This window comes from Phaenicophaeus curvirostris, chromosome 1 (assembly GCF_032191515.1).
Source record: "Phaenicophaeus curvirostris isolate KB17595 chromosome 1, BPBGC_Pcur_1.0, whole genome shotgun sequence".
Lineage (NCBI taxonomy): Eukaryota > Metazoa > Chordata > Aves > Cuculiformes > Cuculidae > Phaenicophaeus > Phaenicophaeus curvirostris.
Window position 1 is genome coordinate 38,554,227 of NC_091392.1, and position 282,069 is coordinate 38,836,295.

The 282,069-nt window shown below is 40.6% G+C and overlaps 6 protein-coding genes and 1 non-coding gene across 12 annotated transcripts; 3 read left to right on the top strand and 4 right to left on the bottom strand.

Moving 5' to 3' along the window:
- The first annotated feature begins 11,062 nt into the window (after nucleotides 1–11,062).
- On the top strand, nucleotides 11,063–106,162 carry CDK17 (cyclin dependent kinase 17). 2 transcript variants are annotated; one of them, XM_069853454.1, is made up of 18 exons: nucleotides 11,063–11,171; nucleotides 50,337–50,485; nucleotides 55,014–55,052; nucleotides 65,214–65,378; nucleotides 71,042–71,175; nucleotides 87,747–87,872; nucleotides 91,364–91,420; nucleotides 93,083–93,197; nucleotides 93,723–93,817; nucleotides 94,653–94,715; nucleotides 97,619–97,742; nucleotides 98,718–98,838; nucleotides 99,377–99,474; nucleotides 99,772–99,877; nucleotides 100,700–100,742; nucleotides 101,944–102,034; nucleotides 102,271–102,348; nucleotides 102,773–106,162. In XM_069853454.1, exons 2-18 carry the CDS (start codon nucleotides 50,368–50,370, stop codon nucleotides 102,808–102,810), a joined length of 1,611 nt encoding a protein of 536 aa, XP_069709555.1. In that variant the 5' UTR covers nucleotides 11,063–11,171; nucleotides 50,337–50,367; the 3' UTR covers nucleotides 102,811–106,162. The 2 variants fall into 2 exon arrangements, with proteins under 2 accessions (XP_069709555.1, XP_069709565.1); XM_069853464.1 differs by lacking the exon at nucleotides 55,014–55,052 and having other exon boundaries at nucleotides 11,064–11,171.
- A 4,158-nt stretch (nucleotides 106,163–110,320) lies between these two features.
- Nucleotides 110,321–147,922, bottom strand: ELK3 (ETS transcription factor ELK3). 3 transcript variants are annotated; one of them, XM_069853529.1, is made up of 6 exons: nucleotides 147,518–147,922; nucleotides 132,400–132,465; nucleotides 132,055–132,263; nucleotides 121,386–122,180; nucleotides 115,580–115,702; nucleotides 110,321–111,934 (listed from the first exon to the last, which is right to left on the bottom strand). In XM_069853529.1, exons 2-6 carry the CDS (start codon nucleotides 132,437–132,439, stop codon nucleotides 111,836–111,838), a joined length of 1,266 nt encoding a protein of 421 aa, XP_069709630.1. In that variant the 5' UTR covers nucleotides 132,440–132,465; nucleotides 147,518–147,922; the 3' UTR covers nucleotides 110,321–111,835. The 3 variants fall into 3 exon arrangements, with proteins under 3 accessions (XP_069709630.1, XP_069709640.1, XP_069709649.1); XM_069853539.1 differs by lacking the exon at nucleotides 147,518–147,922 and adding an exon at nucleotides 134,922–134,939; XM_069853548.1 differs by lacking the exon at nucleotides 132,400–132,465 and having other exon boundaries at nucleotides 147,518–147,660.
- Nucleotides 147,923–193,227: 45,305 nt separating this feature from the next.
- On the bottom strand, nucleotides 193,228–193,299 carry TRNAD-GUC (transfer RNA aspartic acid (anticodon GUC)). The gene has a single exon. It is a non-coding gene; the product is annotated as a tRNA-Asp (tRNA).
- Nucleotides 193,300–193,576: 277 nt separating this feature from the next.
- Nucleotides 193,577–210,139, top strand: LTA4H (leukotriene A4 hydrolase). Its single transcript, XM_069853425.1, has 19 exons — nucleotides 193,577–193,732; nucleotides 194,289–194,419; nucleotides 197,022–197,142; nucleotides 197,630–197,698; nucleotides 198,315–198,419; nucleotides 200,741–200,793; nucleotides 201,377–201,449; nucleotides 201,759–201,899; nucleotides 202,118–202,141; nucleotides 203,583–203,653; nucleotides 203,765–203,876; nucleotides 204,825–204,969; nucleotides 205,053–205,156; nucleotides 205,516–205,586; nucleotides 206,156–206,210; nucleotides 207,020–207,115; nucleotides 207,626–207,708; nucleotides 208,950–209,054; nucleotides 209,607–210,139. Exons 1-19 carry the CDS (start codon nucleotides 193,577–193,579, stop codon nucleotides 209,725–209,727), a joined length of 1,836 nt encoding a protein of 611 aa, XP_069709526.1. The 3' UTR covers nucleotides 209,728–210,139.
- A 4,576-nt stretch (nucleotides 210,140–214,715) lies between these two features.
- On the top strand, nucleotides 214,716–227,777 carry HAL (histidine ammonia-lyase). Of its 2 annotated transcripts, XM_069853336.1 has the most exons (20): nucleotides 214,717–215,090; nucleotides 215,831–215,891; nucleotides 216,067–216,094; nucleotides 216,395–216,469; nucleotides 216,570–216,642; nucleotides 216,723–216,789; nucleotides 216,978–217,015; nucleotides 217,095–217,220; nucleotides 217,540–217,679; nucleotides 219,138–219,185; nucleotides 220,205–220,352; nucleotides 220,437–220,532; nucleotides 220,649–220,707; nucleotides 221,525–221,605; nucleotides 222,139–222,204; nucleotides 222,312–222,477; nucleotides 224,975–225,109; nucleotides 225,697–225,805; nucleotides 225,910–225,979; nucleotides 226,985–227,777. In XM_069853336.1, the coding sequence occupies exons 1-20, from the start codon at nucleotides 214,844–214,846 to the stop codon at nucleotides 227,132–227,134; spliced, it is 1,983 nt and encodes a 660-aa protein (XP_069709437.1). In that variant the 5' UTR covers nucleotides 214,717–214,843; the 3' UTR covers nucleotides 227,135–227,777. The 2 variants fall into 2 exon arrangements, with proteins under 2 accessions (XP_069709445.1, XP_069709437.1); XM_069853344.1 differs by lacking the exons at nucleotides 225,910–225,979; nucleotides 226,985–227,777 and having other exon boundaries at nucleotides 214,716–215,090; nucleotides 225,697–225,809.
- A 2,834-nt stretch (nucleotides 227,778–230,611) lies between these two features.
- AMDHD1 (amidohydrolase domain containing 1) lies at nucleotides 230,612–244,199 on the bottom strand. 2 transcript variants are annotated; one of them, XM_069853507.1, is made up of 9 exons: nucleotides 244,066–244,199; nucleotides 241,261–241,367; nucleotides 240,236–240,300; nucleotides 239,396–239,673; nucleotides 234,863–235,088; nucleotides 233,768–233,892; nucleotides 232,004–232,097; nucleotides 231,439–231,599; nucleotides 230,612–231,003 (listed from the first exon to the last, which is right to left on the bottom strand). In XM_069853507.1, exons 1-9 carry the CDS (start codon nucleotides 244,197–244,199, stop codon nucleotides 230,889–230,891), a joined length of 1,305 nt encoding a protein of 434 aa, XP_069709608.1. In that variant the 3' UTR covers nucleotides 230,612–230,888. The 2 variants fall into 2 exon arrangements, with proteins under 2 accessions (XP_069709608.1, XP_069709616.1); XM_069853515.1 differs by lacking the exon at nucleotides 244,066–244,199 and adding an exon at nucleotides 242,879–243,104 and having other exon boundaries at nucleotides 230,616–231,003.
- A 5,324-nt stretch (nucleotides 244,200–249,523) lies between these two features.
- Nucleotides 249,524–251,435, bottom strand: SNRPF (small nuclear ribonucleoprotein polypeptide F). The gene is made up of 4 exons (XM_069849767.1): nucleotides 251,303–251,435; nucleotides 250,768–250,893; nucleotides 250,480–250,544; nucleotides 249,524–249,643 (listed from the first exon to the last, which is right to left on the bottom strand). The coding sequence occupies exons 1-4, from the start codon at nucleotides 251,303–251,305 to the stop codon at nucleotides 249,577–249,579; spliced, it is 261 nt and encodes an 86-aa protein (XP_069705868.1). The 5' UTR covers nucleotides 251,306–251,435; the 3' UTR covers nucleotides 249,524–249,576.
- Nucleotides 251,436–282,069: the final 30,634 nt, after the last annotated feature.

A 282,069-nucleotide genomic window follows, 5' to 3' on the forward strand; every position in this document is an offset into this window, starting at 1 on the left:
AAAAATGTCTTCGTAATCTTGCATGCCCTTTCATAACATTTTGTTAGAACATGTTTTCAATTCACAGTAGGATATGTGAGGGATGGGGGCACATTATTGCTCCTAGGAGCAGCTATAACTAAACCTTGACTGTAAGTGACAACAGCAGCACAGAGCACAGAATCCTTGCAGGAGCTTAGATCAGAGCTATCACTGAGCTATGCAAATAAAGAAGCTCATAAATAAATGGAAATCATAGGAAAACCAAAAAAAAGAAGACAATACAGCAGTTAAGAATGTATATAATTTTGTAATTAGTACGTATTGACTGCTAAATCTATTCATTATTCTGGCTTAAACATTGTTTGGTTTCTTCTGCTCTTGTAGGTTCCTTTTAGGAGAGAACGATGTTGTCACAATTATTCACCCATCTATGCCTGTCTCTTTTTTTTTTTGGTGGGTAGGCTTCTTACTAAGTGCAGTTTTCAGCCCATGTGCCTTTACCCATCCTGGGGTACAATCCACAGCTCCCCCTGTATCCTTGGCTACCGTAGCAGCAAGTTTACTACTGTGATTGCTGGCAGGTTTTGCTGTATCTCTTGCATTCAAGCTAAGATAAGCAACTTTAATAGTGATTAAAGATCTGTCTTAAAAGTTAACGTATATAATTAAACTGGATGCACATCTGCCCATCAGATAGAAGAAACATTCTAGGTACACATTTATGTTTGAATTGCCATATTCCAAAGCCAGCTCAAGGTACAGCCAAAGTATGCAGTATTTTTGTGAGAAAGTAATTCAGCACATTAGGAATGGATCAGTAGAACAAAACATTTGATACTGAGGCACTTCATTTTTCCATTATACGTGTTTTGGAGGTTTATTCTGAATTATATTTATTCTGGTCCCTGGAGGAAAATACCTCCACTACACGTGTTTCAAAGCTTTCTGAGAAGTGCTAGGTATGTGCTAGAGGACCTTGTGATGATGCAGATCAAACGCTATTTTGGAACCTACTGTCCCCATTAGCACTAGGGTGCATGTGGAGCAGATTTGAAGCAGAGCTTCTGTTCTGTTTTCCTCATAAGGAATTTAGTTTGTATGCACCAAAACCACTCCGAGAACTGAAACACCACATGGTGAATTAAGACAATGACAGGATTTTCCTCCGAACTGCACTATTGCTTTGAAACAATTTGCTAATGTGGACCCAGCCTTTGACAACTGCTGAGGGTAGCAATCTGCCAGTTCCGCTAGAGCCTAGGAGAGGAGATCAGCTGCTTTAGGCTGAATCTCTTCCCCGCATATAGACCACCTTTTAATATCGCTGCAGCCTTCCTGCTCTCCTATCAGTGCTCTGCCTCCTTCCTTTTTCCACATCCATTCTCACCACTAAGAAAAGGTCCCTGACCTGACCTGTTACCATCCCTGTGGAAGTAAAGGAAGCAAACTGTGCCTGCTGAAAGATGACACAGGCTGCAGAGCGGCAGCTGTAGACAACTGCATGAGAGCTGAGTATGGAAATGCCATTGCCACAGAGAACTGAGGGAAGAGTGTCTCCAGAGTGGGCTGGGCACACATTGGTTGTGAGAGAGGGTTGTAAAAGCCCCCATCGCTTCTAAAACTCTGCTGCTTTTTTTTTTTCTTTCACAGTTCAGTCTCTTGTTTCATGCTCACTCATTTCCTAAAACAACACTGCAGTTCATAGTACCCTAACATTCCCTCAGAACAAAAAGACTCTTCCCAGCATCCCCATTTCGTATTCTGAAATAGCTTGCCTGCTGGGGCTGCAAGTTTTGATTAACTACACAAATACAGAATTCTAAAAACCATGTTTCAGCAGATGCTTTTCTTTGTCTCATTCTCCACACACACAGGGAAAGAGTTTCCTTTTAAATCTGCCTGGTTTCTCCCGGTTCCTAGGCCTCTTCTTTGCCTCCAGACACTTTCTTTTAATAACTGCATGATGAGAGATACCTTGACTCAGTCTTCATTCCCTCAGTTAGTCTGGGCCTGAAACCAAAGCTGATAACCACTGTTTCCCTTAATCAAAACCCGGGGCAGGATATTCTGCTGCCAGACATCTTAAAAGCCTCTGTGGAAGGCCAGGGTTAAGACATCCTCTACCCTACAGTAGTGTTAAATGGCCTGAGTTATTTTGAATCAGAGAAGAATGCCAGTCAAAGCAGACATTACTCTCAGCTGGGATGCAGCAACTAACAACTAAGAAGCAGTATGAGAATCAGCTGAAAAACATGCTTCAACCCTATCTAACTGGACAAGATAATAGCACAGCGCCCACCCAGACGGGGGGCTGAGATCCAGGCCAAACACATAAGGTACACACAGCCCCCACACCACTCACTGCCTTCTGCTTCTTTTCCCCTGGAGCACTAGTTAAACTAAGTATGTTTTGCAGTGTAGTCCTATGCTTAACTCAGTAATAATCACCTCAGTGTGAATATCGACACAGTGCTGCACAGAAGCTCAAATGTCATTGTAATTGTTCCCTTGGATCACTTCAGTGTGGTGAGGAATAGAATGAACAAAGTTGGTGCCAGGGGACAAACAGGTGCCCTCCAGCAACCATGGGGGAGAAAAAAGGAAAGAGCAAAATAGCGAGAACTGGTAAAGCTAAGGTCCCCTGATATCATCCAGCTGGACTCTGACATGGTGGAAAAGGAGTGCCCAACAGAGCAACTACAGATTTGCATGAGGTGATGTCAGTGATAAGATTTTCAAGATTTTTTTCTAAGCAGAAAGACTGGGAAAAAAATCAGGGGCAGCAGCCAAATTCAATTTGAATTTAGTTGACAATGGCCAAAAGGAAAAAGTGTCCATGTAGTTCATTGGCTAGTATCCAAGTAAAACAAAACCAAAAATAAGACCTCAGCTAGTGGAGAGCTGTTTGACATCTTTGCTGATGTGCTCCTATGAAGGCCAAGGAATAATACACGTAGAAGGAGATCAGTCTAGGGAGGTCTGAGACATGTTGCAGTGCTATGGCCACTACAGTTGTGGAAAGACAACTCTTAAATTCCTTCTAACAGCTACAAACGTCTCTTTAAGGGTAGTATACACAGATGCAGTGTATTCCCTGAACTCTATTCTTGGCATGTTACTAAGATACGACTGTTTCTATGGAGAGCTTATTGGTGGGCAAAATAAACTGGTTTGATGAATTATAGAAAAGGTAAATGAATTTTTAAAAAATATTGCATGAGAATGCTAATGATAGGAAATCATACTAATGTCCAATTTCAAGTACATGCTTCCCTCCTCTTTTTTATTGTTTTTATTTATAGTTTCTAGTAGACATTTACCTAAATTCTCTATGGACTATAAACTGATCTAAATTAATATCTATCCTGCAAAATACTTACCTAACTGTAACAGCTATGTATGTACTTGCTACAAATCTCCAGCTGAATGCTCATTTGTTTTCAAAAGCTAAGTACAATTGTACAGCAGTTTATTACGGATTATAAGTATCTACATGACCACGAATATGCCATATTGTGAAGTGAACAAAAGAGCCTTGAAATAAGAATGGTAAAGACAAAGAAGGAGAGAACAAGTAAGTATGTTAAATAAAGCTCAGCATTTAATTTTAACATGCTTCTGTGGTAACAGCTAGACTCTGCAGATGACAAGTAGTAGATATGTGGGGGGTTGTGGCATTCCTGCTTCTTTCTTGTTTATAGCTCTGATTATTTTATGCTGTGCTGAAACAGACCTTGACTTAGAGAACTGTTTAGTTGATCAGTCAATGATTTGGCAAAGTAAGTAATGAGAAACTACAGAAAAAAATAAGTTGTTGAGCAATTACACAATTAAACCATTTGGAATTGATGAGTGACCTCTTCTTTTTTTTATCTTTACATTTGTAGAAATTACTCATCTCATTTAAAGATGCACTTTGATATTTTCAGTGTCAGAAATATTCTGTATGTTACATATTAGTTTAAATTGTCTTTTCTTGGTTCTCCATAAGATAGTCAGCCCAGGATCAAAATTCAACCTTAAATGCAAATGCAGAAATGTAAAGTTTCTCACTAGCGCCTCAGAGGAAGCTTTTCTTTCCATGAGCAGGTAGAAGCTGCCATCTTTACCCCTCCATTTTTATGCCACTCTTTTTTTCTCTCTCACTTGGTTGCAGTCATCCAAATCTAGCACCAACACGTGAATATACATATGGCTGCCTAAAGCAGGAGAATTCAGAGGACAGCAAAAATTAGTTAAGAGAAGACTGGCTGATCTGGCCATGCTGATCTAAAAAAATTATAGACCACACTGTTTTGTCCCTCCCTGCTGCCAGAGGGTATGGTCCTTATAAGAGGTCTGGCAGAATGAACTCGAGGCATCTGACTCACCTGCCTCGATTTCCTCACTGGTGGTTAAAGCTAATTGCCACACTGCACAGGGAAACAGGTAGGGTTCCTGTCTCCTCTGCCTCAGGGTGTAACAACTTTCAGCAGCAGGGCAAGGCAACTGGCTGGGGCAGTCATGCATTGAAAAGTAACATCATAATTCTACCTACCTACTCTACATGGTTAGTGTTGCTAAGATTATAAGACAGTAAAAGCCTTTGGCCTAGACTGCCAGTAAAGCCTTACATCTATTTACCTCCTAATTTCCTGCGTTATCTTTCCATATCTTCTCTCCTGCACTTTATTTCATCCATCCCAGCTCTCCTCCTGTCCCCCTTCTCCTACCTCAGTGCTTGTTTTGCATAGACTGTCTCCCAATGTGACTCAAAAGCTACCATTATAAATTTGAAAGCAGTCCTGACAGCACAAAAACCTCTAAAATGTAGTTGATCTGAGCATGCGCAGGAATCTATAGAACATATAAGGAATTCTCTACACATCAATTATACATGATATACCCTTGACTTGCAGCGCACAAAACAATGCGTACAGTACTCAGTCCTCCCTACAGCAGCCTGTTTCCCTCAACCAATTTCATTCTGTCCCCAGATATCCTGTGCTTCATGTTCTCTCCAACATCCACTGTGAGTACTGTTTCCATTTTCATGTGCACTTTCACGTGCTTTTTATATTCTCTGCATCAGATTTTAGCTCCATTCTCACTTCTTTTAATTCCATGTCTCCCCATACCTCCCATCCAGCCTTAAAAACATAAATTTGAGACTGATCTGGTATCATCTTCACTGGAACAGATACCATCTTTGCTGAAACAAACTTCATTTTTATGTAACAGGATTTCGACAAAGTAACCAGCTGTCATGACTGAAAGCACTTCCACTCAAGTCCTAAAACTCTCTGGAGAGAGCAACAATTACAATAAGGTAAAAATCAGAAGTGACACCTACAATCTTTTAACTGCAGGAGTCTCTGTGTATTTTGTGCTTTATTTTTCAAATCCACTAAGTGCTTTGAATTGGCAATGGTACAAACGTTCTGAGACTCACTGATGGCAGTTCAGCCAGTAATGACTGCAAATTTCTGTGATTTACTAGCAATGAAGAAGAGAAAGAGATGCTTGCTATTCTGTCCAAGACACTGAACCTGCATGAAAGAAAGAGAGAAGATTAGGAGCCTGTTCCTCTGCCATTTCAGGTTTCTGTTTCATGAAGGGAGAAGTTCACCCCCAAATGGTACTTAAAAAGGAGAAGCCGAAGAAATGTGCATACACAAGTGACCAGCTTTCATTACCTGCAGATCTTCATTGTTTTGTTCAGATTCTTGTCACTGTTTTTAGTCTCCAACACATAATATAAGCAAAATATCAAATCTTTCTTTCACTAAGCTTGAATTTCATAATGCCCAATCTTCTACTGCAGAAACCTCATTTTTAGACAATCTACAGAAAATCCCTCACAATTTCCTCTTTGAGTATGATAATTTTACTGGGTTGGGGTAGGCTTAATATCTTTGACTTTCAAAAGCAGGATGTCCTGCCTTTCAGAGCAGAGAAATAAAGGAGTGTCTAGCCATTTGTTTGCAAACCAGGGCAGAAATATACAGAATCTCTCTCTGTGCTATTAACTTCCTTTTAACAGGATTAACCTGACTCTTGCTGAAGTCAATGGAAAGACTTCATTTATATTAGTTGGAGGAATCTGTATGTAGAAGGGAAAGAAATGAAGAAAAATCAAGCAGAATCTAGATTCTCCACTAAAACAATGCCCCATATTCCAAAAATATGAACAACTGGTAGATACTTTCCATGTCCAAGTCCCAGAAATGCTGGATATAAAAGTATCAAATAAGATTTTGTAAAGACAAGTTATCATCTGCATGAATAATAAATAATCTTCAAAATTTAGTGATATGACGTGTAAGGAACTAAGAAATGATATTTAAGTAGCATTCTGATAGGAAGCTGTGAAGCTCCACATAGGAACCGAAAAGTTAAGCAACATAAAGGAATAGAAGGAAGAAAAGGGTGGACAATGGTATATCATATGTATGCCTTATATGTTTAATATTTATATGCTATCAAATGACAAAATAAAAAGATGAGCACTGGATTATACAGACCTTCCAGTAATGGTAATTTCCCCAGCAGCTGATCATTCTGCAAACACAAGTATAGCTACACAAATGCAAATGTCAAGTGTAGACAACAAACACCCCACTATTTGCACCTTGGAAACTGCTTCCTGCTTGCTAAAAAAACCAAGGAAATTTTACAAGAATAAATAGAAGTTTCCTCTGGTTTTGTGTAAAATATGAAATGCACCTAAATCAACTACAAGTTATGAGTTACTCAGATTATAGAAGACATGGCTACAGATCTTGTTAACAGAAGTATGTAACTTCTTTGTTTCTTGTAAGAGTGACCACCTTTTGTTGCCACTTCCTGCTTCCATTAATTCAAAGAGGAAGAGGTTTGGTCTTCCAGTGACGTTAGAGATTTTTTTTTTTTTTTTAGCCTAGAGGCCAGCGAGTATTATCATACTTTGTACTAAATCCAAGTAACCTGGAAAATACTTGAGATGAATACCAAGAAACTATCTTAATTGGATTATTTAAAATGGATTGGAGTTTTGCGTAGGTGGAGGATGATCATTACAGAAGGGAGAGCTACACAGACTAATATATAAATAGCTCGTACTATGAGCAGAACAATAACTCTTTTTCTTCTTTCAAGGCACAGATACAATTAGTTAGAGGATATTGCATTCCTGAGAAATTTTTGGCATCCAATAGAAACAGCCCCCCCGGCATTTAAAGGAAAAAATATCGTATTTGAAAATCATTTCCCCTTTTAATTACCTGCCTAGACTTTCAGTCTTTTCCTTGCAAATGAACACATCCCTTGTAGTTGAGCACAATGTTTTCCCACACTGCTGGCTAGTTGCAAGACTGTTGACTCCTGCTGCTGTCACACAAAACCCTCAAATGGGCTCTTGGCAGGAAAGTAACTGCTTTCCATATACATTGTGTTAAAAATACATACGTTTCTGTAAGGTTTCCATCTACCTTTATGTGAACTTCACTGATTTAACTCCTATAGTTTTACTGTCATCAAATAATTATGTCCTTCTGTTCCATAAATGCAGAGGCAAAGCCAGTGTATTCGTATTCAAAGCAGGAAATCTTGGTCCCCTGGCAGCACTGTATTCCTGCTGCTGGATTTATATTCCAATAGCTGATGTAGATTTCATCAGATTGTCTAGTGGCAATAATTCATTCCATGTAACCTGGGCGTACCCTGTTCTTGCTGGCATAGAGAGCAGACCTATTGCACTCACCAGCCAATCTATCTTCAAACTAGTTTAAAATATTAATAATCTTGGTTAGCTAGATGGAAATATGATTGATTGCTACATATTCCACTAAATAATAAAACAAATCAATAGCTATAGTTTTAAAACCAGACTCATGGGAAATATTAATCAAAACCAGTGCCTACGTTTCAAACTTATGTCTGTCACTCTGTCCTGCTTCTGTGCCATGTTTTGCCCAGATGTGAAAATCCTTCTCTGAGGGCACCAGGTAGTGGTAGATACAGAGGCCAAGTGGATATTTAGTGTTCACTGTTACAGCTTCTTCCCTCTTAATGACTTAATTCTCCCTGTTACAAGTAGAAAAGACTCTTATTGCACTGCCATCAGTGTTGACCACTTATTTCTTGAGTGATTCATGCTAACTGCTCATAAACCTCCGCCAGGGGAGGTTTAGGCTGGACATTAGGAAAAAATTCTTCACAGAAAGGGTCATTGGGCACTGGCAGAGGCTGCCCAGGGAGGTGGTTGAGTCACCTTCCCTGGAGGTGTTTAAGGCACGGGTGGACGAGGTGCTAAGGGGCATGGTTTAGTGTTTGATAGGAACGGTTGGACTCGATGATCTGGTTGGTCTCTTCCAACCTGGTGATTCTATGATTCTATGATTTTTTAGTTTCTTCTTTTGTTTGTCATAATTTCCTTTCCTGTCATAACAGAAGTATCAATGGCAGACATAAATATGTATAAAGTAAAACAAACACATTTTACTGATATTTTTAATACTTAAAAACAAAACCATGGCTTCATAAACTTCCAAACCACCTTCTCCCTGTATCTCATTTACAGAACGTATTTTACTTGGATGTGCTGCAATAAATGCGCTCACTGCCACGCTGTTTCAAGAACTGGCTTTACAAATCATGTGTGTAATAACAAACTTGCACATAATCATTAGTAATGATACTGCTTACCCAAAATAGCCTTCAAGTTGAATAAGATAAAACAAAACACACATCATCTTGTTAGCATTCAAAGATCAAGAGAACTGGTAGGTCTAGCAAGAACTGGTAAGTCCTGAGCTTTAAAGCAGATCTGTAAGGAATATCTTTGCATTACCAGGAAGTTCAAGCTTGAATGTCTGCTTTCTCTGTGTTATTAAAAATCACACAAGTTTTGCAAAGGTAAAGTAGCTATCCTATGTCTTTAAAACATTCAAAAAGACCTCAGTAGTTGTGTTTCATCTCTATAAACAGCAAGTTTGTTTCCAAGTCATATTTACTGCTTTTTATCCTAAACTGCTTTCACCAAAAGCCTACATCAGCGTGAGCGAAGTGAATTGTGTGCACGGAAGAAGTGGTTTTCTGCTTGCGCTCCTTTTTTAGGCAAGAGCAAGTGACTTCTGTTTCCTGGGAAATGTATTTTTCCATGTCCTGGTTCATTTGTGCTGCTGGAAGGGTCCAACAGAGCTGGAAGCAGGGGAATTTTCAGCTGGCACTGAGTCTGTGAAGGCAGCTCCCAGTTGGCCCTACTGTGGAGGACTGGGTTGAATAAACTGCACATGGAGTTCCTCAAGATCAGGATCTTGCTGCTGCCACTGCTGCAAATGAAGACACACTCAACCTGTGAGCTGGTTCCTCTTACGGAGCCCGTGACACGGCCTGGCATGGTCAGTCGGTGACCCCGGTCTGCACTATGTTGGGAGACACAGGGTTTCAAAAAGGCCCTGTGCTCATGACAACGAACTTCAGCCAAAAGAGTGAGAGTGAACAGGCAGTGAGGATCAACATTATGCCCAAACGGAAAAAAAACCCAGTTTGCTAAATTCTGCCCTAAGTGTGCCTGTGACCTTGCTATTGGAAGTTCAAACCCTTGTTGCTAAAATCACTTATAATTTGGCTTTCCTGTTATATTTTGTTCTTTGTGTGGAGGAAATATGAAAACAACATAGTACGGAATAACTGGCTCACAAGACTAGTTTTTAGCTTTTAGGTCTTGTTCAGTAACACACAAAGCCTAAGAAATCTAGGAGTGGAAAAGGCTGAAAAGTGGGGGTGTGCAAACTGGATCACTTGGAGGGGAAAATGATTCCAAGCACAGGAAGGAAGCGTGGCTGGCGCTGGCAGCAGATGCAAGGAGGACAAGAGGGATGGTACTGGGACTGTGAATGCAGGAGACAAAGGAAAGAAAATACCACAAGAAGAAATATGGAAAGGATGTTGGTTTTTTATGTAGCTACTGAGTTAGAAAACAATCTTAAAAAGCCACACAGCTTCCCTTTACTTTAGTTACTGAATTGTCAGCCCTGGGGAGAGCAGGGAGGGATGCCTGCTGCCTCGGAGGTGGGCTAAGTCGACCCCAAACACAGGAGGAAAGATTGGCAGCAGCCGGAAAACACAAAGAGAGCGAAGTCCCCTTCCCACACTGCCCTCCTTGAAACTGCTTGGGAAGACCCTTTCCAAGCACCTCCAAGCTGATGGGGAACTTCTTACAAGGGCCTGGAGTGATAAGATGAGGGGGGATTGCTGTAAATTGGAAGGGGGAAGATTTAGACTAGACATTAGAAAGAAATTCTTAACAATGAGGTGGTGAGACAGTGGAACAGGTTTCCCAGGGAAGCTGTAAATGCTTCCTCCCTGGAAGTATCCAGTTCTGGAATCCTCAACACAAGAAGGATATGGAGCTGTTGGAGCGGGTCTGGAGGAGGCTACAAGGAAGATCAGAGGGCTGGAGCACCTCCCAAACGAGGACAGGCTGAGAGAGTTGGGGTTCAGCCTGGAGAAGGCTCTGAGGAGACCTTACAGCGACCTTCCAGTATCTGAAGGGGCTACAAGAAAGCTGGGGAGGGACTGTTTACAAACGCTGGTAGTGAGAGGATGAGGGGCAAGAGGTATAAACTGGAGAGGGGTAGGCTTAGACTAGACATAAGGAAGAATTTCTTCACGCTGAGGGCGCTGAGGCCCTGGCGCTGGTCGCCCTGGGAAGCTGTGGCTGCCCCACCCCTGGAGGTGCTCAGGGCCGGGCTGGACGAGCAGCCTGCTCCTCTAGGAAGCGTCCCTGCCCGCAGCAGCGAGGTTGGAACTGGACGGTCTTTAAGGTCCCTTCCCTGAGCCCCTCCCCTCCCCGCCCCGCCCCGCGCAGCCCGCGCAGCCCGCTAGGTGTCGCCGGCGGCCGCCCCTCCCCGCGGCTCCTCCTCGGCGCCGGCCCCGCGCGCGCGGCGAACGGGCGGAGGCGTCGGCCCCGCGGCGGAGACGCGCGCGCGGCGCTCGGCTCGTTGTTCTCCCCCCCGCCCCGCTCCCCCCCCCACCTCTCCGCCCCTGCGCGAGGCCTCTCCGGTCCCCGGCGGCGGGAGCCATGTTGGAGCGCGGCGTTCCGTGACGGGGCTCGGGCGGCGAGCGCGGCCCGCGGGCTGCCAGGAGGGGGCTCGGCTCCCGAGCGGAGGAGCGGGAGGGGGAGGGGGAAGGAAGCGCCCCCGGACCGCGGAGCCCCGGAGCTGCTGGTGAGTGCGGGCGGCATTGTCTGCGGGGGCGGGGGAGGCCCGGGCAGGGCGGGCGCGGGGGGGGCGATTCCCCAGGGGCGACTGGGGGCGATTCTCTTCGGCGAGCTGGGGGAGATCCCCCTCTGGCGAGCGGGGGGCGAGTCCCTTTGGCAAGGGGAGGCTCAGCTCGGTCCGCGGAGGGAGCCAGTGCTCGCAGTCAGGGAGCACCAATGATTTTTTTTTGTGCGTGTGCCTTTTTTGTTGTTTTATTTTTATTTTTTTTTGGTGGTCCTGTGTTCGTCCTCGGCCTTTCCCCACCGCCTCCTCCCCTGCTCTCTCCTGACAGCTCCTCTCTTCGCAGCCCCCACGCCTGTGACACATTCGCTCCTCTTGCAGGTCTCCCTTGCCTCCTCCCCCGCACACCCACAATACTTCGGTTTCTGTGCGTGGCAAAAAAGAAAAGAAAAAAAAGAAAAAAAGATTTTTTTTTGTGGCCTGAGCTTCTGAGTTCGTAGGTGACAGGATACGTGAGCATTTGCTGACCCTGAACTTCTGTGAACTCCTCCCTCCCTTCCTCTCAGATCTGTAATAGCTTGAGACCAGCGAGAGCAAAATGGTTCTTCCCTCTCAAATGAGGTAGCATTAGGTGTATTTTATATTTCGTGGAAACTTACTGCACCCAGCAGTTCCAGTTGGAGGGGATCAGCTGCTGCAGTGGAGGAATGCCGACCTTGATCCCCTTTGTCTCCTGCAACAATTTGGGTAGCTGGCTGGAGTTGTTTGAACTGTTGCCGTGTTTGGCAATTTGCTCTTGGTGGTTAGCAGTGCTGTGGGTGATGCGAGGGAAAGAAGGACGAGGCGTATCATCCTCCAAACTAAATAATTTAAAAAGCATGTTTCCCTTTTTTAATGCTGGTAAATAATTCATGTGTTTGTTTTTTTTTTTCTTCTTGTAATGTAACATAAGATCAATAGCAACTTTCTTGTACCTATCATGGCATAGGTAGGAGATGAGGAAACCTGGTTTGACATTCTTCCACCCGCCCCTCTCCTTTTTAATTCTATTAATTGAGCTGGAAACTAGATGACCAAAGGTTAAATGCTTGGAACATGTGGGACAGAAGAAAGCATTTGTGAAATTAGACCTAGTACCACATTCAGGTTTGTTTTCTTATTAGAACTGGGCAAAAGTGAACAGGTGATCTGGTATTTTATGTGCTTAAGATGCTAAGGCAATTGTCATCTTGCTTTGTTGTAGGAATTCTGTATCCTCTTCTGCAGCTCTTGTTATTTATATCTGCACTTCAGTAAGTGACGTAAGAGACTTCTATTGAATAATTTACACAAAAGTAACAGATATGAAAACATGAAATCATATGTTTGAAATGCATAGTGAAAAATTTCTTTAAAAATTACTTATACTTGAAAGAACAAACTTAATTTACTTCTCTGACATAGAGAAACCATTATCATGTTAACTTGGCATTAAAAGGGCCTTTTAAATTTGAAAGATGAAAGCATCTGGGTTTTGATGGTGTTATTTAAATACTGCTTTGACAATAGTGTGTCTGGCTTACAAAAATCTTTAGTAAGGATAATGCAGTGTTCATACCTTACGTTTGCACGTCATGCAGTGTAGCCCAGCGTTTACACAAATCAGTAGGTGGGGTCTGCCTGCATTCATACTGAGGAATTTGTAAACTGGTGCCTGTGTTGTCTAAAGCAAATTATAGTTGAAAATTGGCAAGTCATTTATTTTTGAGTTTGGCTAGGGGTATAGCACGTTAATTGATCATTTTAATTTGTAAAATGCCACTAATGTGTAGTGAAATATTTGATTTATAATTCCATGTATAATTAGATTGAGAATAACTGAAAACCAGAGCAGGGCTGTGTTTTTACCCTGAATGGCTCTGGCTTCAATTTTTGCCAGATACTGCAGTGTGAAAATATGATATGATGCAGCTTGTGACATGGATGTTATGATGTTCTGTATGCCTTTGTTATTGTTATGGTGTGGAGCTCTTACAGTAAAACTGTGCAGAATTTTTTGAATGGCTTACTAACATACAAAATCTTCAGATTTTTTAAATCGCTGCCTACTGCTGGAAGAAAAAAAGTTAACTTTTGTTTCAATACAGTGTATTTGAGTTGACCAACCTAAAAAGTACGGTCAAGAAAGGCTTTGTTGGAAACTGATTCAATAAAAAGTCTGCATTAAAAACTTTCCAGGAATTTGCTCTTTATGCTCTTTTTATAATTAATGGAAGCTGTGGATATTTCACATAGCAATCATCTTTTATTTGTTGGCCAAGAAAGCTAATTAGCTGTTTTTTAAAAAGGCATATTACCAGTTGTGTTCTTATTGAATGTATAATCTGGTGTGATGCAAAAATGGACAAGGTCATGTCTAAAAATCAAGCTTAATAGCAATAAAGCTTTTCTAGCATAAACTTACTTTCTGTAAACTCATAAAATGCTGATTATAATTCTTAACCTATGGGTGTCTTAAGCTCTTAGCTGCATGCTCTTTAATGCTTGCTTTTTTTATTTCTGCAGCAAGCTCTAACTGTGTATCTTCTGGGGCAGCTGGACAGCACTGTAATCAGTGGCACTTTAGAATTTGATTTAAAACACTACTCCACAACGTTGGCTTGTAAAAGTGGTTCGAAAATGTCAAATGTTTGTGACAGATATACTCACATCTGAAGAACAAACCAAACCAGTGTGTTGCTAGTGGTCATTATCTCTTTTTGCAATGCACATACTTAGCAGTGAGTGTAAGAAGTGGAAATTTTTTTTCATGTGTGTTCACATGCTAATGTAGAGAGTGTCTTACTTGGATGTCAAAGGTAAAAGCATTTTATATTTAAATGTTTTGCTCATTAGTCAATAGTTTTAATTTATTTATTAAAACCCTTAAGAAATCTAAGACTAGGGTGTTTGGTTATTTTTTAAGATGTTGACTAATGTTTTCTACACTGCTGCGTGTACCTTTTGGTTTTTTGCCCATTAAGCAGGGAAGAACAAATACTGCTTCTTCCAGAAATACTAGATTCCCATAAGTGCCCATTAATCGTGTGGAATGCTTTTTTTCTTGAGTCTTTCATGAAATGTTGTGATGTATTTTTGACAACTGCTTCTCTGAAGAGTGGAAGTTAATGATTTTTTTTAGCCAACTGAGTAGCCATAATTCTGTATCTAATACAAATCCATACGTGCATACTCTTAACTAACCTGATGGATTGGCAGTTCTTCCAGAACTGTTGGTTTTCTGAACTACTTTTAGCAGAGATGTTAACTCCAGAGTTCAGTAGAACTGGTGAAACAGAACATCCACAAACAGTGGTTTAAACCTCAAGTGTTTAACCAGTGATGTTGATAGTCACAAAGAGTAAACAAAGCTGGAACTCTAGCTTGTTTGCCAACTTGGAGCACAAAAATGTAAGGAAAAAAAAAAGGATTCTTCAGTCCTGTGATCTGGTTATATGGAAAACAATAACCTTAACAGATGCATAGATTAGGTAATTTATCTCAGACCAGCTTTTGATACATGAGTCCTCAGGTAATATGGCTTTTGCCACTTCCTTGGAGATCATTGTACCCCATGTCTGACTATATTATAAAATACCACGGGTACAGTGATACAGGAAATAATAACAACTTTGTGCTTTACTGGCATACTCGGGCTTTTGTGGTTTAGTGCCTGTTTGTAAAGGATTAGAACTTTCCTTTAGTAGGGAACATCAGATTATCACGGGGTGCTGTATATAACCACAAATGTTATGAAGAGAGAAAAACGTGAGTAGTGTCATCAAAAAAATACAGAAGCAGCAGAAATAACTGTCAAATCACATTTCAGTTTTTCATGTGGGGCAGAATTAAGCATAAGGATTTGAAAAGGGAAAACACCAATTTTATAACATTTTTAATTAAGAAGTCAAAGGCCTCTGTGAATTTCAAGGCAATTTTCTGCTTGCTTACTTCTGTTATACTTAGAAAATACAGTAAGCTGAAGAGCAGTTTTATCCTAGTTTTTGATTATGACCTTTTTTCCTTGTTTTTTTTTTTTTTTTTTAATCTTCTCTGGAACAAGTAGTTGTGCATATATTATGATGAACAAAGCTGTGTTATTATACCAGAACAAAGAAGTGACATGTCTTCCGCTGACACTCCTAGCTGCAATTCTTGCCTGTCTTTACTGTATTTTAGGTTGGGCTTGCTAGGTATCTTGCCTAAGTGAATGTTACTCTGTACCTTCTAATCATGTTTCATTTAACTATAATTTGTACCTCATAATCATCCGTCTTTCTCTGGCTGCTGCTCTTTTCAAGGCTTGGTGGAGTTGTACTAAGGTCTCTGATTTTTAACATCTGCGCTTTGTCAGCTTCACTGAGGATACTTGCATGCTTTCGGTTTGTGTTAGAGTTGGCAGGATCATGACTTTCTCTTCTGTGCTCGGTAGATTAGGGCATTTTGCAGGCATATAGCTGTACCGATACACTTATATTGTGGTGAACTGCCATGACCTGCATAGTGTTCTTTCAGAGATGTCTCTTTCCGTGTATTTCTGATTTCCTGCTCTTACCTTTCTGATATGGAAGTATGTTGATTTGTTTGCGTTTTGGTTATACAGCAATTATTAAAAGTAACATTTAAGAGGTTTGCTGGTGTTCACTAAACTAAAGATCTTTGGGAAATATAGATCACTGAGAATTATCAAAGAATATTACTTATCAGCAAGCCTTTTTCCTGTAATTGAGAGGAAACTCTTTGGGTTAAAAAGTGAAAAAGCGGCCTATCGGAGCGAAGAACCCAGCTTACAAAAATATAAAGGCATTGAATTAAGTGACTGTGATTGATCGGGAAAGCCAAAGGCTACAATGAGGAAAACCCGTGCTGCCATGGATTACGACGGGTCATGTTTTAGGAGTAAAATTGTAGAATGCTCTGGGTTAGAAGGGACCTTACAGGTCATCTAGTCCAATCCCCCCTGCAGAAGTAGGGACAAAATTAATTCTAACAAAGCAATTAGCCTGTTACAAATGCTAAAGAAAATGCTAGCATTTGGTGATCTTCTTCAGAAGTTGGTGTTTGTTAAAGACTGCTGTACTCAGAAGTAAAACTCTGTGATATCGTATTCCTGAGAGAACCTCAGGATGTTGAACAGCAGCCATTGGAGTTGGATGGGTAGAATTGTAAGTGTTGATAAGGTGCTTTCTAGTCTGTTAATGCTGATCACATTTTTTTAGTATGTCTCAAAACACTGAGAAATTCTGTAACTTTAGCACAGCTTAAGCTTTCTTTCAATGCTTTTAAAAGTAGTATGCATAGTAATAGGTATTGACAGAGCAGGAGTTTAGGTAAAGGAAATAATTGTTCAGAGTGTATTTATAGAAGGCTGATCTTGTGAACTTACAGTTCTCTTGGTAAGATTACAAACTTCATGTGCTATAATATTGTTGACATTACAGACAGACTTCTCTGAACCATTTTACTTGGTTCTTATGTGACATTTTGATTAAGGAACGAAAAAGGATAGATTAAGTGTCTACATATTAAATGGTTTAAAACCTGGCAGATAATGTGAATCAAGTGGTTAACTATAAATAGTTGCCCTTACATAACTGCATGTGATGAGGGCTCCTCATCGTCAAAACATGATCACGAAGGAGCGCTGGGAAGCCTGCTTAGTGCCTGTTGTTGAGCATTGCTGTTAGTGAAGGGAAAGCCAGCAAAAATTGCTGATTGTTTTTGTAGCTCATAGAAAACTGGGAAAACAATAGAGACTGTGGAATGGGTCATTAGCACAGGGAGGATGCTTGGAAAAATGGCAGTTTCCCGATTGTTTACTTGATGTGGCATTTTATATCAGGCTTTAAAAGCCTTAACACAGTATACTAACTTTTAAAATGATATTTTGTAATTAAAACAACTCAAGTACAAGCAGCTGTTAATATTAACTTTTAATTTGGGCACTGTTTTGTAAAGCTTTGAAATTGTTTCACGTATATAATACAGAACACATATTAAATGTTGATCTGCATTCACTATGTGGGTTTTAGGGAAAGCTTTTGTTTTAAAAAGATATTAATAATTAATAACAATAATTCATTAATAATACACAAGGGGAGGAGAATCAGTTATGGAATAATAGATTACATTTTATTGTATTTCCACCAGCTTTCTCTGTATCTTGAAGCAAATTTGAATTTCTAAATGTAGAATTTATAAACATTCTGTGCAGGCCAAAAAAATTGTGGTCATATACATGTTTAACTGGGGAGAAGTAAAAGCAATTTTTTAGTCTGCCTTAGTTTATTGCAAGAGCAGATTCCTCTGTTCTTTTTCTCTCCATCAAAATCTCGTCATAAATGGCAGTATTTACATATGTATTTACATATGAGTATATACAAAGCTTATTTCTTTCTTAAGTACTGTTCAGTTTTAAAGCTCTGTCATAAATATCTTACTAAATCGTTTAAGTGTTTGCTTGTGAAATGTGAAACTATTTCATAATTCACTATGTTTGCTCTGAAAACTATATATGAAACCAAAGTCTTCCTGTATGACTGTGACAGACAAACTTGGGCTAGTGCTGCCTGTGAGTAACTTTGTCATTCCACAAACAGTTTAAACCAGCATAACTTTCGGCACTATTGCTTAAAGCCGTGGTTGTTTTCCCGTTTGTTGGCTGCTGCTCTGATCCTCACGCTGCTGCCGGTGTGCTAGCAGGTGTCTTATGACCGTGTCAGGGGACTGATGGAGGTTATAGCAGGCATTTGGGTTCAACTTTACGATTGTTTTTACACATAAGTAGTAGTCACTTTCTGCAGGATCAATGGAAAAACAGGAGTTTGTAATTATTTATTTTTGAAAATATCCTGAGCAGATGGGAGGGGAATCTTCCTGTTGTACAGAGAGGAAAGGAGGTCCTGAAGTGCTAAATATATCAGACTTTTATGCTGTACTGAAGTCTTTTGAAAATGATGTGTGAAACAGCAGCTCAGAAACATATTTTGGTGCTACATAAGAAGGGGCTATGGGGAAATAATTACTGATAAATCTTATAAAATATATTCTTAATTTTAAATACGAGTACGTCTTTGAGGTAGGAGTTACAAAAGGAAATAGGATTTTGGTGTGGAAATTGGTAGTGTTGGAGGAGAGAAATTGAAGGGAGCTGCAGATATTTTTTTCTGGAAATTAATATTTAAAAATTGAACTACAGAAGCTAAAATTAAGCTATGATAGGAGTTTAAAATTCTGGAATAGGCAACAATAAAAAAAAGTCAGTTAATAACAGTAGTGGTCATATTTTAAAGGGGCCCATTGGGGGAGTTTTGCAGGGTCTTCGTTTTTTTTGAAGAAGCGATCACCTCAGGAGAGACAAGATGAGGTCTTTGGCTTCATTGAAGCTACAGTTGGATTTAAATCACTGAATTTTACACTGAGTGTTCCTAAGAATAATGTCCTGTACAGTACTCAGATGAAGCAGTTTCAGAGGCAATTCCAGAAGTTTAAGATTCTCCATAGTATTTCATTGCCTTTGTCAATATGATTCAGTAGGTTCTAGTAGCGAAGAAAAATATTTTAAAGCTTATGCTGTTTACCTTCAGGATTAAACACGATAAACAGCTTAGAGTGTTCCCATTTGCACAAGTCACAGTATTTTTAAACCTGCTGCTTGTAATTCTGGGTTGTTTATCTCAGAATGCAGTTAACCCAAGTCTTTTATTGTTGCTTGTTTCTGATACAACCCAATATAATTCTCAAAAGCAAATTGTTTGATCCATAGGCCAAAAAAATAGCTTTAAAATGTATTTGGGTAGAAGACAACCTTTTGTTATTAAGCAAACACTTTTATATCTGGACAGCACGGGAGAAACAACCTGGTGGGGCATAGGAATTAGTTTGCTCAGTAGGTATATGTTTTTCTTTTTGAAGTATGACATTTTAGTATTTTAGAAAAAATACCAAGTACAATATGAGTTCTGAATGTATGGGTTTGATAAGTTTTGACAGTGAGCTTAGTTACTGCATTTTAAAATGCTTTTGGTTTTGGTTTGTGTATAAAATAGAAAGTGCTGAGTGTTGTTAAGAAGGTGTTCTGAACCTGCTTCCTTTAAAATAGGCCCTTTTTTCCAGTGGTCTTAACATAATAGAAGTTTTGGTTTCCTGGTAGTTATGAATATTTTCGTAGTTGAAGGGGTAGACGTAGGTTGAATGATTGAAGTCATAAGTTGTTTGTCATTGTTGGAAGTTATTTTGGGGGTTAACAGATAGATAGCTAGTGATGATTAGCACCTGTAGCTGCATCTTAACCAAATACCTAGAATCTTTTTAAGCATCTGTTTCTAGGAGTGAGTAAGTAAAACCTGGGTATTTTTTAATTCCACAGATAATTTACATCTAAACTACAGATTTTGCCAGATTCACTGATTGGGTTTTGCCTTTTTTCCCCCAGATGCTCATCTCTGTAATCAATACAGAGAAAGATATTCAGAGTGTAATCTGAAGGTTTGAATGTAGAGCTGCCTCTCTTTCCCCATTTACCTGGGGGGGACCCCATCACAGTCATTGTTTTTCTATTGCAACATTACAGTTTGAGCTGAATTAAATGCTTGCTTCAGAATAATTTTTGCTGCATCAGTAAACTGAATAGGTTTCCACTGCTCTCTGGAAAGTACTGGAGGGAAGAGATGGGACAGGAATCACACAGTTGATAGTGAAGAAGGAAGAGGGGCAGGCTGGGGAGTAGAGCCAAGCATTTTCTTACTGATGATGGGGAAACAGTTACTTGACCTCAGAACTGGTATGAAGCTTTGTCCTAAGCGCCTAAAGATGAACAGTGTGAATCCCCACCCTGCCCCCCGCAATTTATGCAATTACTTCTTTAATATATAAGCAAATGTGCAGATTTCTCTTTGTCCTTCAATCCTGCTTGCAGGTGCTTAGCATGAATTGAAATTCCAGTCATGTGAATGGTAGAGGTAGTATATTTTAATATTGAAATAGATTGCTGAATGATCGGCTTTCATTTTACGTCTTGTGGCAATTTCAGAAAGTGGGATTGAGAGGATGAATGAAAATGATCTGTTGTTTTGTATTATGGGAACCTGGTTCTTAGAATGTATATGTTCCATGATAAAATAAGCCTAGTGAAGATTTCAGCGTATATGTTCATACTGCACCAGCAGCTGATATTTGTTATTGACTTTTTGGACAACACTACACTGCCTAATGTTAGTTGTAAATACACATGATTGGATTGTCATATCTACCTTTGGTAACTGCAGTTGTGTCTTAATTCAGTGTTTGGGGTTTGGTTTTGCTTGGAAAATAGGGTGTGAAATCTCTGGTTTGTGTGCATGTTGACAATTATTTCCTTAGGTTGGTTGACATTATTTGCCAAGCTTTATGCTAGTTTAGATAAGCTGATGAAGATGTTTGAGGATATATCTGTAACAGGTTTTGTGTAATGACATTGGTCAGTTTTCATGGAAAGCAGTGCATCACTAGCTAAATAAGTATGTACAGAAGGATTGCTTAACTTGAGGCTTCTTAAAGATACTGATCTTCAGGGCGCAAGTGCTGAGGACATGTTCAACACCAGCCTTAACAGTGTTGACTGTGGAGACGTTAACAGAAATAAGACCACAACAATGTCAGAAAACACAGTAGTATAGATTGTAGGAAACATTTCTAAGAAACAACTGGAGAAGAAGCAAAGTATCTATTAACTACTTGTAAGCCAGTTTTATACTAACACAGTAACATGGCTTCCCTCTTTTCTACGGCTAAGTGGTATCTTGCTGTCAGTCTTTTTGTACCAATGTAAATGAATCTATCCTGAACTCTTGAACCTACGTTAATGGTTTATGTCTCGGTCTAGGTAATTGCACCAGTGCCTTTTCCAGTTGTAGGTCAGACAAAACTAGCATATATGTCACCTCATGGCCTGAAACACACACTTAGAAAGCAGTCCTGTTGACTGTCTTCTGCAGGGAATATTTTCTTTTAACTACATTGAGTATACAAAGCTTCCAGTAGTAGACCATTAAAAAAAATAAAGGTCATTGTCACTTGAGGAGAAAAAAAAGCTCAAACCTCTGATAAAGCACAGGAAGCAGAATTGTTGACAGAGAAAATTCCTTTTCTGTTTAGTCACTTTTATGAGAAGAGCCACACCCCAAAGGTAATATATTTAACCATTAGTGAATCCTGGTGACATAATAGAATGTTTTTCCCTCGTATTCACAGATTTTAAAAGGATAAAGAAAATTATGTCTGTTAATATCGTTTCAAAGTTATTTGTGGTAGTTGCCACATTATTTATGTTATGTTCTAATTTAAAAATATTTGCCTGTCTATGATCCTAAGAGATTTTGGAAAAATAATATCTGCTGGTTTTTTGCAAAAGTGGGATGTGTTTGTGATGGTCCTTTCACCTTGTTTAACTCTTGACAGAGTTCCTTCCACAGTGTGCACAAGCCGTGCTTTTTCTGCTAGCTAGGAATATTGTATCAGTTGGATTGAGTTTTCATGGCTCTTCATCATAAAGTCTAGGAAGCTCTTTCATTAAAAAGTTTGAAATACAGAGAAGCTGCACTCTGTTTTGCAGCATAGAGGTGAACTTTTATTACTGTTCCTTTCCCCTCCTTGCATGAGTAGCTTTGCTTATTTTTAAACCAAACCTTAGGGTTAGCAGTGATTTTGTTGAGCAGCGAAGTGGGTGAATTCTGGTGTCAGAAGTGAGGGAAGGAGTGCATCGCTAGGAGCCAAGGAGAGCTCTACAGGTAGGACATGGCCTTCTGGCGGGCTGCATACAGAATCAGATATTGCTGGGGCATGTTCCTGTGAAGTATTGAGACTCTGGTGAGTTTTTTGTTTTGTTTAAGCCTGAGGAAGGCCAAGGGTTGTCTTAGGGCTTTGTTGTCTATGCTATCAACAGGATTTTGATCTAAAGAATCAGACATCTGTGTTTATGTAGGAAACGCAGCATATGTAAATCTGCTCTTAGATCCTGTACTGCAGGCTTTCTTTGAGAGATGCTGCATGAAGTATTATTCATTATACATAGTGATTATGTGTTCTAAGGATAATTAAACGTTTTGAACTTCAATAGGCCATAGGGATGTATCCAGCTATCCAGTTGGGTTTTGTTTAACTCTTAAATTCCAGTCATGAAACACTGTAGATTGAATAATAAAGTTGTAGAAAAGCTAACACTGATCACTGGATGGTGCTCTTTGTTACTGTCAAACACATGCTCTGCAATATTGAAAGTTTTATGATAGAGGAGATTGAATTGAAGCTAAGAAGTGTTTCCAATGTCCTGACGTCTTATCCTGTAGTGATACTAGTTTAATCTTATCCCTAGTTGTGACACAATTTTTTTTTGTTGACCTGCCTTTCAGTAGAACAGTTTACTTCTGTGCCTCTGTATGTACCTGTGAATGGAGTGCTGGTCTCAGAATTATGCTCTGAAATGACTTGTACTACTTATTTTCTTTTTTTCTTCTTTTTTTTTTTTTAACCTGATACCATAAAGCTTTAGAAAGGTAAATACTGGGAATTTCATTAATAAGGTTTGAACTTGCTAAAGGCAAACAGCAGCTTTCTCCTTAATTTCCAGTATAGCTTTGTTACCGTTTTTGTCCATCAGTATTTTGGGAAGTGCTGTGTTTCCTAAAAAGACACCAATAGGGAATATCACAAGAGGTGTGCTATGTTATTGTTGTCGAACATTTTTGTAGGCTTAAGTCTTTGCAGCTTATCTGGTTTTTGTCCTTGTCTTTTTTTTAATTAATTTGGATGTTACCAGGAATGATGAATATTTGAATTGGAATTTTAGATTTTTAAAAAATTTTATATATATATCCCTTAGATTAATTTTCATCTCGTCACATGACAAAGCTGATGTTCTTGTTGTCACTTCAAGCATGCAAGATCACCGAGTGGCAAAGTGGCAAAGTTAGTCATAGGATCTTATTCTTGGCCTAGGTTTTCCTTGCTGTTTTCTGTGTTTCCTACATATGTGATGAAGAAATTTATTTACTCAAATAATACCATGCAATTAGCTGTAAGAAAATCTGTATTGCTGTAATAAAGATTGAAACTTGTAGCTTTGAGTTTGTACTTTTGCTGGCTTTTTTTTTGTTCTTTGATTTATTTTAAATGATTCATTTTAAAAGGATATTTTAAATGTTTTTAGTGTTTCAGTATGGGATAACAATACTTAGGGTTATTCATTTTTTCTGTAGTATAAAACAATATGTGATACGTGCTTTAAATTTTTTTGTAGGTCCTATTTGGAACTCTGCTGGCATGTATGCTTTTAATAGGATTGATGAAAGCTGAAGTCTTCACGTGAAAATTATGTATTTTAAACTAAGTTTAAAATTGTTCATTTGTATTTCTTCCACTGTAACTGGTTTCCTAGAATGGGGAAGTTGTGTTTGAAAATAATATTAGCTTGTCCCTGGAACAATTTAATTCTGTCTTTTGGAGACAGTGCTTAGAGACAGACAATTTATTACATTGAAGTTTTTTTCAACATCGAGTTTTGTTTTAATAATGGTGTGCAATCTAACTCTAAATTCAAATAAAAAGAGAAAACTTAATCTATATTAAATGTGATTAAATTCATAGAAAGCAGAAAGGCAGCTGATGGATAGAAGGACATTGTGACCTTGTGAAAAAACTGAAGGTATTTAGTATTATAGTAAGCATTAGCAGGCTTTCTATACCATAGGCCTTTGTATACTTTGTTTAGGAGATCTGGAAGTAACTTTGATAAATGTGATCTATTTTTAGATTTAGATTGTCTCTTGGACTACTGAAAATCCTGCTTATGATGTATTTGGAACCACTTTTACTTGAAAGCTCTAATGAAAGTTTCGTGTATTTCTTCAGTGAAATGTTCACAGATGTGTAGAGGAGATTAGAGCTGCAACTTTAGTCTGGCTGAAATCTGAATATAGCAGATGAGATGTAAACAAATGCAACCACACTTTCTTCACATGTGCAAGAGCGTGTTCTGTAAGCAATTGCTGCAGCTACCTTTGTTGCGCACTTCATGATTAGTTAATGCTGTAAATGCATGTCTGGCATATCAGAAGATGATTTATACTGTGTAAATCATAAATTCTTTATTCGGCATTTTCACTGCTCATTACACAGAATGGTCTAGCAGCACTTGAGAGAGTAAATGAATTCTCTTAAGGTCTAAGTGCTGTCATCAGCAATATATGTGTTCTTGATTGCGTGGCCCACACATGGACCACTTTTTGAAAAAATCCACTGTGTGAGTATTCAAGTCTTTGTCATGCTCAAGCAGGAGTTTAATAGAGGCACTAAAGCCTTTTTTGGCACTAAAGCTTTTTTGATAGTGTAACTCTCTCAAATGTAGACATCTTGCCTCAAACCAGCAGTATTAATAATTTAGTAGGGTTAAAAGAGGAAGTTGCTGTTTAATTGGAAAGGGTAAGTGAGCTTTCTTAGTATGAAATGGTGTACAGTGCTATAGTTATCCTGATATGTATCATCGTGTACATGTATAAAAGTCATATACTGTTTATCAAAACAATGCGTTGGTTTTTAGGATTTAATGAAAATGGTAATGGCTTTAAGGTGGTTTTATTTATACAACCAGATCAACATAAATAATTTGAATTAAAAACAAAATTTGTGGCTCTTTTTACAAAAGGCTGTAATTCTCTATGAGTGCAGGTGTTTAGGGGTGACATTCCTGTCCCAAGGTGTGTAAGGCTGACAGGGGTCAGGGCAGGGAAGGGCAGGTTCTTCATAGCCTGGCTGTGGCAGGGAGAGTGACATGGCCACCATTGCTCCCCTTGTGGTGGCTCTAGCTGGTGCATTCTTTAATAATAAAACTAACTTGCTACCTCAAAGCATCTTTAATTGCTGCATTAACCCTCTTCTTTCTAAGAACGACATTGGGTAAATTGCTCTATTCCTATTCCTAACTTGATCATTTGGTCGTCTTAGTCAACTTGACATAACCTCTATAGAAGCTTGATTTTGTTACTGAGATTTAAGTTTTCTGTCTCTGTGGAGGAGATTAGGTTGGGTGTATAGTGAGCTACAGAGGGATGAACATTCCTTTGTAGGATGAGTATTTCGTCTGTTTGTGTCATATCTGTTTTAAAGTTGCACTTTAAGAATAAAAAAGTTTTGAAGTGTGTATGTACTTTCTGGCACCTCTGAAAGTCATTACTAAATTATAGATTAGATCAGACTAGATTATATACCAATATGGACGGGACCCCTTTGTGGTAAGACTTTTCATTAGTTATCGCCACCTGTCCCTATCAAATATTGTAAATCTGTGTGTTCTTCTGACATTTATTTTTAGTTCATAAAGTTATGATGTGGAACACAAACAAGAACTTGGCTTGGGTAGAAAAATTAAAGGGTTCTTGAATTCTTGAACTAAGGGTTTGTGTCTGCCATTATCTTCTGCTATTGTATGGGTCCAGTGGAAAAACTGACTGTAAGCCAGCTCTGGTGGCACTGGTACATGGATTTATATAGATTTGTGCATGTTTCGTACCAGGCTGTTTGGAAGCCAAACCAACTTGACTAAATTGTTTTTTTGTGTAGGTCAAACTAAACTCTTTTATTTGGTAGAAGGAACACAACTTTTGACAGAAAAAACAAACTAGAGCCTATGAAAATAAGCTACGTACACACGGCATTTCGGTGCAGTTGGTATAAGTGTAGGCCAAGTATGCATTGTACTATATTGCACTGTACGTGAGGTTGAAAATAAAGGTAGACTTTTGAAAAAGTAAACTGCAAATGATCTTCTACCATGCAAACTCCACTTGCTTTTAGCCTTGTCTGCATGCTGTTTTCCATGCAATGTGATGGTCATGAGGCTGGAGTAGAAAGTTTTCCATCACCTGGTGCTCCAGGGCATCTTTCCTGCTCTGCGGACTTCAACAAAGGAGGCTCCCCAAATAGAACTGCAAACCAGGTGGTAAATACACTGCTTTTCTGTCTGGGTGGTAGCTTAATTTAATGCTGTTCAGAGGAGTTCATGATTAGTCATCTTTCTGTTGCGTCAGTTATTTGCTGTGAAGCTATCTGCTGTATATCCTCGTTGACCTAAACGTTAGTTAGTTGAACTGCTGTTCATCAAGCATGTAGATTCAAAAAAATTCCACATAATCAATTTGTCTTCCAAATTGTGTGTGGTGTTTAAATAACGGAGGGAGATGATTAGGTCTTTCAGTTGACTTGGTGACTAAGTTCGGTAATTCTCACAGAGGGTAATTTGACCCTGGTCATAAATTAAGTGATCGCATGAAACCTGTTCACTACAAGCCTTGTTAATAAGAAACATTTATTCTACACTTACTCCTCATATCCTCATTGTGTTTTACTAAATGTCAGTTAGGATAGTACATAATTAAAGCATATTGAACAATTTCTCAAGTGTCATAACAAATTGTGAAACAAATGATGCCAATCCTGTAAGTCATAATAAAAGAAGCTGCTTTTTGAGCCTTATTGGGCTGTCTTAAGGAAAAACATTCAATAAGAATTTTTGCTGGTGGTTTGCAAAATGTGAATTGCAGTAGATACGAAGTTTCAGAAGAAATTTTTGAGCAGTAGATAGAATAATACTGTTTTGACAATAATAGACTTCAGTCCTTACGCTTGCTTTTATTGTGAAGAGTGAGTGTTTGGGTGCAAGTTCAGCATGGTGCTTGCAACTGGATCTGGTGTTGCTATGCCTAAGAATGGAAGGTTTAGCAGGGCTGTTTGTATGAAATGCAGTACCTGTGTTTTGATTCTTTGCTGCCTTTTATTTTTTTTTGATGTTCCATTTACTCTGTATTACGGTGAAGAAAATATAATAATGTGTATTTTAAAGAGACGATACAAGATGAAGAGTGTATTTCAAATGTTCACAAGTCGTCAGATTCGCTTTAAAAATATACTTGGCCTACAGTTACACCAACTGCATTGGAATGCGGTGGGTACGTAGCTTAATAAGCTGTGGTCCCTCTACTAAACAAAAGAGTTTAGTTTGACCTACTGTGTTTTGATGTTTTACATCATCTTGCTGGTATACACATGAGCCTTTAAAAGGTTATTTTTTTTGTACTGGAATTTCTAACTAACTACAAATCTTTCCTGCTTGGCTTTCTTATTTGTCTCTTATGTCCTTGTGTTTGAATGGTAAGCAAGAACTAACCTAGTCTGGAAAGAAGCAGGATACATGTTATAGGTAACTCTGCTTTAACAGATCTGTGCAACATTCAGAGAGTATGTGTTGTAAGAATGCACTTGAAAAGTGTTGATTCCAACCTTTCTTTGCTTTGTAAATCAGATTTGAATGTTTAACATACAAATTTAATGATAAATACATGCTTAAAAAAAACCAAATCAATGTTAATTTTATTAACTCTGTTGATGGGACAGTCTTTAATTGGATTATTGGAATTTTTATTGTGGAGTCTTGTTAGAGTGAGCAAGAGGTGTGGAAGATGGATATGGGAGAAAGGACAGCTCATATAGATGAGTGCGTCTTGTCCCTGGGGCATCCTGATGCTGTGTTCAAGTTTCTGACATTGAGCACGTGAACTCTGTTTTTTGTTCCCTCTGATGTCTAATACAGAACAAGCAGTAAATTTCATGCTGGTTTTTAAAAATCTTTCAAATTCAAAATTTAGAGCATTTTCCAGCAGGTTGTCAGCGAGTTGTATGTTTAGTTAGTTCCGAAGTTAAATGTGCGGATACATTTGTGTGCTCTCTGAAGGGAGAAGTTATTCACCAGGCATTGCTTTATCAGCTGCAGTATAAACTTACTGGCATGAGTCCTGTTCTATACACGAATCTAAGATCTTGTATATGTGTAGGCATGCAAGTGGCATATAGTTTATGTTTGCCTGATCAGATTTTTGCTTTTTCTTTTTTTTTTTACTGGTCTCTAACACTTCATAAAGTTCTTCGAGCTTATTCCAGGTACAGAGGTACAGATTGGTTTTTCTATACCTGCAGAATTTCTTTTGCATGTGGGAAGTGTATGGTCTTTGTTAAGGAGCTGGTTAGAGTTCATGGAACCATGTCATGGTTCATTAGGTGTTGGGAAAAGAGGTACCTTGGTGCTTGGTTTGTTTTGGATTTGCTTTCGTAATGTTTGAATGCCTTTGCTTTTTTTTTTTTTTTTTGCTGTCAAAATGTCATTATTTGGATCTTTCCCAATGTTTTTGTTCAAGTGATAGGAAACAGAAGGGAAGGAACTAATTGGTATGAGTCTGGAAAACATGTTCTGAATACACGTACAAGCATTTGTGCTTCCTTATTCAGATTTCCAGCTTGTGAGTTGTGTGGCAGCAGAAGCATCATTCTTGGAATGTCGTTAGAGCTCATGAGAAGTCCAGAATACATTTCCATCCTTCTTGCCACCAAAGGGGCGTGCAGCTGTTTCTCTCCTTATTCAGATTCTCTTAAATTCTTGCTTTATAATGAAGAGCTTGTCTTGCTAGTTCATTAGTAATTGCTACCTCCTACCATTTCTTTTGTCAGCAGGGGGTAGGATTTCCTCCTACGTCCAGGAAAAAAAAAGAGAAAATTAGATAGTGATAGAGGCTAAAATTAGAAGAAATCTGAGAAGAATTAGGCCAGGTTAATCTCAAATGCTGTAAGAGCGATTCTTTCTTTGGATTTTAGGTGACAAATATGATTATTTTCATAAGAGTGATGTCTTCAGGAGGCTGGGCAATACCAATGTTGCTGGGCAGAGAATGTTTCCACATAGGTCATATGCTTGGACTTGGACTGGCTAGGATGTATCGACGTTACACATTTAATTAAGGCGTTATGTATTGGAAAGCAATCTGCAGTTCAGAAGCACTTGGAGCTGATACCCTGGCTGCCTCATAGCAAGAGGCCAAGGCATTTCTAAAACTTACTAAAACAGGCCTGTGAAACTTTATAATTATGTTTGTGCTTCGGCATAATGTGAGGATAGTACAAGCAGCAACACCTCAGACAAAAACATGAGAGGAAATAGTTTGTCACAACTCTAATATGGTGGCTTGCATATCTTTTTCATTATCTCGGCTTCCATTTGCACTGCAGTCACAGCAGCAGTGTTACCTGAGCTGGCTGTAAAGTAACTGGTTTGCCTACTGCTACTGACAGCAGCAATTTGTTGTAATTAGTTGTGAAAAATGTTGTAAAATGTTCTATGAAGATTTCCAGTCACCTCCATATGTGACTTGAAGTTTTTTATTCCCTGCAATGTAATAACCTTTCCCTTTTCCACATTCCTTTTAACTTCAGTGTTCTGTGACTGGAGTAAAGTTTCTTTTCAGCTATTAATCCGTTTCTGGTTCTGTGATTGCAAGTTATCAGAGAACATTTATTTCCCCCTCATACCCAAGAATTTCCTATACAATTTGAAAATACAATCTAAATATACTGAATAAAAATAGTCCCTGTTGTGCTGAAGTTGAGGTGTTTGCTGTGGCTCTGTGAGGCAGGAGCTTGTTTGGAAACCATGTGTTTTATGGGGTTGCCATCACCTATTGTCATGTTAGGAGTTTTTGAAACTAAAGTGTTCCACTGTAAGTACTGAAATATGCAATAACAAAGTGTTTTATGGGAAATATATTTGACAGTCCTTGTAATATTACGTTCCCTCCACTGTTGTCATGCTAGCACTTTTTGTTTCTTGTTGGGGTAGACAGCTTATAACTTCCTTATGTGTTCAGAGAACTCTGTGAGCTTAAGTGGTCACAATCTCTGAATCATCAATAAGAGTTACATTATAAAACAAGTTGTGTGGCATTACTGGCTCTTATGCTGAACTAGAAAATCACCTGCAACTTTTTGCCTTTAGACTGAGCCTTCTTTTTCCCCCACATCTGGAAAGTCAGGTAATTGGCTTTCAGGAAGTCACTTCTTCCTTTTTTTCTGCTTTATTTATTTATTAGCTTGATTATTTCATTTGTTTAGATTCAGATGACTCCTAAGATTTTTAAGGTTAAGTTGTAACATTAATACACTTATGTTGTTTCTCCAGTGTATATGATACATAACTCTTGATTCTTGGAGATCAGTACTTGAGGTGAATGTTTTGATGGCTGATAAAGAAGTTAGATATTTCACATTTGCTACTGGTGTGCAGTTCACGGAGTTTAGCCAGAAAAGCTAAAGCAAATGTGATCTTTATTTTTTGAAGGACTTGCTTGTGCACATCTTTGTGAAGGACCCTATTTGTTTCTTCAGCTTTTCTTCAAGGTAACTTACTTGAGTCAAGTTTGGGCAGTTCAGAAAAATGATACAATTTCTTATGTGTTTCTTATGTGTCCTGAAAAGGGTAGGATTTCCTATGCAATTCTCTCAGCTTCTCTCAACATTAAAAATAGATCCCTGAAATTCTTTCAATTTCTTGGCAATTTCTCACTGGAAACATGCAATGTTGGATATTTTGTTTCTAAAAGAGAATGTAGCTGATGCTTAAACAAACTTCAGCTGAGCTTGAAAGTGGAAGTTTTTAAAATCAGTGCTAGAAGAAAAAAACAACCCCGCTATTAAAAAATATCTGTGAAGATTTCAGCCTTGTAGTAGGTTGTTTCTTATGCTTTTAGTGGAAGCCTGAGACACAAATCACTATTTTGTTCTTTAGATTTCAAGCGTTCATTGCAGCTTTGCTTATTTGGTTGTGTGTATCCGTTTCTTTACATGCACAAATGTTACCTTGGGCAGAGCAGGAGAGCTTAGGTCTCACCTATCCAGTGCAATCAGGAATAAGCTGTGACACAGAAGGAAGAGTAAACTACACAGCAGAAATACATATTAAAGTGCACTTATATAAGGAGAATATTTTTAAACTATGCTGGCTTAGTGGTGTGGATTTTGTTAAGGCCGCTCTCATATGGCCTTATAAACACACGCAGTTAAAAAACAAGACAGTCTTATCTTGATCATAAGACTTTTGATTCTGTAGAGATCATGAAGGGTTGAGAGACTAAATCCATTCTCAATGCTTTTTCTTATTTTGCTTGAAAGGTTTGAGAGGTTATTTGCTGGGGTTTTTTTGGTTTTTTTTCACTTCAGAGCCAGATTCAACTTGCATTTAGTTTGCAAGAGCTTTTGATTTTTTTGGTTTTAATACTTCAAAAAGACAACAAAAAGGAGAGGGAAAGATAAACACATACAAGCAAAATCCCGCTACCTCTAAGGCGTACTCAAGATTCTGAAAATGCTTTTCTGAGGGCTGTCTATCATAATGGAATCTGGATCAGGCTAGAAGCAACTATAACATGCATTTGCTTCCTTCCATTGTTAGAATAGCAAGATATGAATTTCTCAATATTACTTTAATATTTGATTACACTATTATATAAAATAAAGTAATCATAGATCAGATAATGGGGAGGAAGCTGGAAGAATGGATTCTGAAACCAAGTTCATATGCTATACTTTGATTTTAGTTGAATCTCTGGCATGGTTAACTGTCCTGAAAATCATCAGGAGAAATGGGTATGTTTCTGTAGAGTTGACTTACTGATCACTTTATGTGGTTCCTTGTTTGGTTTTGATGCTTTGCTGTTCTGAATGTGCTTCATGTTTCAATTCCTTGCAAACTTTTCATCCTAGCATAGAATCCAAATTTCTCTACTGCATAACTTAAGGAATCCCTACATTGAACTGAATATTGCTGGGCACATTTATCCAAAACAAATCTTTCTTTAAAGCTTAGTACATAGATATATTGTTTACATTATTTTCTTTCCAGAAGTACTGGTTTTGGATTATGTAATTTCCAACAGTAGCCATACGAATACAATTAAGGAAGTTGATTTTTTTTCTCCCTATGTTCATGTTAATATTTTTCTTGTTAAATTTATCTGTTTGGGGGACAACAGTGAGACTGTCTGCCTTCAAGGGTGAAAGTGTCAGGTAGCTGATGAATACAAGTGTATCACTATTTTTCCTTCCCTTTCTGTTGGACACCTATTGTTTAGACATACCTGTTCTTATGTATACTCAAATAGAGCAAATGTTTTAAATAACTATACTTTCAGTAATAATACATCTATTCTCATGTAGAATCTGAGCAGTCTTGTTTTGTCTCTTGCTGTGCACTGAAGTTAAAATAGTTTAAAAAATATTAAGCATTAAGGAGACGAACAGAAAAATCAACACTAATCACTGTACAACCTTTAACTGTGGCATACAGCCCTTCTTGTGGCAAAGAACCACCTTTTTTGCTCCCAAGAAATCTATTCTGTCATTAATACTTAGGCTTAAGTATGGTGTTATTGTATTTGTGTAAGTGTATTTCTCTTGCAATATTTTTTTTAATCTTTAAAGTTGAAAATTTTACTTGTAATTGCCCCAAGCCCAGGTATGAATATGCATTGTGACTACTGAATTGTGTAAAATATCAAATCTTCCTGTCAAATCGTCTGTCACATATTTATCTCAACTTGTTTTTTCCTCAAAGCTCTTTCAGATTTAAGAAGCTGCTATGCAGAGTACAAGATAATTAGAAATAATAACACACTTCAGTGTTTAATAGTTTCAGTTGCATGAAATTTAAATTGTCCATCTAGGCTAAGGGGCTGAACGAAGATGGCAGAGTAATGGCTGGCTAGTGATCTACTTCATGGTTGAAAGGACTACTCTGATTTTATGGGCAAGGAAATACATCTTTAAAAGCATAGACTAGAACAAATCAAAATCATTCAGAGCAGACTGTTTAAGAGCCGTAGAATACATGAAATTAGAACTGAATTCATAACTCTTAAGTGGTTTGACCTCGCTTTAAGATACATCTGATTTAATAGTAATTTTTTTGCAGTACGCATTGAGAATGTTAGTTAGACCATGTGAGTAAGAAGTTTGCGTACTGCTCCGTTTCTCTTTGAGTAAGAGTTGTCATTTGTTTTTATACTAGCATCCTCATATAAATCACAGCATGTGTCTTTTGCTGTTTCTGAAAAGGAAAGAAGTTGTCATTAGTTTACATGTAGGGGATGAGTTACAATCAGTTCTGTTGAAGAGCCATTTTAAATATTGCTTTATTTCAGAACAAAATAAGATTTCTGTTTGAATTTTGAGGACTTTTGATAAACCTGTTCTTAGACTTTGTTCTTTACTTCAGCTTCTCATGGCCTGACTTCAGGTTTCATCACACTTGTGGTCTTTCTGCCTTTTTTGAGGATGGGTTAAGTGAACAGAGTACCAGAATAGAGCGTGCATAGTGTATTTGAGTCTCTGAGGAATTAGACCAATTCGTGTGGTCTCAGTAGGCATCATTCCTTTGACTAAATGTTCAAACGGTTTTCACATAGTAGCACTACATTGATTTAAGGCTTCCTGTGTACAGTAAAGGAAAACCAAGATCTTTGAAGCTCTGGAAAACTTGTGTCTCATTCCCTTTAAAGATTAAAACCTGCCATAGGCACTTTAGGGTTCACTAACTGGATGTGGCAAATCATTAGCATGTTTTGTGGTAGTGCAAAAGTGATGATAAATCTTCAGCCTTCATTGCATTATAAGAAGACTTCACAACTGCAAACTAGCCTAAAATTTTCCTTTACTCTTGCCATGTCCTTTCTAGGAGTAATTTCTGAAGGAACATGCCCTTGAGACTGGACATTTTGTAGATATCTGGCTAGTTTTTCAAAGTCAAGTGAAAACTAATGATCATGGCATTGAGTTAATGGGAGAATGCTATCTTAACTGAATGCTTCAATTCTTGCTCCTATGTAAGACAAAGCCTTAAAGATAATGCTGTGCACTAGTAGATATGGTTCTTCAACTTCTCTTTCTTGAAAATGCATAAGTACTGGGAAAATGAAGGTTTGGAAAACAGGAAATTTCATATTTTACTATAAACCTTGGGCTGATATAAATATTGGAAGTGAAATCTAAAGCGAGCCTTTAATCTCTGTGGTGTCTTATGTTGGCATAATGGTGCTCCTGGAAGTTGGCAGGCATCTTAACATCTTCAGTGGTTTAGTAATTAGGTCAGTGATAGTAATTGTTTACAAAGGCTTGTAGTGATAGGACCTGGGGCAATGGGTATAAACTGGAGAGGGGCAGATTTAGACTAGACATAAGGAAGAATTTCTTCACTATGAGAGTGGTGAGGCACTGGCACAGGTTGCCCAGGAAAGTTGTGGCTGCCCCAGCCCTGGAGGTGTTCAAAGCCATATTGGATGGGGCCTTGGGCAGCCTGGGCTGGTGGGAGGTCTCCCTGCCCATGGCAGGGGGATTGGAACTAGATGATCTCTAATAATAATATCTATAATAATTAAAAAAACAACCAAACTAGATGAAGTAGTGATGGAAAATATTTCTTTAGATAAAACAATACATTAAGAATATGAACTTGTAATTAGACTTCTTGAAAACACTTGTGTCTCTGATGTTTGGAGTAAGATTGAAAGGGTTATTGGGCACTAGCACAGGCTGCCCAGGGAGGTGGTTGAGTCCCCATCCCTGGAGGTGTTTAAAAGAGGGGTGGATAAAGTGCTCAGGGATACGGTCTAGTAGTGGACAGGTATGGTTGGACTTGATGGACTCAGAGGTCTTTCCTAGCCAAGCGATTCTATGATTCTGTGATTTTTTTTGTTTGCTGTTTTGCTCTGGAAAGCTGCCTGTATGTAATTTTCTGCAGGCTCCTGTACACAGTTCGCCTCTAGCAATAGAGGACTTATGCCTTGCTCTCACTGTGCAATCACCTATCAGTACCAATTTGATCCAGACAAAGTATAAGCAAATAGTAACACTTCTGTTGATTGATCAGAACATACAACAATGCTGCTTTTCTGCTGTGTGGTGGCTGTCGTAGGACAGCTGATGCTCTGTTCAGCCTAGTTTACAACAGAAGTACACTTACAAAGTGTTTTGAATAGATTTGTACAGAGAAGTTGGAGAGCTCTGGTGTTCTGCATCATGTGAATGTGTGGTGTTTTGACGTAGTAATTAGGCAGCCTGGTACTCAATTTACTTTCTTGAGATGTAGATCAGGGCTCTGTCATAATTTTTCCCATTTTATAGATGAGAGAACTTGTTGCATACAACTCACTCTAGCCTTTTCTTTTGCTTCTTTTCTTTAAAATACCATGCAAGTATTTTTTCTACTTCAGTTTCTCCTCTCTTGTTATTTCATAGTTTGCATCTGTCTGTCCTTCATTGCCCATTGCAATTCCTTGCTAAAGCTTCATTCTCCAGTAGCTTTAATTGCTTTATCATGGAAACATAAATGTAATTTTAACTTTGAAAGTGGCTTTGTTGTAACTTTTAAAATTACATATTTTGGAGTAACTTCCTTAACAAGAGCAAGCTTATATGTACTGTCTGAGGTGTTATTTGTTAGCAGTCATTTTTAGTAGACATTTAAATATTGGTCGGATTCTAGCAATGAAAGTAGCTGATTTTATGGTTTTTGCCTAACACTGCATGGTAATAGAACATAATTTCTCTTCTGTAGCTCATCTGCTTTAGTGTAATGGAAGACTGATAAGCTGAACAGGCAATTAGAAATAGCTTTTATATAAATTAAAATGTGGACAGCAAAGTACAGGTTGAGCTGTTAAACAGTAATCATCAAAATTAGATTAGGGTTGTGTTTTGATCTTCATAACCTGTGAAGTCCTTGTATATTTACTTGGTTGCTTGCCACCTTCAAAGATTTCTGAGATTTTGCTGTCAGTTTCTTTTGTGTCTGTTTGGTTTCAGTAACAAAATGCCAAGATAATAAATACTGGCTTCTCTGAAAATTGAGACAGATTATTTTAGCAAGCACTCTTGAATTCAGCAAATTCAGTTCTGACTCTTGGAAACCACCTTTGCTTTCATTAACTTGGGTATGTTCTATATTTTTTGTGTAAAGCAAAAGTGAATGTGCTTCTACTGCAATTTTAGTCAGACAAAAGCCACTTCATGCCTACCATGTTTGCTGCCATCATCAAGTTTCTCCTACAGCTCTCTTTTCAATAAAGTTAATGAATTCAGAAGGGAAATATTTCATAATCATGTAACAATTTGTATCTGTTTTTTCTTTCTTTGTGGTTAATGAATCATAGAATAACCAGGTTGGAAGAGACCCACCGGATCATCGGGTCCAACCATTCCTATCAAACACTAAACCATTCCCCTTAGCATCTTGTCCACCCGTGCCTTAAACACCTCCAGGGAAGGTGACTCAACCACCTCCCTGGGCAGCCTGTTCCAGTGCCCAATGACCCTTTCTGTAAAGAATTTTTTCCTAACGTCTAGCCTAAACCTCCCCTGTCGGAGCTTGAGGCCGTTCCCTCTTGTCCTGTCCCCTGTCACTTGGGAGAAGAGGCCAGCACCCTCCTCTCTACAATGTCCTTTCAGGTAGTTGTAGAGAGCAATGAGGTCTCCCCTCAGCCTCCTCTTCTCCAGGCTAAACACCCCCAGCTCTCTCAGCCGCTCCTCATAGGCCCAAGACTACACCTTGGGCCCTGTTTGCAACAGCAGAAATAGCTAAATTGTGAAGAACCAAAGCTTTCTTGATTTTTTTTGTAAACATTCATCATCTTGCTTATTGTGACATTGTTTTGGTTTTGTGGTAGATTCTAGTCTCTACCATAATATAGTTGGTGTCCAGAGCTCTTCATCTGCATTATGTTGGAGTCTTGCCTCCCCAGTAAGGATACAGTCATAGAGGTGGAAAGTGCAGTTGTTTGGATAATCTTCTCTTAAGGATTAACCGAACTGACTGTAGAACTATCTGTGCTACCTCAGATCTTCTGGAGTTGCCTCACTTGTGTGATGTGCACAGCAGAGAAAATAATTTAAGGTAAGGTGAAGGAAGTTCCAAGCTAAGGAGTTATGGACTGCAGTAGAGGAACAAGGAAATTAAAAAAAACAAAAACAAACCAACAGTCAGTGGTGGTTCTTATTATGCAGAAAGTAAGTTTATGTGTGCCTGGCCAGGTAAAGGAAAGTGGAGAGTGTCTATACCTGTAGTCCTTCTTTGACAAGGAATCTTACAGTCTGTTGTTACCATAGCATCATGCTGAAAGGAGAAACTGAACTGCTGAGAAGAGCTAGGAAGTCTCTAAATTGTGAGAAGTGCTTATTCAAATACCGTATCTGTGATACCCTGGTAAAAAGCCCTCTAAAAAGTATTCCTTATGACCTCTGCTAGGGACATACCTGGATCAGAGATGAACAGTGGAGGAATGGTGTAATAAATTTCACGACCTGTGGGGAAGAGAAGATAGAAATATCCCAGAAGGCTGTTCGAGCATTGATAGTCGCGATTGTTAGAAGTTATAATTAAAAAAAAAAAGTCCATTAGATTAATCCAGTCAACTGATACCTGACTGGAGTGTTCTTTAAAGTGAAATATTTTCATTAATTATTTTTTAAAGTAACAGGATCTGGAAATAGAACCTCAAATTTACTCTCAATTTCGGTAAATTTAGTCACAGGATATGATTTGTTCCAGTGACTCATTCTGATGAACAAGACTGTAGTACTTACAGGATTACTGTTAGAGAAAGCACCTGTGTTACTTGTACCATGTTGAAAAGAAAAAGACATGGATTTATTTTACTGTATGGATATACAGTATACTTTTTTTGGTGGGATATCAGCTGGACTGCAATCCAACAGTTCATTTCATAGGATTAAAATCAGAAAATGCAGAAGTGAGGATGCTTCTGGACATTTCAGCTGTAGGAAGCATGCACAGTTTGGTAGACAGAAATAAATCACTTTTCTGTTTTCCTGTTGTATGGTTACTATAGCCAGGCCTTCATTCAAGTTTCTTTTGTCACTAGCAAATTTGCTTATTGTTATTTAACACAAACATAAAGTTATCTAATTGTGTATTAATATCTTGTCTCTGTGGGAAGTAAACCTGTGGTTTCCTGTAGTCAATAGTAATTATGAAAGCTTCTGACATTCTGGTTTACCATTCAGCTGATGAGAAATTTCATACTTGATTCTATACTAATCACAGAGTCCAGAGAAATAAAAAATAATAACTCAACTCATACCAGTCATCTGGCAGGTTTTTATTCTGAAGTTTTCACCAGAATGTAATAGTGAAATAATTGTGTAAGGAGAATGTCAAAGGGGATTTTTTTTTAAGTTATTTAATTTATAAAAATGCTTCTTAGAAGGAAATCTGGTTTGGTTTTCGTAATAAAAAAACCCCAAACCCAAAAACAACACCTCATTTTATTTACTTCACAAATAGATCTGGTTACTAGGAGTTACGCCATGAGTGCATTGAGGATGCATGGCTTTAAATTTCATTATGTAAGTACTTGATTATTTTATGCTTTGACAGATTACTAATGAGACATAGGTGTTCTCTTAGGTTCCCTTTTATTAAAAAGAAATGTACACTAATTTTAAAGAAAGCCAAGCATTAGATCTGAGTTATGCATACTGCAAGTGAAAACTCAAAGCTTCGTGGATTGTTTAATTTCAGGCTTATGGAGCCTAGTTATCAAAAGGAAATAAACTGCAGTGGGAATATTCTTCTGGTTACTCCTCAGCATACATGGGTATGTTGGAAGTTCCATACTTGGGTGGTAAAACAGGTAGAAATTACCCTTAAAATGCAGGTAAATGTATTTTAAAGACTATTTTGACGGGAGGATATTGTTTTCCAAGGCTGTTGAACTGAGTCATTCAAGAACATTCTGTGTCTGTATCTGACGCAGAAACAGTAGTTTAGTGAAAGAAAAGCTTATCCTAAAATTGTAAAGAAATAAGCCTTACAGCAGCCAAAATGTAACCTTTTACTCCTCCAGAAGGCAGACAACATCAATTGGACATTGTATCTCAAAGGCTGAAAGACAGCATGCTAGAGCAGAGTTTTCCAAAGGAGGGTACAGAAAAAAAATCTAAATAGTTAGCTAGAAAACCAAATAAATAAAATGTCCAAATTAATTACTAAGATAACATCTGTGGCCCTTAAACCTTGTATGCTGATTTTGAATGTTAATGCTGCTTTAACCTAGATTGTCTAATACGTGTATCTTCATCCTAGCATATAGGTTCACTTAATCACTAGGTTTGAAAAGACCTCGAGGATCATTGAGTCCAACCATTCTTATCAACCACTAAACCGTGCCCTTGAGCACCTCATCCACTCGTCTTTTAAACACCTTCAGGGATGGTGATTCAGCCACTTCCCTGGGCAGCCTCTGTCCGTGCCCAACGACCCTTTCTGTGAAAATTTTTTTTCTAATGTCCAGCCTGAACCTCCTCTGGTGGAGCTGGAGGCCATTCCCTCTTGTCCTGTCCCTTGTCACTTGGGAGAAGAGGCCAGCACCCTCCTCTCCACAACCTCCTTTCAGGTAGTTATAGAGAGCAATGAGGTCTCCCCTCAGCCTCCTCTTCTCCAGGCTAAACAACCCCAGCTCTCTCAGCCGCTCCTCGTAAGACTTGTTCTTCAACCTCTTCACCAGCTTTGTTGCTCTTCTCTGGACTCGCTCTAGAGCCTCAACATCCTTCTTGTGGTGAGGGGCCCAGAACCGAACACAGGATTCGAGGAGTGGTCTCACCAGTGCCGAGTACAGGGGGAGAATAAACTCTCTGGACCTGCTGGCCATGACATTTCTGATACAAGCCAAGATGCCATTGGCCTTCCAGAAAGAAAAATGACAGTATGGAAACAAGTTTCTGAAATAATGAAATGGAGGAAGGAGGAAGGAATTGGCAGAGCTTGGACAGCTCCTTTACTATAGAGAAATAAGGGTCCCACATATCCTTGAGCAACTCAGTTTGGCCTATAGTGACAGGATGAGGGATCATGTTTTTAAACTGGAATAGCGTACATTCAGACAGGGTATAGAAGAATTTTTTTATGCTGTGGGTGGTGAAACGCTGGAACAGGTTGCCCACACAGGTGGTAGAATCCCCATCCCTGGAAACTTCCAAGTCAGCTTGGATGGCACTCTGAGCAACCAGATCTTGCTGAAGGTGCCCCTGCGCACTGCAGGGGTTTTGGACTAGATGACATGTGAAGGTCCCAAACCCAAGCCGTTCTGTTGCGATGCTATGATTCTAACTTTACTGGACTGTTTTTGCAGGTTATCTCATCTGGTGACATAGTAACTTCTGTTAGAGCTCTTTTATTCCTCTCCTAGAGTTTTACAGCAGAACTGCTTCAGTACTTCTCTAAGTGAAAAACTTACTTTCAGTACAGATCTGCATTAGAGTATTATATCAAATGTTGCTGAATAAAGATTCTCTAGGAAATGTTGAGTCTCTGTAGACAGTGATTTAAATTTACCTTTACATAAAACATTTTCTGTTTGCGAGACAGAGTTTACAATTTGGCAGCTTAATCTAGATCACTGACAGCAGGAGCAATATCAGCCTCTGCAACATGATGAAGATCCAGAATGGGAATTAGTTTCCTGTGGAAGGGATTGGAGGGATTGGCCCACTGTTAGTCCTTGGCAGGATAAGGCTGCATAAGCGGTAGGCCCTAGCAGTTGAAAAATGACAGTGTTTATAATTTAGACAAAAATATTTTGAAGACAAACATAAAATTTCAGGTCTTTCTTCTGCCAGGGAAACAAAAGAGAGCAAATAGGTCTGCCCAACCCAAATAAATGTTCAGGAACAGTGCTCTGTGCATATTGTGTGATCCTTTCACTGCGTCTTTATGGAGATTTTGTTATGAAATATCTGCTTATCCTTGCTTTGGCTTTAAGCTGTAGCTTTCAGGGTCCTAGAGAAATTCTGTTTCGCCCTGTGTCTATCTGCTGTTGTTGACACTGTTTCTTATCTGGTATTAGTCACAAATATTTTACCTTTTTTAATCCTGTTAAAAGAAATTCTGGAGACTACTTGTGATTTAGGTTTTGTTTACTAATTATGCATGTCTCGTTTAATGTTACTGACTAACATTAAGAGTTGTTATTTTCCCAGGTTTCCTATGCACCAGTGCTGTCTTATTGATCTGTTGCTGTTTGTCTGTATCTAACTGATATCTCTTTGGTGTCTCAATTCTGAATAACCTTTCTGTTGTTGTTCCTTAATCTTCCCTTGGTCTCTGTTCATGACCCAAGAAGTTTGCTTGGAAGCCTTCAGGCAGAGAACTTGCTCTTTTAAGAGAAAGTAATGTAAAGTTTAAGTAGTGTCCTTTGATGTGTTTGAACTGTTTGTTCTTCTGGTAAGGGGAGTGGCCTCTTAAACTGACTAGCCAGAGTCACCCAAATTAAGTAATTAGTTGTTCTGCTTAGTTCCAGGATTTGTTAACTGTTGTTCAGACAGTCTCCGTTACCCGAAGGAAAAGCAATATGTAGGATTGCGTGGAAAAACCATACAGCGAAGAATTAGCACAGGCAAAGAATGATGAACCTCCAGTGATACAGAAAGATCTTCAGTCTCCAGATCTGTTAGTCTCAGTGTAGCATTCTTGGTTTTGAGCCAACAGTGACAGTTGTGACAGCTTGATGCATGGCAGTTGCCTTATTTTGTATGTTTAAATGAAGACGTACTTTTAAAATTTCTTTTCCTGCCCCTTGAAAGTACCTTAAAAAATTCCTTTTGTGAGGCCTGGCAGGGCAACTTAATTTGTGAGTAGGAGAATCACAGAGACAGAAAAGGAAGAATCTGCATGTGCTTATTGTGCAGTGTGAATCATAATGGCCTGAACCTATCGTAGAGGAAGAAGGCACTTGTGCTGAATGCTTTTACTTGTATTTCATATCCATTTGTTCTCGTTTTCTCACATTATCTTTCCTTAGCAGCATTTGCTGTTGTCCTTTATTTTGTTTGCAGATTGCATTTATTTCAGATCTTGGGTTTTGTTTAGCTAGGCTACCTAAGTGTAAGGCAAAACTCTACAGTTCTTCAGACTACTTTTCTGGTACACAGCAGCTATATCACACTACTTGTGGTCAGGACAGCCTTACCTTACATTTGATTTGCGGTAGCGGTCGGTGCTCTACTTCTGGGAAGCTGTTATAATAAATCGGCTTAAGCAGGCTTATGCTTTCTTCTCTGCCTTGTAGGGCATAATGACACCACCTCTTTGTTGCCAAAATAACTATTTTCGAAGACACTTGGCAAGCATATGTCAAAACTCTTCTTTCTTTCCCAGGTTGTCAGCTAGGTCATAATTTGCATTAGGAATAATGTCTCTCTTGTGTTTAGTATCCTTGGCAGTGGATACTGAAACAATCCATGTGTGCATGTCCAGCTGACCGTTCAAAGGCAGCATGAACACGTCAGACAGATGTAACAACATTTGTCTGAATGTTGGAACAGAACAAATTGGTGCCATGCTGGGACATCTTTACTGCTATGTAAAAAATTAATACAGCAGAAAAAAAATTGTAATTAACTTATTGTTTGGAGATTTTTCTGTTAGTGGGGAATCCACTTGTACCAGATTGGAGAAGGGAAGAAAGGACACTGATTTGTAAGGGTTAAAAAAATACTGAATTTGAGCATTTCATAAGTTTAAGTAAAAGATGTTCATTAATTCAAATGAATTTTGAACCATAGTTCAAATATTGCTTGTTGCAAGAATGAGTTTATTGGGAATTGTTTTTAAAATACCACTGTGGAGGTACTATGTGTCCTTAGCCTGACTATGATAAACTTCAGGCTGTCGTTTCTGCCAGTAGTTACTTTCTTAATTGTAGCCAAGATATTCCTTCTCTGTTATTTCAGAAATTCTACTAGGACCACAGCTTATTATTGTCAGAAATCTCTAGAAAAATACAGAAGAGACTGATAAATCTTGTGCATTAAAGAAGTCTCCAAAGATAATGTTCTGTCACACAATTTTTTTTAATGTCTGTTTCTATGTCTTACTGTAATGCCTTCAGTGCGTTAGATCTTATATGGCTTGATATTCATAGGTAACAAATGGATGTATGTTACAAGTACTGTAGAATGTGATCTATACACTGCTGCTTATGGTGGCTGTTATTTGCTAGTTGAACATTCTCACTGTGTTGATATATTGTGCTTTCTTCCAAAAAAACCCAAGAAACCAAACCGCTCAGTTACTGCGAAACAGCTTTGTTTCTTTTGCCTTTTGTTTGTCCTCTGCATGCACATAGAAGCATAAGAGAAATGCATCCAAAGCTGTCTGTTTTAAACCATTCCCAACTCCTTGATATTACTCATATGCACAGACATGGATACCTACATTAATTATAAATGGCTTTGTGTTGTCTTTTGCCTTCTAGGTTTAATGTAAGGCCTTTCTCTATGTGTTGTTTGGGGGTGGGTTTAGTGTTCATGCTATATAGAACATGTATTAACATTCAAGTAATGAAACCTAAAATATTACATTTGGAGGAAAAATTATAAGCTGTAAATTTACAGTGTGTGTATCCAGTAACCATAGAAATTTGTTTTTTATGATGGTCTTCATTTTGTCTGCAGTTTTTTCCTTGGGATGAGTTCTGTCGCACCTCTTACTTTGCGGTTAATTTCCAGAAGGCCACAGTGAGGTTTCCTTAGCAGCTTTCCTAGTGTAATTAACTTCTGTTTTCAGAGAAGTAGGCCAACACCTTTACTTGTCTTGCTTAGAGACTTGTACTGCTGTTCTTTGTTTATCCAAATCAGGAGTGTCATTAGGTTTTGTCTTAGTTTATTTTGCTATGATCCATTTGTTGTATCTCGTGGTGCTCAATTCAAGAATTTCAGAATTAGTTTAAAGGTGTCATTACCTTAGGTTTTGGGTTGTAAATGTAATTTTTTTTGTGAGCACAAGAAGTAATGAAAAGAATCTGATTATGTAGGTTCAGATGCTTACAGGACAGCTGATGTTGGGCTGACAGCTTTTGGAGGTTGAAGAGGACTCTGAATTATGGTGAAACAAGTGAACAAGCCATTAGTTTTTGCAAGTCCATGCCTTTTATTGACTAAATTGCTCAAGCTTTCATGAGATTGTAGATGCTTTTCAATCTAGGAGCTAACGTTGTCTTCTTGAGCCTAGAAGAGGTTTTCCTTTAGTTTCCTTCCAAAGAGTGTCTAGTTTGCAAGACTGAAAGACTGAGGAAGATGGTCCTGGGAGTGATGACTGCAACATTGTAAACCTGTAACTAAAATAATCTCAGTATTAAGGGAGGAGCAAGTTTGGTGTGCACTATGTGGGTTTTTTAAAAGATTTTTCTTTTTTTTTTTCTGAAAGCTTGATGCTTATTAACCAAACCTAGTAAAATTACAGACATTGCTTTTGGTTTCCAGTGCTATAAAGTTCCATGGCTCGCTAGTAGTATACATTCTGCATTCATGTAACCTTCTGGTTTTTGCCTTCCCCTTCAAGAGAAAAAGGACTTTCAGTTTATGGGTCTGACAGCAAATGCAGGAACCGTTGCCAATCAACTCATTCGTTTTGTTGATTTAAATGTCAGCCAATTTAACTGGACTCATACTGTGCTTTTTAATTTGGTTGTTGAGAGAACAGAATCTTTGATAATTAATGTGGAGCTATTAATCAGTACAATCTATCTAATCTAGGGAGTTATCAAGTAAAATGTCTGTATTTGTCTTGCTATATTTTACTGCTTGTGTCTGCATGGGGGAGAATACATGTGTATGTTTTAAAGAATGTAAACTTGCTGTGATTATCTAGATAAAACTTTGAATCCAAGAGAAAGAAGATAAGCATAGGATGTGAAAAATGGACTGCAAGATTTGACGGTTTTGGCAGATTGAGTTTTTCTTTCTTTTAAATTCTGTACCAGTTGTATTTGTTAAATATGTCTCTAGTAATGATCAATATATTTTTTTACTTCATTATTTTTTAAAAGAACTTCTTATGATTTCTTTCCTTTGTCTTCAGAAAGTAACAAAGGGATTGGGGTGATGAAGTTAAGGAAGGGTATTGACAAGCTAAATTAAATTAGGACAGGTTAATTTCTTTGTACTTCCTCATTTCACAGAGGCTTTTCTATTTGATCTAGATCAGGAGCTGAATATAGATGCGCTTATTCCCATTGGGAGGAGTCTCTTTGCCTATATCAACTAGGAAAACTAGTCTCAGATAAGAAGCTATCCTTTGTGGATACCTTTCTATCTTCAGTTTTCAGTAATTGTGTGGCTGCAGTTCTGTAAATAAGCAAAAAATGGCTTCACCTCCAACGTTTAATTCCATATTGAATACTGTTTTATTCATAAGGGAAAGGCTGTGAGGATCCTTTTGCCCTTTTTTTCACTGAGAGGTCAAACTGAGCTGTGATATTTAACTTCATAATTATTTTTCTTTCATCAGTAACAAAGGCCCCGTTTGTCACATGTTGCTGATATCTGTGCAGTGTCAGTTCTTTGACCTAATGCAGCATGAACGTTAATAACTTTTTAAGCAGTTCTGTTCCTGACAAGAGAGTCTAGTTGCTCAGAAACACGTTACTTCTAAAGACCAAGCATGGGAAAATGCAGTACAATTTATTTTTTTCACTGATGTGAAAAAATCTGAGTTGAAACAAACACAAAGAGCAGATGCAGTGAGTAAGGTGCCATGTTTATAATGCTTTCTTTTAGAGGAGAATTGTGATTGTAAGGAAGTACATCTGTATTAGAAGTGAGTTTTATGAGTGCTCAAACTGGTGGTTTGTGATATTCGATAAATGATCCATATATTTCTCATTAGTGTAATTAGTAGTTTTCTCTGTGTTTGATGTGCAACACGCTTATGTGATGACTAGCTTTTTTCTTCCTTTTTTAATTCAAGTAGTTTGAGAACAGTTGAATAAATACCAACACTATTGAAAACTGGTTTTCTTTTTAGATTAAGGGGACAATATCCTTGACAGATGTTTCCTGTTTCTGTTTTTAATTAATATGGTTTGCAGTAATCCAAGCTTTTCAGACCTTTGTTTCTGACATAAGTTTCAGATTATCACCTTTAGAAATACTTATTCTGCATCTAAATGCAGATATTAGATGCATCTAAAATTATTAATGTAGCCAAACAAATGAATGATGTATAGTTTATTATGTGCTTGAAAGGATTTAATAGACCTTTAACTGGTATAATTAAAGTGCTAGTGGAAAGTTAAATGATCGCCTATTCAGATTTGAGTGATACAGTGAATGGCACCATGGATTCTGAGAATCATTAACAACTGTAATGCTGAGAACCTTGTAAGAGAGAATTTCAAGGTTCTTGTTTCTAGTTGCATGGACTGCTTATTCTTCAGTCAATAATACCTTATTTGGTTTCCCATCTTAGATCCTAAAAAAATGTATCTCGACAGAATCTTCATATCTCTTCAAAACTGCCACAGTGCATCTTTTTTGCAATTTTTAACCATCTTTATACGCTTTGGCCCACTTGCATACCTGTTACATTCTAGAGATTTTATGAAATCGGGCTGAGTGACCCACATGTGCATTTGTACCTCCTATCGCAGGAATTCATATGGAACTACTGGACATGTACTTGGCCCTTTCTGTGTAGAGCTGGATACACTGGTGTCTGCTTTCTTTGATGTCCTGTGCCTGTGGTGTTAGTTTGTCAACCCTGCCTTAAGGGTGGTGCTGTATCCACGCTGTTGTTCACGTGCTGCTGTTATGTAGGGTTTCTGTTCCCATTCTTTCCTCCTGCTTTAGCTGTCATCTTCAGCTAATGAGATTTTCAGAACAAGAACTGCATTTAGATGTTTGGAAAACACCGCATTGTAAAGCGACTTGCAAAAACAATCAAATAGCATCTTCATTGTGTATCTAAGTGGAAAAGTAATTGTTAAGTGCTTAATCTCTATGTAGATACATCTTAATGCAGTGTAACATCTAGAAACAGAAGAGTCAGCACTTAGTCTGGTCCAGAGTTTATTGAAGGGCAGGCTTCCATTGACTTCAGAGAGCTTGGAGTCAGCACCACCTTAGTGAGCATTTGATGTTTGTGACCCTCCAGAAATAAACTGGCTAAAATTTAAACTATTATGTAACTTAATTGCTTTCCAAAATTTTAGTTGAATTTGTTTAAACTTGGAAGGATTAAGCATGCAGCATATGCTAATTATATTCTAAATATCTTATGCATTCCATTTTTAACTTTCAAGGTACCAAAGGTCTGGGAGCTTGAAAAGGGTGGTGAGTGTTTTTTCTGAGAATTTTAGATCTTAGCACTATCAGGCCTCTTAGTTTTGGTGGAGAGACGAGTGCAGAGTCTAGTTGAGTTGTTACTTAGAAATAAAAATGCTTTAATGTCTGTCTGCTATATATCCAGGGTGTTGAAGACATCTGTGTTTTCTAAGTGAGAAGTGCTCTACCACAGGCATTGTGGGAAGGGTCGGTCTGATGTAGAGAAAGGGAGGCAGAACCCACTTGTTTAAATCTGATCTTACCTGGATGATTTAAAAACTGTGGAGTTTATATTCAGAACTTTGTTATAGAGATGACTTTTAAATGACATTGAGAGCAAAGGATTTTAAGACTATTGATGTGAACTGAGTTAATGAATGTTGGAAATTAATGGAGAAAAATCAGTACAACAGACAATTTTTAGACTGGAAATGATTTGTAAGAAGAAGCATTCCTTTAATACATTGTTGCTTCCTTCATTTAATGGATTAAATGAGTATGTTTTTGCCAGCTTTTCTGGGTTGTATCAGATAGTATTGTATCAGATTGCTTGTCCTTGTTCTGTCTGCAGAAGACTAGAATTTGCACTAGTTGCAATACAAGTGTATGCGTCTGTCTGCCGTGACATCTAAAATAATTGATTTGAGTATGACTTATTCCAAGTAAATAAATTTAAAGACTAGACTAGACTAGTCAAGCCCTGGGCTCTGCTTTAAAGCTCAAAAAATGAATGTAAAAGTGTATATTCTTCTCATAGTTGGTAAGAATTTTGGGAACAGATCTGTGCTTTTAAAAAAGATGAATTACATTTCAGTAGAAGGAAGAAAGGAAGCAAGCATCCACTTATACAGGGATTTCCACTCCTAATTCCTTTATAAATTCTTTCAAAATCAAGCTCTGAACTTAATTCAGGATCTTAGTACAAATAGTGCTTCAGCACTCCATGAAAATCCCTTGTAACAGGAGAAATTTTGTAACTATGGCTAGCAAAATATTTGCTTTTTAATTAGTTTGAGATTTAGAACCTCTCTTGGATTTTCTAATCCATGTATATGTCAACTTACATGTATTACTTTTCAGCAGCAGACCTTCTTTTTGGTTAGAAAATTATGTAGGCTTAAACATTTGCAAGATCAAAAGCCAGGAACAGCCTGTTTCCATATAAAGGCATGTGTTTTTTTCAATTTCTGCCCAAGTGGAAAATTGGAAAGAAATTGTTGTGCTCTCAGGTTGCTTCAGGGCATTACATAGCAAAAAATTACTTGTATCCTTTTTGAGAACAGTAAATGTAGGAAGATGCAGGTTTCAAAGAACACTGTAGGAAAATAGAGTAAAACCACATATAGAGGATGTGTTGTTCCTTTTTCTGTTAAAAAAATAGGTTTTTAAGAGACATGTAAGCCATCGTTCTGGAAAAATTAAAATAAAGGCAGAAATAAAGCTGTTTCAAGTAAGGTCTTCAAAGCAACTCCTGAACAGGAAAAGTAAATGTTCCCCTTGGAACGTTCTCTGAATGCAGTTTCCTAACAATAAGAATATCCTGCTTTTGAGTGAGAGGGCGCAAAATTATTCATACTAAGGTGTGGCTTTATTGCACGTACAGCAACACATTAAAAGGCAGTTTAGAAACTGCTGGATTAACTATCTCTAGTTTTATTTCCTACATACCTATACTGAGTGCCTGACTGTTTCTCCTTTTAGTAGCTGTGGTTGCCTTAAGACACTATCCTGTTTTGTAATCTGCTTCTTTCCCCTTGGATGCAATTGCTTCTTTGCCAGCGATTGTACGATGCATCTCAGACTTTGAGGCATCGCAGACTTTGGGGCCCAGATCCCAAAATTCAGGTTTTATCCATCCTTATCCGTTACTACTGTCCTGTGCAATCTAGCCTTGTGAACCGCTTAGGCTGTGTATGCATTCTTCTACCACCAACAGACACTTCCAAGTTGTTCCACCAATCTGTTCTGCTTTTTATTATGTACCATCTGAAAAGAATAAACGATGCAGTTAAAATGTATGTACTTTAAGGGGACTATGCCAGTATAAAAGTAATTGTATTCATGATTTATTGTTACATGTAGATCTTCAAAGTACTGCTTCATGCATTTCTGTGTTTGGAGGAGGATATTGGGGAAAACGTGATTTGCTAATTTTGTATGTGAATAGTGCATTTTGGAGTGTGAAGAAGCTGTTAGATGCAGGGCAGAAAAATACATTGGCAGCTCAGACATTAAAGTGAACTGTCCTTGTGTTTAACACTGCCTGTGTGACTTTTGGAGGCTATGAGCAGATGAACAAATTACTGCGAAATAACATCTACCGTGAGTTGTCCGTATGGAGTAATGAAGGACAGAATTGTGCTTCTTGGCGTGTAAGGGCAAGCATGTAGCACACTGCGAAGTTCACTTACTAGCTTAGACTTGTGGCAGCATGTTTATCGGCCTGGAGCTGTGCTGTTATTGGTTGTTTGCTTACTGCTTTCCGTGGAAAACGTGCCTTCTGCGTTATTCCCACTTAAGTCTTATTGTCAGACTGTGGGGAAATGTCCATTCTAGCCATCATTATCAGGCCCTGGTTATTTATTTCCCGAGGTGGGATTGGGTTTGAGAATTGCTTTTGTGTTTAAGGCCTTTAGTGTTATCCCCTTCCTCCTTTTGTGAAAAGGGCGCAATGTAGAGAAGTTCAGTAACTTCTTATCCGTAAACAAACGGGCTGAAAGAGAGAGAAGGTTCTAGCCTCATTCTTGTCATCTGGTTTGATAGTGAAAGAGGCTGTGGAGGAGGCAGCAGAGTACGTGTTCAATAAGTTTTCAGATAACTTTTTTTATTACTGGATTGTAAAATTAGTGAACAAACCAGCTGCTTTGTTTTGTTTCATTTTGTTTTTGTTTTTAGGAAGGAGGAGTCTTGTTTTCCCTGACAGAAATAAAAATGGCATAAATCTACCTCTCAAGACATTCTTCTTCAGTCCAGTAGAGTAATTCTGCTTTAAGAATATTGTTTTAAGGTTAACTTGCATGTTGACTAAATTTTCTGTAAGCCTTCCTGCATTTTATGTGAAGTCATTAAATTTCATTTCTGATAAACTGACTTGTAATTTATTTTTTTTTGGCTTTTTAATCTTTTTTTTTTCAGGCTTCCTTAAGCCAGATTTAATATTGATAGAATGAAAAAGTTTAAGAGGAGACTTTCCTTAACCTTGCGTGGAAGCCAGACCATTGATGAATCACTGTCTGAGCTAGCAGAACAAATGACAATTGAAGAAAACAGCAGCAAAGATAACGGTAAGCATTTCTTTTACTTCCCAGAAAATTAGTATTTAATGCTAAATGTTAGAATTTTATCAGGACCCACTCAAGCGAGTGCTTTTGCATTTTATTTCAGTTTTCAGAATTGCATGGACTTCCTCACTAACCTGTTTTTTGATTTATCTTATGTTTGATTACCCTAGTTCTTTTAAAGGTATGTTGTTACATAGTGGTTTTGTTTGCTTTGATATTGAACTGTTGTACAGCTTTTATCAAGAGCTACTTAAATTGTTATTTTAATGTGATGTGCAGCGAGGGTCATAGAAGCTCTTTCAGTAAACAAACCCATTATTGTATGAATTCAGTGGGTCTCACATGAACTTCATATGGCTTCAAATTCAATGTTTTCTCAAAATCATTATTCAATAATATGATTGATAGTAATTGCTTAAGTATTATAAATAAAACTGTTTACCTTCTAATCAATAATGCAGTGCACTAGTCTGAGAATTCTGCCACCTCTGGATGGTACTTCTCTTCAGCAATATGAAGGTGTCTAGGAACATTCAGGATAATCAGCATGCCTGTGTGTTATGCAGGTCTTTGGCTGATCCCATAAACATGCTGGCAAAGTCACATTAATGATGGATACCGCTTATGAATGCAATCTGCAGTAATAATGACTGGAAGAGGTTTTGTTGCTTTGTTTTGTTTCCCGGGCTGCAGCATTTAAGTCACGTTTCATCTTCTGTGCTGATCAGTGTTATTTCTTGCTCTGCTGACATCTAAGATTTTTCTCAAGTATGAAGTGATCTGATTTTTTTTTCCCCACTTCACACCAATAAATGATTCTGAATTTTCTCCTCAAGAACTGGAAGGGATGGGAAATTTGAATGGAAGTAGAGGCAATGGAATTTGCCCTGCGGACTTTTAAAACCCCATCCAAGGTCTGTTGCGTACGAAGCTTTTGAAAGCTCAGTTTACTTTTGGCAAAACAAAGCTGTTCATATTTTTCGTTTTTACCCTTGATCCCTGGTACCTTCATTGCTGCTGTCCTGCCTTCATCATGGGCCATGCCCAGTAGTTTGGAAAATTGTTTATTGCAACTTTTTATATGTTGATACAGCAGATCTACTCTGAAATAATAATGGTAGTATTTTTGCACTGATACCTGCTAAGTACTTTCTGAGACGCTAGGCAATTGTCCACATGGTTTCACTTGGATTAGCCTTTGTTACTGATGCATATTTTGTTCAGACTTGTATATACTTCTGACACATTGATTTCATTATGCAAATAAGTTCTAAGAATGTTACTTTCAGGCTGGGAAATGAGCATGGAAAATGTCACCAGCGTCAATGAATGTAGGGAACTGGGTTGCTGAATTGATTCAGTTGAAAACTGAGTCCTGGAAGAATAAAAAGGTTTTATTTTAAACTGCATCCTTTCTGGGTGCCAGCTCAAGGGACAGAGGACACAAAAACTTATTTACAGAAGCATGAGCTTAGGCCATCTTAAACCATATGTGAATCTGTTTGCAGTTTGTAATACTTATCTGAGAATTATCTCGGCTAGCAATACTTAGATGCCTAGATGTCATCTGCATGCATGTTGCCAAGCTTTGATAAACTTATCTTCTCAGTAGAGACTTCAAGTGATACAAATATACTTCAAGAACCTGTTTCTAATTACAAATTCATTGTTTAGCTTTTAGTGCTCGTTTTATTTTGCTTTCCACATTATTTCATGGGCCAAAAGGAAGCTTATATGCTAATATTTTGTGATACAATACCTGCTGTGCTTACGGCTGCAAAATATTGTTAATGCCTTAGTGGAATAGCTTTGGAGACAGTGAAGTGTTGTTCATGCTTTTGAAAGAGGAAGAATTATAAAACCTAAACTGTACTGTTGCTGTGTGTAACCTTTAACTCATCATTTTATGGAATCTTAAAAGATTTTACTGACATTTGCTTCCTTTTTCTGACACTTATGGAATGCAGTATCTGTCCTATCTTTGGTTTTGCAGAGATGAACAAGATACTACTTCACGGATTTTTGTTTTCCTTTGTTTTTACTTTTCCAGCCCTACTTTCCTAAGAAAGTAGCTTTGGAAGATGCTTGCTACATCAGCCCTGCTTTTTTAAAGGAAGCTCTAACTTCTGCATGGATCAAAATATTTTGGAAGGTGCAGTTTTCAGACAGACCATAGGAATTGGGGGTTGGACAACAACAATTGCTGGGAAAAAAAGTCAGGAAACGAGTTAATTCTTTTGGTGAAAGACAAGTTTAATAGAGAACATAGCCTGGGAAAAAATCCTTCAGTAGACATTATTTAAAAAAAAAAAAATCACTTACAGTGCTTAAATGCAAAAGGTTTGCCGTGGCATCTTATAAAATCAGAGTGCTAAGAAGTCTCTACTAACTATATATCCAGCTGGGACACAGGGAAGGATGTAGTCTCTTGAATAGTTTATAAAGTGATAGATGCATTAAGAACTTCAAAGTGCATCTTTTACTGCGATGTTGCTGATCTCAGAAGGCAGGAGTAACTATCTCCTTAGTTTTGCTTTTAAGAAGACTAAATAGCTCATTTTACTCTGTAGAACAGAGAAACACAAATGTGCCCAGTTTGTGGGCTTTGAATCTGTTCTGAAAGGAACTTAAAAAGCACAGTCTAGTAATTCAAAGACAATCCAATATCTTGATCTACAGAGAATCAAGGGATACGAACAGTCTTCAGAAAGTTGTTCTTCATATGTGGTTTATTTTCAACCGTTATTACATCATGAACTTGAGAAATGGCAGTTGAAGGGTGTTTCAACTGTTCCTCTCAAGCCAGAAGGCAAGAATTAAACCCTCAACACTGAAGACCTTTTCAGCAGAATTTTCTTCCATTATTGTTGTCCAGTTCTGTCTTATTTTTTTATTCCTAGTAAATTACCCGTCTTGTCTCCTGTCATCCCATTCTGATGGCTGTGTTCACTGAGGGGTATAATTTTATACACACTAGCTTCTTACCTTCCTGGAAAACGGCTGTGTTACTGGACCGTAAAGGTTGCAGAGGCTACATTCATAGAAAACCACATCTCTGCTGACCTAGGATCCATGCTTATCTCTATCCGATTTTTGCATATGTGCCCTATAAAAATCTTTATTATAAAGTCTCAGTACAACCCTGCAATTCTAGATGTAGATCACAGGCAAATAGTACCAGGGACTTCTTTCTCATGGTCACCTTTTTGCAATAACCTGTCTCGTTCAGCCCTCTGGCAAACATTTCCTCTCCCAGAACAATTGCCTCTGATTTCTAATAACTGCAGCTCTGATCCAGAGACCCACTGTCTTTAGCTCCAGCCTTGAGTGGGTTGTTTGAAGATTTTAAAGAACAGTATTGCTAATGCAGAACAAATTGTCCCATTTGCAATTCACAGACATAAAAATAGATATGTGACTTTTGATTTCTTTGCAGTGAATTGATACCATTGAATCAGCTAACCTTTTGTATGCAGTCTCATTTCATACACAGCCTCCTTCATTGCTTGATGTCAGTACAGTCTCAGTATGCAGCACTCATCCATCAGCAGCAAAATGGGATTAGCAGGGATCAACTTATATTGTTTGATGCAGTAGCGTGGAGCTGTTGCATTAAATGTAGAATAGCCAACAGTTTTGCCTTTGGATTTGTGTGTTTTGGTTTGTTTTTTAATTAAAAAATTTGCCTTACAAATTATGTTCATCATTATTTGCTTCTGGCTGATGAAGCATCGTAAAATCAGATGCAGAAACCATAAGAATAGAGGGAGCAGATAAATGCCTAATAGAAATCTGAAGCCTTATGAACTGTGGACTACATGTAGTTTACTTCAGGCTATTCTTAGGTAAAGTAGAGAAGCTTTTCATGGTCTGTGTTTCAACATATAAGCCCAGTTAGTTACATTTGTTGTTTATTTTTCATTCTCTCTTGATTCAAGCACACTAACAGTGTGTCAGCTTGCTTTTATGCTTCTAGGTTCTACCTCAATACATGGATTCAGATTAATGCTAAAAATACTAAATGGTAATTTTTCGTGGTTGACAACTCAATTTGCTCCTGAAATTTTTCCTTGCCAGTGACATACTAATGAAACTTGGCTAGAAGTAACATCCAAATCATGCATATTTAAAGCCCAATTAACTGTAAAATTTATGCAAATACTTTAAATACATATGAATATGCTCTCTAATGAAAATGAAATATGTGGCTGTATTGTCTAATATTATAAAATACATCATCATGAGCTCCAAGCATGCTTTTAAGAGTAGTTACAAGATATATTAAAAAACACAAGCTGTCCACAGCTCTTGCTTTAATATATAATTAACTTAGAAAGCCATTCTATATTGCCTGGTTTTATTTTTGTATATCAATAACATGCACTAAACCAGAACAAGTGAGATTCTGATAGAAACAGCTTAATGAATTTCTAGAGTAATGCTTATCTCCATTTGGTGTGTTTTAGCTCAGTGATGTGATCATAAGATCCAGTCTCACAAACACTTGCGTAATTTTTTTGTAATTTTACAGGTGTGAGTAATAATGGAAGGATCAGCTACAGTAAAGTGCGTAAGTGTTTTTTAGGTTTAAGGCCTTTAATGACTAGTTACTACTCTGATAAGAGGAATGAATGTTTATAAAAATTGACACATTGCAGTACATCCAAATGTCTTTGTAGTTGTAGTCATTTCATAATCATCTTCATTACAGCTGAGAAAATCCCATCTGCTATGTGTGAATCCTTGAGTATGGAAGGAAAACAGTGTGTTGCAACATACTTTCAAGACAGTGTTCTTGAGTTGAAAACACATGGAGAGAAATACTTACTGGTGATAAATCAGTACAGTTCCTCTGTTGATACTGGAGGAAAGCATCAATACAAAAATGTGGGGAGGAGAAATTTCCAGGAGTGCTGGACCTCATTCTAGAGTTACCAATTACTGCAAATAACTGGCAGTTATTATCATAACTAAATACTGAACTTTGTACTGTCCCTTATATTGTACTGACAATGTTTTTATTATAGTCTGTATGTACCCTTCTGTGCTGTGGCATACATCAATTTTTGGTTTTATTGTTCAGTATAGCTTCTCCCTCCCACATATGCTGCACAACATAGTGTTCTTTCTTCCCTTCTGTTTTAATTTGCTTCTTCCCACAAAACCTGGAGACTCTATTCATGTGTGGAAGTGCTTATAAAGTGAAATGAGCGTGAAAATCAAGTGTCTGAAAGCATGCTGCAGAGACCAGTAGTCTTGGGGGAGGGAGTGGGAGGATGTCCACTCCTAAGTGTTTTCCTTCTCAAGCAGATTGCAGGTTTGGCTGGAGGGCATGGATGCTGTATTGGCTCTGGCGGAGATGGAGTTAATTTCCCCATTGCAGCCCTCATAGTGCTGTGCTTTGTATGTGTAGCTAGAAAGGTACTGATAACTGGCCAGTGTTTTGGCTACTATGGAGCAGGGCTCCCACAGCATCAAGACTCTCACTGCGATGTTCCTCCCTCACCAGCAGGCTGAGGGATGGACAAGGTCTTGGGGGGGACATAGCACAGCTGACATAGACTGACCAAAGGGATATCCCATGAGGCATGACATCTGCATAGCAATAATAGCCAGGAGACAGGAGAAAGAGTCAGGGCATTTGTTATTATATTTGTCTTCTGGAGTTCTGAAGCCTTGTTTCCTGGGAAGTGGCTGAACATCACCTGCTGATGGGCAGTAGATAATAAATCTTTTATTTTCCTTTGCTTCTGTGCGTATTCTTTGCTTTTGCTTTATTAAACTGCCTTTATCCTGACCCACGAGGGGAGGTGTCCGTGTTATTTTCTCCCTCACCTCTCCTGCTGAGGAGGGTAGTGGTAAGAACGGCTTAGTGAGCACCTGGTGTTCAGCCAAGGTCAACCCACCACAGATGCAGAAGTGGACTCTGTAAGTACACCAAATTTCTGCTAGCGTATGCTCACTGAGGGATATGTAGAGATTTGTTCTCAAATGGGAGTCAGGTGCATTTGTTACGTGTAGAAAAGTAAAACAGACATAACTAGCCAACACAATTATTTCTGAAAGGAGCCAGATTCTCTTATTTCCTAATTTGGCTGTCAGTGTGGCTTCACAGATGTTTGCATTGGGAGCTATGAGTGAGTTGAGAGAGGGAATGTATGCACAATAATGGAGGCTAGGGATACTTGTATCTTGTCTACAATGCTGACTCACATTGATTTAAATTGTAAGTGTTTAGAAGTATTCGGTGTAGTTTGAAGCCTTCTGGAGTTATGCTTTTTAAAGCAAAGATTAGTAACTGTCAGTGTGTTGTGCGTAAATGATCAGAGATATGGCAGTACTGTGCTTAAGTTCCAGTACACGTTCTGATGACCATAAATACTGTCCTGAGAATTATCTTTTTAACAGTATGAAATACATAAATCTCAAAGATAGATTTTCGGCTTTGAATATGTTTCGTTTGATTGTGGTCGTCTTTGTCATGATACCTAGACTGAAGGCAAAACCTCATTGTACACAAAGTCAACTTTGACATGCGTTTTGTAGTGCTTTGTACAAGTCTTGATCTCATTTTGTGTCTTGTGTGTTCTCACTTGTTTTTTGTAGTGTAAACTGACTCCTTGGAAAAATTTCTGTCCTTTTTAGTCCCCCTTATTTTTTTTTTAAAAAAAAGCTTACAGGACATTACAGAGCCATTTTAGTCATTGTGGCACATATTTCTGGGAGGAATTTGAAGACTGTTTGTTTAGATTTCTGTTAGCGTATTCCTTCAGGCTTGCTACCAATATTTTTTGCCCTGTGTCTTCCAAGGGAACAACTTCCAAGCTCTAAGCATGACTGCTGTATTCAAATGGATTAAGTCTGAGCAGTGGAAGGAATCCCTTGAGGTTTTGCTAAGTTTTTAATATTGTAATAGTCAATAGTTTGAAGGTTTCATCTTATTATTTAATGCATAAATGCAGTTTTAAGTGGGTTTGAGTCATTGCTCTATTTTTAGGGTGACTTAATATTTTCCTTTGTATCACATTACGGAGTCCGAGGAAACAAGTCCGTAAAATAATGTATAAACATACAGTATTTTATACAGTGCTTCTCATGCATCTCCCTGAGAGTACAGATACAGGAAACATATAGCTGCTTTGGATGATTTAAGTATTTCTTCTACGGGAGCCACCACCTGCAGTCAACTAATTTTCCTGAATGCATCTGACAGCCTTAGAGAAGGATAATTAAATATTGTGCAGTGCAGCATACCAGCTCTAAAGTGTCAGTAATTCATCTGCTTAGATTCTAAGATTTCTGAAGAAATAAAGGGCTTCTTGACAACAGGTTCTTCATGAAAGCAGTTTGTTAAAAATATTTTGTATTGCAAGTCTGTATTACCAGTAGGCATGTAAAAATTGAGTAGTCATTAATAGTGCATACATTCAGATTAGTTAAATGAATGTGTAGTAGATGGTGCCAAAATACGGTTAAGCTAGGCAACAGTAGCATTGAGACAATCGATATAAATAACATTAAAATATTACCATGATGCATTGCAAGCTTCATGAATGCAGGGCTGTTTAGAGAATGGATATTTAATTTCACATATGTAGAGATTTAACACTCTCCCATTCTCTGTCAAAATGGAGAAGGAAAAAAAAACCCAACAACCAAACTTGGGGTTTTCTGGAGCTAGGGTGAGATCAAGGTGAATGGAAGAAGCTGCATAGAGTCCTGTGTCATGTAAAAACCGGTAGCTGAATCTCAGGGTGTTCAGTGAGATTTTATTACATTTGAGCCTGTCCAAAGTCAAGTTACAGCTATAAGTGGTGAATGAGGTTCTGCCTCCACCCTTCTATCAGCACCCGCATTCTGCGTGCCCTGTGATGATCTCATTCAAAAACTTAAATCAAAATTACACGTTTTTTCCCAGAGGAGGGCCTTGAGCCACCTTTGTGGTTGCAGCAGTGAATTGTGGCAGACTTGCTGTTTCACAGAAGTACCTCCTTACTTAGAATATGGGGCCTACCTGGGTTCAGTCCCCAATATGTACCCAAATCAGAGGTCATAAATGCTATGTCTGTGTTGTTTTTATTAGGAAAAAAATCCTCTTGTGTACTTTATTTGTACAAAATTAAAATATGTATTTACATATTTGTATTGTTTCCATGTCCAGAATGGACAGTGGTTATTGAATAATACATTTGCTTGCAGACTTATTCAGCTCTGTCACAGGTACTTGATTTAAAGGAAAATGCCACCATGTAAGACAGGTGATTTTGATTCTTTGTTAAAGCCAGCTGAAGCAAATAACACTCCAAAACTTAGGCAGTGAAATCTGAAGGCGAGCTTGGTCTCTTTGTCACACGATAGAGATATGCACTCATGGAACATAACAAAAGAAGATATAGTGGAATATGTGATATTATGTATTCATAAAATGTGTTTTAAAATGCATTTACATTCCTAATGAAAACACTTTTTGTTTAATCCACCAGCTGACTGATGTTGACAGCATGTCAGTTGCTGAGGCCTTGCACAGAAGTCCCAAGCACTTCTGCAGGCTCTCTGGAGCTCAGATTCAGTAAACCCAATTAAGTAAAGCTCGCACAGGAAAGAAAGTGGTACTGTGACTTGTTGGTAAGATGGATGGGCACGGAAAGGAAACATTGGGGATTTATTGAAAAATTCCTTAACCTGGGAGTAATTTCAGGTCCAGGTTTGTGGTTAATTTAAATTGCAGTTAAAGGGAAAAAGTGGAGACAATTTTATAACCTCATAAAATAGTTGGCTCTAACTAATTCCTCAGACAAGGAGGTTATATGCACTGTTGTTCTATTTGAATCTGGCAGTTATAATTCTGGAATTAAAAAAATCAGTTCCACCTATTGAAGCATAAATTTCTGTCACTTCACAATTGAAAGATTTCAATGGCTATTTTCAGTTATTTTCTGTTCTTGTATGTTAGCATTGGCATTGGCATTATTTCAAACCTAGCAAAGCAGTGATACCTTACTGGGTGCTGTATTTTCTTAAAATACATGGGTGTATTCTAAAGCAGATTAGTGACAGGGTCTGCAGCTCTTGAAACTTGATTGAGCTAAGCTGGTTGCATTTGAGACAGTATTTTCTTTGAATGGTGCTGTTGTAGTTATTTTGCATTATGCCAGTAATAATGGGAGTTTGAATGTTAGGATGTGAGAAATACAAGAAAATGATCCAAACAAAATAAACCAGCCGCTCAGCATTCGCCAAACTCGAAATTCGAGTAATACAACAGTGCACAGTCACCATGTGTTGCCCTATTGTAAACTTTGCTGAGGATGCACTCTTAAGCAAGATAACATGGCATAAAAAGTCGTTAAAAAAAAGTGTGTGTGTGTGTGTGATTTTCTGTGTATATGTGTGTTTTTATATATATATATAAAATGCATGTGCTTATCTTGTACACCAGTATATTTGTAAATATTCTCATTCAGAACATTAGAATTAACTTTTTTCACATTTAAAGACTAGATTTGCATGATAGCTTTTAGTGGGTTGCATAAGACGTGTAAGAATTGAAATGACATTCCTTGAAAGATGAGTCAAAGATTAAATGATTTTTGCTGCCAAAATAAGAAGAGAATATAACAACAACTAACCAAATATAATTAAAGAACCACTGCGAAGTCTCTCTTCAGCTTGCTTTCAATATTTATAAGTTCTATCACTTTGGAATTACAGATTATAAAGCAAAGTGAGGAAGAAGAGCTAGAGAGATATAATGAGGAGCCCCTTGCTGGAAGGGTTGTGCCAGCATGAGCAAAGTGCCCAGGTACTGCAGAAGTCTTGTCCTGTAAGGACAGCTGGAGTTCTGCCTGTCTATTCTCTAGTCTCTGAGGAAGACATTTGAGGGCAAGTCCTAAGGTTGGAGCCCAAAATATAACACCGTTTCCCCAGAGTACTTTACCGGTTTCTAGTTCAGAGACTTCCTGAAGTAGGCAAGTGTCTGTGCAGTTATTAACCCTAAGCAATTTCTTGTTCAGTCTCCCCTTGAGTCTTAAAAGCTTCTGATTGTTGTAACATCCTGTGGTGAGGAGTTTCCACAGACTGCATGGTGTGTGGAACCACTTCCGTGTGCTGTATGCAACCTGTGACAGCTGGCTTTTTGTTTGACCCTCACTCTTGTGCTGGAGGATGTGGTAGGTGCAGCTGATTCTGGGTGCCCTCCTCGGCCCTCGTGCAGTGTGTGGGTTGTATCATACCTTCTGCAGTTTTAATCTGTTCGAGAGAGGAAGACCAGAACTGTGACTGGGAGTTAAATTGCAGTAGACCCATACGCTTGTGTAGTGATTTTTCTGGCGTTTTTCTATTCCCTTCTTAATTTCTGTCATTCATTTTGGCTGCAACTGAATGTTAACCCAATAGCACCTTAAAAATACCTGCTATAAATACCACCTTAAAAATAGTGGAAGCACATCTGTTGTGTCAGCTAAGCCTTTGAGTGGTTACTGAGTTACATTTACCAAGAACAGTGACACTAACATAAGGAATGTTGGTGAGTTTTATATAGGGAAACATTTTTTTTTAAAGACAAACCAAACCTATAATCACAGAGATAAAATTATAAGAAGCAGTTTATAGATGAACGTAATAAAGGCTGTTACAATTTTAACCCCTCTTATTCAAGACCAGGTGGTTACACTAAATTCACACCTTAAAAACTGCAATGTTATACTTCACATGTAACAGTACAGTACATTAATAATCGTGAAAAAAAAAAAATTCTTTAAGTGAATTAAATTAAATTGTAACTTTGGAAGTAGTACTTAGGGTTTTTTGTACAGAGGGAATTAATTAATTTTTCTCAGAAGAAATTTCTTTATATCTGAAGTCTCATAAATGCACAATAATAATAATAGTCAGTCTTTGTTTCCAGCAACAGTTTGTTTGGTCATTTTCAGTGTTTGTTGCACCTCTTAGCTGTTACTTTCATGTTTGCAAGGGGGGAGGGAGCACACAGTGAAGAACTCATGTGAAAATTTCTTTAAAAGTTTACAGAATACAGCAATACAAACTTATGTGCAGATAACAAGAATACTTTTCCAGACCTAAAATGCCACATGATCCTTCCTTTTTGTAAATTACTGTGTACTAGGATTTTTAAAAATATTTGTAAGAAAATACTATTAATACTTCTCTTGCTCAGAAATATATTAGGAATCTGAGAGTTTTTGTAACCTTCATTTCATCGTCTGTCCATAGTTCTGCCTGGCCTAGTACATGACCTAAATTGTTTTTGCTAAATTTTATAATGGGCTCCATAATTTAGAACAGTACTTACACCAGTGCAGAGAGGTAGTAGTTGCCTGTGATGGCAAAAATTATTTCTATATAATTGGATCTTACTGTGTCAACATTTTGTCTTTCATTTTTATATGATTTGTTTGTTTGTTAATGGTATCTGTTTTTATCATTAAAGTTGATCTGAACCTTTCCTGTGTTAGGATATTTGAGGAATTTTGTTTTAAATTGTGAAATACGTGCAAACCTACTAGTGCTATGAGAAAAACAAATTTTTTAAATAATCATCTCTGTTCTGCGCACTGTCATGCCAGTAATGAACGTAGAACTGAATCTCTGCTTAGTCATTTTGTGTATTCATAAACTCTGGGCTTTTTATGTGCTATGCAGTTGATGGAGATTGATTGATTTTAGTATGAGTAAACAAAAGCCATAATATAAAAGAGAACTCTGTGCTCTCTGATGCAGCTGTAGTCCATGTATGCATACACCCCAATGCGGTTAGCAGTACTGGGATCCTCAGCAGCTGCGAATGTGCAGAAGTGGGTAAAGGTGGCCAGGATGGCTGAGGCACCAAGCTCTCCCACTCACAGGCTTCCAGCCGTATGGCCCTGCCCCTGTCCCATGCTGACTTTGATGCTTCTCCCACCTTTGCAGAGGTGTATGCTGGCATCCTCAGTTTCTCATTAGGATGAGAACAGTAATGTTTACTTTGATGCATAATTTGCATTTTTGTGTGAGCGAACAGTCTAACCGTGGGAGATGCATTTTCAGTTACCAAGCATCACTGTCTCAGCGGTTTGCTCAAGGTTTAAGCTACACTTCAAAGTGCAAGGCTATTGACACTAGTGGCAAAGCTAAAAAATATTTGAATGATTTTTTGCAGTACATTTCCATACTAACAAAAAAATCCTAGCCCAACCCTGAGAACTTTCTTCCTAGGTTTATTATTAGGGCTTTAAAACAAAACAAAATTTAAAAAGTGAGGGACTCAGTATAGCAGGGCTTGGTCAAAGGGAGGAGAGTGTTCATTTCCCAGAGAATCCCAGAAAAAATATCTAAGTTGGCTTTCTCTTTTCATAAAAACTTAGTTTTAGAAACAATTAAAATAAAATAGAATTACGTGCTTAATATATTATTTATTGCTCATATAAGGAATACAACTGAAGTGGTAACTTTAAAATATGCCAGCCAGCTTCTAAAACCCACCATGCATCATAATTATAATGTAAAAAAACTATGCATTCATCAGGTATTTGGATTTTCAATGTTATCATTCATTGGTTCGGCACTGTGTTTTAACTCAGTGTGAGGGTTTTAGTCTAGAAACTGGACCAAATTCAAATTAAAGCTTAAATAAGAACAACTTGAATATATAAAATGCAAAAGTAGTATTTGTGCTGTGTGTGAACCTCTTCCCTGCCTTGTGGAAGTAGCAATTCACTCTATTCAAAAATTGGTGAGAAATTTACTGCCTGCTGCCCTAGCATAAATCTGCTGTTGAAGGCACACAACAAGGAAGCTGATGCCATTCTTAAATTAAAAGGGATGGTACTATACATTACAAACTGAAATAAAGATTTGGGACAGAGATGTGCAAAGTTTTGAATGTGAAGGTGCTGATTGTACTTCATGAACACAGACATGAATATATGGTGCATTTTTCCTTATGGTCACCCACTTTGAAGCTCTGTTTATGAAGGATGGTAATTGAGAGATGCAGGCAGGTTTGTAACAATGCTGACGTGTCCTTTCCCATTCTGTTTTCTGCCTGAAGCTTTTTTTTTGTTTTAATTGTATTCCTGCAGCAGCTGAGTTAAAGTGATTTTTTTCTTAGTGTATTATTGATGTTTATATGCAAAAATACCTTGCATAATTATTTTTCAGTCACTGGCTTGTCTTTGGGTAGTTCTCTCTGTATACTTCTGTCTTTGCTTCAGAGCAATTGTAATGATATATCAAAAAGGTTTGATATATCATTGTGAGGGAGATTGTTCCCTTCAGGATCTTTTTTTTACATAGGTTAATAGGTATTTGTTGCTGTTATTTTCCTTCAATATTGAAATTGTTTTCCATAGAATAAGTTCTCCTGACTATATTATTATTATCCTTATTTTGGAAAGGAAAGCAAGTCCCTGCATGTAAGAATACAAGTCAGGGTGATGAAATAGCATCCCAGATAGTTCCCTGTCCCAGGAAGGGTGAGTGAAGCTCTGCCCAGCTGCATTACGCCCTGGGAGCAGTAGCTCCAGAAATGCCTTGGGAGCTGCCACTCCATCCAGCAGCACTCACACTGCAGTTGCCCAGTGCGTGGCTGCTGCCTTCTCTGTCTTCCACATAATACGAAACACATACCTGTAACGGTAATAAGAATCAAACGGTGGAAAAATAAAATTATTTGAATCTAAAGTGTTTTTCGGACGCATATTCTGGTCTTTTTCCTAGTACGGGGACAGTGCTCGTATATACCTGCCAGATGTCTCTCGCCTCTGGGTACTTTTTCTGTAATAAGAGTATTTCTTCTTTAATTTCTTGTATGAGTGACTTCATCTGTGGTTCTGATAAGTTCAGCTGACATCTACTCTGCTTCTTGTTGGGGTAAAAAAAATCCTCTTTGGTTTTAGAATTAGGCTGCTTCTAGTACCATGGCAGTCCTTGAGTCGTAGTTCACACGGTGCAGAGTCAGCTTGCTGAGTGAACATGAATTCTCAATTTCTGTGCATATTTGAATATAAGATTTTAAAGTTTCTAATGTTTCATATTTTTAGAAAGTGATTATCAATAATAATTTTTTAAAAAAACTTAAAGTCCTGGTTTTGAGTCTAAGTACAGTGAACTGCTTGAGACAGTCCAATAGAAAGCCAAAATAACTAATTGAATGCTTAATTATTCTGATATCCTTCAAGTTAAGAACTTTAATTATGGCATGGCAGCTCTGGTGGATATAGGCAGGTATGTTTCCTTCCAAGGACTCCAGCAGCGAGGCCTTGCTCCTAATGACCCTTAAAAGTTTTCAGAAGAATACTTCCAAAGGCTTGCAGTTGAATTTGCTCATCACGTAAGTTGATCGAACAGCTGGTCTCTTTAAGTTCTCATAAAGATGAAACGTTGTGTAATAAGACAAATCATTAATTCAGAAGAAAGAAATATACTGGTATTATAAGCTATGTTCTGTTTTTATTTTAGACTGTGTATTCAGATCCTTTACTGATCCAGCAGCAGAGTGACAGAATTTAATAAAATGAAATTTGAGTAATATTTAATGCCATGTTTTGTATTAGTTGGTCAATAGAGAAATGGCAGTACTGTTATGGTCTACTGTTAGTATGAAAGAGAATCTTACCAGAGTGGTGATTTCCTGTCTAGTAACTATTTTTTTTTTCTTTTTTTTTCTTCTGGCATGTTCCTGACATCCCTACTTGCTTGTGGGAATGAATATTTTGACCCTTGTGAATTGTAGAGCCTATTGTGAAGAATGGCAGGCCTCCAACGTCTCACAGCATGCACTCATTTCTCCACCAATACACAGGATCTTTCAAGAAGCCCCCTTTACGGAGACCACATAGCGTCATAGGGGGCAGCCTCGGCTCTTTCATGGCAATGCCCAGAAATGGGAGCAGATTAGGTAATTTACTACATTGTTTGTTTAAGTACATTTTTCTCTGAAGAATAATGTCTGTATTGATTCTTAGCAAGGGATACAATTATTGTAATGCTTTAATGAATCTCTGGGAATGCAGTAACATTTTTCTGGGGTTATTAGAGAAACTTCTTCTTGAGGTACTCAATGTCTCAAGATATTCAGGAAGAAAGCAATTACAAGAACACACAGAAATCACCCATGAGTTTTTGACAAGTAGTGAAGTTACAGAAGTTACTAAATATTCTTTCTTAATACTTAGCAAAAAACCTGCATATCCATCTCATTTTAATGTTGGTGAGAACTACAATAAATTTGACATGATAAAAATAGAGGATAATCATCCTATATTTGGAATTTTAAAAGAACTGGTATATTACTTAGACCTTTCGTTATTATAAGAAAAAAAAATGGTTTTTTTAGTGATAAATTAAGGCCACTCAATTATAATTATCTTTTTGTTGTGTTCTTTATCTATGTTTGTGGTTCTGTGGGGCAAAGAAGTTACAAAATATTTTTTTCTCCTCCTTCAAGTAATCTGTCATATTGCTTCTTCCAGACGCCACTAATGTTTTACTTTAAATTATGCTTAATTAATTGATAGAAGAAAATGAGAGCAACTCTTGCTCTTATGTATTGCCTTTAAAAACATTCTATAGCATTTTAAAATGTAAATTTACTAATAACTTATTCCTTTTCAAAATTTCAGTATGAACTTCAAATCAACTTTGCAAAATGAAAATTCACAGTTTTTAGCTTTTTTAATTATTTTACATTTTTCTCAAAGCTGTATTTTTTCACCTGAAAAAATAGTAATATAAAAGTATTGCAGAAGAATGTAATTTGTTCTAATTTTTGTTACATGATCAAGTTTTATAGATGGTCAGGGGTTTAAATAGCACTCACAATTTTAATATGTTAGTCTGTGGGATGTGTTAAAAAAACATGCTATAAATAGCTACAGATTGCTATAGAACTTGTAATTTCATTGAAGTAGTATGGAATAGATTTACTGAGTATGCATGTAAATGTTAAATAACATTTTGCTTTGGATGCAGTGATGCCTTTTTTTTACGCATTTGATAAAAGTTTAAGCTACTTTTCTATGTTATCTATTGCTAGATAACTAAAGCACAGACATATACAAGCGTAATTACTAACACTCTTCCTGTGCCTTCTTATACCTTTCCTCCTTTTGTTCTTGCCGTATGAGTATGGTTGTTACTCATCAGGAATCTGAGCTTTTCTCCATTGGGATGGCATCAGAAACGAATGGTCAAATATTCCATACTACCTGAGAATTTCCCTTTGCTTTCTTCATTCATCCTCTTTTCTTTCCACTTTTCCCTCTGTTCCAGTGGTGGAAAAATGCTGTCAGAGAGATATCCTTGAAATATGAAAAATTATGGCAGTTAAAGGATAGTTATTTGGTTTAAAAAAAACAGATTAAAATGAGACCTGCCACAGGCTCATCTTCATGCTGCTTGCTTTTGCATGAGATTATTGATTGAGAAAACCAGGAGGGTTTTGGAGTTTTGTTTGTTTTCTGAAAGTTGAACTTGAGTTCCCATTATTGAGGTAACATGTAAAATCCCCAAAATATTTTTAAAATAATTTCTGCTTGGAAAAAGTTCTGTTAGCTCCAAGTTTTGTGAAATGTTTTGTAAAGACAGAAATTCTGAAGTGATCTGTAAAAAGTGTGCCTTTGTTTCAAATTTCGTAGTAATTTTTAATTCAGTATTCAGTTATCCTGATGATTCTAATTAATGTAGATGACTCTTGGGCCAAATTGTGAATCAGCCATGGCACTGATGTGGGAGAAGATCTAGCTGAGGTTTTTTTTTAGCTCCCTTATATCTATACAGCTTCTAAAGTCTTGCTCCTCCAGAAATGTTTAACTGCTGTGGTCCATGATGGCGCCATAGCTAATAAGCCCTTTTTGGTCCTCACCTGGCTGAATGCAAAGCTAACTTAGTCGTCCTTGCTCCATATTTATATAACTAGGAACACTGGAAAGACGCTTGGAATGTTCAAAGACAACTGAAGCCACCCTTCCTGGTGAACCATATTGGCAGCCAGGGGAGAGTTTACCTCTGCTTTTTGCAGTTGTGTGAATAGTAGTTACGGAGAGGCTTTGTTTCTTTGTTATAAATATTGGAATTTAAAGAAATTATGTTTCCATACAGCTTTTGTAGATGGGTCATATTAGTGGCAAAGACGCTTTCTCACTATGGCCCCCAATTTGAATCATTATTAGTGAATCTAATTGTAAAATGTAGCTACTTCATAGAAAAGCAGGCTTCAGAAAAGTGCCCTTTGGAAGGATTCCAATATGCAAGACATGATCATTTTTATAGTAATTTGAAATAAGATGAAAAAATCACGTGCTTTGACTCACTACTGACTTATTAGTGGATGTTATTTTAGCTCACTTGAAGGAATCCTCATTTGCTGCACTGTAGGTTCGCTGTATGAAAGTCTTCTGTGGTGCTTTCGTTACAGCTGAAATGAGGACAGACGTTTCTTTAAAATGTACTTCAAGTTTTCCTGCTGTATTTTAGTCATCTACAGCTTTTCATTACATAGCCGTACTAGATATTTAATTGGATATGTAGAGTACATAAAAATAAACATCTGGGTAAGAGAATGGTTTGGGTATTCGATGAAAGCTACTCAATAAATTACTGAACCATTTAAAACCTCTAAAGACCATGGAAGCTGGCTTTGGTGCAGGTGAACTTCCCTATTGAAAAGCTTAGTGAAATTAAGGAAATATTTGCATGATTTTTATCATTGCTTAATCAAATGTTATCATCATGCACCTGTGTACATCTATTAAAGTCGCTACGTTAATGTCTTATTCCTGGGTTTATGCTATTAAAATAATGAACATAAGGCTCTGCTAGTGTCTTTTTAATTGAATAAAATAAAAGGATGCATTTATATTAAATGATAGTGCAGTCAAGATATTTTTTAACAGCTAAGAATATAACTGAAACGTATCTGCAAACCCTTACAGGCAGGAGCAGTTGGTTATTTAGCCCATCAGAAATTCAGACATCATAGGGTTTTGGGTGCTACAGCCAAGTATCCTGCTTAAACCCTTTTGATTATTGGTATGTAGCTTATACTGACTTACCAGTATCAATCATATCACAGCTTTATTCAAAATAGACTGACCATCACCTATTTAACTCCAAAATACTACATTTTTAGACATGAGTGGTACAGATCCACTTTGTCTTCTCCTTCCTGATTTATAGTTATCTGTCCCAAGTGAATGAGCTTGTGTTACTAGTTCTTGAAATAGTCCTTATTTGTGTTTTGTTGCATAGGTAGTCGTCTTAGTAGAAGAATTGTCTTTGTCAACTAGAATGTGACAGTACTGAGCATTGCATTTTGAAGTGTCTTTTTAATAGTGATTTCATAACGTATGCGCTTCTGTGAATTGAACATTGTATTTTAAGATAAAAAGTGTGACAGTATCAGTCACATGATTACTTGAATAAACGTCAGTCTTTTTTATAAGGAAATTAGGTAATTGCTCCATGGTTTAAAATACAATACTACTTAAATTTCATCAGTCTTGTTATATGATGTTGCCCAGATAACTGTCTCCTGTCTAGTTTCTCTAAAGAAAACAGACTTTGGGACCCAATCATTAGGCTTGCACTAATATGAGGATAAATAGAAACAGTTGTCAGTAGCTGTTAGACTTCATTTTACAAACATCATATTGAGGGCTGTGATCACTAAAATGGATCACGTGACCTTTCTGAGAATTATTTTGAAAGAGAATTTCCATTAAAGAACAGATATCGTGAATATGATGTTTACCAGATACAACAATGCTGGAACAACTGCTTTGCTGCAAATAGTGTTTTCAATAATGCTTTTATGTTATTAAAATAATTTCCTACAGTTTGTTAGAGATTTTTAAAAAGACAGCTATCGAGTCACTACAGAAAATATGAGATTTCTTAGAGATGTCAAAGAGGAGTCACATTTTGTCTGCCTAACTTAAGGTTAAGGCTTATCTTTAGGGACCAGTTTCTGACAATGTTTTCCTCTGGTTCAAACTACCATTACTTTAGAAGAACCGAGGAGTATTGACCTTGTTTGAAAGATTGCTTTGTAGTATGCAAGGAGTAGAGTTTATTTTTATCTCATTCAGTCCAAATCTAAGCATGACTTGCAAGGAAAGTTCTGATCCAATTTACACCCACATTGCTGGTGGAAAATTTGTTCTGTGCACGAGGTGCATGCTTAGCTTGTGTGTGTAATTACAGTTCTTTGAGTGAAAAATATGTGGTGTCAATATACCTTACGAGTTAATCTTTTCATGTCCGTTCTGTTTTCTATAAAAGGAAATTCTTTGTACTGAGGAAGAATTTGATCCTTTGAAGTCTACATGATTCTATGTGAGCCAGACTGCACAGACATTTTAGAAGATGCGCTGATAACCAAATATTGACCTAAAGGCTTTTTTCTTTAGAAAATCCAGCTTATTGTTGTAACACTGTGCAAAAGCTAAATGTTTTCAGGGATGTTGTGGTAGGGCTAAATTGAGCTCTGTGTGTGTTGCTTATGTTAGGGGTAGAGATTTTTAGTTGTTCTTTAGGCTCTATTTTACCCTGTACAAGGTAATGCTTAATACCAGGGATCAGGAGATGGCACAAAAAATTGGTGTATTTTAAAACATCTCCTTTGTATGGATAAGTATTTAATCTCAACGCTAATTTGGAGTTCAACTATTTCAGAGGAGATCCTGGAGCATTACTCATAGCGAATTGCTTGTATGACCAGTTTCCCACTTTATGTCCTTTTACAAGTAATCTAGCTCGTTATGCTATTAATGACACCACCATGACAGTGGTGGTGACAGTGATCTTCTCTTCATTCATTATGGCTTTTGCCTTCCAGAGTCTGGAAGATCCTGTGGTGCTGTGTAACATACATTTATATACATAATACACAAACTCTTTTGTGTGGATGAATCTACAGGATTGTGTTAAAAGTACTGATTTCAGTTAACATGAAGGTCCTGCAACATCATGTAGGTCGGACAGTCCCCTGCCTAAATTCTTCCATTCTTTCACTTAATTGCTTCTAAATATCAGATCCTCTGCTGAAATCTACTTGTATGTTGTAGGCCTCTATTTAGATGGTCGGAGTATGTCCCTCTTCCTCTACAGGTGCACTCCAGTGTTTTTTATATCTGAGGTTGACATATTTGACATTTCTGAAAATACTACCTGTACCTCTTAGGGTTTTTTTAAGCTTTCTGAAGATACATTTAGATTGCTAACATCAGGTAGTCTGGTTTGAATGTGTTAAATATTCTCAATAATGATTCTATCCAAGAGCAGGTGAAAGAGAAGAGATAATGAGGGAGTTTAGGAAATGGGAGCTGTAAGGGGAAGATGAGAAAAATAAAAATTTATGTAGGAGTCCTGTAAAGTGGCATTGTTCATTTTGTGATTCCTGAGCCATAAACAGTGTATCAAGAATACAGTGACTCTGATGGGGCTTTCAGTCTGTCATATAACCCAGTGCACAGTAATAATACAGTCATTTTCCATCTGTAAAAGAGAGGTGTTTGGTGAAATATTAATTAACTATTTTCAATACTTTGGATTATTTTTAAGATATTGTTCATGAAAATCTGAAAATGGGGTCAGATGGTGAAAGTGACCAAGCTTCTGGAACATCATCTGATGAAGTGCAGTCTCCCACAGGAGTTTGTCTCAGAAACCGGATACACAGACGAATCTCAATGGAGGTAATTTACCTTTCATATAAGGATCATTTGAACTGACAAGAAAGTTGGGGGTTGCTTTAATTGTTCATTATAGCTGGTTGTCTTCTCAATTAACTGAAACCATTCTGACATATATTTTGTGCAGAGAGCATTTTTTTCATGTTCCTTAAATTGCTGTCTCCACTTGTCACGTAGAAATCAGATGGTTATCTTGCATTGCTTATGAGCTTTTAATTTTGAAATCTAAGTATGTCTTGAAACATGAATTTTATTTTGGAAGCATTTTAGTATAGAATTTTAATATTTCTGTCACATTCTGTGCGATTCACTGCGTATAATCAAGAATATATACTCTCTAGACATTTTCTCTTAAGACTGTTTTCTAATCTTTGTAAAACTAGTGCAACCGCAGCGATGATCCCGACTGCTTCAGCCTTTCCTCTCTTCCTGTTTTTTAATGAACGGAACTTTACAGGATGGTAAACAAAAGGAGGAAAAATACCTTATGAATAACTGTGCACATAATTTCCTTTATTTATGAGTCTCATTATGAATACTAGCCACCCTTGTGCTTGCTTTGTTGTCATTTCCCTTGGAAAAGAAAAACAGAACACTTCCCTGTTTCTTGAGGGTATAAAAGTTCCAGTTGGAATGAGGCCTTTGTTAGAGAAACATCTAAAATTTTGCAGTTGCTGCTTTGTAGCATGCATACTGATATGCATGGTTTGTAAGATTTAAAATCTTCATTCAAAGCCTGATATCAAATACAGGATGAGGGAAACAAATCTGGATAAGTTACAGTAGGGTGTATGTGCCAAAATTTTTTTTATTTGTGAGGCATTTCGTTATGCTTGGAATTCCAAGACTCCATGCATGTAATGCTGCTACAATTCCAAGAACTTATGAACTAGCTGTATTAATTATTTCTATAGTTTCTTTCACTTGGGAGGTTTTCTCTTCAAATTCCTGAATTTGTGTGTTAATCTAAGTTTTGATCTAAAGACTGTTAAACTATGTACTTGGGTCTGTTGATTTATGCAAGGTGCTTAAATTAAGGGGAATAAAGAAGATCAGTGTGAAAACTTGCAGATGAGAATTGTGCTGGAGAAACTAAAAGTCAAGGAAATGATTTAAAAGCGTTATTTACTTCTTGTTCATTTTCTGCTTCCTCTGCATTTTGAAATGTGCATTTAGAACAGGCAGGAAAGACATAAGGAAATGAATGATACATAGTGAAACAAACTGAAATGGAAATGTGTCAAGTCTTAAAGAGGGGACTAAGAACCATTAAAAGATTATCTCTTAGATTAGTATTCAAGAAAATGTAAAAGAAATTACAAGAGAACTTGGGAATAGTCATTAAAGTTCAGGAAATTCCTGGGTAATTTTTCAGAAGATGTCAAATAAAAACGTCTTTTCAGTGGCTTCTTTAAATGAGAGACAATTCTGATATTACCGTTTAAGAGGCTTTGGGGAGCTTCTGTTTAAGTTTTGTTTATTCAATGCTAATTTTCTCATTTTTCTCCAAATTCCAAATGATTGTTTCTGATTGTTGATATTAACATTTCTTCATTGACTGGCTCAGTCAATAAGAGCACTGATTTTTTTTTTTTTTTTTGGCAGCTATTAATGTATATTCTGTGAGAATTGTAACCTTTCCCCCAGATCACTTCAGTGTTGATATGGTGACATTTCCAATAAAGATTCAAGCTAATGTCTGTGAACGTGCTCACTTCTGAATTTTAAGAATGCTGTCACGGAGAGATATTTTTGATTGACTTAGGTTTAGTTCTTAGAAGTGCTTTGTAGCAGAGTAGATGGGCATTTTACCAGATTGTGCATTCAAGAGGCAAAAAACCCCTGTAACAATCTTTGTAGCTTTGGTTAAAATGCCTTTCTAATAATCTTTTCAGTCAACTTCCTTATTTTCTAAATGAAAAGGCCGTAGGTGATTACATCGTCTGCCGGTCTTTCCCTCCTTCTGTTTTTCCCCCGGGTCATTTTCTGTCAATTTTGACAGATGGATAGAAATCACAGATGATAATTTTCTGTTAATTTTTGTGAAAAAAGCTTTTCATTGGAAGAGATTGCTAATGCATCCACTGCTAGGAAACATGCAGCCTTTGTTAAACACTGCAGTATCCATATGTGAGTTGTCTCAAAACGGACAACCATAGAAAATGAGGTTTTACTGGTTTTGCTTTTCATGGAATGGGATCACTTGCTTCTTTGGCCTTTGAAGGGACCAGGTAAAGGTTTCCTCTTGTACCAAATCTTGCCTGCATGCCTTGAGTGATTTGTGCGAGGCAGCTGGCTGGTTCATTAGTAGTTACTTGATTATATAAAGAGAAAAAAACAATCTTTGTTGTGAAGTAAGTTTCTATTACTTCAGTTTTATTTTGCTGGTTTGTTGGGAATCTGTCATCTCTAGACATCATTGGGGAGCCTGAGGCCATAGTCCCTTTAGAGCAATTTAGGATAAATTATAGCTGTACGCTATATGTGCAGGTTCGAGTAAATAAGTATGTGTGAGACAGTATGGTTTTTAGCTGCATTCTGCTGAAGTCATCACAATTGAAATCCATTGTAGAATGTATTTGATTAAATATACAGATTGGATAAACTCAATGAAGCAATATTTCTCATTCCTCCGCGTTAAGATGAATGTGCCTGTCACACTGACTGTATCATTTGGTTTTGTTTAGTTTTGGCAATATTCCCTGTATTTGTAATTTTTTTTGAACAGAATTCTTGATTATATGTGTTTGTTTCTCTCTGCTGAATTGACAGAAGTCCTGATTTGTTTTGAAGGTAACTAATCAGGTAAAGCTGAAACCTTGGAACAGTTCTAGCTTGTAAGAACTTTGTGTGTATAATCAAATTTTTCATGCTCAACTTGACCTTCCTCTAGAATTCTGAAAATCAGCAGCCCATCAAAAAAAACGAACTTCATTAAAAAATATTTACTAAAAACATGCGTACTATAATCAAAGTGCTAATTACCAGCACTGAGTGTAAGTATTCCTGGGATATTTTGTACGTTAGAATACACGTTTTGATTCTTTGTGTCCACCTCCACTACAGTGAATCACATAATAAAGCTGCTTTCTCTGTAATTGTTATGTAAAACAGAGCGGCAAATAAAATTGTAACATTTTCAGAAAGCAAACAGATTGCCTTCTCCAGAGTATGTGAAAGATTTTGTGGGGAAAGAAAACTTGGTATTTCTATAATTTTTATATAGAGGTACTCTGGAAGATAGAGAATTGCAAAATAGGCAATGAGCATGCAACTAGAAAATGTGTTCGGTGTAGCAGAATCTCCATTGCAATAGAAAGCTGAAATTTCATAACCTTAAGTTGGAAAGTTGGACTGGTTTAGATAGGAAAACCTCATACTGCAATGTAACCTAAATATGAAGCATTCTAGATATGAAATGGTGATAGTGCAATGAGAAAGAATCCTGCTATGCAGTGAAAAATTTGCTGGGGTTAAAAACTTTCCATCCGCAGTAGCAGTCATGGAGATAACCAGCTTTCAATCTGTCACACCCTCCCCCCGCCCAAGTGACATAACGTTTAGGCCAGCATGGCTGTTGCAGACAAGGAGGTCGTATGAATTTGCTTCTGAATTTGACAACGCTGCAGTAGTGGAACTAGATTTTTTTTTTAAATGATTCTTCATTATTATCATGTGCTTAGAAAACAAAGGGAACAGACCAGAATCTCATTGTGTTGCCTAGATAAAGTGTATTTTGCCTGTAATCCACAGGCTACAAATGGTTCATAAAGCAGTTGGTGGGTTTGTTTTTTTCTTCCTTCCTTCCCCTCACTCAGGACCGATGCTGACAGTAGGTGTGAGCATCTATTGTGTGAGGAATTTAGTTGCAGACAGCTGCTAGTTTTTAATTAAAATGCCAGCTAATCTCATGTTAGTATTAATGATTACTTAGTAAATCAGTATAGCTGTTTTATCAAAATAGATCTATGGAATAATTTTTTTCAACTGCCAGAAGCAATACAGGCTAAGAAGAAATACATGTGTGTCTGTCTTTTATGTATAGGTGCCTTCATCATGTATTCAGAAACATTTCTTCAGATCATGGAGTTACAGCTTAAAGCATTTTAACTTTGATTTGCTGGTAAAGAAGACATGGGCAATAATGCATTAATGTAAATTCATGTTTCAAGCCGTAAGCATTCACTGGAGGCCCTGTGCCTGTGCACTGGATAGTGAATGCTTCATTAAGAACTGTGGTGGATAAAAAATAGAGAGATGCAGTCTGTGCAAATTAAAACATCTGTTTCCGTTTCCCAGAAGTCCAAGGTCTATAAGCCATCTTCGTATGTGAACTGGCGAAGGGCCATAACCCACTGATCACCAGCCTGTTTCCCAGATATTTTATCCTGAGAAACAGTTCTTATCCATCCGACTGTCACATTAGTGGCAGGAGCATGTTCCAGATCAGGCTGCTCCTACCACACTGCTGTGGGGTATCATTTTCCCCTGGGAGGATTAGCTTCAGAGTTAGCCCTTTCAGCAGGAAAAAAGAGAAATGCAAAGGCTACAAAGTGATCATGTAGTGATGTGTGCATTGTTCTGTTCACATTCTGAAAGAAAGAATGTAGATGAGAAATAAATTTTTGGTGAACTCTACCCTTGACCAGGGCTGTGACTGCTTCAGGGGGCCTTGGCACAGCCTGATTAACTCGATCTGCTTTTGGTCCAGCTGGGCAAGTGTACCCTCTCCAGAGAAAAACCCACAAAATTAATTAATGTTTCAGCTGCTGTAGTGCTATGATTTTTCTGTTTGTAGGCTTCAGATTGGAATGTGGTTTGTAGGTCCCCATTCACATATGCAAATAGGGCACTCCTGGCTGTATTCACTAGTTGAAATTCTTGGAACAGCAGACGGGATGGTACTACTGACTCAGGCTTTTGGTCAGGGGCAGTACCATATTTTCTCCTGCCATTAGCTGCAGAGGCAGGAAGCGCTGCGTCAAAGACAACCTGAGCATTCAGCCCTACATCTCTTGCCACTCAAGAGGCTCCCTTGGATTGCCAGCAGGCATTACTGCACAGTGCATTCTCTGGGAAAAGTTCTTCCTTCCCCTTTCTGTCTGTGCTTGGCAGCCATGTAACTCTTTTCTGCCTTATTTACTGGATTTTGTCTAATTTCTTTCTCTGCACAACCTGAGAGCGCATAGCTTTTCTTTTGATCATGTCTTTTGTGAATCTAAGCATGTTGTCACCTACCAGAGGGTTTCAGTGCTTGACAGAAAAAAACTGAACCAAAATGCAATCAAGCCCTTTTTTTGACTGTCAGTGGTCACTGCATTATCTTCATTCAGGTGTGCTTGGTACCTGTTAATTTTTTCAACTCCTGTTTTCAAGTTCACATGAAGCTTAGTGTTTTCAAAATCCCTCTTTAAAAACAGAAGTGCATGTTCTAAATTACTTGTATGGTTTTGACAAAACCGATGGAACTCCTTTTGATCTATTTGATTAGCAGACCTTCTTTTCTTCTACAGAAGAAAACTGATGCTGCAACAAGAAATACTATTTTGCCTTGGTGATGGACAGACTTCTTTAACCTACGTTTTACCACGGTTTTTGTGGGTAGCTCTGTTGTCAACAACTGATGTGGTTTTGCCCTTCTGTTACAAATCTTTGTAACCCTGATGCTAAAGTTCTTGCATTCCACTTGTAAATACTACTTACCTTAGAAAAGTTACTGCACTAAACAGTACCCTTTCTATAAGGATGGAATAAATGAGGGTTTGGGTTTTTTTTCATAGCTTGGTCATTTAAGAGCAGTCTGCTACCATACTGGACGTGCTCAGCCGTCTACAAAACGCATGTCTAGTAATGACTGGAATGCAGCGGGTGAGAAGTCGGTACTTGCATGCAATTTCATAACCTGTACTCTAGCCTCACTGTCCTGTCCAGGAAGGTCAGATTTCCACTTTCCATATTCAAGAAGTTGGTTTAATTTTAATTAGCCAGTTTCATCATGGGATTTTCCCTTTCATACTTGCAACTCTGTATTAATGTGAATGATCTGTGTGTCAGTACAATAGTTAACATTACCGAGAGCTGTTTTAAGGGCCCAGCTTGCATTTTTGCAGTGATAACGTTCTGTTTTAATTTCTCGTGGTGTTTTTTCTATTCCACTTCCTCTGTACTTCATTCTTCTTGTGAGTTGATAAACCTTTTTCTTTAGGGCAGTTTATCCTACTACTCTATTACAGAAACTGATGAAAACATAAAGAAATCTATATTTAAAGTTCAGGAAAGCATAGTAATCAGTGAGGCAGAGCTTGCTTTATTAGCATCTGTTACTGCCCAACACCTAGCCCTGAGTCAAACAGCCATCAGACCCTGGATTTCAGCAGGGTTTATGAACACCACGGAGGGATATCTTGTTAGGTCATAATGTAGACAGATAAACAAAATCAGACATGATCTTTCTATGGTTATGATTATTTTTCTTCCTTACGCTCTCTTAAGTTTACTTCCTTACAAACTCTCTGAAATGCAATAAAATAACAAAACAAAAGAAAAAAAAAACAGGAAGAATTAAATATTTCTGGCATAATTTGTCACAAAACATAATTTGCCACAAACTATAATTTCCCCTGTGTATTTCAACACTCGATGTGAATAAAGTAATATCTCGCATTTGAGTTTCATTTATCCTTTCCCAGATTTTTCAAAACTGAGCTTATATCGTGCACACTTGGTTTGGTGTAACTAGAAGGTCCTGGAATGCTGCTTCTGAATACTGTATTTGTGCTGAGCAGTTTCAGCCTTTTACATTAAAACTGCCAACAGATATGAAGTAAATAAAAAAACTACCCTTGGTGTTTGTTTTTGGTTTGTTTTTTTTAAAAAAGAGAATTGAGAGTAGTTTTTGTTCAGCTAGTCAATAGTCTGAACAGCCTATATATATATATGAAATGAAAATTTTTATTAAAAAGTATTTTGGAGAACAAATTGATCAGAATTCGTATCTTTTACTGTTTATGTGGAAAAAATGCTGTCTGTTGACCTGTAATTCTAGTTTTGTGGGTTTAAAAGATACTAATTGTCACAATTGTTACTGAAAAAGTACTTAGGTGGTTTCATAAGTTTCTCATTGGGTTAAAGTAAATAAAAGCAAAGATATTGCTCTCTCAGCCTCTCTTCATAGCGCAGGTGTTCCAGGCCTTTGATAATTTTTGTGATCTCTTGAAATGTTTTATGTGCTTGAGTTGATTAGCGTATTGATTTAATTGATGAATGAATGCCATATCTTGGGTCATTTCTATCCCAAATATAGAAAGCCACCTGATTCAGTGCTCAAAATTTGATGTTTTCTTGACTGGTGTTGCATTTCAGTAGCCTGGCTGAAAACCAGCATGAATTTATGGAGTTACAGGTAGCAGTGATCCTGTGTAAATGGATGTTAAAATTATGTTTTCCTTGCTGCTTCTGACAGAAGAAGGGGTTCTTTGAAGACCCTTTCTTCAAATTTAACAGAATGGTAATTCATTCATTGGGATTTAATGTTTTCAGTAAAATAATAACAACAACATTACTCCAAAGTAAAGGAAAAATGTAGTATTCAGGTATAAACCATTCTTCAGAAGGCAGAAGATAAGCACTTTCTGCATCACAATGAAAATGTAGTTACACGTGTTAGTTGAGTGGCAAAATGACGATGGTTTTATATACTTGGTAGGAAGACTGTTATAGATAACTCATCCCAATTGTTAAAATAGTGGGTTTCGTTACAGTTATGGACGCTTATTTATAAAAATGATAAAATAGTATGCTAAAATGATGCTATAGGTTTCTTTTGAAGAATTTGTGTGGTAGTGTTTTGCCTCAAAACCTCGGAGGTCTACAGGACTGTAACCAAATTTTTCTCTATAAATATATTCTCTGATTTGGGGTTGGGTTTTTCTCTGTTTGCTTTTGCTTCTAGCAGTCTTGTTGTATGTCAGAATTCTGTAGAGGATCCAGTTGGCTTCAACTGTGCTAACTCTGTCACTTGACAAAAATGTGATGAAATTTAATAAGGCTGCCTTCAGAAAAAAACTCCACGTAGTGTTTGGCTCTAAAATGGTAAAGTAAATACACACACAAGGTTGCATATTAATGTGCTTAAATTCTCATTGGCATAAGCAAATGCTTTTCACTTAATTTTTTTGCATATCATGAAGTAGCACATAATACACCTTTTTATTTAAAAAAATCAAGGAAAGAATACTATAAAAACTGAGGTTTTTAAAAGTAAGCATGTCTTGAAGTTCAGCCATTGCATAGAGGGTTATATGATGTAGCATTTGAGATCTCATCAAGCATTCCCCAGTGAACAAAAGCACTACACCTTATTAGTGAACCACTTGTGGTTGCAACTGACATATCTCGCTGGTATTTGCTAAAACTGGTGAGAAGACTAATTCAGACACATGCTTACACAAGAGAGCAAAGCGTTTTCATTTGATCTGTGGTGGATTGTTTGTGTTGTCAGACCAATGTTTGTAGACTTAGAAGAGTAATTCTTTTTGTATGGCTGTAACAAAATGTTATTGATTGAATTGAACAATATTAACTCTTAAAAGATAAGCTAAAATTTCAGGGAGAGATGGAGAGCTTGTTGTCTGCTGTAATATAATAAGTATGTACCTTAAGAAATGGTTGGTCTGGAAATGTAATGTAGAAATGAACTGAAGAGCCAAAGCAGTAAGGATTGGTTCATAATGATGCCGCTTGGCCATACCCAATAGTTTGTGTCGTCCACTGACTACCCTCTCCTGACAGAGTCAGCTTCCTTCTCCTCTTGGCTACTGAACTTGCATCAGCAGATAATTAGTCATTTTGTTTTGAAGAGGTAGCTTCCTGTCAGTTGACTTCTTACGCCACATAACTGAGTCGTTAGCTTAGAGCGTGTTCTCCTCCAGGAAGCCATGGGAGCGTCTGGCCACAGGCAATGAAATACTGGGTTTGGAGGTAGTTGGCTGTTAGATTAGCTAAATGAAACATTCAAGGAATAGTGAACTGAGGCTGATGGTATCATCAGACTGAGGCTGATGCTATCATGATTTTGACTTCCAGTTTTTCCAATGAGTCAATGAGTCATTTGGTAGTACAAGGTTGCCGGAGTTTTTTTGCCTCCTGCTGCTTCACTGGCAGAAGCCCGTGTCTTTCTTCACTTGCCATAGTTCTGAGTGTGGTAGCAGACTGAAACAGTCCAGAAATTGAAAGATCGGTCACATTTGTAGCCCAGTAGATTTAGGAAGAATTTATCATTGCTACTCCAGCAAGGAAGAAACAGTCTGCAAATCAGCACATTTGTTAAAGGATAAAAAGAAAAGTAGTCTTAGTTTTTCTACTTTATATAGCATAGTGAGGATTGGAATTGGGAACACCTCAACAAATCCTTCCCTAGGGCAATTTTCCGATGATGTTGACGATTATTATTAATGCAGTTTTGTGCAAAATACTAGTGTTTATTAGATGTGCTGTGTAAGTCAAAGGTGTAATGTCAAGTCATCCGAAGACAAGACTAAAAAGTGTGAACGTTTCAACTTGCTTCATTTTAGAGCTTTTTTAACAGGTAGCGTTCAACCGTCCTGTAATACCCTGAGTTACAATCATCTTTATTTCACTTAATTGAAATTTGCTGAAGTGTGTAGTGCATCTTGGCAAAAAAATAAATGGTGATTTAAGGAAAAACAACTATTGGTTTTCATATCTGATTTAAAGTGCAAAAAGTTAACAGTGTTGCTTTCACAAGTAAGAATAGGTTAATTCTGTGGACAAATGTACTCTTTTGGTAGGGTTTAAGAGAAGGGAGAATAGATCTGTTGACCAAGAATAAGACTTTATTTTAAGTCACTACAGAATATTATATGGGTCAATACAAGCAATTAGAAAGGAATAGCTGGTAAAGTTTGTATTATGTAGAATAAGAGATGAGAAAAGGATAGGTAGCAAAGGAGTAGAGTTGTTTGAGAAACAGAATGTGGTAACAAAACTCTGGTATTTAACTCTTGTGAATGGTCTGCTATGGGTGGCAAGTCAGTAAGCTGATATTTGCAATGTTATTTGGGGCCATCGAAAAGGGGACCAGAGAGATAAAAATTGTTGGGATTTTTGGTTTTTACTTCCAAGTGTTCATGAAAAAACAGGAGGTGTTTTGGTTTGCTTTTTCTTCATTTGGAAGACTTTTTTCATTTGTTTACTTATAATGTTGTTACTCAGCTCACAGGACTTGCAGGATTTAGGATGAAACACCTGCCTCCTTTTCTTGTGCCCAAGTTTAAGTAGTCAGTGGTAGACAGAACATACACATCAAGTTACTGCAACAGGTTTGGATAGAAGCCAGGCAAAAGAAAGAAGTCAATGAAGTGTAGTTCGTCTTGGAGCATTTGCTGTAGCTAACGTTAGAAGTAGATGGTAAAGATAAGCACAAGTTGGGGTTGTTTATCTCCACAGAAAACGAAGTGATATTAGTGTCACAAGTGCTTACATGTTTATCTGCCATCAGGCAGAGTAGGACAAATGTGATTCTCATTTCAGGCAAATTATAAAAATAGTATGCATTTCTCAGCCAGTAATAAAACAAGACTGAGAATAAGCATTGCACATGAAGATGAAAAATGTGGTTTCAAGATGCAGAGGAGGGGGAAATTGCCACAAGCATTCTGGCTACCCTAGCAAAGCAACTGGTGCTGGAATATGTTCTCCAGAATATATTCTGGAACTGGATCAAAAAATAGCTTATTAAGCAACATACAGTTAACTGTAGGCATTGGCACGTGGAGTAGTACTGCATTTACTGAATACCTATATATTCTGTGGCAGGGTGACCCTGAAGATAACCATAAAAGAATTAAACTAGAAAATGTTATGAATTGACCTCATTTGGAAAAATAAATCGTCAGTGACTTAAAAGGACATACTATCTCTGTAGTTTTCTAAAAGACGGTTTATTTTACCTGAAGTACATTCTTGTCTCTGGAAGCTAGGGGTTTGCATTCCAGTAAATGTTTGCTTATTAGGGTTACAAAGGAATGTGCCTGAGTTCTTCCTGCATAGTTGTGGGTCTGTGTACACCACTTATACACCTGTTATGTTTAAAAAAGAATACATGAGATAACATATAGAGTTGCCCAAATTTACTACCTTTATGAATCTCTTAAATTTATATTTTACCTTTTAAAGAGATGCAAAACTTAGTGTTTAAAATGGACCTTTAATTATGTAGTGTTGCCAAGCTCAAAATCTTAAATATAAAATTACAGTGTGTAGTGAAAATAATCAGTCCTGCCAATAATTTTACGTGCTTCCTTATTGCTTTTTAAAGTGTTGTAGCAGGACCTTGTAACAGCCTGTGTTTTTAACAGCCTGGTAATAATTTCCATTATAGAAAGTTTCTTGGTTTTAGTGTTTCCCCTGCTTTAAGGTTGTTATTTTATTCTTCTTTTCTTTTTTTCTGAGAAGTGCTAACACATTATATTCAGTTACTCATCAAAATCAGTGTGAAGAAAGACCTCTGTCCGGAAAGTATCTTTTTCATTGATACACAGAATTCCACAGGGGTTTAAGAAAATCAGAGATTCTTCAAAAATCACTGTTTCCTGCCGTTGCTTGTGCTCCAGCCCAGCATCATGCCAAAGCAGCAGCAAAATGTGGGGTTGAGAAGAGCAAGTTCTGCTGCTGCTAAAGCAGCAGTAGTGAGATTGCAATGGGACTGCTGTGCTAGCAGCATGAGGGAGCAGAGGAGGCATCTGACCTGCAGGTCCAAGCTTCCAAACTGGCCGAAAGGCTCTTCTGTGCCATGCGATGTGATACTTGATGATAAAAGCTAGGGGAAAGGAGGAGAGAGGGACAACATTTGTGGCTATGGCATTTGTCTTCCACTTCCCAAGCCGCTGCTGGGCATGTTGAGGCCCAGCTTTCCAGGCAGCGGCTGGACACCTGCTTGCCAATGAGAATCGGTGAATCGATGCCTTTTTCCAGTCTGCTTGGGTGCATGGCTTTTGCTTTCCCTATTAAGTTGTCATCACCTCCACCCACAAGTCACCTCACCATCCTTCTGTCTTCTCTGCAAGCCACCGGAGCAGAGAGCAAGGGTGCAGCTGGATGCGGGCCTGGCTGTTTGCTGGGCTCAGCCCACAGCAGAGAAAAAGGCTTTTCCTGCCATCAGCAGAACAGGTTGCCTACGTGTAGCAGGTTGCTCAGTCTTGAATGCCTAAGGCTTAAAATTGGTTGGCGTATTGCTTGGTTCTAGCTTTTCTTTTTAACATAATCTCAGTTAAATTAACTGGGTTTTTCAACTGTATCGAATTGACATAACTATAATTCCCAGTTTTTCTGTTTAGACACTAGGAAATGTTGTGCTTATTTCTCTCCTGCACATCTAATGAATCCCCTTTCATGTTGCTGTATAGCATTTAATTATGATTGCTTTGTTTTCCCAGGAGGTGGTTGCTTCGGTTATTGCAAAAACGGGGGAATTAATGTGGTACAGGCAAGCAAAGCATAATTTCTGTCTTTCGGGTATTTGGGTTTGCAGTCAAAATTACTTTAATTTTGTCTATTTTAGGCAGTTAGGTAAAAGATAATTATACAAAGAAGACTTCATTTATGTGACTTCATATATATAATTCTATATATGATCTTTCAAACACTGGTGTCGTAAACATTGTCTGACTGGTAGGTAACAATTCTAATATATGGGTTTAAAAAAGAAGTCTTGGCTTGATTGACCTTTCAACACAGCCAATATCCATGAGTATTGCAGGTAGAGTAGTAGTAGTGGATTGTTAGGAGAAAATATCTATAAAGTACGTGCTGAAGTTCATGTTTTCCTGTCAGAAAAGAAACTTTCTTCAGCTCCCAGAAGGAGCATGGATAGCGTTTTATTTACAACATGACATAAATTTAGACTTCCAGCACTAAAGGCTCATTTCTTGAAGGGGAAAACAGGAGTGATTACTGTCATGTGTTGTCCATTATCTTACAAATATGAGTAGAGAAATTGTATTAAAACCAGATATTACAGTCCTGAAAAAATATTCTCCCTACTTTTCCCCTCAGGTTGTGTTGTAAAATGGGTTATTTGTTTGAGTTTTTTTTAAAAGACAGACATTGCAGGAGGATGAGGATGAGGGTTAGTTTTGTGTACTTAAGGTAGACTGTTGTGTGGATTTTTTCCCTAAACTGGAATAGGTTTTGACCTCTGCATTGGTGAATACTTACATTCAAAGAGCATCTCTGTTATGCACTGTGGAGCACTAAATGTTAGTTTGCAGCTTAAGCTCTGTTTAGAAGTGAGGGTGTCAACATGGATCTCTGAAGTCAGTCTTGGGGGAGGTTGCAGTTGTCGCAAAAATGATATGGGCAGAGCTTTTGATAATGAAGCAATGGGAGTTCTGTAATAGAATTACAACTATCTCCCATTATATTATTTTCTGATACCTAAAATATTACTATATCCAGTTTTTACAGTAGCTCAGCTCCAAAGCAGTGAATCCTTAGTAGCTGTAAAGCATCTTAGGCTTCTTTCGTTTTCCTTTCTCTCCATTTGAAAAGACAGTGTTTATTGATGGCAGGTGCTCTGCACAGTTAACAGCATAGTTTTCGAATTGCCATCACAGCTTAAAGGCTGCCTTTGCTTCCTTCTTCCTACATACCCATCAACTTCCCATGCCTGGAAATGCTTCTTTGAGGCTGTGGAGCTAGGTGTGAAGCACCACTTCGGCTGCCTTGAGGATGGGCGCTGTGGGAGGAGAGAACATGCAGATGGAGAGCTCTGGGGTACAATCGACTCTGTATTTCATGAGGCCTTTGAGCTGTTTTCTGTGATTTCAGTGTATCTTTAACCAGAGTCTTTAAAATACTTACTGTCAGTGCTATGGGGTGGTAAGAAGAGAACACTACACCAGGTCTTGATGTGATAGCGTTAATAGATAGGAGTAAGAGAAAGCTATTTTGCCACAGGATGTATAGGAAAATGATTGATTATATCTACAGTGTTAAGGAAGTTATATTGAAAAACTCAGCCCACTCATCGTCTTCTGGCTTGGAATTGGTCGAATCTGCTTTTTTTTAATGTACCTGAGCAACAGGAGAAAGAAAACGAAGGATATTGCCCCACTGTTGATCTGGGACTACAGTAGGAAGGTGGAGTACAGTCTGGTGCTGGTCCTGTTTCTGCAGCCTCTGTCTCATTCCAGCAGTACTATGGCTTCCCACTGCAGTGAGATAACAAATTTGCTTTTTTAAGACAACACGGAGCTCTTTCCTTTGTGCTCATTTGTTTTGATGAGCTACCTGAATTTTCTGAAGAATGCAATAAATTATAAGGGTGAATTAATTTATTTTTAATAATCTGAATCCCTCTTTGGTAGACTAGAGGCATTTCTCTTCTCAGTTGGCTCTAACTTCACTGTATTGGAGTTGGCTCTTAGAAAAATGGCATTAGCAGAGCCTGTCAAAAAGAAGGAAGGTTCCTTAATAGAAAGTACTGTTTTATTGTAAGGATTACTGCTAGCTCCCATTATAATTAATTAGTTCCTTCACTCTCCCCAAAACCACACAGGCAGTTTCAAAGTTGCCAATGTTTTGAAAAAATTGAAATACCAAAGCTGAAAGTTGGAAGTTGCCAAAACTGAGATATCTTTTTGTTTTGTTTTAATTGAACTTCAAAATGTTGGTCAAAGCTGCCATTCTGTGAACAGTACTTCTTTTGTTTAAAGACCGTTTTAAAAGTCTGTACAAAATAAGAAATACAGATACTGATTTTTCTATTAACGAAAAGAAGCTGATGTTGGGCAGCAGATTAGAAGCTAAGAGATTTTGCACTCTGTACCTAAGGAGGTGTGAGGAGTGAAAAGAAAACAGGAGGGTCACCTGCTAGAAGTTAAAGCTTTGTCGACATCCCTCCAAATATTTCTGACTGTATCCAGTGGCCATAGTGAATAGGATATGTAGATCAGTCATCTGTGGGGTGTATATTGGCACTTTAGTCCTACCTGAAATACAACTATTCATTTTTTTAATATATACTTTTAACTGATATTTTTTGCTCAGCTGTTGCTCCATCGTGTGTAGATGATACATATCAACACTGAAAGCTTAGCAAGTTGTCCGGAAAAGTCTTGACAATCCAGTTCTTTGGCAGCCGAAGCAATGTAGCTGTTTCCTAGGCTTGCTCTGCTGCCTGCCTTGCCCTGTGTTCAGGCTGTGAGCTTGTCTGACCTTGCTCTGAACCCCTTTGGAGCTACAAAGCTGGCAGGAAGCGATGCACTTCGCCTGAGATAGTTTCTCGATGATTTAGCGTGCTGGAATAGTTCAAAGCTGCTGCAAAGACGCGAGTAGAAACATATGGCTAAGCCTGAGGGGAGCCAAGTGGGGTTGTGGCTGCCAGCATTTAGGTTAGCTCAGGATACCCAGGATTCAAAGCTGGAGGTGACAGGTCTGGTCTAGGGTAAGACAAAGAAGAGTTTACTGCCCTTAGATCAGTAAAGATTAAATCTGAGGTCCGCCAGGAGTAATCTGGAGATTTCCCTCTGCTGCTGGAGAAAAATGTGAGAACAGTGGTGGTTCCAGAGATGTCATCTTAACTTCAGAGTGGAATCTGTGGGGGTGGATTTTGATGCCAAGTGGGATTTTCTTTACTTGGATAAACTGCCTTTACTGAAAAACCATTCCTACCATTCTGGAAGTTAGTTCCCATTTTTTGTGAATCTGGATATTTCTCTTGTATCTTTGTGGGTTTGACTGGCCTCCTAGAGAATATTTTGTATTTCATTTTTTGGGATGTTTGAGATTAAACTCAAACTAAAATTAAAAACATTATATGAAAATAAGGAAAAATAATCTTTTTTCATGTTTGTTGAAAGCTAAAATAAATTTTTTTTCCCTCTTGTCTTAGAAATGATGTTGTTCATGGGAAAATTTACTGGTGAAAACCAGAATCTGATTTAGGGAAAACTTGATTTATATGATGGCAGCTTGGTTTTTTAACAATCCTTTAATAAAAAAATTGAAAATGAAAATGTGCTAACATTTGTAGTAGTTTGGCTCTAATAATAAAGTGATTCTGTTTCGCTAGACTGGAAAAATGGAAGTTAAAATAAATTTATAACTTCTAGTAGTCAGAAGAGAGGCGATGGATTTTGAATCGTGGCGGTCTCTTGTTATTCTAATATAATTACTGTATGAAAAGAAATGTAATTACTGGTCTCTGAATTCTCTGTTTCTGTTATTCCAGGTATGTGTCAGTATACAAGCGAACTCAGTACCTTTATCTGCAATGTAATTAGTTACTTATTAATATTTCATTCCCCCTGCTATAGTAATGAATTTTTAGAGTAATGATTTTTCTAACCTGGTATCTAAGCAGTTTGAAGTATTATTAGAAGACAATATGTTTTTAAAACCATTTCTGAGAGATCACTTATTTTTCATTCACAGGAATATTTCAGTTTTAAATAGTAATGCTGTAAGACCAGTGACACCATAGGTGTTACAAGATGTTTTAGGAAATTCTGAATTATACTTAACTCTTCTCTTTGTAACATTATTTGCTGCAGGATTTGAACAAACGCTTGTCCCTGCCTGCTGACATCAGGATACCCGATGGCTATCTTGAAAAGTTGCAGATTAACAGCCCACCGTTTGATCAGCCAATGAGTCGACGTTCTCGTAGAGCATCTCTAGTAAGTATAATGCAGTTTCCTTGCTAAACCAACCTCTCAGGTCTTCAGAGTCGTATTAATGCAGATGTCTGTGTATTGCAGGTATGATTCAGCTTCATTTACACCATGATTTCTACATCCTGAAAGATAGGGCACTTCAGCGTGTACCTGTCAAAATCCGTTGAAGAATTTCGCCCTTTCTTTCATTTCTCTTCTGCAAACTTGACTCTGTCATTTCTCAGTGAAGGTCTTGACCCATTGAAATCAGTGGCTAAAAGCAGCTCCCAAAGTGCACGTGTAATTCCTTTTGCTTTTTAGAGCAGGGACGATCTGTTTGAGCAAATAGGCCACGTTGTCTTAGGTCAAGGCTGAAGCTCTAATGTGATATGGTAGGAAGGCCCTAAACTGGCACTACATGAAGTCAGGCCCTCCTTGCTGTTCTGTTTGTATTTGATAACATTATCTTTCTCAAAACAGCTGTTGAGATGATAGATCTTTTATTTTATTTTAAAAGCATATGTGAATTCATAAGGACACAAATGAGTAAATTCACATATATCTTTTTAGATTATTGGGTTTCTTGAAAAATTAAGTCTTTTCTTGGAGATGGCAGAATAAGAGTTTGTTTACTGTAATTAGAGTATGAATGCTAGAGATATACTCGTATATCCCTGAAATAGTAAAAAAACCCCATTATTGTCTTATTTGTGCAAAGATTGTTACATTTCAATCATCATTTAATCTATGAACCTTCTTAGTATTAATTGGGGTCTTAAAGAGTTGCTTAGACCATTACTGACTTCCTCAGCAAATTCATTGGTGAGAACTTATTTGCAAAGAAAAACTAGATAGGTTTATGAAATCTGCATTTTTCTGTGTTTTCTTGATTTAATGGTTTATTTGCTGAAATATAAATATCTAAGTACATGTAGTGAATTAGGTTGTGAAATATCTTTGGGTTTTTCCCTGTGAATTATTGTTGTCTGTAGCAAAGCAATTGTTGAGTTTTATCATGCATTTTTCCCCTGAAAAAGTACAATTTAGTCTGCTAGACCTAAGTTGTGATCTGCATGTTGCCATTTACAAGAACAATATTAAAGAAGAAAGGATGAGATCAAAGCAGTGGAAGTAAGAATAACGTGGCAAGCTTAAATGTTTGTGCCAGCATTTTGCAGTTCATTAACCACTTAGTTCCTGGTGTAGCATTGGACTGAGGAACAGACTTCCCAAACCTTCTTCTTTCAGATGGTGGTGAAGTATCTTTCCAGTAGAACTTTTTCACTGGAATATAGTACTTAGGAGCTGGAGGGACTTTCCTGTATATCTAAATTCCCTTGCTTATTTAACATTTAATCCTGAGTTTAAGTTCTTTCCTCGTTGCATTTTAGAAGACAAACAGAAAAATAGTGCCCTGTAATGAATTTAGTGTGTGCATGGAATCAGCTTCCTGTCACAAGGTTGTTTTGTTTTGCCTTTTAAAAATGCTTTCAGAGCTTAGAAGTCCAAAATGAAACTCACCATCAGGGCTGTGGTATGCAGGCATGCATTTGCTGCATTGTCCTTTTATGATTTCAAACTAACCTTTTTAAAAAAGAAATTCGAGGACTCATTATTCTGCGATGTCATTGAAAGCTTTGCTAACAGACTGTTAATTACAATATATGAATATTGTGCTCTGCTTCAAAGGCATCTCTCTTTTCAAGGCCTAGTAGGAATCAAAGGAAGAAAGCTATTAAAAGTATCAAGTGACGACTTGTTATACTTCAGGTCTGCTGTATTTCTTTGAAATGCAATAAAAAAAAAAGCTCTTATGGTAATTGTATTTTGTGTATACATGTACATGCTTGCACAGTAGCTTAGGTGTAGCTCTTATGAACCAGCCATTAGAAGTAAGAGACCATAAATACAGTGCATTTGTGTATTGCAGAAAAATTAAATTATTCAGACATTATTTTGAAGGTAAAAGGAAATGGACCCTAGGTTGAGGAATCTAAAAATTATTTTTTCTTAGCGGTAGGCAACCAAAATATGAATGAAAAACTGAAGACGTTGAAAGGCAGGTCTTGGAGAATCTCCCTCCTCTGTATGTAGAAAACATTGTATGATTTTATTGTCTAAAGAACATTTTAAGTTTTTTAGTCTTGATGAACAACATTGAGGTTTTTTTAGAAATCAGACTTGTAAGTTGTATTCGGACTGTCTGGCAATAACAAGGACAACGGCTATGAGTTCTTTAGTTTTTCCTGTAAACTATGCAGGCTATCGTTATAATTCTTATGCTGTTTAATACTGACTTTGAGATATGTTTGTTTGAGTAGGTCAAAATGCACTTTGAAAATATAGGTACAGTGATTAAAATAAATATTATATCAGTGGAATCTCACTAGAGTCACAAGGGTTATCAAATGTCAGCTTTGTTTGTATTATGAGATAAATACCTTGGCTTCAACAGGCTCCTAAATATACATGATGTCAGTGAAGTATCCTCAGGCTGTTTGAAACTGGTTTTCCTGACATGGGAAAACCAACGGGTGTGATCTGTCTGGACTTCTGTAAATCCTTTGACATAGTCCCCCACAACATCCTTCTCTCTAAATTGGAAAGGTATCGATTTGATGGGTTGATGAAATGGGTTGGAGGGTTGTATTCAGAGAGTAGTGATCAATGGTTCGATGTCCAGATGGACATCCAAGACAAGTGATGTTCCTCAGGGTCCATACTGAGACCAATGCTGTTTAGTATCTTCATCAGTGATAAGGACAGTGAGATTGAGTGCACCCTCAGCAAATTTGAGGATGACACCAAGTTGAGTGGTGCAGTTGCCATACCAGAAGGACAGGATGTGTCTTCAGAATAAAGGCAGGTAGTCTCAAAAAAAGAACATGAGTAGAACATAGTAAAATACACAAAGACTTGAAGTTATGAGAAATGAAACATAAATTTGTTTCGGGGCTGAAGCTTTTAGAAGAATGATGTTTAGAGATTTTGCTGGCAGAATTTTAGACTGAGAGGCATTCAGAGGTCAGAATGAGAGAGGAAAATTTGAGCTGAGATCTCAAATGTGTTATGGATACGTTGATAGAGAGCAGATAAGTAGTGAAAGTTATTTTGAAAGAAGTAGCAGCATTTGTTTATGACAAGCAAGAAAAAGGGTGGAATAGGTTGAGATGGCTTCTGTTATTTAAGCTATAACAAACTCGGAAATCAGATCAGAAGAGTGGATGACTTAAGTAGGAGTTAAACAAAAGTGGGGTTTCAATCTAAGTGTATCTCAGTACAGAGTTTTTCCAGGATGCACAGTAGACTTGCCAACAGGCTGAGCTTTGGGGCTTGTATGCTGGGATGCATTTGTATCATAACATGCTCAATTGTTTTTACAGTAGCGGAATTGTGTGTGTTTGGTTATGTTCTATCAGTTATTTTTCTGAAACAAAATTTAGCTTGCTAATTAAATGATGTATAAATAAAGTGTTCAGTTTTAGTGGTCAATTTTCCATTTCTTTTCATTGCAGTCAGAAATTGGATTTGGAAAAATGGAAACCTATATAAAGTTAGAAAAGCTTGGAGAGGTATGTAGCTTTCTTTTGAAATTATTGCTGCTTTGATGACAATGTCTTATGTAAAATTTTACGTAAAATCTCCATAATCTGAACGTTTCCACATCCCTCAAAATACCCATTGGATTTGTTTTTTCAGTAAACCAAACATATTAACCATGTGTAACAAAATCACAGGCGCACAAGTGTTCTATGCATGTATAATATGCAAAAAAAAAAAAAGGGCAGGAAAACCATTACTGAGCTAGAGAAGAGCAAGACTTCATTAGCAGATGATCAGTGACCTTCTTACATAGGCTGGATTTGTGTGCAGGTAGACAAAATCATTTTGTCAATAATATAACTTGTGAAGTTTGGTGTTCTTCTGCTGAGTTAGGTATTGGGGAGCACTCAGGCTGGACAAGAAGCCAGCACTTGCAGGGACCAGGCAGTCGCCATGCACATTCTGGTAGAGAAGCCTACAGGCCTGAACTGGGCAGTCAGATGGGTGCTGCCAAGTGAACTACGTAACACTGCATTTGCCTTATCTTCTGAGAAGGCAGCAGTATGGCTTTCTACCTCCTCCCAGCCTCTGGCTTCCAGAGAAATGTTAGAATTCAGGAGGGGCCAAGTGTCAATCCCGTACAATTTGATTGAGCTTGGCCAACAAGATTGAAAATAGACAATGAGCACTGGAAAGGGGTGCACTGAACATCGCAAAATACAAGGAAGTGGGGCTGGTCAGAATCTCTGCTGTGAATATTGCAGCTAGTCCTCATTTGCAGTGTTTTCACTTCAAAATGCATTCATTTTCTATTTTGCATCTAATACTTGTGAGGTGGGTCACTAGACATAATATAGCGTATCTTTGGAGGAATGTTAATCTAACAGCTATCGAGTCATAGTTGTGGACATAGTTTATCTCACTTGTGTAGATAGTGTAGTGGACAACACCAGGTACATACCATAACCTAAGGCAGATTCCTTAATTTCATTGCTTCCTTTTTGCAGTTCCTGGGATTAGTTGTACCTACTTGCTCTTTTGTCAGAATTCCTTGTCCTTATATAACATGCCTTGAGAGTTTTGAATCTCTTATTGTCTAAGCAAAAAAAAAAGAAAAAAAAAGAAAATTGAGAAATATAAGATTCATGATATTCACTGTTCATTATGTCAACCAAAATAAAACTTTGACAACTCCTTCCACACCAAACAGCATGCAAAATATGTAATGAAGACAAGAAGCTATGAAAAGGAGTTCAGTGTTTTCATAGAATAGAAGTAATGGAAGAGTATGTCTGCAGCCTTTAGTAACACAACTGCAACGTAATGTAGAGATATCTGAGCTATTAATAGTGTTAATTAAACAGAGGCTTTCAAGAGGGTAAGTGATCCCAGCAGTGAACTTGGTGAACTTAATGCTACCTGATCTGACTTCTTTGGTAGCTGTATGGTGTGTAGCTTTCCATGGAGTTGTCAGAGTTGTTAAGCAACACTCCTTGTGTCTTTGTGTTCAGATCTGTGCTTACAAAACATTTCAGTGATTTTACATTTATCAAAAGAAGACAGTGTGAAAACTATTCATATCCAAAATGAAACCTATTAGAACCTGAGACAGAAGTTTATATTTTCTTTTTTGACTCCTCTTTCAGTGAAGGAACAACTTGTAAAAGTTTCCTTCTCTTTCCATTTTGTAGGGTACTTATGCAACAGTTTATAAGGGCAGAAGTAAATTGACAGAGAACCTGGTAGCTCTGAAAGAAATACGACTAGAACATGAAGAGGGAGCACCTTGCACAGCCATAAGAGAAGGTTGTAACTTTTTTTTTTTACTTCTTAGAATTTCAGATACTTCTGCATTTCTTTTTAATTGAAATCGTGTTGGTACTTCAAAATACATAGGCTACATGGGAGACTAATGAAGCTGGTATTAATTTCAAAAAGGAAAATATTGGTCTATACATACTAAGAGTCAATGTTTCAGATTTATTTGCTTTAGGAGGGGACATGGTTGTGTTCTCAAATGCAGTGCTATAAATGGATGTTTTTATACTGACTTAGACTGTTATTAGTCAAATTAGATTCAAAATGTGTTTTACCAAATGACTACTTCTGCCTGAAGTATATGGTTCAGGAAATTTTTAGTTTGTTACCCAAAAGTCTGTGCTGTTTTGATTAAATGCCTTTCATATTAACTATATGAGTATTCTGTTCTTCAAAATAGCTTCTTAATTTAAAAACAAATAAATAGCTTATATGTATGAACTTGCTAGAAATTCATTTACTGCTTGTGTGTTTTGCATTTATTTATTTTATACTTAAAATTCTGTTTTGCAGTGTCATTATTAAAAGATTTGAAGCATGCAAATATTGTTACATTACATGACATTGTGCACACAGACAAGTCTTTGACTCTTGTTTTCGAATATCTGGTAAGTGATTAAACAACTAGCAAGCTTCACATTTGATTTATTGTTTCTAAGTAACACACGTAACAAAATTCTGTACACATTTTAAAAATACTGGGACTGTTACAGTTTTCTCCTGCATCTAGAATAATTCATCTGAAAATGAGAAAAGCGTATTCAGTTCTTAAGTTGCTGTAAATAAGGAAATACTGTTTTGGTCATTTTAGAGTTTCATTAAAAGCAGTTAGTGGTGATCTACCTGAGTAAACTGTCTGCTTGTCCCAAAATGGTTAACTGTAAAAAGGATTATCTCACTATTATTTTAATAGTATTTTTCTGTTAAGCTAAGGATAAGTGTGCTTGGAAGTAAACAACACATTACATCTTTTTGTAACAGTCTTTTCAAGCGAGTGTCCAGAATTACCTATCTCACTTGCTCACCTTTTACATTGTAGGCTTCTGATTTTTTCACTGAAGCTTGACCGAATGATATTTTTGTATAATATGCTGGAATATATAAGCCTAGGAAGGGAGATGAAAAAACCTCTTTACCTGAAATATAATTGGAAAATATAGCAATTTCATAAAATACTGTGCCACATACAAGATGGATAACATATAAAAGCGTGTAACAAATAATGTTGCCTGAGATGATGCAGCTTGCTGGAAAACATGAGTATTTATATACTCTGGAAAGCGAGAGTTTTCTACACCTTCAGGCTTTTGGGTTTTTTATCACTGAATATCTTTTGCAGACAACTCAGTTTTCTGATAAACTGTTTCAGTTCTAACAATAAATAATATTCACGTAATCAGTTGTGCACAATTTTACTGGACAGTGATGATGGTGTTTTGACAGGACAAGGATCTGAAGCAGTACATGGATGACTGTGGCAACATCATGAGTATGCACAATGTGAAGGTGAGTGTTTTCAGGGACAGCGACTGTCTTCTAGCTTTCTCTGTTCTGAAAATTTCAGAGAACTTAATAATCAGGAGCCGTGTTGTTTAAGGCTTTAAAAGAAAATGAGGAAGCTTAACTTCCTTTTTGACCTTTGAGCCTGGCTTGACTACATTTGACATCAGATGGAGTCTTTATTTTTGGTTTTGATGGCTTTTAAGTGCTTAAAGCACTGAAAATGGGAGATTGTATATTTTCATTCTCTTTGAAGTTATGTATTTAAAATTAAAAACTTCCTGAGAAATATTACATTCAGAACTCTTTTGGACTCTTCTGTCCTTCCACTATTTTGTATTTGTTAAATTAAATCTGTAGTTTGGTATATCCTCAAAGAAAATTTATATATGTGCCCTGAAGAAAATGTGGTCGTAATCATGAATGTGGGTTTGAATGTTACTGCCTACCACACGAGTAAGAAACTAATAATACATGTTGGAGGATGAGTGATGTTCATTTCTCCATTAGTAATAGAATGGAAATTATTTTCTTTAAGGTTTAATTGTCTGTTGCTTTTAACTGTGTCTGTGGCCAGGTCAAGTGACTCAGTTGCCAATCTGGGCTGCTGAAACTAACTCAGTGTTACCTGTCTCATGACAACCAGGTTTTGATTTGGAAAAGTGGAATAACTGTTTATGTTCTTTAATCCTTATGACTTTATAAACAAGGTTCCAAACAGAGGACAATACTGCCTTGAAATGAGTGATGCTGTCCAAGGAGGCTTGAGTTACCAGTATCACCCTGTTGTGAGGCAGCCTTGTTCATAAACAGTAGCACATGGACAAATGTGTTTGTTGAGAAATCTGTTCTTAGTTGAATTGTGTTTACGATACAGTCTCGGTATTGGTGATCATTTGGTTGGCTTTTTCTTTTATTCTGTTGTCACATTGCACTAAGTCTCTCTAGGGAAAGACATCTGCCCTTAATGTGCTCTCTTTCTTCCTTTGAAAATCTAAGAAGGGAGATTCTTTAATTTGTATCTACTTTAGAGAGACAACAAAAAAACATAATTGCACTTGTGTTTTCGATTAAATACAAGTTAATAAGTAGTGCTTAAAGCTAAAAAAAAAAAAGCTAAAGAAAAGCTGTAAGTGGGAAGCTGACTCCTATAATAAGCGTAGTTGGAGAACAAGCAGAATCTGCTTGTCATAATCCGAGCTAAGCAGAGGAACTGTTTTGCCTTGTTTTCCTATGATTTAAGCTGTGCTCCAAGAACAGATATTTGTGGTCAGTACCTTTGGCACTGGGAAACCAGCACAACTGCTTAACTGTCATAGCTGCAGGTGTTTACCTTACAGTGACTATGGGGGTTTGGGTCATTATTAACATTTCAGAGCCCTCTCTGTTATCATTCCCCTCACATTCCTCGGATAAGTTTATGATTTTGAGTTTTAATGAAATGAAGATATATATTGTAAAGGTGTGTGCGATTTCTGCAGGTATTGCTGTTTCAAAGAAAACTTTGAGCTAATACATGTCATTGTGTGCATTTCCAAAAGGATTCTTGCCAACTGTGGTGAAGATCCAGAATTTCTGTAAAATAATCTGCTTTGCCTTCCTGATAAAGGCTGTAAACACTGGAGATGGCTGCTGATCTTTAAGGTCCCTTCCAGTCTGAACCATTCTGTGATAGGATTCTGTGATTTCCACATCAGTCCCATTAATATCACTTGGGACTGAGCCTTGCATCAGTATGAACATGGCGAGATGGAACAAGACTTCTCATTCTGCTCTTTGAGAAAGAGAAGAAATTTAAAAAAATGGATCCCGATCCTTTTTTTTCCTAGAACAGATAAATCCCATGTAAGCAGACTGAGAACAGATGGATGTAAACTACACCTGCTGTGTTTTTATCCAGTTGAGGAAAAAAAAATTGGTGTGTCACCTGATACAATATTAAATAAACTAATGTGTTAGAAAATGGTCATAAAAAACATACTGATGTTTCTCCTCGAAAGTCCTATTACATGGTGAATGTTTCACATTGGTAAACACTGTTTTCTGTAATGCTCTATATTTTTTTCATTGCACATTTGATCATTTACTCTCGTCAACAACTGTTGTGTGGTAAATGCCAGCAATGACTACCCACAAGTTCCATGTTTAAGATCAGACCTTTTATACATACAGAAACTACAAAATAGTAGTTCTTACTGCAGTGATATAGAAAATTTGCTTGGCTGCCCTCTTCTAAACCATTCTTGATCCCTTATTACTACTGTGTCTAAATATGTACAGCATTAATATGCATGACTGAAGTTGCTTGCTTGGCTTGCTGTTCCAGAAGCCTAAAATAAACTCGTGTGTGTCAAGGTGAGGGGATGGATATAAATGCCAGAGATGGCTGGCCTGTTTTGGTAATCCTCACTTCCCCATGTCTGTTTCCTGAGCTTGTGAATCCAAGTGTCCTTTTCCAATAGCATGCCAAAACATTCTTTACGTAGCTTAGGACAATTGGATAGAAAGGATACCGAGATGCATTTTCAGAAGGGATTTTGTAGCAGAAGGGAACTTGAGTGTTGTCAGAGACAGTTAGGTTTAAAGACATTGGTGTGGGGAAGAGCACTAGTTAAGTGCTTACTTAAAAATAAATAGCCCTGTGGTTTTCTTCAGTTAAGCAGAACAAGTTGCTCTTGAAGTCTTTGTTGTAGTGGTGTTGAAGCAGTGCATTAGAATAAAGGGATATTAAATCTGTAAACAGCTGAAATGTTCAGAATGTGCTTATATGGAAAAGTAACTTCTTGAGAAGTGTTTTTGTTTTGCTTACAATACAGAGATTTAACTCTACAGTGCCCAGATGTGCTGGTTTTATGTAATCTGTAGGTTAACATTTTTAGTCTAATTTATATAAATGTTCTCTTTTGTAGCTATTTTTATACCAGATTCTTCGTGGTTTGGCATACTGTCATAGGAGAAAGGTATTACATCGAGATCTGAAGCCACAAAATCTACTAATTAATGAGAAAGGAGAACTGAAGCTTGCAGACTTTGGTATGGCCTGAAATTATTCTCTATTAAATACTTTCTTCACTCAGCAGTAGAGAGTCATCTTTCTTTATAAGGAAAGATGAGAACATCGGGTCTGTCATGAATTTGTGTATTAGGTGGAAAATGAAAGCTAGCATTTTACTGGATATTAGTAATCAAACCAATAAGTGTATTAGTAATACTGTCCTTGACTTGTGGTTTGAAAGTAGTCTTAAAGCTTCCTTTGAAATTACCAGTTAGTCAGATCCTTAAAGTGGAGCTCAGTTTGCTTTTGCTAACACTCCACAGTTACTCCAAAGCAGAGTAACCATGATGAGAGAGAGAAAGGGTCTGTCGACATGCTAAATTGGCAGGTGTTACTCCATTGCTGATAACACCAAATTCTGTTGGGACTTCCAGTAGAGGGGGGCGTTCACTGTTTTGTGTAACCTTCTACATCAGGAAGGCCTTTTGAAAGTTGTGCTACCACTGACTTTTCCCCTTATGTGTGAATGGAAGTTGCTCAGAAGATTGCATCTAACACAATAAAACCTACATTTTATTGAAGATATTACAGGCAAACCAACAATGTTAGAGTGGAAAATGCATGATGATCCAACACTGATCTGGTCGGTTTGTTTCCACCATTTCATTACTCATTTGTTGCCTTCTGCCTCTTGCAATATAATTCTCAAATGGAAGTAGTGCAGAAGGGTTTTTACAGGGTGGAGGTATCACGTTGATACAATGCTTTGTTGTTTTAATGAATGCGAGGTTTTGATCAGTTTAAGCACAGAAGGCAGGTAAAAAAGGTGATTGTGCGTTTGCTGTAAATACTGGAAGTCAAATCACAAATTGTAGACGTGTATTTATCAAGGCTTTTTAATGAACAAAATTGGCAAGTGTAATAAGGTTGATTTAGTTCTTAAATTCTTTGTCAATTCGATGCAACAAAAGATTTCAGCAAGCTTCACGTGACTCTCTTTCCCTTTTATCAAGGATTGGCTAGAGCAAAGTCTGTTCCTACGAAGACCTATTCTAATGAAGTTGTCACGTTATGGTACAGACCACCTGATGTTCTCCTCGGATCTTCAGAGTATTCAACTCAAATTGACATGTGGTTTGTATAGCTTTGTCTAATTTAAATTATTGTTCTCAGTCAAGTTTAAAAAAAAAATCAACTCTTCATTGTTATGTAATAGCATTCAAAAGCTAATATTTGAAGTTTGGAAGGGTACAGTCAAGTTAGTCTTTTAGAGAAAGGATTGACAGACAGCTAAGATGCTATTGTTTCCCTCTGAAAATGCAGAATACCTTTTTATTGCTTACAGCAAGCAGGCAGTAGGCCCACAGTGTTATAGAAAAAAAACCAGACATTCTCCTAATGAATGATAAAGTGATATTTTACCATGAATTCAATATAACTGATGAACTTGAAATCTGAAGGAAGAGGATATTATGTAGCTATGACATAGGTTTTGTTTAGTCTTTGACGGCTCTTCTGTTGGCGCATATGTTTCAAACCAGTATTTTTACTAGCAGTGTGTGGCCAACAACTTACTAGTTTGTTTTAATTAAAGAGAAATCATAGAAGTCTTTAAGAGCTGAAACCTTAAATTGTTAAGTTAATTTATCTTTTTCTCTTGTTTGTATAAAAGGGGTGTCGGATGCATATTTTTTGAAATGGCATCAGGAAGGCCTCTTTTTCCTGGTTCCACTGTTGAAGATGAACTACACTTAATTTTCAGACTTCTAGGTAAATAAATACTTTTAACAGTTATGTTAATGCTATATAGTTGTTCTTCTAAATACTTATTTCCATGAGAAACTTATCTATAAAGAACCATATTTTATATCACATTGTAATTAAGGTGAATGAGTGTACTTTCATCGAAAGTGGTTGAGCTGAGTGCACAGCTGAGTCTGTATGACATACTCATTAATTGATTTTTTTTTTCTTTCCTGTTTAAATTACAGAATTAAGTGCTTATTTATGTCAAAGTTGTTTCTTTACATTATTTTTAGTTGAATTTGTTGCTTTTTTTAAACACAGGAACCCCGTGTCAAGAAACGTGGCCAGGCATTTCTTCCAGTGATGAATTTAGAAACTACAACTTTCCTAAGTATAAACCACAACCTCTTATCAACCACGCACCAAGGTACTTTGGATTTTATTAACAGAAATTATGCATCCTTGTGGCTTTGCATATTTGTAAGTGTGAGCATGTTTCCAATTACGATCTGCTGCTGAGTGCTGGGAAACTACACATCAGTGATGTTATTGTGGGCAGATAGTGATACAAAGCATAATCCTGGTACTATATGATTACTTTGTCTAATATCACTCAGGGTAGCACAGCTCTGAAATGACATATACAGCTATAAACTGCTACTGATAATGCATGCATAGTAGGAGTATTCACGCAGCACGTCCTAAATAACCTAAATTCTCTCTCCTTATATAATAGGCCTATTGTTAAAATGGCAAGGTTTCCTTGAGCAGTTACTTGAAATCATTCTAAAACCATTAGCAGGAATTTAAAGGTTCTGCACAGTTATTAAAAATAAGCTTTATAACAGACTACCACATTTTTTATCAACTCTGAGGAAAAGGATCTAGCCTTACATCTTTCTAGTAGATAAATACTGTTAGTCTTTAAAAAAAAATATGCTTTTACTAAAATATATGTTGGGGGTCAACCTAGTAGATCACAATCCAAACCTTGGGATTTATACATTCCCAGTGTTTTTCGCATAATCTTGTTCTGAGATATTTGTACTTGTATGTGTACACATTAACATGCAGAAAAGCTGTTGGGTGATCTCCATGTTTGACCTTAATAATAATATTCCAAGCTTTTCCATGTTTGAATTTATTTTCAAGTTTGATATCATTTAATGAAGTCAGTCTCTTTGCAGTTTTGTTTTTGTAAATAGAGTTCAATGACTGTTTTAATTTTTTAAAATATTTTTATTTTTAGGCTAGACACGGAAGGAATTGAATTGATAGTGAAGTTCCTTCAAGTAAGATGTGTTTTATGGCTTTACTTAATAAAAGTGAAAATTCACAGTGTTAATATATTATTTGCAAGACGTATTAGAAGCTATAGTATCTGTTAGGTTTATCTCAAAGTGGAATATGCATCTGAGTCTGTAGAGAATGACAGATTTGGGAAGCATGGCAGTTTTGGGAAGCCGAGGTGCTGCAAGAATTTTAAACTTGATGTTTTACTTTTTTTATTTTTGCAGAAGTTCTTCTTTTCCTACTTTTTGTGGAAATAAATTGATTCTATGTTAACAATTCCCTGAAAAGAAAACCTAAATGTCTTGTGAAATACAATATTAAAACAGAACTTTAAAATACAAATATTAAGTTTCTGTAATGATGAACTTAGCTTACTACTAGAGAAGCAGTTACTAAGATGTACTATTACTCTTTGATCTTGCAAACTATTCAAAAGATGAAAAGATTAAACACATATACCACTTCATCTGCGTTAAAAATGAGGTAGAAGCAAGAAGAGGGGAAGCAAGATGAAGGGCCAACTCTTGAAGTCTTTTGAGTAGTTGCAGAAGCATTTTAACTTCACAGTGTCAGAAATTCTTAGCATATAAGATAGAGTGCTGTTACTCTTTGCAGCCTGTGATTTAAATTCTGCATCAGGTCTTCATCTGTTCATGCATTGTTTCAGAACAGTACTTGCAGTCCTTGTTTGGACTTTGTTCTTACTTGCATACAGCTTTTTAAATGTCTGCAGCTTTGTCCAAATGTGTACATATGCCAGGCAGGAGCCATTTGAGCAGAGACTGAAGACCAAGTTGTCTAAGTTTTATGCAAAATACTGCAACGTAGTCCATCGAATTAGAAAACTTGTGATGTCATGTAATAGCATTTTATTGCAATTTAATATTAGAACATAACGTAGACAGAAGTGTGTCATGTAATCATTGTTGCATCTATTAATAAAGATGTAAGTATATTTTTGACTTGCATCCATGTACACTAGTTATTTTGGCTATTTCAGCAGTCTTGTTATGTGTTGATAATACAGACTTAGATTACATATGTTAGAATTTCATGTGTGAAATAAAAATAATGAAAACAAATTAGTGCTAGTGAGTTGTTGGGAAATACTGAGCAAGTATTTCTCCTGCTGATGAAATAACTTGATGCAAAGAATTTTTTAATGAAAACCAACACACTTGTATCCTTTTATGTTAACAGTATGAATCGAAGAAGAGAATTTCAGCAGAAGAGGCCATGAAACATGCATACTTCAGAAGTCTTGGAACAAGGATACACACTTTGCCTGAAAGTAAGACGAGTAGTAAAGTGTCAGAGTATTGCTAAGAAAGTACCTTGAAGCTAAGTACTTTGCATGAGGAAAGTCTCTCAAGTCTCATCTTTTAAAGAAGTTTGGCATCTATTTACTTAAATATTTGGGAATAGGAAACATTTTTATTTAATTAAATTGTATAATTAAGAATAGAACTTTGCTCAATAAAGCATAGTTATGTTTGGATATGAATTAACTTCTTTGTTATGTTCCAGGTGTTTCAATATTCAGTCTAAAAGAGATTCAGTTGCAAAAAGACCCTGGGTTTCGAAATTCCACTTACCCAGAGACAGGTATGGAAAGCTTAATATTTTCTTATATCTGCAAACAGAATGCTATGCCATAGATATTCTGCACTGAAAAATATTTTGTTAATTTGGTCTGTGTCAATGTACTCAAACAAATATCAAGAATTATTTGTGCAGATTCCTGTAGAGATGTGTGAGCTAAGTGCACAGAAGAAAGTGAGTTTTACTAGGGATGGGCAGAGAGACTGTTAATATGAGAATGTCTTGGAGTTTCAAACCATTACCATGTACTGAATGGTGGCAAAGCAAAACAAAAGAAGTGCAGCAAGTGCAGTTAAGAGAAAAATCCTGATAGTAATATAAGCACAAAGAATATTCTCTGGAAATAGAAAGACAGAAGGTGTGGATAACTGAGCACTACGTTGAGCAAATGCTTCTTTTTCTTACCATGGTCCATCTTCTGTTGTAGGACATGGGAAGAACAGAAGGCAGAGCATGCTCTTCTGAAGTGGGTGTTGCAGAGTCTAGCCCAAACCTACCCTGTCTCAATCAAGGACTCGGATCTGAAGGCAGTGCTCTCGGTGGACTTGGAATCGCAGTTTGTCTACACTGTCCTCTTCACAGTGGAGTCTTTATTTCCAACCTGCAGATTATGTTTTTATATTTGTTGTCACAGTGTGACAAATTTTTGTACAGTTGGTTTTAAGGTCTCCTCTGCCACTAGAGCCAGTAGGTTACAGCTGTTGATGTAACTGTAGCTGCAATTTTTGTGCAGGACTGAGAAACACAGTGCATTATTTATTGCGGATTCATTGCTGCTAAATAACTACTGTCTGTATAGTTAACACAACAGTTCCATGCCTGAAGAAGTTGCAATGGCTTTATAATATGTGAATGCATCTGTTTCTCTTCATAAAATGTTCTATTGCTGCGGGGTTATTTTGTATTTCTTAAACTGCAGTGTTTCCTGGAATGTAAACATAGCTTTGCTTGGCTATAGGTGAACCATCTTTAATGCTCTACATTCATGGCACTTAATTCCTTGTTTAACATTGGAAATATGTGTTGAAATAGTTGAAAAATTATAATGCATATTATGTTTTTGAAAAGCACATGGTGTGAAAGTTGATTCAAACAAGTGGACAGCAACTATTATTTGCTCTCAGATCCTACGTTAGTTATTGGTAAATTAAGCATGGAGACTGGATGATAAATTTTGTCAAGCTTACTCCAGAATAAGATATTTGCACATTGTTGTGCATGTGGGGCCTGCAGGAGCAATGACTTTTTTACCTTGTTTTTAACTCAGAAATACAAATAGTAAAAAGATGATTCATATATGTTGGACCCTGGCTTACTTTTGAAACCTAGAATCTTTTCATTACAGATGAACAGGACAACTAATTACAAGACCATGGGAATAATGTTACACTTCTCCCACCTTGTTGCTCTCCCATTTGTGCATTATTCACTTGAAATCAACTGGAAGGATGCAAGTTTGTACTTGATAAGAACTCACTATACTAGAGAGCTTTTACAATGGGAACTTAGAGAGTTTTTCAGATCTTAGATGTTATCTGTTTACCAGAGATAGTAAAAATGTTACTACTATGCTTATGCATCTCAGTGAGTATCATAAGTACACCCTTGGTGATGGTTACAGTATTTTTAAGCATTTGTGTTCACCTTTATGAACCTATTTGTTTAGTGCATCTTAAAGAGACTGTAAATCTTTATTGGTATATTTTGAAATGGTCATGTAAATCTTTGGCTGGTATATCATGAAAATAGTCATAGGTAACTTAATTTTTCCTGACATTCACTGTAAAACATTCAGGGGTCCTACCATTTCTGTTCAGGAAATCTTGTAGTTTATTGTTATTTAACAGTATTACGTGAATTTTTGTATATTTCATTTTAACTTTATTTGTGAATAGTGATTGTGGCATGTTTGGGGGTGTTTTATTAATATTTCATTGATGCTGGTAAATTTGAATTGGGATTTTTTTTTTTTTCTGGAAAAGAGAAATTCATGTGTAATGGTGACTATTGGACCACTACTGCTTTTCAGCATTTGTAAACCGGTTTTACGTTAAATCTTGTAGACCTAACAAACTGCTGTTATTTCTAACTGACCGACCTGTATTAATATTGTACTTTTGAAAGTATAAATATTATGTGGAATTCTTTGGCTTTGTTTTGAAATTTATAATAACAAAGGCCCTGTGTTGTTAAAAATACAGACTAAGTGAACTTGCGGTTCTTGGGGCATTGTTGGAAACGTTTAGCTAGATCTGTGTGTTGTGGGAGTCGTCAGTTTTAACTTTAGCCGCCGATTGATTCATGCAATGCAGAAGTAGTGGCAGTGAAAAGTAATGTGACTCATCAGACTGAGGCTGTTCAGGATCTTACTGTAAACGTGGTCCACAGTCTAATTATTTACAAGCAAGTCCTGCATGTCACACAGTACCAGAAATCTTGCCTAGGTCTAGGAGCACAGTACCTGCCTCAGATACACGTGTGGGTCACCCTCTGATACCAGTGGGAGTGTTACCTGTGTGTTAGAGGCAGATTTGGCACTGATGAAAAACCTTTGTCCTGAAATAGTTGTTATATATTTTTTTATAGTTGCTACGGATCTGATCTAGATTTTATACTGATTAACTTTGTAGGAAGTACGTTGTAGGCGTGATGGTGTTGAAGAAAAGTATCAGAAAAACATCTTTTTTCTTTTTTTTTTTACAGAAGTAGTGAAGATAGAGAGTAAATGTTCCCTGTGGATAAGTGTGGGCTTTAGCATTTCTAGAACAGTAATATTTCATAGGTCATAAGAGAGCAAGTAATAATGTCACACTAATGAGTAAAGGACTTAAAGGTTTAATTGGTAAAATGAAGTGCATTAATAAATTTAGAAAGCGATCAGCTGCAGCTAACAAAAAGTGGTTTCCATTTTAAGTAGGAATTCAACTTTTTTGTTACAGATGAAAAGAACTTCCTTAAAATTAAAGTACTCTGTTTATAAAGAGATTTTTTTTTCGAAGGACCTACAAGTGAATTGCTTTTCTTTGTTCGGAGGTAGCTTTAAAGAATGTATTTCATATGATACGACGTCTGTGGTCAAGCCAGTTGTTTTGTTTTTTATAATTGTCTATAATTGAAATTCCTGCATCAGCAGAGAGAGTTCTGAGGCAGCTGCCTGTTCAGGGCGGTAGTCAGCGAGTCTGAAGTTGCTGGGCACTTCTCTGGCATCCTTTTCATGCAGTTCAGTATTCTGCCTCCTGTCTGGCAGCATTAGGCATGACAGACTCGTTTCACTGTCCCCAGGAACTGTAGGGACTGTTGGCCTTTTTGGGGAAAACCTCAACCATGACAAAACCCAAGCAGATAGTTGCTAAAAATTGATGACTTTACAGATTCAGTGTGACAACCTTTGTTTAAAGATGAACAAGCAGTTAATGAGAAATGGCCTGCAAGCCGATGCTGATTTCAAGGAGTTACTTTGAGAAGATACTTGGCGTATCCCATCTACTCCAGGCTAGGAATGCCAACGTGCACGTGTAAGTACGTGTAGGACTAAGGTGAGCTTGAAGGCAGGAAAGAGGCAGGTGGTGGTGAGGTTGTGTACACATGCAGGTGAAGGCTGAAGGGGATTGGGGGTGGGTGGAGGTTTAAGGATCTACAGGGCAGGACGGAGTGGGGGACTGGAGGGGCAGACGGGCTGCTCGGCAATGCTCTAGTGGAACGTGCATCTCGACACAGCTGTGTTATTTTTGTGCTGCTTTACCACAGCATGAAGTAGCCAGAGTGTATCCCTGAATTGGGCAATAAAAGTTAAAATAAACAACTATTAAAGAATCAACATCCTTTGTATTTGCAAATCATTTTAGACACTGCAAGACAGCGTATTCTTTGGGCTGCATGCTTCTTGTTTGCGCATGAGTTTTTCAACATTGAAATAAAGGTACATTGTTCCTGTTTTGCAATGTTAGGATGGAATTAAGGTTAAGAATACATTCAGTTATTGAGGACAAAATATATGAAAGGTACGTTGTAAATATCCCCAAGCAAAGTATTGTAAACCCAGGAATTACCTGGAATTAAGGTCAGACTTGATATCAAAATCCAGATGGATTAGGGTATGGAAATACACAGCTACTGCCCATAGAGACACTGAATCAAAATTAGAACTTCCCTTGTCTGTGACATGTGATCACAGATATTTGTGATCGTTTTGTCTGGGCACTAACAGGCAGAGTTGAAATTGTGTATCTTGTTAGCCCCTTCAAGTAACTTTTCTCCCTTTACTAAAGTTTGGCTTTGAAAAAATATTAGATTCATTAATTTGGGGGAGGAACTTGAATGCGTCCTCTTTACAGATTTTCTTGTTTTCTTCCTTTTTAATTTCAGACACAGGGCTGTTTGTTAGAGATTTCATGTGATTTTTTGGCCTGTGTGTGGGTCAGCAACATCCATGTCAGACCAAATGACAAGTACAGATTATAAAACATAAGCACTGTGCAAGTGATTAGCTGCAGTAATTGCCAGGTAAGCCCTGGCTGTACAGGTAGGATGCCTTTGTAAAATATGAAAGTCAAGTGGATGGGTGGGCTTTGTAATTTATATGATGTGGCCTTTTTATCTGTGGGGTTTAGTTTCACAGAAATCACGCTCGTGTTCTAGGCCACAGTGGAAACTTGTTTTGTCAGAACTGGGATTATATTTTAGCTATTTGTAGATATTTTTCTAAATCTTTTGTGTGTGATTTTTCACTGGGCTGTACTTTGCCTCTTGCGATAACTGAAAAAAAAAAAAGTTGAAAAACATGTACATTACAGTTTTCCAATATTTTCACATCCCTTAACTCACTTAAATTCTGTAATTTTTGAGCCAACTTGAACTGTGAGCGCACACATATGCATGTACTTACTGTTTTAAATAACTGCTCAATTTATTGTCCTGGCTACATCTTCCAAAATCACTTAAGAAGCAGGCCTGCCTGAGCAGATTGCTTTTATGGCTCTCCTAATGAAATACGAGGCTTGTTCAGCTCAGATGCTGTACCTCAAAACACATTTTTCCCAAGTTCCTTCATTTGCTGCAGTGGGATCTTCTGGCTGATGGAAATTGCACTGTGGATTGCAAATGGGGAGAATGTTCTTCCCTGTCCCCTCTCCACCACACTCTTGCGGAGCACATTCCTCCAGGCCCTGCATGGCAGCATCAGTGATGCCTGCTTCTCCTCTTTAACACCATGAGCTTGTTTATTCAAAGACTTTTTCACCCCTCCCCTCCTCCATATCCTTTTCCTTAATCTGCAGGGGGCAGCAGCTGGCCTGGAGCCATGTTAGGAATAATCAAAGTTAAGTTTATTTTATCGCTTCTTGTAGAGTGAGCACAAATTAACTAATGGGAATGTTTCAAGAAAAAAGCAACGTATCCTAGAGTCCTGTTGTCTAGATGCTTCTCTACAAATACCCCCCACCCAAGGCCGGCTGTGATGCTGATTGCTCCGGAGTCCTTGCCTGAGGTTCATTCTTCTATTTTCATTTGAATAAATTCATACTCCTCCCAACTAATGCTGTCAATCTCTTTGCCCTGAAGAAATAGGTTTGTACTCCTATTTTTGTAGGCAGAGCACTCACGTATTAATAGGTAACAACAGGTACCGTTTGGGGCTAAAAGGGGTTTTGAAAGTTGTAGTTTTCTGATGATCTTGTAGAGGTATTCTTAAATCTGAGTGACCTGTGTTTGTTTATCCTACAGGTTCAGGTTATAGAAATAGTCTCAGGATCAGATGGGAGCAGCAATGCCATTACTTAAAAGGCTACCTGTGGTTACTGTGCCTTTTCTAAGATGGTCATGATGGCTTCTAAAGGTGCTCCCTTTAGGCATAGGACCACACAGCCTTTAAATGCAGAGACTTGTTCTGTTAAAATTAAATCACATAAACGTTTAGGTTGGAAAAGACTTTTAAGATCATTGAGTCCAACTGTAAACACTGCCAAATCCACCACTAAACCATGTCGCTATGTGCCACATCTACACGTCTTTTAAATGCCTACAGGGATGACGTTTCAACCACTTCCTTTGTAGGCTGTGCCAGTGCTCAACAACCCTTTCAGTGAAAAACTATTTTCTACTGTCTCGCTCTAGTCTATTTTAAAGGATCAGCTCCCCTCCGAACAATCGTCTCGGGTAGGTATTTCCAGATTGGCAAGTGCCTGTCTGACGAGACTTGTTTTCTCCAGACAAAGCAAGTTGTTCTCTGTTGATGTAATGGACACATGTCAAATCTTTCTTTTTCTGTAGTTGATTATCACCCATCACTTTTCCCCACCTTGAAAGTTTTCTTTAGAACTGCAGCTGCTTACCTTTGCCAGGGCAGAAGATGTGAGCAATCTCTTGGCAAAGCCACCCAGTAGCTGTGACCCTACTGGTGGATACTTGCTTTTCTGAACAAACAATGGAAAGGTAAGCCAAAAATAGCCTAATAGTGCACCCCGCCTGTAATACTGAAAACCTTGTGTATTGCTGAAGCATGAATAAAGCGTAAATCTATCAAAAAAAAAAAAATCCCTCAGGTATGATCGAATCACAATTCCTACCAAGAATACTGAAGAGAGAGTAACTCCAGTTCTGTTCCCTAGGATTGTTGCCTTGGAAATCCCCATGCCAAAGAAATATTGATGTTTCTACAGTATTTCTTTCACAAACGTTTATGGGATTTTTCTCTACAGTTGCAAAGATAACTGTTAATAAATTCAACAGAAAATTAGAATACTTTCTTTGAAGTATAAGGCTTAATAATCTTGTGGCTTAGGTAGGTTTTTGGCAGGAGAGGTTTGACTTTATTTGTCCCAGTTACAAGAATCTTCGTTCCACCAATATGGAAGGCAGATTTCGTTTTGACAACTTATTTTTTTTTAATTGGAAAGTCAACTAGCAAGAGATGTTTTTTACTGCTATTTTTACTTCTTTCAGAGAGAAGAAAGCACTTCTTTGTTGTTTCTAGGTGTCCTACCTTAAGTTTTACTGGATTCTGTCAGACCCTTTACAGTAATTTGTTGAAATTTTTTTCCCAGATTTGTGATTTTCTGCTATCTTTAAAAGAAAAACAAAGTCACCCAAGGGGCAGGGTGGGAGGGGAGGTGTGGATGGGTGTGTTGAGGTTTGTTGAGCCTTTTGAGAAGAAAAAAAATCTGCCTTGTTAATACTAAAATCTTGGAAGAAACAAAGTCATGAGAATCTGGATGCTTTTTCTTTTAAGAATCTCTTCTCTGTCACACACTCCCTCTTGTTGTGTTCATCTGGGGTTTTTTTTTTCAGTGTGGCATTCAATACTTCTACATCAAACACCAAATTTTATGAGTATCTATCTTTACTTTTTAAACTCATAGTGAGGAACACTTCATCTCTAAGCTTGCTCTCCCATTAGCTATGTCAGCGTGTACAAGGCAAGACATCATTGGCGCAAGCATTCATACTTACTCAAAAATGAGACGAGTTGGCTCTTGAGTGCGAGTAATTCCCTTTATAACTTAGTGAAAAATATTCCGTGTACCTGGAAGGAATCCACTGAAAGAGGAATGTTTGACCTGCGAACCCTTTTGATTTCAGCTCCACCAGGCTAATCAGTCCTATTAGATGTGTGATACCTTTTCTTCCACCCTATTCTCGTTTTACTTAGTATAAAATTTCCCTTCACTCACAAATTTTGCATAGGTTCGTTTTCTGGTTTTGTCTCCGTGGGGCGGTACCTCTTGGAGGTCTTAAAATGCTGAATCAAGTGAACGCCTTCCCATGTGTTTCCTTCTTTTTTTCTTATGTCTTTCATCTAATTGTTCTGTTTATCAGCTCTGGTGCTTCATATCGATATGGCAGGGGTTCATCCCGTTAATTACTGTGAGTGAAACCAAGGAGTCATTTTTAGTTGTGTAACCTGGGAGCCTGAGGAAAATTCCTGCTGTCTTTTGTCAGACTATCTCTACCCCCAAAAATGGCTTTTCAACATCAGAACTGCATTAATAAAATGTTTATTTAGCACCTTTCAGGTTGAAGGATCCAAAAGCACTTTACAATTAACTACACACATCATCACTGAAATGCATCCAAACAGAAAATCGGCAGACAACTCACTGCATAAGTTTCAAAAAGAACAGACTTTGACCAGCTGCTTGGCCAGAAAGCAAAGTAGAAGCTCTAATGACCTGTAGCAAACAGGATTCAGATTTTGGTTTGGTTTTTGAAGGTTTCATCTGAAAAAAAACCTACACGGTAAAGCAGCATTCAACCCAATTTAGCCACCTCAGAAAACCGAAGATTTGCATCAGCCCTGCCAAGATTAGAATCTGTGGTGCCAGGGAGTCTAGCCTAATCCTAACCTGACGTTTAGATGACTAAACCATCACCTCAAGGTAGAGGACATACCCAGTAAGTTCAAGTTGCAAGTCTATAGTAACACAGTGCTGGTTTTTAATCCAGAATTGAGATGTTTATACATAAACATCTCGCGTGCACAGTCTGCCTCTTTACAAGCACCAGACATCAATTTACAGTCCTGTAACTTTTCCAGCTTTGGGGGAAGGGGAAATGCAATCTTCTGAGCTTTAGCAGCCAGAAAAATCTTTCCAGGGGTATAGTAGAAGGCACTTGGCACGACTGAACAAAGCACCTGGAAATTCTCTATCGGGAATGATTCTCATTCCCTGGGAATTGACAGAGGTTACCTGCTGTAATGTTGACAGTTCGTAAGAAGTAAACATCAAATAAATTCTGAGCTACGTCTCCTTTTCTACAGAATTATTCTCAAATGCTGGAAACGTCTCATGAAAACACACTGCCCAGTTTCTCCCTGTTACAATTCCACAGAAGAACCTGGGTGTAAATGTGGCTTTGTTACTCCTAAACGCATCTCCTGACTGGAACCTTGCTTAGGTTTTTCACTTCAGCAAAGAAAAAATATAAGGCTATTTTTATACAATTTGAAAGCACTTAATACAAAGTTACATGATTACACTGCATCATATGGCCTACCCGTGGAGAAAATATTGGAATACTACCATAGGGCTGTTCAATACTAGTTTTGTCTTTCAACTTCTTATCTTAATACTAGAAAATATATAAATCATTTACATGACATTATGCAAAAGAAGGCACAGCCGGTTATAGTTTACACAAGCACGATGCATAATATGCAGAAAAAGGGATTAAAAAGAAGCTTCACATCCTTATTAGATACATTGTTGCAATCCATTATGAAAAGTACTTCATCAACAACAGAAGTGTTCAACACTTGAGAGCTATGATATAAAAAATTATAATTCATTTAATGCAAAACAGATTTATATATACTTTTATATATAAAAACTGTTTAAAAATGCTAACATAATAAAAGTAGATTATCCATGTAATGAAAAGTGCAAACCAAAGTAATAGAGGGTTTCACAACGTCCTTCTCATGACACAGGAAAAACTAGCCCATAGGAATGAAGTGTTAAATCCACCACTAAGTCCTTAGCCCAATGAGGCATCATCAGGATTTCTGAGCATTTGGAGAAAGCAGTACTGGAGAGGAGGCTCCGTCCAGACTGGGGAGTGGCACTGGTATGTGACCATTTAGCAGAGTTGGAAACTGTAAGAGGCCAAAAGGTAAAAATTACTATCTTGAAGCATTCAGCCCAGAAGCACATACATTTAGCATTAGCAACCAACTCCAGATGGTCTCAAGACTTGTCATTTCTGTCTGGGAAGATATATCCCAAATCCCTGCCTCATCCATTAGGAATGTAAAATAGAGGATGAAACCTAAATAATTTGTAAATGTATGGGGAAGTGTCTTTTATTGGCTATGTTTTATATAAACGTTGACATAATGATACACCTCTCATCATCCTGGGAAAGGGAATAGTACAGAAGAAGCTTTGCCATCCATTCTCCTTCCAAAAATGATTTCCAACCTACAAAATATTAATAAAATCCATGCTTTTCACCTACCTATCAGGAAAGAGCTTTGCCAAAGTGAAAGCTGAGCTGTAGTTTTAGGGCAGAAAAAGTACAATCGTGAATATAAAACTGGGGAAAATTGCTCTCAAAGAATTACTGGTTCTCTCTGTATTCACTAAGAAACTGTAAACTAGGTACACTGGATCATTCAATATATGAAGCAGAACATTGTAATTTAGTATTAACCTTCTACTTCTGAAATACTGTGCAAGAAATACTATTTTGATACATAAGCTGCATACTTCTAGGTCATGACAGCATCCTGACTGTAACTTGCCTGCAGCGACATGTATTGACTGGCTCTTAACATCTGACCTAAGAAAAAGCAAAGCAAGTAGGTGGACTAAACTTGCTGCAGCATGAGGCAGGAATTATCCCAGTGGGAGATACCTATCTGGCCTCGACGCCTGGTTCCACGAGCACTCGGCGCTTGGTTTCTGTTGGCTTGAGAGACAGAGTGGAATAACAGAGCTGCCAACTTCAAGTGTCTGGTGTGTTTTCACGCCTTATCAGATGAGTCCTTCAAGAGCCAACTGTGGAGTAATCGACCTCTACACGTGCCTGTAATCTGCTTGTAACAGGATTACTCTTCCACTGAGATGTTAGTTAATGATATCCACCTTCCAACGTTCAGCTGGAATGTGGTTGAGCAGCGCACGCTCCTCAGCAGGCGGCGGGGGGGGGCTGGCACCACACTCCTGGTGCGGCCAGTGCTGGCTGACATCTTTAACTAAACCTCAGGAAACGTTTCCTTCGCTTTTGCCAAGATACATTAAAATACAGAACCTGATTACAAGCTCTTGCTTTTCTGCCCTAGATTTTTAAAGAGGGGCATGTAAATTACAGTGTGTTCCATGTGATTTCTAAAGCTAACAAAAACAGGTTGAGTGATCTTTGGTGTCTGTCGAGGCACTAAAACCCAAAACACAAACATCAGGATTTCATCCTTCCCCTTGTCTCCCCCTCACCCCAGCTCTCCTGTTCTTCCTGTTGTCTCTAGCCCCTGGAGCTGGGATGATGCTCCTTATTCATATGGCTCCATACAGTGAAGATCTGGGATTTGCCCTCTCAGTGCTACCATCTATACAGTAATAACAAGAAACTGCCTAACTCAGTTAGCCATTTATTCTTAGTAGTCCTTAACTTTGCCTGCATTTTCTGGAATTAACCAATTCTATGCAAGTCTCTTGCTGTTCCAGTTACATGGTAATCTCAAACTAATGACAAAACACTGAAATACATTTAATTACACGGTGGTGTGACTTCAAAGGGAAGAATTTCCAGGTAGGTCAATATATCAAGGTAAATCATGTGAAAGGAGATTGCAGGTTTCAGTGATGTTCCACGTAGGCTGTAAGGGCATACAGGTGGAGGTTGTATGGGAGTTGCTTTCACCTTATAAGCATTGGAAGAGAGAGGTTTTTTATCAGCTAAAAGCGCCTCCATGGGGAGTGCGCACATAGTTGTGCCCAGCAGTGCCAGAACACACTCCTCCTGGTTCCTTAATGGGGGACTGTACTTCCCCATAGGCTTGTCCTGGGCTCAGCTGGACCATGGACACGGATGGATCCCATCCTGGTCTTTGTACTTGGACAAATACTACTGCTAAAGAACTGTAGGCAGTGCCAAGCATAGTGCTTGTGAAAAGCAGGGCACACCTTTAAGAAAAAAGAAATGGAAGCCTGATATCTTTTCAATTCAAGCCAGCAGGCAAGGGCGCAGAGGCAGGCTGGGCCTCTGGCTGCCAGCGTGATTTTGACTCCTTCAACAATGACCAATAAAACAAAAGCAACTTGTGAAGCGGCTCCAGCTCTGCCCTCTGTTCCTTGACTGGCTGTGTGGAGCACGGCCTGGCTTGTGCTCTGGGGGAGAAGCTCTGCCCCCACACCCACACAGGCTGACCCAGCAGCTCTTGGTGCGGCTGGCTGGGCTTCAGCTGTGGTTGCCGTTTCCTATTTGGCTGTTAAAATAAAGCTCTGTGCTTTACTTATTTATTATTATTTATGACTTGTCATCATGGCCTTTGCCTGAATCAAGCATCACTTTTAGAAGGCCCTTTAAGTCTCTCAAAAGGGAGAGAGCCAAGGCCACTCTTCACTTCGAATTCCCACAGCGGCAGCCAGCCTACGTCTGTCCAAGCTCATTCCAGATCATGGCTCAGACACTTCCCTTTCAGATGAAACGTGTGGCTGTTTTTAACTACGTGTACATAACTAAGGTCCAAGAGGGATACTTGAGTTTATCTTAAAAACACATAAGGAGCCCTAGGGCTCCATGCTCAGCTGTCCCACTGGAGGGAGAAGGACTTAGGACCCCAGTGAGGACTGTACCTGAGCAGAGCACCTGAGCTACAGCCCAGCCTGAAGGTTCAGACTAACACAGGGACCCTGTGTTACCACACAGCAGCCCCGTCCTGTGTTAGTGCCGGCCCTCCAGAGCAGTTGGGGAGTTCATTCCAGGGGTGTCCCTGCATTCGTCAGCTGCTTGGATGGCCGTCAGCTGAGAAGCATAATTTCTCCTGTGACTTATTGCAGCAGCTCTTTTGCAGCAGCTGTTTTGCAGCAGCTGTTTTGCAGCATCCCCACCATCCTCTACCCGAGCCTCAAGCAAATGCCACAGCTGAGTGCTGTGGCCATCAGGATTCACTTAATATCTCTTTTATTTGCCCCATCTCTATAAGCTGATGAGATTTTTACTCTCTCGGTACCTATGAGAGAGAGGGGACAATGCTGCCTTTCTCCTATTACATACGCAGAGGTCTTGCCTAGAGTTATGAAGTCACTCGGTTGCAGACACATTGACACCTTGCAGAACTGGAAATGGAGCCTTCGGGTTCAGAGGGCCTTTATTGCAAATCTCTCCCCATCTTTCTGAGTGAGAAGTAGCTCACTAGGACAGAAGCATAAGCCTACATCAACCTTACTGCGTGAGACCCATACTGGTCTTGTTTTTCCTGGAGTTCTGGCTGGTCCCTGACTGATCTGCACTCTCTTCCTGAAGCTCCGAGGGCTCAATTACTGCTCTTACTGGGCTCCAGCATTTATTTCTGTTTCCTTCATACAATACGTACGTGCTGCCTGCAGCAGACACTGCCCTGTAGGCTCTGACTGTGCTGCCAAGGGCTTAGAGAGGGTAAAAGTAAGTAGGCCTCTCTTTTAAAAATATCAGTTAACAGCCACATTGCCTCAAGCTCCGGAATGACATGAGACCTTCTCCTGATGTCCTTCTACACGTGCGTTTTCAGAAATGGAACCTGTGCATCGAAAAGACCTACCTGGAACAGAGAGTTTGGTCCCTGCAGCCTGGCAGGACTCAGGGGAGCAACAGGACTGAGGCTGCTCCAGAAATGAATGCTAGACAGCAGTGGGCTCGGGGTCAGCAATAATCCATTTGGGGTCTGCAAGACAAAAGAAACCCTGTGATCCATCCTCAGTACAGCAGCCACAACCCCCAGAGTCTTGTTCTTCAAGGTTCCTTCCAACCTGGGCTGTTCTGTGATTACGATTCATTCAGACAGAGAGCACGCGGAGTGGACTGGCCGGCAGCAACTGCCCATCCAGCTCTGAATCTTGTCTCTACAGAGGTCAATACTGGACACCTGCACACTTAATATTCCTTCCTATGCAAATTAGCTTCATTTCTATTGCAATTTGCTTAAGGAGAAGTACAGTTATTGTTTATTTGAACCACATTCATGCCACTGTATCAAATACCGTGTGCGCCCTAATGTCTGTAAGCACAGCCTAGTCTCTGTCGAAATAGCTTTTTACCTTTTGAAGGGCAGCAATTGCTTGAACTGACTGCAGCTTTTGAAGCTGATTGTTTGAAAAGGTCTAAAATGGCAAGAATTAAGAATCCAAAGCTTTTCCCCTCCTTGGAGGCAGCTCCTTCTACTGCCATGGTGCATGAGGAGAGGTGGGAATGCCCTCAGCTCTTACAAAGCACAACTGGAGGGGAGGCAGAGCTACAGCACATGCAAATCTCCATTCAAAGAAAGTCACACACATTATTCTGTATCCAGAGTAATTTTTACCCTTCCAAAAGAACATGAAAGTGATGTGACATTTTGAACAATGCATTTAGCATAAAGATTTAATCTCACCAGTAATCTTGATGCCTATTACCAAAATCAGTTCTAGTTAACAAAGGACTTAATGGAATTTGAGTGTACATTTAGCAAGTACGGGTGCATTTCACTGTGTAGGACGAGTGCCTCGGTGTTCTGCTGAGCTGGGGCACCAGTTTGTCCAGAGTTTAAAGCATGTAAAGAGAAGACAGAAGATAAGGAGCATCTTGGCTTGTATCAGAAACGGCGTGACCAGCAGGTCCAGGGAGGTTATTCTCCCTCTGGACTCGGCACTGGTGAGACCGCTCCTCGAATCCTGTGTTCAGTTCTGGGCCCCTCACCACAAGAAGGATGTTGAGGCTCTGGAGCGAGTCCAGAGAAGAGCAACAAAGCTGGTGAGGGGGCTGGAGAACAGGCCTTATGAGGAACGGCTGAGAGAGCTGGGGTTGTTTAGCCTGGAGAAGAGGAGGCTGAGGGGAGACCTCATTGCTCTCTACAACTACCTGAAAGGAGGTTGTAGAGAGGAGGATGCTGGCCTCTTCTCCCAAGTGACAGGGGACAGGACAAGAGGGAATGGCCTCAAGCTCCCCCAGCAGAGGTTTAGGCTGGACATTAGGAAAAAATTTTTCACAGAAAGGGTCATTGGGCACTGGCACAGGCTGCCCAGGGAGGTGGTTGAGTCACCTTCCCTGGAGGTGTTTAAGGCACGGGTGGACGAGGTGCTGAGGGGCATGGTTTAGTGTTTGATAGGAATGGTTGGACTCGATGATCCGGTGGGTCTCTTCCAGCCTGGTTATTCTGTGATTCTACGATACATCTCCCCCTAGTAACCAGCATGTCGTGCACTCTGCTCGCTTCCCACCAGGCCAGAAGTGTAAACTCCTACATACAGCAACTGCAACCAGGAGTCTTGCTTAATGACTGCTGACATCACAGGCTGTCACGTCACGTTGCTGGGGCTGGGTGGGGGACAGGCTCTGAAAGGCAGGTTCCATGGACCCTGTACTTTTTAATTATAACGGATGTATGATTTGCAAAGCGGTGCCCCTGAGGGATCAGCTGTGGTGTTCAAGGCTCTGCGCAAACACACAGGAGTACAGCCCTGCTCTGACGTGCTTGCACTGGAGTTCAGAACGGGGTCAATTAGTTTAGAAAGATGAAAGAGACAAGGAGCAGCAAACACTAAGGTCCTCCCAGTGATTCTCTCTCAAGATATTGGAAAGGCTGTTTCATACAAAGAGCTTGGTTGCTCTTGAAGGGGCTGACTTCTTTAAGGAATTTGAAAAGGAAGCAGAGTTCATGGAGAAATGTGAAGGGAAAAGACATTGCCATCTCCTTTGTGCTGAAGAAGGTGGGCCGGGATACCAAACTGCACGGAAGAAACCACAGTTATGTCCCAAGGAGTAATAAATGTGGTATTGCTGGGAAAGCAAAAGGGGGTCATGCAGTAAAACAGCAGGCACGGTGGTAATAAGAATACCAGTGAGGTCAGGGCTTGGATGTGTTTGGATGACAACAAAAAGGGAGGGAGTGGGCAGAGACCTGGCAAGGAGAAAACTTCTGTCTTGATCTCACAGAGTGAGAGCTCTTGTCAAGATATCTTGGAAAAAACACTTGACAGGCGCTCCCTCACCAGCACCCTCTGTCCAAGACCATGCTGATTTCACAGGGCAGGAAAACTGCAGCACCAGCATAAGCACCTTCCCTGTGCCGTGTCACAGCTAATGCACCAAGGGCAGAAGGCTCTCAACAGGGATTTACAAGACTGATCAAGGAACACAGCTAATTAGGTCAAGATAAATGCTCTGAGATCTACTTATAGAAGAGCCTAGTAACCTTAAAACCAAAGATGTTAGCAGCAGGACGTAGCAACATCCAACTAAGGACACAGTATCGTGCCAACTGTACTAAGAACTCCAGTGAACTACGCCTTGGCTCTATTTTTTCTCGAAGAAGTTGAGAAGCTGCAGATATGCAGATATCCAGAACTGAAAATGCAGTTCTCGTGGAGGGTCTTTTGTAAATAATGAAGAAAACTTGGAGGTACTAAGGTTTTATTTTATTCATACCTGGATACAGACAGAGCAGGTCTTCAGAGAGAGAGATTTGAAATTGAGCTGTCCTCCACTCCTCTCTGGAAGTACATGCCTAACAACAGTGCTAAGCAAAACCTCGTGTCCTTTGATGATCAGAGCACTGATCACAGAATCGCTAGGTTAGAAAAGACCCACAGGATCATCAAGTCCAACCATTCCTATCAATCACTAAACCATGCCTCTCAAACGATGCCTGCAAATTCTGCTGGAGCAAAGAACCAGCCAAAGCAAGCGTCCAAATCTGTTAAAATTTAATGCAAAAACAGCACAGGGCCTCCCAGGCTTGTTCTCAGTCTCACCATCAGGCAAACATCAAAACCACCAGAGGAAACATAAATGTAAACAACACCACAGCACGGACTATCCTTAAATTACACACGGAAATTGATGTGTCACTTCATTTTTGCCCTTATGCAGCTGTACATGTGGTATGAGATGTGGAACCCAGTGAGAAGTTCCTACTTTAAAAATGTCATTACAATCTAAGCCTAGGAACAGTTTAAATAGAAATAATTAATTGCACAGAGAGGATTATGTTAAGCAACGATGCTCGTGGCTCTTGACCTCTCTGACAAAGCACGCACGGAAGTCCATTTTTTCTTGTCACTTCCAGCTGCCAGATAACAGACAAGTGCTGTCACACATACGTTACTTCCCAGGTCATTAGGCACGTGCTGGAGCCTGGATGGTGTATGTGGATACAACACAGTCCATGCACACCCTGGCTGCAGGAATACTTTGCCCGTAAGGAAACAGCAAGTTATACATGTTACACATGCTTAAAGGAGAGGCTGGAAGAAAAGAGTGGCCAAAATTATGTATCCAGGTTGTCCAAGGGACAGCTAGAAAAACTAACAAACACAGGTAATCTGTATGAGAAGCAAGTGTTGAACAAAATCTAAATATCTCTTTGAAGTGAACCAAATGGAAAGCTGACAGTTCTCTACCAAAGCACGGTAGTGTATGCACTGACATCTTCAAACCCACTTTTCTGTTCTGAAATTGGCTGTGCGTATCATGTGCCCTCTTACAGGGCTCCACCTGAGTGTCTTCCTTGTGACCAGTAGGTTCTATGGAAGCCATCTAAAATACCCTCTCAGGCAGCAGGACCTTCTCTGAACCTGCATCGTTCCTGGAGCAGGAAGCAGTGTTTGACATCCTTCCTGCCCCACGGGAGCACGTCTACCACTAGGACCTGATAAATCAGAGATCGTTTGAGATATGATGCATGTTCTTCTTAGGAGAATGGGATGAACTGTAGATTTCCAGCCTAAATTATGGCTTCAGTTATTTTTGCATTGTGATTTTACAGCGACCTGAACACAGTTATTGTGTAGTTTTTATTTTATAATCACTAGGTCAAGTATTTAGGATGCAGGATGCTTCTTATCCATCCTGGAAAGAGAAGGCTAAAAGAGAGGGGAAAACTATGTTGCTGTAGAGCCAGACTTTAAATAAATGGACACAGGGTCTACCTTACACGGGTGCCATCTGCCTCTTCTGTGACAGGACAACATGTTAAAAAAGATTTCTAATGGCATTAAGGCGGATAACAATCATCCCAGCCTTGTCTAACCACCTTGCTAAAGGAGGGCTACAATTATCTAATTCCCTTCAATGTCTTTCAGGGGTAGTAAGTACACTGGTTTACAAAGGAATCAGAAAATTAAGTGTTCAAAGGAATAACTACAAAACGAGGAAAGAAATCTCTGTTCATGCTGAATTTGGGGACAGCAGCAGATGAAAGCAAGCTTGTCGTGCTGTCATCGTGTCTGGTTGGCATCAGATACAATTTGTCAGATTTGCTCCCTGCAAGCAAAGAACTGCTGTGGTTAAACCATAGTTAGAGGTTATGAGAGTCTGTCAATGCACCTCAATTTTGGTTCGCCACACTTCTGTTCTTCCTGCCAAACCTAACTTCACTTAAAGGCTTTAGGACGTCACGTGACAGATAACAGCCCACAAAATCCTCTTCCTCTGCGACACAACCTTATATCTCAGTGGCCTAAAGGTGTGTCTGACTGCAATGGCTTCGCACAAACTCACTCTGCAGCCAGTTGAAAAGCTCAATAAGAGCAAGTGCTGTGCTGGGCACTGCTCCCTCCTCTGTCAGGACTTTGTGCCACACACACAAACGATGCTGCCCACAGTCAGCTCAGACCTGGCTGCACTGCAGGCATCATCCCTGCAAAACCTGTTCCAACGCAGAACTGTAAGGGGATTCTGGATATAACGTGACTGCCTAGAAGTCCTGAAGCAGATAAAGAGTTTGTAACCTAAGCTTTTGTATTTAATTCTTTGCTGTTCAGTTGTTTCATTCAACCTTAGTATTTCCATGAACTTTTATTGAGGGGAGGACAGGGAGGAGGTGGTGCTGCCTGTACTGAAAGGAAGTTCTGGCAAGTACTCTGTGGATCTGTAAAACTTTGGAATCTAAAATGGCTTAAGAGCCTTGTCTTAGAAACCAGTTAATTTGCTCTGTATTCAAACACTAATGGAAAGGTCACACTGTTTGAATACATACAACATCTAGGACAGAAATCTAACCAACCATCCCATAACGCTCAAGTCATAACACACAAACCCCCTGTGTTTTAATTTTTGGCATTTTCCCGCTTGTTTTGTAGAACTAGAGGCTGGTTTGAGCTGATAAAGCGATTCACTCGTGTTGACTACCAGCCACCCCTCTCATTGTCCTTCACAGCAGTCTCTGAACTGTGACGGCTTTTCCTACACTCACCCAGGAACCCTGGCAGGGACCTACTTTCCACCCTTCATTCAGAGCTTTGCTGCGCTTCCCTTTTCCTCAGATGCTGGGGTTTTTTTCCCTCCCAGAGCACGATGACAGCCCCCTAGAGCTAATGCTCTCGGCCAAAGAGCTGGCTGAAGCGAGGGTATAGAAGACGGGCAGGTCCTACCTGTGCAGTGAAGAAAGCTGGAGTCAGGGATCCCGATGGAAGCGCAGGGCTGTTGAGGGCAATGGAACCAATATCGGTGCTGGAGAGAACCATAGGCGGGGTGGAGATTTCCAAGCCTTTGGGCTTTTTAGCCTTTGGCGGAAGGGATGGAGATTTTGCCTTGGAGCCTGAGGAGAGGTTCAGAGGCTCAAGGGAATCTGAGTCGTGGCAACTGGACTCAAGGAAGAGGCTCCTGTGCTCTGCAGGGAGGGGTGAGGTGGGAGACAGAGATGGTGACCTGGAGGAAGACGATGATGGAGATGAAATGCTGGCACTGTTGGGTAGCATTAAGGAAGATATTTTAGCTGATACTGATGAGCTGAGAAAAGCAGAGGCAGCTGCTGTTTCAGAAGTGGAAGGCAACGACACTATGGGCCTCATAACTTGTTTGTCTCTTTTGTTTGTCACAAATCTTATAACAGTCCGAACTTCTTCGACTGGTGTGTTTACTTCTGACTTCTCCTCCAGTTTTTCTGTTTTGATTGGCTTGTAAGGGTCTGGCTGGTTCTGCAGCGAGTTGATAGTGAAAGAGGAGTACAGGCCAGAGTGGATATATTCATTACGGCTTGTGCTTTTCAGTGCTGACAAGCTGTGCTTGTGCTGATCCCTGCTCTCAGAAGGCATCTTACAGTCGCTGTCCTGCAGCAAAAGGCTCTCTCTGCCGATTTCCACAGCATGTGGATCCATTTTTAAAATCTCAGGAAAGGAGACAAACTTGTACACAAATTTTTGTCCAATCACTTTCTTGATGATGTTCTGCAAATAGAAAAGCAGATGCTAGAAAGATCAGCATTTTAGAGGCACTGAGTACTGCAAACATAAGGGGGTTCACAGGGTTAGGGCAGGCACTGCTCCCTCCTCAAGGTGAGCATCTCATTCCAGCGGGGCTCCTAAGGCTGCTCATCCTTGGCTCATTACCACACCTCTGCTCAGCCAGGAAGAGCACCCCCTGCTCCTCAGGGTGCATAACTAAATCACCATTAATGGGTGATAAGGCCTGCTGGCAGGCTGGTTCCCCCTCACTTCCTCTGAGCAGCTTAGGAATATTTTCTTCCCAGTAAAAACAATTTTGCAGACTCAAGCCATGCCACAAATTGCATTTCACAACAAAGGCAGAATCCTTCCTTTATGCCTCCCAAAAGTGACACCAACTACCCTGGGAAATGAAACACTCTTCAAACGTCTGCAAGGGATAAAATCACTTCAGCCTTCCTGCTCTCGTGTAGAAGGATTGACCTAGGCTGATGGCTGCTGTCGTCCTTTCTACAGTCCTGAGCTATGTCTGAGACAATACAATCACTTACACGACTTGGAAAAGTGCTTGTGTCATGCTGTGTTACCTCCAGGTTTGCATTAGGCTCAGGATGCTCACGGGTGCGGGCAGAAGGTTTTCATCAGTCTGAACTGGCTATTGAAATTATTGAAAAAAAAAAATCCCAAACCTCTCGAAAGTTTATAGAACTGTGGGGTTTTTCTCTTCACATTTGGCAAAATAAAAGTGTCTGCTTCGTGGAATCCTTGAGGGCCCCTCAGTTCCCCGAGGACGCTGTTTCCAGCCCCAGCGCTCTTACTGAAAAGACAGGTGTGCTGCCTTCTCTAGCACAAAGCAAGGCTGCGATGTGAATCCTCCCTCAGAGGGACTTTGCAACACCAGGCGTTGGCCTAGGAGAAGGACTGGAACATTTACCACCCTGAACCGAATGCTGTAGAAGAGAAGAAGCAATATTTCCTGAAAATTCCACAGGGGCTTCTCTCTTCTTGAAGCCCCTGATGGAGAGTTTGTCTGTTAAGTCATCTCTGAAAAATCCCTTCCGAGAAGCTACCCTCTTGAGGGGCGCGCATCTGCGGTGCCTCCAGCTGACACCCTGTGAACAGACATTCGCTTTGCTATACATACGGGAACGTATAGATTTACATTATTCCTAGAAAAATCCCATTTGGTTTTCATTCTACCAGATTGCAACACTAGTAAAGGAAACATTCATTTAATTGATTGAAAATGAAAATAAAGAAAAAGTAATACACCACCATCCCCATTTATATACAGATGGCACCTAGTTCTGGGTGCTTGCAGTGCTCACATTGCACCTTCTCTTGTCACGCAAGCAAGGCTGATTTTGCGAAGAGGAGTCTGTATTTGGATACTGGAACCTCCTCTGTCTTTCAGCTGACCTACCGTACCCTGTAATTCTTCTCTAGAATTTCATTCAGGTACCCTCCTGAATACAAAACTAATCCTACAAAGAGCTTTGGGATGTAGCTTTACTTCACAGGTCAAGAGCTGTGGCACAAATGGGGAAAGTTGTTTCCCAAGTTGGTAACAGGGATCTGCAGCAAAGAGGACAACTAAATTCAGCAAGCTCAGACTAAAGGCACAAAACTACTTCCATGCCAAACTGCACGCATGTCTACCCGCCTGGGGGATCCTGCAATGCCTGGTTTTGCCCTCCAGAAGGTCAGGACATATAGTTAGCCCACAGGATCTCAGTCTGCATGAGCTTAAATTCCCATGGCATTGGGTTTGGCCTAGATTTTGCATGTGTGTGTGTGCATTAAATAAGTGAAACATTGGGCGGATACACTTTTTATGCACTCTCAGCATTACATTCTTCTTGAAAAAGGCAAAACCTCCAAACTACTCACATAAAAAAAAGAAACATCCCAACTGGATTTTGTTTTCTTTTTTTTTTTAATATAAATTTTTTGATTTAAGTAATCCTTCTGCTCTGCTCCTGGCAGTTTTGAGTTATTGTTATATCAAGCAGAGGCAACTGAGTTCCTACTTGGAAAATGTGACTCCCAGCAGAAAAAGATTAAATGTATTTAAGGGTGGTACTTTTACGATGGTGCAGGGGAACATATTGCTATAAAAAGCAACTGAACGGGCAGGTGAGTTCATACTTCCTCTGTCACTATTAAAAATTGTCATATTTTAAGCTGGTCTCTCAATGAAGCTCCTCTGATTCCATAAACCTGCAGTGAAGGCTCCTTTAATGACAGCTGGAGATGAAAAGGATACAATGGCAGATCCCTCAAGCACTTTGCAGGCTTCTCTTAAACACCTGAGGAAATCTCCATCACTGTGCAAGAGAAAATTAATAATTAAGCGCCTCTAAAATGCCACTGACTTCTCTAAATTTTTTTGATGAATAGCTGAAGTGAAGGTAAAAATCAGATTATTTTTATCATCATCCCAGTGATCTGTCAGAATCATTCCAAGCTGTGGACAAAAAAGACGGTGACAGGCACCGTGACAAGCAGGGGCTTCCCACCCTCAGCTTGAAAAGGCAAAGATGGTTTCCTTATATTAAGTGTTGCCTTTGTATGGAGATGAGACCACTTGCTTGGTAGCAGGACAGTAAATATATGTGCACATTTAGCCCTTTTTTGTTGTTGTTTGAATTTTCTAGGTAAATTCCCTTGTGAGCAAGCCTGAAATGAGTGCGGGTGGCTGCGGGCCAGGGCTGCAGGGAGCTCTGGGACGGCGCTGCCAGGGAAGGCAACTGCTGGGCCAGTGCAGCTGCTGGGGAGGAGAAGCAGGCGACTAAGCCAGGAGCAGGGGCTCCAGTCCAACAGCTTAAAAACCAAATTCTTATCAAGAGACAGCACTCTGACATTTAAAAAGAGGGTAGGGAGCTGAGAATCTCTTTTGTCTGTTGGCTTCTTGACTGGTTTCATCACTTGAACGCTTCCCCATCTCTGTCTGCAGTCTATAAAACAGTAACTACAGCAAAAGTGTCCACCCCCACCATCCTCCACGGCAAAGCGCTTTTGGAAGCTGCCAATTATGATCTGGGTACAGAACCGCCCGACATCTGCTCTAGCGCGCTCAGCAGCTCAGGCTTGTTCACATCACATCGCTTCAGGCGCTCACTTCACGAGCGCCTCCTAAACCAGCTGTAGGGATGGGTCTCTCCCCTTGTCCTTCTCAGAGATCAGACCAGCTGGCTCAGCTAGACGCCGAAGACTCGATAGCCTGGTTCCCCCTGCAGCTTAAACCGGGCTACAATGTGTTTGGGGGTTTTTGTGTCCACTATGCATAGGGACTACTACTTTTGGAATCTTTCCCGAAACACAAAGGAGCTGCTTGTGCATCCCAACAGAACATGACCTCTGGGTTTCTTTCCATTTTTTTCTTTCCCCAAGAAGTTCTTCTGTGCATTGCTGCAATTCAGACTTCACTTCTTCTGCCATGTGTTTGTGTTTTATTTTTATCAGCTTTGACTCCCTGAGCTATTTACAGTTAAGGTGTAACTACAGTACCAGTGTCACACATGGATTTTAGTGCCTTGGCTCAAACGTGTTAGCTAGCAAGTTTGCTGGCTGCAGGAGCCCCTCTGAGACTGAGCTGGGAAATGGGACCCATTTCCTAGCTGAAGTTCAGACTAATGAGGGTCCTCAAGGGCAGAAAGACCAGATTGGGACCTTTCTCTTTCTCCCAGGAAGTGACCTATAATCAGAGTGCCTGAGATGTCAAAGTCCACGGCAGAACAGGATGAACTTGTCCCTAGGTACTAAATATCCCTCTGGGGAAAGAAGGAGGACCAGACCTGTAGCTGCTGCACTTAACTCCCATTTAGATGTGTTTCAAGTTCCCTGCCTCCAAGAGTACCGAGGGATGCAACACACGTGGGGGCACTTAGGCTATGAATTCCTCACGGGATTCTATGAGGAGGGAGATAAGGCAGGTAGATTCTGTTAACATCCCACCTTATGCACTTATGCTATTATACAGTCTGCACAGAAGCTAGATTTTGTGAAATTTTTGATGGAGGCACAGATGTTACTAGATTGTGCATCTGCACTTTGAAGATGCAAGGCTCTCATCTAGCTGGATTTCAGTCTTTCTTCAACCACATCCATCTGGAAGGCAAAGGCCTCTGCCTGGTACTTTTGGCCTGGTTCTCTGCTCTCTCTGCTGCAATTCACTGGGCATCCCTTTCCTCTCACGTCAAACATGAACTATTTATCACTCCTTTTTGGGAGAGGTTGGGTTTTCCCCTGTACCCATCACTTCTTACTGAGTATCAAATTCTTTACTACCCCCTTTACATAAGGAGAGCACCCAATAACCACTTTTATGACATTTCAGACAAGCGCTTTCTTGACTCCCACATATCACTCTTGAAAAAAGCTCGTTCCAATTCTCTACAAAGCTATTTGCTAATGCTCCTTCAAGTATTTCCTTAAAATGCTTCTTACCTGTACTGCTACAAAAGGTATAGCAGGTATAGCACCACTGTTGTTTCATTGTAATATCCTGTCTCCCCTGAGGTAACTCAGGAGGAGATCTTCCCAAAAGTAAAATAATTGTTTCCATTATCACTTTAGATCCTGAAGTTATGTAAGCAGACCAAGCAAGGGATGCTTTTCCCAAAACAATTCTTCCTTGGGGATTCGAAATAAGAACTAGTCACCAGGTTACTGGGTCTGACCCGCTATAGGAGGGGATGCCATCAGCACCTCTGAATCCTAAAAGCACCTGAGAAGCTCCGTCCTCTGCACAATGAAGCCCTTATTATTTATATACTAGATGTCATACTGCCAACCCACTTAGAATCACAGAATCACCGGGTTGGAAAAGACTCACCGGATCATCGAGTCCAACCATTCCTATCAAACACTTAAACAAGCAGGCAGCTGTTAACTGAACTGGAATGATTTATTATGTCTTTAGAAGACAGATTGAATAGCACTCACTGAGTAAAGTCTGGGGTTATATAGTATTCAGAGAGGATGCAAAAACATTGAATAACTGCCCATCACAACAGTATGCAACTGTGTGATTAAAGACGCAGCGTAACCCATGCAAACATTAAGGTTACTCAGGGAACTGTGACTCTTGCATTTCCTAACTTCTGAGGGCTTGAATTCCACAACCATTACATCCTATTCATTTCCTATATTTGCCCAACTTCCCTCAAAAAAAAAATAACCACCTCACAGGGAAAACTCACTCGCTCTTACAGTGTCATCTTGAAATATTCATAGGGACTTTTAGTAGTCCTGAAACCTCTAGAGACTTCCAAAAAGTATCTGTCATTACAGCTATCAGGAAAAAAAAAAAAGTAACAGGGCAACTGCAACAAAAATAAACCTACTATTCCTACTTATAATGGTGTTTTAGTTCTACACAAGCTAAAGTGTTCTGCATGGGAATAGATGGGAAGGGTTTCCTTGCCTGAAATTATTACAAGACATTTATGACTGGTGGAAGTGTGTGACAGAGAATGGACATGCTGCTCAAGCTGCAGGTAGAGGGAGAGTGCAGGATGTGCTGTCTGTCATCTGCTCTCCTGCTCTGTTGAGACAACAGGGGAAATGTTTTAATAAAAAGGAGGGAGGGGAATTCAGGTAACAACCAGGAAAATGGAAAGTCTTCATATTACCTACAAACCTTTAGCAACCAGAATCACAGTAGCAAATTACAATCAAGACATGCCACACTACATTTCCTGGGGTGCTTTATATGTGAATTTAACATAAAACTAGCTATCAGTCTCAAAAGCACATCATGCTTGCTTTCAAAGCCAGGCTAAAAAACTCATCCTAATTGTGTTATTTTTCTCAGTACTGGAATTAATTTAAGTTCAGATGAATCAGATGATGAATTTTAACAAGCCAGTGTTCCCCCAAAGCAAAATGGCAGAGCTCATAAGCCTTCATTTATCCAGTGATCAGTTTTTATTCCTCCACCGTGAGTAATTTCAAAGACAAACCATGAAGCACTAGCTCAGTTAGTGTCAGCCGTATGCAGCAGCAGCAGAGGGCAGCCCAAGAAAGGAAGACCCACACCTTTTCTCAAAAATCACTGCCCTTTTCTTCAAAACTCACATGCTGCCAGATCATCTGAGTTGTAAGTACAGAAGTCTCTGTTGATAATTTCACAGTCCAAATGAAGTCTCGCCCAGAGTTCTGCCTCTTGCCTTTCCTGCTGCCACTCCCTAGTTTGCAACACAACGTTTATCTCGTTTGCCCAGTGTGCATCCCGTTTGCCTCAGCACATCCAGCTGCCAACACATCCGTCACTGCCAACAGCAAGGAAGCGGACAAGGATCTCAGAAGGCTCCTTTAGGCTACCTCAGGGTCTAGACTGCTATTGGTTTATCTCACAAATTGGTGAATCGTCCAGGAGAGAGGAGTGCAAAAAGCTGCAAAGGCCTCTTTCACTCAATCACTTTTCTTTTTCAGAAGGGAAAGAATAGCAAGGAACCTTCCCTTCCCTCCTCGACCTCTCCCCTTTCTGTGCTACGCAGCACAGATGGAACTGAGGCAGAGAAAGCGTTTAGGACTGAACCACTGCTGAACACTCCCTGCCAGTCTGCTAGGATTCATTATTTGCTGTCTTATGCTTGTATCTCTTGCACTTCAAAAGCTGCAGCAGTTTCCCGTTCCTTTGCACGCTCCTAACAATCCACCTTTCTCAGCTGCCTGGGAACCAACGGGACAGAACATGCCACACTCACACAAAAGAGTAAGAGGCTCCCACTGTTTTCTGCTAAAGGAGTTACTACAATTTCAATAGTAATAGCCACGGGTTTGTTTTGGTGTTCAAACCCTGATCACAATACACGGGGAAGGAAGAGCTTAATCTTCTTCCAGTCTAGGAGGTACAAACTCCTTTGGGCTGCAGAACTCCTGGAAAAACAGCCAAAATCCTTGTGCCACACAGGAGAGCACACAGTCTACGAGAGCAGCTGTAAGAACTGCGAGCAATCACCTCAGCCAGAGCCCTGGTGAAGAGACTGTAGAGCCCCTCCTGTAGCAGATGTTCTGTGAGCAGAGACAGAAGAGATGACGAAGGCGTGTGCGTGCTGTAGGGAGCAACTGAAAAGAGTATGAAGGTATTAAAAAAAAAAGAATAAAGTATAGAAAAGAGGGAGCCTCAAGTAAGGAGCCATTACCTTTTATTCATTTGAAGAGATCGGAGATCTCAAAGAACAAGTGCCACAAGTATTTCACCCCTTGTTTTCAAGCAATGTCTGTTCAGTCACGGCATATTTGGGCTCTGCCTGGATATGCTGTTCATTCACCAGCAGGTGCTCTGTCTCCATTGATCCCAGACAGGTTTATAATCAGAGGAGCTGTAGTGACATAATGACATGAGCTTCCTCATGCTGAGCAGAAGCCTTTTTAGCACTTAGTGAAGGGCAAAGCATCACACCAACTGCTTGCAACAGCCACTGCACAAACCTCTCTGGATCCTCTTGTGCTTTCTCAGTCAGGCCACCTTTAATAGATGTTAAGTGGAAAAATCTGACTTAACAGCAGACAAAATACTAAAAATATTTCATTGCTGAACTTACAGCTCTAAATCTGAAACTGAAGAATTCTTACAGGAAGAGTCCTTCCAAATTCCAATGTGAGTAATAAAAAGTCTTATCAACAAATTGTGCACAGTTAATTTGCAGTCAACACAGGTTTTGGCTGTGTTAAGACTAGCTGTGTAGTGCCCAGTCCCACTGTGCCCTTCAAAAATTAGCATATTACAAACAATACATGACAACAGTTCTCCGAGTTCGGTTCAGCAACAATATCTAGTTTCCCTTGCCTTGTGCAGGCAGCAAGCATGCCAAACTGGGCTGAATACTGGTGTTAATCACTGTGCAAACTTATCTCACTCCCTTTTCTGAAAATTAATGAGACCAGACCAATAAGCATGGCTACAAAGTCTTATTTTTTAATACACAAAATCTATGAGAGTCCTTTTTAAAGTTCAAAAATACCAAAAATAGTAAAAAGAATTTAGACATATTACTAAAAATATCCATTTAAGGGAACTAATCCTGAAATATTTACTATTAACTTGCAAAAACATTGCAATAGCAATCCAAAAAAGACTGGAGAAACAATTTGGGAGCTCCCTGAATTTGCTAGAGTCTAAAATTGAGAAAGGTGAACATGCAATATATTTTAGCACATCCGGATTTGTGTTCTACAATTTTTTATTTCTAGTATCTTGACAAATCCGAGCGATTTCCTTCTAACACCTTTTTGTTATAGCAATCTAATACAAATTCTGGTTACTCCCTGTTCTCATTTTTGCATCTCTATTATACTGTTGCCACTTTGCTTCATGCTAAGTACTAAGTGTCAAAGTGAAGGACAGTTTCACAAAAGTGACAGTGATCTCACGAACTCTCGCTGTATCACACAAATTTTAATTTCAGAGGTGCTAGCCACCACCAACTTCTACTGACCTCTTCTAGATTATTGGCATGGTCATATTCTCTGAAAATCAGAAGCAAATCAAGTGATCTAAATAACTCCAGATTACTGTTTTCAATGTCATGATTTCAGATTCCAGTTTTAAATAAAGAAGTTGCAAATGGAGCTCACAACAGCCAACAGCTCTGCACTAAGTGTGTGCCAACACTACCTGCCTGCAACCAGCTTCTGAGAGCGTGCAAATAAACACAGCCCGTCAGTTAAAAGGTTGTTGCTAAACCTGTGCTGACTCCTTGGGTCTTGTAAGTTCTATCAAACCACAACAGACGTATACATGAAAAAGGGCCAAAATTCAGTAGGTCTTGCAAGGGCAGAAAAAATTGATGAAGAAAGCCCCTACTAAAGCACGTGTTCCAGTATTTTGCCTTGAGACACCAAGAAGATAAGTTCTCAAGTGGAAGTAAATGTAACATTCTACACCAAACAGAGTCTTCACCTGAGGGGAGCTCAGCAAGAGACTACTACCTTAACAACAGACCCAAACATATCCCTGCTCCGACACTCACCATCTGACCAGCCACTTTTTCCTGTTTGCTACTGCAATTTTGCAGTTTCAACCAATAAGACATCACATTAGCGTGCTCTCATACATACTGCTGCTAATTAAACGATAGCAACATAGCTTCAAACGCAGTCTAGATTATAACACAGATTTTATCCTGAAGTGACATAGTGGAAAATTTCCAGACTTTTAGAAACACTGAGCACTACCAAAGGAACAGCTACAGTGAGATCCTGCTGAGGTAATAGTGCGCTATCATAACCGTGGAAGTGCTTCAGCATTATACTTCCAGCTAATAAAATAGGACCCCAAAGAACTGTAGAAAAGATTTAGCAGAAAGCTCAAGCAGACTATCTAAAACATTAGCCAACAAGATCTATGCTCCAAAAGATGTATTCTATGAATTCTGTGAAAACTCAATCCCACCCTCTATGCTGATGGGTTGTTTGTGTATCTTTTCCTTGTTCTGACACAGGTGATACCTGCTGGCAAAGCTGCCGCTCTGCCTGCTGCATTGCAGTATCATTGCCTTCTACCAGCTCCCTGCATTCCAGAAGATCCTATGCAGGCTGTAATAATCAAACAGTTCTCTGTTATCAACAGTTATTTTATTGTTGTCAAAAGCTACAGAAAATATTGGGTAGCCAAATGCATTAACAGATGCAAGTACTAGTAAGCATGAACCTAGGTGAAAACCTCCCCTCCTGAGGAAATGAGAAGTGCACTGTTTTCCAGTGCATCTTTTAGCTGCCCTCTTACCTCCACTGTGATTGCTTTCAACACCATTGTCTGTAGTAAAAACTAGTTAAGAGGAACTTTTGAACAGTTTCCACATAGAGGTGAAATATTAAATGGTAGTGTTTCTATTTTCTTAGTCTGCATGAGAATAACAAAATTTACCTTGTCATAATAGTATCTGAGCGCTCGGCTCAGCTTGTCATAATTCATATTAGTTTTGTTTTTTCTGAGTCCCCACAGCTTAGCCACTTCTTCTGCCTTGAGTAGCTTGAATTCGCCATCATTAGATGTCCAGCAAATCAGGTGCTCATGTTTCTGGTCTAGCAGCAACTGCAAAAGGAACTGCCACAGTGTGATTGCACTCTCCATACCTACAAGGGACAAAGGAGAGCAACAGTGTGAACAACATTTGCGAGCAGGTGTTCCACTCAACACTCATTTCAGTAACAAGCTCTTTGTAGGAGTCACCCCACATAACTGAACAAAGGAAGCTACTATATCACTTACAATCAAACATCCACAAGACTAACAACTCTTGCACTCCCATTTCAGTATTTTTTCCACTGTTGTTTTCTGAAGGGACACATAAAATAGAATTAAGTAATTAGAAAAGCATTGTCCACATAACCCCATGCCGTGTGAAGTATCTCCAACTGGTGTACAGATGGAACTTATGCAACCACCCTTCAAATGAACATAAAGGGAAGGGGGAGAGGCCTTGATGTAGTTATCTGCTGCAATGAGGTAAAAAACCACTGGTTACTGTCATGAGAAGTATACTGAACTCATTCAGATATGTCATTGTGAAGAAAGGGAGGAAAAGGGGAAACCAGAGCAGTTGTCTTTGGTTAGACGACCAGAAACTTCACTCTTTCCCCCTCCCACCACATGTCCCCACCTCCCGTCTTCCCAGTGTTATACGGTATTTACTCATTTTGTTTCTTCCAGGGTCTGAAATGGCTCTTGCTGCTTCTGTCTGCCAATTCAAACAGCTCAAAAGATACTACCTATTTCCAGAGATGCTGAAACTTCAGTATGCTCAAGCACAGTAAAAGTAAGTGATGTTTACCCTGAAGCTTTCTTTAACAAAGATCTTTCCTTTCATCATCATATGTAAAATTGAGAACTAGGAGTGTTTTTAAAAATGCACGAGTCTCACTTCTAAAGTGGCTTGGATAGTTTTTCTCAGCTAAAGGTTGTTAGAATACTTTTTTCTCTGCTAACTATTTGAGCTACTGAGCCCTCCCCAGAATAAACCTCTGAATCAGGCACTGCAACAGAATAAACCTAAGAATGACAATACTCCAATTCAGCACAGGCACATACGCAGCTTAAAATCTTGGGAGTGTTACCACTGAAAACAATTTACTATTATAATGAAAATATAGCTAAAACTGACCTTTTAAACTACAGAACCACAAAATGAGATTTTTCCCCACTTTCAACAACATTGCCAGCCTTAGCATGTTAAAACTCTATAAAATAATTTCTCTTCTGATACTTCATTTGGACATGCTCTGTCTAACTAACGGAGACTTAAAGACGACTATATTACTGGGTAAACTGGCTAGGGTGCTAACAGGGCTAAATATCACTTGAGTTATCCTCGTACACATAACAACGGATATTTTTGTCTTTATCTACACAAGCTGATGGCTTTTAACTTCCTTGCTCATCTTGCTTCCTAATCCACATTGCTGCTTGTGTCCCAACGGGTAACAGACTATGCCAGGCTGCCTGCCTGATGCTTCCCTTGGTGTGCTGACCACAAGAGGGCACAAGACTTCTAGCTATAATTCCTACCACATGGAACAGGACAGCAAGCAGCTGAGGGAACTTCCCTCTTCAAACACACACAGAATCTCTGGGGGGGCACTTCAGGCGCTGCATCCAGGGCAGATGGCTGTGGTGAAATTAGATTTAGGCAGCTCCTCACCACCTTTCTTGCCTTGCCACCAACTCTTCAAGTTCACAGCCCTGAGCACCTCAAAATTCAGCATCAACGTGCTTAATCAGTGTGTGCGTAAGTCTTCTATTGGATGTGACCCAAGTCTGCCCGTACAGAAATGAGATTAACAGCTCAATGCTGCATTGTACTCCATCCCTCTGGGTGCCACTGAGCTCCTGCATAAAGCTTCCCACATTGCTTTATAGCAGCTGTACGTCTGTGATTCCTACATAAGGCAAATGATGCAAATTACATTTGCAGCTGACGGTTAATTGTATGGGTCCTTGTCTTCCAAGCACCCAACTTGAGGCATTTGGGTCTGATTTGCAATGAATATTCAACGCTGTAACCACCTCTAACAGAAACTTTGTGCTCAGCTTATATGGTGGTGCAAAATCTTAAATACTCTGAATTTGGTAAAGTGGTGTTAAAATTTGTGCCTCCTTTCCATTCTCTAAAATGTCATTTGCATAAAAATCTGACATCCTGCAGTGACAGGATGTTTTACTTAATGCAAAATATTTTGTTTCTGATCAGCTTAACATAAATATTAACCTACCTTCCTCTATGAGCATAATTCTAGGGTTCCACAAATTATAAACTACCCTCTTGAGAGGACAACGTGGGTGCAGTGTCCTAAACCTTAACTTGTGTCTCATTTGAATGGTGGAGCAAAAGAATCACATGACAGATGTATTAAACGACATGTAATTCAACCAAAAAATGTGCTACATGTATTAAAAGTCGTTATAAATTATGACTGGGATGAGTCATAAGTCTTCAGAAAACTTTGTATTTATTTTACATATTTTCTAATTCTTTCCATTTTTTACTGACTCACAGGAAATTCAGTCTCTCTCCTTAATTTTAATAAAAAAGAGTGTTAGGATGTGGTCACTTCCTACAGGGCATATATTTCACATTTCATTCAACTCTTTATTAATATTAAACAGTAATAATAAATATTCCTGTTACTTCTGTGCTCAGTATAAGAGCTGAATGTGGGGCAATAAATAATGAACGGAACCACACGCTGAATTACACTTATTAGAAGAAAAATAGTTTTTAAGAAATCACTTACTTAGATGGTGATATCCATCTACAGTACAGAATGAGAGCCAACCTATGCAAGAAACATACTCAGTCACAGGAAGCCTAATCAAAATTCAGATAGACAAAAGAGTCAATTAATTTTTTCATCCATTAACTTTAACACTTGTGGGTTTGCCATCTTACCATGTTTTAAATATTTATACAATGCATTTGACAGTCAAAGATATTTTCTAAGCCATGAAGCAAAATTCAGGTTGACCTGACCTAAATAGCATAGTAATTTTACTTTTTGATCAGTTCCACTACCTCTGATGCAAATAATCACTGGCATAGCTAGAAGGAATTATACTTGGAAATGCAATGTTAGACAGCAAAAGGATATTTCGGGACCAAGTTTTCTGGAAGTCCATTTCTCAGGCAGCTGTGACAGCTAATGACATTAACACCCCTCCGCATTACCTATTCACATTCTTTGAAATGTGTGTCCCCCACCCCCAGACAAAGGCCACCAACTGCATGGTCAGTGTAATACAACATGACCTCCACGCATCAAATTTTATGATCCAAATTCAGGAGTGATGCAGGAAGGAGGCACCTCAGAATACATACAAAATTCCACATGACAAAATGTCAGTAAAGTGGCATTCAAGTCCAAAATAAAGAAAAAGCCATTAATCTGCTTGGCAAAATAAAACAAACAAGCAAGCCATCTGAAAACCAGGCAGTAAAAAGCCAGGGGGCTTCAGAGACAAAGTTAGCTAAATAAAAAGCTCAGTATTAAGACAGATTTATGACATGAAGTGCGAGATAAGGAGGATACTCTTTGGGCACTAAGTTTTGCAGGACTCTTGCATAGCAAAAGCTAGAAGAAATAAGCAGAAAGTTGGAAAGCATTCTTTGTAGCATTCAGGCTCTCTGTACAAGTCCTTAGCTTCCATATAACTACATTACACCTGTATGCTCATCTTCCATTCTCCAAGACATGCCAGGTTTCCTACACGGATTATTTCTCCCCACTCTATGTTAGCTCCCCCACAGCCCTTCTAAAACAGAGAGACACTCTGCTAATCCTGGACAATCAGTACAAATAAGTTCTGAAGTCTAAAACTAGGGATCCCTCCAGAAATTAGGATCAAAACCAGCCCCTTGTTGCTTTAGAGGGTCTGCAGAACGGTTGGACTCGATGATCCGGTGGGTCTCTTCCAACCTGGTCATTCTGTGATTCTGTGATCTGGGACTCAGTGCTACAAATCAAGCCGTGCACCTTGGGGCACAGAAGGGCCAGCTGAGTGGGACAGACTGGCTAGAGTGCCCCAGGGCTGAAAAAAAGTCAGCTGGAGATCAATTAAATCAGGAAGACATAAAACATGTTAGCCATCATTTTGCACTATATATATATATCTCTCACAGAGAGATGGTGATCAGACACGTACGTGGAAAGGATTAAGAGGCAGAGTCAGGGCAGGGAAATTAATTTCCCTTACTGTATGAAGAAACTGCTGATTCCTTCTGTAGCCAAAGCAGCTGCAAAAGATTCGGCTCCTTCTCGCATGCCCAACCACTGCAGGCACACACACCTCCATACACATTTCCCTTACAGAATTTCTCTGTAACAGATGCCTTTTTTTTTTTTTTCCTCTTCCTTTTTGACTTTTCTGGAAAAACGTCTGTGTAGTTTTTTGTACATCCATTTACTGCTTTTGTATCCCAATTCTGGCCAACAACACATTTCTCCGAGCACTGTGACGTGGGGCATTGTTAGCTTCTCATTCACGTTAGCATTCAGCTTCCTTTATTTCTGCAGGTTGCAGCCAGGAAACTGGAAAATGGGCCACAGGAAACCTGGCCTCCTACATCTGTCCCAGTTTGTAACAGCAGCTCTGGTTTTATTTTTCTAAGTGTCTCAGGTTCATTTTAACCCTTGAGATGACTGCTGCAATAACATGAGAAAAAGTGACTGTTCTGTCATTATTTTTTTAACCATTTTCTCAGTACTAGAAGTTTCTCAATACTAGAAGTTGAGATTTTGCTAAACCACACTAATTTTTCAAGTACAGTAATATTTTTTAAACTCATGTAACTTTATTCTATAAAACTTTGGTCAGAAATTACCAGAATTATTCCATTCCACAATGACAAATATCAAAGACTATATTTAGAGCAAACTATGGAATAAGGCAGTCTCTAGCGGTTTTAGCTATATACCTATTTAACACAGTTCTAAAGTGAATGTCCATATGTAAAGCTGAACAGCATACAAATCCACCAGGCTGATTTTTCTCTTTTACATTTTAGTTTCTAAAAAAAAATGAAGTACACTTGTCTTGTATTTGATTACAGAAGCAAAAGGGATCAAGAAAACGAACTTTTCTAGATTAATCAAAAACCTAGTCAGTCGTAACGTTTTCCAATGAAAATCCATCTGTGTAACAATGAGTGTATCATGAGAGGTTACAGACAACTCCCAAACGTGCCTAAATGTTTGCTCAGAAATATCTGAATGAACACGGCAAAAGCCTGAGTCAGTCCTCACACCTGATTTCTCAACAGAGATACTTCAAGGATGATAAATAGGATGTGGTTGATGAAAAGTTAGTGATTCTGCCAGAAAGGAGGAAAAACAAATATCAATTTGTTTACTCAGAAAGTTTTCAAATTCTCAAAGGGGATCTTACTGCTAACTTAATTGGCCTTGAAAAAATAAGCTCCCAACTAAGTGTGTAAATACGCCCATTTTAACTTGATGCAGAACTTTCTCTGTTAAAGGTAATAAATCAAACTAACAGTGCAATCCATACACAGGGCACTTTAGGGAACTGGCTGTGTGTATGATACACAGTGCTGGAGATTTTTCCACATCCAGCAACAAGGACATTTCCTGCCAGAGCATCCTCCAAGTTCTCCCATTGTGTTGAAACTGCAAAAACTTTCTAAATCAGGACTTCCTCCTATTATATTTTAGAGGCGTCTTTCTGGGAAATGCAGATTCAAATTAAAAAAAAAAATAGGAATTCCTGCAGCACCACCCAGTGGAAACATTAGAAAAAGTTACAAGTGCCCCAGCACACAAGTTCCGATTTGCTGCAAAACTACAGTAATATTGCCACAGAAACCCCAACTGATTTAAGGATGTACCAAGAAACTTTTGCTGGCCAGTGTACTTAACAGAGTGCCGTGAGGTGTGTTTACTCTGCTGTTCCTGCGTAACGGTTTTCTTTTAACTTTATATTCTAATATAAAAGATTATTTACAGTAATAATTTAAAAGGTGTCCTTCTCAAGCAGGAATACCCACTGTTCTGGCCCAGCACATTTAAAAAAAATAAACAGACTCCTGTGGTTAAGAGCAACACTAAAGAAACAGCAGCAAGATCTAGCAAAACATTATAGGATAACATCAAGTTCCACTGCAGGAAAGAAAGCACTCACACACACGCCCAGTAATGCTTCCAGTAGGTGTTTTGGTAATACAGTGTTTGCAGTTTTTAATTTTTTTAACTAAGTCAAAGAAAGGCTGAGGCAGATGTCCAAAGGAAGAAAGTTCTGCAACCTCCGAATTAATACAACAAAGGACTGGTTGCCTGCCAAGGAGAGGTGTGATGACACCGCCTCTAAAACATGAGTGTTTTCAGTTTCTCCCTAAGGATGCAGTTCAAGAAATAGTTATAACTCTGCTGGAATAAAAGCCATTAGCAGGAGGGAATATGGCTAGTTGCCTCCCTGTGAAAGGCTTATGAAACAACCTGCTCAACCATTTCTAAAGCTAGCCGTAAAGAGAACTATGCAAATCCATAATGGCTCCAACCATTTACCTTGGGACAGCCATAAAATGAATGCAGGCTCCGCACACTGCTTTCCGTCTGCTCATGTGGTGCACATCTGGGGCATGCTGGCAATACACTACACTGCAGTCCAAGGGACTTCTGCTTTCAAAGCCAGCCCTGTATGTTTATTTTCCCCATATGACTTTCTCTTACATTTCTGTCGGCATCAGTAGGACACATATCATGATTATTTGACTGTCCTATATAAAATTCCTGATGGTCCCTTTGATAAATTCAGAGAAAATACACAGAGAAACAGAAAAAACTAGCTAGAGGGCAGAGGATGCAGCTTTCAGGAACAGTGGCTATTCTGAAAGCTTACCTGACATATCAAATGAAGATTACTCCCAAACTCCTTATCTGTACTCCCTTCTGAAATCGAAGTATCAATATTTCCCATGTTGCGACAGCAGACCAAATGCTTTGTAACTTAAGCTAGTGGCTCTAGTATTTTAAATGGTGTATTGATACTATCTCTATTAAGTTGCTCTTAATACATTTCATATTCAGATTTTTAAACTGATCTTCCCCTCTTGACTGTTTTTTTGACTAGAAACTTAGATAAGCAAGCAGGTCTTTTTAAAGCCGTGAGCAGAAAGGAATCTGGCCAAAATGACAGGAAACGCAGCCCTGGGAGTTCTGTTCAGACAAACTGAGGTAGTTGGCAATTTCCACAAGACCTGAAGCAGAGTAAGATGATCACAGCTCATACCGGTAATCAGAGCTCGCCTTCCTACGCACGCTGCATTTTCAGAATTTGCTGGATTAGCAAAATGAGCCATTAAACAACATACAGGCTTACCTGTATATTCTCATGTTGCAAGGGGAATCACTCATAGCATTACACCGAAAACAGTACAGCACAAACCAGCAGATGGTAACCTACATATATAAGGAGAGATTTCACCTGGACAATTTCTTTCCAAACTATTGCACTAGTTCTCGAAGCACAAGCCAGGGGGTAAGTTCCTTAGTCATAAAAAATGAGCAACCAGTCACAGCACTAGTCAAGGTCCGTACTCTTCACTTTAAATGCTACTATTTCTACGCATCCTAAATTAAGAATCACTATTACATATCAAAATATCAAAAACTTACTACTCTTTTTTTCTCAGTGCTAATCAAAGCTCTAACGTGCATGTTCATCATGTGCTAAGCTGAACTGAAACCCAATGAAAAGATCCTTATCTTCTGACACTATACACTTTCCTACTACGCCAACAAGACCCTGAAGGTCACACCTACACATTTCCCCTAACATCACTCATTAAATACTGGAATACCCAAAAGAATGTATCATAAAATACATTACGTTTCAGCTAACAACAGATCTGGTTGTTACTCTCCTATACTGTCTGTGCCCTGTGCACTTAAAATAATTCCCATGGCTTTTCTAACTATGGACAGACAAACCAGATGCTATTTCAATGATTACAGCAAACACAAAGTGTCTAGATTGCCTGTGTTTGGAAGTGACATTAATACACCACCTGGTTTGTTAGTGCCTCTGCTGCTCAGGATACACAACTGCCACTATTTTGACATGTACTCTGATTCCTGGGTGAGATTCCACATTTCAATAGACTCTATGCCTGCTCTTTGACACGAACAAGATCGCACAGTCAGTTTTATTGTATCCTACTACCAGAGTACCAACCCAGCCTTGAAACTGCTCCGTTTTGGAAGCACATGTGTCACAGACCTCCAGTACTTTCTACACCAGCTCTATTCCACGCTTGCAGCTTGCTAAGCTAACCACACGCGTCAGTTACTCTGAGTCTGCTCTGAGTCACCAGCCTTCACAGAGGTCTATATCTAGAATCTAAACCCACATTCCCATCTCAGCTGTATTCGCACAGCATGGAAGAAATTCTCTAAAGGTAGTCGACTTCCTCCAGATTTTGCTAACTGAGCTGCAACAGGAATTTGTTCTTACTTTTTAAATGCTTTTTAAAGATTGCTTCTCATTGATTACTGTTAATTAGTAGAAAGAGATGGTAGCGGTACTTGTGTCTATCAATTTTCGTTTGTGCTTTACTGTGACTTGTCATAACAGAGGCCACTCAACATTATGGTTGGACTCAACATTATGGTTGGACTCAACATTATGGTTGGACTTGATGATCCGGTGGGTCTCTTCCAACCTGGTTATTCTATGATTCTATGTTTATTCTGTGATTACCACAATGTCAACATTTAAAACCAGTAACACTCATTAGCAACCTTCCCCAAAAGCTTAAACTGAAAAACATCTGATCAATTTTCTTCATACCAAAAAAAAAAAAAAATATACAGAATATACAGAGATACAGTAAAGAGGTGCTGTCACCACATTAGAGGCAAATGGATGCATAATAGAAATCTGCTTTCCAGATGAACTGTCAGCTGTTTTACAAAATAAGGATGGGAAACTTACAGGATATTTGATTAAAAACATTTAGATTCCTTATATGCAGTATATAATCCAGTCTACTCTGTTTTGTACAACTGAAAAAATGTGTTTTACACAAACTTCTTTGCTTGTTAACTAATACGTTCAGAGACAGACCCATCTCATAAAATTGTACTAACCTTAATACTTGGTTAGTGCTTAGAAAAGCTTTTATGAATTTTGCATGACTGGCAAGAATCGTAAAAATTACAACCAAATGTTTCATTACATAATTACTGACAGCTAAAACTAAAAGAACAATGTGTAAGATTTAACTTTTCCTCTCCTAGTACCTCAAATGATCTTCAAGTTAGGATCCACAAGATAAAAAGAACTGTATACTTTAAAGCTGAAGAAACTAAGACAAGGTTGTTTGCATGGCAGCCAAAATACATTAACATGTGGCAATTGGTAATAGCAAAGATTATCCAAGCTGTATCTTCAAATATTGAGTAGTAAATTGGCAAGCAGAGACACAGACACGATTGAACTATCTGCCTGAAATGGATTTGGAGGCAGCCATGGAACAGGCAGTATCCTTCATATACCCAGTACAATCTGACACTGCAGAATTTAAAGCAAAGCTATGAAAGACAAGGATACTTACACAGAGCAAGCAAGAGCTACACCAATGCCTTAGTTACATCCAAGGCTTAAGCTAGCATTTAAATGTTTGTAACATGTAATTAGTGTCAGTGCATTAACTGCTGACGCACTCAAAAATAAACACATATCCAAGAGCTTTAAAAGATCAAAACAAAGTAAGCTTGTGGCTTCCTACAGAAATTCTTCTCCTGAAGACCCTGAGCTGTATCTAACTGCAGATACAGAGCACATAGTGCTCTAGAAACCTTTCTTTACGTATTTGATTGATATTTGTTTTTAAAGTTCACAGGTGTCATCATATAGGTGAGCAGTTTTCAACACGTGGCTCATGCACGTAGGGGTCCATGGACAAAAGTATCGCTGTACCACTACCACAGGCTCAACCGCAACACAGACACCTGCACAACTGGTCAAAAATAATTACACATCCAGAGATACAAAAAGGTCGAAACTCACTGCTCTGGATAATCATAGCAATGCTACATGAGCAAGCAGCTCAAAATCAAGCATGGTCTTGGTTACTGTAACTTCACAGAACTAAAAATGTGTTATTTTCAGCTCAATTGTGTCTGCTCTAGGCATGGCAATATTTGGCCTCTGATGTTCTCAACTGTAATGTAACTTTAAAACAACTACTTAAGTATTTAGTTATTCAGTACACTGTGAGATACTGACCATGAGTTACAACGATTAAGCAGATCAACAACTCCAGGGTACTTCTTGGTACTGTGAAACCACCACAGTAATCATATGAAATTAATAATGCTGAATGATTATACAGTTATTAGTTGGCATTGAATTAGCTGGAAAGTAGTGCCTTAGTGATAGGTTCATATGAATGCTAACAGCGGGTATTTTTTTTAGGTTTTGCTTTTAGAAAAGCAGCAAGCCTCCTTCAAAGAGCATTTCCAATTAAAATCCAGTCGTAGCAGCAAAGTCTTAAGCATCTGAATTCTAACATAAATACAGGCATGTGAAACCACAATGAGTTAAGGAAAGTTTTAAGCACAAAGATGCATTTTCTTTCTGTGAAGTTCACAGATAAGAGGTACTTTGTGCTTCATCTGCTTTGTCTCCATACACGCATCCCCGTATTTGGCAGTGAGGCGAGCTGACCGTTCTGCACCTACACCTTGACATTCTCCTCGAAGTCATGACTAATTCTGTAATCATTCATTACTCAACAAAATACTTCAAGATGAGAACAGACATATTCAGTCTTTCAAGAGCTCTCAACAGCCTCCAGAATATTAGCTGATTCATTTAACAAGCCACAGACGAGGTAAACATCTGCCTAATGATTCAGGACTCTGAGATTCCGTATTGTGGGAAACACCGAGGAGAAAGTCAGGGTGAATCAACCCAAGGATACACAATGCGAAAGGATTTTTCAAAGGCCCCTAAGCTACAGCTTGGTGCATGAACCACTGGGTGTGGTTACGAAAGATTCGCAGCAGCTTGAAACCAACTGTACTTTTTGAAATGGGCCCAGACTAACAGTGTCCTGTAATCAGTGTCGCGGCTTTAAGATGGATCCAAGCAGCAACATCCAGGCGTGCTGCATGCTAGAGCCACCACCACCAGAAAAAAAAAAACAGGGACCAATAATTAGCCTGAACTGCACAAATGAGTCCAACCTGCCATGTCTTTCAGGAAGGTACTAGCTAATTTATCAGTTCCTTGCTATCTTAGTTGATTTAGTACTATGACATCGAACCACTCACAGAGGTAACAGCAACTATGCGAACACACAGATTTTATATATCACCAAGATATACTAGCTGAAGCTATTTTTAATTAATACACGCAACCAAATAACTGCGTATTTGTTCTCACAGTTTTATTCCACTCTCCCTTATCTTTAGTAGCCCAATGTCTCTTTGACATATATTTCTTTCTTCTGAAGCAACATGCTGTTATGTGATTGCATTCCCAAGGTTAAGATCTGTATTTTCTATACAGCTGATGGACCTACATGTCCATGTTACATACTTCTATCTCCCTACATGTAAATATATGACCCTCAGAACAAGCAACAAGCTCCATGCACCCTGGTGAACCTTCAAAGTGATTTGCATTCTGTGCTACATCCTCCAGAACAGAGTTTTAAATCAAGTTAGATCTCAGCTTCAGTTATATTAAGTCGCTAGATCAGTAATAACATTCCCATAAGAATACCTCTATCATAAGCATGCCTCCATCCCAAGAATGGCATTACAATGAGAAGGTAAAGTTTACATAATTGGACTTCATGCACAACAAAGGGGAACGCTTCCGTCTTTGGAGTGAGATACTTGATTTGTTTTCATTATTTAAGTTTAATGAAATAACGTTAAGTAACGGGAGCCAAGAACCACTGTGAATCAGTAAGCAGTGAGAACTGCTAATGAATAAAAGAAAATACTTTTTGTTCCTACATATAAAAGCATCCACATGCATAGTGGTTCATAAACACAGTTACAGGGAAGGGTATAGCTGAGTTTCTCTCCCTAAGACTGTGTTGCTTACTTCAGTTGTTGCATCTAGGTGGAGTTTGTGATATTGGAAAGGATATAACTCTATAGATGTTTGGTTTTTTCAGGAACAACTCACTGAGGTGACTTGGAAAATCAAGATACAAGTATTAAGATAATACCTCATCTCTTAGCAGATAGTATATATTCTTCTCACACACTTTTATATTTTGTAAATTAACATAGATAAAGAACAAAATCATACCTACATTGAAAGCACCTTTAAGGTATTTTTATTATTTAAGCAGAAACCACTATGCACTATTTTTTTTTCTCCTATTCCAATCAGAACAGAATTCTATTTAACACATCTATGAATTACTCCTTCACTCTTTCAAATATACAGAACACACAACTGGTGCACTACTACTACATCTGTTTTTCTATGAGGACATCAAGATGTTTTTACATATGCTGAATGAATATAATATATGAAATTTATATAGCCTAGATAGACTATATATAGATATCTGTATGCATGTATGTATGTGCTTCATCTACACTGATTCAATAGATGGCACAGTGAAATTCCAGAGTGAATTTAATGCAATAAAGGGACAATTTAATTCCCACATTTCAAAGAGAGATAATAAGAGCTAGGGAACGTTCTTCAGTGTTTTAGTATTGTACACCATACTAACTGTTCCATAATATATTCAACAGATTCTTGAACGCTATGCCCAGTAATGCACCCCTCTCTCCACAATTCAGAATTCTAACCCAGAATATAGCTCTCTCTACCCAACAACTGCATTTGACTGAAACAGAGATTAGGTATTTCTGCTTTGCATGCTATTCTAAAAATTCTTCTCTGCCCAACTAGTAAATCAAGAGGCACCTGCATCTGGAGATTGTGTCACTAATGTACTAATAAAAGCCCCCTGTAAAGTGATGTTCATGAAGAACTTTTCTGTGCAGCCTGGACATCGGAAGCACAGGAAACACTGAAGATCGTCAAAGGTAAACACGTGGTGCACTGCAATTAGTTCACCATCCAAGCACTGCTTTTTCTGCACAATATCTGCTAGTTTAATGCTATCACATGATAATTCAAGTAAGCAGCTAAGTGTTATTTCATATTACACTATTTTTTTCAAATCTTTTGACATTCCCTTAAGTTAAGATGTACGTGCAAGCAAGACGCCATTTCCTTTTTTGCTCCACACTTTTTTTGCAAAAGTTCCAATTTAAAGATCAGCAAGGCACAGCAAAAGTCTTTCTAATTCTGAACACAGACTTTTCTCATGACTGCTATGAAAATAAACCATCACAAAATAATTACACAAAGCACTAAGTTGACCGTGAGGTGTACAAAATCACTTGAAAATTAGATATGTAAAGCACCAGTGCAGGAAGGTTATGTGAGTGAATATACTTTTCGAACATGGTCATCACCTCAGCACCTTGGCACAAAAGTCTTTTAGTCTTGCAGTTACACAAAACTGTCACAGATGCACTGAACATGCTTATTGTAACCCTGCCTTCTGTGACTTCACCCAACAAAACTATTTGTGCATAAATGACACATAATCCGAAATAACCAGTCTCTGCAAGCAAAATACGAGCTAAACCATAACTTTCGGCTTGAAATTAAACGAAGCCATTGACTTCTGAAGTTGGAGCCCTCCTCACGACTAAAAGGATGCTGCCATTGTATAACCTTGCCGTAGCACTACACCCCTAAGTAAATAAAGATGTAAGTTGTCTCTCTTTCAACTGCAGCGTTCGAAAGGCTGACAGGGCTTCACAAAACCCTCCTGTGTTAGGGAACGGAAACTCCTAATGAGATTAGTTGGTGTGTGTGCAGACATTACTTAGCCATGACTAAATGGGCTCTCTTCCTGCAGCCAGTGGAAAATTCAGGGAACTTTTTCCCCCTGCAGCATCAGAGTCCCTCTAACCTTCAGCAAAGCCAGATCCAAAAACAACTCTCCACTTTCTCTCCCTTTCTCTCTCTCTCTTTTTTTTTTTTTCATTCCCTAACAAACATTTTTAGTGGTTTTTTTCAGTCCGTTGGGGAAACTCTCCACACCGGCCAAGGGGTCTCGGGGCAGGGGGTGGCTCACAAAAGTGGGGAAGGCCAGGGAGAACGCAGAAGACTACAAAGGAAACTGAAAAAAAAAAAAGGAGCAAATATATAAACCTGAGAGGGAGAAAACCACAGAGTTTCTTTGTGAGCTGCAGTGACTCATTTTCAAGATGTTGTCTGCTGCCAGTTTCAAACCGGAAGCGCATGGCAATTAGTCTTGCTGTTTCCAGACAAGCCAGAAACTCTCCCGACACTTCCCCCCCACCCCCCCCCCTTTTTTTTTTTTAAAGCCCATTCTGCTGGAGCCCTCCCTCCCCCTCCCGGCCCCGACACTGCTTCGCGGGGTCCCGGGATGCGACCCGGCACCGCGGGGGCTGAGAGGCTCCCCGGGCTCCCCCCTCCTGCCCCTCAGGACAGCCGCCTGCCTCCCCTCCTGCCCCACAGGCCGGGGGGCACCAGCCCGCGGCCCCACAGGGCAGCTCCCCTTTCCCTCCCCTTCTGCCCCACCAGCCCCCCAGAGCAGCTCCCCTTCTGCTCCCCCAGCCAGGGGATCACCAGCCCCACCAGCCCCAGAGCAGCTCCCCTTGTGCCCCCAGCCCCAGAGCAGCTCCCCTTCTGCCCCCAACCCCAGAGCAACTCCCCTTGTGCCCCTCAACCCGAGGAGCTCCCCTTCTGCCCCTCAACCCCAGAGGAGCTCCCCTTCTGCCCCCCCAGCCCCTCAGCAGCTCCCCTTCTGCCCCCCAGCAGCTCCCCTTCTGCCCCACAGCCCCTCAGCAGCTCCCCTTCTGCCCCCCAGCCCCACAGCAGCTCCCCTTCTGCCCCCAACCCCAGAGCAACTCCCCTTGTGCCCCTCAACCCCAGAGGAGCTCCCCTTCTGCCCCGCAGCCCCTCAGCAGCTCCCCTTCTGCCCCCCCCAGCCCCTCAGCAGCTCCTTCTGACCCACCAGCCCCACAGCAGCCACCCTTCTCCCCCTCAACCCCGGAGCAGCTCCCCTTGTACCCCCCAAACCCAACCCAGCTTCCCTTGTGCCCCTGAGCCCCAGCCCAGCTCCCCTTCTGCCCCCAAACCCCAGAGCAGCTCCCCTTGTGCCCCCCAGCAGCTCCTTCTGCCCCACCAGCCCCCCAGCAGCTCCCCCGCCCCAGGGCAGCCCCCCTTGTGCCCCCAGCCCGGTGCGCCCCCTCCCCTCCCCGCTGCTCTGAGGCTCCGCATCCCTCGCACCTACCCAGAGTCTGGGGGACTTCTCCGCTCTCTCCTGGTAGTTTAGAGAGAGCCGGGTAAAATCCCCTGGTTCTCCATGCTGACAATCTTCTGCAAACGCTGTGTTTGCTCTTGTAATGAGATCCTGACTTTTTTTTTTTTTTTTTTTCCCCCCCCTCCTCTCTGTGTCCCCCTCTCCCCGGCCGGTGTGTGTGAGAGCGAGCGAGCAGGAAGTCGGAGCAGTCAGACAGAGAGCCGGCTCACTTCCTTTCCTGCATTATTCCCCAGGCGGTTTGCAGTCTGTGTAAACAGGCTTTTCCTCCCCTCTCCCCTCGCTCTGGCCACCGATGCGCGGCATGGCTGTAACACAAGACGCGCACATCGTAAAAACGCGCAGCGGCGACTTCCCCGGGCGCGCAGGGAGCCGCGCCGGCTCCCCCGCCCCGCACCTCTTCCTGGGCTACACCCCTGGGGAGGAGCCTCCAGCGCTCGGGCCACCGCTCACTGCCTCGGCAAAAAAATAATAGACCCTCTTTTTTCCCCCGGGGGACGCCTGGGAGAGGTTTGTCCAGTGCCTGCGAGGCGCGCTTCGTCCTCCCGGAGCGTGGCTCGGTGGCTCGGCGAGGCGCCCACCCTGGGAGAGGCGCCCGACCTCGTCCCACCGAGCTGGGGGCTCAGGGCACGGTGGAGAGACGTGTGTTGGGTGCCTGCGCTTCAGGAGGTGGAGGTTGAGGGGTCGGTGGGCTGTGGAAGCTCACTGATGCGCTGGCCGCCTTGCCAAGATGGACCTCATGTAGATGGCAAAACACACCAATGGCACGACAACGTAAATTGAGGGAAACGGCACATTAAAAGCCAAGAGTTTCTCAGACCATCAACTCTGAGCTGGATGCTCCATCCCTGGATCATATCTCATTGGTGCTTTGGCAATGGTTTTCAAGTTTTGACCCTCAAGCTTGCTGATGTGCTGCTGGCCACCTTACTGAAGTGGACCTTGCATAGGTAGCAAAACACATCAAGGGCATGAATTGGCATGACAACATAAATTGAGGGAAACAACACATTAAAAGCTAAGAGGTTCTCAGATTATCAATTCTGAGCTGGATGCTCCATCTCCGGATCATATCTCATTGTTGCTTTGGCAATAGTTTTCAAGTTTTGACCCTCAAGCTTGCTGATGTGCTGCTGGCCACCTTACTTAGGTGGACCTTGCATAGATAGCAAAACGCACCAAGGGCATGACGTGGCATGACAACATAAATTGAGGGAAACAACACATTAAAAGCTAAGAGGTTCTCAGATTATCAATTCTGAGCTGAATGCTCCATCTCCAGATCATATATCATTGGTGGTTTGGCAATGGTTTTCAAGTTTTGACCCTCAAGCTCGCTGATGTGCTGCTGGCCGCCTTACTGAAGTGGACCTTGCATAAACAGCAAAACACACCAAGGGCGCGACATGGCACGACAACATAAATTGAGGGAAACGACGCATTAAAAGCCAAGAGGCTTTTAAGCCAAGAGGTTCTCAAATCGTCAGGTCTGAGCTGGATCTTCCACCTCCGGGTCATATCTCAGAGACAGATCAGTGGTGGTTTGATAATGGGATTTCAAGTTTTGACCCTCAAGCTGTAGACCTGAGGTCTAAACTGTTGATTTGGATTTATTAAAAGGGACGCGATTCCAGTACTTGCAGTTACATCCTTTATGTCTTTTCTTGTATATCTTATATATTTACACAGCACTGTCTATTTCTAACTTTATTTGGCAATTCTCAGGCTGAGCAACGTCTTGTCTGCCCAGTGCATCAGTGGTGTTCAGCACATAAAACTTTAAAATCAATACTGCACTGCTTTTTTTTCTTTTAACAGTCATGAAATTTATCATTCCAGCACAATAACTGCAGTTCAAAATGTACTTGACACAGAAGCTTGATTATTTTTTATCACTCTATTGGGCTGTTGCTTACGATGTCACTGTCAACAAAAGTATGCTTTGATGGTATTAAAAAGATCATCACAGTCGGCCACTAAGCATTAGTCAATAGCATCTGAAAACTGGCAGTGAGCAAATTGTGAGTCTCTTGTGGAAGTCCATCACGTTTCTTCCTTCTCTTCTTCTAACATGCCATGGGGGAGCAAGAAACATACAGTACTAGCACACCAAATTATGTAACTTTGTTATTTCCTTACATAACTCCCTTTTAGAAGTCATTCTGAATTTTAGAATATACATGTGAGATCTGCTAAATCCTCATTCTGTGTTTCCCAAATGAAGAAGCATTAAAATGCTTAACTTTAGATGGCATATTTTCTAGATTAAAGTGCACAGTGCGTGAAGTCCTTGTTGTAAGCGTTAAAATCATTAGGGTGCAGGAATCCAACTTGGTTTGGGAACTACAACTGAAGACCTGGTTTTCCAAAATCAGGGCAGCCAAAGAAGTTTTTATGGTACCAATACACTGTGTTGAACTGACAGGTGGAGGTACCACCGTCCACCTTTTAAATTTATTTTCCCCTGATTTTGTGAATCAGCGACAAAGCAGCGATATTCCAGAGTTGCCTTTACCAGTTATTGATGTGGAGATCCAAGAGAAAAAACTCTCAAAACCAGTATAGCTTCTTTTCTTTTACGAAAAGTGACTAATACTATGTCTTAAAAAATGTTTTAAATTTTAAAGGTTTCTTTTATTTATTATGCTGTAACTTGGTCAATGGCACTAGATTTTTTTTTTACAGTAGTCCTTTTTTTTTGTCTAGAAAGTGAGGTAGAATACTGAATAAAGCTGCTGTGCTGGAGGTTGGATGGCTACTGATGAGGGCTCTTCAAATTACTCTACAGATGATGGAGAAGCAAGTGCAGAACTTGTTTAATGCAATAAAGCCACCAGGATGTGTTGGAAACACAAGGAATTCAGAAAGCTCTGCTAGAAGTGGAAGAAAAAGGGAGCTTTTGGCCAAGGCTACTGATCGTAGTGGTATGGATGTCATCGGGAAAATTTAGAAACTACATCTGTGTGCTTGGTGAAAACACTGTGTTTACAATAGTTGCCAAAACTCTCTCACCTGTGAGATCTGCCTGGCTTACAGTTATCCTTAAGGATTATCTGATGCAAAAATACAGGATGATGAATGAGGAAAATGGCAGTTTTGTATTGTGTAGGAGCCTTTTTCTGCTCCAAAAGTAATTCCAGTTATAAAAACTGTTTGTTAACGTAGTCATAAAAATGCTAGTTATGTTTTTAGTAGAGTTGCTAGTGAACTTCTGTGTCTCATTTCACATCCATTCATCAGCATGTATTATTGTTACAACTGTTAATTATAAAGGCTGAGTCTTGTCCTCAAGCTGTGAAGATTTGGGGGTCTGGCTTTGGAAATTGTTGTTCCTTGTTCACAGTTGGTCCAGACAACAGCTGTCGCACTTGTAAAGAACTAAGAGTAACTAGAGACAGCTCCCCTTCGACCAGTAAGGAAGGTTACTGCTGCTGCAAGTCCTAATCTGATGGGTTCAGGCGATCCTTGAACAAACATATGCACCCAGGATGTCTCTGTGTCCTGTTTATCTAGGGATAGTGCAGTTTGTAAAAGAGCCTGTATTTATAAACCTGTCCTTCTGCTGAAAAAAATGGCCCCAAAGCATTTCTAAGTATAGTGACTATAATTCTGCCTCATTTTTATTAGATTACATCAATTAAGAAACCAGGCTTTGTCTGTCCTTTCAGATTGTTTCCACCATGTTTTTAAACTGATCATAAATCTCATGTGCTGCTGTAATTAACCAATGTAAAAAGAAGGAAACAAAAAAATAAAGGTAGATTTGCTGTGCTCCAGATCTCTGTTTATGCTCTTCAGGCTGAGACTCATGTCTGTGTTGGTCTAGGTTTTAGTGTAATGTCACTCCAAGCCTTGATTCCCACTGTAGTTAAATAATGAAATTAAATTAAATAATTGTAATGTCACTTTGAGGTATACACTATTCCTTAAATGTATGTAGGTGCTTATAATTATGTGTAATTATCAAGAACAAAGTTGAAAGTATTTAGAAATAATTGTCATTTCATTTACTGTTTTAATTGCAAATATATTTAATGAATGTATACATTGTTTCACCCTCTTTAAACATTTTGTATTTCTCTCTAGATTATAGGGTTTGTAGTGAACAGGCTTCAGATTTGTGTCTGCCTTTATGACAACTAACACAATAGGTTTTGTGGGAGAAACACTTGTAACCATTCTTCCCTCTTATTTTCTAGTAATTCTAGCCTGAATAATCACCTGCCAGGTTACAGTGGGATTTCCAGGGGATTTTGGAAAGTGGATACGTAGAAACTAATTACCTGAGTTGGAATGACAACCTAATTCACACAGCATTCTTGATTAACCTTCACAACATACTATTTAAATGCATTGCAAGTGTTGTATCAATATTGATAAACGTTCCTCTAGCAGAATTGGCTTTTCTGTTTCACACTTTCCTGTAGCTGGACAAACATGGGCTTCAGAGCCAACAACTTCATCCCTGCAAAAAGTCCCAGGGGATTCCTACTGCTCACAAAGTGGCCAGGTCCTCAGTTTTATGTCATCTACCATTTAGCTTTACTGGCAAGTCAAGTACTGTCCAGTACTACCTCCAGGGTGTAACACTGACTCTAAACCCATGGAAACTCAAGAGACTGGACTGCACGTTGTTTCCTGGCAAGCATTATTTCTTCTTGGGCTTTCCGCTGTGCTGTCTAGAGCAAAATGGTGAGCTTTCAAAAAGATTTTAGACAGCAAACATTGATAGAACTGTGTGCTGCTGAGAAACCTCTTGTTCAAAGTTGGATCAGATTAGTGGGAAAAACAACTGCATGTCATCTTCAAAAGTTTTAAAACCTCATGCCACGTTTTCTGGAACAAAGAAATTCTGTGAGTTTTAACCTAAATATGGCAGGAGAGGGGCTAAGTGCTTCTTCACACCTTGAAACAAGTATACTGTGCAGATGGTAGGACCTTGGCAAAGAAGTGGAAGCCTCCTCTCTTCTCCCAGGGACTTATTTTTCCCTCAGGGAGCATGATCCTATCCACTGTGACAGAAGCAGTGAGTGAGAATTACTGCTGGGTTGCAATTAGAAATCTGCCTTCAGTCTTAAGGGAATGATATTTTGGACATCCCAAGGTTTCCCTCTTCTCCCCCGCCCACCCCCGGAAGGCTGTGGTGCCTGATCAGAAAGGAGTGTTTGGGGGAAATTACTGCTTTTACACTCCTCTTCCTCTGGCACATTTTTACTCTCCTGAATGTTTTGCTTTCCCTCTATGTTGTGGAAGAAAGCACATGACCCAGCACGTTTCGAGTAAAAGCATCACTTGCATGTGCAGTTTCATTACATTTGCCTTCTTAGTGAAAGATTTGTAAGGAATTACCTCCTGTGTGCAATGTAATTGCCTATGACTTTTTTGTCATTTCAGGAATGTCCTGTTGCTGTGTGTTGAAGGAATCTATAGCACCGAAGTGAGCAACCCATGAAAACAGAGAAAGAGGATTCCAAGAATCTTTGAATAACCATGAGGTCTAATCTAAACTGCAGAGATTAACCATTTGAGGGGTCACCATGCTTCTTTTAAATCTTCCAGGCTGTTCTACTGCAATTTCTTTTCCAGGCTAATTAATTAAAAGTCTGAGCTAGAACGTTAGTTGCATTTTATCAGTCTTTTTTTTCCCTGTCTCATATTTGCCTCTTTTATTCTAACTTAATCTCTAAATAGAACTTAACCGAGGTATTTCTACTGCCAAGTATCACCATAGCATCTGAATATAATTAAACTACTTTTACTGTTCTCAAATGCTTTTGGTCAAATGGAGCACAACTCACTGCCACTTCAGTTCAGTCCACAATAATTCTAAGATTTTTAGATGACGAGTCAAATTGTGCAGATTTTATGTTCAGTGTGTGACCTTATAGCTTTTATGTTTCCCAGTATGACAGACACCTTGGTAGACGTTTCTACTTAACAATTTTCAGTTAGGTGCAATGATAATATTTTTTCTCTTCTGATTACTGCTTATTTGATTTTGGTGCTCCAATGATTGTATTATCATGTTTGTAATTACAAAGTGAATTATGCATGTTCTCAGTAATGTGCATTTTCAATTAAAACAATCAATGTTTTCTTAAAGCCCTCTCTGTTCTCTTACTCCAGAGTCAGAATTATAAACCTCATATAAAAGACACTTTGGAAAAGCAAATAATTCTTCAATATATCTTTGTTTTTTTAAAGTCAAAAGCAACTCTTTAGGCAGTCATTGGTGCAGACCATAAAGTACGAGCACTGTGTGTTTCTTACAGGAAATGACCGCTATTAGCATAATTGTAGCTGCCTTTTGCTTGCTAGAAAATCCTTTTTCTAAGTCACATTACATAAAAAAGGTTTGAAAATGAATGTGACTTAATATATGTATTTTACATGTGCATATGCATTTGTTTTTCTTGATGAACAGTAATGGAAACAGACTTTAGAAAATGATTCAAACCATGTAAGTTAGGACCCTGCCATGAACGATCTGGAGATGCCTGATTCTTCTCTGCTGACTACGCAGGGAACATGGGAAGCATCCCCTGCTAACTCAGCAACCCAAATTAGCTGCTTAGAGTTAGAAGACATAGATAACTGTTAGATTCATATTCTGCTTTCACTACAACTAAACTGTGGGATCACTTCTCAGCTGTCTATGAGGGGAGTTTATTGGGTTTTTTCTATGCATTTGAACTACAAGTATGAAAAGCTTTCATCATAGACATACTCAGAGCTAAGTAATTTCAAACTAACAGTGTGTGATCCTTCTAGAAACCTCGAGTAATGTAGGTTTGCAATGCAAAATTGATCCTGTTCCTCCAAAAAATTTCCAGTTCGTGCATCTTTCACATAGTGGTTTGGTCTATATTAGAGCAGGACCACTGTCCTTCCTGTATTTTAACTAGACATGTTGAAAATCTGATACTCGTTTGCTCGTCTGATACCTTTTTACCATATACTAGTGATAGTTACTGTTCTAAGAAGATTGCTGATGTGCAGCCCAAACTATGGTTATACGGATATTGCCTTGGCTGCTGTTGCCTGCTGTTGACTAAGTGTTATCAAGAGATACCATATTTACTTGGAAAGCTTTTTTGATACAAACTGTAGGCTCCTTCATATCTAGACTTAACAAAGGACCATAAAAACAAGCCTAAATCCATACTTCCTAAATAAGTCCTTATAAGTTAACCGTGTGCTCTCATGTTGAGTTAATCACAAAATAAATTCAATCAACCACAAACCCTTGGGAACGGCTAACGTGTCTGTATCGCACCATTGGCACCATCCAGTGAAGCATGGCTGCTCCAGGTGAGAGGACAGGTCTTCGAATATAAACCTTCTATCCACATTTCAGCTGCGTGCAACACAAGATTTAAGATTTTTTTCAAGCTTTGCTGGAGCAAGATCTTACATCCTTGTGTAAAAGCTGTTGAGGTAATGGCAAGCGTGTTTTGACCTCAATGGGTTTTAATCAGGGGTTTATTGTGGAAGTGGTCTTCATCAGGGGACTTTGGTTGAATACCAGGTTTCTTCAAAATCCTGCACAGGTTGTGCTATAAACTTGTTAGTTCAACACTTGCTCATCCTGCTAAGAGGAGGCTGCTATACCAGATTATTGCTTACATTACTCCATGTAATATAGCTCGCATAATTTATGTTAGAGATTGTGATATTGCAAGACCAACTGCAAAAATAGATACCCACAGAAATTTATAGTAAACTATGCTGTAACATAAATGTCTTTAAACATTTAAAGAGAAAAAGGAAATGCTATAAAGTGTTGGTAAATTTTTTGGATGCTGTTTATGTTTTAACTTTTCTCCGTTTTCCTGTAGAAACTTCCGTATCCTCTTCCTGTGTCCCCACAAAGTTTTGTACAATGCTGAACAAGAAATGCTGCAGGGATTGTGCTCCACCTTTCTCCTTCCTGCTGGGATATCCTTTCTGTAGAGAAATGTAAAGCGTGTAATATTCAAGTAAAAATGTTACATTATTCTTTATCTAAGTCATTTTCTGATATCTACAACAGATCAAGCTGAGTGTATGTTGGTAGCAGAAGTACACCATTATTTTTACATTTTTATGACACATGAGTTTCTCAGCCAAAGGTAGCTGGAATGTATTACAAAGTTTCACGTTTTTGTTTCACGTTTTCCAGAGCCTTATCAAGGGTTCATGTCTAAGCCACACAAGACAAGGGTGGGTTGGGTTTTTCACTTCATTGTTTCAACTGAATTAACAGGAAGGTGAGAGTGCTTTACCTGTCTGACACTAGAGGAATATTCATTAGCTCCCACTTTTCACTCGTCTGTCTGTCCAGACTCTGTCTGCATCCTTGTAGGAACTGGACAGGAATTTCTTAACTCCTAAGGAAATTAGCAAGGGCCTTTGATCTGCGATCCAGTCTTAATTAATTCTAACATGAATACTTACAATAAAATCAAGGAACGAGGAACGGGACTTTAAAAGCTTAGTTGATGTTAATGGACTATGTTCCTGAGCAGTCAGTGCAGGCTTTTACCATTCTGTTCCTCTGAATGTTGGAAGTCTGTTTTATAACTCTACACACATATAAATGCAGAAGTATATATATATGTTTCTCATTTAGATCATTTAGAGTTCTTCCCTAGCAATAGCAATAAAGTGTGATGGTGGTCAAGGTGGAAGAGAATTATTCTGTAGTCTGGTAGACAGGAAAGATCTGAAAATGAACTGATTGTTCATTTCAAATGAAGTTCATCTATTTAAAGTAATAAATGAGCCACAGGGCTGCCAAATTAAAATAATGTAAAAAGGCAGAAGTTTCAGGCAACTTGTTGAAATGCATAGCAAATAAAAGGATTTTTTTTTTTAAATTTACCTTTAAGATAATACAGAGCAAAACTCGTCCCGCTGCATGGATGAGATCTGCTGAGTTGGAAGTTTCTTACAGTTTCTCCACCTTTTCTGATAATGTATATATTTTATTGGCTTGTTTATGTTTCTTTTCATGCAAAATAGAACAGGCAAACAGAATAAGGAGAAATGGTTTGACTTGTAGGAAATTAATAGTATGAAGAACAAAATAAGGATGTAGCCAGCAAAGTTCATTATTTAAAATTTGTGCTTTTGCTGATTACCAAACTGATTAAGGAGTATGTATCAATTTAACCTTTATTTCATTTATCATACCTATTTATATTGTAATGTACTTACCTCACCTTTTATTTCTATAAAAATTAGTTCATTAATAATAATTAATTGAACATAAAGCTAATGTGTGGCAAGGAATGGTCCCTTAAAACTCCCCTGCTTTTAAAACTGATACAATAACACTGTAAACCAATGAGTGTTGTTTTTCTTAAGCAAATCACAAGATCGTGGTTAGCAATGAGAGCTATAATTTTGCATGTGGCAAACATTTATGATTGAGTTACTGCATTCTGTTTTTGTGGTTAACGGATTTTACTGCAATTCCTGTTCTGCTCAGGCTCCCTGATCTCTAAATTAATAGAACTGTACTGACATAATTGGTGTGACTCTGAATTTTCAGTGGGCTAACTATGAACAATTTCAAACTCCTGTTGGTGCTTCAGAAATAAATATTGGCTTCCCAATCTCAAAGAGACAGAACTAACTTTAGCCCATTTTTTTGAAAGAAATGAGTCTTTTGTGGTCACACACCACCTGAGTGCAAATGAGAGATGCCAAACCTGAGGAACTGTAGATTTGCACCCTTCAATGTGTTTGGTGGTGTCTGCCAGTTCTCCCTGGTAACTCAGCTTTCCCATTCAGCCAGTTGACAGAAATAGTCTCAAAAGTCCAACCAGTATTATTTTAAGGGCCATGAAAATTCTGTGAAAATTAACACTTTGAAAGAAGACCCTGTTAATGCCACATCTGGAGCGAGTCCAGAGAAGAGCAACAAAGCTGGTGAAGGGGCTGGAGAACAGGCCTTATGAGGAACGGCTGAGAGAGCTGGGGTTGTTGAGCCTGGAGAAGAGGAGGCTGAGGGGAGACCTCATCGCTCTCTACAACTACCTGAAAGGAGGTTGTAGAGAGGAGGGTGCTGGCCTCTTCTCCCAAGTGACAGGGGACAGGACAAGAGGGAATGGCCTCAAACTCTGCCAGGGGAGATTTAGGCTGAACATTAGGAAAAAATTTTCATGGGAAGGGTCATTGGGCACTGGAACAGGCTGCCCAGGGAGGTGGTTGATTCACCTTCCCTGGAGGTGTTTAAGGGACGGGTGGACGAGGTGCTAAGGGGCATGGTTTAGTGTTTGATAGGAATGGTTGGACTCGATGATCCGGTGGTCTCTTCCAACCTGGTGATTCTATGATTCTATGATTCAACAAGTCACGGACACTAGCCAGTCTGCATGATGATATGCTATAAAAGCCTCAATCATATGATTACAGTCAATTGGAGTCTGCATATAATAGACACCAAAAAAAAAAACGTTCAAAATATCGGAAGCCACATTAAGTCAGATTTTGTTAGTTTTTCTTTCAGAAAACAAATTGGGTTTTTTGCACAGCTCCACAGAGATATAAATTCTTCTGTTCTTGTCCAACACACAGAAGAGGCTACTAGGAAAGACTGGACTGTCTTGGGGGTCAGTGTTATGCCAGTTAAGCATAGATTGTGTAACAGTCTTCAACCTGCTCCTCCTTCTTTACATCTTTGTCTTACTTCTTTGGTCTTTTTGGTTCTCCAGAAAATCGTGGTTTGCCTATCAGAGCCTCATGAAACCACATTTCAGAAGGTGTAGATAACTCTGTTCTGCTCTCTGGATTAACCTCAAAAGCAGCACACACTGTTCAATACCTTCCCCCAGAGGCTGCAGAAGTTTTCTTTCCTAGAGGGAATTTGTATAAATTAAATGTGCTAGGGATCTTAACAAGAACAACTTCTATTTAAAAACTCAACGAAAACAAGAGAAACGTGTACTTTACCCTAGTTTATCAGTTATACTTCTGATCAGCTATCTCAGATAAGACAGTCTCAGCTGAGTTTTATAGAGGAAAAATGAACAAGTAGCTTAGGGGGTAGCTTGCTTCAGTTTCCAGAGTGTTCTCTTATTGCACAGTCTTGAACCAGTGACTTTCTGAACTAGTTTCCCCAGTGACCTTCGTGCAGAAGGCTGTAAACTCTTTGCTTCCACTAGGAGAAGTGGAAACCTTTATTGGGTTATCTGGTTATTGGGCACTGGCAGAGGCTGCCCAGGAAGGTGGCAGAGTCTCTGTACCTGGAGGTATTTAAAAGATGGGTAGATGAAGTACTTAGGGATATGATTTAGTAGTGGACAGGTACAATTGGACGCAATGATCTCTAAGGTCTTTTCCCATTCTATGATTCTGTGATTCTATGATTCTTTATTCACCCAAACCAGCATTAGTAAAAGTGGAGTGATGAGACATACAGGCAGTTGGGTTCATGTGATGCTTATGTTAGCACAGTTTTATCATTAAGTAATTGCTCATGGTGTCATGAGGGGACCCTGGGCTCTGTGGAAGTGGGCAGAGGATGCTTAGTCAATGACTCTTTACTGAAGGTAAAGAACAGCCTCTTGAAAGTCTAGAAACTATTTCAGAGCCCTCATTCTCAGAACAGTTTGTTTGCTTAAACCTATATTACAAACAGATCCAAACAATTACTTCTTCATCCCATAAAGAAAAACTGTCCCATAGAATCATAGAATCGTAGAACAGTTTGGGTTGGAAGGAACCTTAAAGATCATCTAGTTCCACCCTCCTCTGCCATGGGCAGGGACACCTTCCACCAGACCAGGCTGCCCAAGGCCCCATCCAACCTGGCCTTGAACACCCGCCCTGGGCAACCTGTGCCAGGGCCTCACCACTCTCATAGTGAAGAGATTCTTCCTTATGTCTAGTCTAAATCTGCTCCTCTCCAGTTTATACCCATTGCCCCTCATCCTATCTCTACAAGCCTTTGTTAACAGTCCCTCCCAAGCTTTCCTGTAGCCCCTTCAGGTACTGGAAGGTCACTATGAGGTCTCCTCAGAGCCTTCTCTTCTCCAGGCTGAACAACCTGAACTATCTCAGCCTGTCCTTGTATGGGAGGTGCTCCAGCCCTCTGATCATCTTTGTAGCCCTCCTCTGGACCTTTTCCAACAGCTCCATATCCATCTTCTGTTGAGGATTCCAGAACTGCACACAATACTCCAAATGAGGTCTCACTAGAGCGGAATAGAGGGGAAGAATCACCTCCATCAACCTGCTGGCCACGCTTCTTTTGATGGAGCCCAGGACATGGTTGGCCTTCTGGGCTGCAAGTGCATGTTCCCAGCTCATGTCAAGCTTCTCATCAGCTAGCAGCCCCAAATCCTTCTCTGCAGGGCAGCTCTCAATCATGTCAAGCTGGTGAAGGGGCTGGACAACAAGCCTTACGAGGAGCAACTGAGAGAGCTGGGGTTGTTTAGCCTGGAGAAGAGGAGGCTGAGGGGAGACCTCATTGCTCTCTACAACTACCTGAAGGGAGATTGGCCTCTTCTCACAGGTGTCAGGGGACAGGACAAGAGGGAATGGCCTCAAGCTCCGCCAGGGGAGGTTCAGGCTGGACATAAGGAAAAAATTCTTCACTGAAAGGGTCATTAGGCAATGGAATGGTCTGCCCAGGGAGGTGGTTGACTCACCTTCCCTGGAGGTGTTTAAGGTGCGGGTGGATGAGGTACTGAGCAGCATGGTTTAGAGATTGGTGGGAATGGTTGGACTCAATGATCCGGTGGGTCTCTTCCAACCTGGTGATACTATGATTCTATGATTCTGTGTCATCCCCCATCATGTACTGAAATCGGGGACTGCCCCAACCCAGGTATAGGACCTTGCACTTGGCCCCGTTGAACCTCATGAGGTTCTCACAGCCCCACTTCTCCAGCCTGTTCGGGTCCCTCTGGATGACATCCCATCCTTCTGGTGTGACAACTGCACCATTAAGCTTGGTGTCATCTCCAAACTTGCTGAGGGTGCACTCGATCTCGCTTTCTATATCATTGATGAAGATATTAAACAGCATTGGTCCCAGTACCGACCCCTGAGCGACAGCCGTAGTCACGGATCTCCATCTGGACTTTGAGCAATTGACCGCTATTCTCTGAATACGACCATAATTTGATTACATTTTTAAAAAAGGTCTATGTGTGTGTTTCTATGGGTTTTTTATTGAGGGAAAGACACATCAAAAAGACAAGTGCTTTGTGTAATTCCAGAAATGTTGAAGCAAGAATCATGACTTGCGTTTGCTGTGGGAGGTAACCAAGTTGGGCATTTACCATGATGCTGAAAGGGTTTCCTTCCTCTTCCCCATACTTCCCCAATTAGTATGGTCTGCAAGATTTCCATGTACTCAATGGCCGCATCACTAAATCATGGCTATACATCATATTTAGAGTAGGGCTGCATCTGCCCCTGGACTTCTCACTGGCTCCACTTCCCTTTCTCTCCCACTTTGAAAACCTTCCTTTGGGGTCTGATACTTTCCTCAGTCGAGCACAACAGCTGTCAAAGTAGTTTATGTTTGTGAAGAAATAAAAATGAGTCACAGGCTAAAGATTAATTTAATAATCTGGAAACAGATGCCCTCAAGGATATGTGGTATAGTAAAGGAAACAGCAACTTCTATGATGCCTGTCTTTCTCCCAGCAAGAATCACCTCTGCAGCTTGCCAGCTTATTTTAAGGTAGGTTTGCCAGTTTAGAGACATCTAGGCACAAAGAAAATCTTGAATTGTAGCATTTCAGTCCTTTGTAATGAGGTGTTCTACTCACAAAACTGCTTAATTTCCATGGAGCTCTACTAAAATAGAGTCGATACCTTTTTTCCCAAGATGCACGTGGTTTCATCCCACTCTCTTCAAAGTTCCCGATAACTCTTGAATGGGGTGAAACAGGAAGCTGAGATGTTCTGGGGCTTATGGCAAAAGTGCCAGAAAGCGATGAGCAGTGATTGATAATGGTCCTTTGCTTCAGGAGTGGAGAATTTGTTTAGCTCTTTCAAGGTCTTTTCTGAACTGTGAAATCATTTTATATCTTTAAGAGAATATTATCTTGCAGTGATTTGCAAATTACTGTATTGTTACTCTTCTCGGGTCTGGAGAAAAAGGGAGGACATCTGCCTGGATAATAAGTATTTGTACTTGCATGAGAAGGAGGTGTAGCCCCAGGTGTGGACATTAGAGCTTCTGGCATTACCCGCTAACCTTTTCAATGAAATTTCTTAGACAGGGGAGGGCAGTCTCTGCTGGTAAGATATCAATCACTCTGCCACTCTGTAACAGATATATGTTATTTGAGTGTGACTTCATGCAAGAGTTACACTGAATCATCTGCTGGAGAGGAGAGGAGAGGAGAGGAGAGGAGAGGAGAGGAGAGGAGAGGAGAGGAGAGGAGAGGAGAGGAGAGGAGAGGAGAGGAGAGGAGAGGAGAGGAGAGGAGAGGAGAGGAGAGGAGAGGAGAGGAGAGGAGAGGAGAGGAGAGGAGAGGAGAGGAGAGGAGAGGAGAGGAGAGGAGAGGAGAGGAGAGGAGAGGAGAGGAGAGGAGAGGAGAGGAGAGGAGAGGAGAGGAGAGGAGAGGAGAGGAGAGGAGAGGAGAGGGAGACAAAGGATTTAAACAGTGTTCAGCTGCACCTGACAGCTTACACTACACTTTTTTGTCAATGATGTCAATGAAATCTCTGTAAAAAACCCCAAAACTGTTGTCACATTTTCATTCCAACATTTTAGCAGTTGACATTTTGCATATTTTAACAAATGCATTGAAGAATTAGAATCTTTACCTATGTGTGTAACATCATATATGTCTCAAAACTGTGAAGAAGAAAATGATAATAATCATACCCCTGTTTTTAGTCAGATACATACTTGGGATTTTTTGAGTAAGCCTGTATCTTGAACATCAAATTCACTGAGAATGAGGACAATTTGCTAGTGGGAATAAGGTTTGTAGCTGTATGTGCTAAGTGTTCAAAAGATAAGGATGAAACCCTATCTCTAAACCCACATCTTTTCTGTGTGGGTTTTCAGGTGTGGCTTTTATTATGTTCTTCCTCAAAATAGTGAGAAAAAATCCACCAGTTTATGTTATGCATGTTAAATCTATTAATTTACAAATCTCATTATGAGAAATTCTATGCTTAGCTGATCGGTTACTTGTACATTTTTCTAAACCTTTCAGCCTGGAAACAACCCACACACTGTGGCGAAGGATATGTGATGTTAATATCTGGAAACTTCAAAGTAGCCTTACTCTCTGATTTATAAAAAATAAACAAACATTCTTTCAAGTAGCATGATAATCAGCTGCAGAAATGTTATATTACTATACTCATTAGGGTCAGAATTTAGCAAGCAAGTTCTTGATGAAGATAATAGATCATCATTCGAAGTCTTGTCTCTCCAATTTTTTTCCAGCTATGATGCAGAGACTTTCTTTTGCTAGCTAGGGTTATTTTATTTTCTCTCTTCAAGTCCTGTCAGCATTTATTTTGTTTCTGCAATTTCTCACTCACTTTGTTACTTTCATTAATTTTTTCAGGCCTATGATGCTGTATTTTCACCTTATTTTTCACTTTTTCAAATCTGTTATTTCCATATTTTGAGGATATATCAATAAATCTGACTTTATATGCAAAAAAAAAAAGTTTTACAGGTCTGGATTTTATTTTCTATTCATATTTAGATTTTTTTCACATCTGTTTCTCTTTTGCAAGTATTCTGAGGGAATCACTTTGCTTGCATTTTTTTCCTCTTTATAAAAGCACTCGAATTCTGTTCCTATTTATTTCAAATATTTTCATGTTCAGCTATCTGCAAAATATAATCAATCTTCAGCTCATTCTTGTTTCACAATAAAAAAGGCCATGGTTTTAGGAGGCAGACAGGAAGTTTTGCCCTTTTGACCTAAAGAACTAAGAGGAAGGTTGGGAGGAAGATGATAAAGGAAAAGCAAAGGAGGATACGATTTGTATGCACTGGTCATAGATCTTTCACGTTTTAAATTATCCCAGTAGGAGGTATTTGGGGGAGCAATCCCAGGCAGAATGTGGAAGTATGTTGCAGTCCACTATGCTACGTTGACTTTTCCCTCCTTGTCTCCTGGAACTGTAACTTGGATATAGCTATTACCGCACATTTCATAAAAGACTGGGTTTCTGTGATCCTTTCTGCAAGTTCTGTGTGAAATTAGCCTGAGGACAAAATGCTCCTGCACAGTTATATCAATCTAGAAGGTTCATGTTAATGTGGAAGTGGAGGCCTCAGCTTGGGATACACAAATACTTGGGATCATGATTTCTTTCCTGCACCTTCCTCTTCTTCATTCTTTCCCATTGCATCATGTTCTTCCTTCTACTTACATACTTCTTTTTCTTGCAGCTATTTATATTTATATTTATATTTATATTTATATTTATCCTTTTTACACCTTCCATCCCTCTTGGTAATAATCCCAGTGCCTACTGGAAAAGGAAATTGAGCAGTTTATTTCTGTCCATTCTACAGATGAAAATCCAGAGGATGCACGCAGAGAGATGCAGAGATATAAGGAAGGAGTGCGGTTGCTATGGGAGTTTTTTCTGCTTCCCCCATTCTGCAAGAGCTTATCCTTCAAGAACTCTGCAGGATCCTGGGGACGCAGGACAGGAAAGGGCTCTGAAACTCTTGCCCAAAACAAAAAACAGGTAATTTAATCCTCCTTCTATCCGAGAGGAACCTGGGGAGGAACAGGTGTGCCCAGCAAGTATGACAGCAAGGCAAGAAACAGTCCCATGGAGGAGGAAGCTAAAAGAGAAGGATGGGCAGAGATGTCAGGACTGTGTTTTATTCATCTCCTTGGTACGGGGAAGGACTGGGAAAAGCAAGGAATGGTGCTGATCCCCTCTTGCACTGGCCAGAAGGCATGGCTGGCTGGTGAGATAAGTCACTCCTGCCACCGTCATTTCCCTAAGTGGATGAGGCCCTGGGGAAGAAGTTTCACTACCAGTGTGTCCCAGTGCTCCTCCTGGCCTCAGGCAGCTGAATGCAAAGTCCTCCTGAGCCCTTGGAGCAGGCAGAAGGGCCTGGCTAGTAAAGCAAAGTGACAAATGTGTACCCGCATTTCTTGTCAACTTAGGAAGGTATTCAAAGTCCATGACGTGACAATTTATGCACTGCCATAGATTTTTCTTGGTGACAAACACTTCATACAGGCAAATCATTAGCTGCTGCAGTAAGCTGAACTTGTCTTTAATTAAATATTCTTCCAAACATCTCAGAAATTTGAATTTCATAGAATCATAGAAAAACCAGGTTGGAAGAGACCCACCGGATCATCGAGTCCAACCATTCCTATCAAACACTAAACCATGCCCCTTAGCACCTTGTCCACCCGTGCCTTAAACACCTCCAGGGAAGGTGAATCAACCACCTCCCTGGGCAGCCTGTTCCAGTGCCCAATGACCCTTTCTGTGAAGAATTTTTTGTGACCCTTATGATTATTAAACCATACTATCATACATCTGTTGTATTGAAGTGTTATTGGAGCTTACGTTTTCAGGCTCTTACACCAAATATGGGCTTAATAAATGTCTGAAAATTGTGGTGGAATTGTGGTAGAGAAGAAGTTGGTCCAGTCTCTTCAGAACCAGGAAATATATAGCCAGGTATAAAACCCCTACTTCATACTTGTATGGAGAGGTACACATGAGTTTCTCAAAAAATCAATTACTTCATTATTGTTGATCATATTTGACAGCTTTTACATATACTTATCCTGTTAATATCATCCCAATACATTTGATAATGAATAAAATGTAAAGTTGCTGATAAGCTGAATTGCATGTTTCCACTTAAATCTGCATTCCTTGTTGGGATCTTTTGTTGATTTTCTTTGGAAATGTCTCAGTATTTTGCCTACTGTTTGCAGATTACCTGTATTTAATGCTCTTTCATTTCCTTTGTCTAGCACAAGATGCCATTATTTTGCAAAGTCCCAGGGAGTTTTAAAAAAAAAGGAGAAAAAATGTTAATTTAGGAAGTAAATCTGCTCAGTGCTTTATCCCAGCATCCTGTCCTCCTGCTGGTTTTTAAATGACCTTTTGCACTGCACAGAATTCATTACTATTGTAAAAAAACATGTTTTTGTTTCTAATAAAAATTCAAGAAACTCTGTTTTAAAGTAGGCAGCATTTACAAATGGCAAAACCATGCCTTCTTCCAAACCCTTTTCATTCACTACCAACTCCGTATGTTTGTCAATTAGACCCACTAAACAAAAACATCCCAGCAATTACACCATACAGAAGGAAAGGAGAAAACACCATTATTGCTATTTTATTTACCATTTCACTGCAGGACAGCACAGGAACTCTAAGCAGGTCAAGACTTCATTGTGTCAGGTGCTGTACACAATAAATAGCAGTTCCTGCTTCAGGAAACGTGAAATTTGTGCATATATTTATAGCCAGCTTCGTGGCCCCATGGTAACTTATTTTGTGACCACCTCTACAAATGCTAGTGTAGGCACCCAGAAATGTTTGTTGCAGGACACAAACACCCGTGGTTTATCCTGGGCTGAAGCCCAGTATAGTTTCACCTCCACGTTAGGGTAATAGCGCCTTAGTGTAAACGGAGCGGAGTAAGACCCAAACCACTTCATCTTCTTTAACTGAAAGACACTTCGTACACATGTATGTTTATTGGAGGCCTTTAAAGGGGCATAATTATGCAGGCATCTCTGTGTAATTTGCCTGGTTCAATGCTAATATTAGAAAGTACTTTTTCTGTAGGTCAGACATATTGCTGCAGGGTTCAGTCCCTGGCCCGCATGTTCGTAATAAATCACTCTACAGGAGAATGAGATCAACATGTATCTGTCTCAGCTTTGTTAACTGCAGACCACAAACACTGATAGAACCTAAAATGTTTGCTCAGTCTAGACTAAGTGGAGAAATGGAGGCGCGCATTGAATTTGCCATTCAGGGAGTACCTTGTAAAGAGGTAAAATCACACGACACCAGAAATGTCCAACTCTGTACAAAAGTAACAAATACTAATAGCCTCGGGTGGTTCCTTAAAAATCATTTAGGTTAATACAAAACAATCAGCTTTGCATGTGGCCTTTTAGAATCTGGGAGTGCACTTAGTGTCTCTGGAAGTGCCGGGTCAAATGTTCACCCACAAAGAGGAGCAGCAGGTGGGGCACTGCCACCTTCCCCGTTCCATCCTGGAGAGGACCTGTTCTTTGCTGGCTGAGGACTGGGGAGCTGCAAAGGGGACACACCAAGCTGTGCCTGGCAGCATCCCAGCCCTGGCATCCCTTCCTGCATCCCTGGCTCCTGCGAGTGATAGGTGTGCATAAAAAGGCTGGCTGACGGGGATGAACCTGCGACCTGAACTGGAAGATGAGGATCACGTTACTGCTGGAAGGTCTCTTCCTGCAGATGGGCAGCTACGGGGAAGGATGCAAGTCCACTGCTTTGGAGGACAAGGTGGAGGACAGGCTGTGGTGTGACCAGGGCTGCTGCAGCTGCTGCCTTCCCTCTGCTGGGAAACCGGGCACCCTGTTTCACTGGAGCTACACTAAAAATGGCACCATCTGAAAGCCCTCTGATACCCAAGAGTGCTTGGCTTTGGGTGGCAGGAAGGGGCACACTGAGCCATGAGTCAACCTTGCTCTCCTCAGCAAGCGAACAGCACCATTTGTGGGAGACAGGCTCCATCCTGAACCACAGCGCAGGCCCCCACGCTGAGGCTGCACATGGCTTGCACTGTGGTTGGTGTGTTTGTCACAGATCATCAGCTCCTTTTTGAGGAAATCACACTTCCATCGAAAAAAACCCTCGCTTTCTAGTTCTGATGGGTACAGAGAAAAGCCCACTGTGACTAAAGGGCTCAAGAGCCAGAAGGAATATAAAACCAACACCAAATGCCACTATTTTTGGACTGATTTTTTTCTCTAAGAAATCTCCAGCCCAAAGAAGACCAATTCATGGTTTCTCCAAAGGTGGGGTGGGCCATGCTCTGGCTGTATAGCACAGGGCACAGCAGCCTTCACCTTCCCTGGGCTGAAATGGCTCTATGCATCCCAGCAGCAAGGTGGCCAGCGGAGATACAGGCTGTGGAAGGTGTGCTGCCCTGCCAGGGCTGAGGGGTGTTTGGAGCAGAGGTTGCTCATGGTTTTGCCTGGTACCCCTCTTGGACACACATTGTGGGCACAGAGACGCTCCTGTGGCTGATTGCCCCTCTTCCTGTGATTTCCATCTAGGGCTCCCTGAAGGCTATTCAAAGAGCTCCCAAAGCAGTTGTGGAAGGGCAATGCCAGCAAGTGTGGGAAAGCGTCTTGATGGGAGAACTCCACCCAAACCAAGACCCCTGAAAGGGCATCCTCACAGCCCCAGTGCTCCCACCCAGCTCTGGCTGCAGTGCTGCTGGCACAGCTGAAAGCCAAAGGCAGGAGCTCCTGACTTGGCTGACCTGAATCCAAATATTTGAGATTAAGAAAGAAAAATAAATAAATAGATAAATAAACAAGCAGTTAACTCTTTCCAACTGAGTTAAAAATGGATGCATGTTTGTGGGAGGTGTCCCTGCCCATGACAAGGAGGTTGGAACTGGATGATGTTTAAGGTCCCTTCCAACCCAAACCATTCTATGACTCTGTGATTCATTCTGTGTTCCAGACTTGCCTCTTGTCTGTCCAGGAGAAGGAAGTAATGCCCTGAATGACCTTTGAGACATCATTTTCACATGTTGCTTTGCACGACAAGGTCACAGCATCAGCCTACCACTTGGGACATCCCGGGCTGCTCAGCCTGTCAAAACACCCCTGGATCCCTCTTCGGGGCCCAGGATCCATAGGCATCAATCTGGAGAAGGCTTTAAAGGGTTACTGGGCTGCAAGAGGGAAGGGTGGGGAGCGGAAGGCGGGGGGAACTGTGGTTCTCTTACAATCGTCAGATCAAGTCACAGGGTGGAGGAGGATTTTCCAGATCCTCTGACCTTAAGGTTGGGGAGTGAAAGGAAGAGGAAGCACATTTGCACAGATCCTCTGTCAGAGCTTCCTCAGGGAGGGGCTCAATCCTTCTGGCCCTTTGCTACATGCAGGGCCACGCACACGCATACACACAGCTAAATAAACATGGGAATGAAGTTCAAAGTAGACCCACAGGAGAAAACCTAATCTATGGGAACCTGTTATTAACACTTGTGTTCACCAGCCCCTCATATCTTAAACATTAAGTGTTTAACCAGCCATGAAAGAAAACATTTGCTGAGTACCAGGAATACTTGGCAGTCCTATAGCGCTTTCTAAGGTTTTTCAGTCACCTTATGAGCCCTTAAGCCTGATTTTGCCTTTGGGTAGGCACTTTAGGAGATGCAGAAAAGTAGGGAAACTGAGGTATAAAACTTAAATTAGTTGGTGGGGTCACTCGGGAGCCCTGTGGTAGAGCTGGGCAGGGAGCACAGACCCCATAGTTTTCCATCACTTACTTCACACCTGATCCAAAGCCCGTTGATAACACCAGGAGTTTTTCATGGACTTTAATACGCTTTGGCTCTTCTGCCATAGAGACTTAATCATTTTTATTTTATAGCGCATCTGTCCTGCAGAACAGACATCTAAATCCACATATTAGAAATAGGCATGAGAGAATCTCTCTCTCATATCCCCATTTTACTTTTTTCTTGAAAAGTGATCATCAAAAGTAGCAACTTAAAGGTTTATTAACAATACAACCAGATTTCTCCTATGCTTTTCTCCTCTCTTGTTTCTCCTCTTGGCCTTTTTTCCTCCTCATTTTGTTTTCAAGCTACAGGAAATGTTAGCATGGGCCATTTTAGATTAAGCACAGCATTCAGTGCGGAGACATCCCCCTTCAGTAGATTTTGAAGAACAATTAGGACACTATAAATGTGAGAAGGCACTCAGACCTGCAAAATTGCTTAGTAGTTTATGTTTTCTAATCCTGAATCATTCATCCTCTGCAGAAGATTAAAAATAATAACCTAGCATGCAAGGAATTCATCTCCTCAAAGTAGCAGAACAACTGCCCCAGCCAACGTGTCAAATTCAGTAAGTGCTCTTTTCAACAAGCACTTTTTTCTATTCCACATGTGGTAATAGCGCGTGTGAGTGCCTGCAGCAGTGTAGCCTTCTGGCAGGTGAGCCAGCTGAAGGTAACTGAAACTTCATCTTGAATCACTAAGCTAATTTGGTGAGGGTAGAAGCCATGTTAATGTTTCCACTGGCCCTGGGGTTGGACCCTCATCTCAAGTGGGAAGGCAGTTTAGTTTCTTCAACTGTTGTTCTCATAATTTCTTGGGATTTGCCCATTGTTGGTTTGTCAGTTGCTTTTTAACACACTTAAATCATACTGCTGCCCTTTCTTTTCTACCCACCTGTACTCCTACATCTCTTCCTTTTATTGCTCCTATGATGCTGATACACAGAAATTATAAAGCTCTTGAAGCGACTGCATATTTTAATCTTTTGACACAAGATGGTGTTTACGTAGCATTCATCACAGCATGGAAGAAACAGGCCCTTTAAACAGTGATTTACAAACCCTTCCAACTGACGTTTTCATATCTGAGACCCCCTGTTTCTGACAAATGAGCCAACACACCTAAACATTCTTATGCTCCATATTTTTAATAATTTTTATTCTCCCAGTCACCAGCTCTGGTTTAGTGTATGTATTTCCTCCTCTAACTTCTGAGTACTTTACTATTGTGAAAGACATAATGATATTTGTTGGCTATTATCTTTCAGAGGTCTAAATTTTCTTCCAACAGGATAACAAAGACAATAATAGGCCACTTCTGATTAGGCTTTATCTCTGCCCATTGGGAAAAAGAAAAAAGCTCGATTTTCACAGATAAGACATAGGCAGAATCAGAGCATTAAATGCCCTCTCCTCCAGAGACAACTACAGTCTGTTGCCTTTCTGGTTTACAACTACCTACGAAAGGGCTTTGCTATCAAGAGGTCTGCCAGTAGCAAAATGCAGCCTCCAGCACATCCTGCTCACTGCTGGATTTCTGTCAGCCAGACCATGGTACAGAGACAGCTCTTGTGACGCTGGTGAGTGACCTCTTCCAGGTTATCTCCATCCTGCAGAAAGTCTTCAGGGTTCTCAGTATAGGTCTTCTCCAAGAGGGTCCAGGGTGAGGAGAAATAGCAAGAATTGCCCATCCTCTTAGACTGAACTGGATGCATGAGCACTGGCAATCGTTCAGTCTTTCTGGAATACACAGCACAAAAATTCAGCCTCATCTCCCAATTCTTGATAACATCTGCATGTACTAATGCCATTTTGATAAATATAACCTAAGTATTATGTTATATAACCTAAGTATTTATTGAGTTCTGCCCTGTTCATTCTGTTTTGACCTACTTAGACATCTGAATAACCCTAATATTTAAGACTGCTGAAACTTTATCTTCATTTTGTAGCTGCTGGGAAAATTGTAGCCCTGTAATAGCTTGCAAGCTGAACTTCTGGACAGTATCAGGGCATCTTTAGCATCAACAATTCATCCAGTAGCTGCAATTTGTTGTACATGTACCTGTACTTGTACACTGGGGAAAAGGGTCCCTTTAATACAAATCTTGATTGCACAGTTCTCTGCTTGCTGAATGAGGCAGCACAGCCACCTCACACTGACCATCATCTTAGCACCGGTCACCAACAAATGCAAAGTCCATCTCCAGGTCTCCAAGTAGGGAATTCCTTCCCGAGACAGGTCAGTCCTTTCTGTCCGTGAGAGCATCTTGCTTTAACATTTGCATCCTCTTGGAGCAGCTACACTATTACCAATAGGAGGAAATCCCCTGGAATGGGTTAAACTATAAACCTTGCTCATGCAAAAGATAGGAATGACTGAAGGCTTTGTGACTGGAAACCAAAGACAAATCTCATTTCTTCAATTCACCTTTTTAAGCAGCTCTTCATGCATGTATAGGGAGTCTTAGTAATATCTCATTGCCTATTACAAAATTTAGTAATCACAGAATCACTAGATTGGAAAAGACCCCCAGGATCATCGAGTCCAACCATTCCTATCAACCACTAAACCATGTCCCTCAGCACCTCATCCACCTGTCTTTTAAATACTTCCAGGGATGGTGACTCGACCACCTCCCCGGGCAGCCTCTGCCAGTATCCAATGACCCTTTCCGTGAAAGCTTTTTTTCTGATGTCCAGCCTGAACCTCCCCTGGTGGAGCTTGAGGCCATTCCCTCTTGTCCTGTCCCCTGTCACTTGGGAGAAGAGGCCAGCACCCTCCTCTCTACAACCTCCTTTCAGGTAGTTGTAGAGAGCAATAAGATCTCCCCTCAGCCTTCTCTTCTCAAGTCTAAACAACCCCAGCCCCTTCACCAGCTTTGTTGCTCTTCTCTGGACACACTCCAGAGCCTCAACATCCTTCTTGTGGTGAGGGGCCCAGAACTGAACACAGGATTCGAGGAGCGGTCTCACCAGTGCCGAGTCCAGAGGGAGAATAACCTCCCTGGACCTGCTGGTCACGCCGTTTCTGATCCAAGCCAAGATGCCATTGGCCTTCTTGGCCACCTGGGCACACTGCTGGCTCGTGTTCAGTCGGCTGTCAACCAACACCCCCAGGTCCCTCTCCTCCAGGCAGCTTTCTAGACAGACTTCTCCTAGTCTGTAGCACTGCACAGGGTTGTTGTGCCCCAAGTGCAGGACCCAGCATTTGTCCTTGTTAAACCTCCTGCCATTGGTCTCAGCCCAGCGGTCCAGCCCGTTCAGATCCCTTAACAGGGATGCGGGTAAGGAGAGGAGGAAAACAGACTTTCTTCTGAGGCTGCCATTCCTCCTGCCTCATTCTGGGGAGGTCCTCCTGGACCTGGAGTTACAGACTCTCCCTTCGGCAGCCTCTCTGCTGCTTTCTGGAGCCACCTGGAATAGGTCATAGCTGGATAGGATTTATTATGTGAACAACCTACTGTGAAAACTGAAAACCAGCACAAAGCTAGAAGGACCTTGGTGTTTTCTCTCTGAGATCAGGAAGAACAGCTTTCAACTTTTCAGTCCCATGTTTTTGCTCTGTTTTGTGTGGACAGAGTAGTCGTATTAGTCTTGTTTCAAGGCTCCCAAGAGAGGCCAAAACTAAGCTACAACAGATTTCTGCATTTCAGCAAGGACATATTGTGGTCTGTCAAGGAAAAGAAAAAATAATGTTGCTGTTCACAGCTCAAGCCACCACTGGAGCAACATGGCAATGCCTTTTTCATAAACCAGCCTGTGTTAACTTGCTAATTGGTCCAGTGCTCTCACATGAGATCAGACAGCTTACACATTGTGCTCTGTGAAGCTTGCACAACTACCCCATCTTGCCACCTCACACTCCACCAGCTTTAGTTATGGTTCCTCTGAGTGGGGTCTTCTACTTTCTGCCATTCCATGAGACTTTTAAGGCTATGCAGGCAGAAATTCTAGACAAAACCCCAGGTCATGGTTTAGAAATGTTTCATCTGCCACTCCAGAGTCCGCTGCCTACACTCGGTGAGCGTTTTAAGTTACAAGAAGTAGCAGACATTGTTTACAGGGCTTATATTCTTTAACAATTTGCAAAAATTGTTATGGTGTTCAGTTTTTTTGCAATGCTTTCTGCTTTCTGCCTGATTCCCATGTGGCCACCATTACATGGGTTCAGAGGTAGCATTTGGGAAGCACTGATCTCATGCAACAGGATAGAACAGTGTGTCATCCTGTTCTCTGAATCCCCTGATGTGACTTTTCCCCAGGTAGTGATGTTGATGGGACAGAGCCCAAGAGAACGACACTGCAGAGCAGCAAGTCTCATCAAGTCTTAAGACTGTTTCTTGCCACAGTATGGTTAAGTCTTCTTATAGCGAGGGCCAAGCCTCAGCTCCAAGGTAGTGCTGCACAACCAGTTATAGCTATCAAACATATGGAAATCCAAGATAAGCATGAAAAGAGTCAAAATTTCTTTGGGCATAATTTCTCAGCAGGAGAGGGAGTGTACAGAGAAATTCAGCTGTATGAATTCTCGTTGCTCCTTATGTTTCTACTTTTCTAATGAAAAATTATTGTGAATCAAACTTTGCTAAAATTTTCATTTTCAAAATTTCAGTTCCAGTGCAGAGCACCAAGTTAGCTGCTGACTTCTCAGGGATGGGTTGAAGGAGTTTAAAGCTGCTCTGTGTCACCCATGAGCAAGAGTAGAGGTGGCTCAAGGTTGATCAGCAGGACCACAGAGGTGGGATGGAGGCTAGAACTGCAGCCAACAAGCGGGTCAGCACCTAGACAGGAGAAGGCAGCAACAGTCCACACTGGGAGCATGCTGGCAGGCTGCCTTCCTGGCTGCTGGAAAGGTGGATGTGATTAAGCTAACTGTCCTGACCATTAAAAACACTGGAACTGTAATCGCAGAGCGAAGATGAGCCTGGGCTCTGAGCACAGGATGCTCGCGTGTGATGGACTTGGTTAGCTTGTCACAGAAATGGAGACTAATGTTAAAATTCGAAGGGTACTGTTCTCTGAAGGTGTTATGTTTTTTAGCTTGTGATTTCTTTTAAAGAGCCTCTCTCTTTCGCCGTCAGATTTTTTGCGGTTTTTTTTTCAAACAGATAAGAATTCTTGGATACTGACACTGAACAGTGAATTATTCTGCAGCAGGAGGCAATAATGAATTAATTGATCAATTTTTCTTTCAGAGAGGAGAGAACAAAGGGTCAGGAGACAGGGGAGGAAATGCTAAATGTTCAATTAACCAAACGAACCAACAGGCTAAACTTTGGGGAATGCTTTATGTGATATATTACCATGCAATTTTAATGGCAGTAAGGTATTATGGTGTTACATTAACTTGCATTTAATTTCCTGTAAGCTCTTGTGATGAAAAGGTAGTTCTATTGATCTCTCTTCCTCTAATCCACTGAACAACTCTTCAGTGGACAGGGGACTACTTTCCTCAGGTTAGTTACGTGAGCTTCATCTGGACTTACACACTGTGAGGTGATGATTTGCTTGTGTAAATGGCTTCACTGAGGCAACTTCACGTTTGCCTGCCTCCCTCCTGGGGCACATTTGGGATGTCGTCATAGCTGAATTTTTGTTGTTCTTTTCTTTCAGCATTGCCAAAATCCGTAGTTATGACTAATATTTTTTCCAGTGCAGAAGTGAGTCACTTTTAAAAGTGGTTTAAAAAAAAAAGAAAAATTGATGCAATGTGTGTGAAATTAGTGCCATCGGTTCAAACAGCATCATTCTGCCACCTTTTATCAGTCTTCAGTCACTAACACTTTCTTCATCTAAGGACCAAATCTTATAATCACATTTAAGAGTAACCATTCACTGAAAGCATAAACAAAGACAATCAATAGCTTTATGTGAATGAGGGAGGTTAAACTAACATAGGAATTCATTGCAAAGTAGGGATGTAGATGAGTGTTAATATGTTCTTAAATGCTCAAGGCTTTAATGAAAATCTTGACTGTTGATCAATTACTACAGCACCGAAGCATTATTATTTCATATTCCTCTCATTATAGGGAACTTGACTGGGTTTCCTTCCAATTGAAATTTGTTCACTTAACTTCTGTAGTTTCTGTGGTGCACCACCAGCATCAGTTTTGAAAGGAGCATAATCGGGAGAAAGAAAGGACTGTGGCAGGTCAGGACTGGGCTGAGCAAAAGAACTATGGCAAAGATTACCAAGATACACTGAGACCATGTTAGCTCCTACTTACTAATGTTAATTTGTAATTTTCATGAGCGCCATGATCAAATTAATTAACAAAAACATAATCCAAATTGCTGGGGCAGAGGAGCACTGAACACAGGGCTGCTCCAACATCTTGTATATTATTGGCCTAGAGCCACTGCCAGCTGCAACATTTTTCTGTGAGAGAGATGAAGTTGCTGCTCCTGAATGCACTCAAATGTTTAAACAACCAACACAATATAAAGCAATGGGTATAAGGTCATAAGAAATAAAACAGCCTTTCTGCAATAAATCTTGCTGAGAGAGCAACGACCTAGTAAATCTCATCCAACTTTTAGCAGAGCCTTAAACCTAATGCTGACCTCTGCCAGTACATTTGTTTGCAGATTTGATAACAGTCCTGACAGTTTGGGGTCTTGGTTTTCCTTTCACCCATCTGTTACTAACACAGCACACATTTGACATGACTGTTCCGCTTCATCTCAGACCTGCCAAATAAAAGTTCTCTTTTATTTACATGCCTAATAACTACTAATAATTTGCCTTTACAGCACATTGCACCTTCTCTTGAAAACAGAAAGCACTTCATAAATATGAGGAGCAGAGCTTTTCAGTACTTCTGAGAGGCGGTATTATTTTTCTTATTCAAAACTACAGAAGCTGTTACAGAGAAAGTGTCACATTCAGCGTTATGGCTGAAAGAGAAAAGCAGAGCCTTGAGAGGACTGCGAGCCCCTTGAGTGCTTTTGCCACAAAACCACCCAGCAGTAAATGAGAAAACTGCATGCACCATAAAAAGGGTAGTCTGAATGAAGTCAGTAGCAGTACCTATGAAATACTGAGTAATGTTAGAGTCAAAGAATTTTAATGAAACCTGTTCGTTTGAAATATTTCCCGTGAGGCATTTTGAGTCACATTCCACCTGCTAAACAGGGGGGAAAAGTGCTAACTCGCATTCAGGGAAAGGTCAAAGCTACACTGATGAGCAAATTTGAGAAATAACTAGCCTGTTGATGGTTCAACCCAAGGGATGCTGGTAACTGGAGGCCTCAGTCCGCCCACCCTGTGTGCCTAAGTAGACTACGGCTGACTAGATTCTCCTCACAGCAGCAAAGATCTTCTTGCACAAAGACACACCGTGACAGTGAAGTGTTCAGCGGGCACCCTCTTCTGCACCGCGAGGGTGTAGGGAGCTGTACTAATAGGGAGCCGGGTCTGTACAGTCTCAGCACCTTGTGATGGAAACTACAGCAATACGCTGCCTAGTAATGATCTTTCTAGATACTTAAAAGACTAAATTTTTAATGTTTCACATTCATTTTCTGATAGTCTTAATACAGGTTTGCAGTTTCAGTCTGTGAAACAGTAGCTGGTGCATGTCCCCAGTTATTAAGGTCCTACTACATTTTTTGCTTTGATTTTCAGTAGTATCTCAGTTTATTTTGAGGTCGCATTTTTAACAAGAGCCATAACACCAGTTTTATCAGTCTCAGCTCACTGTCCTGGGTTGGGCACAAGATGAGGTGACTCAAATCTCATGCAAATCAGTTTTATAGTGAGTTCAACTCCCTGTGGAGCTCCTTCTCCATTACACCAGGGTAGGTGCAGGATAAGGATCAGGCTACTGTCATTCACAGCTTCGTTTCCCAAGGATCCATGCAACAGCGTCTGCCTCTGTGATATGGGTAGTGACTCTATCCATTCTGCTCCACTTCCAGGCATTCATTTCCTGTAACATAATTTTTACGGAGTCCCTGGCAGTTCAGTGGAAAGAGATTTTTTTCTTTTTAATCTCTCTTAAAGCCCTATTACCACTTTTAATTACCACTGTTTAATTTTTAAGGACAAAAAAATCTGGCAGACTTGTTGAGCTGCTTAAGTCTCTCGTTAATCGCTCCTAGTTAATTTGGCCAATGTGTCAGCTGCCAGCCGAATGTAGGAGAGAGCAGCAGAGGCAGGGACTGTGCATCTACCCATTTGTGTCCTTTTGTGGTGTGTTTGTACCTGTGCTTCACTGCTTTTTTGTCTTTTTATTCCTTTTCTAATTGCATCACAGACACATTGGCATCGTAAGGTCTGCAGGACCAAGATAATCTTTGTCTCTGGTAGTGGCATCCCAGGCTCCCATCACAGCCAGCTGGGATCCCTCTTGCTGCCTGTGACCTTTACACTGCCATGGTCATCGGCACAGCTCACAGCTACCCTTGCCACTCCTCCAGGATGGTGAAGGACCCAGCGTGTCTCGTCTTCCACCTCTGAGCAGGGATGGTGCTGCTTGAGGTGCCCAGCCTGGTCACTGGGTTTGACCCAGTCCAGGCTGCAGATGTACCAGTTTTCTCATGTGTCTGATGGGTGGGGAGTCAAGTGAGCAAACTTAGACATAGTGCCAGAGAACAGAACACACAGCAAGAGGATACAGAGGGGAAAAAAGGTCTTGTTTTCATGCTACTGGGCTGCAGCAAACTGTGAAGCAGGTAAGAACACTGGGAGAGCATGTGCTCAGTGCTGCATGTCTGCAACACGGTAGGTTTGCTCCTGCCTCCTACACAAATTACATGTGGTGACAGCTTGCTTGCTGTCACCAACAGACAGCCTCTGATCACTGTGGATATAACCTCCTTCTGTTCCCCAGGAAGGACAATATGAATACCCTGACACAGGTGGTGAGGTGTTTGTGGAGATGGTTGGTGCACGGTGTACTCTGCTATCCAACCGGCACAAATAGGGAGTCCTCTGTCTGCAATTTTCCTCTATGCTTCTTCCTTTCCCCTCTTAAGAAAAGTTTTATGCAGGGAAATTTCTGTGTTTCAGGCAATTGCTCACTTTTATCAGTGCTTCTCGAAGAGGTCGTGATGCCTGGTTATTTATCTGATGTGTGTAATTGAGAATATGTCACTTGGTTTGTGTTCAAATGGAGAAAATAAAATAAGTAATGGTATAATGTGCTAGACATCTTTTCCTCTTGAAGACATAATGAGGCTGTTCACTGCTGGATCATTGATTTCTATAAACTCTGTTGTAAAATCTCCTACTGCCACCATCAGGACATCAAAATATAAAATACTTTCTTCATACAGAACACAACATCAAAGCCAAATCAGTTAGTACATCCAATAAAAGCATGATTAGGTTATAAATCTTTTGGATGTGCACAACAATATGTACTGAATTGGAATTTATAATATTATATGTCTCTAGAGAGATAGGAAAAGTAGGAAAAATTATGAAAAAGTATGGCAGCAAAAGTATGGGTGGGTTGGTTTGGGTTTGTTTTTTTTTTAATTCATGCAGTAGTGCTCTGGTAAATAAAAAATCTAAATAAAATAACTTGCATTGCCTCTATTAATGAATGTGAATTAAAGGGATACCTAATAATAACACTGGAAATACGTTAAGAATATTTTTGCCTGTACTTCAGCACAAGATGTATGGTGTATTGAAGACTCTTCTTTCCATGCAGATGCTGACTGCATTTATGAATTCTGAGTCAGCTTTTGTGTACAACCTGAAAACCTGAATTCTTAAAAAGTTCTTCCACTTTGCAAACACAGTCACAATTTTCTGTGAAAAATTCTATTCAATCATATAATATCAAATATAGCCAGAAAGTACCACATCTAAATGGTATCACTCGGCTATCAACAGGAAGTCTTAGTTGAGCTTGAACTGGTTCCAGTAGATGGGAATTATCTCCTTGTAACATGATTTATATTAGCAAAGAATTCGGTATTTTCTGTATAGTTTTGTATAGTTCCTTTGTGTCCAATTAAAAAATCACTAATACAACAATAAATAATGAAGACATTTCTAACTACATTGCAGTGCAATGCACCAGATCACTTTTACAGCCAAACATGCCAGGAAAAAATGTGCTCTAGTGCCTCAGCTGCATTAAGTCATTGTTTACTTTAATTCACAATAATGGCCCATTCTTGGTCAAAATGTTTGGCATGTTTTAGATTAAAATTATAACAGGTTTAAATTGAGTTATTTTCCTTGAAGGCGGTAAGCTGCCCTCCTTTAGTATTAGTAGCTCTCTACCGTACAGCTGCTTCAACTCACTGCTCTGCTGGTTTTGCTGTCGCTGAGCACCCCAGGACTCCTGGTGGGTGTGCAGACAAAGCAAACTGATACATATTTTTAAGGTACACTAGCAGTAATTAGATATTTACTGTCCGCAATTATGAGCGTGTCTGGATCCTCATTGCAATAACATCGTATATGATCTAAGAAAAGCACCTGTGATTTTAAGCTGTCTTCACCCAAATATCTGTGTAACCAGACACTGAAAAATTTCTAGGAAGAACCCTTGCTGCCCTGAATCAAGAGGGGTTGGTCTTTGTTAGGAGGTTGTTTTGGGACATATTTGTTCTTTGCTGGTTGTATGAAAAAGAACTTTCCATAATTCCCAGTAATTAATTTAAAAAGAGAGGCTTGTTAAAGTGGAAAGCAATGGGAGTAGGGGTGCTGGGGGAGTGAGTAGTTGTTTGTTATGGGTATTTGTTGGAACAGTTTTCAGACACGGCAGGGGTTTCTCCACAGCTCAGCTCAGGGAAGCATTTGGTCCTGACGGGATCAGAGAAAAGATCACAGGGAAGTCTGTGGAGGAAGAGGCCATGGGAACGAAAAGAGGTGTGGAGTGAGGGCAAGCAGCCTGCAGTCCTGTGCCGCACAGCCAGCGGGCTGTTGTGGGAAGGATGGGGATTTCCTCTGGCCCACTTCTCTTCAAGTGCTGGAGAGATTCCCTGCATCAGCCACGAGGCTGAAAGAGGAGGAGAGTGCAGGGTACGGGAAGGCTGACAGGTCTGCGGTCAAGGTCTGAGGCTGGCAGAGGTCTTGAGAATGGGGCAGGAAGATACCCAGGAGGGGAACTCCCTGTAATTGAATTTTGACTTCGGAAGAGCTTTAGACCAGAGGATCAAAAGGCACGGCAGCGGTTTCCTAGTTGCTGAGGGCAGTTGGTTCGCATGGGGAATCAAGGGATGATTTCAGCTAGGTAAGAATTACTGCAGACCAGTAAGGTCTGACAGGTTGCTGGGAGGAGGGTGCTGCACAGCTGAGGTCCTTCTGCTGAAAATTACTCACCCTGGACACGCATTTATAGACTTTCAGGAAAAAATGCTGTTGATTATCTAGGTTTCCAAGGAGGTCCAGGCAGGAAGACGTGATCCTTCAGGAACAGCTTCTAAACCATTTACCATCCAGTTTTACATAGCGCTAACAGCTCAGATTACATCCAGATGGGAAAATAGTGTGGCTGTCTCATTCCTTCAGCCAGCTCTCCCCACCGTGGAAACAGCCTGGCCGTGCTCCACTAGCTGGAATGGACGACTGGCTTAATTGCATTGCCGTATTGCCACTTGCACTTGAAACAGCCACAATCTGTTAAGTATTATAACTATAAGAAGGAGGAGTAGTTTTGAGTGAGGTAGAACTAGGAAAGCCTGGTAGTGTCTCATATTTGAACTGTCTGGCATCTACGGAGGTGTGAACTCTAACAGATGATTTTCCTCTTGTTGAGAAGAAATGGTTCATAATGGCTGTGCTCCATGATGCCTAAAAAGGACAAAATGTCACAGTCTTCGCTTCAGCAGAGACACTAGCAGGATTTTTCTACCTGTCCCAGTTACGTATTTTCATTTAATTTTAAGCATCACTTCTTCAGCTCACGGTAGCTGGGCTAAACATAGCTGGTTGTTACCCCTCTATTGTGACTGGTCTCAGACACACTGAAAATTATTTTGTTTTGTAGATCGCCTCCAAGCCAAAGCAACCTGTCTGCCTGCACCAGCGTACTGACCACCTGCTAGCCTTCCAGCAAAGAGCCAGAAAGCGGCAAAGTCAAGAGGCAGCTGTATCCCTGGCACAGCAGAGCAACAGAACCCTAAGTGGGTGTTTGCGACCCTCTCGGGATGCTTCCTCAGCTCTGGAAGACAAATTGGGATCGTACTGAGAGTACGACTGCAGAAAGCTGCTGCGCTCTGTGCTGAGAGCAATACAGGGCAATCTGAAACAGAATTTAAGTGGGAACAACCACTCCTGCTTTGTGCTTTCCAGAACCAGAGGCAAAAGTGTCTCCTTCGTGTAATAATGAGCTGGATATGTGAATGGCTCCCTCTGCTCATTTTCCGTATTTCAGCTATGCTTGCAAACTGTGTTACAGTTATCTACAATGTGTTTTATAGAGACAGATTCCAATCCTGAATATTTAAATGTCAAACTGGATTGGTGTATCTTGTTGTACAGAGATAAGATTCTCTTTGTTTCCCCACAAAGGCATGGGGGGGGGGCCTGGGGGGCAGGAAGGCAAAGGAGAATGTGGGAAAGGTGTGGAAAGATGAGGAAAAAGCCACCTGGAAAGGGCAAAGGGAAATGGAGAGTGCTCCACACACAAGCACGCTTTGGCTCATGAATTTAACATGTGTGTAATTTTTCTTATGAGAAGTCATGTGAGCAATTTAAACTGGCCCCTAGGCAAGTCTAATCTGAACAAGCTGCTCTGAGACAGTCTACAAATTGCAGGGTTTAATAAAAACGGTAGGCAAGAGTCAGCAAAGTAGAGGATAACACAGGAGGAAGAAAGGGCTAAGATAATACCAGAATATAAACTGAAGTCTCCATTAGCAAATCTTAATAATACATTAGACTGAGATAGTAAAGACTGAAAAGGAAACATTGCATCAAAAATCTGCACAGCTGGAGGTGTAAATTGTATAAGATAGCCTGATATTTACTTCATACCCATGAAGAGTGACACAGTTCTTTTGGCTCCTGTGCAGCACTGTGCTATCTATGTTGTGCATTATGTCCCTACCATTAGGTGTCACCACTCCACAGCAGTAGATTTCTGAGGGCATGAGGCTAAAAAGTCTGGTCCATATTGCAAGTGCACTATTTCTTTCTTAAGGGCTCCCAGGCTACTCCTGCAAGAGTATCTTCCTGAGTAACAAGCTAAGCTACTGCAGTGAACAAGACAGAGTAATCAGCCTGCATGTGGTGCAACTTGGGTTCACACAGTCTGAGCTTGTCCAACAGACCACTAGTCTACTTGTGGATTCACAAGGCCCAAAATGAGTGGGATAAAAAAGGGCTAGTTTTGTTTCATGGAGGAAAATCAGCTTGAATTGTGTTCTCTCTTCTCTATCTCATGTACCATAACGCTCTGCAGCTTCCCCATGAGAAGAGACCATACTACAGGGAGTTAAATACTGTTAATGCAAAACTACTGTTGGGAAAAGCAAATGTCATCTCTTGGCAAAACAGATTTTGGAAATTACAGCAATATCTGTTAACTATTGTGGGGAGCACCAGTAATCCCCACTGAAGTTCTCATGGAGTTAAATAACTCTTTATGCGGAAGTTCTTATCATAAACTGGGAACAATGTCCAAACTGTCTAGATTGGCTGGATTAAGTCTGTGCAAGCTTGGCTTCCTAACAAAACCTCAAGCAAAACCCTGTAAGTCTTCATCTCCTGGCACCACTGCCTAACCCTACTCCCTGAGGGCTGGGAGAGCACAGTGGCCGGGTCAGTGGGATGAATTTCCAGACTGCAACCAGCAATGTCTCTCCAATTAATTAAATGCCTTCAAAAATCAAGAATTCTTTGGAATTCGAGGTAAAAATTTTCTCTTGTAACTGATATTTACTTAACAACATAAACAAGCATCTGAAGGACAGAAAGTGAGTCATGACGTGGAATTAAAAATATTTGTAATCTTTCCTGATGAGCAAGTGTTCTCTCACACTAACAGCTCCAAATGAATTCCTTTTGCCCTGAAACTGTGTAGACTTGTTTCTGTGATGTGGCAACCTCTTCTATACTCTTGGGAAAGCAACACCAACCTAATGAGGTATGCGGGCCCCATGGTAATAGTCATCTTCTCTTCCTACATTCCACCCTCGTCCCATCAAAGGAGGAAGCTAGAGTGATTTCTTTCCTTTTAATGTTCTCTTGCTTCTTTGATTAGATGCATCCAAAGAGCTTGCAGAAGCCTCAAGATGCCAGGTTCTGCATGTAGTCCATATGCCTTCACCACAAAGCTTTGCAGTCAAAGTCACAAGGTAGACAAAGGGGAAACTGCTCTCATTTAGCAAAAATTTCAAAATAAGCCACACAAGGAGTCTGTGGCAGAGACTGGACATGCACAATGTTCTCCAGAATCCCAGTCAGTGTCTGTGACAAGACTATGCGGAGCACCCCTGGGTCCTTCCAGCCAGACACTACAATTCTGAGTCTGAGTGAGCACCTTGTAGGGTGTATGACCTGCCAGAGACAAAACCAATATATCTAATTAAGAACATAATCGATTAAGAGCCTCCAGAAGCAAGCCAAACCAAGGGCCCACCTCAGGCGGTATCTTCTCGCTGCTTAAGGAGAACAGCATAAGAAAGATGAAGTATGGAGTGATTTTATCCCTGGTATAATCTCCCAGGTTATAGAACTCTACGCTTTATAGAATTCAGGAGTTGGAAGCTGCATCCACTCCAAAATGTTTTAAAGGCTGTTAGGTCCAGGCTTCATGACTATTTGACTCTTTTCAACCTTTTTATACTCCCAATGTCCATGACATCTGATGACAATGAGTTTCATAGTTTACGTGGCTGCATTTAATTCACTTAACTGCATGAAAAAAGTGCTTTCCTTAGCTTGCCTGCCTGCCAAAAATTTCATGGGGTGCCTCCTAGTTCTCCTTTTATGAGGAACAATAACCATTCCCAGTTCATCTTCTCCAGACCACTTGTGATTTTATAGACATCCATATTAAAAATGTTTTAGAATACATTCCCTGAGCTTTTATCAATGTCTTCGCATAAACATACAACCTGTTTCTCATTACTTGGGTTGAAGCTTGCTATGGCTATCATCCAGCTACATATTTTCACAACAAAAGTAAATATGTCCAGCCAAGTGCTTTGCATTGTTTTGTGTATTTGTCTGGCAAGATTGCTTCTTCCTTTTTAGAGTTTGGTAGGAAGCATTTATTTAAAAGGAAGACTGGATAAATACTTCCCTTATTGGGCCGTCTCAGGCATGCAGAGCTTAACTGGAGCAAAATCTGGACAGGGGCATCCTTCTGTGTATTAACAGCATAAGGCAGGCAAGCACTGCGTGTTCCGTGAGCTGGAATAACAACTGAAAGATCTCAATTGCCACTGGGTGCAAGTCCCAGAAGGGCAATTTAACTTCCTATGCCTCTTTGTTTGGAGATTTGCCCCATGGTTTGAAGTTTGCTGACAGGTGGGAATAGGCGTGGGGTACAATTACACATTAAATGGCAAGCTGAAGTCAAAACTCAGTTTAGCTGCTGACTTATAATAAGTGTTGGGAGTGAGGCTGCGCAGTGTTAAAGGCCATATGCAAGATTCTCTTTTGATAAGACATTTACTGTCGCTCCAGGGGAAACAGGAGCTGCCCTGAATGTCTGCACCTGCATGTTTGTTCATTTTTTTTAGATGTTTGACAGACCTTTAGCCTGCTCATACCTTGGCGTAGAATTTACCCTGCCAGGAGGTGCTGGCAAGATAATGAGGGGAATCAGCCAGAAAGAAAAAAAGAAAGAAAGAAAAAAAAATAATAAAGATAAAAATGAAGAAAAAGAGACAAAATAAGAAAAAAAAAACACCAATGAAAAGAAAAGAGAGATCTGTTGAATCTCGGTAGAAATATTCATGTTTATATGTTGGAAGTGGAATTACATTGAGAAGGCTTTGTGCTGTGCTTCACAAAAGCAGGTGAAGATGAATGCTAGGGAGGCTTTAAGGGATTATAACTGGCATCAGACCACTTGTGGTCTGTCTGCACTGCTTCTGAGACCCACCTTGGTGGACACGGTCAGTGCTCAGTGGGGCTGTGGGCTCATTGTAGGGTGGCTGGGTAAGTTTTCAGCTCTCATCTCCTGGGCTTTCTTGAATCTTTTTCTCTACTGAAGATAGTTCCAGACAACTCTGCAAAGATCTTCCTCCTGGTCATGTACAATCAAAAATTATTTCAGTCAGTGCTTGGCCATTTGAACCCAACCAGTCTCAGGCAATAAGGATGGGGATGCATCCTATCTATATCAGCAAGGGAGCTGAAAGGGGGAGAGCAAAAATTCTGCAGTTCATGGCCTGGAACGGCTGAGCACAAACCTGCACAAAAGCCCTTTCCTCTGCATGCATGGTGTTTCCCAGGAAGGTCGAGTTTCGCAGTTTTGGAGCTATCCCTGCACACATAGGGCAGGGCTACAGGCATCCTGATGTAGCAACATCACTTAGCTGAGCTTACGTGTGGTGGGCAAAGAGCAGAAGATCACTCAGTCTTCTGAGAGCACCGTGGACATGGAAGCCTGGATGGATGGAGCACTCCATAGCTTTTTAGTGAAGAGTATGCCACCAGACTTAATGAGTTTGCGTGTTATGTTGAATGCTATGCACAGAGTTGGGGGAGAGGCAGGAAGGCTCTTCTATCTTATGAAATAGCCATGCCAAAACCAACTAGGGGAGATGTATGAAAGCTACTGCCTGTGTTGTGAAAAGCTGACCATGTCTGTGGTAATCGTCTCCAGTTGTTCTCAGGCTTGGGGCATCCCCTTTACTGACATTTCTGAACATCCTTCCTGCTCTTCTCAGCCTCTGAGATGAACCAAAACATAAGCAAAAAATTCTTCACTGAAAGGGTCATTAGGCAATGGAACGGTCTGCCCAGGAAGGTGGTTGACTCGCCTTCCCTGGAGGTGTTTAAGGTGCAGGTGGATGAGGTACTGAGGGGCATGGTTTAGAGATTGGTGGGAATGGTTGGACTTGATGATCCGGTGGGTCTCTTCCAACCTGGTGATTCTATGATTCTATGATTCTATGAAAGGGGGAAGTTCACTAGTACACCTGTTCAGGGAATCTTCCCTTTATGGCAAGAACACTGTGTAGACTTTTTGGGTATTCTTGTAAAGGAGCTGAGATCTCTGGGGCAAAGGAATAGCAGGCAGACATGACTAATGAAGAGCATTGTAGGGAGCAGCTCATCACTGTGGAATAAACAGTGGGACTTGTTAACCAGTAGCCTAAATGAGATTAAATGAAAGCACACCTGGGCCTGAGTAGGACAACAAACTGTGAACAAGTGGGTGTTGTTCACAACCTCACAGCTCTTCACTGAGAAATGACTAAGACTCACATTATCATCTGGTGATTCTGGAGAAAGCACTGCTCTTTGGCTCTTTCGGTAATTCTTTTGCTACTTTCCTTTTTTTTTTTTTTACCTCCTCTATGATAAAGTATTGTTTGACTAAACCTGTTTTATTTCCTATTGTGAAAAAGCAGATTTTGTTAGGTACTGGCACAGACTAACTCCATTTTCCCAGCTATATGTTGCTGCTGCCAGGTGAAGCCTAGTAAAAGGGCCACAGTGGCAAATTCAAATTTTAAAACACCAGATTCTTCTGTGCCAGACATGAAGTCTTTGAAATTTGGAGGGACTGGCAATACCCCATAAGCATGTGTAGTAATATAAACATTGCTCTAATGCCAAGTCTTCAGATCACACTCCAAATCTACACTTAAGAGGAGGCAGAAATGTAAAATGAAATGTTTGTGAAAATTTCCATTGGTCGGTGCTGCATTAACAGCAGAATGCTGCAGACAATGTGAATGCAGTAAACCAGGCAGAAGGAATAAGCAAGCCCTCTGCAGCCTGAAAAACTATACAGATAGATACTGTCATACTGACTGAAGAGGAACACATGTAACTGAGTTTTTTTCCCCAAAATTGTAATAGAAGCTTTTGCTGTTTAGTATTTCTGTTCTACTCCCATTCTTGAGTAAAGACATCTGTATTTGAGATGTATGAGACCAGCTTCTTATGGAAGCCTTTGGATAAATATGGTATTTTCCTGCACAATTATTTAATTTCTAATTGTGTTCTTGTTCTGGTTTGCATTTCTGCCCTGAACTTGGACATGAGGGACAAATACCCAGATCATGACATGCAGAAGCTCTGCACCATAACCCTGAAGAATCAAAAAAAGTGTCAAAGAAGCATATCTAACTAAAAATTAACAAGACTAGCTAAGGGAAATCCAACCTATTAATCTATAGATGTAGACTATTGGCCCAACAATTTGCTCAAAAAGCAGCTTAATCACTGAATGTTATACTGACCAGAAGCCATTGCCTTGTGTGGAAGTGGGAGGACACAGACATTTTTCCATATATCTCTTGATGGAAGTCAGCACCTGATCTAGGAGCAATTCAACAGCACTCCTACTCCTAAAACAATACTCCAAGTTAATCCAGCAGTCAGTTTGTATTGTTCACTGGGGAAAAGGCCACTTAAAGCTGAACCCTATGAAAACAAACATGAAACCTCATCTTGGAAACCTTTAGATATCAAGCAAGAAAGACAAAAATCCTTTTTGTGATCAGGGAGTTCATTCTGCAAGAAGATGAGCATCTGTGTCCTATTCCAGCCAAGTGCTTATGAACATGCTTTGTGTGAAACAGATATTCATCCCTTTTGTTTAAATGCTGATTCTTGGATGCTTAAAATTTAGAACGAGCTGGTTTGTTTGGTACCTTATGGAAGATAAAGGACTCAATCACCCAGAAGCAGATGTTTCTTAAATTTATAATTGAGAAGATGATGAAGCTAATAATAGCTATAGATACACAGAAGACATAGATGATTTCTTCATATGCTGCAATTCTGTGTGTATAAGTTTTGCGTGCGCTAGGATTCTCAGATGGAGAAGGATGCTACAAACCACTACTGGTAAATGTGAATGACATGACCCGAAAGAGGAAGTGTTGCCATCCAGGAAATTTCAAAAACTTTAACCAAGAAAATATATGAGACAAAATCAAAATGCTGAGCAGGCTAAGTGGTGTAATTAGCATCAAATTAACAGAAGAGTTAACCATGCATCATCTGGATTTTTGTTTTTAAGGCAGGAATTCTCTTTACCTGAGCCTGTCATGATGACACCCTGAGGCTGATAGATCTCTGGAGAAGAAAACATGCTGCACACCTTGAAGTGGTAAAAGTGAATTGTGTTATAACTGTGTAGAAACACAAATACAGGAAGTTAAAGTGGCAATTTTAAAGTTAGTTACTTAATAGTGTATCCCAAAGTTGTAGGTTAACATTTTCAAAAATGTATTGTGATTTTGGGGTGCTTTAATTTTTAAATATTACGAGTGACTCGGAACATCAGGTCACCATGGTAATTAAACACAGTACCTAGAAGCTGAGGCTAATCATTCTGGTGGTGTAAGCTGTGTGCATGTCTAGCAATGTGGAAGTTTAAAAAAAAAGACCATTGCCTATGCAATAGTACTTTAAAAATCAGAAGAAAGGAGGAACTGAAAAAAATTGCACAACTTATTCCCTCCAGATGAAAAGAAGGGTGATGGAAATTACATGTAACAAGCCATCCGACATGTAGAAATACCGCTGTATGAAATGGTTGTTGGTTTCTGCAGACTGTGAAACTGTCTTCCTCAGAAAAAAACCCACAAAAATAGGATAGATTCTCTAAAGCTGCTCAAAAATAAATGCAGGATAAACTATTAATAAGATATTGCTTGAAAATATTTTACATCCTACCTGTCCCAGGATAATGGATCCACTACTCGTCCTTCATGTACAAAACTGAATAGTTCCTTGTAAATCATAATGATTGAGTATTAAGTGCTCAGTATGTTAAGAGCTACTGTAGAAAAAGTGTACATCTAATTTACCCTTATTACAAACTAACACGGAATGACGCCAGGCTAGTCTGGAGGACTCATAAAACCACGACATGCATTGGGATCAGATGCCTGACGGTAGCCTGGTATTTTTTAATTGGCAGATAGGTCAACGTCCCATCTGGCTTAGATTAACGCTGCTCCACTGACTCAAGTGGGGCTGGAGCAATGTGCGGTACTCGACTACCCAGAACTGTGTAAAGAGATTGGAAATTTTCAATTAAAGGACTCCACTGCCAGCTCCTCGGTGGCATACTGTGTGCTCAGAGACCTCGCGCCCTGCTCCACAGCGGTTGGTGTGCCAGGGAGCTGCAGGAGCGGGCTGCTGGGGCAGGCAGGGCTGTGCTTCCATTGACAAGGGCACAGCCTCGCAGCACCCACACAAAGCCAGGAGGACAGGGACAGTGGCAATGACCATGCAGCTCTTTCCTCAGGAGCTGATCCGAGACTGGCATCATCACAGAGCTGGTGGGAGGCAACAGCATCCAGACACCTCAGTGCCAGGGCAAGATTGCAGAACTTGTTGGAGTCCTCAGGGCAACATTAAGTAGATAGTAATGATGAGTTCTTCTTGACCGAAGATTAAATTTTTCCAGGATGCTCTTTTTTATTTATACAATCAGCTGGTTCAACACATATAGGAAGGAGAAGCCTGTGGCAGCTACAGGTCCAAATTGTTTTAGCACCTTCTGTGAGCAATCACGTTCTCCTCCCCTCTCACCAGCCAAAAGGTTTAGCACCAGCAGTCTCTGTAGAACCAAGGTTGAGTAGAGGGCATGTGTCCTCCTAAATGGCCAGTTCGTAGACTCATAGAATCACCAGGTTGGAAAAGACCTTTTGGATCATTGAGTCAAACCATTCCTATCTGCCCCTAAACTATGTCCCTGGGCACCTCGTCTACTCATCTTTTAAACACCTCCAAGGATGGTGACTCAACCACCTCCCTGGGCAGCCTGTGCCAGTGCCCAATGACCCTTTCTGTGAAAAATTTTGTTCTGATATCTAGTCTGAACCTGCCCTGGCGCAGCTTGAGGCCATTGCCTCATCATGCTTATGTTGGATGTCCTGGCCTGCAAGAACAATTTGCCATTGTCCATTCCTGCTATTAGCCTTTGCTGAGCACTTAGAGATATTATTTACTCTGTTCGACCTGATCTTCCTGTTTATTGATTAGTTTCCTTCTACACATGAGAATACAATTAGCATGTTTCTTAGCTAGTTCTGTTTACATGTCCTCATTGGGACTGACTATAACAATTGCCAAGAATTTATGTTTAGCTAGACTTAAAATGTGAATTTACTGCTATAGTTGTTAACGTTTAGAAAGAGGGTCTTCTCTTTTCCTTGCTCTTAGAGTAACCATAAAACTTCCGAGACTCTCAGTGTTCGTAAGTTTGTGTTCCCTCATTGTTAATGACATATAGCAGATTCCAATGTAAGCAAGTAATTTTTTTTGCATTCCAGATATGTACTTGACAAAGGTCAATTAAAACATTTGGCAGAGTTAAGTATACATAAACCACACATAGTTAAACACACATACGGATACAACACACAGAGGACAGCACACACACGAGTCACACCGTACCCAGGGCCTGAACATGCTGAAACAAGATGCTTTAACAAAATGCTGTTAACATGCTCAGGCTGAACCTCACACCCAGACCTCCCCTCAGCACTGTTTTGCTACCTTGCTGTGTGATCAGCAAGGCTGCAAGCAGTAGTTTACATTCCAGCCTGCTGTTGTCTTGCTGGTTTGGCTGCAGCTTTCTTTCCCAGCCATAAGGCTGACACTAGCTCTCCCTGAGCTTTTGATAAGCTGAGGATAATAAAACACGCATGTGAAGGCAAGCAGAATGGTATGACTCAAAACATCAAGAGAGATGCGGTTGAAAGCATGGATAATTCAACAGACATTTGAAGAAGAAATCAGGATAAGATTTCTACTAGCAACATGGCAATGTTTGCTCCTCCAGATTTCATTAGTGCCAGTCCTTCTCCAAACTTTCCTTCTCCGTACACTGCAGGAGGCTTCCAGCCGGGGCTCCCTTGCCCTGTGCCTCCTGTGGATTTTCCCCATGGGGGAGCCAGTCCAGACTGTACTAGAATTCTCATGGTGCTCCAAGGCAGCGCAGGCAGCTGGGGTTCAGCTTGCCAGCATTCCTACAGACGTTCAACACCATGAACGTGTGTGGGAAGGATCCGGTACTGCAGGAAAAAGGAAAGAGCTTGAGCTGACCTTAGGTGAGAACAAAGTACCCTGCACATGGAGAAAGTCTGACCTTGTAAAATCCTGCTCGGCACCCCGAGCTACTGTTCCTCGTCCTTTTACCTTTGCCCATAGCCAAATGAGAATGACTTGCTGAGACTCTAGAAGCTGCATGTCCATAGCAAAACTTTGCCTCTTGGGTAGTTTGCTTGTGCTCTGTGAAAGCTTAATCTGAAAACGGGAACTCCGACTAAGCAGGTACAGAGTTGCTTGCAAGACTCTTTTTATGCCTGCAAAGCACTGTCAGCGTATTTCTGTTTTGAATTAATTGCTTTTCTAATCCCTTATTGTTTTATGACAGCTGAAATTGCCTGACTGAATGCCAACACATATGAACTACTAAATGCTTAGTACATCTTATTTTGTGACCCCTCCTCTGTTTTGAAATAAACTGCCTACTAAACAAAATCAATTTCCTTGTGTTTCTGATGACATTTATTATATGGATTTTGAGAAAGGGAAGTGGGCACAGGAGGAAGTTCAGAAATTGCAAAAGGAAAAATGTTAGGGTTGTTTTTTCTTCTTTCTAGAACACACAGCAACAGACATACTGAAATTCCTTCCTCTTCCTCATGTGCTTCTCACATTCCCTCCTCAAGGTCATGTCCAAATGGGACAGTGGGGGCACTGGGATGCTCCCAGGAGGCCAATGGGCTTTGCCACCAGATGGTGACCCCACAAAAAGCATCGCTTGGTCTTGTGCTGTACCTCAAGCCTCACATCTCTTCTGTTCTGCAGCTCCTGGCGCACGGCTCCCACAGCCGCGTACACACAGGCTGGAGACTGGTTTGGGAACTGATTTCTAAGGGTGGCAAAGGTCAGGATCTGCATTTGGCATTCCAGGTCCATGGCTTCTGGCAATGTTGTGTCAAGAGTAATCAGCCTTTGTTGCCAAACTTTGCTGTGAAATTGGATCTTAGCTTTACTAAATGGACATAATTTTTCTTGTGTGTGTCCTCACTTGAGTGCTTGCTGCTGTGTTTGTGCAGTTGATGCAAGGTCACTCATGGCACAGAATCATTTGTTTTCAATGCCTGGGTCAGGGCGTCAAATTCATCTTAACAAAACTGTCTGCGTGCACAAAGCTGGGGCTGGAGCAGGGCCCTCCAGGCTTGCTGCGCCAAACACCAGGCGCACAGAGCCTTCTTGGAGCCTTCTCTTCTCCAGGCTGAACAACCCCAACTCTCTCAGCCCGTCCTCGTATGGGAAGCGCTCCAGCCTCCATCTGACCTGTCGCTCTTCCCACCATTTCTGCCTCATAGCTTTTGGTGAGGCTACGGTCTTTCACCCCATCTTTGTTTAAGAAAAAGGATGAATGTTTTTGGAAGGCTCAATTAACCCCCTGTTCAGCTGTTTGAGCCATCTACAGAATAATAGAATGGCTTGGGTTGGACCTTAAAGATCATCCAGTTCCAAGCCCCTTGCCATGGGCAGAGCCACCTCCCACCAGACCAAGCTGCTCAAAGCCCCATCCAGGCTTGTCTTAGACACTTCCAGGAATGGGGCATCCACAGCTTCTCTGGACAACCTGTTCCAGTGCCTCACCACCCCCAGAGTAAAACATTTCTTCCTAATATCTAATCTAAACGTCGCCTCTTTCATCTTAGAACTGCTTCCCCTCATCCTGTCACTGTGTCCCCTGATAAAGAGCCCCTCCCCAGCTTTCCTGGAGGCTCCCTAACACGAAACATGAAAATACTTCTCTCCCCTTCTCTGTGTGAAGCAGTTGGAGGTTGTGAAACCCTGCAGCCTGCAGCAGGTGGGCCACAAAACCCCAGCGGCATTGTACTCCCTCACCTCCTGGTTTAAAGCTGCAGTTTTCATCGAATCATAGAAGAGTTTGGGCCGGAAGGGATCTTAAAGATTATCCAGTTCCCCTGCGATGGGCAGGGACACCTCCCACTGGATCAGACAGGGGTGTTTTCTTTGGCAGCCGCGTTGGTTTAGCAATGAATCGCTTTTTGCCTCAAGAGAGTGGCTCTATCGGCAAGTAAAAGTACCGTACCTCCCCGTCGGGGAATCGAACCCCGGTCTCCCGCGTGACAGGCGGGGATACTTACCACTATACTAACGAGGAAATGTACAAACAGCGGTTTCCGGGTAACTGCTACATAGTTTATATAGCTCCACGCTGCGCCGGCCCTTTCTGTTCCTAGCCAATCACGATGCGCTGCGCCCCGCCTCCTCCCGCAATTTACTCTGGGCTTTGTAGTTCTCTGCGCACAGGTGGCGGCGCTCTCGCCGAGGACAAGGACTACAATTCCCAGGGTGCACCGCGCAGGGCACCTCCCCTGTCCCCCTCGGCGGTGCCCGGCGTGCAGGCGGCGGCGCGGCGCAGAGCAGCGGCGGGAGCGATGGCGGCGGCCGCGGACCCCTGCTCCTTCGCCTCGCCCGCCTGCTGCCTGACGCGGCACCTCCATCTGCGCTGCCGCGCCGACTTCGCCGCGCAGACGCTGCGGGGCTCGGCCGCCTTCACCGTGCGCGCCGAGCGGGCGGCGCTGCGCTGCGTGGTAACGGCGGGGGCTGGGGGGGGCTCCCTCCGCGGCATCGCCTCCCCTCAGCGCGCTCCCCGTCTGCCCCGTCCGACCCGACCCTGGTGCTCCCTTGCCTCTCTCTGTGTCCCCGTACCTCCCTCTCTCCCTCCTTTGCCTCCCTCGCTCTTTCCCTCCTTTGCCTCCCTCGCTCTCTCCCTCCTTTGCCTCCCTCGCTCTCTCCCTCCTTTGCCTCCCTCGCTCTCTCCCTCCTTTGCCTCCCTCGCTCTCTCCCTCCTTTGCCTCCCTCGCTCTCTCCCTCCTTTGCCTCCCCCGCTCTCTCCCTCCTTTGCCTCCCCCTCTCTCTCCCTCCTTTGCCTCCCCCTCTCTCTCCCTCCTTTGCCTCCTTCTCTCTCTCCCTCCTTTGCCTCCCTCTCTCCCTCCTTTGCCTCCCTCGCTCTCTCCCTCCTTTGCCGCCCTCCCTTAGTTAGTTGCTAACTACTTCTTTCCTTCAGAGAGGTGTGTGTTTCAGAGTTTGAGTGCCGCATTAATTATTACACTGTTTGACATGTCTATAACACTTGCTTCATTCCAGGTCTTGGATACAAAAGACGTACAGGTGTTTAAAGTGACCATAAATGATCAGGATGCAAAATTTGTTTTTGGAGAAAAGCACAGTTTCAAGGGAACCCCCTTGGAAATCACACTGCCTTTTGAACTAAGAAGGTATACGCTTTTACCTGTTCATTTAGGTGGTTCAAAATGCACTGTGTAAGCTGCTTGTGTGCTTGTAGGGTCATTGTGTAAAGCCTGTGGAGGGACTTGTAAATCAGTGTTCAATCTATTTGGTGGGGGTCTTGTAGATGAATGTAGTGTTTGGCTTTAGTTAAACAGCCAAAACTTTGGGAGTCTTTGTACCCGTCCCCAAGTCTTATGTTGTGCATGAAACGACTCGCTAAAGTAAGTAGCGAAATTATGCGCATCACAGTATTTCTGGTGCTTTCACATCAGTGATGTTCTCTCTGCCTCAACTGCCTGAATTTTGTCATCTTCAGAATTGCTACAGTATATGGAGTTACAGATCTTGTTTTCCTTTCTTATAGAAGAGCTGGTCCTGCATTTCTGTAGAACTGCAGGTTAACACTATGATTATATAGAAACAGGTTTTCAAATAAAAGCTTTACTGTAATGGCTACGCTAAGCCCAAGTCCCTAAAAACTGGAACTTAAACTTTGGTAGCATGGTAGAGAATGAACTAACTATAGTGTACCTCTTAATTTGCACGAAATAAAAAGTTGTGCATATTTTGGTACTTTGCTTTGTATGTTGTAACTCCGTGGTATCTCACATGCTGAAGGTGAAAGCTGTGGTTTTTATAACCTTCCCTTGTTTGAATAAAATTCATACTAAGTTGCTTCTTATTGTTTTGTTTTCAGAATTAGTTACTTCCTCTACAGATTCATGTCGGGTTTCTATTTTTTTGTTGTTTTTTTCTCTGAATTAGTGCAATTTAGCAACACATCTAATGTGAGAGAGAAAGGAATGTTGTACAATACATGTCCCTTCTGTAGAAACGCTTATGATCTCATATGAAATTGAACAAATGAAGCACTCAAACAAGGAGGCCACAGCGCAAACACAAGCCTGTTTCTTTTGTTTGACTTTCAGCTTTTTTCTTTGTTACTAGATTTTCTTGTAGGGAAGAAAGTTACAAGGAGGGAGTTATGAATTGTGTTCGTAAGAATTTATAATCTTCTGTGAGGTATAGTCCCTCGTGTAAATCTCAGTTAAAAAAAATATAGGAAAGTCACAGCTGAAAGTGTTTTCACTGTTCAGTAAACTGTGCCTTAGTGTAATATAAATTACTTTCTCTTTTCTTGCCAAATATGTACTTTGGAATGCTAGTTATAAACCAGATAAGTATACCTGGTCAGCTTATCTAGCCGTGAATTCCTCTGATCAGATGGAGTTTGTTCTGATTTATGGTTGGATTGTTAATTCCAGAGAGTTGCATGTAAAGCCTGGAACTTTCTGACTGCAGAAGCAAGTACTTCTGTGTGCTTTTGGTGTCACTGATGGTTGTGATATGTCTTTAAAAAATAGGAGTATGAATGTGTCAGGTTGCGTGCGTTTTATTGTTAGGAAGTTGGTACCTGACTTGCACAGAACTGTTAGATTTTACTTTGCACCAGTTCTGAAATCCTGAATAAGATTTGAACATCATCATATTTTTCTTGTTCATCCTACTATTAACAAGGTTTTCCAGTTTATTTTTGTTTGCAGAAATTTTTTTTTTTCTGCTTGAGGATCATACTTACAAAACATAACATCATCTGAAAAATCTGATTTTTTTCATTCACAGAATAAACTATTCCTATGTTATTAAGGCGTGTATGTTCTTATATAAGCTTTATGCATTTTTTGCTTGCGTATTGCAGTGGGTTTTTATACTGACGTGTACAATGTTAGATACTTGTGACAAAAGTATATGTACGAGGTCTGACACAAAAATAGAGACTGTGCTTGTAAGTTTTTATTTAATAAATTAAGAAAATCAACTTTAGTCATCTTCAACAGAGCTCTCTTCTGAGCTGAGACATGGCTGCATATGATGCTGCCAATGTTCAAAGCAATTCTGCAGATCATTTTCCAGAGGGCTATCAAGGACCAATGTCGCTTTTGCTTTTAAATCTTCTACTGACAAAAATATTGGTTCCTTTGAGCACTGACTTGGTCTTTGGGAAGAGGCAGAAATCATAGAGAGCCAGTGCTCAAGCACAGCAGTGTGGTTATTAGCCAAGAACTGCTTCACTGAGGAAGCGTTGTCATTGCACACCAGACCACGTTTTCTGACTGAGGGTAAGAAAGCGTCTCTATTTGAACACATGTCCTTGCATACTGAGTGAAGCAGTTGAGTTGAGCCTTGTCTCACTGTGACGGGTTATAATATGTTCTGTAACCCTCTTTTTGTCTCTTCCTTCCCACTTTTGGTTCCTGAGCTACAGGCTTAGTGTCAGGTATTTTGTGTCAGACCTTGTATGTAGCTGATTCAAATGGTTTAAAAAAAATGGTACATGTTCTTGAAGAGAGGAGAGTAAAAGTTTTGGTTAGTGTAAACAATAATAGAAGCGTCTTGGCACATTAAAAGTGAAATAAACCAGTTAATTTTTACTGTTACGATTGAAAGGGAAATGTTATTTTTAATATGCTACTTGTTCTTGTTTTTAATGCTTTTGAGATACTGCTGCAGACCTATTTTCCATAAGTCTTTGTAGGGAAATATCAGGAGTTACATGAAAACAGTCTGACTATATTCTTTATTACACAGGGGACAAGAAGCAATTGTCGAAATCTCTTTTGAAAGCTCCCCAAAGTCTTCAGCTCTACAATGGTTTACTCCAGAGCAAACTTCTGGAAAGAAATACCCATTTCTCTTCAGCCAGTGTCAGGTTGAGTGGACTAATTTTTTTACACTTGTTGTTTACAAACCACTGTAATTCCCCCTGGTATCCAAAGAGTTGGAGAGGAAGGCAAGCAGGGGAAAGTACAGTAACCTGTACCTTCTCATAGTGTCTGTCAAATATTGTAGATGAAAACACTCAAGTCAGGATATTGCTGAAATTTTATATGTTTGCAATTTAATAATTCTGTAACTGCTTTGCCGTCCCTAGTATTCTTGGTGAAGAACATGCAGTCCTTTGCAACCAGTGTATGTGTCTGTTGATCTTTCTTACCTGCCATTCTTTCTTTTAGAAAAGTCTTAACTATGAAAACCACTGTGAGTTTTGTGATAGGAAGTATTGGCTTGTAGATAACAAATTACCTGAAGGAGATGTGCAGTTTTCCAATGTAATATATTAGTCTGATTTATTTCTAGTCCTCTGCACTAGAAAGACTGTTACGTTTTAGCTTTTCTTTTTTTCCCTCCCTTTCCAGGCTACCCACTGCAGAGCCATCTTTCCATGCCAGGACACACCTGCTGTGAAACTAACATACTATGCAGAGGTAGATGAATCTAAGTCATGTGTATCTAAATAAAGACAGCTACTAAAATGGATAAAATGTATATTTTTATAGCTTCCTGCATGTGGCCTAAAATCAAATAAGACAATGTTGACTTTCAGCTTAATTTAAGAGCCAAAACCTGCCTGTCTTCTCTTTTTTTTTCAATTTCCGTGCATCTTTTTTTTTTTTCCTTTTGCAAATAAAATGTTGTAGTAGGAAAGGAATAGCAAGTAGCAAGTAGTAGCAAAGAATGCTGTAAAGTGAAAATTCTTGAAATGACTCTTATATATGCCTTAAGTAATGTATCCTGGTGCATAGTTGGGGGATCTTTGCAGTTCTTTCATAAGTAGTCCAATTGTTTTAAAGAAGCAAAAGCGAGCTGTACAATGTCACTTTACAATTCAGTATTCTGACAGAAGTTTCAAGTTTCAAAGGTAGTCCTGGTTAATTAAATGTTGCCAGCCTTTAAGTCAATATTTTCTATCTGTCTTACTTTCTGCTTGACGGAAAGAACTTAACAACAGAACAAATCTGGGATACTCTTTGTTGTCACTGCTTCGTGTATTGTATGATCCTGTATGCCAATGGATTTCCTCATAGTTGGGTAACCTTTCAGGTATCTGTTCCTAAAGAGTTGGTGGCCCTTATGAGTGCCAATCGTGAAGGAGAGATGCCCGACCCAGAGGACAGCAGTCGGAAGATTTACCATTTCAGTCAGAACGTAAGTGTTCCAGGCTAGTACCCAGATGCCTAAGGCCTAATCCTAAATCATGCAGTCCACAATCACTTCAGATATGAGTTTGATATCACTGATAAATCATGAGACTTGCAATGAGTCTTTGCCACCATAGAAATATGAGTTATTATGAATCTACAACTCTGAAAAATCAGTCAGTTGGTGCTGGTAATGCGTACTAGTTGGTTTTGCATTCCCAGAAAAGCCAAATTCAAGTTTTGAACATGTTTAGTATGCTCAGAGCTAGTACTGTCAAAACCCTTTGTCTGCACTGATTTGTGGGAAATAATGTGTGGAGTCGAATAATCTAAGAATGAGTTTGAAAAGCAGATCTTGCAAATTTGAAGCTTACCGAGACCTTGGCAGTGAAGTCGAGCATTGGAACCAATTTTTAGCTTGAAGTTAGGCAAATTCTGACAACAGGCTTTTTTTTTTTTTTCTTAAAGGTGAAAACAGGCTTTTATGGAAAGTATCTCCAGCTAATTAAAGCTTCTCATCATAAAGTTTAATAAGTGGTTCAGCTAGTTTAACAATTCTACTGCTCCTGAAGTAGCAGTCTCAATTTACTCTTATACCTTTTTTGCTCTCACAGCTTTTTGGGTTACAGTTCCAGTGTTTATGGGATCTCTTGGTGAGCGTGGTTCATTTTGCTGAACCAGCAGATAAAAATTAACATAGGTTTGAAAACCAAATTGTTTTGGTAAGCTAGTCTGGGCTGCTGAGGGGCTGAGTGCAAGGAGGGATGGAATTATAAGACTAGGGGAGGGAGGAGGGGAACCTAGTCTGAACTGCAGCAGCTGTTGGGTTGATTTGGCTGCTGTGTGAAAACTGAGAGAGAGAGAATAAATTATCACTTTATCTGTGAGCTCCTCAATATCCAGTGTTCTGCCTTCTCTGTTGGGCCAAAGCATTTGCTACTCTTGGTCTAGTGCATGAGGTTTTTATGTTGTACTTTAAGCAGAGTTGCGTGTTATCTTGAAATACACTGTTGATAAATTTGGTCACGCTGTACAAGGAATAACATTGAGTCTAACTGAAATTAAACTACACTTATTAATATAGAAAAGCATTGGATGAATGTGTGAGAAAAGGCATTGTGTTTCATTAAGCAAAAGAAGTCAAATGCATAAAACTCAAAATATATAAATGAAAGAAGACATGCATTAAAAAAGACATACACATCAGCCAGCATACAAGACCATGAGAGAGATTTGTTAGAAAAGATGTTTTTCATTTAATGCGTTTGTCTCTTTCATCTAACTCTTGGCTATGTATCTGTGAAGACTAAAGACCTAAAACTATTCTTTCTTGCTCTTGCATGGCCAGGCTGGTAAGAAGTTTAGTGGAGAGCAGCCTCAGCAAAAATTAATTTATAACTCAACAACCATTGAGATTTGAATTAGTTTCAAAATTTGAGATTATCAAGTTTGGCATTAAAATGTAGGGCTATACTGACAATCTGTTAATAACCTTTCTATAACAGAAGTCAATGGATGTAAATATTTTTAAGAATACATTCTTTTGGTTAATATGTAAAATTAAAACATATGACCATGTGGGCACTTTAATAAATGATATTTAAATGGTTTGGGAATAATAAATGGTGGAATCAAATTTTCTGAAATGTTATTACCAAGTAATTATCATTTAAAGACTTAACTTACTTAACATTGTTTAGTCAGATAAAATAGAACTTTTGCAGATATGGCTGTATTGTCTTTGTTTTCAGAGCACTGGGAGAAAGTGTTTTGCTATAAACATGCTGTAGCTTTGCAGTGTTTTAGTTAATATAACAAGTACTGGAACTTTATTTTCATTCCAAACATGGAAATCAAATATATGTATTTTGATTAAACTTTTGTATCCATAAATATTCTTGTTTACTTGAATTCATCAAAGCCCTTCGTGCATCTTTCTGTGATACAACTGCCCTTTATTTAAGCAGTCTCTTAACTTTGCTTTCTGTAAAATGCTGTAATGCCTATGGAAAACTGACTTTCTTTTGAACAGCAACCAAACCAGTGGCATTTTTGTAGCTCTTATATGTGCAGTTTGTTTTCAGTCACAGATGATACTTGCAATTTTTTTGGCCTTTGCCTAAAGGATCTGTGAAACAAGTACTTCTTATAGATAAAGGAATATCACTTGGGGAGAAAAAACAATGCCTTTATTAGAGCACAGGGCAGGAAACTGTGGAGGAAATGTAAACACTTCTTTACTTACATACCTTTGATTTTCATTGAATCTGTGCTGTTTGTAGCTCACATAACAAATAAGATTTTTTTTTTTCTCATGTTCTCCAATAGGTTCCCATACCTTGCTATTTGATTGCTTTGGTGGTTGGAGCTTTAGAAAGCAGGTGAGTGAACCTGTAAAAAAAATATAAATATTAGTAATCATAAGAGTTAATGATCATCAGAGTTCTCCCTGTTGTGTTTCTTGGTCTTCTAGTTTTAAAAAAGTCTTAGGGGTTCAGTGAACCTGTTTTTGTATCGAACTGCAGGTATTGTGATTCAGTCTTGCATCATTTTTTCTATGGAATATACTTTACCATAAGTTAAAGAAATACCCTGAAAAGTTTGAATCTTTTTCGTCTGGTAGTGGATGAGCCTTCTGTACAAAAAGCAGAAAATGATAGCTTCAGCCTTGTTGCTCATCTGCACAAGGATGTGTTAATCTAGCCCATAATAATGCTTTTACATTAGAGCTTTACAGCATTCTGGAGTCTGTAAAGTTGTTTCCTATTCATTTGTCCTGAACAGTGCATGTTTGTGGTTTGTTTTGTTTTCAAAAGCTTTGCTCTGTGAGTGGAAGACTTTAGTGAGTTTCTTCAGCAGTGTGGATTTACTTATGAGCACAGTTAAACGTATGCTCTTTGAAATAGTTTCCCATAGAATTATTTTCAGTTCATAGTGTCTTAGTGGTGGTTTTACTTTTGACAGAAAAATTGGCCCAAGGTCACTGGTGTGGGCTGAAAAGGAGCTGGTGGATAAATCAGCCTATGAATTTGCTGAGGTGGGTAATTAACAAAAAATGTTTTGTAAACTAGCTGTTTCACCTAGTATTGGATAGGGATCAGACCATAATTCAGTGTTTTGTTCATCTGTGGCTCTCCTTTCTCTTATATCCTACCCCTTAAATGCTGCTGTTCTATCACAACACGAAACTACTACTGAAAATAAATATTGACACAGTCTTGTACTCATTTGGGATCTGGAACATGCCAAGGTTAAAGAGAACGAAGGGTGGGATCCATGGCTTGTTACTTGTTCAGTGTTTGTAGTCAGAAGTCATGTTAGAAACTAATGTAAATTCTTGTTTCAGACTGAAGCTATGCTGAAAACAGCAGAAGACTTAGCAGGACCCTATGTATGGGGACAGTACGATTTATTAGTCTTACCGCCTTCTTTTCCTTACGGTGGTATGGAGAATCCTTGTCTTACTTTTGTAACCCCAACACTATTGGTAAGTGTAAGACTGCTAAAAGTCAGCTTTTCCTTTGGGCTTTCTTATCCATCAAGTGATGGATATTAATCCACAAACTGGATTAATCCTGACCCTAGAAAGAACTGTAAATTTTCCTGCCTCCTTTGGAGTTGGGGATCATACATGAAACTGCATTATGTAGTATATTTTGAGGTTTACTCAAACTGACACTGCCTTGTCTTTTTTTTCTTCCCCAGGCAGGTGATCGATCTCTATCAAATGTAAGTGCAAAATAGGTTCATTTATTCAGGTAGAACACAATTTGAAGTTGTGTCTTAGCTTCCTTTGTACTAGATGCCTGAAAACTTGGTGCTCTCTTGCTCCACCACCCACCCGATGGGAGGGCAACAGAGTAAAACCCAAGACTCATGGGCCGAGATAAAGACATCTTATTAGGACAACAAAGGAAGAGAGAATAATGATGATGATAACAATAATAATAGAATATACAAAAAAAACCAATGCACAGTGAATTAATTGCTCACTGCATGATGACTGATAGCCAGCCTGTCCCTGAGCAGGGAACCCTGGCCAATTTCTCATTTATATGTTGGGCATGACATTATATGGTATTAAATAACTCTTAATAACTGGGTCAGCTGCCTGGCTATGTTCTGTCCTGGCTTCTTGTACACCCACTTACTAGAAGAGCATCAGAAACCAAAAAAATCCTTGATTTCTCAGCAGCAGCTGAAACCATCAGTGTATTGTCAACATTCTTCTCGTGCTTACTTGAAAACACAGTCACCACTGGGAAGAAAATTAACTGTCCCTGCCAAAACCAAGACACTCAAAAAGTCTTACAAAGTGAGGTTTAGTTCTAAGTAAACCCTAGAAAACTGGACACACATCTGTTTTGTATAATAGACAGTTGGAAATAGCATGGGTGCCTGTATGTATAGGGGGCTGAATGAAGTTAGCTGCTCAGTAGCTCTTTTCCTATTCTGTGTATAGGTATGTTTGAAAATCCCAACTAAATTGATCCAATTAAAATTGTTTGTAGGGAACTTCTTCCTTTATACATCTGTCTGTGCACTAGAACTCACATCGTGTACACTTTTCTTTTAAAGTTTTCTTTTACAATTTGACTAAATTCTGGTTTTATCTGTGAAGCTGAGTACTCTGGATGCTGTTTTATCTCATACGTCTTTCTTCTAGGCTGATATACTGCTGAAAGAACATTATAATTGTCTTATCCCAATAATACTGAAATATTTGGTGTGGATACTTTTTAACGTATCATGCAGCACCATCCACCTAGGGATGACTCTCCTCTTCCTGTTTGGAATTTTAGAACATGTCAGCACTGCAGAAGTTGCTTAGGTGGGAGAGCAGTACTAGTCCATCTCTTGACACGAATCCAGTATTCTGAAATGTGGTTTCATAAACAAATACTTGCACCGTGCTAGTAGAGGAATTAGAGTTGATCAGTGTGGATCTGTGACTTGCAGGCTGGATGGTCAAAATTATTTCTGGAAGTTTGGTAGAGTGGTGTTAGTTCTCTAAATAAAATTTATATGGATAAATTTATAGAGCTGTGAATGCTAACAGGCTTTAGGAATGTAGTAAATGAGATCCCGTTAGGATTTTTTTTCTTTCTGTTTGGATTTCTTCATTTTCCAGAGGAGTCTAAACGGTGAATCTTTGTTTTCTGTGGTTTAGGTTATCGCTCATGAAATCTCTCACAGCTGGACAGGAAACTTGGTAACAAACAAAACATGGGAGCATTTTTGGTAGGTGTGGTGTTCAAATCAATGCAAATCATATTTGAAAATAAATCTGTAAAGACCAATGAAATTAATTTTGCCATCCTAACAGTGCTGACTTTATAAATGCATTTCCAGGCTGAATGAGGGGCATACTGTGTACCTGGAGCGCAGGATTGGTGGTCGGTTGTTTGGTGAGCAGTTCAGGCACTTTAAAGCCCTAGGAGGTTGGAGGGAACTGCAGAATACGGTAAGTATTTTTAAAGTTGTTACGACTTTATGTTTAAGCATATGCCTAAATAAAATAAAGGTAATTTATTGCATTGCCCACAAATGAGACTTGTCTAGTCAGCTTTTCTCACACATTCTTATTAGAGGATGAACAACTTCGATGCCTTGTTTTTTGATATCTTCCCAAGGTAAAACCTTAATATACTCAAATTAGATAAAGCTTTTTGAACCGTTTTAAGCATGTGAAGATGAACATCTTTACAGACTCTCTTGCTTGTCTGGGTACGGCCAAATTGCAATATTACCTGCATACTGGTAAGCAGCTGAAAGCTTGTCAAAACTGTCTGCAAGCGTGACCATCAGAGTTCCCAGAGCCTCATGCAAGTGACTCATGTATTTTTTTTTCTGTATACTGCATTATAATTTTATAATGTTATTGTCTAGGAGGGTTGTTTAGTTTTGTGTTTAGGTAGCATCGTTAAATTTTTTTTTTCAGATTGCCAGCCTGTGTTATTTTCAACCCTTTCATTCAGTTTGGTGATGCAGTTTACCTTGTTTGCTCTGAATATTTCTTTGTAGTATTTTATTCTTTATACCACTCATTTAAATCAAGTACTTTATATAGTTTGTTAATAAGAGGATAAATATAGACTGTTTATTAGGTGCTCATGATTATGACAGACATGACAGTAATTAACTGCTTTGAGACTGGAGCACAGGGTGATTGATCCTAACATCCATCTTTCTTTGATACACAGTCAGACACTGGTAAAGCCAAATGAGAAAAAAGGTTTAATAAACTGTTTTGTGCGGATTCAGAGCTTCAGGAAAAAGAATGAGAAAGAATGCTTTGAAATTAGATCATCTTAGTTCTGGATGGTTAAAACCTTTATAAATAGGGTTAGTAGTGATTTGCAAGAGTCCTAGTTTTCCTAGGTGAATATATTTTCTTCTGTCTTTGTCACAGATAGATACTTTTGGAGATAAAAATCCTGTAACTAACCTCGTCCCTAATCTGAGTGAAGTAGATCCTGATGAAGCCTATTCATCTGTTCCATATGAGAAAGGCTTTGCCTTGCTTTTTTACCTTGAACAACTTCTTGGAGGACCAGGTAAGTATTACAAGCTTTATATATTATTGTTTCCTGTTTTAAATTCAAACACTGAAACAGGTTTGGTTTTTTTTAACTGTTAGATGTCTTCATGGGCTTCTTGAAGGCTTACATTCAGCAGTTTGCTTATAAAAGCATAGTAACAGAGGACTGGAAGAAGTTCTTGTACTCCTACTTCAAGGATAAGGTCGGGCAGTATTTAATACTATTTGCTTGAAACCTTTTAGTTATGTGAAACTAGGATATAGCTTGGAAATTACCTTCTTAAGGACCAGTTCTTTATCTTTCTCTTCTTTATCTGAAGATCTTAATGTGATGTAGTCTCACAGCCTACGAAGATAGGTTTTCTTTATGGTGCTTTTTTTTTTTTTCCCTAGAAGGGAATATTTTGTTTTGAATTAAGCTGTACGGGATTCTCCAGGGTAATTGGAGGGATGTTAAAAAAAAACCAAACAACCCAAACCCAAATGACTTTAGTTTTTGTTCGGTATGCTTTTCTCTAAAAATAACATTTAAAACTGAATAAGAATTTATGTTGCTTTGTAGGTAGATCTTCTTGATAAAGTTGATTGGAACTCATGGTTTAATGCTCCAGGAATGCCACCAGTGAAGCCTACGTAAGCTGCATTCTTTTATAGTTCATCTTTTCTCCAGATTGCACATGATTTTCCAAACAGTCATAAAACAGTTTGTAAATAGGGTGAAAGTCTTTCCACAAATGTTTTATTAGAAGGTGTCCTGATACTGTGTAGAAATTGATATGTGTGCATACAGGAGGAAAAAAATGGCACTGTTAATATTTTCAAGTTTTTATTCTGGTGGAAATCTGTACCTTGGAAGTTGCCAGAAAAGATTCTTTTTTTCTGATGGTTTGCTGCAACAATTTTCTGTCTTCATCTGTAAGCTATAATATATGTACAAGCATGTATGCTCAGGATTATTGGTCATTTTAGGAGTGTGTGGGATCAAGGTGTAGTGTCAGCTATGTCCAAAATGCTTCTCACTTTAGCTGAAATGTATTTCTTCATAGTAGATCTTTTGTAAATTGTGCTGCAACATTGAGTTGGAGCCTTGAATGAACAAATGTGGAACTGTTTGAAAATAATTTCTCAGCATTCTTGTGAAAAATACTACAGAAGCTTCTTGCGTTTCCGAAGGGTGATCCTGTGTTTTTAATATTTGACAGGTATGATATGACACTAACAAATGCTTGTGTTGCCTTGAGCCAAAGATGGATTCAAGTGAGTGGTTAAAGAATGCTGAGGTGTCTGTATTTTGACAAGCTCGTTCTTTTTATAAAAAGTGAGCCATTCTCTTCTGTAACCTATCATCTGCTGATGGAGAATAAATTTATGGTGATAGTAGGGCATTTTGCGTTTCATAGACTAGACATTTATCAAGGAGTCTGTGGATTTGCAGTGAGTTCTGTACATGTTTTAACAAGGCACATGGCCAGCTTTTCGTTATATGTATGCAGTAAACAAACTTTTTTCTTTTTTTTTTTTTTTTTTTTTTTGCAAACCCTACATTACTGATTATAATGTATAAGCAATAATTCTCTTACATTATACTGGAGCTAGTATGCGTTTCTTATCGAAAACTGAAGTACATAAATCATAATGACTACCTAATACCATACAATTTTCTCATAATTTTGACCATAATACTCGGAAACCCCACAGAATTTAGCATACCTTCCTTGTGTTAGCTTTGTGGCTTTTCACTGCGCTTGTATGTTTAACTTTATTCTTCTTGATGTTACTTTTTCTGTAAAAAGCTCTTGATTTTTCACTTAACTGTAACAGAAAGACAGTGGAAATAGAAAGATTAGTGGAGAGAAAACAAGTAAAAATTGAAGTGGAGAATACCAAACATCAGACAGCAGATAGAAACCCTCCCTTTCTCTTCTTGTCGCATCCTGCGTAAATACATATTAGTATCTTTATTATGTGAAATGGCTCAATAGTAACTGAGGGTGTCCAAACAAAAAATTACACCTGATTGCATTTTGAAATGCTTATTAAAAACTTAAGTAACCATTCGCTTTTAGGCAAAAGAGAGTGATTTGTGCTCATTCAGCTCAGCAGACCTGAAGGAAATGTCATCTCATCAGTTGATCGAGTTCCTGGCACTGTTGCTTCTGGAGGTAAATACACGCCTGGGGTAACTTGATTCTGGTACCACAAAAGCCCAAGTGTGCTTTGGAATTAAGTTGTCCATTTCCTTTTAAGTTTTGCTAAGATAACTCACTCTCACTGTATGTAGTTACTGAAACCTTCAGCTGTGCCTCCTTGATTATGTTTGGCTCTTCAGCTAACGAGCAACATAAAGTGTTTTGGATTGAAAGGTAAAACCAAAACTGTTACATGCTTGTTTGTCTGCTGTAGATGTTATAGCAAACAAGCTATAAAGAGAGTGAAAATACTTCAGGTTTTGAATGTTTCAGAAGTACCAGCAGTGGGAATTTGCTAGCGTTTATCCCTTGTCCCTTCCCTAGTACTGTGAGAATGTGAAAGCAACAAATGCAAGTATTTGTTACAGTGAGCTTTTAATTCCTTTGTAGCATCAATCTTTGTGAATGAACCTGTTTATTTTTGCAGTTAGTGGCTTGAAGTGTGCCTCTGGCTTATTCTGACTATGTAATTTCCTTTTTCAGCCCCCTTTTCCACTGTCACATGTCAAACGAATGCAGCAAGTATATGACTTCAATGCTATAAACAATTCTGAAATAAGATTCAGGTTTGTTCTTGTATGGGCATTTTTCTAATCTTAAATGCTTTCATAAAACACCCTGTCCTGCTTCATAAGTGGTCTGAGACTCTTGTATGCAACTGCTGCAGGGAAGGTGGAGTTGGGAGGGGACAGGGGAGTGTAGAGTGTGATTGTAAGGGGTTTGTAAGGAGCAAGCATACTCACCAGAGTGATGTTCTGTTACTTTTGGATTGGGTAAATGTAGTCAAGTAGAAGAACTGCAGGTGAACAATGGGTTATCTGTGCTTTATTTTCATCTGTCACACTAGAAAGGAGCCTGATGACCTGATAACTTTTATGTTGGAGGTGGTATCAGGTAATAGAATAGCCTCTCTGGGACTCAGACATGCCTGAAAAATCTTCCAAAATATTTAGCCAGGAAAGTGTCTTCTGGACTGACCTAATCCATTCTTCTGCCAATGTGCCTGTTTTTTTAAAACCTGTCTTGGAAATGCTTTTGTCGCATTTTAATGCTTGTTGTCACAAGTGGGGAAAAAAAGTAAATATCAAAGGAAGTTTCTAAACAAGTAGGAAATGCTTCTAGCTAAACGGTTTGATTCTTGTGCCATCCCAATTTCAAATGTTCTGTATTTACATATTGTATTTACACATCGCTTGTTAAAAAAAGGTGTTGTTGAGGACATAAGTAATTTTTACAAATAGCTTGAAGTATTGCATATTTTGCTACTGTTACGTACTTGGATAGATTTCCAGTAGTGCTGATTATTCTGCCTTAACTGACTTAGAGTTGTTTTTCTTATTAACAAATGAAGTATTTTAAACATACAGTATAGTTTCTACTTCTTGAAACAAGATCGTTTTCTTATTAAAACAAGCACATGCCAATTGCTGGTGACATTTTGTTTGGGGGTTTTGATAGGTTGGTTGTTTTTTTTCATCAGTTGGTCAAATATGACATGTGCTATATAATTCAGGTCTATTTCCAAGTGGTGCAACTGGACACCACTGTAATATTAAGGAAATACATAGCTGCAGAAGCTAATCAGTCCTTTTTGGAGAAGCTTCAAAGCAATTTTGTCCTAATTTATAGAAAAGACCTCTTTTTGTAACAAGCTGGTCAGACACTTTATATTTTATGTTGAACTAGAATCTTATTCTCATGATGATGAAAGAATCATGCCCAGAGTGTATATGAGAGCAGAATAGTAAGATGTCTGCCCATCACAAATGAAAATAGAAGTGTAAATTTTCTTTTTTTCATTTTTAAGGTGGCTGCGCCTCTGCCTCAAGTCCAAGTGGGAAGAAGCTATTCCTCTGGCACTAAAAATGGCAACAGATCAGGGCAGGATGAAATTTACTCGACCCTTGTTCAGGTGAAAGCAATCTCTACATTGTAGGAGCTCATGCTGTTGGCATTTTTAGTATAATGGAATGTGTAGTACTTGACATTGAAAATGTATTTGTTGTCCTTTGAAGTTATATAATATTTCCAGTATACTGTGAACCAGCTTATCTTCAGTGTCATTTTCCACTTGATGACTTGACGAGGTTTAGGCTGGACATTAGGAAAAACTTTTTCACAGAAGGGGTCATTGGGCACTGGAACAGGCTACCCAGGAAGGTGGTTGAGTCACCATCCCTAGAGGTGTTTAAGGCACAGGTGGATGAGGCACTGAGGGGTGTGGCTTAGTGTTTGATAGGAATGGTTGGACTTGATGATCCAGTGGGTCTTTTCCAACCTGGTGATTCTATGACTTTTTTTAATAGAGGAAAGCTTAGTCTCCAGGTATGCACCTCAGTGAGAGGTTTTCAAGGGAAAAGTAGAACCTTGAGAAAATCCCCACTGTACTATTTGCATAGATTTTTTTTTCTTTTTTTTTTTTTTTGTAATGACACCTTTTTTTCTTTCTTTTCTCCTTTTACAGGGACCTTTACAGTTTTGACAAGTCTCGAGATCTGGCTGTCAAAACGTTTTTGGAGCATAGAGCTTCTATGCACCCAGTCACTTCAATGCTTGTGGGCAAAGATTTGAAACAGGATCAATGACAAATTTACCAATTTCAAAGAAATTTTCTTGTTGCTGAAAGAAGAGACTGATTCCACAAACCGCTGATATGTGTGCTTGACTATGCTATAAAATGCTCAACTGCTTTGATATATTTAGCCTAAAATGAACCTTCCAAATCATGTTCAGTACTTTCGATTTTGCATCTCCAAGTGAAACAGTAAAATTACTGAATCTCTGGAACTGGGAGAATGGTTTTATTACCAGCATTTCTTAGAACACACCAAGAAAAAGCTGTTCTGAGATGTAGTCGATTGTCAATCATGGAATTTAAAAACACGGAAAACTAATTGGTGGATGATATGGCTCATTATGCACAGCTTTCTTTTTCATGGCAATGTGGTTGAGACTTCAAGTATCTGAAGACTGAAAAAAATAAATCTTTTCAATGTCTACTGCTCTCTGTATTGATCTGTACAAAAAGTTTTATTTTTCTCTTTCTAGTTGAGGAAGGAATTTTCATGATGGGTCCAAGAGGACTATGAAGACTTAAATGGCTCACGGCATTCCAGTGTTAGGGCTAGATGGAAATTCTGCTCTATTTGTCCTGGCTGTGTTACTTGAATGAATTCTTCACATTAATCAGGATATGATGGTTTTACATAGTTATTTCTGCTGTATCCTATGCTGTGTACTAATAGTTGTCTGAATACTTCCTCTTCTTTTAGCAAACCTGGAATTTTTACCAAATTTGAGATAGAGTATCTTGCTATGCTTTCAGTAACTTATTTAATTTTTTTCAACCCACTGTGTATTTTCAATACCCCTCATTATTGCAGGGGCAACCCAGTCTCTTTTCCTCATTTGAATTTTTTTATATTTCAGTTCTTTAACCAGTTCTGGAAGCAGACACTTAAATAACAAGGGCTGTGTTTCCTGTAATTCATAGAATCATAGAATCCCTAAATCGGAAAAGATCCTTAAGATCATGAAGTCTAACTGTATCTGTCTACCACCAAATCATATCTGTAAGCACTTCATCTACCCTTCTTTTAAATATCTCCAGGGATGGTGACTCAATCACCTCCCTTGGCAGCCTGTGCCGGTGCCTGAGAACCCTTTCCATGACGTTTTTCTAATGTCCAATCTGAACCTCCCCTGATGCAGCTTGAGGCCATTCCCTCTTGGACTGTCACGTGTCATGTGGGTGAAGAGACCAACGCTCACCTCTCCACAACCTCATTTTAGGTAGTTGTAGACAGGGGTAAGGTCTTGCCTCAGCCTTCTCTTCTCTGGGCTAAACATCCCCAGTTCCCTCAGCCGCTCCTCCTAAAACTTGTTCTCCAGCCTATTCACAAGCTTTGTTGCCCTTCTCTGGACAAGCTCCAGGATCTCAATGTCTTTCTTGTAGCGAGGGGCCCAGAACTGAACACAGTATTTGAGCTGTGGCCTCACCAGTGTTGAGTACAGGGGCAGAATTGCCTCCCTGGCCCTGCTGGCCACTCTGTTTCTAATACAAGCCAATATGCTAACCAGCTTTCTTCCCCACCTGGGCACACTGCTGGCTCATGTTCAGTCAGCTCTTGACCAACACCCCCAGGTCCTTCTCTGCCAGGCAGCTTTCCAGCCACTCTTCCCCAAGCCTGTAGCACTGCAGGGAGTTTTTGTGTCCCAAGTGCAGTAATTGGCACTTGGCCTTGCTAAACCTCATCCCACTGGCCTCAGCCCATCGATCCAGCCTGTTCAGATCCCTCTGTAGAGCCTCCCCAGCCTCCAACAGATCGACACTTCCTCCCAGTTAAGTGTCGTCCACAAACTTGCTAAGGGTGCATTCGATCCCCTCATCCAGGTTGTTGATAAAGACATTGAACAAGGCTGGACCCAGCACCAAGCCCTGGGGACACCACTTGTAACCGGCCTCCAGATGGATTTAACTTCATTTACCACCACTCTTTGGCCCCGGCCAGCCAGCCAGTTTTTAACCCAGCAGCGGCTGTGCCTGTCCAGGCCAGGGGTAGCCAGTTTCTCATGGAGGATACTGTGAGAAACAGTGTCAAAGGCTTTACTAAAGTCCAGGTACGCTACATCCACAGCCTTGCCCTCATCCATTGCGCGAGTCAATTTGTCGTAGAAGATCAGGTTAGTTTGGCAGGACCTGCCTTTCATAAACCCACACTGAGTGGGCCTGATCACACAGTTGTCTCATGTGTGCTGTATGATAGCACACAAGATGACCTGCTCCATGATCTTCTCTGGCACCAAGGTCACACTGACAGGCCTGTAGCTCCCTGAATCCTCCCTCTGGCCCTTCTTGTAAATGAGTGTAACATCTGCCAGCCTCCAGTCCAATGAAACTTCCCCAGTCAGCCAGGACTGATGGTAGATGATGGAAAGGGGTTTGGCAAGCACTTGTATCAGGTCCCTTAATACCCTTGGGTGGAGGTCCCATGGACTTCTGAATGACTAATTTGCCTAGGACATCTCTAACTATTTCGTCTTGGAACATCGGAGCTTTGTTCTGCTCTTCCTCCTTGTCTTCTGGCTCATGAGGCTGAGTACTCAGAGAACATCTTACCTTACTGTTAAAGACTGAGGCAAAGACGGCATTAAGTACTTCAGACTTATGCTCATCCTTTTTCAGTAATGTCCCCCCTGCATGATAGCTTTGCCCCAGATGTCCTCCAGCAGTCACATCTCCCACAAGGCCTTCCCTGTTCACAAACAGCAGCTCCAGTGTGGCACCTTCCCTAGCTGGCTCACTCACCAGTTGTGTCAGGAAATTGCTCCAGCACTTCAATTCACAGCAATGGTTTAGGTGAAATTGTTGTGGATGCTGCCATCTGCAGGTGTGTTTTTGAAATGAGTGTGTGAATTGGAGAGAGAAGAACTGCTTTTCCTGGAGGTGATCAGCTAGCACGAGTTTAACCTCTTGACATATAGAGATAACCCCGCATGGAGGACCAGCAAAGGAAAAAAGAATGTGTAGTTTTAAAGGAGGAAGATACCAAATACAAGTCATGGCAAAAGGCTTGGGTTTAAAAGTAGCAGAGTGGGAGTGGGGAGCTTGTCAATTTATTTCTGATCTGAATTTTGATCAATATAAGCTTTCAAATAGATGACGTTACCTACCTTATTTTGTGCTTGCAGCTCTAATAAAGGATGCATGGATGCATCCTTTTGAATGTTATTGATTCAAGGCATCCTGATTTCTTCCATTCAACTTTAACCTACATACATCTAAGTAGTTTAAATAAAAACTATAGAAAAACTAACTCCTAGGTGGCCAAGGCTCAAAAATCAATTTAAATTCTTACTATAAATCTAGTGCTGCTCAGCTTTTAACAAACACGATAAAATACTGGTGCTTTGGTGAAAACAAACCAAACAAACAAACAAACAAAACCCCCAACAACAAAATAACCAAAACCAGTGTGGTTTCCTTGTGTGTAAAGAACTTGCAGGGGTCCTTGCGTTAAGGACCTAATGAGCCATTCCTTCTCTTCTTGAATAGGTGATAACTCTCCACTGAGTAAGTGATAACTTCTGCTGGAAAACTTCATAAGAATATTTCTGTATTTCAGAATTGAAATTTATGCAATGCCTTTCCTTCACTCCCCAAATCTCATTAGGCTTCTGCTACAGCATCCACTGAATCAACAGGGTTTATCTCCATCAAGGCTCTAGGAGGAGGAGAGTGTACCTGGTGTTAACACGTTGTGTTTCAAGCTGTCAGATTGCAATGAAAGCTCCTGGTCTTTGTTTTAGAAATGTTTTGTTACCAGTTCTGGAGTAACATTTTGTTGTAAAACCTCATGTATAATGATTCGGCAGATGGAGTTCATGCTGCTAGCTAATCCTGATTTCTTGCTGCCAGAGCTAGGAAAAAAAAATATAGTGGCAAGCATGGTTTTCACTGGTGTTGTTCTGCCCTGCTGGGGCACTGTCTGCCACAGAGACACCCACTGATGGGCCTGAAGTGAAAATTCCCTGCAATAATTCATGCCAAGTAAGTGCACTTCATAGTATTCTCTGGGAACACTATTGTGGGCAGCATGGACTGCAAGTGTTGTTATTGCTCTATTGTTAAGGACAAAGGTGTTTTCAGCTTCTGTGTCAACATGGTCATTGCTAAATTTTATTTTGGCTCTATCTTAACAGGTATTTCTCCACGTTTTTTCTGCATCTGCCTGCAAAAGAAGCATGGGATAGCATCACCAGTCTCAGCTGTGGGCAAGTGTGGCCTAATATTTGTCCTACCTGTTCTAGCACATCTTGACATCAGGAAAAAATATTTCATGGAAAGGGTCATAGGGCACTGGCACACGCTGCCCAGGGAGGTGGTTGAGTCACCTTCCCTGGAGGTGTTTAAAAGACGGGTGGATGAGGTGCTGAGGGACATGGTTTAGTGATTGATGGGAATGGCTGGACTCGGTGATCCAGTGGGTCCTTTCCAACCTAGAGATTCTATGATTCTATCTTCCAGAGCGTAATAGAAAGGGTAATGGAAATTCATCAGTCTTTTCCTTGCTTACAATACAAAACTATGTTCTCTAACTTCAGCATGGGACTGAGCAAAGCAGGGTTGCTTCCTACACTGTCTGCTCTCATCCTGCCCTGGACAGGGGGGGTGTGTATATAATCCAGACCCCTTTCAATTCCTGCAGCAATGACCAGCCCGTAAAGGTGTGACTTTCTTCCAGCCCTGTCCCCCATGGAGAGTTTCGTTAGCGTGATCTACTGCCAGGTGACAACTCTGTTAACTTTTGTTAAACCCTTAAGTTTTTAGAACGGTTGCATTCCAGCTTATTCTGATTTGTTTACCTATTCTTGCTACATATCTAGCTCCTCAACTTTCATTTCTATATTCCTGACATGATCTTTGGGAAAAAAAAATCCTGTGGTAATAGATTTGGGGAGGGTTTTGCCTTTCCATGAAAAGGGTGCGCTACCTGGGTTCTGTTTGATTGGATGAGTCTACTGGATATGTTGCTCTCACTTATTTACAAAAGCAGGGATTTCGGGGGTGGGTTTTTGCCTCTCTCTGATTGCAACACTGGTCTCCCACGAGACGCTGCTCTTCAGGCCGTTGCATAGTTCATGTGAGGCTGCTGCACGCTCCAGCCCTTCTTGGTCAAAGGACAGTTTTGAAGAGAAAACATGCCGAGGTACACGGTGCACGTCCGAGGAGAATGGCTGGCAGTGCCGTGCCTAAACAGCACGAACACAGTGAGGTGGCTGGGAAAGGAAGCTGTGAGACGGTACATGAAAAACAAACCTGACAATGGGGGATTTGCCTCAGTGGAAGAAGTAAAATTCTACATTCGAAGATGCAAGGGACTTGGCTTGCTGGATCTTGATGACACAGTGGAGGATGCTCTGGAAGACAATGAATTTGTTGAAGTTGGTAAGCAACACTTTGAGGAGTGTGTTGCAGAGTGACTGTGTTGGCATCTGAGTCAGCAAACTGTGGCTTAGTTTATCTAAAATTGTATCTGAGATAGCGTTTACAGTTTTTATGGGAAAACACCAAAATGTTTTAAGAATATTTAGTTTTTAGGAACAGAACTGTGTAAGTTGCAGAAGATGCGGGATTCTATATAATTCATATGTATACGGTGTCATATCATCGTATATGTCGTATAACATATACAATGTCTTCTCCCAAGTGACAGGGGACAGGACAAGAGGGAATGGCCTCAAGCTCCACCAGAAGAGGTTTAGGCTGAACATTAGGAAGAAATTTTTCACAGAAAGGGTCGTTGGGCACTGGCAGAGGCTGCCCAGGGAGGTGGTTGAGTCACCTTCCCTGGAGGTGTTTAAAGGACGGTGGACGAGGCGCTGAGGGACATGGTTTAGTGTTTGATAGGAATGATTGGACTCGATGATCCGGTGGGTCTCGTCCAACCTGGTGATTCTATGATTCTATAATAATATATGCTTGGGTTGGGCTGCACTGTTTTTGCCTTTAGAGTACCCTGAATAAAATATATACTTCCTTGTCATTTTCCTAGAAGCATACAAATATATTCAGGGCTGATAACTGCAAATTGAAATTCTCATTGCTCTGTACTGTAAGGAATAACAGATGAATTAATATGTGGAATTAAATTTAATCTGGTTTTTTTTTCTATGTATTTCTTCTAGTTATTGAAGGAGATATAATGTCTCCAGATTTCATACCATCTCAGCCAGAAGGAGTTCATTTGTATCCTTGTTTTAAAAGCTTTCTAAACTTTTTAGAATTCCAGATTTGTAGTTTTCTAGATTTCCCAGTTCTTTTAGTGTTCCTTCTTTCTTAAAACATATTTCCAGCTGTAATCAAATGGTCACTACTTGTGAAATCCTGTTTGCCCTTTATTTTCTTTTATGGCAACTTTCAGATACAGCAAATACCGAGAACCAGAACAGGTAGGAATCACCAATGGTTTTACAACTGTGTAACAAATTCTGCTGCTCACTGGGACGTGCTGAGAGCTGAGCCACTGCCGCATTCACAAGAGCAGGGGCTGTTAGACTGGCTGCGCGTAGGAATCTTATAGAATGTGCTTATTATGTTTTTATTAGTGAGTTCCTGTCTTACAAGTAAATGTGAGTGAGCTTCATGTTGTTGCTGAGTTTTGATTAGTTTTTTTTTATTATTATCATTCTATTATTAAGCAACTTTACACATATATGTATCCCAAACTAAACCATAATTCTTTGGTGTAGTATATTTCTTTAGATGGCAACAGCTTAACAACGGAGGACTTGGTCAATTTAGGAAAGGGTCTCTACAAGATAAAGGTAAAGATTCTGAATGTGGCTAAAAATTACATGTTTATCTTTCTACAACTAAAATTAAATAAGGATAGATAAACTAATATTTAAAATACTTATGTTTTAGCTCACACCTGAAGCTGAAGCTAAAGTCAAACAGTCACGAGAAGTGATTGAAAGGATTGTGAAGGAACAGACAGGTAAATATTTTTAGCTCTATTAATTGTTTCGAAAACTTAATCAGGTCCCTTCTTTAACCAGCAGTGTATATTTCTTGCAGTTGTTTATGGAATAACCACCGGGTTTGGGAAGTTTGCCAGGACTGTCATCCCAAACAGTAAGCTGAGGTAAGTTGAGTGTGTGGCTTTCTCTGTTGTTTCTTTTCAGGAAAAGATGAGGAGGGAGCAGTTTGACCCTTTACATTTATACTCTGTGGTTAGATGAGAGGGCTGCTTGAGTATTTCCCTCTGTTTTGTGCAAAATAAAACCTGACAAGACTTACTTGACAGTTTTGACATATGATTTTTTTCCATAGGGAGCTTCAAGTGAACTTGGTTCGTTCGCATTCTGCAGGTAATGAGAAATCACTTGATGTTTCCCTTTCCTGCAGCTGTTGGTAGTGGGTTGGTAACCGAGAGGGTTACTGTTTCAGGTGTGGGGAAACCTTTGAGCCCAGAGAGATCTCGCATGCTGTTGGCGCTGAGAATCAATGTCCTAGCAAAAGGATACAGTGGAATATCCCTAGAAACGCTCCAGCAAGTTATCGAAGCATTTAATGGTAAAAAGATGTTTAAAGAAAATCTCTCTTCCCTCCGCCCCCGTTTTTTGTTTTCAACAAGCTCAGTCGGTCAAGCTACTTATGCTGGTCTTTCATCTTGGTAGTTGTGAGAGCTCAGGACCAGAACTAAGTGCAGAAGGGGATTGATTTCTTTATAAACTGGCACAGATCCCAGTCTGCAACAAGAGTATTCCTGTTGGTGCCATTGACCATGGCTGCAGGATATTACTGTGATCATGCTCATGAGCCAGCTTCTCTGTTTTCCAAGGAGTGTATTGAGAGCAAGCTCTAACAGGAGTCATTTTTGTTTTCTTTCTAGCATCCTGCCTTCCTTATATCCCAGAGAAAGGGACAGTTGGAGCCAGTGGAGACTTGGCCCCACTCTCTCATCTTGCTCTGGGATTAATTGGAGAGGGAAAGATGTGGTCCCCAAAGAGTGGCTGGGCTGATGCTAAATATGTAAGATTCATGCACCTGACTCTTCTCTGCTTGCTGGCTTATTTGCCAAATTGTGTGTAGCCTTGAGAGGAAGAGAGCTTGTGCTCAGATTAATGACATGTAAGAGTCTTTGGATCTTTTCTGCCAGTTTGAACTGGGACAAGGGTGCCTTTAGTAACTCATCATCTACCTTGAGGAAGGTGGATCCATGAGACTGGAATAACTGACCTACATGTCACTGGGGCAGATACAAATATGCGGCATGTTATTAAGCCCTAAAGAAATATCATACAATAGTATTGCAATACAAGATTCTGCAGTGACATAGTTTAAGACCTGGAGAGAGGGACAGGATATGATCCAGCAGTGGAAGGACTATTACTTCATCTTCAGCAACATGAACATTAACACTGTTCCAAAAAACCCAAGATCACATCTCAAGTTCAAAACTTCAAATACTAAGAGTAACTGGAAATCTATCAGAGGCTGATTTTATAATGGCTTTAAGAGAATACACGGGTTTGGATATTTCATTTTTAATAAAATAACTACAAGGAACTTTTATAGCACTCTCCTTTAAAAGATGGAAGCTTTACAATGAAATTAATTTTTAATAACTGTTATTCTGTCACTAATACATCAGCAGATTGACCTAGTGTTGATTGTCTCCAAGTCTGGCCCCTCCAAGGTCTCCAGGCAGCCTGTTCTGCAGCACCTGTCAATTTATCCATAAATATTTGAACACCAGATTTATTCGTGGATTGATAGCTGTACCATCACTGTAGGCTGGAGAAGTAGTGAGAACTACACTGGGAGAGGAGTAAGAGGGGGAAGAAGCCAAGTGTGTCCTGGACCTTCAGGACCAATAGTTACAACTGGACACCTCCTGAGATGTATTACCGCTTCAGTTGGAAAGGTTGAGAGGATTCTAATCAGAATCAAGGTTATACTGTTCCTTCATTTCCCACAAGAGTGATTGTCCTGTAGAATAGACATATATAGAATAAACCGAGTAGGACTCCTTCTGGCACTGGAGATTTTCTATAGAAAGAGTTAGGGAATCATTTATAAAGAAATAGTTTATGCCAAGCCAAACCTCCTGTGAGATAAGGTGTAGGCAGAACTACCTTCCCAAGATGTTTCCAGTACTGTCTCCTATTACTGTCTCCCATCAGCTAATACATGGTAGCCGTTAATGGGCTGTGACAGTTTCTCACTTCAGTGCTCCTACTGCCTTCTTCTGCTGGCACTGGGAAATGAGGTGCTAGTTCAGAAGTCCCAGAATGCTGCCCTTTATTTAGCCCAGCAAAAAAAAGATATTTTCAATGTTTGTTACATAAAGCTTCTTTTTTTCTTCTGTCACTTAAGGAATTTGTTCATATTTTTATTTATGGAAGCATTTAAGATTGAAAAGTTTTGGTGATTGAACTACTGAAGAACAGTTTTCATTAATTACCTTGTTATTAAACTCCTTCACAGGTCCTGGAAGCCCATGGTCTGAAACCAATTATCCTGAAACCAAAAGAGGTAATAAAGTATAATGAAGTCAGCACAGTCAATCACTAGTTGCTTTATACTTACAATTTAAGCATGAGAGGGATTAACAGTCACTTTAAACCAAGCTCCAAAAGGACATTAATGAAGTATTATCAGAAGTGGGATTCATGTCTCCTAGTGTCACCCTGTTTGATTTGAAATGCCAAACCCAGACGTTTTGATTGGCTTTGTGGAGAGAGGCAGGCACCTCCAGAAAACACTTTACATCGATCTGAAACAGCTACCTGAGAAGCCCTCTGAAGGCACCTATTTGCCCTTTGACCATAATAGGAGCTCAGATGACTGACTCGATCCAGGTATCTGACTTGCGGATCATTGAAACTAGGTGAGATGAAACTCACTCTAAGTATTAGAGTTTACATAGGAACACAACAGATTTGAGGGCTGTAAAGCTCTCCAAAAGGGCCCTCAGTAGCTGTAAAACACCACCAGGAGCAGGAAGGCAAATTCAGTGTCTCCTAAAGGCAAATGGAAGGCTCCCATGGGCTTCAAGTTTGTTTAGAACAAACCTGAAACTAGTTTTAACTGAACCTAACAAATCTTTTAAAGCAGTTATAACTTCTAACGCTGTTTTAATTCTCCATTTCCTCATTGTGACTGGGTTTTGCACCCGCCTTGCTCATAGCTTCTTTGGTTTAACTAATAATTTGGGAAGAAATTAATAGAAATACCATTCTGCTTCCAAAGGACTAGAAAAGAATAAGTATTTCTTATACTTTTCCTACTAAACCTTGAAATAACATGAAATAAACATCTTGCTTGGAAATACTGGAGCTCCAAGGATGTCTCCGCTGACTTAGTAGGGTCATGAACATTGACAATTTACACCTAGTCAAGCTATGCATTTTATGATTTCAGGTTGATCCAGTAAACTGAGCAAAGGTCTTTAACTCATTCACATGAGAAGGAGAATTATCACAGAAAAGGAGAATTATCACAGTGTGTGGAACAGCTATAATGGATTTGCTTAACGTCTGCTCTCTTTGAAGGGTCTGGCTCTTATCAACGGGACACAAATGATCACTTCGCTGGGATGTGAAGCAGTTGAAAGAGCGAGTGCTATAGCTAGACAAGCTGACATAATCGCTGCCCTGACACTTGAAGTCTTGAAGGGTACAACAAGGGCCTTTGACACTGGTGGGTACTGGGGATTTCTTGTCTGTTTGCTTAACAACTGTTGACAAGAGAGGCAAAACCTAACAGTCTAACTTGTTTTACTAGATATCCACGCGGTGCGTCCACACCCAGGGCAGGTTGAAGTGGCATTTCGGTTCAGGTCCCTTCTAGATTCTGACCATCACCCATCAGAAATAGCAGGTGAACAATCTTAACCGTCACCCTTCAGGTTATCAGGACAGGCTGGGTCCTTCAACAATAGCCCATGTGCTTTTGTATGAGGAATGTTTGGCTTTTTCCTCCCTTGTTCCTTCTAGAGAGCCATAGATTCTGTGACCGTGTTCAGGATGCATACACAATGCGCTGCTGCCCTCAGGTAAAAACCAACTTTTATTTCCTTTCATAGTACTAGATAAATGATGGTTAGGTTCCCACCTCAGAAATAACGCCAATTATGCGCTTCCTGACTCCATTAGAGGAAGAGGTTTTATTTTGCTTCTTCCTCATTTCAAAGTAAGTATTAATGGAGAGAAGTAATTCATTTGATCCCATACATGCACCTATCAGGCAGCATCTAACAATGACGTGTTCAGATCTGAGAGAGGCCAAGTGTCAGAACCAGGAGGAAGGTGCTAGTTTTCCATCCTTGCAGGAATTACAGGGCATTTCTTCTGCATTGGTGCTAAGACTGTGAACTGGGGATCGGTGTTTCCAGGAGCAGCCAGAGTCACAGGCTGTTCATCAGCTCGTAGTATCTCAAACATACTGGAAGAACTTGATCTCATGAGTTTTAACATAAGCAAAGCTATTAAGTCAGTGGGATTAATGAAAATAATGAGAGATTTTGTTTACTCTGAGGTCTTTCGAAGGTTGCTTCTTCCCTAATGACACTTCTGCCACTGAATATGTATCTTGTTTCCATTTAGAGTAAACCAACTCAAACAAGTTGAGAGTGATGTATTCAGATCACGCTTCTGGCAATATTGCCATAATAAGAATAAATATAAACTTTTGGGTGTTTAGGATAGGCAGTGTCCCACAGTGATGCTCCTGGTTTTAACAGCAGATCCATGACCATCCTTATGTGTGGATGGTAGAAACTGGGATAGTGGGAAAGAAAGTGCCTTGATCAACGTCCCGAAGATGAACTAAGTGTAGACACTAAACTCAGGTTCTAATGGCTTTTGTTCTAGGTCCATGGAGTTGTAAATGATACAATTGCTTTTGTGAAGGACATCATGATGACTGAAATCAATAGCGCCACAGACAACCCTGTATCTTTTTTACGGTTTCTATGAAAAATTTTGCTTGGCCTTTTTTGGTCTTTTTATTCTAAAAAATTATTTGCATGGGATGCAAAAAAGTCATAATTTACTTCAGTCAATAACTACCTTAGATTGTGACAGCAACCTCTGCTCCCTTCCCTACGTCTGCATCGCTGCATGTAGGTGTGTGTTGGACAAGGAAAGCATGTGCGCATAACGTTTAGCACTTATTAGATGTTTCCTAGATGAGGTTCTATATGCTTATATTGCATATGTAGACAGAAAAAACTTGGCAACCAAATGGACCTCATTTCATGTAATCTATTTGAAAAACACACGTCCAAACTGCACCTACAAGTTTGGAGAGTTGAGACTGCATCTTCATTGTATGAAAAGTAAACATGTGGATGCAATATAATGTGTTTGCAAATTAAAGCCTACGAGCACAAACATTCCTTCAGTAACAATATTCCCATTACTGACAGATATCTGTGATGTAAACTGTGTTTCACTCATGTATGTACCTTAACTTCTCCTTTGAGATGGTGTTTGCTGAAAGAGCAGAGACTATTTCTGGAGGAAATTTTCATGGTGAATATCCTGCAAAGGTAATTAAACTTTTGGAGGAAGGAAAAAAAAAATTAGTTTCTGTTTCTTTATGTTTGTTGGTTTGGGTTTTTCCTGTCACCTGGTTTGATGAGATTTTCTTTTATAGGCTCTGGACTATTTGGCAATTGGTGTGCATGAACTTGCTGCGATTAGCGAAAGACGAATTGAGAGGCTCTGCAACCCCTCGCTCAGTGAATTGCCTGCATTTTTAGTCACTGAAGGAGGTCTGAACTCTGGCTTCATGATTGCACACTGCACAGCAGCTGCCCTGGGTGAGCGCTTGAGCAACATCATCAAAAGAGTGAGCTAGAAAGACCATTTTATGTCAAGGCAGTTGTAATTTTATAGCAAATACAAAGCCATCTCACTCCTTTTTTTCCATCTTTTCTCCATGTGCTTTTTGCTGTCTGGGCACAAAGTTTGAGCATTGAGTGCAGCTGTGATTATTTCAGCTCAGGTTTCTTTATTCTGTAGTGATCAATGGGCATGTTTAGTGCTCTAAGCATGGAAAACTTTAGGTGAACTCTGGTGGGAACACTTGCCTGCTTGCATCTTTGTGGGATCGACAGTGCTTTACAGTCACTGTAGGAGCTCTGGTTGAAATGTGTGACAGCTGTGTACCCAGGAGCCTGCAAATCAGCTCAGATAGGGCTGTAATTAACAGCAAACACTTTGGGCAACAGACACACGTCTGTCTGAGCACTCTGCTCAGCCTAGAACCTCTGCTTGAATAGTTATGGTCTGTAGTAGGGATACCTCCATTCCTCACTTCTCAGCAGCACAGGGACGCCACTTGTCTCAAAGCTTGGCATGATACCTTTCGTACACAAAGTCTCCATTTGACAACCGGGTCTGAACATCAGTATCAGGCTCCACAGCCCTCAGGAGACTTAAGTTCCCAAAGCCAGTTATCAGAGGAGCACACTAAAAGTAAGCAGTAGTGTATTTTTTCCGTGGCAGGAGGGTTGGAACTAGATGATCATTAAGGTCCCTTCCAACCTAAACTATTTAATGATTCTAGTACTTGCGACTAGGGTAACAAGAAGCCTGTTGGCCCCTTGGGATACTACAGTTCATAGGTTCAGGAAAGCATGAGCCAATGTAGAGACAAAAAGACTATGAGTAGAGGGTAAATTATAAGAGATGCAAACAGACAAAAGAACAGAGGATGTCAGATAAATGTATAGATAAACATTCTGGAAAAAAAAAAAGTCAATTAACTGAATTGATGTAGTAATGGAGACCTGCCCAGAAGCTGTTTGGGGAGTGGGACTGGAAAGGAGCTGAAGTGCTTGTCCACTTGTTCAAAGCCTGGAAACTTTTCCTTTTGGCTGGGCCGAGTTTGGGATGACTCCAGGCCTTAACTGTTGCTTGGCTTCAGATTTCCCAGCTCACTTCTGCAATCTGGAGCAAGAGATTCTGGAGTGTTCATGGTGTCTGCTGCAGAGAATGAAAATAACAGCCCTGCCTCCTAACTCATTGCTGCGATGACACCAGGAGTCCATGAGTTAAAACCATCTTCCCCCGGTCAAAATAGCCAGGAATTTATCTAAAAGCGAAGTTTGGTCTCTTTTAATTTTAACAAGATATTACTAATACTTTAAAAGTCATTCTGCCAGTTTCTAAGGTGTTTGTGTACCAGCTAATGTTGTTTACTCCTAGGGTTAACAGATAAAGCTGCAAAAAAATTGCAGATGTTTCGCAACACTGCTGGATGTGTCTCTCCCTTCCTCTCTGGTGGTACTGTCCCTGCCAGACCAAACTGTTTGCAGTAGCCATGCGCATCCTCTCAGGGACCTGTTGTTGCCTGTCCGAGCGTGCCAGCTGAGCCCTGGCCCTGGACTGTGTCACTGCAGCCTGTTTGCAATTGGTGTCACCACCTCTCTATTGCTCTTGTTGCTTTTTTGAAGGTCCCGATTTGGTGAGGGCATTAGGCAGTGTCCTGCTAGTCTTCAGAAAGAAAAGGTCTGCAGACAGCCGGATCACTACGAACGCAGACTTGGTCTCTTTCATTCTAAAGAGAAATTCTTGACTTCAAATTGTCATTGGTTGGTGCCTACAGCCTTCTTTGCAGCCGAATTCCCCTCACTGGTGGGTGCAGCTTGAGAGACTTACGCCAAGTCTTGCACCTGGCTTTCCAAGCAGGAGTAACCAACCCTCAGGGTTGTGTGTGCCTGGAGAAGCGATGTGGGCAGCTTTGTGGCAAGGTGAGGAAGGTGGGAGACGATTTGTGTTGTTCTCCCACATATTCCTGGAGCAACTTCTGCGAACGCCTCAGCTTCAATGAGAAGGGACCAGATGCTGTTCTCTAGCTCTCCTTTTGAAACCAGGGGAGGAGCAGGCAGTAACTGTGACCAAAAAAAGGAAGGCATCGGTGCTCTTTACAAAGAGTTGCCCTGGACTGACAGGCAGGGTTTGTATTTCTGTTGTGCTGTCTGGTCTTCTTCTTCAGTTTCCATCAGGCCTTTGAGCTAGAGCCACTCAGTCACAAAGGTGAGGGATGAGTGAGCAATCTTTCTATATTTGGTTACTATTTGCATCAGAAGACTGATATTGCTTACTGTTCTCAGAGACAATGGTAGTTTTCAAGGTGTGTATTACAAATTACTCAATCTAACTAAAAGATTGGTGCATTCTCAGAAGAGGAGTGATATTTGGATTCTCCAGTGTGACCTGAGATGGCAGACAAGCTCTTTGCTCCAGGTTTCCCATTGCTTCTGGTGCTTCTTGCACGTGCTGTCTGACATTCATTGCACTGGATTTTTGCAGTTTCTGAGAACAAAGCCTTGTGCCACCCCTCTTCTGTGGATTCTCTCTCAACCAGTGCTGCTACAGAGGATCACGTGTCCATGGGAGGATGGGCTGCAAGAAAAGCTTTGAGAGTTATTGAACATGTGGAACAAGGTAAAATTACAATGCTGATTTTCAGACAAACTTTCTGTACCTATTATAGATTAAGATACTAGTGCTATTCTTTATAGATATATTTTAAGAAAATAGACTTAATGCATCTGAATGAACTATCAAAAAATATTACATTAAGTACATATTTTACAAGCATTTGGATCTTTCTAACAGGGTCTTGCAAGCTTCGTAGGTAGAATTCACTATTGTAGCTCAGGTCTCTGTCTTCTTCTCAGTCCTAAAGAAGTGTTCTGATTTGTGCTGCCTATTACTTTGGGTATTCAAGATACCCTGGAAGAGATTTTTATGGATTTAAAACTGTGATAACTGGGAGCTCCTGGCACAGTGAAATGTCTGTAAGGTGGACTACATAAAATTGTCTTGCAAAAATGCTGGATGAGAACACCAGCACCATCAATAAAATGATCCTGCTGGTGGGCTGCTTCTCTGGAATATGTGCATCCACTGGTCTTTTCACATTACCTGAAAGTGTATCACGTTAGGCAGAACAAATGCCAGGGATAGCTTTATAAGGGAAACCTCGCCTTAAGCTGCCAAAAATCCCTTTTGCTGTTTTCATTTCCTAGTTCTGGCTATTGAGCTGCTTGCAGCCTGCCAGGGCATTGAATTCCTACGCCCTCTGAGAACGACAACCCCATTGGAGAAGGTCTACGACCTTGTGCGCAGTGTTGTGAGGTAAGATCAGATAAATACTCCCCCCAGAGGTTATCCATCTGGAGAACAGCTGCTGGTGGCAGTGGTTAATGTTTGGCCAATGTTCGTAATGTGTCTCATTACAGGCCTTGGATGAAGGATCGCTTCATGGCCCCAGACATTGAAGCAGCTCACAGACTGCTCGTGGAGCAGAAGGCGAGTGTTGACTTTCAGCACATGCAGTAGGATTGTCCCCACCACCAAGCATTCACAGCTCCTGAAAGCACCCCGCCCCGTGGAGCAAACCCACCAGATTTTCTGAGATTTGGTTTTCAATAGTTTTAGTGGGATAGATTTAGAAATCAGTTCCTAAACTTGCCCTTTGTAATAAGTAGCTCACATCAATAAATCTGGTATGGTCGAGACAGGGGTCTGAACTTGGAATGGCTTGTCAGCACGGTCCTATAACCCCACAGATACCCAGAGAAATCACCAGTGTCCTGATGGTGATCCTCATCCCTGGGACAGTGAGTGTTCCCCGGTCTTGAGGTTCTGGGGTATGTCTGGAGTAATACATGGACATGGAAGAGGGAATAGCAGTGGTGAAATGTGTTAACTTGGAACATGTCTTTGTACACATATGGGATCTGTCTATTCTATTTGTTTGTCAAATATAAGTAACAGAAGAACTGAGGAGACTAAGCAAATAGGAGAAGAAAATCTCTGGGTTTTTTTGTCTTGTCGCCCTTACAGGAGAAGAGACAAAGGAGATTTTAGAACATTCTCCTTTTCTGCCTTAAACCACAGCTGCCATCTCTTCCCTTTTTCTTTGTCCGTGCGAGCTGTCATTTTGCTCCCCCAGCCCCTTAATGACCAAGTGGTTTTGTAGCAAGTGACAGCAATCTTCTCTCAACTATTGCACACAGTTTTAAGCTGGTAACAAGACAAGATGCAACATTTTCACCCTGAATCTTTTCAGCTTGTTCTCTCCAGAGCTATATCTTATCCCACCCCCATCAACTCCATCCGCAAGCTCTTCCCTGCATCTCACTCTGGCTGCCTCTCTGGTTCTGCTGCTTGTGTACAGCGTGTCTATATAGGTCTTAATTCTCACTCCCATCCCAGTAACTTTTCTACAGGGTTTCCTGAACTTGTATGTTGATGTCTTACCTGACCTTTCGTTTTTCTCTGACTCTGCTGTTTCACTTTCTTGTTTCGCAGGTGTGGGAAGTGGCTAAACCTTACATTGAAAAGTACAGGAGGGAACACATCCCTGAATCGAGACCCATTTCACCAACAGCTTTCTCCCTGGGATTGCTGGAAGTGAATACGGGTGTTGGTCATGACCACAGGCATCAGGATGAACTTTAAGAGTTGCGGTTCTCTGGTAGAGAGCAGATCCTTTCCAGGACCTTGCCTGAGGGTGGCCATTCTACTGGAACTCAGTGTGGACCCAAAGGACCTGACTGTCTAGCTCACAAGTCAGAAATGACTCACTAGTTTCCTTACGTGTGAAAGACAGCTTTGTCATCATAGTGTGGTTTTTGACTGAATTTCCTGCACTTCTGAACATTCAGCCTCTGCTGAGATCAGTGGATGTTTTATACAAGGCCTCCTGTTTTTGTTTTGTCAGCTCTTTGCTTGTTTTCTCTTCATCTATGCCAATGATACCAAACAGCTGAAGTTTGATATTCTCATGCTTTTTTTTTTCTTCTTCTTTTAGGTAACTGCTATGGTCCTTTTCATGCTGCCACAAGCAAAATTATTTTTACAATTAGTTCTCTCTTTTGTAGATCATATGCGAGGTACAGGTTTTTGTGTAACAAGAGCGCTTTTAGAGCAGGTGTGTCACAAATCAGAAAAGCTGTGTGCCTAAAAATGTGCTATGGAGATCATTACTCCACACTAAATATATTGTATCCTGGTGATGGACCACACTTAATGCGGCTTTCCAAGAGCTGCAGGCTAACACCTGCAAGAAATAAACTGCAAGAAATAAGCTGAGACTTCACACACTTCACATGCTTCAATCTATTTTCTTGTCATGTGTGATGATGGAAATGTAAAGGAAAAGCTTAATTTGGAAATAAGGGGGACGGGTGGAACAGGGGCCAAGAAAGGGGGAGGAGGAGGTGTAGGAGTGGTGGATGTGAACCAGTGCTGAAACAATAGCACCAAGTTCCTCACCCTGATGGCTCACAGGGTATGAACCTGGCTGCTGTAGCTTGTTCTGTGTCACAACACTGGCTGCTGGCACAGGCTTTCTTTTGCAAGGGAAGACTCGGGACTCAGACTTCACGTCATGGTACAGTGATGACATGACTGGTTAAAAACCACCAGCCTTGGCACTCCTGATCTGATGCCTGCAGCTGAGAGGGCTTCAGCATGAGCTGGAAATCTTTCCAGGCTATCAGCTATGCTGCAAGGGCTAACCAAAGCGCTAGCGTGAGTCTATATTTGAGGGTTTGAGGGGTGCTGTGTTAAATGTACCCTGAGGAAAGGACTCCTGCCTGCTGGCAAGCTAATAGGGAGACAGCTAGCCTGGTCAGAAGACCTGGGAACTATGGTACTCACCCATAGCATATAAGCTCACAGTTCAGCTCCTTTCTTCTGCACCTGATTTGCAGCATCTCTGGCCTCCGTCTCTCCCTCATGTGCCAAGTAAGTTCCTACCCTTTCAGCTTTGGGCTGCCTGTAGCAGGTATATATCAATCTCTCCCTGAAGCTGTTCCATTTTGTATAAAATTCAGTATTAATTGAAGGCCCGCTAGGCCTTTGTCTTGTTGGGTCAACCATTTGCCTTCAATCTCACGTTACAGCTAAACAACAGTTCCTTCAGCAGCAAAGCTGGCAGAAGTTCCTGCCAATTGTGCTGTTACCGATGTGCTCTCCTTGCTGCTGCAGGAGCCAGCGTGGTGAACATCATCACAGAGTGAGGCACGTTAAAAAAAAGCAACCCAAAATCTTTGTGTGTTTCAGTGGGTTGTGCCTTCCCCGCGGTGGTAACTGCAGACTGTGCAACGGCAGGACCACGTGCTCGGCCATCAGGAACCACTTAGGCCGGCTGTGCCACTGGACTATAACCACATCCTCCAACTCCAGACTTGCCACTAATTATAGCCCTTGGGCATACTCCCAAAGGGCTACTGGATACAGCCAAGCTGGTCAGGCAAGCACGTGGTTTGATGTTTCTGTCAGAGCTCGTGCCTGAGAGCTGAATCCCCTCACATCAATCGTTTCAGGCTGTGAATGCCTATTCCTGTCTAGCAAGAGAATATTTGAGGTTTCCCTAAGGCGATCTCAGGCTCCCGAATGCCTTAGGCACTTTGGAGAGGAGGTCCTGGGCCTCGCTTCCCACTCACCTCCACTTTTGGCTACCTGGGAGCAAGGGACCAGTACACGCTGCAGTGTGGTGGCCTCAGCTTTGCACCACAGCTTTGCAAAGCCAAGAGGCACCGCACCGGCCGCATGCTGCATTTCAGAAATGCCTGCACTCATACCTTGATAGGTTTCCCCAATTGCCTGCATAAATGTTATTTATGAAAGCTGTTTTCAGCAGAATGGACCATGAGATTCCACACTTCAGATGTTCTTCCAAGCTCTATAAAAACAAAGGTCCAGTCCCACATCTAGTGCAACACCTGCTTGCAGGAAAATGCATCCAGTTGCAGGAATGTGGCTAAATTGTTTTAAAAACTGGTTTAGTTGGCTAGCCTGTCTCAAATAAAGCATGAACAAAGATACTTTACAGGGTGGATGTAAACAGATGTGCTCAAGGCTCAGGGAGATCAGAAGCTCATACATGTTTTTGATGGCTTTCAAGTATCTGTTAATCAGAATGAGACTGTTGTCCTTCCTCAGGGGTCTCTTTCACTAAAGCACTCTGCTCTGTACCACAAATTATGTCACCTGCTTGTGTCAATAATTATTTTTGGTGCCAAGTTCTTCATGCTTGTCAGGTGTAGTTTTGTGGCTTCACCTTCAGAAAGTTAAGACCTTTTGTTTCTGCAGCCACCATCCATTTCAAAAGCTGAAGAAAACCCTCAGCCTCTGTCTATTCAGGGACTCTCCTTACCCAAGACCCTTTGCTTAAACATTGGAGCAGCTTGAACTCTCCAGAGCTGTATCATCATATCATGTTGTTATACTCATATTCAATTTATCATCAGAAACACAGTCAAACTTCCATGAACAAACAAGTCTCACATTATTTCAGATACAGCCTAGAATAAATTAAATGTTTTTTTGAACATCTGTATGACACTGCATGAGATCTTCTTTTAGATTTCCAGGTAACTGAAATTTTGAGAGGTTGGCTGTACTCACCAGACCTCACAGAGCTAACTGCCTCCAAGAGTAAACTATAAGGTTTTGGCTTGATTTGACCTCTAACTTACAGCGCAATCCAACTTTCAGCAGCCAAGCGAGTGGTGTACCTGACTGCATTTTCCTGTCCTCCTTGTTCTTGTGCCTCTGCAGCTCTGAAGGAGCTGTGAAATCCTCAGCAAGGGAAGATGTTGGAGATCAGCTGATAAGCAGCACCTTGCTGGGCTCCCAGCTGCTGGTTCCCACCAAGTTTCAAGGCTACAGAAAACAGGACGCTTGGTATTTTGGAGAGGTAAGATACTGTGCTTCCCACCTTGATTTAGTTCCTGGTATCTGCTGGGTTTAAGCCTGAGCAGACCTGGGAGTTGTGAGAGAGATTCCTTAGGATGCTGTGGCCTCCCAGCCACTCCACATGTGCGTTCCTGAGCCCCTGGCCCTCCCTCACAGGTTACTTAACATCATCCTTGCCAATAAATCTTACCTGGATCCAAACATCTTTTATTGGTGATTTGTTTGGGTTATTTTCAAATATAATAATTTTATAGATTAAATTTATATCAGAAACCACTTTTGGAAACTCTCCTGTTTCAACTGGATACAATTATAAATTCCTTCCATGCGATGGAGAGAAGGACAGATGCACCACATGGGTAAAGTTTGGTAAAGTTTATTCAAATAAGAGAGCAAGTAAGGTAAGCAGGCAAACAATTTACCAGTAAATAACTATCTGATTTTTCTGTTGCTTTGAAATACTCCGTTCTAATTTGATTATGGTTCCTTCCTAAATTGCTGCCTTCTCTCAGTAACTGCTCATTGTCCCACACCTCTCATTTTGGTAGATGACTTTTCCTTTAACTATAACATAGTCGATCAATGCTTCATGTCCCCCAAACTGGTAAATCAAGTGCTCCCACCTAAAAAAGGCAATAACATGTTTAAGAAGATCCAGGCTTGCATAAAAGCAGGTCATGTAATAGTATATACCTGGCAAGATTTGCTTGAACCATGGGAAAACACTGTTCCACGTTTACACATTGATTGCTTGTTGCATGAAAGCAGTGAGTTCATGTACAAATCAGCAGAGAATACTTTCCACAAAATAAATAGGTATTATTTTTAGATAATTTGTAATTACGAATGGATTATTTGTAATATTAGCCCCAAAAGTCTTAGGCTTTATTTTCCACTGGAGTGATTAAGGAAAACAGAAGTGGGTCTAAAATGATAGCAGTGTTCCTTTCTTCAGATGAAAGCACAAGGAATTCATTAACCTCTCCCCTATCCAAACTAAGTGAAAAGCAAAGTCCCTGATGTTAAATCACATTTCAAACAACAACGGAAGAACAAACCTTGGTGCATTTATGATAATGAAATCCCCCTGCTTGCCAGTCTCTATGGAGCCGTGCATGTCCGAATTTCCCAGAGCATAAGCTGCATTAATGGTGGCAGCTGCTAGAGCTTCATTCATCGACATCTTCAAGTTTACACAGGCCAGATGCATCACCATAGGCTAGTGGGCAAGTTAAGAAGAAGAGGGGAGTTACCAGTAAAACAAATAAAGCTGTTCGTGCCTGAAATCCCTAAGCGCTCTCCACCCTCCTTGTGCAACAGGAGTTGTCCTGTGTGATGTAAGTCTTGCCAACTCCAAAACGAGAACTCTAAAATCAGGAACTTTCAGAGTCTTTTCATAAGTCTCTTGGCTCATATGAAGAATAGAAGCCCTTCTGGTTTCAAGAATTTCTGGCAAAAATTACCGACCCACATTGAAAAAACACATAAGCAATTGTCTAAACTGGGCATAGAGGTCTCTTTGCAGACCTGAAGACTGTTTTAAGCGTGCAGTATCTATACACAAGTTGTACTGGTAAAAGCTGTCATACTTTTGTATTGTCATAAGTATTAGGAAGAGCTTACCATTGAAAAACAGTATGCGTTAGGATTAAAGTCACTGCCAAGAGCAACTATAACTCCTTCTTCTAACATTTTTCTAGCTGGAGGTTGCTTCAGTCTAGTAGGAAAAAGACACTTGTCAGTACAATTCGCTTTTTTATTACATGATAAATTACAAGAGGAAAAGTCATCGTTTGGTTTGGCTACATTCATGTCTTCAGTTGCACTAATGCCCTTCAGAGACAAAAAGCCAGATTCTCCTCTTGACTCCCTACCTATCACCCTATGGACAGTATAAATGGCAGGTGTAACCCACCACTTTTGCATGTGGCAGCAGCCACTATCAACCATCAGGCTCCAGGCCACTGAAATTCTGGTATTTATCCAGACCACAGCCACTTAAGGATTTACAAGGTGAAAAACCTTCATTTCTCCAAAAAGCAATTTCCTAGGCCTTATAGTTTCCAAGCATGGCAACTCTCCAGCTGCACTCTCTGGCCCAGCTCTGGCCATCAGGTAAAGCGCTGGCCACTACTGCTTTTCTTAAAACCAGGGGACAGTGTAGGAGCAGGAGCCCTCAAGGTCTGAGCTCTCACTATTTGTCCTGAAGGAACTGAGGGAGACCAGCAAAGGATGTACCACATCACCTCAGAGCAACTTCTCATACACAGTGCAGCTTTAAGCCCTCTAACACTCTTTTAAACAGTTCTCTGTTATAACTCTTCTTCATTTTTAGACCTGTGTTCAGTAGATAATTCACCAGACACTGGAACAAATAAGGTCTCGTTTCCTACAGCTTGTTACTATCCCTATATTAGACTTATCTTGAGGTTATAAACTTTCCACCATATGGAGTCTCTGGAGCAACCTGTGAGTTACAGCTACAACCTTTTCCACAGGTGGCTGCACCTCTGTTGTCTCCTTTAGCACCTTGCTTAGGATCAATCTGCAGGATGACACATTGTCCCCAAGATCTGTATTCTGGCAGTTTATGTAGATGCAATCAGCCAGTGGGTTCAAAAGCGCTGGTGCAGGACATGGCCAGCTAATCACAGACAGAAGCACAAACATAGGCATAGATGCGAACACAGGTGGCAATTGCACAAGCTTCAACGCCTCAGAAACCAAAATCAGCTTGAATATCTTCTTTTCTCAGGAGGGAAGGTATTATTGAGTTGTGGTCTTTGTTGTCCAGCTGGCTTATTTTTGGCATTAGGGGTAAGCAGGTGATCCACCTATGCTTATCTGGAATATTTGCATATGGAAAACAGTGTTCTTAAGGCAACTCTGCACAGTTTTGCCTGGGTAAAATCAGATGAGATTTTTAAAACTCTACCCACAGTCTTTCAGCAAGTTTGATAACCAAAGGATTAATTTCCCAGCAAAACCTTCTATAAGAGAGCAAATACATCTATCGTAGACATAATGTGCCTGAAGATAAGTCACTTTTCGAAGTCTCAATGGATTAAAGAAATCCAGTTTTCCTTTTAAATGAGTGCTTGATTATTACCTTAGCCCATCACAAGGGTTAAATTCCAGTGTCGAAAGAAACACTCCAAATCTACTGTGAGACGTCTCAGAAGTAGTGTAGGGCCTCATTTTCAAGAATCTCCACCAGAAACAAGACATAAAGAGGCTTATTCAACTCTTTCTATTCATGATTGTCCTCACTGATCAGCCCAGGCTTTAAGGGTTGGATACAAGCTTACACTTTTACATTAAAACACCCCAAAACCACAAACATGTTTTTGCTGATACAAAAGACGCTCTCCAGTCTAATGGCCTTACCTGAGCATGTAGGCAGTTGTTGGTAAAAGGACAGCAGCGCAGTTAGCTCTTGCCATTGCTGTGATGCCTTCATCACTAATTTCTTCCAGGTGGCTGATAGCCCGGGCTCCTAGTTCAGCTCCAAGCTAAGCAAATTTTCAAGAAAATGACTTGCTGTTCTTAATTAATTCAGTAAAGCAATGACAATTCACTATTAATGTAAAATTTACTAAAAGAAAAATCAAAAAGGATGCTTGAAAGAACGAACACAATACAGAGACAAAATAGTTGCTAATTTATCATAGGAAAAATTAGCCGTAAAATGGTAGTAACCATCCACTAAGCCAAAGCCCACCTTCAGTGGTGTTTTTAACAGACTAACATGTAAACTATGGGACAGCTACAAATAAAATCATCATCAAAGTCAGATACTTTGCAAAGTATCTGACAGAAAGGGGCCAACAAAACTGACACTGGTTGCAGAAATAGTAGTGCACCTGCTGTCTTTAATGGTGAAGCACCAGAAAAGGCTTCTATGATCAACCAAGCTTTTGTTTTGGATTTGTTTTTTTTTTCTTTTAAAATACAGCACAGAATAATTTAAGCAGACCCCAAAAGAAGGAAAAAATTTTTAAGTGGTTGTGAAACATGTCTCAGAGTGACTTTCTTCATCAAGATACTTAGAAGCCTATTCTTGACTAAGCTGTCCCTCCGAGTGTGCTCACTGCACAGCTGACTTGGTGCTGCTAACAGGATATTTAAGGAAAAAAAGATTTTTCAAGTTGCATGGAAGTCATGTTTTTGTCATTCTTGGGTTCATGGATATCTGCCTTCCCCATCTGTATCCCATGTAGAAGATAAGCAAAGTCAATGTTTGATTAGGCAGCGTATGTTAGTCCCAGAGGTCAAGGCTTCCTCCCATGTCCTTAACTCCAGAGCTACACAAAGGCTGCACTTTCTGTCATCTGATAGAAACAGATGTCTATGAACAGTCTATTTTATAAAGTCTTAGAAAAGAAAACCCTGGTTTTGAAAACTGCAATTCTTTCAAGGATTCAGCTCTCACAAAAGGAAAGCAAAAATGGTTTAACTGAATGTTAAGAAAGACAGACATACCTCAGCAGATTTCATTGGATGGAGTTCGTCACCATGGAAGTTAATCTGTAACCCTATATCTTTTCCAGCTTGAAGAATTCTCCTAGTAGACTCAAGATCAAAAACTCCCTTCTCACAGAACACATCTATATTGTCAACATGTATTTCACCACTTAGTTTGAGTTCTTTCAGTTTAGGGAGATGGTTATTGATAATGTCATCTGTGGCTTCTGTAGCAGTTTTCCCTCTAATGAAAAGAAAACGTTACAGAGCCGTAAGAGTAACATCCTTGAAGTCTGGCAAACATTCAAATTGTACATGCAGTTACTAAGTTATTTAGAAAACAATGCAAATACAAACCACTCAGAAAAATTCTTTGCATTAAAAAATGTAAAACTATTGTAATTCAGGTACTCTCAAACACTTTCCATTCAAAGAATATTAGATTGTATTGCTACATATTTCTTAATAAGGTTGGCTTCTTTGATGTTAACTAAGATACAGGACGTTTTAAAACTAATTATTCTACTTTCCTATTCATATATTCTGACCTACTTAAACCATGTCCTAAACCACAACTACTTAAAATATGTAAATTATTATTAAAATATGGGGTTTATTCAATATTTTAATGCAAATATCAAAGCTCAACAGGGACGTGTGACACAAAACATTATTTTAAATTTACCTCTCTTCCTTTTAAATCATTCAGAGTGATGGCTAGATAACGGTCTCTAAATCAGAGGGGCTTCCTGAGGTTCAATTTGCCAAGGTCAGAACCATTTATGAACCCCTTATTACACAAAGATAACCCAAGAGAGATCAGCATATGCCTTTGAAAGAGTGAGCAAAACTGCACTTGAGTTAATATTTCACAATTTTAAGGTCTAAAGATAAATGACCTAATGCAGCCAAGCGCCTGTGACACCTTGATCCTCACTTCAGGCACTGGTACAAGTGCCACATGTGGATGAGTTGGGAGCTTTACAGTGGCAGTAAACTCAAGAAGCCAAATTCTGCTCTGTTTTACAAAAAAAGTTGTGCAGTTACAAATGACGGTAGACCCTGGCTCGTGGATCCCCTTTTGTTCAACTCTCACTGAAAAAGTCATTGAGGTTGCTCAGGTTTTTACCAGGCCAAGCCTTCTCCCTTATTTTCTTTTACATGGCAGTCTTTGGAGGAATTCAGGCTGAAAGGCTGGGAGCTGAGCCAAGAAAAAAAAACCAGAGGGAAATGCAAGTCTCGCTTTCACTTCTTGTGGGACTGTAATGCCTAAGAATTCAAAACTGCTGTTGTTCTAATGCAGGAGACTTCTGCTCAGGAAATCACTTTGAAAATTTCTTCCTAAAGATGAAAAGGGTCCAGTGCAGACTTGCCAATCAAAAAAAAAAAAAAAAGAAAGCAGAATCAGACTTCCCCAAAATAATGAACTTGATTCAAAATGATGAGTGGAGGGATGATGGAGCAGTTATTTCTTTGCCCTTCCTGCTGTGAGCTTTTAAAGTTCATTTCCTAAAGAACTAGAGATACTCCAAGTCTGGAAGTTCTGAGGCTGGAAACATTTTCTAAAAGGCATGAACAAGGATCACTATAAACAGTGCAGCCTTATTTTTCCCCAGGATGGCTCAAACTAAAGTAGCCTGCGCTGCTTGGTGCGTACTTTAGTAAGCTCTGCCTGTTAGCAATGCACTGTATCATATCCCCACCAAATAACTGTGTTTGGAAGGACCTCTGCAGCTCATCTCATCCAATCCCTGGTGCAGGGCAGAATCAATTTGAATGGTTGAATCAAATATCAATGGGGCCTTCTAGAAGCAGAAAATCAAACTGAATAGCCGTTTACCTAGAAATTGTGAATAGATAACACACATCAAGTTCTCAACATGTGCCCAAAACTAATTTCCAGGTAGGAAAAAAGAACAACCAGTGCTGGCAAACCTGGAGGTTGGCTCCTTGTAAGATTACACGTATTGAACCTTTACAAGACACGCCACATATTGCAAGACTTGGGAATATGGACAAATTGACTTCTTTATCAATTAAATGACCTTTCTAGTGATGCTTCTGTTGTAAGAGGCCAGACTTGGAACAATAAGTTAAGCCAAGTGTAAGAAGCAGGCAAGCAAATGGCTTAGCAAGAACTTAGCAAAGCTCCCTGGCAGCAGCCCTGCCAGAGCCTAAGCAGCATTTTTTAATGAGCAAGTATAACATTGCTCTCTTGTTCCACATTAAATAGAATAATCTTAAATCGATTCATTATTAGCAGATTGGCAGTAACATCTTTGCATGATTATGATCACTCCAAAATCATCAGAAGATTATTAGACTTTTAATGGCTACCTAGTCAAGGGTTCCCATTATGTACCTACAAGAGAAATAAAGGCTATTATATTTTAAGACCTACATAAATCAAGAAGATATAAATAAAACCAGTCAATCTTACTGTCTTGTTTGTATGATTTAGGCATAAGTGAACTACAGGGCAGTTTTATGGGATATACTCTTGAAAGTAAACTGGCATGAGCTTAAGTGACTTGGAAGATGTCTGCTTAACAGCTTCTAGAGTTCGCAAAATCATCATCTTTGTTGAACAAATAGTATCAAAGAGCAATTCCCAGCCCCAAGTCTGTGGGCAACATGTTCCCCTTGCAATCCTCCACTGTCACTAAAACTGCAGGAAATTCAGAGTTCAACAGAAGAGGATGTCTCCCTCAGCACGTTACTGGCCCATATGTTCAGGAGAGAGCCAAAGGCTGAGGACCACGGCTCTGAACATCAGGACTTGCATCAGGGAAGAACTGCAGAATTCTTCCTGGTCAAAATAAAAACCTGAGGCAGAGACTACATTTGAACAGAGGAAGAAAAATCAAGCAAAATATTGTAGCCATTAGCATTTGAATGAAAACAGAAGAGGATTTAAGAAGACCCAAACTGGAAAATACAGATAATTCAGTATTTTCTTCACAAAATTTTCTCAAATCCCCAACTACCTTTTCTCCCTACTTAATATACAATAACCCCACTACCTATTTTGCTACGCGTGACATGCATCAGTGAGGACAGAACTGTGACAATTGGGACTGTACACCTGTCTTTCTAGCACATAACATCTGATGAATTTGTAAAAACACTTAAATTCACTTCATTAGTTTATAGAAATGCTTGAAATATTTTGGTGGACTATTTATTAGAATTTTGACTGAAGTTGTCCCAAAGCTTTTTAGGGCTTGAGGATAGGAAGGACTAAGAAATATCAAAGAATCATAGAATGGCTTAGGTTGGAAAGGACCGTAAAGATCATCCAGTTCCAACACCTCTGCCTTAGGCAGGGACAGCTTCCACTAGATGAGGCTGATCAAAGCCTCATCCAGCCTGGCCTTCAACATCTCCAGGGATGGGGTATCTGTGAATTCTCTGGACCTATTCTAGTGCCTCACCACCCTCACAGCGAAAACTTTCTTCCCAATATCTAATCTAAATCTCCTCTCTTTCAGCTTAAAACTGTTACCCCTCATCCTATCACTGCACTCCCTGATAAGGAACCCCATATACAGCTTAGGATAAAACCTCAATTTTATTATTTTACCATTAAGCCCTCCAAGTAGATTTTCTTAAAATAAATATTTAGTATTGTCAGCAGATTTTAGTTACTTTATTCTCAACCATCTTCCAGCTGCTGAAGATGACGCAGGATTCCTCTTGAATATTTATGGTAACAACAGCTAATTTCTCATCCTGCCCCAACTACACAATAAATAGGTCACAAATTTTTCTAGGTCGTATTACCTTGAATGTCAGAAGAGGTAGATACTTTTTGGAGTATGTTTTTTTCTTTTTAATGGACATCTCTTAAATATTGCCACGGTACCTCTGTGGCACTAAGCCTGCCGCTATCTTACATGCTTTGTTTTGCAGAAGCCTGCCACTCACTCTGTCAAAATACAGGTTTCAAAACACCTGCGTAGCTAAAACTCCTCATTAAATCTTTCATGCAGTGAAATCTGGTAACTTGAAGATGTTATTTACATCATAAGGAAAAAAATCAAAGTGAGAAAGGCTTGTTATGGTATGTCTACTTGAGCCATCAAAACAGTTATGACTAAGCACACTGACTTTAATCTTCTACTCCTCATACCTGTAAGATGTATGCAATTCTTCATTGCATGGAAGCATAATTAAGCTGTGTTTAAGGATTAAATACAGTATTTTTTTCTGTTAGATGGTCAAAATGAAAGCTCATGGCAGAGCCTGAGCTTGAAGAGTAGCAGCAAACCCAAGCAGAACTTTCTGTACAGGAAGCACTGTAACCTGTGTTATTTTCAGTGTGAGCACCAGCCAGAGGCAGGGAATCTCTGCTAGGCTTATGTTGGCATTTAGTAGCCATTAAATAATGTCTTCCTTCAAACTAAAATTCAGGAGGACTTTCTGTACATATTTGCTATTGTTTTGAATACGTTGAGGGCTGAGCAGAAGAAACCTTTCTGAAATTAACAGCCAATTTTCAATGCAAAGCAGCAATACCCAACAAGAGCAACAAAAATCAAGTTATATTACTTTGGCACAGAATGAGCTCCACAGTACGTTGAAGAAATGCCAATATCCATGGATTGCTTAGCACGTTCGATCACTCTCAGCATTTTAAGCTCTGTTTCTAAGTTTAAGCCATATCCACTCTTGCACTCAACCATCGTAGATCCTGCTCTGCGCATGCGCTCGAGTCGGTGTTTGAAAGTATTGAACAGCTCTTCTTCTGTGGCCTTCTGAGTGTGTTCCACAGTAAAATGTATTCCTCCCCCAGCCTGGTGGATCTCCATATAGGATGCACCTGCCAGCTTGGAGGAAAAAAGAAAACAAACCCCACCCCATCCCACATAATTAGCTATTAAATGTGCATTTTCTATCCAACAGATTCTAGAAAGGGCCTTAAGGTCTCTTTGCAGTAAGAACAAAAAAAGAGGGAGGAAAAAAAGCCTGTTAATTTTCCCCCCGACTCTCCATCCCCTCCACTTAAGTGAAGAAATTATGTAAGAAGCAACATAAAGAGAATTACTCTGAAGATTTTCTTCCCCCTGAGCCCAAGGTGGAAACTTATCTCTAGCTCAAAAACTCATTTATGTGGACAAAAAAGAAAAAAATTTAGACAGTAATAGAAGGCAGCAGACTTGCATTGCTTCAGTCAATGCAAAAATACATCAAGAATGGCTGCAAAGGCTGCAGTTACACTCCTCTCTCAGCTTACTAGTACCCAAAAGCCTTCCCTCCTCCCTCAGTTAGATTATGGGACAGAGATTATATATTTTCTATAGATGATAAATGGGAGTTACTAGAAAGTAGAAATAGTTGTGTGTTAAAAAAGAGGAAGAAAAATCCAGTTGTGTGATTTTTTGCCATTACCTTCATTGCAAACTCATGAACCCTATCACCAGCCCACACTGGATGTGTATGTGCATCTACCAGACCTAAACAAAATAAATATACACTCAGGTTATTTTGTTATGAACATGTAAGCAGATGAAATGGACAGCAGAAGTTCCTCTATAAAGCTTCCATATTGGTTAGAGAAAAAGAAAAATCCAACTAGTAAAAGATCTAGGATTTTCTTCAAAGGCTACTTATTTTCTTTCAATTTTTTTAGGGGTGACACCTTACACAAAACATCTCTAGGTGAGTGCATCAGTTGCTGAGTTTTTCATGTTGTTTTGATGACTTTTTCAAACTGTTGAAGAAATTATAAACGATAAACTATGAAAGAGTTTATTAAACTGTAAAAAAAACAAAGTGACTAAGCAGGGCTTCATACGCTGGCACTTGCTCTATTAATCGTTCACTTACTCCACCAGGAGCTGTTTCTATGAGCTGTGAAACCAACGCTAGTGAATGCTGAATACCACAGCAAATGAAGTAGTGGTCTGACAACTCGTGTGCTAACACCACTTGCAAATTTTAAGACACAATATATTACCCTAAGTCAACTTCTTTTATCAGGTAAAGTTGTAAAGCATGTGACTTAAATCCCGCACAGCCCTTTAGCTTCCTAGCAGCTGCAGGCAGGAAGGAGAGATTGAGCTCCACGGTGGAACAGATGATGGGCAAAAAGGGTAGAGAAGAGAGATGTGAAACTGAAAATTCACTTGGCGGGCCAGCTGTCTTACTGTTGTGATCTATTATACAGAGAAAGAAATGAAAAATGAAACCAGAAGAGACAGAGCTCTACCAAGAAGCAAAAAAAAAACCCCATCCCAAATGCTGCAATTTTCTTCTTGTAGCACCTTTGATGAGGAAGCTACAATACTCTGCCACTCAACACAAGTATTATCAAACCAGCACTGAATACAGAGGGAAAGGGACAGGGGGATGTTTGCTAAACATTTGCTTTGCCACCATTTGGCATCAAATCATTAAGAAAAAAGTACACCTACCTGGTAACACACACTTCCCAGAGCAGTCAATTATACTTTCAAATGTTACTCCTGAAAACTGATCACGAATAACATCTGTCTGGCCCACAGCTTTGATACATCCATCTCTGCAAACAACAAAAAATGAACAAAAGAAGTGTGAGCCTGTTTAAACGTCAAATGCTCATTGATAGAGCTCTTGGAGCAACAACTCTCTGAAAGCAGGGATAGGGACCTGCAGGAGGACTGAAGATTCACACAGGAGGTGGCTGGCTAGTCTTACAGATGCTCCGAAAACAATGGGCTACTGCCATGCATTTCAAATCCTTTACCATAACACCTGGCTTATTCTCTGCTTACATCCCTCAGAACAACAACTTACTACTGTTCTGTTCTAATTTCTGCTAGACAACATTATTTTTTTTCTTTTGGATTGACAAATATACAGCAATCCTCCAGTAAGCTCCTGCAGAGCACTCTTCCCGATGGAAATCAAACTGCTATCGCCAGCCTCCACTGGCTGGACATAAATCATATGCTGCATCCTTGGAATCATAGAATCATAGAATAACCAGGTTGGAAGAGACCCACCGGATCATCGAGTCCAACCATTCCTATCAAACACTAAACCATGCCCCTTAGCACCTCGTCACCCGTGCCTTAAACACCTCCAGGGAAGGTGACTCAACCACCTCCCTGGGCAGCCTCTTCCAGTGCCCAGTGACCCTTCCCGCGAAAAATTTTTCCTAATGTTCAGCCTAAACCTCCCCTGGCGGAGCTTGAGGCCATTCCCTCTTGTCCTGTCCCCTGTCACTTGGGAGAAGAGGCCAGCACCCTCCTCTCTACAACCTCCTTTCAGGTAGTTATAGAGAGCAATGAGGTCTCCCCTCAGCCTCCTCTTCTCCAGGCTAAGCAACCCCAGCTCTCTCAGCCGTTCCTCATAAGACCTGCTCTCCAGCCCCCTCACCAGCTTTGTTGCTCTTCTCTGGACTCGCTCCAGAGCCTCAACATCCTTCTTGTGGTGAGGGGCCCAGAACTGAACACAGGATTCGAGGAGCGGTCTCACCAGTGCCGAGTACAGAGGGAGAATAACCTCCCTGGACCTGCTGGCCACGCCGTTTCTGATCCAAGCCAAGATGCCATTGGCCTTCTTGGCCACCTGGGCACACTGCTGGCTCATATTCAGTCGCTGTCAACCAACACCCCCAGGTCCCTCTCCTCCAGGCAGCTTTCTAGACAGACTTCTCCTAGTCTGTAGCACTGCACAGGGTTGTTGTGCCCCACGTGAAGGACCCGGCACTTGGCCTTGTTAAACCTCATGCCATTGGACTCAGCCCAGCGGTCCAGCCTGTTCAGATCCCTTTGCAGAGCCTCCCTACCCTCCAGCAGATCAACACTTCCACCCAGCTTAGTGTCATCCGCAAAGTCTCTAAGGGTGCACTCAATGCCTTCATCCAGGTCATTGATAAAGACATTGAACAGGGCTGGACCCAGCACTGAGAGCCACAGGGATAAATCTTTTGGGGGATGATCTTCAGTTCAAAGGCAATTTTCTCCCAGTGGAGCTCGAGGATGGTACCGGGAAGCCCAGACTGCACTTGAGGGATCCCTGACAGCCAGGCACAGAGCTTCACCTCACTTACATGAGAGGAGCTTCCTGGGGCACACGTGGCACCTCTGACCTTTCGGCATGGTCTTTCTCCAGCTATTTTCAAGCCACTGGAAATCATGGATACCTCATTAAAGGTATCTCTATGCTACATGGCTGAATTTCTAACAGGCAAATAGCAGTTAGATCAGTTAGAATTGGGATAGATGTAACTAAATACATTAATTATTAACTAAAATTTCATTAATAACACAAATTATTTATAGGATTGCTATTAGTTCACCTAGAAACAAAGCATAGGCAGGAGACGGTAGCAGTTATGATTAACCCCAGGCTGGAAATTAACTTTCTGAGGCTGGAAGTGTGAACATAGCATGATAAAGGTCATTATCAGGTTATGGATTGCCATAATGACAGTTATGAAGGCACGTTTCATTGTGATCAGATCGCTGCCACCCCGCTGCCACTGGGCAGAGGCAGGGGCAGGGGCAAACACCGGGCAGGGCAAACACTGGGCTGGGGCAGGTGCTGGGCAGGGGCAAACACCAGAAACGGACAGACACCGTGCTCAGGTGGGCATCGGGCTGGGATGGCACCAGGCTGGGATGGCACTGGGCAGAGATGGAACCAGGTAGGGATGGCATTTGGCTGGGATGGCACCAGGCTGGGATGACATTGGGCTGGGATGGCACCGGGTAGGGATGGAACCGGGTAGAGATGGCACCAGGCTGGGATGGCACCGAACTGGGATGACATTGGGCTGGGATGACATTGGGCTGGGGTGGCAACGGGCTGGGATGGCACTAGGTAGGGATGGCATTGGGCTGGGATGGCACTGGACAGAGATGGCACTGGACAGGGATGGCATTGGATAGGGGTGGCACTGAGTTGGGATGGCACCAGGCAGGGTTGGCACCAGGCTGGGATGGCACTGGACAGAGATGGCACCAGGTAGGGATGGCATTGGTCTTGGATGGCACTGGACAGAGATGGCACCGGGTATGGATGGCACCAGGCTGGGATGATATTTGGCTGGGATGGCACTGGGCAGAGATGGCACCGGGTAGGGATGGCACTGGGCTGGGATGGCATTGGGCTGGGATGGCACTGGGCTGGGATGGCATTGGGCTGGGATGTCCCTGGGCAGAGATGTCCCCGGGCTGGGATGTCCCCGTCCCTGTAGTCCCCGGGGGTCTCCCTGCCGCTCCCGCACTCACCGCCCCACCACCAGGCTGGCTCCCCGCAGCTCGGCCAGGCTGCCCACTTTCCCCCGCAGGAAACGCTGCCCGCGGGTGCAGACCCGCACCAGCTGCCCCACATTCTCCAGCAGCAGCAGCTCGCGACACTCCATTGCCGCCTCCACCAGTGCTTGGGGCAAGGGGCAAAGTCTGCGGCTCGAAGTCCAGGCCGAGATCGGTGACCAGTGGTGTGCCTCGGGGGGTGAGGTTTAGTATCTTCATCAATAATACAGACAGCGTGATCGAGTGCACCCTCAGCAAGTTTGCAGATGACACCAAGCCAAGTGGTGCAGTTGCCACACTGGAAGGATGGGATGTCATCCAGAGGGACCTGGACAGGCTGGAGAAGTGGGGCTGTGAGAACCTCATGAGTTTCAACAGGGCCAAGTGCAAGGTCCTACACCTGGGTTGGGGAAATCCCCGATTTCAGTACACAATAGGGGATGATGTGATTGAAAACTGGTCTGTAGAGAAGGACCTGGGGGCACTGGTTGATGGGAAGCTTGACACGAGCCGGCAATGTGCACTTGCAGCTCAGATGGCCAGCTGTATCCTGGGCTGTATCAAAAGAAGCGTGGCCAGCAGGGTGAGAGAGGTGATTCTGCCCTTCTATTCCTCTCTTGCGAGACCTCACCAGGATTATTGTATCCAGTTCTGGATCATCAACATAAGAAGGATATGGAGCTGTTGGAACAAGTCCAGAGGAGGCTACAAGGATGATCAGAGGGCTGGAGCACCTCCCGTATGAGGACAGGCTGAGACAGTTGGGGTTGTTCAGCCTAGAGAAAAGAAGGCTCCAAGGAGACCTCATAGCGACCTTGCAGTACCTGAAAGGGCTACAAGAAAGCTGGGGAGGGACTGTTCACAAAGGCTTGTGGTGATAGAACTAGGGGGAATGACTATAAATTGGAGAAGTGCAGATTTAGACTAGACATAAGGAAGAATTTCTTCAGCATGAGAGTGGTGAGGCACTGGCACAGGTTGCCCAGAGAAGTCGTGGCTGCCCCATCCTTGGAGGTGTTCAAAGCCATGTTGGATGGGGCCTTGGGCAGCCTGGTGTGGTGGGAGGTGTCCCTGCCCATGGCAGGATGGTTGGAACTGGATGACCGTTGAGGTCCCTTCTAACCCAACCTATTCCATGATTCTATAGTCATGATAGGCTGGGTGATTCCTCACGGGACAGGCATGATGCAGTGACCGTCCTCACCCCTGCCACATTCGATACCTGGCAGAAATTTAGATTTTAAGAATGAATTTGGTGTCAGCCGCCTGCGCTAGGTGATACAGTTCTTGCTGTAGCGTGGGGCTTTGTGCCAAGATCTGTCTGTTGTACTAGCTTATGATAAGCTCAGAAGCACCAATTTTGTGAGTTGGGGTTTTCCAGAGCCCTCTGCCCACATTGCATAAGCTAAAGATTTCCCTTTGCTAAGAAAACAGGAGCTTCTGAATTGGGAGCATTTTTCTGCCACCCTTCCTTGGTGTCCACTACCTTGCCAGCGTCCATCACCTTGCCAACATCAATCACACCAGCGTCCATCATCTCACCGACATCCATCACTTTTCCAGCATCACAGCATCATCCCGAGGGGCCATAACAGCTCTCACCGCGCCAGATATTCAGGCAAATATCAATTTATCCGGGCAGATAATTATTCATACAATTGCACGACTGAAAGTTTTGTGCGATTCTGCTGCCCCCTAGGGAATTCAGGGTGGGACAGTCAGGATTAAGCATTTACTCTTGAAATGGATTTTTGGTTTTCTTCTCTCTTCAAACATTCAGAAGAGTATAGGACTCCAGTAATTCTCAGGTGGCAAATGGAGGGTATTTCAAAATACGTGGTCCCTCAACCACATTTCTGGTGGCAGTAAGCTTCTTTTGACACTTTCTTGTAAAAAAAACTATCAATTTTAAAGGCTTGTAAAACACATATTTGTGTGTATGCTTCTTCCTGCACAGCAGAAACAAGTGGATGTATTGGCTCTTTGAATAGCCTTCCTGCTCATGTCTTGTTTTCGAATGAGGCAATGTATGCAGCTAAAACGCAGTGGTTTGCATTTAATAACACTTCTGAAAAGTACCTAAAACTATAATAGCATCAAGTGTTATCTTGTGATGCTACTCCACTGGCTCGGTGCTGTACCAGGACACCATACTCAACTTCCTCCGAAAGACTCTCACTAACACACACAAGAATGACAGCAGAGGTGGTAGATGGTGCTTTATTGCTTCCAAGAGTTCTTGCTGCTGCCTTTGGCTTCCCCTGGCAGTATCACAGTATGTTGGAAAGAACAAATCAAAGAACCACCTCGTAACAATAATAGCAAAGACCGGACACTCCAGGAGAGGGGGATGAGGATGCTTAAACACTCATGGTGGGGTGAAAGCTGGCATGTCAGGAATGAAACACAGTGCACTATGGTGGACCCTGGCACTCACTGGACCAGTCCTGCCAGTAAAAGCAGAAAGGATAAGATAATTCAACTGGAGCAACAGGGAGCAGTCCCCATCCACGCACAGCTCACCTCCCTGTGTGTGGTGGGGTGGCAAATTAAGAGATCTAGAATGAACTGCTTTACTTTAACACCATCTTATGGCAGTGTTAAGTACCACAAAATCATCTTCCTCATATCCATAAATATTTTGGGATATATATTCAATGAGTCGCTCTTTCTGCCCTTCTGAGGACCACCAAGGAATATTAAATTCCCACCTAGGTTTGTACATCCCTGTTTAATCGCATGCTGGGCCATCCAGTGCTTCCATGAGCAAGGGCTAGAAGTCAGACAGAAACTGGCTGAAATACTTCTTATATTTATATTCTCACATCTATATGTTTTTCACAGAGAATTTCCAAGAGCAAAGGTGGCAACAGCAACTCTATTTCTGGTGATCAAATCTCAGGCTCCGGCCACCCATCACATAAATTTTGGTAAAAGGGAGGAAAAAAAAGAAAGAACAGTTCTGTGGAAAACTTTACATTTGCGAGAAGTGTGCTGTTAGACTCTTAAGGATAAAATTCTTTTTTTTCCTGCAAAATTTCACAGGTGTTCATAACAGCTATCAAAAGAAGAGAACTTTCAGAGTGAAAGACAAAGCCAGTTCTTTACAGAGCTGGTGGGTCTTTGCTTGCTGAAAAGGTGTGCTCCTAAAACAACCTAGGGATAATATCCTATGCTCATTTTACCTGTTATTATCAGTGAGTATTCCAAGTTCCTTGCGTTTGCCAGTTTGGGTAGGAAAACAACTTATTCACCAAAAAAATTAAAGTAAGGTAGTAAAAGAGAACAGAGAGGAGAAAAAATAATAAAGGTAGAGATAAGTAAAAAATTCAGTTGAGTAGCAGGTTGTTGATTTAAGAGATTTCATCTCTTCTTGCTGGTGTTTCACGGGAGTGTGTAAGATTGAGTTTATAGATGTCCTTCATGTTGACACTTTACTTCAGAAGCCTCTGCACTGACCTGCCAGTGGTGGTGACACAGACAGGGCCCGTGCAGAGCAGGCACCAAGCTGCCCCCGTGCCTCCAGGACAACAGGGGCAACACACCCACTACCTTCCACTTTGAGTGGTTTACTCAAAGCTCAGACCCAGTGCTTCATGGAGGCATTTAGACCTGAGATTGGACGCTGGCCCATAATGCTGGATTTACTGCTAATTAGCTTGCCAACACTTAGCTCCTTTCCTTACAGAAATCAGGTAAGCTAATGACACAGCCTGTGGCACGTTGGAAGCTTACATAAAACCTCTTTTTTTTCCCCCATCATCTCAGGTTTCAGTGCAATATGCCTGTATGAATCTGGTCAGGGAAGGGGCTGGAGTCTGCAAAGAGCAGAAAATGGCCACATGTAAGGCAGGCCAGGACCACATCAGAGAACAAAAGGAATTTTTGTCTTTTGTCAAGTTCCACTAATGAGATCACAGAGAGATATTAGAGGAATTCTATTTTCCCCACGGGTAAAACAGGAATACTACTTTGGTTACTTGGTGACAGCATTACAGTTAAGTGGGTCTAAGTAACACAACGGTTGTAATTTACGTTCACGGAGCGCACCCGCTGACGTCTGGGTTCTGCTTTGCAGAACGCCTCTCCAAACCACATCCTACAGGTAGTGACTCTTAGCTCCATCAGTGCCTCTAAGATAGCCTCAGACCGGCAGCACTGGCAAAGCAACAGCTTTTCATTGAGAAATGCTGATAAATAAGAGACATTCAGTAAACCTCAATGTTTCAGAGTAGACATTTGAAAACATGGTTATTGCGTTCCTACCAAGACTTCTGGATAGCTGGTAAAAAAAGAGAAACTTGCTTTTTATGACAAAGACTGGGAAAGAACACTCACATTTTGCAGCATGCTGTCTTAACTCTAATAATGCCATTTAAGTCCATGGACCTTTATTGCTGCCAGAATGCTTTTGTTTGTGTGGATATTGGCTACAAAGTCGATACAGATTTGTCCTTACAATAAGGATTGTACAGCCACACATCAAGCTTTGTGACCCAAAGCAGCAGAATATTTCCTAGACACACTAGGGTATAACAGATCTACACATCTCACCTGCACTGAAATCCTCACAACTATTTCCAATTTGTTTATAGATAGGTTTAAAGACTATGTGTGGTTAAATAGTAACCACATACATATTGTAAACTATACAAACTGCCATGCTTTCCTGTGTTTCAGAAGTGAAGATAACTGGTTCACAGGTTTCAAAACAGAGAAGACAGCTAAGAATGAGCTTCCTGTAAATACAGAAGATGACTTACAGGACTGAAATAAGGCTACAAAGTGTTACATCTACATCTTCTTAATTAACCAACTTGGAGCTGAAGAAATCATTACCAAATCGTCAGTGGTCCAGAGTAGGCAGATGAGGATACTTTTTTTTAAAGTAGTTTGTTGCTCATTCCACAGTCCGTATTACCATTGTTAAGGAGAGAAGGGCTATTCCTACAGGTGTTCCAATCTACTCAGCACCTTAGAATGACAAAAGAAAGTCACAAACACAGGATAAAACATTCTTGACCTTCTATTACACACTCTCCTGCACTGCAGTATGACTGCCTGACAGCAGAGCACTGACACTGATGCTGAACTGAGCTGATACAGGAATGAACCATCTCATTTCTTTTGGAAAGAACAGCTTTGCAGATCTGATTCATTGTGGCAATCACTTAAACTCAGATATTTCCTTTGACAGTAATGGCATTTACTGACACAGGTAACACTTCAGAGTTGTTTTAGGGGATCTTTTCAGTTGGTTTGATGTTTTAAATACTCACTTTTCACTAATATTTTCAGCTTTAAATTGAAATAACTGCCTGTTCCTCCAGCATGAGTTTTTCAGACAACAACCAAAGATTAGAGTCCATTTCAAGCATTAACGTTCCCCAGATTATAACACAACAGGACAAAAAGTAAACACCTTATTACAAAGTTATGGAAAACAAAAAGAAAACCAAAAAGTTTATTTCCAGATATACAAAACACCTATTCTCTCATTTCTCCATCTTCTTCCTCTTCTTCCACACCTCTGATGTACAAAACATTATTGCACCTGTAAATAGAAACAAAGAGTTCCCTTAACTGTAAATGTTTTCATTTTCCAGTTGCTATCTATCCACTACCTGAAGCATCTTCCTGCCTGGCAGCGGCCAAATTCCACAGAACAAATTGCTGCTATTAGCGCTCTACAGCTTTCTGCAAAGTTCATGACAGCTGCAAAACTACTGAGTTTATAAACACAGTAACTACTTGACAATGCTGTACAAGAAATTTTTACTCAAGTCATCATCTTTTATGGCCAAATATGCAAAACATTAATCTACTCTACTAATGCCAAGAGATTGATAACTATGCAATAATTTGAAAAACCAAGGGATTTAGTTGCTTCAAAAAGCATCATTAATACTTTGAATCACAGAATCATTAAGGTTGGTAAAGACCTCTAAGATCCAACCATTAGCCCAACACCATTGTGCCTGCTAAACCACGACTCAAAATGCCATGCCTACACGTTTCCTAAACCCCTGCAGGGATGGAGACTCCACCACTTCCCTGGGCAGTCTCTTCCAGTACTTCACAACTCTTTCAGTGAAGAATTTTTTTTATAATACCCAATCTGAACCTCCCCGATGCAGCTCGAGATCATTTACTCTCATCCTCTCGCCTGTTACTTGGGAGGAGACTAGCACCCGCCTCATTATTTCTTTACAAGTGCTTCAAAACTCATTCTTCCTCCCCTCAGAAAGCATCTCAGCCTTCCCATAAAACTTACATCAACACTTAGTACCTTAGTTAGACAAGAAATGGAGCACCTACCAACACAAGTTTCAATGCAAACAGTAAGAATATCTAGGGGTACCCCACCTCCACCACAAATATGCGGATTACCTTATCAAAACTTCACCCAGGTGTCCAGACAATGCGCCATCTATGTACTCCTCTGTGTTTGCAAGCTTGAGAAAAAAAACAATCACAGTCAGAATAGTTACACCAGCAAAGGCTTCACAGAGGCCACAGCAATTCTGCCCCACAGCCTGGCAGGGAATGACCCCAGTGGACCCCGCTCCCAACAGGCTAAGGCTTTAGAAGTGCCCCCCGCTCTCTCTGTTTTCCCTCCCTAGGACTGAAATCCATCACCAGCAGCCCAGATGGCTGCTGCCTCCCCACCCCTCTCACCTGCATGTTCATGTAGCCGTCGACGGAGACGAGGTAGCCCTTGTATTCCATCCCCCACTTCAGCTTCACCATCACCGGTTTCCCTGTCAGCCCGTTCAGGAACGGCTTGGGGTTGAGGGGCAGGCTCTGACAGGGGAAGAGACGCTGCTCAGCGGCACCGTCCGGCCCTCCTGCCCTCCCTCCCACTCCCCCAGGAGCACTAGCCACCATGTCCCTGGCTTCCCCCTCCTCCCTCCCGACCCCAGTTACCTCGGGACCGTTAACAGCCATGTCCCACTCTTCCCTCCCTCCCGCTCCCCTAGGAATGTTAAGCACCATGTCCCACTCTTCCCTCCATCTCCCCCCGAGCTCCCTTAGGACCATTAAAGGCCATGCCCCACTCTTCCCTGCCAGCTTCCCCGGGACCACTAAAGGCCCTGTCCCACCCTTCCCCCCCCCACCGGCTCCCTCAAGACCACTAAGGGCCCCGTCCCACTCCTCGCTCCCCCCAGCTCTCCCAGGACCCCTGATGCTCCGCCCCCTCCCCGCCGCTCACCATGGCGGGACGGGGCAGCGGCCCGGGACACGCAGGCCCAGCCGGATCCCTCCGTGCGCGCCGCGCGCTGCGAGAGAATGGGGGGCGGCCGCGCCGCTTCCGCTTCCGGGGGCGCCGCTCCGCTCACCTCCGACCCCTGGCCGCGCCGCGCGATCGATAGGCTGAGGCCGCCCCGCGCGCGAAGCGAAAAGCGGGGCTGCTCATTGGCTGGCGGAGGAGGAGTCCTCTCTCATTGGCTAGACTGGCTGCCCTGCCCTCCCGTGCCAGCCAATCGCTGACTGCCCCGAGCGAGCGGGGCTGCTCATTGGCTGGCGGCGGCGCGGGCCGTCCTCATTGGCCGGGCTGCCCCCCCGCCCCGTGCCGACCAATGGTGCGCCGCGGCCGGGGGCCGCGCTGCTGCAGGCCTCGAGCCCCTAGGGCTGTGAACCAAAGCCCTGAGCAGCTCCTCTAGCGTCTTTTAAACGCCTCCAGGGATGGAGACTCGCCCACCTCCCCGGGCAGCCGTTTCCAGTGCCCGAGAACCCGTGCAGTGAAGAAGTTTTTCCTAGTGTCCAATGTTACTTTCCCCTCGAGCAGCTTCAGGCTGGTTGAAGGGAAGCTCGACGTGAGCCGGCAGCGTGCGATTGCTGCCCACAAGGCCAACTGTGCCCTGGGCTGCATCAAAAGAAGCGTGGCCAGCAGGTTGAGGGAGGTGATTCTGCCCCTCTGTTCTTCTCTTGTGAGACCTCACCTGGAGTGTTGTGTCCAGTTCTGGATCATCAACATAAGAAGGATATGGAACTGCTGGAGCGGGTCCAGAGGAGGCTACAAGGATGATCAGAGGGCTGGAGCACCTCCCGTATGAGGACAGGCTGAGAGAGTTGGGCTTGTTCAGCCTGGAGAAGAGAAGGCTCCCAGGAGACCTTCCAGAACCTGAAAAAGGCTATAAGAAAGCTGTGGAGGGACTGCTTACAAAGGCTTGTGGTGATAGGACAAGGGGCAATGGGTATAAATTGGAGAAGTGCAGATTCAGACTAGACATAAGGAAGAATTTCTTCACTATGAGGGCGGTGAGGCACTGGCACAGGTTGCCCAGGGAAGCTGTGGCTGCCCCATCCTTGGAGGTGTTCAAGGCCGGGTTGGATGGAGCTTTGGGCAACCTGGGCTGGTGAGAGGTGTCCCTGCCCACCACAGGGAGGTTGGAACTGGATGATCTTTAAGGTCCCTTCCAACCCAAACTATTCTAAAATCCTTTTTTTCTGTGATTGTATGATAGTGTGTGAGGCTAATGAAGTATGTGCTCCCCAGCAGGGCAGGGGTTGCTTTTGACCTCAATATCTGCCCACTCTGAGGGTGGTGGTCGGCTTGGCTGTAGCTGGCCTGTCTGTGCTTCACTCTCTTTCTGCACAGGTTCTAGTGGATGAAACGCTGGACATGAGCCAGCTTGCAGCCTGGAAAGCCAACTGTACCCTGGGCAACATCAAGTGTGGCCAGAAGGTCGAGGGAGGGGATTCTGCCTCTCTACCCTGCTCTGGTGAGGTCATACCTGGAATACTGCGTCCAACCCTGGAGCCGTCAGCACAGGAAAGACATGGACCTTAGGAGCAGGTCCCAAGGAGATCCACAAAAATGATCAAAATCCTGAAACACCTCCCCTATGAAGAGAGGCTGGGAAATTTGGGGTTGTTCAACTTGGAGAAGAGAAGACTCCGAGGAGACCTTATTACAGCCTTTCAATATTTAAGGAAGATGGGGAAAAAAAACGTTTTAGCAGGGGTTGTAGCAGCAGAGCAAGGGCTAATGGTTTTAACCTAAAAGGAGAGGTTTAGACTAGATATTATGAAGACATTTTTTACACTGAGGGTGATGAAACACTGGAACAAGTTTCCCAGAGAGGTGGTAGATGCCCCATCCCTAGAAATATTCAAGGTCAAATTAGATGGGTCTCTGCACAACCTGTTCTAGTTGAAGATGTTCCTGTTCACTGCCGGGGGCCTGGTCTAGATGACCTTCATGGTCCTTTTCAGCCCAAACTATTCTGTGATTCTATGATCTCCATGAGGTGGCAGCGCTTAACGTGCATGGTGCCTGAGGCACATAATGGGAGGCTTCCAACAGGCTCTCCCGAGGTTACCTGCAAGCCTTGCAGGCAGTGAAAGTGTGGTGACATCAACTCATAAATGTTTAAGAATAAATTTGCAGACCAGTACATTTTTGTTACTCCACATGCATCAATGGAAAACCTCAGAGTTAATAAGAAACTAAAGTGATGCCCTTGCCAGCATGCAAGTGCTCTACTCAGTCTCATTTGACACCCAGACAAAGAAGATGCCAGTTTTTCTTGGCTGTAGGGAACACTACGCATGTTCGTACTCATGAAATGTCAATCGTGCTCTAGCTGTAATTTGTGATTCAACCTCTGGCTGGCAAATATGTTAAACCAGCATTTGTGCCGTTTACTGATTTGTCACATCTGAACTCGTGTCTTCTACTCCTCTATGTCTTAAGTCATCAAATGCTGCACTGTGTATTTATGTTCCTGCATACGGCATAATCCCTTCATCTTTAGTGTGTTGGATGCCAAATGTGGAAAACATACATCCAGTAACTAACCTTTCTGTAACAGAAATATTACATTTTTTGTGTGCTTTAGCTTCGAAAGGTCAGTCTGGTGCCCTAGCGTCGAGAGCAAAACCGTCACCACCTGCTTAAATCTGAGGGATTAATGCTGTTGACTCAACAACCTGTCCTTCTCCAGATCCAGACTGTCCTAAAGCACAGTGGCTGCAATACCTTTATTGATGGGTAGGAGTGAATAAGAGTTGGAATTCTAATTCTTTTTGACTAGCAGATGCTTGTTTCCATGATCATTAGAAATAAATGTGATTTAGTGTGTATTGGATGGGCTACAGAGACAACATCAAAATTGTGCTAATTGTCTTTCAGGAAGCAAGTCATAAGAGTAAGTCATAAGATTTCTGTAAGGAAGTATGTGTTGAGACTATATAGGAAAAGCATGAACACAACGGGTAATGGTATGCAAGTATATAGCAAAATTTCTCATGCCACTTGGAGTAAAGAATAACTGATTTCAAGTGATAATGTGTATAATGTGGCAGAACACAATGAGCTTAGTGTGTCTCGAATAAAATCACGCCATAGGAGTAATATTTGCACTTTTCTGACAATTGCCAACGATAAATACATATATCTGTGAATGGCAATGTAATAGGTTTGGCATGTTATCAGTAAACAGCACTTGTTATTTTCACATACTGAACCAATTGTGGTCACAATGTCTCCTTCTCATGTTGGGAAAACTTCTTGTGTACCAAGAAATAAAAGAGCAATTGCATTCAGCTTTTAATGCACTCTGCTCCCCTAATGGATGATTAAATATTCCAACCCTGTTGTTATGAAGTTATCAAAAACCAGAAGAATTTCCCAAGGTTATAAATGTTAGCATAGAAGTCAGAGAGCAGGAGTTCTTGGCTTGTAGTTTCATAATCAGTGGAAGAATTCATGCGGCAGTAATCTCATCAGCTGTAGACTTGGTCAGCAGCAATTTTATGTGGCGGTAAGGTAGGAAGAACTACTGAAAGCACAGAATGCGTGACTACATCTGATGTAGTTAACTGGATAATTTGGTTAATCAGGAAATGAAATAGCTTTTCCTTCCCCCCCCAAGGAATTTGCTGTTTATCTTGTTGACTGAATCATTCTAACTCAGAGACAGTTTGCTTACATGGGTCTTATCCTGACTTTCAGCACAAGGGTGAAGTTCACCTTTTGTTTTCTGCATTTCCCCATCAAATAGGGGAAGTAAGAGAAATGAAGGAAGTAATCCTTGGCATTCTTGCATTCTTTTCTGCCTTTGGGTCAGGGTATTTAGGCTGCTGCTCAACAGGAAATTAACAGGAAAGAGCTTTTGTCATAGATTAATCCAAAACTTCGATCTTGGGTGAATAGATAGCATTTTCTCTTACAGCTCAGAGGTGGGAATTTAGCACAATGTCCTACACTCCCATACTAAGGAAACACATGAAGCAGCTGGACATCTGATGGCGGCAGCGTTTCTGGTGGAGGGACTCATTAGATAGCATTATCTGTGTTAGTGCAAATGCTCACTGACATCATTAATATGCCATGGCACCATAATGCCTGGCAGAGTGGGCTAGCCCTTGTACCCTTATGTTGCTGAGAGAAACCTGAGCTGCCCAGAGATATTTTCTGATTGGGCTGAGTTTGATGAGACAGGAACTCCCTGCAATAACCCCCTCCTGCTTGCCATAAACACATTTTTTTGAGGAAACTTTCAGAGCTGCCCCGTGTTCTAGCTTCTGGGCTGCACATTTAGTAACATTTTCCTAGCAATTTGCCAGTGTAAATGGGTTTTGCTCTGCTACACTCTTCTCCCACATCAAGTGAATTACTTCTGATACCTGGGCACCATCAGAAAACTTAAAGCAGCAATGAATGAGGAGTGGAGAGAGCTGATCTAACAGAAGAAGTAGGCTCCACCAGGACACAGTACCTTCAAAGGACAGGTTAGCATCAAAACAAATCCAGTGCAGCAGCGTGGAGTTACTGGATAGATGAACCATCACACAATGGATGAACATCAGCTTCTAGTTCTGTTGGGTTTATAATTGACAAAGTTGTGTAAGAACCTGCTGCTCTGCCAATGTGAACCTGTCCCAGGTGAAGATGCACCACCCTCCTTCCTCCCCCTTGTTGGACTCCCAGACCACTGTGTCTGGTTCTTGAAAACATTATGTGATATGATGCCTCAGTCTAAGCTACACAGTTGTTAAGTAGCTGTGTGCAGACTAGGAGTTATATTCTGGCAATCTCTCTAGTCTGACTACTTGGAGATGCAGTGTCTATGACTGCCACGGACCTAGAAGTATTTTAAGGCTGTGTGCACCTTTGGAGAGTTTTGCTGCTCTAGCAATAGTGCTAAAATGTGAAGAGGATCTAAGACTCAGGCCAAATCTTGACAGGAAATAAATTTATTTTTCCTTCAGTATTAGGTGTAATGGAAGTTTTGCCTTTATAAACCATGCTGTAAATTGTTTATAATGCTCTCACATTATATGCAATTACATTCTATAACGTAATTGCTCTTGCACACAAATTTTCTGTAGAAAGTATCCGATGAAATTTTGTCTAAAAATCTTTTTCAATAAGAAACAGAAATTTCTTGTCTGTGCAAAAAGTCTGTATCAATTATCAGCTCTCAGTGACATGGGAACTGCTGTGGCAGTATGCATGGATTGTGAACAGCCCACATAAGAGGTACAATCCAGATGGTGTGGGGCTTTGCCAGAATAAAATGATTTCTCTCCAAGCAGTATTTTCACTGAGATCTCTACCAGTAAAACATTGATCCTCTCTGTTGATGATTTGTCATTTTAATAACTCCATCTTTGATCAAATCTGCATGAGTGAGGCAATAACCATCCACCATAGACCTTCGCTATGGGTGAGGACTGGGATCCCTGGAGGTATTTAATAAACATGATGCTTAGTGACATGATTTAGTGGTGGACTTAGCAGTGTTAGTTAATGGTTGGACTTTATGATCTGAAAGGTCTTTTCCAACCTAAATGATTCTATGGTTTTATGATCCAGTAGGTAGTGACATCAGGCCCCAGAAGAAGAGAGGCCTTCAGTTTCTCTCTGATATCCTAATTAACCTGTTTCAGGTTTGATCTGACTATCGTGCCTCTTTCCTCATGCTGCGACATTCGCATTTTGGAGCAAGACTGTAGCCTAGAATAGATGTGTGGTCTTGCTATACAACACTTGAAGGGAAGGGCAGCCAGGGGAGGGCACAGGGGAACCATAAAATCCACAAAAGACTTGCCCTGTGTGCCTGGTGGTGGCGGGCATACTCATATGAGGAAACACAAGCAAGATGCAAAAGTCTGATGGACTTTCTCAATGAGCAGAGACTTTGCGGTAAGGGACTTCCAGTGTGGGTGGCAGGGGAGATCCTGTGAAGAAAGAATGCAGTGCTTCTTCTCGAGTGAAGGATTTATGTGCAGTTTCAGATAAACATAATGCCATTTGCCTGCAGAATGGTGTCGATGTGAAATGAGATGTTGGGAGGTGGTAGGTATATGCTAACAAAAGCCCAGGTCTTGATGGAGTCACAATAACTTTTTGTGCCCCTGCTCCCCAAGGAAGTTTGCCGGGATGGCTCTGCTCTGAACTTGTCACCAGGCTGGGCTGTGCCAGTGAGAAGGGGCACGGGATGGGTATTTTACAGAAATTACGGGAACATTAAAGCCTCCTTTTATGCATATTGGAAACCTTTATTTTTATGTGCAAATAGTATTCATACAATTATGCAGCTACACTAATGGGAGGCCTTTTAAGAATGTGTATCTGAAAACACAGGCTCCTTTGCCAAGAAATAATGGGACTTCCTTAATTATCAGCTGTTATCTGTTTTTGGCAAACTTTTGTTGCTCTATGTCTCTTGTTTCTTTTATGCTTTGACATTAATGAATTGGAATTGAAATTATGTGCTGAGGAAAACAAAGTGATCTGTATAAATAATAAAATGGCATTCTTGTGTGTCTCAGAAAGGAGGGGGATCAAGCATTGTGCAGAAGGAATTTGGAAACTGTGCTTTCACACAAACATCTTAATGGAAACTAATAGCTGGCTCCAAATCACAGAAGTGGTTCAAGAGTTGGTGTTTTGAGAAATCTGTCTGAGCAGAGCTCAGAAAGTCTGGCTGGTGTTTGTAAGCTCTCGTTAGGTGACAAGCTGTATTTTAACAGAGGAGCTCATCTGCTGCTTCTCTTGTCCCTCTACTTCCAGCCAAAGCTGAAATTACAGTGGTGAAGGTACAAACCTGACAACAGTTTCTAAACCCCACTAGTCCTTTACTCATGCCAAAGCCCTCTTGGACAAACGGTTACTCTGACAAACAGAAGAAAGTAATTTTTAATAGTGAGCCTTGTCGGGGGAGAGGGAAGGGAAGAGTGTTTAGGTAATAAGGCAGCTGGATGGGCACATGGGTCACTGGGGGATTGCTGGTCAACAGAGACTAGATGTTGTACAAGAGATGCTGTCACCATTAGAAGAGCAACAAAGCTGGTGAGGGGGCTGGAGAACAAGTCTTACAAGGAGCGGCTGAGAGAGCTGGGGTTGTTTAGCCTGGAGAAGAGGAGGCTGAGGGGAGACCTCATTGCTCTCTACAACTACCTGAAAGGAGGTTGTAGAGACGAGGGAGCTGGCCTCTTCTCCCAAGTGACAGGGGACAGGACAAGAGGGAATGGCCTCAAGCTCCGCCAGGGGAGATTTAGGCTGGACATTAGGAAAAAATTCTTCATGGAAAGGGTCATTGGGCACTGGAACAGGCTGCCCAGGGAGGTGGTTGAGTCTCCTTCCCTGGAGGTGTTTAAGGCACGGGTGGACGAGGTGCTAAGGGGCATGGTTTAGTGTTTGATAGGAATGGTTGGACTCGATGATCTGGTGGGTCTCTTCCAACCTGGTTATTCTATGATTCTATGATTTCAGAGAAAGGCCAGAAGGAAACTAGACCTAGAGAAGAAAGTAAAAGAGAAAAACACTGCTGGGTTAAAAGGAGATAAATCCAGGATTCCTGAACTACTTAGAAAACTCTGAGCCCAAGCGTTACTCTGGAGAGATGAGGCAAATAGGAGCCTGGGACCTAAAGAAACCTGTGAGTCATCAAGGCTGGCTGGAAACTGCAGGGACAAATATGTCCCAAACTCTCACCATTAGACTGTGAGGCTCTGAATGTGCTGTGGTTTTATTAATTTGGTGGGGTATCACAAAAGGGAAGCCAAAGGGAAGAGTGATTTGGGGTTTGAGCCTTTGCAATGTCTGCTGGGCTATTTGCTGTTTGCACCTCTCCCAGGGGAGCCAGAGCTAATTCTGGGGCAGCTGGACCAGAAAGTCTCACTTCCAGAAAGGGACTGCAGACAGAAAAAATCCCCAATCCCATGTACTCTGAAAATGTTCCAGAGGCAATGTCTGCACTTCATGTTTGACTTGAACCTGAGCCCAGAGCCCACATCTCAGCTGAGAGGCAACGATCATTGCCCTGCATCTGAGACCAGTGACTTCTGCCTCACCACTGATCTGGTGGTCCTTTTCTGGGGACCTCTCCAGGGCCAGGTAGTGGCAAAGGTCTGCTGTAAAGTCAAATGTAAGTGTGTAAACCTTCCTTGTGGAGCAGACTGGAGGAGAAGCTTTCATTCAGCCAGTTTCTGGTCAGCTGCTACAACCTCTGAGCATCTTATTGCCTGCCTGAAATAGGCAGGAGTCCAAGCTTGCATAGATGGGCAAGCTTTTCCCAGATCCCACAAACTCCATAGGCTTAGCCTACACCAGATAGGAAGCGTTACAGGGAGCAGGAATTAGCAGTGAGGATGGATGGTCAGTTCATTAGAGCCAGACACACATGGCAGACAGGACAAAAGAGTGAAGCGTGCTCAAGGCAAAAGTAACTTGACATCCCATGGTTCAACACACATCATCTGATACAAATCCAGGAGGGAGATCATAGCTGTAGCTGTTTATGCTGGTTTTATGCCAACTGTTCCCAAATTACCAGTGCCCTGACTTCAATACTTCTTGGGGCGGTGCCCAGCTGCATGTGTTTGGTCCAGTGTGTCACCACAGAAGTGCCTTTCTTCAAAATGTTTTAGGAGTTCAGTAGTCTGGAGATTTGGCCAGCCAGGTTTCCAGTGCGTTGTGTCAACAGCAACGGTGCTCACTGAAAGCGATTCTGCTTCATCTCCAGTCAGGAGGCCACTGATGTGCTGGTGTTCCCTTGTCACAGTGCTTTCTGTAATGCTTTAGATTGCTATTTAATTTGCCATTTCTGCCTTCTTTTTGCCGAGTACTCTATTAGATCACTTATACAACCGTTATTGTGCACAGAGGATGGGAGCTGGCTTCTCTCTTTGCCCAGCAGGTGCTTCTGAGGGGGCAGCTGAGGTACCATGGGCTTCCTTACTTGGGCACCAAGAGCCTGGAGAGCCACAATGAGTAGTATCGGTGCTTCCAATGGTGCGCTGGCAATTTCTGATGCTCTGTGCACATCCTAGGTGAGCTGGCCCCACTGCCACACCACTCCCTGCAGGACCTTTTCTTTTCCTTACAGTCTTATGCCAGCTGCTGTTCCTTGTCTGTCCTGGGGCACGAGTGGCCTCAGCAGCATAGCGTGGACATTTGCCTCCATTTGGTGCCTTCTTTCTCCAGAGCAATGTCTCCTCTGCCCCAGTTTACACCACGGGTAAGGTGAAGGGCCAAACAGGCAAGTGGAGGGTGCTCTTTTGAGCACACAGAGGTGGTCAATACGAGGTCAACTCTTCTACCCAGGAATGCATTGACAGACACGCTTGTGAGGGTAGTTACTGACCAGGCGAGTGAAGAGATCAGCCCTTGAACATATTGTTTACTGCGATGCAGGATAGAGATACTTAAGCTTGTTTGGGTAATAAAAACAATTGAAAAAAGCCTGTTTCTCTGCCAACAAGCATATTCTGGTGTCTCAGCCAGCTCACTCTGACCAGCATGTGCAACTATGATAATCTGGAGGATTGAAATATGTTTCAGGCTTAGACTGTGGCTGCATTTCATCAGATTTTCACAAGCATAGGAAAAGGTGTACCCTTAACAAAGATTGTGTATTGTGACACTCAGGTCTTTGCTCCAAAACTCATTATCATTTTTTCCACAAAGAGAACATGTATGTTTGTTTGTTTTAAATGAGAATAAAGGAACATATTTTTTTTCCCAAGCTCCATTCTTGGAAATTACCTTCTTGGCTGAAATTTTCTTGAAAAATATCAGCTTGGTGCAGATATTTCCTGCTTCCAGGAAAGCTTTTCTAGAGATCTGCCTGCTACAAATGTTTATACTCACAGTTAAAGGCTGCCAAAATTATAAGCTGCTAAAAAGAGGAGCTTAGAATGGAAAGCAGTGAAACTTTAATAACAGCATTGCCTACTTCCCTTAATAAACAGATGTATTTAATGTGGATTTTATATAATAAACACTAGGTTAAATATGAGACTATTGTACCATTGTTTTGCTACACAACAAACAAAGATTTAGCATATCCATGTACGATGTTGAGTATTTTCTGGCAACTGTTGTATTTCTACAATTATCTGTAAGACTGTTTGGTCAGTTGTAGGTTGCAATGAACTTAAATTGATGCTTCTTTCATATAATGCTTCACATAAGGCAAGTAATTACTTGATTTGACAGCCTGTAAAAGAGATGTAGTTAAAAGGGAAAGGGCTAGTTCATACCTGTGACACTTTGTGGATTTATGTGCTTCTGTGAATTGGACAGAAAACACCATAGCTCATCTGTAGTTTTGTGGGTTCTTGCTTTAAATGCTCAAGAAGCAACTCATTTTTTATCTCTGGGAAAGAAGAACTAGAGGATTAAAGTATAAAAGTAATGATTTCATAGAATCATAGAACAGTTTGGTTTGGAAGGGACCTTAAAGATCATCCAGTTCCAACCCCCCTGCCATGGGCAGGGACACCTCCCACCAGCCCAGGCTGCCCAACGTCCCATCCAACCTGGCCTTGAACACCTCCAGGGCTGGGGCAGCCACAGCTCCCCTGGGCAACCTGTGCCAGTGCCTCACCGCCCTCATGCTGAAGAAATTCTTCCTTATGTCTAGTCTAAATCTGCCCCTCTCCAGTTTGTACCCATTGCCCCTCGTCCTGTCTCTACAAGCTTTTGTCAACAGTCCCTCCCCAGCTTTCTTGTAGCCCCTTCAGGTACTGGAAGGTCGCTATGAGGTCTCCTTGGAGCCTTCTCTTCTCTAGGCTGAACAACCTCAACTCTCTCAGCCTGTCCTTGTACAGGAGGGACTTATTTAACAACAGACATAAAATCCACAGCTGAACAGTTGTGTTTAAGTTTAATTCACAGTACTATCATGTTGAGACCCCAAGAATTTTAATGGAGGCGTGACTTTAGATTAGGTAGATGATAAGATAATTGACAATAGAATCAGGTCGGTAGCAATTCCCATGCCCCTTTGAACTGGGCTGTCCTAGGAGAAGCATGGTCATGGCAGCAGGTGACAGTGCTTCTGTTCCAGCACTGGGACACCTGCTCACACTGGAGGACCCCAGCAGACACTTCAACCACCCAGAAGATAAGAGTGGCTGGAAACCCTGACAGCCATGATACTTGTTCACCATTTAATAATTAGCCGAATTTAGATCTGCACAGGAGCTTTCCCATGGGCCATGTTGACAATGACCTTTATAATGTGACTCTACATTTTGTGGTGTTTGGGGAACAACACTAATCAGACTTAAGAACCTGGTTTTTGTGAGGTACCTTTGAGGTTGTTCATAACTGATCTGCATTCCTTTAATACATTATTCATACAACAGGTTTTCTTTATGGGTCTATTATTTGCAGTGCTAAACTTCTCAGAATTTTGGGGAGTTTATTCTGAAAGTAAAATGCTCATCTGCATGAAGTTATTTCTTTTTTCCCCTCCTGAATTGTCCTCATCAGTAAATTAGATATAGATGGAAGATACTGCAGACCAGTGTTCAACGAGGCTGAATAAGTATATGAGTATGTAATAGCTTATACAAATGAAAAATTCAACCTTTCTGATATTGTCAAGTTGACTCCAGCCTCAGATAATGGGCTAAAAGGTGCAATCTAAGCACATTGATTGGGGCTGTAATGTCTTTAGCAAATGAGGGAAACTGAATTCCCTTTGCCTACATAACCTTTGCCTTCATTGGTTTTGCTTTATTCACATTTGGAAGTACACATCTTCTCCCAGTGTGTTTAAATAGCAGCAGGATGGAAGTAATGACTGCGCTTTCAAGGGCAGAATGCCCCTGAGTTCCATGGGAACAGGATGCTAAATTATACTAAAAATTCATATAACACACGTGACTCAGACTGAAATTGCACATATGAAATATTGTTGTAATGAAAATCATTGCTTAGTATTTTTAATGTGTAGAAAAGGCAAATCCATTTTGGTTTTTTTTCAAATAGGTTTTACTTTCCATATTTTATCCAGTTTAATATTTGCATGAGTATTAGATATGTGCGTGATAGCACAAAACAGTGCAGACAACACTATGTCTATTAACCTATATTTCTGTGCTAAATATGTGTGCACACTTTATATTATTTATTAACAAGCATTTTATTTCAGAGATCAGAAAAATGTGGGATTTTGCTGTGTTTGAGAGCACTGATTACATTCACAATGGTGAACAGATTAACCATTTAGTTGCAGGTATCAAGGTTGTCACTCAAACTGGCAGCACCTCAGAACAGCTAAAGCTTATCAAAAATTGTCTGGATTGGAAATGACAGCCATACATGCATGAATGCGTCTGTATGGCTGCAAGATTGTTGAAGTGTGAAGTGAAGAAGTTCACTTTAGTTTATTTTTTATCATAATTACTGTATTTCATGAGGGAACATTGACTTGCCACATGATAAATACAAGGGGAAACAGAAAGAAACTTCATTCTCTTATCACCTTTGTCTCCCAAAGGTCACCATATTTGAACAAAGCGTATTTATTTCTTTCCTTATGCATTTACGTAACCATTTACTGTACTCTGTATAAGTGAAGCAGAATAATTTTTTTGTGAGACTAATTAAAAGTTGCATGGTAGAAAATGTTTTTGTGATCACAACACCGTAACGAAATTGAGCTGTCTTTGCTGACGTGTGCTCCATTTACTGGGTTTTTAAAAACATATTTCCCACACTTCCAGCAGATTATTGATTTTTAAGAGCAAAAACAGTAAGGATTTTCATCCTAAGCAAAGTAAAATCCTTTCTGAGCATACTTAGAACAAAAACTTGTGGTGATTTATCTTGACTCTATTCTATTTGTTGTGCAGTTTTATACCACTTCCTAGTTCTAGAGCATCTTAGAAAACTTCCTTGTCAAATCAAGAACAACTAAATTGCCTCTGAGTCGATAAGATCGATGCATAAAGTTTATTTGTCTCCATCTAAGTGTTGTTACAGTCTCAGTTCCAGCATAAAATGACAACCGGGCAATTTTACCATGTTCTGCTTTTCATATCCCACGTGGATTAAACACTTAGTGAACAGAAGAAGCCACTAATTTAGTTATATGATTTCATCATAGACTGTTAATGGAGTTGAGGGTTGCTCTGAGAAAGCCTGGAGGTTTTAGCACAACAGATGGACAAAACCAAACTTTTATTTAAAAAAAACCCCAAAAATTCCATTCCCCCAGGTGAGATTAAATAACGATTCTCAAAGACTGCCATCGGTGCAGACAGGACTTAGTTCTGTGGCTGAAGTTTTTGAGAACAGAATGGTCTACAAAAGAAAGGGGAAGTTTTAACTGGCACAGCGTTTCAAAGTGCCTATTTGGCTTCCACTGAGAATCTGGGAATTTTTCTTTTTCTTTATTCTATTCCTTTTATCTACCTAATTAAAATGGAAGAATTAATACTGTCTGCATATATACTCAGAGGCAACTCTTGTGTCTGAACTTGCCAGCAGATGAAGTGTTGGTAATAGCAGAAGTTCACGCTATGCCCCAAAAGACTAAATTGCGAAGCAGCTTTGACACATGCTGTCATTATAGGCGTGAGGTCGGGGACTGGTCTTACCCCTAATACTGGTCCAGCAAGCGGCTTCAGCAATTTGTGAAACTCCTGTTAGAAAAGCAATGGCATTTTTTTATTATTCTGACCATCGCTGCATTGTTTTATTGATGTTATGACGGCATCTAGAAGACTTGTGCAAGGCTGAGGCTCTTCTGCGTGGGGCACCCAACAAACACAAAGATATCACACCATCGGTGGGGAGAAGGAAGCATCACTGAAAAGACAGAGAACGAAGGCAAGAAAGATAACTCTTAATGTTCTACCTGCCATTGCGATGTGAAAAAGCGTTTCCAGGCTATATTACTTTTTTTGCAAAGCAATGGCCTGTGTCTAAACCCAGATGTATATTTTTCCCTTCTTGGTGGCTGACCACAAGAATGAAGACAAAATGCTTCCCTTTCCAAATGCGTGCAAATGGCTCTGAGATATGGATAGATACGGGATTGTCAACTCCAATTAGATGGTGAAATGACCTACTGTACTTCTCTTCTATAGGTATTACAAAAGCCGTTCCGCCCATGAATTAGGCATCAGCGAGAAGCTGAATTTAAGCTCACTATTGTATGGGAATGTCCACTCTGCTTTGCCACACTAAAGACATTCAGGCAGGCAGAACACCCTCCGCTGACTCATTAGGGCATACATTAGAGGCAAACTTGCTGCGCTCGCCATGAACCCACCGCGGTCTCTTGAATGGTAGCCCTTGGTGGACGCTTGCAGGGCAGGCCGGTTCCCACAGCACCCCGCTGATCCCCTGTGAACAGATTCGCAGCTCCCCACTGGCTGCAGAAATGGATTGCTTGCCCCATCCTCACCCGCCACTGACAGCCCTCATAATAATAACCTGCCCAGGAGGGGAGGGATGGGAATGGGTTTCTGACAACTCATTAGCCTGAGATACAGTTGGTTCCTGCCAGGGGTTGCCTCTGCCACCACCGAGTGAGCAGGACGATGTTGAGCAACACCAGCTGGATCCTTTGGGGGCCATTCTTTCCCCCTAAAAAAGTTACTTTTATCCTCAGAAAGGAGCATCTGTGGAGGGTGGCTTGATGAAGAATCCCGAGGAGGGATAAAAGCAGAAAAATTGGCAGCGCAAGAAGTGCTGAGGAGAAAAATGAGGACAGCAGGGGGTCCTATGATACTACAATGAAACCACAGCTGCTCTGAGGGGTGGGAGGCTGCCCTTGGCTCAGGCTTGCATCCACACATCATTGCTCTTCAGGCAGTAGTTCTGTTCTGAGGTCCTGGACCTGATTTCTGTAGTGCTGTCTCACTTTGTCCTTTGGCTTCACCAGGACATCATGATCAAGGTATCAGTCTGGGAAAAGAAATCAAGAGAAGAACCAAGAAGACTCTATTTGCTTCTCACTGCTCTCTGCAGCTTGTCTTCTAAAATCCAGGTGCACTGAACTACTCTGTGATTTTTTTTTGGCCCAGTTGAGAACTACACGCGAGATCCTGGCTGCTCCCCTGTGTTGCTGGAGTGGTAGGTGGGGCACTTCTGAGCCTGGCAGAAATGCTTTTGTGGTGTAACTGGTCTATGAAAGCCGCCAACTGGAAGTTTCTCAGGCTGGTTTAGCAGGAGAAGATGCAGAGGGCTGTCGGTGAGGGGCCATTTCTTTCTGTCTGTCATGGAACATTTTTAACTTACCTCAAGCTTGGTGAGTGATGCTTTCAAAGGAGAGATCTTCACTCAAAGTTCTCAACAAGAGCAATATAGGGTAAATTGATCACCACAGACAAGAGATGCCCTTGCTTCTAATGGCATTGGCGCAAGACATGGGGAATCCTAAAGTAGGTCACATATTTCTCCCTTGCTATGTGTATCTCATGTTATATCGGAGGCAATTTTCTTTGCAAACTGAAAGCCTGGACTGTAATTCCTCTAACTGAAATTTTCAAGGTTAACTAATATGTTCAGATCAGAAAGACCAAAAGAATTGATTTATAAAGTCGTCATCTGGCTGCATACCGGTAGACAATGACAGTTTGATGAGCTTTCTACAAATTCTAGTGCAGAAATGAGAAACTGCTTCACTAGGGGAAGAATTTTTCAGCACAACTTCTGAGAAACATTGTCTACCGAGCATGGAAACGGTCATTGTAAAGCAACGTCAGCAAGACCAAACGTAACAGCAAAGGAACTAAAAACCAATTCAGGCCATAAATAAATAAATAAATAATATAAATAAATATAAATAATAAAATATAAAATATAAATATAAATAATAAATAATATAAATAAATAAATAAAAAGAATCATCATAGTCTGCTGTTTTCATAGCACAGCTGCTTTGGAAATAGAATGAAGACTTTCTGAACTACAACTCTCAAAGTAATCAAGCATTGTGGTCAGGGAAGACTCATAGATATAGCTGAAGTTTTGGGTGGAAGTAAATCACAACAAAACAACTTCTGTTTCAGAAGGGAGGGAAATAGGAAAGGATGATTCCATATGCAGTCATCTAAAACTGTGTTATTATTGTTTCTGTCTTCTAAGCAGCCTGCCCTGTAGGCAGGACTTAAACTATGGAGAGACAGAGATGATCCAGGCACACTGGAGACATTCCGGATCTGCTAATAGTCCCCCTTAGTCATGGAAGCCACAACATAGACTAAATCATATTAGAGGCCAACAAAAGGCTTTTAACATCATTATTAATGAATTGGAATATGATTAAATAACGATCTTCTTGAGTGTGGAAATTTCTTCTAGGATGGAAAATATTGATCTTCCTGGAAATGACTCTGTAATTCTGAACTGCCTTCAAATTTGCAAGTGATTGTACCTTTGCTAAAGGCTGTTGTTTGCAGTGGTTGCTGTGCTTGCACAAGGACAGACTCCAGCTGATGGTGCCACATCTTCCAACAGTACAGCCATAACTAGAAAAAACCTGCTTTACTTCCAAGTTCATTTTCAGCACTGAATTTGTTAGAGGCTCAAAAAAGGCTCAGGGAAAAGGAAACACAAAACTTGACTGGGCCATAAGAGACATAGTCCAAAGGAGCAAAGATTTCAGCACTGCATCTCAGAGCCACTGACAGCTGTATTGGTTGCAGCACCCCAGTGACACAGTTATCTAAAATTCTCAAATAAAATATCTACACTAATATTATCCTCAATGTAAACCAGACCACAGTTTTGCAAGTAAGATCGAGTATGATATTTGAAGCTGAAGGTGCCTGATGAAATGCAGCAGTCTGGAGGGAAGTGAGTTAGGAGGAATCCGCGTGGGAGGAGGATCTGTTAGAGGAGACTGATGCTAAGGGGGACCAAATGTGTGAACACAGCAAACAGCAGCTCATCTGATATTCCTCAGGGCAAAGGGAGGAGCTGATCATAGAATCACTAGGTTGGAAAGGACCCACTGGATCATCAAGTCCAACCATTCCCATCAATCACTAAACCATGTCCCTGAGCAACTCACCCACCCGTCCCTTGAACACCTCCAGGGAAGGTGACTCAACCACCTCCCTGGGCAGCCTGTTCCAGTGCCCAATGACCCTTTCCATGAAATATTTTTTCCTGATGTCAAGCCTGAACCTCCTCTAGCAGAGCTTGAGGCCATTCCCTCTGATGTTACTTTTCCTAGTGCATGAACAGCTCCACTTTTTGGGTGTGTCTTCATATAGAAGTATATATGACAAGGAAAAAATGGTTTCAGGAGATGAGTCTTCCCACTTTATGATGTGGAAGCTATATATAGAATAGATCTTCGTAACATTTGTAAAGCTTGTTCAGTGAGCCATTTCAATATGTTTCACTGAAACTACTTTTCAATGGGAAAGCAAACATGTAAAGAAAAATAAGAGGATGTTTTTCCAACTCTTCAGGAGATGTTTTTGGCTTTTGTACACTTCCTTCCATGCCTGTCAAAGTCAAAGCACTTGTTTCACTGCAGCAGGCTAAATGAGTCCAGAGAAACAGCCAGACCTATGTTCTCTGTGCCATTTCTGACCTCACTTATAATATTTCAGATACCTCAGATATTTCTCTGTCAAATTCTCTAAATGTAAGGACTGTTAAATCACATCTGTAAACCAAAGCATGGAAAAATCTTTACATGTGTAAAATTCCTTCTCATTATATAGAGAGAAATAGTTTACAGACTGCTCTAAGTGCAAGGCAAATAACTCACTAGAACAATAGGAATAGTATATACAAGCCTCTTAGCCTTGATGATCTTGTTTGGCAACAAAAGTCTGAATGTCTTGGCTGGATTACTTGAAAGTAGCTAAGTTAAATACTGTCTGTAGTTCATCAGCTGGGCGATTTCTTCTAAGCACTCTACTCCGGTCCAAAAACATCTGCAGATATATGAGGAAAAGAAGGCAAAATAGCACATGAAGGAGATTTAACTCTCTTGGAAATAAATGCAAATGAAGGGATTCTGGCTAGCTTGGGAAATTCCTACTCATGGATTTCGATGCTGGAGACTGAACAAAGACAATATGAGCATACATTTCCAAGAACATCCGTGTCTCCCAGAGCTGCAAAACTGAGAGGCATCCATGATTATACTCAGAAGACCCAATAAATTGCTGTTTAGTACTTACATAGGAAAAGGTCAAGACATCAGATCAGAATCCAGATTCTCGTGTGCTAGGCTGAATTTACACATGTGGAGACACTCTTTTTGGAAAGCTGTTCCCCTCCTGAAAGCTCGAATTTCTCTCATTAAACTACTCTTGAGATGTATGGAACGTGCTAGGCTGTTCACATCCATGGGTGCATGGGTTTGAGTGCTGTTTGACGTATTTTCACACCTCTAAAGCTCCATGGGTTCTTTGTACACTCATGCTGAGCCATAAATCCCTAGATAAATGCCTGCAACACACTGTTCATGGAAGGCTCACGTATTTTGTTTCCCCTGGTATTCCTTGCAGCATGTCTGTGCCTCAGTTCGCAGCAGTGCTGCTCTCAGCCTTGTGGTTGCTGGTCCATGATCTGTGAGGTCTGGCAATTGAAGACCTGGATTTAAGGAACAGCCAGAGCACTGTATCCCAGCCACAGCGTAAACCTCAAAAGGTTCTTTTGTTTTCCATGTAGAAGTTTTGCTCAGGGGGATTTTGCCATCTCCCTGTAGAGATGCTGGGTTTCCTGACCTCCCTCTCATCAGGGAGGCTGGACCATGCTGCATCTTCCCGGGCTGCTCTATAGCACAAGCCACCCCAGTCACTGCAAATGTACAAGGCTGTCCCACAAGCCCATATTTCTGAACAGGTTGGCCAGACCTGTGGTCAGCAGGGGCTTCAGCCAGACTCCTTTCCTGCTGCAGCTGAGTGCCACTGCCCTCCCAGGCATATCAACCCCCCTGCAAGTGCTGACACTCGCTGCACAACCCCAGGCATACCATGTTTTTTGATATGCTTAGAGGCAGATGTTGAAAGATGTGGTTTTATAAGAGTTACTAGCCAGTTTTGTATGAAGCATCTGCTGTACTGTGTGTTTTCTTGTTGTCTCTTATTCCGTCAAACATGGAAGAAGCCAAAGTTTTGTGAGCCAAGTCTAATCCCATTTACATCATGATTTTAACTCCTGTATTACTAGTTCAAAGCACGTGTCCAAATTTAGAAGCAAGACTAATACAACCTCAGGCTTAGCACTCATCAGATCTCACTAATTAAGCATGTTCAGACCTGGTCAGTACTGGATGGAAGGCTGTCAAAAAATTATCTGCCTTAGCTACGAGTGATCTGAGAGACTGTAGGTGACACACTTCTCTCAGTAATCAACTACTGTCCCAGCCACACTTAGCTTGGCAGTTTTGAATGTCTGGAGCAGAATGTGGCTTAATTACACACACAGTATTTTACATGCATTTTTCCATGTGGAGAGGGAAAGCCAGCCTGATTCTGAAGACCAGTACAGGACTACTTGTCATTTAATACCCCAATTTTCTGTTCGGAGGACAGAGAGGGCCCTTGATGCTACACAGCGTGTACTGACCAACTGCACAGTGCCCTCTCCTAGTGCCATCCCTTGGAGACATAATGAAAATGCTGATGGGCTGGGCTGGACTGGTGCAGATGCTCATTTATGATCAGTTAAATACTGAATTATTTTTTCAAGGGGAAGGATGATAATTGAGGCATGGAGTTCCAAAGAGAATGATCATCTTCTTTCTGTATTTGTCCTCCTTATCCACCTGATCCCTACATTCATTTGGCTCTGCTGCTGTTATACACTTTTCACATTTGCATGAAACCCCACCTCTGCCAGTGTGAGACCAACAGATGACTTCTCCCCAATAAGAAAGTGCTCTTCCAAACCTAAGTGCCTTCAACTGTCAATGACCAATTTACAATTAAGACTTTAAATGCCCAACCTTTCTCAGGAGTCTGAGAGGATCATTTACAGTGTCTAAGATGAGTACTTGTATAGCCCCAGTGGGAAAGCAAGATAAAGAAGGAGAAGGTCTTAGTGTCGTTGGTAGTTTGCCACTGCACTTGTAGATTAGCTTTGCTCTTTCCCTGCTGTGCTAGGATTTCAGCAATAACCCCATACAAAGCATGTATCAAAACTTATTGACTGCTGCAGTGGAAGAAAATCTTGACTGAGGCAAGTACCATCCACCTTCAGGCTTTCCAGAGACATCATTATGTTTCTGATAAGATCAAACTATCACCCCTAAAGATTGTTGGGCTTGGGGATAACTTTTCCAGTGTGGGTTCCTCCTCCTGCTCCGCTCTGGCCATGAGTCCTTCAGGAAAAACTGCCTAATTACTAGCACTGTTGTAAATCCTTGCTGCGCCAGGGAAGCAGGAGCCCATCGCTGTGGGATGCCACCAGCGCTGTGGGATGCCACGGGCACTGTGAGATGACCCAGCACCTTTTCAACCTGCAGGAGGGAGCTTGGAACGTGCATGAGCGAGATCCGTCACCCTGGTCCCCTCTCCATCCCCTTGTCCCTCAGGTGGACTCCCCCAGCCTCTCAGCTCACCACACATGCAGTCTTCTTTTGTAGACCTGTCAGTCAGGATAACGTCCTTGACCAGGCAAATCACAGCCACTTTTCAGCTGGAAACAATGCTCAAGCGACAACACAGCATTGTGCTCAAAGCGGATTACACAAGCAGGGCTGTCTGCCTGGCATGATATTATTATATCAATAAGACTTTTCTTTCTCCCGGAAAACGTAAGCTCTGTCATCTTTTAACAAAGAAACCCAATGCCAACCTGCTGCCAGCCGGCACTTCTAGCAAAACACTGCTGCTTTTCTTGGAAAGCGCTAACAACTATGGCTTGTTCATGACAAAAGCGTCAGAGGCTGCAGTGGGGAGAGAGGGGAGAACTGCATCAGCGGTTCGGATTCCTCTTTCCAAATCCAGTGGTGAGCAAATAAAAAAATAAAGGATTCATGTGAGCAAAACAGCCCTGATGTAACCCCCTGCTCTGATGCAACCCCCTGCCCTGATGCAAAGCCCCTGCATGTCAGCAGAAAGCCCTCGGCCAGCAGGTGCGTGCGGCAGAGATGGACCATGGATGGTGGCGTTTGTGTCCCTGTGGCATCAATGGGGTCCATTTCTGGAGCTGATGGTGAAGCAGGAGGAGGAGGGGGCAATGGTTGTAGCCACAGAAAATAGCACATGCCAAGAAATATCATTTGCTATTTCAAGGCTGCATTTCTTGCTGCTCCCAAATGCTGTGGAGACCTTCACTGCTGGCTGACAGGCAGCCAGTGGCAGACAAAATGTCTCCCCAGATCAGCTTGTTCTTCTTGGTCCTCGAGTTTGTTACTTCTAGATGCATTTTTCCCCCTGAAGCAATGTTGCACCACCATTGCTTTGCATTCTTTGTTATCTTTGGCTTGATCTGGGCTATTTATTTCTCATGACATAATTCCCATCAAGTTTCAGAGTGCTTGATTCCTGTAAAGCGGCATGAAAAGGCTGTCGCCGTTGTGCCTACTGATTGTAGATTAAAACAAACACGATTCCATCTGGCTACATCAATCTGTCTTGCCCATCTGTGGTTTTGCCTGCCAGTTAAATTCATTAATCATTAGAATAAATCCCTTTCAAAAGAAAGGGAGAGTGAGGCCATTTGTTAGGTTAAGTTTAGTTTAATTTGCGATGCCTGCTTGAACCTAACCAAGGGAATTTGTGAGCAGCATTCCCAGGCCATACTGAGAAATGTGTGTGTCTTCACAGACACTGAATACATCTGCTTGCACAGTAGGGCTGAAAGACAAGTAGGAAACGTACCTAGGTATTGCAGGAAGATTGTCTGAGGGACAGTCTAGTCATATTTGGGTTTGTGCATGTCAAGAGAAACCCTGTTGAAAACACTGCAGGGCATTGATATACATCTAATATATGTCTCATTAGGAGGCAGTATGTTTAAACATACCAAGTCACCCTAAGCTCTATTTTCAAAGGTGACCCAGTAGAAGAGGCCAAGATTTACTGGTGCTTGTCAACATCTATAAATACTTACGTTGACAGTATAGAATCTATGCTCTTTAACATAGATTTTTCCCACCCTTCTCTGTTGTTCATCAAAGGGTTGTATTTCCACAGAATAATCCTCCTCCCTGTTTGAGATGATCTAATACTAAATCTTGCCATCTCTGCTGGCCTGGCAATCTCTCCTTCATCAACTTTAGTTTTCTCAGCACTGCTCCTTATACAAGGTGAGGCCACTGACATTTCCTAATTTGATGCTTACTTGCTGCCTTCTGTGTGGTACCTACTCTCCCTGGGTTAGGGTTTGTGAACTTGTTTGCGTACCTTCCCTTGCAAACAGAGGCTTGGAGCCCTCACAGAACCCAGAAGTCCTGGTTGCCTTGAGATGGAGCATGTGCACGATGCAGCCAAGCACCAGTACTCCTATGGGTTCCTGTCCTGCAGCAGTGTTTGTAGTATCTACAGGCACCCACCACCTTCCAGACGTGAAGAGGTGACCCAGAACTGAGCCAGAGATGCTGCATGTACACTGGAATAAACCCCTGAGCCTCTGAATATGAATAAGCCAGTCAGCTGTAGTTCATTACCACCTTAGTCATTACTTGACAAATATTTGGACTTCTGCCAGAATTCATCAACATATTTCTGAATTCTAGGAGTGTCAAGAATTCATACCAGCTGTTCATTAGTCACTGCTCACCACTCAACTTGCTCATGCTCGGAAACACTGATGTTTGTTTGGAGAATCAGAAACCGCACTGGCTCATCCACCAGGCACCCTGGTCACAGAAGTTCATTAGTGAAACACGGTAGCTAACATTCTGCAGGACACACAGAGCTGGAAAATTATTTGCCCAGATAGTCAGCTAGTGTTTAAAAAAAAATCCATAGGCTTCAGATTCATTTCCCAAAACAACACGCTCTGAGTAGCTCTGACCAGGGGATCCACAGAGTGCTGGTACGAGGCTCCAGCCTGTCATTTAATTGTGCTCGAAGCCTTTTTAAGTGGCTACATGGCATTTCAGGGTTACTTCAGGGCCTAAAGTCCACTTTGAACAAGTCTTCGGGGCAGAGACCCAGAATCAGCTTCTGCTTCATTGCATTGCTACATCTGGCTCTGTCTCAAGAGATAACTTGACAGCCTTACTCAGGTTCACTTGGTCCTCCTTGAAGATGAGGCTCATAGGTGGCAGTGGCTGTAGGCAGGAGCCAGCTGCTTCATTCAACCAGACCAGCCTCAGAACTTACCATCACCCAGTGATGGAGCCGGCATTCTTTGAAAGAAGAGGGGAAGAAGAGGTGAAGCAACTTGATCAAAACAGGATTCTTGGGTCCACTGCAGATGTACATCAAAGTCCCCGTATGGGACTCGACATGCAGGCCTTGCACAGGCATATTCTCCAAAGACTTGCACATGCCAGTGAGGCTTTTCTTGAAACTGAAGAGGCTGCAGCAGCTGCTTCTTTCATATTGTGATCTGGAACAAGCACAATGCCACCTCCCAGCAACTCTGCTGCGTGCAGCTTAGCCAAAGCTGCCGTCTGCCTTGTGTTACCGCAGAGCAGTAATCTCAGCTGGGACATGCCTTCTCCCGTCTGCTGGTCCTGGATGGTTCCCCTCCTCAAAGATAGCCCTTTACTGGCTTTGTTTAGTACTGGCATCTCCTTTCTCCTGTTTCACATGGTCCTTCAGTGTTATGGACTGGCAGCACTGGCTCACTGCTGAGCACTGCTCGGGGAAACAAACTTTTGCAAATGGGCATGTGGCTCAGCTCAGCTTCTTTATCTTTGATATGGGCATCTGCGTGCTAGCGGGATGACGCCTCCTGCCTTGGGCCTCCCAAGGATGTCAAAGAAGGAGAGTGACATCTACAAGATCTCTCTATTCTTTTTAGGAGAGTCTGCTCCAACGGGCAGCATGGCCCGGTTCTGGTATTTTAGGTTGGATGTTTGTAGGTGTTGATCATTCACAAGAGGTGGGTTTGGCTCTAGACCGAATGTCCCCAGTCTGCCATATGGAAAGTCTACCATAATCTCACTCATTCCCATCTTTGCTAAGAGATCTCAAGTGAAATTACTGAGGAGAAACTAAACGGGAAATGTGGAGTCCAGTCTACTAAATATTCGTGCAGATGAAAGGGAATTGCCTCTATTACATGGAGATAAAGAAGATACAAACATAAAATATAACTAAACAGTTGATTTCCTCCAGTCAGTCAAAAGGAAAGCTTTAATTTCCCTAGAAAGGATAAAAGAAAGGAAAAAGCACAGCCCAAGGGAACGGAGGAAAGAATGACATTGAAAAAACAGAAGGCAGTATTTCCCATTATGAAAGGGTGTTTTTGGAGACATAATGCTCAGAACTACATTATTACAAGATTTCTTGTGATTTATGCCAATCTTATAACTGACAGAAAATCTTTGACATAATTCAGTTAATATTACGAAAGGTCTTTGGAACAAGCCAGCACAAGCTTTAAACTTTTAATTTAAGATAAATTAAAATTCTTACAATGAGAGCATGTAAAGACAGCGCATGTCCAAGCAACATCATGAATGTTACAGTTGAAATGTGGAGATATGCAAACTGGTTGCTGGGCTTTGGGGATTGTGCTTTAGTCCCCCTTTTTAAAACGTCTTAAAAATTAACTAGGGAAAAGAAATCCCAACTGTGTTTCATATCCACTCTTGCTTTCAAAATTACAAGCAACAATTGCTGGTCACTAAAACCTGCTGTCAGACAATTCAGTCTCAAACCCACTGGACATTGCTTTTCACAAAATCCAGGGCTTCTGTGCACAGGAGGCCACAGACAAACCCATATAAGTACTCACTGAAAAGAAACTTCATCCCAAAATAGAAAATATAATTCACTACAGTGAAGATGAAGGCTAGAGGCTAACCCTTCACAACTGCCATCTAATGGGTCACCGTTGACTTTTCTTCAGACTCTGTTTTGAACTTGTGCTCTTGGTTCTGCTTCTACCTGACTTTGTGGGCAGGCTTAATTTGATTACTTTCATTGTCTCTGTTCATAAAATGTAGAAATAATGGGCTCCACAGCTCTTTGCTTTTCAAAGAGTAGTGAAGTTTGCTCGGATTTAGTCATGTATTGCTGCAGCAATGGGGAACATGCTGTCTGTTAAATAAAACAGCGGGTCAAAATTACTTTCTGTTGGAACATTTTAGAACGGAATTTTTAGTGAAGTAGATTAAAAAACATTATTTCAGGCAAGTATAAAACTTTTTTTATTTCAGCTCATTAAAAAACAAGTGATTATCATTTTGTTTCATCCTTTCTTCTGGCCTTTCTACACTAGAAAGGCTATAGAGTAAGGGAAACAGTTCAGTTTAGATCAGCAAACATGAAGGCAATGTTTCCTTAGATGTTGGGGGATGAGAGGATAAAGGAAAATGACCACTTTAATTCACTTTAAACCATAAAAAAACCTAAAACCTGTTCTGCTTCCATCCAGTCTGTAAAGAGTAATCATGGCTTGAAGTGTGCTTAGAAATTAGGAATTAATTTCTTGTAAAACCACAGACATTTCAAACACATCAATGTGATTTTATCAAATGAGAAATCCTTTTTCATCTGTCCTCATTAGACACTAACACTGACCTGGCAGTCATCTGCTAGATACCCATATTGAGCTGGTGGCTTCATGCTTTTTTTTATTCTCCCTTTCATCCCCTCCTTCTCTCCTTTGTTCTTCAGCGGGTTTCTGAACGGCAGCTTGTTTTTCTTGGCTGCCTCTCAGGAACGTCAGTCAATATGGGATCACTGGATCTCATCTTCTTTGATTTCAAACCTATTTTAAACTCATTAAAAATCAGAGCCGTTTGTCCTGTGGTGTTTTCACTCCTGTCTGGTTTCCAGAAGCTCAGACATATTTAGGCAAGGACAGTAAGGTGCCAAAATACCTCCCAGTTTGTGATCTGAGATTTGTCCTGGCTGTCCCCTCCCTTGCAGGGCACAATGCTGCGGGTGCAGCACTGTGAGGCTGCTGGAGCTCATGGCTGGACCCCGGCATGAAAAAGGGACTTAGGAGCACCCCATGTGCCTGCCAGGGTTGTTAGAAATCCTCTCCCCAAAGCAGCAAGTTTCCAAGGTGCACTAGGGATGGATAGGATGCAAATATGTTACTTCAGTCAATAGATTCCTATAGACATTTCTATCCAGGTGCCAATCGCGGGGTTAGGGTATCACTGGCCTGCGGGTGCTGCAGGAACTCTTTCCCACCACCCAGATCTGCAGTGGTCCATGGGGAGAATTTGTTACCTCCTCTCACCCCTTTACTCTCAGGAATTCCTCCCCTTGCCAAAGGCAAAGTAAAAGCCAGGCCTCCAGCATGGTTGCCAGATCATTTCCCTGTTGAACTTCTGACACCCACAACTCCCCTCAGTCCTCACAGTCACTCCAGCTGTTAGAAATGTCTAAATTTATCCTTTTTGAAATACGAATAAGTGGCTTCTTGTCAGCTTGTATCTTTCCAGATGTGTGGGGATCTCATCTGTCAGGAATGTATTTAGAATTTTGTCCAATGCCAAAATTGCAAAGCTATAAAAAATATTCCCAGCCTTACTAACTCCCGGATCATTCTGCATTTCTCTCTTAGTCATTGCTTATCTCTTTTCATGGTTTTCCGCTGTTTTCTGTTTTTAAACCAAGTAAGGACGTTATCTCTGTTAATTCAGTCAGTGTCACATCTCTGAGGATGGCTGAGACCTGGTAAAGAGCCAAGTAAGCCCAGAATGGAAAATTATGAAATGATTTGACCATAGTTAGAGATATTCCCCAGAGATTAGTGCCTACTCTTATCTTAAAAAAGGTTTCGATCCTGTCTACTGCTACAGACTGTTCATTCATACGCAACTATGTATGTGTTTATTTGCTTCCCTTAAAAATCTTAGCTCTGCAGGCCAGCACGTTCTGTTTTATGGTCTGTAAAGCTACAGAAACTGGAAATGGAAAAGGAGTCTCTCATCTGCCTCACTTTCTTAGTTCTGTAATATTCCTTATTATTATGTAATTTTATTATATGCATTACTTATTATTATATTTTTTAATGAAGATGGACATCCCCTAAACTTCTTTTATTTCATTTTTCCTGACATTCAGTTATGATTTTGTTCTGCTCAGCTGCGCTGTACATTGTACTGCCTCAGACAACTACACCATGACTCGTTTTCCATCAGTACACTGCCAGTATTTCTCTCCAGTTTCTATTCAGCCGGATCAGACTTAGTTCTCTGTCCGTCTAGCAGATGTCTGTCCTCCCGCTTTGATTCCTTCTGCTCTTGTACGAATTCCTTCACTGTCCCAGCATCTTTCCAACTGTGGGCTTCCCGTGGCTGTGAGCAGTCTTCTACGTCCTGTCTAAGGAGTTTTTCTGTTACAGAAAAGGTCTTAGGGCATAAGGAACATTTTAATTCATTGCCTGTGTTGTTGGTAGGTAGTGAGCCCAATCCCCCATGCAACATAAAACTAGGGCTAAAGGACTAGGGTTGAAAGGCTTAGTGGCGCTTCAATGAGTAGGAATGCAGTTTCCACTGGGACTGGGGCCACAAATAGACAGCAGTGTTGCAAAGCTGAGTGTCCTGTCATCTGCTTTTTAGGCATCTTGCCACCTTCTTGTCTGTATTGCCCTGAGTTAATTGTCTATTCTCCCTGTAAGGGGATGGAGAGAGCTAAGTGCCTAGGAATGGGACTGTGGGAGTCAGGGCATTAGAGTCAGGACATAAGCAAGTAATCCCTCACGTGAGATGGATCAGTAGATCAAAGCAGCGTCTATCCTACACATGCCCAAGTGTTTTTCTTTGGACTGTAATGTCCCTATCATGCACGTGGCTTATAGCTGCCCAAAGCACCAGTTGTTCACATGAACCTATATGTGTCCCTAGGTACTGGAGTGTTGCTGATACTCACCTGGAGTAGAGTGTCCAGTTAGTAGCATTTGAAGGAAATCTCATTCTCTTGTGCCAGAACTGCTTTGCAAATCCAACCAGCGAGCAATAAGCGGAAATTATTGGAGAAGTTGTTTACAAACTGCACTACTACTCCTGCAGTGCCAAGACTCCTCCTATGATTGTCTTTCAGAGATTTACGGGCATAATGGTGTAAACATGCCACTGCACTGCCACGTTGTTTTCAGATGTTTAAGCAAAAATCACAAATCTGGTCTCTGTAACACTCTCTTGCAGGCAAAACTTTAGGCACAGAACTCAACCACCTTCAGCAGGATTGTGCAGTAGGTCGAGTGAAGGATGTGGGTAAGGCTCTGAAGAGCTGGGACCTGGCTTGGGAAATCTGGAAAGGTACGCTGTCCCTGTGACACTGTGCTTGTCAAGCAAAGGAGGAATTTCAAGGCTATCAATAGGACAGTTTCCAAGAGGTCTAGACTAATTTTATAAAGACAAGAAACATGAAGAGTGATCGTCTCACATATTTTAGTTGCACAGGTTACTTGGCTTTTTGACTCCCTTCTAGCACAAAGCAAGGAATGTTAAAATTACCTAGAAAAGCAAGGAATGTTAAAATTACCTAGAAAAGCATGGTCTGTCATGCTTGAGCATTTCCCTTATTACTTGATTGTTTAATATTCCTTAGAAGTAATTTCTGACACACAATCTTACACTGATGTGGTAAAAGAGATACCAGCAGGGAGGTCATGAGAGAAAAGAAAGAGGTGGGAATGCAGTGGATGGGTATGAATGGCAGCTCAGGGAGAAGTAGTTAAAATTCAGGTGTAAGCTATAGGGTAGGAATGGTGTGTGGCAAACAGGAGGGAATTAAAGATGATGATGGCAGGAAGTAAAGAATGAATGTAGATTGCAACATGGAAAAGCAGAGAGAGTTTGAGACGCAAGGAGAAATGATAGCAAGGAAGAAAACAAGAAGAGGAGATCAAGAAAAGACACAACAGAAATGAAAGCTCATTTTTTTTATTTTGCAGCCCAAACAGACCTAATGTTTTCTCCTTAATGTTGGTGGTATATGTTTTCAGCTGATGATTTCAGGTCAAGGAAAAAAAAATCACTGTCAAAACTTTCATTCACTGAAAGATGTGGTTTAAAGTAGCTGAAAATATTTGTGAATTAAGCACACAGATTTGGCTATAACAAGAAATAATTATTTGGAAGTGCCGGAATAACCCTTTTCATAATACCCATAGCAACTTCTATTACTCATTAGTGATAAAGACAGAAGTTTAAAGTCAAGCAGTAAGAGTATCAAACTGCCACTGGTGCCATCCCAGTAGAAAAAGCAATACATCCAGGATGCATCCTTCAGGGTGCAGGAGATTGTGGTTCAAGTCCTTTCTCTACCTGCAGGCATTTGCACCCACATCCTTAGCATACTACTTTGGAGTATGGTGGGTGTTTTGAGGTGTGCTGCTTTTGCACAGTGCCTTTTTGCATACACACTTACTTTGCACTTGGATATATATCCTTGAGGAGAGGGGCCTTTCCTCCTGGCCCAGTGCCCAAGCCATCCTTTCATGCACAATATCTGTGCTGCAGCCTGCAGTCAAATTTGCTAAGCAAATCTGAAAGAACAAGAAAAAAATCATTGAGAACAACTCAGTCTGCAATAGCTGGTTGGTTAGGTTGCTGTCATGAGAAGGCTTAATTCTGCCCAGGACTCAAATAGATTCTTTACTGCTCATGCGTGAGAGCATCTTTCACTCCTTCAGCTACTTCGGGAACCTGGCATTTCAGGATGCTGAAAATGGCAAATAGCAAAACTTTCAGAGACCCCAGCCAGTGATAACATCTCAGGATATATAGAAAGGTCAGATCTGGTGGTTCCATCTGCCCTTGTGTAGGATGCAGTCAAAACAGGTGACTTCTCAGTGGTGCCCAAAGCCCATTTGCAGAAGTATATTGGGCATTTAAAGTCTCACAGCCCTAAAGCAGCTATAGCCTGTGCTCTTTCTGTTAGTTTATCATATCAGCCCCTGTCTATGTTAGTTAAAAGAGGCTGTGCACAGTGAAGCTGGCTCAGCTTCTCTTTCTCCTCTGAGACCTCTTCCTAAACCTCTTGAGTAAAGGCACATACTTAGTGTGTCCTCTGATAACAATCTGTAATTTTATTGGCATGTACTGCAAAATGTCTCCAGATCCCTGTGTTCCTTCTAGATGTTGTGGAATCAGTGGCACGCACACCACGGCCTGGAAATCTGAGATGCTCTGAGGATGATGGAGATTCCCCGGAGAACTCCCTCAAAGGAGATCAGGCTTCTTTCTAGCCGTTCTGATATTTCATGTCTTCACTGCTGCCTGTAGCATGGTTTAAAGGTACAAAAACTAACTGTAAGCAAGAGCTTAATACAGGCTAATTTAGCTTAATTGCTCAATTTTCAACCAAAGCAAAAGTCACAAGGCACCTGGCATCTTTAACATATGCCGAAATGAGGCAGCTGGGAATTACTTAGAATGTTTCCCTGGCTCTCTGCCCGCTCTGTACATGTCCTACATCCATGGACACATTGAACCACCAGGACTGCCATGCTTAATTACCTATAAAAACTGATGTTTAAAAGTTCTCTAGTGATCCGAGCTTGAAAGCAGCCAAAGGATGACTAGACTAAATGCAGACTCATATGCATGAATTATGTGAATCTGTAGCTCTGATACATTATGCGGCCACCATAGTACAGGCACAGCACATTCCACATTTACAGAGCTCTTTAGTTTAAGGAGCAAAGTGGTCTTTTAGTTT

Excerpts from the sequence above, each read along its gene's own strand:
- CDK17 (XM_069853454.1), top strand. The coding sequence starts at position 50,368 with ATGAAAAAGTTTAAGAGGAGACTTTCCTTAACCTTGCGTGGAAGCCAG. Across the intron at positions 71,176-87,746 it reads ACAGACGAATCTCAATGGAG|GATTTGAACAAACGCTTGTC; the intron begins GTAATTTACCTT and ends TATTTGCTGCAG. Across the intron at positions 97,743-98,717 it reads ACTGAAGCTTGCAGACTTTG|GATTGGCTAGAGCAAAGTCT; the intron begins GTATGGCCTGAA and ends CCTTTTATCAAG.
- ELK3 (XM_069853529.1), bottom strand. The coding sequence starts at position 132,439 with ATGGGAGTGCAAGAGTTGTTAGTCTTGTGGATGTTTGATT. Across the intron at positions 132,264-132,399 it reads AGTCTTGTGGATGTTTGATT|GTATGGAGAGTGCAATCACA; the intron begins GTAAGTGATATA and ends TGTCCCTTGTAG. Across the intron at positions 111,935-115,579 it reads GACCAAACTCTCTGTTCCAG|TTTCCAACTCTGCTAAATGG; the intron begins GTAGGTCTTTTC and ends GGCCTCTTACAG.
- LTA4H (XM_069853425.1), top strand. The coding sequence starts at position 193,577 with ATGGCGGCGGCCGCGGACCCCTGCTCCTTCGCCTCGCCCGCCTGCTGC. Across the intron at positions 198,420-200,740 it reads TTTACCATTTCAGTCAGAAC|GTTCCCATACCTTGCTATTT; the intron begins GTAAGTGTTCCA and ends GTTCTCCAATAG. Across the intron at positions 205,587-206,155 it reads ATGCCACCAGTGAAGCCTAC|GTATGATATGACACTAACAA; the intron begins GTAAGCTGCATT and ends AATATTTGACAG.
- HAL (XM_069853336.1), top strand. The coding sequence starts at position 214,844 with ATGCCGAGGTACACGGTGCACGTCCGAGGAGAATGGCTGGCAGTGCCG. Across the intron at positions 220,353-220,436 it reads AACAAGGGCCTTTGACACTG|ATATCCACGCGGTGCGTCCA; the intron begins GTGGGTACTGGG and ends TTGTTTTACTAG. Across the intron at positions 221,606-222,138 it reads ATAGCGCCACAGACAACCCT|ATGGTGTTTGCTGAAAGAGC; the intron begins GTATCTTTTTTA and ends TTCTCCTTTGAG.
- AMDHD1 (XM_069853507.1), bottom strand. The coding sequence starts at position 244,199 with ATGGAGTGTCGCGAGCTGCTGCTGCTGGAGAATGTGGGGCAGCTGGTG. Across the intron at positions 232,098-233,767 it reads ACAACTGCCTACATGCTCAG|ACTGAAGCAACCTCCAGCTA; the intron begins GTAAGGCCATTA and ends TTTTCCTACTAG. Across the intron at positions 231,600-232,003 it reads ACGCATACTGTTTTTCAATG|CCTATGGTGATGCATCTGGC; the intron begins GTAAGCTCTTCC and ends CTTGCCCACTAG.
- SNRPF (XM_069849767.1), bottom strand. Across the intron at positions 250,545-250,767 it reads ACGGCTACATGAACATGCAG|CTTGCAAACACAGAGGAGTA; the intron begins GTGAGAGGGGTG and ends TTTTTTCTCAAG. Across the intron at positions 249,644-250,479 it reads CTGGGTGAAGTTTTGATAAG|GTGCAATAATGTTTTGTACA; the intron begins GTAATCCGCATA and ends TTCTATTTACAG.